The 275,662-nt window shown below is 38.2% G+C and overlaps 4 protein-coding genes and 1 long non-coding RNA gene across 10 annotated transcripts; 1 reads left to right on the top strand and 4 right to left on the bottom strand.

Moving 5' to 3' along the window:
• Positions 1-28,806: 28,806 nt before the first annotated feature.
• On the bottom strand, positions 28,807-41,760 carry TXN2 (thioredoxin 2). Of its 3 annotated transcripts, none has more exons than XM_026695682.2 (4): positions 41,579-41,760; positions 39,036-39,313; positions 35,823-35,946; positions 28,807-30,152 (listed from the first exon to the last, which is right to left on the bottom strand). In XM_026695682.2, the coding sequence occupies exons 2-4, from the start codon at positions 39,311-39,313 to the stop codon at positions 30,036-30,038; spliced, it is 519 nt and encodes a 172-aa protein (XP_026551467.1). In that variant the 5' UTR covers positions 41,579-41,760; the 3' UTR covers positions 28,807-30,035. The 3 variants fall into 3 exon arrangements, with proteins under 3 accessions (XP_026551467.1, XP_026551459.1, XP_087790956.1); XM_026695674.2 differs by having other exon boundaries at positions 41,391-41,582; XM_087934830.1 differs by lacking the exon at positions 41,579-41,760 and adding an exon at positions 41,362-41,576.
• Positions 41,761-44,001: 2,241 nt separating this feature from the next.
• Positions 44,002-60,472, bottom strand: FOXRED2 (FAD dependent oxidoreductase domain containing 2). 3 transcript variants are annotated; one of them, XM_026695653.2, is made up of 11 exons: positions 60,009-60,456; positions 58,093-58,189; positions 56,826-57,378; positions 55,344-55,595; positions 53,218-53,484; positions 51,687-51,853; positions 50,711-50,876; positions 49,275-49,516; positions 47,544-47,714; positions 45,853-46,005; positions 44,810-45,068 (listed from the first exon to the last, which is right to left on the bottom strand). In XM_026695653.2, the coding sequence occupies exons 3-11, from the start codon at positions 57,332-57,334 to the stop codon at positions 44,956-44,958; spliced, it is 2,040 nt and encodes a 679-aa protein (XP_026551438.2). In that variant the 5' UTR covers positions 57,335-57,378; positions 58,093-58,189; positions 60,009-60,456; the 3' UTR covers positions 44,810-44,955. The 3 variants fall into 3 exon arrangements, with proteins under 3 accessions (XP_087790953.1, XP_026551438.2, XP_087790954.1); XM_087934827.1 differs by lacking the exon at positions 58,093-58,189 and adding an exon at positions 59,342-59,458 and having other exon boundaries at positions 44,002-46,005; positions 60,009-60,107; XM_087934828.1 differs by lacking the exon at positions 58,093-58,189 and having other exon boundaries at positions 60,009-60,472.
• A 2,705-nt stretch (positions 60,473-63,177) lies between these two features.
• EIF3D (eukaryotic translation initiation factor 3 subunit D) lies at positions 63,178-78,974 on the bottom strand. The gene is made up of 15 exons (XM_026695693.2): positions 78,864-78,974; positions 77,097-77,228; positions 76,189-76,234; positions 74,199-74,335; positions 73,692-73,777; positions 73,183-73,255; positions 72,923-73,035; positions 72,133-72,265; positions 71,253-71,400; positions 70,913-71,043; positions 68,179-68,264; positions 67,913-68,042; positions 66,619-66,761; positions 65,026-65,306; positions 63,178-63,325 (listed from the first exon to the last, which is right to left on the bottom strand). The coding sequence occupies exons 2-15, from the start codon at positions 77,217-77,219 to the stop codon at positions 63,312-63,314; spliced, it is 1,644 nt and encodes a 547-aa protein (XP_026551478.1). The 5' UTR covers positions 77,220-77,228; positions 78,864-78,974; the 3' UTR covers positions 63,178-63,311.
• A 20,400-nt stretch (positions 78,975-99,374) lies between these two features.
• On the top strand, positions 99,375-102,346 carry LOC148125646 (uncharacterized). Its single transcript, XR_015743891.1, has 3 exons — positions 99,375-99,627; positions 100,505-100,652; positions 102,067-102,346. It is a non-coding gene; the product is annotated as an uncharacterized LOC148125646 (long non-coding RNA).
• A 2,545-nt stretch (positions 102,347-104,891) lies between these two features.
• On the bottom strand, positions 104,892-248,714 carry CACNG2 (calcium voltage-gated channel auxiliary subunit gamma 2). Of its 2 annotated transcripts, XM_026699966.2 has the most exons (4): positions 247,581-248,714; positions 120,440-120,523; positions 111,937-112,077; positions 104,892-107,096 (listed from the first exon to the last, which is right to left on the bottom strand). In XM_026699966.2, the coding sequence occupies exons 1-4, from the start codon at positions 247,789-247,791 to the stop codon at positions 106,561-106,563; spliced, it is 972 nt and encodes a 323-aa protein (XP_026555751.1). In that variant the 5' UTR covers positions 247,792-248,714; the 3' UTR covers positions 104,892-106,560. The 2 variants fall into 2 exon arrangements, with proteins under 2 accessions (XP_026555751.1, XP_087790951.1); XM_087934825.1 differs by lacking the exon at positions 111,937-112,077.
• Between the last annotated feature and the right edge of the window lie 26,948 nt (positions 248,715-275,662).

Here is a 275,662-nt window from a genome sequence, read left to right as displayed (position 1 = left end):
ACTTGCTCTAGTCCATCACTATTTGAACTATGATGCTCAGAACTTTAATGTGCTCAAGTGGGGCAGAATAGAGCAATTATTTCCCATGTGATGGACAAATGTTCTTCTGTTAATGCACACCAAGATTACATTTGGCTTTTTAGTAGCTACTTCACTTCCCTTTTTACATCTGCTGCTGTCAAGCCAAGTCTTTATCACCTCCATCCCATACTTTGTGCCTTTATAATTTTCCTATCCAGACGCAGTAGTTTACATTTTTCCATTAGATTTCACTGTATTAATTTCAGCCCACTGCCCAAGCCTCCCTAGATCTTTCTGAATCATGTCATTCCCCTACTATTGAGTCCTCCCAATTTGACAGTTTGATAAATTATCCGCAGACTTATCAACTGTTCCTTAATCCCCTTATCCAAGTCATTAATAAAAATGCACCCAGGACATATCTCTGTGGTACTCCATTGATGCATTCTGCTCACAGCCTGGAGTTTGATCCTGATGGGGCTTAAGGTTGACTTAGCCTTCCATCCTTCCAAGGTTGGTAAAATGAGGACCCAGATTGCTGGAAGCAATATGCTGACATTTTAAACTACCCAGAGGGGACTGTAAAGCTCTGCAGGGCAGTATATAGGTCTAAGTGCTACTGCTATTCCTCTAAGCTGGAATGGTACAAATTCTCCTTAGATGTGGTCATTTATCTAAATTACAATCCATTGAATAGTGATAACTTTACCACATGTTTAAGGTAAATATGAGAAAATTTGTTGAAAGCTTTGCTGAGGTCCAGGTGTACACCATTTGTGGCTTTTCCCCGATTTTCTAAAGCGGAAATGTTGGCAAAGGAGAAGATAGGATTAATCTGCCATAATTTGTTTATGCCAAACTCATGCTGACTTTTATTAATTGTGAAAGCATGCCCATTCAAGTGCTCACAAATAATGCTGTTTCATAATCTGTCTGAGAACCTGCTCAGCGTAGATTTCATTTGACAGATCTATAGTTTTTTTTTTTTCTTCAGATCTTCCCTTTCTCATTTTTGAGGATGGGGGCATTTGTTCTCTCTACTTTTCCAAATCCTTGAAAGTTTCTCAGGTATTTTAAAATAGTGGTAGTCCCTGACTTATGACCTGACTATGACATCTGAGTCCAAAATTTATGTTGCTAAGCGAGACAGTTGTTAAATGAGTTTTGCCCCACTTTAGTACTTTTCTTGCCATAGTTGTTAATTGAATCTCTGCAATTGTTAATTTAGCAATATGGTTGTTAAGTGAATCTGTCTTCCCCATTGACTTTGCTGGTCAGAAAGTTGCAAAAGGTGATCACATGACCTTGGGACACTGCATCCATCATAAATATGAGTCGGTTGCCAAGTATCAGAATGTTGATCATGTAACCATGGGGATGTTGCAATAGTCATGTTAAATATAGTCAAAGGTCATTTTTTTTCAGTGCCGTTGTAACTTTGCATGGTCAATAAATCAATTATTGTAAGTTGAGGACTACCTGCACTACTGAGAGTGGTGTTTCCACCAGTTCCTCCAGACCCTACAGACTGGAATTTGTTTAAATTAGCTTACCCTTTCCTTGTTTTTCCTAAACTGTAGTCCCATCCTTCCATTTGCGCAAGAATAACCAGCTAGATGCAATATATTGTAAGAGTTAAGAAGTTGTCTTGCAATTCTAGACATGATTAGTCAATAAGCAATAAACAGGTTGATTATTTACTGTTAGCTAATATTACAATTATTCTATCAGTTCTATAATCAACAGATCAAAAGGCGCAATGCCATATAAAGTATGTTTGCTGAGAAACATTTTTTTCTATTCAGCCAATGCAATGAAGTGATTAAAGTATTAGGCAGCAAAATGGCATCTGCCTTACTATTTCTCTTAGTTTATTAAAATCAACTGTTCTAAAATTCATGGTTTCACAGATTCTAATAACACTTTTGATTAGAATAAAGAATTCTTAAAATCAAGAATTCTAACAATAGGCTTGAGAAACTGTATTCCAAGTTTTCATCATTTTAATTAAAGTGGTTTCTCCTCCAAATTCCTAGGAATTGTAGTTATTGAATGTCAAGAATTGTATTAACCGTTTGTGCTCTGTACATCATCAATTTCTCAGCACAGTCAAATCACAATGTGCCTCACTCTGTTCCCAGTAATGTACTATATGCTTGTCTTCAAGATCAAAATTTTATTCAGTAGGATCCTATCAAATGTACTGAATTTTCACTCTCAATTTAAGTACGTATGAATATGTTCTACACTTTCTATTCTATTTTTTTTACATTTAGGAGATTGTTATTCAGGTACTCTATAAATTTTAGAGGGAATTAAAAGCACACCCAGAAGTAAGTTACTTCATGAAAGCAAAAAAGAAATACAAATAGACTAGGCCTCCCAATAAATTATAATATTGTTGTATTATGAAACTGCAACTTACAAAAAATAAACACTGAAGATACTTTCATTTTACAGATATTTGTACTAAATAAAGTGATTTCCATAGTGTTTGGCTGGATTAAAAATGGAAGCAAATGACCAAGGTATCTTCTGGGGAAGGGGATCAAAAAAGGCAGGATGTTGGGCACAACAGTGTATGATCAAGGATCTTCTTTTTCTAAGTTCTTCAACACCATTAAAAAGAGACTTTGTGCAGTTGTGGCTTCCATCCTTTTTCAAAAAAAATCATCTAATCCCCATAATTGACAAAAATGAATGGTACAGCTAGTCCTCAACTTATGACCACAATGGAGCCCAAAATTGTTATTGTTAAGTGAGAAATTTGTTAAGTGAGTTTTGCCCCATTTTCTGACTTCTTTTGCCACATTTGTTAAATGAATCATTACAGTTATTAAATCAGTAACCCGGTTGTTAAGTGAATCTGATTTCCCCATTGATTTTGCTTGTCAGAAGGTCACAAAAGGGGATCACATGACCTTGGGACACAGCAACAGTCATAAGTATGAGTCAGTTGTCAAGCATCTGAATGTAAATCACGTGACCATGGGGATGCTACAACGGTCTTAAAAGTGTGAAAAATGGTCAGAAGTCCCCTTTTTCAGTGCCATTGTAACTTTGAACGGTCATTACATGAACTGTCAAAGACTACCTGTATTAATACATTAGCATCCTAAATAAAATTTTCTCAAATACTATATGCGATTAAAAAACTGAACCTGCAGTCTCCAAAACCTGATTACTTTTTTGTCTTAACTGGTTGGAACTCTGCTTCTGCCTCCTACAACATTGAAATAGCTGCTAGTCCTATGTTATCTTGGAATGCTTTATGAATATATGCAGTATGAAAAGTGTAATGGGTTTTTTTTTTTAAGATAAAAAGGATTACTCACCTAATTAAATATTCATGTGGCCTCCCAATGCAATAGGCTCCCTGGGTCGGGTTGCTAAGTTCCCTGGTCTTAAGCAAAGGGAACAGCTTGCCAAAAACTGTTTTAGTCAGAAGGGACAACACTGTCAGGTCGTGTGAGGCAAAAAGACAAATTGCTCTCAGGGACAGGTGGCTGTTTCAGTAATGACAATAATAGGAGAACCACTACTGCCATGTTGGGTGTTACTAGTCTGGGGTACTTTTATGGACCTAGCATTTAAACTGCCTAGCTTTTCGATCTGTCACTCCGAAAAACATCCTAAAAGTGCTTGTATCATTCCTTTGCCTCACGTTCTGGTACCAGTTCTCAATGTTATTTTATTCTTTTATACAGTACATGGGAAGCCAAACAGTGTTCACAGGCTGGAGGTAATGGCATCCTGCCAGAAGCTAAGCAATATGTGCTGGGGTTCTTGCAGCTTGAAGCAAACAGTAACTAGAAAAAGAGAACTTTGGTAGTATTTCTGATAGGCTGCTTTTCTGTTTGGTGGACTTTGCCTCATGTAGGGCAAAAGCTCTTTCCAGACCTGACATAGGAAAGCAAATTATAGGGAAACAGCTTTAACGTTATTTAGTGTAATTAGGGAAAGTCCACTTTGGCATACTGAATGCAAACAAGCCTCCCCTCGGGGCTTATACTAGAGAATCTTTAACAAAAGTGTTCTTTTGGGGTGCTAATTAGGCAGGGAAGTTAAATTGGTGGTAAACAGAATAAATAAACCCTAAAGGATTCCAATTATGTAGTGTGGCCAGAAACCCTTTCTTCTGAGTTTGAGAATCTTTCACTCCCTTGATTATTTGACATTTTTCCGGTTGTCATGGAAATCTTCAGGATCAGAACAAATAACAGCTTTCTCTTTGGGGAAAAAAAATTAAAACTACCTCAAGAGATCTTTTGTTAAAGAAAAATATTTTCTGAAAACCATATAAAATCTCTACATGTTACATTTTAACATAGATCTTTGCCCTGTGGTAGGAGTGATTCAAGTGGCAGTTTTAGATCAGGAGACTGCATGTAAAACCCTTCATTAGGAGATATACATTTCTTATATATTCAACAAAAAATAAGACAGTTCATCACAATGTGGCTTCATTTACACGACAGACTCATGGTTAACTTAATCATAGGTTACAGTAATTCAATGTTCTGTATTCACCTGTAACAGAACTACAAACTAATACAAGGGCTGGGTTTGAATGAAATGGCTGAGCTAAAGTATGGTTGATTAATTATTGGCTCAGAATACTGTGTGAACATCATTATGTATGAATTAACTCATAAATTATGTATGTACTATATTGTGCTTTGTGAATGGCCACTACATAATTTTCATTGTCTGCACTTTTGCATTTAAATTCCCCTAATTTCCTTATGTCTCTAAAGCAGTGGTTCTTAATCTTTTTTTGCCTTGGACCCATTTGAGTCTAGTCTAGTGAAATCTACAAACCTCTTCAAAAAATATGTTTAAATTAAAATACATATGTATTTCCAGTTATGCTCAATAACTGATAATCAAAATATTAAAATATTTTAAAATCACAAACTACAGGCAATAATATATGTGAAAATATAGTTGCAATTTTCCACCCATCCAAGTTTATTAACCCCTAAAATCTATAAAAGGATAAATTTCAGAGAGTTAAGAACTCCTGCTGTAATGTAATAAACAGTAAATTAGTGCTGTAAAGCACTATGAAGTGTACATTGCTATTCACAAAGGTTTATGGTATAAAGTATGGTAGTTTTGAGGTTGCTTAAATTCTCCTTTTTTTTTCTACAACAGATTGTCTGTTCCCTAAAAAATCTGGTCTGAACTTTCCAGTCATACTTCACTGGGTTGTTGCTAACGTAACAATGGGTGCAGGTATGGGCATCTGTGGGATGTCATGGACAAAAGGAATTGAGATTTGCTTTTGTTGCCACTCCCACTTACTTGAAGGTTTAGACTGTTTCTTTTCCCAAGCTGCTCTGAAAAAGAAAACTGGTAACAATAATACAGTAACATATCTATTAGAAGAAACAAAATAAAAATATGACCAAGATAAATATACTTTGGATAAAGCATCTGACTACTAAGGGGAAGAATCCTAGTTGAATGTTTGGAAAATGCTTAGTATGCTCCCTGTAGAAAATGGTGTGCAAAATAAAGGAAAAAACTAATTCAAAGCTGTATTGCTTCCTTTCCCTTCCTGCTATGAGTTTTACGTGTAGGATAAGGACCAGCATATGCCATTTACTTTCTCACTTCTCTGCATGTTCAGCATACTTTCAGGTGCAGAAAGTTATAAAGGTGCAAAGAGGGAAGTGGCATCTGTGCTTTGTTCTAGCAAAGAAGTCAACAATCAATCTTGATAACGCAACAATTACTTCATTGCTTGAAGTAAGCGCCAGGAACAGTCATACTAACTGTAATTGCTTCAAAGGAATGTAGAAACCATAATCCAAGGTTACTGGGAATCAGAAGAGCGTCATCATTTCTTCTTGTACAAACTTCCCAGCTCCATGCTTCCTAAAGCTTCAAAACTGGTCTGTTCTCAGTCACGAAACAGTTACACTCCCATAACTCATGAGGATGGGGTTGAAATTTTAAAATTGAAAATATGCCTTGAACTTCTTTGCAATATTATTAAAGGGTTTTCAAAATCTTTGCTTAGGTATTTTTATATCAATATCGTGTTGGTACCAGGGCTTAAAGGCATCCTTCATTGATTTCTTGCTTTTGGGATCTGTTGCATTAATAGCTTCAATTATTGCAGCCTGTGCACTTACGGAAGTCACCTATGGGAGGTCTTGGGAAAGCAATTTTGGCTTCTTGTTATTTTAAATGATTTTGATGCATACAAACTTTCAAGGGATGGGGGCCTCTTTTCTAGAACCCAGTATACCATTTTTCTGCATCTAAGTGTGATTTTGAGTCCAGTCTCTGGTTTAAAACTTGCATAAAACCTCAGTAAACATACACCCATCAAACGAAGTGTTACTCAAATTGCGTGGAGCAGAAATGTGGGTCGGAGCATTACCCTAGCAGAATGGGAAAAGATCTGGAACAGGAACATTAAGATCACGAAATCAGCAGCTTATAAAGAAAACTTATATAAAATGTTTTATAGATGGCACCTGCCCCCTTTGAGATTGGCGAAGATGCACCCCAACACGAGCCCCAAGTGTTGGAAATGTCAATACATAGAAGGTACCTTCTTTCACATGTGGTGGTCATGCAAGGAAACCCAGAAGTACTGGCAAAAAATTAGGCACTGGCTAGAGGAAATAACCATGGAACAAATTGAGTACAAACCAGAGTCCTTCCTTCTAGGAATTTTTGATAAACAAATATCCAAAAAGTCAAAGTATATTACAATCCACATCTTAACATGCCAGACTGGCATTTGCCCAGTGCTGGAAACTACCCTCTATCCCCACTGATCTTATGGTTATTCAGAAAATCTTACAATGCGCCGAAATGGACAAACTAACCCAAGCATTAAAAAATAAAGAATCTTCAACCTATTATAGCAATTGGAATCCTTTGTACATTTGGCTTAATCAAAGATAGATCACCTCTAAGAAAATCAAGGCCGAGGCCTCCGAGGCAGAGATAAAGAAAAGCACTGCCGACGATAGTCTGGAAGAAGAAAAGACCTTACAGACAGTCACAAAAATATGGTTTTATTATAACTGTTTTCTCTACTTCTGTTATCCCCACTTCCCCCCCCCCCCACCCTTCCCTTCCCTTTCCCTCTTTCCTCTCTCAAGCTTTCCTCTCTTTCCCTCTTGGCCCATGCCAAGACCTGTTCGTCTTTTTGTTGTATATACTTTGTAGCTGTGTTGTTGTTGTTTTTTAAAAAGTAAAACTAATAAAGTTTATTAAAAAAAAAAATAAGGTGCATTTTCTTTCCAAAGATCGTCTGTGCAATCTATAGAACAATGTTGGTTGGGAATTCTGGAAAATGAAATTGCCTACTTGAAGAAACATTGGTTTAACCCCCTCTTATCTCGCAGGCACCATGTTGGGGATGCCTGTTTTTTAGGCTTTCATAACTTCATCTGAGTAAAATGAAGGGATTCTCACAGATTTGTCTAGACGTGCCCTTTGGAACAGCCGGGCCGGGAAAGAGGGTGGAATTGATAGCTGCAGGGAAGCAGGAAGGAAGGGTCAGGCTGCTTGGAAAGGTGCCCTAAACCAATTCAGCAAGAAAGAGGCAGGTGATGACAACATCACTATTTATGGTGCTTCGTGACAATCGCGCGGCCTTATATGGGCAGGCAGAGGACCTTGGAAGAGCTCTCGCGGTTGGAGGCGGAGCAGCAAGAAGAGTTGGCAGGGGAGAGGCTCTCGCCAGATCGACCGCCGGAGCCCGCTTCTCTTCGGAAAGCCCCTCGCGACCTGGGGCTACGCGCGTCACAAAACACGGGCTGCTGGGCTTGAGGGGTGGGGCCTGTGCGTTACCCTCGGAGAGGAAGGCACTCTCTGCACGAAGAACGTCCCTTAGCCAAGATAATCAGTTGTTATCACAGACTACAAACGAACGAAAATGGTTGCTTGCTTGCCGTAATGATTCTCGGAGGGAAGGCAGAGTTGGCTGCGTTTACACTCCGGGAGAGGCAGGAGAGCGACACGCCCTTCATTTTAACTGTTATTTTACATGCTTTTGACGTGCTACTCATCATGTGTTTTCTTACTCCTCTGAAAGTCCTTAATCTCTCCAGTGGTAAAAGACACTTTTCACATATGCACATTTTAAAAACGTCTTTTTATTTAACTCAAATATTCAAATATTCCTAATCTTAAGTGTTTTCCAGAGAAGTGGCATAAGAGTGCAGCCATAATTTACATTTATTTTCTTTCTCTGTGTGTTCAAGATATATTTGTAAGATGAGATCCTCTGAAAAAGTATTTGAGCCAAGCAGAATCAGCAAACAAATTTTGGGTCTTTCTCCTAAGAATGCCTTCTTTGGCTTTCATATAAAAGTCTTTCTCAGTTGTCAGTTCACTACCTAGCTGTACTAAACATGCCACATTTTTCCATTGGACTCTATGGGTGTAGAAGTAATGAAAACAGTCTCCAGTATATAGTTGTTCTACCAGACAGTTTTGCCTTGAGCAGTGAAAAACATTGAATATTGAGAATTGCATTTAATATTCTTCAGGTTTCAACATGAGCAATCATCCAGAGGTTAAACTGTGGTTCACCTGCATTCTGAAGAACTTGGAAGGCAGCTTCTCCACCTCAAATTGTGTTCAGACTGCAGAAGAACTGGGGCTCTTTAGACTGGTGTTGAATTGTAATTAGCCACACCAGACAACCTGGCTTTTAATGAGAGAAGTTAAAGAGTCTGAATTTAGCAAAAATACTCAAAAGATATTCTTTACTTCAAAACAATTGAAGGCTGTATTATGAAGGGTAAAAGGTGGAGATTGAGCAACCTACAGTATTTGTTTTAATAATTAATATATATTTAATTAATATGTAAAGAAGACTGCTAGATAGTAATGCAGCTGATTTACTGTTTGCAAAAGCTGTAAAAGGGCTGTAAGTATATCAGAAGAATATTCATTGAGCAGTTTGGTGTAGTGGTTAATGCAGCAGGCTAGAAACCAAACCACAAGCTTAGGTGGGAAAGCCAGCTGGGTGACTGACCCATTCACACGCTCTCTCAGCCCAACTCACCTCACAGGGTGGTTGTGTGGAAAATATTAGGAAGGAGGAGTGTTAGGTATGTTCATCACCTTATTTATAAAAAATAATAAAGGCAGAATATTAATTGGCTCTTAAAATTTAAGCTATAGATAAAAGTGTTTTCTAAGTCACTTAAGGCAAAGAAAAATACTACTTGTTCAAAAATGTCTTTCTGATCAAACATGACAATAGTTAATACTATGCTAGTACAATATGCTAAATCATAAAATAGCCAATCACAGTTTAGCTTAACTTGTGAAAACCCAGTTCTTGTGGTTAGTATAGCATATTGCATAGATGTGGGAGAAAATTACACATCTATCTTGCCATCCCCAAATTTATTGAGCCATACATTTATTGTTACCAGCTAAATCTACTTCTGTTTTTAAAAGGGAGGTTGTATGTAGAAACTAGCAGATTAGACTATTAATGCATGGTTTAAATATTCATACAACTCAGTTTATCCTTTCTGAGGTACAGGAATTAAAAGTAGCAGTTCAAGCTTTTAAACATAGTTCTACTTTATTATGTAAATAAATGCATTCTGGATGTTCCGTAATGTCTTTTACGACTTGGTGTTAGATCTAGCTAGTCATATAACTACAGACAAAGTTTCTCTGTGGTGAAAAAGTTTATATTCAAGTTTCAGTCTGGCCAGGTAGCTTCGGCGTTACTCATTTGCCAGCTATTATGCTCCAGGCACTTAGAAATCTGGCTATCAGATTCACAGTTCATACCTGTCTTTCATCTAGCTTAGGCAGGAAAGGGGAGAGTGACAAATACTACTGACCTTTTCCTTGGAATTAGTCTTACTTCTATGATCTCACAACTGTAAAGCAAACCTTTAAAGATACAAATCTTTATAAACTCTAGACTGCGTTCAGACAACAGACTTCAGTGATTCAGTGGCAAAGGCAATATGTCATACAGGGCCATGAATTGATTCATTGTCAGGGCAGGTTCAATCCCAAGAGGTACACAGCAGCATTTGCTAGTAATACTATAATGTGTGAAAATGAAAAGCCAGTCAACAATGTGGTATAGCAGTGCCTAATTTTGCTTGATCAGTCTATCAAGGAAACAAAATAGAGTGGCTGAAACTGTAAGATGCTTTTTTAGAAATTTAATTGTCAATGCCTGATAGCTGCAGGACACACATTTCCCAACCACCAATTAGAGTTAACATTTAAAGGAGACTCATTTGTCTGATTAAAGGGAAAGGAGCTATTGCCACAAAAAAAATCTTGTTAGTATTTTTTTAATGTGACATGTTCAAAAGTATCAAGCAGAAAGAATATATTCCTCAAAGTACCCATCTTGAGCTGAATGATGTGCTATTGCGTGCTGGCCAGATTCAGTGATAGTTATGACTAAGTTAAGCATAAGATGTGAATGCACTGAGAGAAAGAAATCAAAATTTTAAGACTGTTCAGACCCATGGTAATCTACAATATGTAACCTTTAACCTTTAACTTCTGTTTTCTTATCTTGAATCCCAACAATTACAGTAAGTAGAATATCTCTTTAATTTAACTTCATTCCTAGTGCATAGATAACACAGTTCATTTTCTGGCAATAATATAGAAGTGGGTTTTCATGTGTTTTCCAGGGTGCTTATTTTACTCCACCAAGTATCTTGTATGCCACATATTTGCTGATGGTGGCTCATCCAAGTAGCAAAAAGATCTGACCCCAGTGAGATGGCCAAGATCAGTCAATCTACAAAATAGCTTGATAACCACAAAACTCCTTTAAATCATTTTACTATAGTACCATTGATCTGTACCACCTAACAATCTACCTAAAAGTTAACCCTTCTTATAATCAAACTAAATAGGTGTATTATTTCAGGTTTTTTTTTAATGCAGATTGAATTAATCTGGGGGCAGGGTCAAAATAACATGCTGAATTCAGAGATAAGAGGAAAGTTCTGGAAATGAAGACCTCCAGTCAGGAAGACAAATAAGGTCCATGTCAGAACCACAACAGGGGAGGTAAATATTAAACCCAACAAACACCTGTTCTAAAGTTTTTACGCCCACTTGCTGATATGACTTGCATTAAGAAAAGAGCAGGTTAAATGCAAGATGGAGTCAATGTCATTCTATATTCTTTGGAGCTGAATAAAACCTAAATTCTTCTTACAACAGCATGGCTGGGTTTACACATAACGCTGAGCCCAAACCAAGCAAAGAATATTATGTCAAAATATGATACTTTGTTCACACAGTGTGCTAAGGCATAGAATGGTTTGCTTGGCTTTGGCTTAGCATGTCCTGTAAACCACAGAAGATAAAATCTGGAGGGAGGGAGATCTTGCTGCTTCTAGTGCAGGGGTCTCCAACCTTGGCAACTTTAAGACTTGTGGACTTCAATTCCCAGAAAAGCTGGTTGAGGAATTCTGGGAGTTGAAGTCCATAGGTCTTAAAGTTACCAAGGTTGGAGATTCCTGCTCTAGACTACATCAAAGCAACTGGTCTGCACTTAGAGGTAAATCTCACAGCAAGAAGTAGAAGTGATAACATGGCTATTCCAGGAGATGACTCCTACCATCAGTTCCAATACAAATTTGAGGTTTAGTTTGGTGGTTTTGCCCAAGTAAAGTTGTGGATGGGTTTCTAACCAGAGGCATGAATCCCTTCAGTCCTTTCTGGAACCATATTCAAAGCTGGATGAAAATTTGGGGGTGGGAAGGATAATTAGATCCCACAAACAATCTGAAGTCTTATTCAGAATTGTCATGGGGGCTGAAGGACAAGGAAAATTTGGCATCTCCCTTTTCCCCAGTGCCTCTATAATTATTTTAAGAACAGTACTGCAGCTGGGTTTTCTTTTTCTTTTTACTTTTTGCCAAAAGGCTGGGGGATATTGAAGTCAGCATCTGCAGTGGAGATAACATTCCATTCCTTCCTAATTAGTGTGCTATGAACCGAAAGGACTTCCTTTTCTTTCCCTCCCCCCACTCCTCATCCTAAAAATGCAATCTAAAGAGCACAGAGAATTCGGGCTTGCTGATGTGTCCTTGCAACAGGGTCTCTTCTTTCCCACAGCCTCTCTGGGTTCATCCCCTCACTGCAAAGTTTGTTAGTTGCTTCTTGGACACATATCTGAAGAATGAAGTGCCTTGGAATAAAACACATGCTCGGAAAATTGTCCCAATTTTGGTTCTGCAAAGACTGTTAAGGTTTTTCTCCCCCCACCCCCTACCCCCAAATACGCAAGATATGTATATTTCGAGATTCAGATTAAGCTTGGCCATACATGGAAAAGATATTCCTTAATCAACTGGCATCACAAATTTAATGAGAGTTCCAAAATTGACTCTAAAATAGTTTTGAATGGATTGCCATTTGAATGTAAGCTGAAATTCAAAGCTCAGAACAAAAAAATGATAAAGGGTGGTAAGAATAAAAACCCTTAATATATGTTTAAGAATAAAGAATCAGTATATCAGTTATTTTGTGAATATGGACAAATGCTAAGAGGTAAGATGAAAAAATGAGAGCCAGTTTGATGCAGTGGTTAAAGCATCAGGCTACAAACCAGGAGATTGTGAATTCTAGTCCCATCTTAAGCACAAAGCTATCAGGGTGACCTTGGCCTATACTCTTTCATATTTTTATTAAAAGCTTAGAAAAGTGGAGGAAACACCTAATTATTTATTTATTTATTTATTTGATTTGTCAATCGCTTACAAGATAATAGGTATAAGTATATACATAGTTATGAATACACGAAATGGGTACATATAAGAAAAATAAAAAGCAATAGGACAGCGACGGTTGGCATGTTGGTGCGCTTATGCATGCCCCCTATAGACCTCTTAGGAAAGGGGTGAGGTCAATAGTAGACAGTCTAAGGTTAAAGTTTTTGGGGTTTGGGGAAGAAACCACAGAGTCAGGTAGAGCATTCCAGACATTGACCACTCTGTTGCTGAAGTCGTATTTCCTGCAGTCAAGTTTGGTGCGGTTAACCTTGAGTTTGTATCTATTGTGTGCTCTTGTGTTGTTATGGTTGAAGCTGAAGTATTCATTGACAGGTAGGACATTGCAATGTATGATTTTATATACCATACTTAGATCAGACCGAACACGGCGTAATTCAAGGGTTTTCTAGGTCTAGAATTTCAAGTCTGGTGGCATAAGGTATTCTACAACGAGTAGAGGAGTGGAGAACTCTTCTTGTGAAATATTTCTGGACTTTCTCAACTGTGCTAATATCAGATATTGAATCTACAATGTACACAAAATTAAATTCCATACCTAATACCCCAAGAGAAAAAAATAAAATTTTTCACAAAGAAAACAAAAATCAAAGCAACAGATTTGGGATACTTGGTTTGTCAACAGTACTTCTGAAAACTATTTTTAATAAAAGATTATCATAAACTGAATATGAGACTGTACTGTTGCAAAATAAGCAAATACAGTGGCAGACTATATCTACAGAAATAAAACTTCTACATTAAACGAACTATTAGTACCGCTTTATTTTGCTTTAGTCAGACCCCACTTAAGCATTTGTCTTATTCTGGACACCACATTTCACAAAGAAAAAACTGCAACTGTTAAAACTGAAATGGTCAGGAAATTAGAGGCCGTCCTGTGAAGAAAAATTGAAGGAGCTTATAGGTATTTTTCTTGGTGTATGGCAGCCTCTGTGTTCCCATCTAATGCCATTAATCTTTAGATTATTTCAACTTAAATAAAAATAAATGGAAAGCTGGCATGCTACAAAGTAGAGTTATCTGCATCATTATCTTTATTTGTAACAGTGCATCTGGCTAATATTAGAAAGCTTACAAAACTTGTGATAACTGGAATTATGCCCACATGTCTAGAAAACAAATAAGGTAAACTGAGGTGGTAGTTAACATGCTGTAGGGCTGAAGGTGTGGTGGAGAGTTATCAGTTTGCCTTTTAGCAGATAAGAATTTTGCAGCTGGCCATGCCCTTTGTAACAGCTGCTACATACAACGACAAGCCTAACAGCTGTTTTGTGAAAGTACCTGCAAGATGCTGTCAAAATTACAAATGTGTCCAAATCAACTGCCTATCTAAGTTCTAAAGTCCAAACCCTGTATTAAAAGAACAAAGTTTCCTTTGAGTCCTCTATTTGGTGGAATTAGTTTGCCCTCTCAGACAATATTATCTAAGAAAGTTGTATCTATGATGTATCTATGATACATCCCCCGGGTGGGATTCTCACCTATTCTCTAGAACCGGTTGTTAACATTCTAAGCAGTTCTGAGAACCGGTTGTTAGAAGAAATTACTGGCCTAATCCTGTAAGGAAGGCAGGAAGGACACATTCTGGCATTGCTTACAGAAACTGCCTCTCCGTTAACCCTTATTACATTCTTGGTAGGACTAGACTTCCTGTCTCAGGAACTTCTCTGGAGTTTTTTTCCCCTCCTTTACTGGTACTTTGCTTGTGTGGAGTGACCATTCAAAGTTACAATGGCACTGAAAAAAGTGACTTGTGACTGTTTTTCACACTTATGACTGTTGCAGCATCCCCACAATCACGAGAGGCCAGGTGAGGAGATGCGTGCCTCGATGTGAGTGATGTTGAGTTGGCCACACCGAGCCAGTAACATGACCACCAAGCCATGTCCACCCAGTCACATGACCACCAAGCCATGGCCACCAACTAAACCACGCCTACAGAACAGGTTGTTAAAAAATTTGAATCCCATCCCTGATCATAGAGTATGTATTTTCCTAAAAATTGGCTGTTATCTCCATATATTGTGGAAACTTCCTTTTGTCAGTTGTTACTCTTAGTTAGTCAAATCAGTTTCTGTATGTAGAAGCTATTAATTTCTTCACTTCTAAACAGCAGCATCTTGAGCTGGACCTTCTTCCTGCTTTTCACTTCCAGGCACATAGTCTCTTACTAAAAAGGACAAATCAGCTTAATTCATCTGTCATTCTGTCCACAGATAAAATTGTTAATAGAATACCTATCTTGGTATAAACAACTTTTTCTATGATCCTCTCTGCACAAATAGAAGAGAGCAGTGGTAGTATTCAGCAGGTTCTGACCAGTTCTGGAGAACCGGTAGCGGAAATTTTGAGTAGTTCGGAGAACCGGCAAATGCCACCTCTGACTGGAGATTTTACAGTCTCCTTCCCCTGCCACGCCCACCAAGCCACGCCCACAGAACCTGTAGTAAAAAAAATTGAATCCGACCACTGGAAGAGAGGAAGAAAGGAGCTGCTCAAGGTAACGTAGACATATTGATTCTATACAGTGTTTCCAATTTGTCCTGGCATAGGAAAATTATAATATACTAACAAAACAACACTATTGCATATTTCCAGCCTCAAAGATACCCCTGTCCTGAGTCTTAACCTGCTTGCAATTCTAATTAAACATCTGGAAGGCTACAGATTGACCATTTTTGAAATTTTGTATAGTAATGGAGAGGGCATTTTTGCTCTGGTGCTTTCCAGGTGTGAACTGCAGAGTCCTTCACTTATCCAGGCCCTCACCTCTATCGTTTCAGAAGAGAGACACCCAAAGAACTTTTTCTGAGTTGAATATACAGTTGAATATCTTCAGGATGAATTCTTCTGGAAGAGAATGACTCCCAAAGAACTAGAAAGCTAAGCCTTATCATGGTTTTATATCAATTTTAATTAAACTCAAAAACCTATTGCTGGGAATGTAACACTCACAAAATGGGCTTTACACAGCTATAAGGGTTGTATGTGCATGTGCATACCTTTGAGGTAATACTGACCCTTGGCACCTTGCCTGGACAAGCCCTAAAGTTTTTGTGCCAAGATTTCAGAAATGGTTTGCCATTGTCTGCTTTATAAGGTGAGAGTTACAGCTGGATTCATATCCAAGTCTCCTGGTTTCTAGTCTTGTATCTTAACCACTATATCAAATTGGTTCTCTTAATGGTTTTACAAATACATTCTGGACAAACAGCAATTTGCAATAAGTCTACAAAGGAGACTTTGAAGTAGAATCCATACTTGTAGCAATCTAACCTCAAGATGATTAGGGCATGAATCACTATTGTTTTCCACTCAAAAAAGGACTATAACCATTGCTCCATCTGTAGGTGGGGAATAGTGTTCCTCTATCTCAGTCTCATTTACAAATCAAGCAGGAGTCCTAAGTTCAGGAGAATCTGGAGTAGTAGAGCTTCTGCTATAGATGGAGTGCAATCTCTCAAGAAGCCAGCATTGGAGCTGCAAGGAAGTCAGACCAAAGGTGGTATTCAGCAGGTTCTGACCGGTTCTGGGGGAACTGGTAGCAGAAATTTTGAGTAGTTCAGAGAACCGGCAAATACCACCTCTGACTGGAAATTTTACAGTATCCTTCCCCTGCCACGCCCACCAAGCCACGCCCACAGAACCGGTAGTAAAAACAATTTGAATCCCACCACTGAGTCAGACGGTTTCCACATGAAAGCACCTCCATCCTGCTGAGATTCTGTTTTAGTTAGTTTGTCTCATCTAATTCCTTATAGGTTCCAAATACATAGGAATCTTCCAAAGCATCTTCAGCTTAATCCAGAGGTGAAGTATAACATATTTGGAGGGCACTAAGTTGGAAAATTTTTGAATAAACTTACCATATTTAAAGCACTCCTGCTTTCTCACAGGATGTGTTGTTTCAGGCCAGATGTCTTATTAACCACACTCACCTTATGCTTTATTGCAGCTGGAGTCCACTTTCCTAATACTGGTAGCTTTTTTCTATTACAGATAGTCCTCGACTTACAGTATTTAGTGAATGTTCGAAGTTACAACAGCACTGCAAAAAGTGACTTATGACCATTTTACACACTTATGACCATTGCAATGTGGCCATGGTTACATGATTTACATTTGGATGTTTGACAACTGGTTCATAATTATGACAGTAGCAGCGTCAAATCATTATCTTTTGCAACCTTTTGACAAACAAAGTTAATGGGGAAACTAGATTCACTTAACAGCATATTACTAATTTAACAATTGCAGTGATTCACTTAGCCAGTATGGCAAGAACATTTGTAAAATGGGGCAAAACTCACAACAAATTTCTCACTTAGCAACATAAATTCTGGGCTCAATAGTGGTTGTAAAATGAGGACTATCTGTATACCTTCCCTGCCTTGTTTCGTAGTTCCAAGTGTCATGCAAGAAACTTTGGTGTTTAAACAAGACAGATAGTAAGCTCGTGTCTAGCAAAAAAAAATAAAAGCAAATAATGTCATGTACACCAAATATTTAAGGGAGGGCACGATGTCTCAGGAAATAAGTGAAATGTATGTGAAGAGCTGATTACTGTATGTTGGGGAGTTTCCTGCCTATTGGCAAAACTGTATAATTATAAATATGGAACAATAGCTGTTTTGTTTCTCAAATTCCTAAACTAGATGCTTGCAGAACTTCCTTTAACCAGCAGGCTGAATGACACTAAGGACATTTCTTATATGCTCCCTCCTGATTTTTGTTTTAAACCTCCATGCTTTTCATTCTCTGTTGTTCCCTGAAGAATTAATATTGAAGTAGAGTATTTCCGCTTCACAAAAGAGGATGTGGTTTTTGTCTTGCCTCTCTTGAGAAACGTTCTCATTTTTCAGACATATCTCTCCAACTGTCCAGTACGTTTCAGTACTTTTCAGTACTGACCTAGAATAGTCTTACTCTCCTGCAGAGTACTTTTTTTCATTATTAGTCACTGCCTTGCAGTGAGGTTCTAAGGTCCTCCCATCAATGTGAAAAATGCTGCCTAAGATTTCTGCAAGATTGAATAACCAGTCAAGTATTTAAAGCACAATTAATTTTTAGAACACCCTCCTATTTTGAAACATTTCAGATACATCTGCCAGTTGGCTTTGATAATTGCAACAGTTGAAGTTGCAGAACAAATTGTTTCATGCTCCCATCCGTATGCCTCACACGCTGTTTCAGACGTGGACAGGCATTCCAATATGGAAATATAATTGACTCCTCCCAACACATAACGCTTCTCTTTTCGGTATATACCCTACATCTAGATCATTCCAATCACCCTAAGGTGAATATTTTGGGGGGGGAAAAAACAAAGAATTCAAACAGATTTACATTAGATCAATGCAGTGTTTTAAATCTACTTTTTCAGAATTTGTTTAGGATCCTGATAGCAACCTTTTTTGTTGTTTTAAATTCAAGAAGACTTGAGTTGGAATGAAAAATAGCCCTGCTGAGTTAACCTTGCCAATTGCTCAGAATCCAGATTAAAAAAATAACAATGCTATGTAAACATTTAAAGACGTTCCCCAGCTTATGTGCATCATGTTGCTAACAAGGAATCTCATTACTGCTAAAGAACAACATAAGCTCTGTCCCTCTTCAGGGCCTCATCATACAAAATGGCCTGTAGGTTTTGCAATAAGTGTGTGTGGTGTGTGGTGTGTGTGTGTGTGTCTGCGTGCAACCAGTTGCAAGGTTATTGTCAGATGTGACAAAATTTCCTTGGAAAAAAAAAACAGCTGAAGGCTGATGTGCATAATTATTTTTCCAGTGACAATACAAACATATTTTTATTAAGATCACTAAATACTCATTAGCTGGGGCAGGCAACCCTGCTACAACAAATGCATACAGTGTTGCCAGGTTCTACATAGCAAGGTTCAAAATGCATTGGGTGATGACCCTTGCCATAAGCAAAACTTAATGAGCTCTTAGTTTGGTATGGTGCTTGTAATTTGACATAGTCTTTTAATTGTTAACTTTTATGCTCCCCTACACTCATTTAAAACTCCTAGCCTTCTTTTACAGTCTTATAGAAGTTTATATATGCTTTCTGTTTTAATATCTTCTAGCTTTTCATAATTGTTACTTTTTGACTCTGATGTATCTTCTACACTTTTAATTGGCTGTAACCCTCCTTCCTGATGTTGGTCTATGACTGTAATGAAGATTCAACTTGATTTGAGCTGAGGCAAAGGACAATATATTTCTCCCATTATTGCCATACAAAAGATCACTAGACTATCGAATAAGTCACTCTCACAAACAATTAAAGAGCATCCTCTACAAAACCTGGGGTATAAAACAGCCTATGGATTACACAGCGTTCTTGGGCCGGTTCCTGCACTGGGCCACAGTCTATCCACCAACATGTGGTGCCTGAAGCAGCAGTCACCTTCCCTTTAGTTCATGATACAGGAGAAATAAGGCCATAATGAAGAACCTGAAATCCAATTGTAGATCAGATTTCACTGTGGAATAAAGCTTTGGTGATAACACACTAAGAAAAAAAAATCCTGTGAAATGACCGTCTTGTAAAGGCAGTTTACTTCTAGCAATCATCATTTGGACAACGCTCACAAGGTCACTAAATAGACTGACAAGAGAACTTTGTTTCCCAAGACAAAGCTAGAACATCGTCTATATACAACTAATCTCAGTTCTCCAATAATAAAACGCTATATACAGGTGAAACTCAAAAAATTAGAATATCATGCAAAAGTTCATTTATTTCAGGAATGCAATTTAAAAGGTGAAACTAATATATGAGATAGACTCATTACATGCAAAGCAAGATAGTTCAATCCATGATTTGGCATAACTGAGATGATTATGGCTTACAGCTCATGAAAACCCCAAATCCACAATCTCAGAAAATTAGAATATTACATGCAATCAATAAAACAAGGATTGTACATAGAACAATATTGGATCTCTGAAAAGTATAAGCATGGATATGTACTCAGTACTTGGTTGGGGCCCGTTTTGCAGCAATTCGTGCCTCTATGCAGTGTGGCATGGAAGCTATCAGCCTGTGGCACTGCTGAGGAGTTATGGAAGACCAGGATGCTTCAATAATGGCCTTCAGCTCTTCTGCATTGTTCGGTCTCATGTCTCTCATCTTTCTCTAGGCAACAATGCCCCATAGATTCTCTATGGGGTTCAGGTCAGGCGAGTTTGCTGGCCAATCAAGCACAGTAATATCACGGTCATTGAACCAGGTTTTGGTGCTTTTGGCAGTGTGAGCAGGTGCCAAGTCCTGCTGGAAAATGAAGTCAACAACCCCATAAAGAAGGAAGCATGAAGTACTCCAAAATCTCCAGGTAGACAGCTGCATTGACCCTGGACTTAATGAAGCATCGTGGACCAACCTCAGCAGATGACATGGCTCCCCAAATCAACACAGACTGTGGAAATTTCACACTGGAATTCAAGCACCTTGCAGTGTGTGCCTCTCCATTCTTCCTCCAGACTCCGAGTCCTTGCTTTCCAAATGAGATGCAAAAGTTGCTCTCATCAGAAAAGAGGACTTTGGACCACTGAGCAACAGACCACTTCTGTTTTTCCTTAGCCCAGGTAAGATGCTTCTGATGTTTGTTGTTCAGGAGCAGCTTGACAAGAGGAATACGACATTTGAAGCTCATGTCCAGAATCCGTCTGTGTGTGGTGGTTCTTGATGCACTGACTTCAGCCTCAGTTCACTCCTTGTGAAAGTCCCCAATACTTTTGAATGGCCTTTTCCTGACAATCCTCTCCAGGCTGCGGTCATCCCTGCTGCTTGTGCACCTTTTTCTTCCACACTTTTCCCTTCCACATAACTTTCTATTAATGTACTTTGATACAGCACTTTGGGAACATCCAACTTCTTTTGCAATTACCTTTTGAGGATTTCCCTCCTTATGGAGGGTGTCAATGATGGTTTTCTGAACAACTGTCAGGTCAGCAGTCTTTCCCATGATTGTTTCTGGTTCCTACTGAACCAGACAGAGAGACCATTTAAAGGCTCAGGAACCCTTTGCAGGTGTTATGGCTTAATTAGCTGATTAGAGTGGGACACTTTGAGCCTAGAATATTGACCCTTTTCACAATATTCTAATTTTCTGAGATTGTGGATTTGGGGTTTTTGTGAGCTGTAAGCCATAATCATCACAATTATGACAAATCACGGGTTGAACTATCTTGCTTTGCATGTAATGAGTCTATCTCATATATTAGTTTCACCTTTTAAGTTGCATTCCTGAAATAAATGAACTTTTGCACGATATTCTAACTTTTCAAGTTTCACCTGTAGATAATACTATCCATGAATAAGAAGGATGAACTAGCAAATGACAAAGTACTCAGCTATGCAGCAGTAATAAACAGTCTAGGACAGGAAGCAGCTAAGGGGATGGAAAATGCCTAAATCATGGATGTGCATTTTATTTTCTAAATCAAGGACTACTTTCTCACAGAGGAAAAACTCCTTGGAAAAGAGCAGCAAAGTAGGTGGTTTTGAATCAACAAACAGGCAAGATCAAAAGCCTCAATTTTCTTTCATTCCCGGGAAGCAGGCTTCATGGAAGAATTAGATCTCTTCAGAAGCCTGGGCCATCAGAGTGCTTTTGAAATTAGGGATAAAGTGACATATGGCCCTAAAAGCAGATTTCCCATTCCTGTTCTAAGAAGTGCAATGAATACTGAACAAGCTAAAGGCATCACATGCTGGTTGGAGAAAAGTAGGAAAGTAGGACAAGAAATGTGGAGAAATGAAGTATTCTGGGAGAATACAGAATGCCTAGTCAAGATATTAAGCAGAGGTATTTCAGATTGCAATCTTGTTTGCAATCACACATGAAATATGGATTCACTTGCCTACCTATTGAGCTGTACAATCCTAGGAATAGCTAGTTTAGGATCTGACCTTTTAAAACACCAAGGGTAAAAACAAGACTGGAATGTTTTATAGCACTATTTTTAGAAACAACTTCTAAAGTTATTTCAAAGCCACTGGTGCATTAGAACATAAATTCTAGCTGTGAAGCAGAACCATGGTGTACAATTTTGTAATGGAGCTGTAGGGCAATTTTTCTTGAGATCAGAATAGAGCACCAATACAAGATGGAACTAGATGTTGCAGTGTTTCAACAGATCCTAAGAGGAGGATTTCTGTTCCAGGCAGTTTTCTGTAGGAAACCATAGGGCTATTCAGGCCTTTCAGTGAGCAGTTCAACTTCAGAATAAGAAAAGGAATAAATAGGGCATCTTTCTCCCCACTTTATTATGGAATTCTCCTCAGTGTGCTTTATATAGCATCTAAGGGCTGTCTTCTCTGCCTCTACTTAAGAAGAAAAGAAATAAAGAAGAGGAGGAGAAGCTGAGTTTTTTATATTAAGCATTCTGAGGCACAGAATGTGGGGACAAATGGTTTCTTCCCTGTGATTCCTCTGCATTAGGTAAATAAAGTCTGTGTTATACATGGCTTACACAGTGTCACGGTTGGGAATTTCTCAAACTGAAGAAATGTTTTGGTGGGAATCCATCCTCACTATGCAGACTTCTGTGTGTAGCATCCACTGTCCTCTGAGATCTCTTTTTTTACCAGCTTAGCAGCACATTTTCCTTGTAAAATGTTCAGTGAGCTAAGGAAAAATATCTGGCTCTAGTTTTCATCCTTATTTTTTTAACTATTCTGAAAGAAAGTAAGATATGCTGTGTAATCTCAGTGCCTTTTCCCTACACTTCTCTGGAACACTGTTGCTGCTTCAGTGGGAAAATGGACTTGCCTTTATCAGCTTAAAAGACATGTTACAATCTGGCCGTAGCCACATGTTGCTTGGTGTAGGTTTTAAAAGGTATCAGATTTACTATTCTCCAGGGGTGGGCTGCTGCGGGTTTGCATGGGTTCAAGTGATCCTCTAGCTAGGATTCTGCCCAGCTCAGCAAACCCGCAAATCCCACCCCTGGCTGGCACCCACCCACCCACCCCATCCCTCCCAGGAGTCTCCATGCGGCCTATTTTGGATGCCAGATAAGTACAGGGCCTGCGTGGAGGCTTGGGGAGGGCAAAAAATGGGTCTCCCGGAGGATCTGGAAGGCTGGAAATGGGCCGGTGTGATACCTAATAGCCATAATAAATTGAAGTGGAAAATTATTTCAGATTTTATGGATATGAAATATATATGGGTTTACAGTGAAACAAGTAGCTTTTCATCACCTGGCCTTTCTTGAGATTGTGGTAGCATATTCATTTTACTTATAATCTCAACCTGCAATCAGTGTCTGAATCAAGATTCATGTTCTGTATTCATCTTTTGAAATCTCTTTATTTTATCAGCTTCTTCTTCTCGTCAGACAGGATGATTGCCTTATGTATCAGGACCGCTTATCAGCCTAGTATCAAGGGGCAAGTAACCAGGAATGGGGAGCTGAGTTCAAATCACAAAAAGTTTATTTCATGCTACGTATACACAAGAATCTGGCCTACTAACAGTTAAGCCAAATTGCCGCTATGTAAGGGTTAACAGAATTCATAGTGGGCTGGTCTCTTGTGGCTGCACAGCAACTCCAGACTTATGACACATTTAACCCTGCCCTCGAACTCAGCCTGCTTATCTCTTACACTTAGCTTGAGATCTTGTCCATTTACCTACAGTTAGACTATATTAAGGTAGCTGGGTTTTAGGGTATCCTGTCCATCAGTATTGCCAGAATGAGACTGCAGATATTATAGACATGGCTCCTGGTAGTAAGCCTCCATGGGAGGAACCACTGAACTTCCTGCCTAATTATTCTGCCTTTAGTCCAACAACCTTGCCAGAAGCTGCAGATTTTGCACTTCCTGCCTCTCAGGGATTGTTGATTAGCTGGAATGCCCATCCCAGAAGCCTCACTATTCATTGAAATTCCAGAGAGCAGCTGTTTTCAAATCTTAATTGTTTTGAAAGCTTTATGTATGTTTGGATCTGTTCTTCAGGTCTGAGAAATCCAGATAACTGGATTAATCCTTGGTAGCCAAGTCAGCTGTAGTTCTAATTTCTACACTCATCTAATTTCTAACAGCATTACACATTTAGCAGTTCATATCAGAAAATTTGAATTTATGTCTTTCTTTTTTCATTTACAAACTTGTAAACTGTATCATTTCTGAGTGGTCTTGCTATGCTTGCAAACTGAGTTTGTCACTAAATGAAAATAAATGGGACAGAAAGTAAAATAAAGGACTGTTTTCTTACTTTTTATTCCAGAATTTTGGAGCTTATGGAGGAAATGTCATCCCACCCTTTAACATTTCTCTTTTCAGAATGATCAAATGTTCAACATTTGGAACCTACTGAACAGGCTCAAGTGCCACTGAGGTATTTTTTTCCTTTAAAACCACTGTAAAGCTGAGACAAGGAGGAAAATTGTCATAAATGTACTCGAAAACCTCTCTAATTTTTCCAGTTTAGTTTGGATGCTAATCCTGTTGGTGCCCACCATCAGAATTTACTGTGAACAGAAGTTACGGAATGTTGTTTATGCTAGAATATTCACAAGGAACTAACGCAATGAAAAAGCAAGAGCAACTCAAGTTGAGAAACATTATTTTGTAAGACCTTCTACAGAAAATGCATAGCAATAAAGCCAAGTATCAAATCTGTTTTTTTGCTCTGTCAAGACTAAAGATTATTAATATGTTCTTTCTCTGAGCAGTAGTAATAAACTTGGGACCATAGCAATTCCTTTTTACACAAGTGAAAGTTCTTTTTTTAATATTAATTGTTCAAAAAGCATTTAAAAGTTGAGTGTTCAAGGGCATTTGCTAATGTTTGGCAGTAGGAAAACACAGGCATGCCAATCTCAATCTGAAAAGTACATGCAATAGTGGCTGTTGTAAATGATGCTCACATTAAGTTTTGCCAGTAAATCTCTGATTTATCCTGATAATACACAATACCATCCAAGCCCCAGAGTCTTGGAAGGAAATGATAAAAGAGCCAATTTATGCAGACTTTTAAATACACAATGCAAAGTCATAGTGCCTACAGCTGTTTTTTCCTGTTCTGTATTTATGGCATGGCACAAAAGTTAGCTGCTGTAGAAATGCAGCAGGCCTGTTCTTCCTCCCAGCTTTTTCCTGCACATTACTGACAATACTTCTTTGCTGCAGGCAGGAAATGGGCCTGATCCAATTTGGCAGTGAACAAGTATGGAATGCACTATTTAGCCGAGGAATCTTAAGTTTCTATTCCTCATTAATATAGGGAATAGATTCATAGTGTGCTGAAAACTGCAGCCAAAGAGGGAAATAGATAATAAAGGAACTTACATGTATCTTCATATTTCTTTATGGCACTTCAAGCAAATTACCCAACTCTCCTTTTCAGACCACCATTTCCTTTTTTATAAAAATGTCCCAAAGTTTGAAACTGTGTAATCAGAGCCAAGTTGCCAGATTGCAAAGTATCTATTTCCTTAAAGTGCTAACGGGTGGGAAGGAGGTTGCAGGTAGGTTTTCTCCGGCCCTAATTCAATCATTTACACTTCTCTCCTAAAGGGCAAAACAACAATTCTTGCAGAAGGGTCTGTAGATACATTAAAATTTTGATAGGAATATGTTTTTCAACTTGAATCACATTCACACAGAAGTCATCACTTGGCCCCAAAACATGTGCAGCATCTCAGTGCCTGCAGATTGCCTGCCCTTCTGCATTGTGACCTGTGAACTCATCCCTTCATTTCAGTGTTTCTTAACCTTTGAAATTTAGAGTAATACTTCCTCAATTTAAATACTTCCTAAATTGAGAAATACTTCACCAATTTAAGTAAACATGGCATTGGCTTCAATTTTAATAAGGAAGAATGATGTAGTTCAAGGGTCTTCAAACTTGGAAAATTGAAGACTTATGGACTTCAACTCCCAGAATTTCTGAGCTAACATGATTAGAGGAGGAATTCTGGGAGTTGAAGTCCACAAGTCTTAAAGCTGTTAAGTTTGAAGACCCCTGATGTAGTTAATAGCTATCAGGGAAGAAAATGAAGAATGCACCAATTAAAAACTCCTTGTTCTTTTAAACTATGTGTGTCTCCTGACATACTTGCTAGCACGCATGTTCCTTAAGTGGGTAATGAAACATTTACAAGCAAATCATCATGCTGAGAGAGCACCAAGGACTTCACAATTCAACACCGAGCTACATACATTCTCTTCTATTGATGACTGTCATGCTCTTCCTGCATTTGTTTTTGTTTCCTCCCCCCCCCCCCCAAATTTGTTCATTAGAACTAGACTTGTGTGCCTTCTTTCTACATAAAACATCAAGGTTTTAAGGGTTTCTTGAAAGTGCAGATCCAAGCATCAATGCAAAATGTTTCAGGAGGCAGCCTTTGGAGGTGGCTAAAGTCAGTATTTCACTGTGCAACCAGTGCTGTTTTGCTTGGGGGGGGGGGGGGGGGAGTGCTACTGAGTGTCCTCTATTTTGTTTTAATCTAGAAGCAGCATTTTAATAAAATTTTAAACAAAATAATTGTATTGGTATTAAAGATCCCTTGACAGAGTTTAAAAGAGCAAGGAGCATTCTTAATTTTCCTAATGGCCACTAACTACATTATTCTTCCTGTATTAAAATTAAAGTCAACACAGTATGTTTACTTAAATTGAGGCAATGTTTCTCAACCTTAAGTTGCTTAGGTTGAGAAACGCTAAATTGAGTTGTTGAGTTTGTAGCTTGTTTATTGCTTGATTGTTGTCTGGTGTTAATCCGTGTTTACCTAGGTGTTGGTTGCTGTTGAGGTGGCGTTCTGGTCTTTTTCCTTTTTTATCCTCTCTTTTGAATGGTGTGTAAATACTGTTTATCTATATATGCCTGTAACATAACAAGCCAATTCTGACAGGGCAAGCTACTGTACATAAACAGAGAGCAAACCCTACTCCCTTCTAGCACTGAAGATGTTACCTAGCCAGGTAGTGAAACATCTACAGAAAACCAAGTCAGAGAGCACCAAGGATTTCAGACTGACAGCTGTAACTGATGGATCGAAGCATAGCAAACCATTCAATTTAGTTTTTCAGGTTCCAAGTCAGTGGTTTTCCACCTCAGCAACTATATGTGTACTCCAACTCCCAGAATTCCCCAGCCAACATGGAAAATTGTAGGAATCAAGAAAAGTAGCAGAGGTTGAGAATGTGCTCAGTCAGGGCTGTCAAACGCTCGCGGGCTGGGTGTGTCATGCGCTGGCCATTCCCGTGCCATTTAGCGAAGGGGGAAAAAGTCATAATACGTCACGTGACGATGTCATGACAACGTGAATTTGACACCCCCTGTTCAAAGTGATGTGTCTCAACAAAAAGGATGGTTTGATGCTCTCTGAGCTTGGTTGTTTTCTTGCGTTTTATTACCCAACTAGGTATCATCAGGGCTAGAAGGAAGTAGGATTTGCTCTTTGTTTATATACAATTGGTTTGCCCTGTCAGTTGTGGTGGGAGTGTTCTTGGTGACTCCTTGATTGGACTGTTTACTGTTGACTAACTTATTGGCTAGTGAATTAGCCACACTCACTCAATAGGCAAGGACTTCAGAAAAAAATAAACAAACAGGAACAGAAAAGTAGCTGAGAGGAGTTACATTCAATTTTAGGTGAAAACAAAAACAGCAGTTCTAAAGCTTGCAACCATTTACAGCCTAAAAGCTTAAATTACCCTGTTATAACACATAAGCTTAACAGGATTTTGTAAAACACAGTTGAAACTCGAATCCCTTCTCTTTTGTTGTAAAACTTAGCTGAAACTTTGTGCAAATTTTTAGAAGGCAGGTTTCACAGCAGGGAGTGCCTTTAAAAAAAAGTTTACAACTGTTCTGAGAATTTTTCAAAGTGAAAAAATGTGGACAATAAACCATATTAGACTGCATTCACAAGTTTATCCTGTACCTTTTTGGTACTTTATAGTACCTTATAGGTACTTCCAAAAATCTCATAAAGACACAGTAGCTGACGTGAGCTTTGGTTAATTGTACTAACTGTACAATCAGAGTGTAGCATTTCCATATTTCCCACTTGAAAATAGTAGAAAACATGCTGGCATTTTCAGAAAAATAGTTCCAGGGGTTATTAAATAGATCAATGGGACTGCATGAAATTTGGGGCCTTTTGTTAGTTGTCCCTGATTTAAAATCAACCTATTTCAGCTATGTCGGTGCACTAACAGCATCAGATATGACCTGAAGGCCAAGATGGTATAGCAAGCTAATTCCAGACTAGAACTCCCCCCAAATTTAATGAACTTCTGCAATAAAGATTTAGAATAACTTTACTGGATTGATGACAAGCTCACAGAACATCCTGTTCTTCAACAGGAGCCATTTGTATGCATTATCCTGGCACAGACTAATATCCTTATTACTATAGGAAATGTGTAACAGAACAAGGCAGAAATAGAGCAAAATCTGCTTCCATTTTGAGACTGTTTAAAACATTATGTCCATCTAATCTAGGACATCAACAAAAAGGACAATGTTAAGAGTCTTCATAATTCATTAATTACTGATACTGTTGACCTATCACCCTCTGCATGATTTGCTAAATAAACTATTGGCTGGGTTTGAAGAACACAGGAAGCCATAGGTCGTCTACCCATTTTATAAGGCTGGTTTCAAACAACACATTAACAAGTCACACTTTATAGCAATATTTTTCAACCTTAGTAAATATATGATATTTGGACTCTCAGAATTTCTCAGCATGATGGCTGGGGAATTTTGGGAATTGGACTTGAGACATCTTAATGTGGTTGAAAATACTGCTCTGTAGTAACACGTGAAGGCAACCTCTGACCATTCTCATGTTTCTATGACCAATACTAAAATATTTCTATGTTCTATTGCTGAGTAAAAGAAGGGGGTGTAAAAAAAACCCCATCTCAGATGACAGAGAAACAAACTGAAGCATTTCACTTTCAATAGATCCATGGTAGTTCGGATTCTACCCATAAGTAGCTGGAGTTTTGACATATCGTTTAAAAGTCTATAGAGGCAATAAGGATATAATTGAATTTATTAAAGGCACCATGTGGTTGGATTGTTTTTCTTTTAATTTCTTTAATATTTAAAATGCAAAGACTGTATATTTGTACAGAACAAGGACGCTTCACAGAGATGCTATCTTTCTACTAGGTGTTTTATTTGTTAAAGAAGAGAAAATGAATTTTTCTGCTCAACTTCCTTATAGTCAATAAAGGAAACCTAATTTCTTTAATGTTACAATCTAGCAGTAACCCCCCCCCCCCCATAATTTATGAAAATGTAAAAATCCATAGCAAAATCTGAATAAATTGGACATCTGGCCTGAAATTAAAACATTGTGAAATTTAAATTTGACTTGATTTATCATTTATAGAGAATAGATTAAAAATGAGTGGAAAGTGGCATGAAAAAGTATTTTCTTTCAATGGTTCTTTAAAAAAGCACTTCTAATGCATTGATTTCCCCCAATATGTTTGGAGATAAAATGCCTAGGCAAAAAAGAGGGGAACCGTTTCTTCTCACAAAAGGCTTTGTGTCTGTGGACTAGCAAAGGTTTAATGCCAAACTCTTCCTTATTCCTATTCCATATTCCACCCTATACCACTCAAGCTATATTGAACAACTTTATTTTCCTGCAGAAGGGGAATTCTATACCAACAGAAAATGGAATAATTACAGCTATTTTTATTATAGATCTACTAATAAAAAGGCTCCAATCAATCAATGTTTCTCTCAATTTAATAGATGACAGCAGGAGAGGCACTGAGGCTACTGTCCAAAACTGCAAATGATTTCAACCTACTACACTAAACAAAGGAGGAATGCTGCAGAGATGAAGCAGAACTGCTGCTGCCATAAGCAGCAATAATTAACCATGTTGAGTTTTACATTGGACAGGAACGGGAAGTGTCTCCAAGATGTATGAGAAAGTACATTAAGAAGAGGCTGCTATATATTAGGAAGACTTTCTTGTCGTCGGGCATTTGCTAGTAGGCAGTAATCTCCAGTCTTTCTCTATCGCAGAGCAATCAGCCTTTTCACCGCACTAGGAACTACTAGCACCACTCCCCCAGAAGAAGTGGGAAGCAGCCATCATCCACTCTCTTCAAAAAAACAGATGCTAGTCCAACTATGCAATTTCTCCCGTTCCCCTCTAAGGAAACAGGTATATATGTGTGTGTTTTTAAAAAAGGACAAATGGAGAAAGCCTTGGCTTGGAGAACACAACTGTCCTTGCTGCTCAGGGTCCAATGAGTTTTTTGAGAAAAGCTTCTAACTGATCTTCATCTTTGATTCCCACAAACTTATCCACCACATCACCATTCTTCATGGCTAAGACAGTGGGTACAGCTGACACCTAAGAACAAGAGCACAAAAGAAAAGGCATAAGCACAATAATAGCTAAGCTCCACTGACCTGTGAACATCATTTTGAGAGGCAAAGCAAACATTAAAACAAAGGATATATTGAAAGGTGAATGATTAACTCTTCCTGTTAGAAAGTTCCCTGAAAATTTAGCAGTATTGAACTTCATTTTGGAAAATGTCTTTAAAGTCCACTTTATGTCAAGACTTCTACATAAAGGGATACAAATATTCTAACTCGGAGATGTTAGTAAATCCATCCCAGCTTGGTCTAACCACTAGCTTTTCCCCAAGTTGGTGCTGTCCAGATTTGTGATCACCTGGCACAGGCTGTAAGTTGCAACACAACACACCTGAAGAGGCCAACCTGGAAAAGATTCTTTTCTAGAGGACCAGAAAACCCATTTTCGATTAACAAATCAATTTTAAATCAAGTTCATGCTATTTACTAAGCACAAAGAGATCTTCAAGTAAAAAAATGATGTATTTTTCAGAGGAAGAAAACTGACCAATTTTAAAAATACATTGCTTTTCCACAGCTGGAATGAATAGGATTTAAAACTGCTGAGTAAAGATGAGAAGGCTAAACTTTATTTAAGTCTAAAGGGATAGCATCACTCTTTGAAATGAAGCTCTTCAAAAGAGATGATGAGGTAGCCTGCTTTTGTGATATGGTATGTGTAGGTGCAGAGAAACATGGTTGCCTGTTACTTCTGAATTTTACAAGTCCTGGCATCCCAACTACAGAGTGTTACGGAGCTTATTGAATGGATAAAGGCTAAGGAAGATCATCTTGTCAGTTACGATTAAATAAGCTTTTAAGCAGGTCCTCTTTCACTCCTTGGTTATTTCTCGACCAAAATTGCCATTTTTGATTCAGCAACTAATACTGTTATATATAGCAACAATGCCAGAAACACTGCTACTATACCAAGTAATTTTTCTTCCCTTTTCCCTGACAGTGGTTTTATCTAGTACTAAATGAAGATATTTCCCTCTATATTTGTCTTATGTATTTTCATACAATCTGATGAAAAAGAATTTGGCTTGGAAATTCTTTAAAAATGAAGTCCTGAAAAAAATCTCATAGATGCAATATGGCATTCTTTCATTGATTTAGATTAAAAAGTAGCTAAGGGACATGTACATAATGTCTTGTCTTTCATTGTGCAATCATCTCTCTGGTGATTTACAGCTATCCTGGCTTCCCACACTTCAATTCAATCCCAAGGGAAAACATCATGCCGGAACATCCTCCCACTGCATTTTCAGAAATTGAGCTATCACCACAAAAGGGGAGTCATATCTTGAACAATCCTCTGAGAATTTCTCTTTGCCCGGCAAAAGTCCACAGAAATTATCCATCCAATTTTTTTCTGCCCGAGATTTTAAAGACAATTTTTGGAGAGCCATTTATGCTTAGCTCGTTTTAATGAGATACACAAAAGAGTGAGGAGAAAATGAATCTAGGCAAGTCTTCAGAAGCATGAAAACAGTATCATCTTTAAAAACAAGAGTGTGAAATCAGACACAAACATATTACACTAATAACTAATAACATAATATTACACTAATAACTAGAGCATACAAAACATTTGCTAGACTAATACTCGAATACGGCTCATCAGTTTGGAACCCACATTACGTATCTGATATTAATACAGTTGAGAAAGTCCAGAAATATTTCACAAGAAGAGTTCTCCACTCCTCTACTCATTGCAGAATACCTTATGCCACCAGACTCTAAATTCTAGACCTAGAAAACCTAGAACTACGCTGCCTTTGGCCTGATCTAAGTATAGTATATAAAATCATACATTACAATATCCTACCTCTCAATGAATACTTCAGCTTCAACCATAACAACACAAGAGGAAACAATAGATACAAACTCAAGATTAATCGCACCAAACTTCACTGCAGGAAATACGACTTCAGCAACAGAGTGGTCAATGTCTGGAATACTCTACCTGACTCTGTGGTTTCTTCCCCAAACCCCAAAAACTTTAACCTTAGACTGTCTACTATTGACCTCACCCCTTTCCTAAGAGGTCAGTAGGGGGGGTGCATAAGCGCACCAACGTGCCTACCATCCCTGTCCTATTGTTTCTTTTATTTTATTTATTTTATTTTTCTTATATGTATCCATGTATTCATAAGTATGTTTTTACTTATACCTATTATATTGCAAGCAATTGACATAAATAAATAAATAAATAAAAATTATTTGCACAGTTCTGTTTCTCACAGGGAGGATCTAAGCACTGAGGCCTATCCTATCCTGTACTATTCTTGTCCAACTTCACAGCCTCAGCCAGTCAAAAACTAGTCACAACAGCTAGCAAAAAACATTTAGCTCCAAATATGAATTCATACATGCATGAACTGATTCGTTATGTCTTTAAATTTCTGCACTTCTGCAGCACAATGCTGAATAACCATACAACACAGCCAAATAGCAATGTTGATTCGCCTCCCTTCTTGTAAACCCCAAATCTTATTGGCCTTTCAATATAAATGTCTTATTACCAATGAGACATACAGTAAGAGAAATGCCCAAGGAGCTCTGAACAAGCTGATGTCAAAAAGTGTAATTTGGGAAAGTTTTAAAACCACAAGCTAGCCCCTCCCCTAACTATAACCCAGCCCCAGCCCTTTATGCGTGCAGAGAATGATTTGAAGGAATCTATAAAAATCTCAGAAGAGGCTGATGCATTCCACAGCTCCTCTGGCACCCTTATCTTAGACAGGGGTCATGTCCCATCTTTATCTTGTATGCTATTCTTCCCTGGAATGCGCTCTCTCATCAAATATGCATTCAGCTGCCCAGCATCTTGCTGCCATCAGCAATCTGTCAAACCCCAGACTTAAAGGCCTGCTTTTACTAGTCTCTGCTTTTCCTCTGCTGGCCAATGCAAGCTGACTTCTTGAGGGTGCCACACCCCATGGTAATCCAGGATGGGTTTAAAAAAGAAATACAGATCATACTCTGTTTAACAGTCAAATCACTCAGTTTTGTCCGATGTCCTTCAGTGCCCTCTAGGGTTCAGCCCTAATACTTCAAACAGGCCCTCGAAATGCATCCCAGTGCACCCCTCCCTTCTGGCAAGAGTTTAACTATTCTAATTACGTTCATTTTTATCTCTGTCTTTTTGGGGCCAAATAAAATAAAAGAGGTTGAGGCAAGGGCTCGGCACTCCTTTTGCCAAATTCCCATTTCATTTGCAGAGGGAGAATCGGGCTTTACAAAAAACTGCTCTAAAGTCACATAGGAAAACTGGTGGCTCAGCTTTGACTGTGGACTGTAGAATGGAGGAACCAATTTTTCTGAGCTGCAGCTGAAAACTATTCCGTTTCTGAGTGCAGATCAGTATAGATCAATCAGTATATGTCTTCCAATCACTTTGTATCCAACCAAGACCCTCTCAGACTCTTTAGTTAAATTAAGCCTTGCAAAATAAATTGAAGTAGAAGGGGCGTTGGTACTTACCTGACACGCCCTTTCTCTGTGAGCTGTGAAGAGCATCCATTGTTTGGGATGATGCTTCTGTCGCTCGTTTGATAAGCTGGGCTTTAATTGAGAGGACGCTCCTCCTCCTCCACGGGACTCCTCCCTAGCATCCCCAGTTTTGGCGAAGTCGAAGTGATGAAATATTTCTTCTCCTTCACCCTTTCTAATACTTGGCCGGAATAGCATCCCACCAGACGAATAAGGGTGGGGATGGATGCTCTTCACAGCCCACAGAGAAAGGGCGTGTCAGGTAAGTACCAACGCCCCTTTCTCCAGATGAGCTGTTCAGAGCATCCATTGTTTGGGACACTAGCTAGACGTGATCAAGGCTGTAGTAAAAAATAAGTCTGCAGGAAATCAAAGGTCTCTTCACTCAGAATGGTTCTGACAACACAGCAGAGAAAGGGTCCTGTCCCTAGGAGTTCAAACTCCTTCCCAATTTGGAAACTAGACAAAGTATCCTTTCTAGGAAGAATCCTTGCAGGTTTTTTTTTTTTTAGATCAGGAAACAGTTCATGGATGGTTGCTCCTCTGGGACAAGTTGGAGCCAGGAGCAAGCCAGGACTTATGTCAAGAATGCACAAGCATTCCAAGCATACAAAGGGGGAGCCTCTCACTCTCTTCTAAAGAATGTGCTCCAGAAAGGATATTGCGAAATGCTTGGGCCTAGATATCAGCTGTCTTGTAAACAGAAGTGGGTGAGGGCAGCAAAGACGAGTGGGAGGTATACTGGCAATTTGTTGACAATCTACAGCATTGTAAAGGGAACTTTGAAAAACCCTAGCAGGAGGAGATGATTTAGGATCTTAAGGGATCTGCTTGATGAAACTGCACTGCAGTCATGGATCACTTGCATCAGGTTCAGCATATATTGCCCGTTTCCACTAACTTTTCAAGTTTTTAAGTAGCTCCTTCTCTCTCCATGTAATGAAAATACTGGGATATAAGCCCAGACCTTCTGCATACCACTGAGCTGTATGTTTACCCCTCAGTGGGGTGCGAGTAGTGAGGGAGATCTAAGTTTCCATCTTGTATTTGTATGTCTTCTGCATTCTTTCAACTTTTATAACAACACAAACAAAATATAGAAATACATGAGTTCTTCAGGTGGAAACTGGCAAAGTCCTGCTGCTCATAAATATTGAATCTAGATTTGTAAAGAATTCTGAAAGCAAAATTAATTTCTTGCTCCCTTCTTCCCCCTCTGTTCTGAAGGAGTTGCTACATCTTACTGTTTTCTAGAGATGGGATTTTTTTTTTAAGATTATGGATCTTGTATCAGAGGTTATTATAAACTCTTCCTTGTCCAATCCTTAATAGTAAAGTTGAGTGTCTTCTGAGTTGAGCTTAACATGTGGAATTTTCAGACATGTTCATGGAGTATTCTTGGCCATGGGCCTGAGGTTGGATTCTGTGGCATTCTTTCTGCATGATTTTTGATCTCTCAGTCTCCTAGTCTTTGGCCGATTCCCTGGTAATCTTCCATCAAATATTAACCTGGTGCAAACTACTGTGATTTAATTTCCAAATCCAGACAAGAACAGCCAAGAGCTTTAATAAAGCCAAAGTCTCATTTGGACTAAGCTTGTCTCCTGGTGACTTCATGGACAAATCTATGCAGGGTTTTGGGGGGCAACAATGCAGAAATAGTTTTCAATTTCCTTTCCCAGGGATGTTCTTTGACTTTCCAGTGCTAAATTATAATTTTCACTATTCCCAGGCAATTTGAAGGCTACTTTAAGCCCAATAACATGGCCTACCTAATAATTTTCTTTTTCCTTCATGAGTCAGTCATTCTTCAGTTCAATTTCCCACACAATGAAGATCAATATGTCTCACTATTTAAAAAAATGCCTCATATACCATTACGGATGCATCTTGATTTCAGACCTAGAATGGCTGTAACTATTTTGCTATGTCTCCCACAATTTATTTGATTCCAGACCTATTATTTCCTACCTAGGTATGTTAGATTTGCAACTGTGCAAATTCTGGAAATAGTAATCCAGTACATCTTTCTCATTTTTATTTTATGTGCTATATGCCAAGCAGTCACAGATTCTATTACTCTTTCTTGCCAAAATCTGAAATAGTGAGCAGAACAAACAAAAATAAAGTAGTTTAGAGCTCTACATAATATGCAGGGACATACCTCATATTCAAGGGCAAGATCAGTATGATCATCAATGTCCACTTTCGCCATCAGAATTTTCCCTTCATGTTTGGACACCACCTTTTCTAGTCTGGGACCCAGGATTTTGCAGGGACCACACCATCTCAGAAGAAAGAAAGACATTAGAGTTCAATGAGGAAAAAGGAATATCAACAGGTTTTTAAAAAGATACTTCCCAAAGCATAAGGATAAGCATCTGCTTTAAGAAGCCTCTGAATACTGAAGTATCAGGTTTAATGGTGATGCCTGGATTGTTACATTAAGAGATGATATACGAGTCCGTATTTTGTTTGGTAGTTTATGTGCCAAGATTTAAAACCTGCTGCTTACAAACCACTCAGAATATTTTACTGCAGGGTATTCTTAAGCCTCTTGCATATTGTTTATGCTAAGGGCAAAATAAGAGCAACAACAACAAAAAAACTATATTTACCAAAACCATTTCAGAATCTTATGAGCCTTCTAGCCAACAGAAACCCACATTTCTTTCCAAAAAGAAGAGGAAAGCTATATTAAAGAGGGCATATAAAATTGTCGTCCAAACTAACAAGGCAGCTCATAATCTTGAATTTACTATATATCAGAGTATCTTTCTCCATACATGTACATACTAATGAAAGAAGAGCACCACCTATGCCTATTTGTTTTACTAGTATGTACTTTGCAGTAATTTGTTCCCAAATATTGTACAACAGGCAAAATAGAGATTTGAACAAGGACAAGTAAGGGACAAGGTTCATATCTTCTATACTAATTTGGCTGTTTGAAAGAGAAGTTTAAGCCATCACAGTTCTTAGTTATAGCTACTATAGTTTATACAGTTAATTTTTCATAATGGAAAGTCTTTCATACATGCTGTTAGTTAAAAAAAATCAACAAGAAATGAAAATATGATGCTAAATTGTTGACCAGGTGATTTTTGATCTGATTTTTACATACTAGTTTTTTGCTGCAGCTATTTTGATCTTATATCATTGAAACATTGTATGATAAATCAGTAATTGCCAAAACAAATTCTCAGTATCACAATAGTATTTACAATTTCTTGTAGCTTTGGAAACTGATACCATATTATAGGAAGTAGCTTTAGCACACTGAGCCACTATTTGATATTTTCAGATGTTACAGCCACAGCAGGGTGTTATGAGAACAAGTATTCAGCAGTTAGTCTGTGTAAGGCATTTACATTGTTTCAAAGAATGAAAAAAGAAAACCCTAAGAGAATCAGAAAATGGTTTCAATATATTACATATGGAGCAGAATAATAGATATAACAAGGTATCTCAACACCCCCTCCCAAATCAATATTCTATTATCTATGCCCATCAATAAAAAAATTTATGGAGCAACACAGAACTGCAAGAAAGTATATAATTTAAATAACTTTACACAAGTCTGTAGAGTGAATTTAGTGCTTGGAAATAATCCTAGCTATCATCCCTTCTTTTGTGTGTACTATTCAAACTGCCACTCCCTCAAAAAAAAACATAAGATTGATAAGGCAGAAAATTGTTAAATAGAATTCACCATTCACCTGTGGCACATTAACAAGAACTGTAGTCCAGCTGCCAAGTAGGTAAAATAAAACAGATTAAAATGGGATGGTATATATTGTTTACCTTTACCACTTTGAAACTGAAGTACTTCCTGATTTGACCCTTTATTTTTGATGTTTTCCATGTCAGCTGTACAATAGAATTTAGAAATCGAGAGAGCAGGAAACGTATGTCAAAATTTAAATGTACCCATTCCTGCTGGTGTTCTGAAAGTTCTTTGTCTGGCTTTTAATTTTTTTTTCTTCTGTAGAAAAGGATGAATCTTCAACATGGTTTGTATCCCATTCTGCCACACTGCACTTCATTTTACATAATCTCTCACATCTTTTTTGATATCCTTTGTTTTATATTTAGAAATAGGAAGGAGGTAACAGCCGGTAAATGTTTCAAGAGTCTAATAACCAGAGGATTATATTCCCATAAAGAAATGCACATGAGATTGCATTATAAAAACATCTGTATGGTTTCCTCTATTAATTGGTAGAACACTTCCAAGCAACAGTGCCTTATTTTTATTGATTAGCTAATGCTCTGTTAACTTGTATCTGCCTATGCTTTGATGAAAACAAGTACCAATAAAGTAAATATGCATCTTCCTTTTCAAAAAATTGAAGAGCACTAATGGCTTTTCTTTCAGTGTTTCACGAGAAAAAGAATTGTAAGATGACATTTAAAATGTTAATTCTACTCAAATGGGTAGAACAGGGGTCCCCAAACTATGGTCCAGGGCCTGTTTGAAACCCGGCCATGTGAGTGATGGGCAAGCATGTGTGTGTAGTGACAGGCCCTTGAGCTTATGCATGAAGCTCCACTTGTGCAAGTGGCAGGTCCTTAAACTCTCATGAGAAGCTCCACTTGCGTGAGTGGCAGCCCCTTGTGCTCACGCAGAAGTTCCACTCGTGAGTGGAGGGCACTCACATACGAAGCTTTATTTGTGCAAAGGAAGCCCCATGCACGAGGACTCTGCTCATGCGAGTGAAGCTTCATGAGCAAGCACAAGCGCCATCCACTGCCATAAATGGAGCTTTGCGCACTAGAGCAAGCACATTCCACTCATGCGTGCTCCACTCAAGTGAGTAGAGAATGCTTCATTCATGCAAATGGAGCTTTGTGTGCGAGTACAAGTGCCCTCTGCTCAAGCACCTTCAACACATGCAAGTGGAATTTTGTGCACAAGAGCAAGGGCCTGCCACTTGTGTGTAGCTTTGTGCTGAGCGGCGGGCCCTTGTGCTCTACATGAGCAGAGCGCACTTATGCTTGCGCGTGAAACTCCATTTGCGCAAATGGAGATACACATGCGAGTGCCTTCCATTCACACAAATGGAGCTTTGCACACGAGCACAAGTGGAGGACTGCATGTCTGCCACTCACACCAATGGAGCTGTGTGTGCGCACCTGCCACTGACACTCCCGCCTCCACTCCAAGCCTGGCTGCCAAGGTGGAAAAGTTAAGGACCACTGGTTTAAAATGTTATGTTGCCGAGTAAGAGAAAAGGAGGATGTAAACAGTAATATAGCTTCTCAGTTATCCTATGGCATCTAGGTAACCAAAGTCATAACCCATAGTTTATAATACATACAGAGCACACTAAGGAATGTGAAAGTTTTGTAACCAAGTCATATACACCATACTTACTGGGCGTGGAAATCTATCACCACTGGTTTTTGACTTTTCAAAACTCTGTCTTGGAAGTCATCCTCATCTTGGACATTAAAAGTATGCAAACAGACCTGAGTAGTAGAAAATGTCCTAGTCTGAGAAGGCATAGCGGGAAACGCAAAGGAAGTACACCAGGGTCTCCTGCATGGCAGAGCTGAAACTCTGTACAGAAGCAGTGAAGGTCTGGGATGAAGCACTGGCGTGAGACGCTTGACCGGAGTAGATAACAATGATCTGAAGAGATTTTGGGCCATCTAGGAAAAAGACAAACAAAAGTATCATAAGGAGCAAACAGTGACCCTAAAAACTACCTACATTTTCACTGCCCTCTAGCCTACCCATTCTGTTGCTATTTTGATCCCTTACCAACTGATTCCATAATTTCCCATTCACTTTCCCCAACTATTGCCAATTTCCCAAAACAGTTTCCTTTGATATATACCTTTGCTGTGTTCAATGTGGGCTATCTCATAACTCCCAATAGTACTTGGGCTACCCTTTGCATTCTGCTGCAATTCAGTGTATTTTATACATGCCACGTGCTGCTTAAAATATGCTGGTATTTTTATTTTACTGTATATATTGCGGGCGCACCTACCCACTGGGCAAAGAAAGAATGATCAGATTCTTACCTCTAGCTTGCTATATCACATTTTTCCATTTGGAATATATACTATGGGCTGCCTAGATTTACTATGAAATGGCAAAAGCCCATACTAAAATTGTGGTTAATGAAAAGAAAAGAAGTGACTTTAATTTTCTGAATCATGAACCAGTCTTTAAAGCACTATAGACATTTCTCAAGAACTCCAGATTCTCTGAGCTGGCTTATTTTCTAAGCCTATCTGACAGCGAGAACAATCAACCAGTAGAACAGCTTGCCCTCGGAAGTTGTGGGAGCGCCATCACTTGAGACTTTCAAGAAGAGATTGGACTCCCCATTTGCCAGAAATGGTGTAGGGTCTCCCGCTTGGAGGGGGGGGGGAGGTTTGGATTAGATGATCTACAAGATCCCTTCCAACTCTGATTATCTGTTAAACATCTGCTTAATTTCTCTTGGTTTTCCCATCTTATAGTCTAAGTTGGGAGTGAATAATTTGTTTCGATTTGCTGTTTCTTTTACCTAAAAGCAAGGCCTTCTGTCCTGGGACATCATGGTTCCGGTATATTATTGAAATATACTTATTGATATCATAATACAAATAGCCTTTTTAAATAGCACATCATTATTACTATATCATCTGAGTAAGTCAATGAAGCTAAATTATTTACAATTTTAATTATAAATAATGGATAAGGTATAATAGTTAAGTGATACTAAACAACTTGCCAATGCCATTCAAAGAGATTCATTTCCAATATATTCTGTCTGGTGGACAACCATAACACATTTATTTTGCCTACTTTATTTATTTTGCATACTACCAGTATGTCTATAAAATATTGATAGAGCCTTGAAAGAGATATCACAGCCAGGATGCATGGCTATGATATTAATATTGAACACTTTTACACTTATATTATCTAGACCACACAACAATTTTGTTAACAGCATTATTCCACAACAGCAAACTACTTTCATACAAACTACAAATATAAAGAAAGAAGGCAGTATTGCAAATACAGTCATCTTTAAGCATAGTGAATTTGATTGTTGAAGGGTTTGGGAGAGAAGATGGAGTATCTGCTTTAAAATACATTTCCTCCAGAATTTCACATTTTAATAATCATTTTACATTCAAAATCAACATCTTGAAAATTTACTAAAGTGTGCTAACAAAATTAAGATCCCATTAACTGTCAAATTTGTTTTATTCAAGCAAATGTAAAGCTAGGCCAATATTTTATCCAGAATACTTCTTTATCGTTTTGGGCCCCATATAAATGAAGTGCAGATTACTACCTTGTCTTAATTTAAATCTATGCTCACTAACTCCTTGGCCTGGATGTTTTGGCATTAACCAAAGCAAACTTGTAGCTAAGGTAAAACACTTTTCTAAATATTCTCAATTTAACAAGGATCAGAATTTCTGCCAAAATATTACCCTGGCAGTGCTACCTGGTTCAACTTCCCTTACTTTAACCTGGATTTCTGAAACGTCCTGATAATAAATTCTTTATCCGAAAATCTTACTTCCAGGTCTGAAAAGCACCCCCCCCCCACCTCCTCACAAACTTAAGACACGCGGTTGCAGGGATGAGGCAATCGCATTCTGCACATGTTCCAAGGTCGTCCTCTCTTTAGTCTGTATTAGGATAGCTCCTCCAGGAGAAAGCAGCTTTGTTGAAAATTAAACCCGACCTGCCTGCCTGTCAATCTCCCACTGGTACCTCCATTTCTTCAGCAGCTATTTCCCACTTGCAGACAGCCCTGAATACTGTACGTGCACGCCGTCCTCATTATATACCACCTTCCCCTCCACTGTGAAGAGTGACTCTTAAGGGCTCCCTTATTCCCCGACATGAAAATAATAATAATAATAAATGGCCCCCGGGGCAACCGCTCCCCCACCTCTCACCTTCACACCCCCCGCAGAGCCCCTCACGGCCACCCTGGAGAATCAAAAAACGGAACGATCTTCCGGGAGCTGATTGGACGAATGGACGCAGCTTTAGAACGCAACCATAACTACTCTCGTGGTGATTGGCTGTCGAAAGGAAACTGTTTGACAACTATGGTAGTGGATTGGGTAAAGCGGAGAGCAGTAAGCATATCCTAACGTGCTTATTGGTTAAGAGAGAAAGGGAAGAAACTGTTCAGCCTGGGTGGCGATTGGCTCGAGCGGGAAATCTGACCTCTCCGCCTCTTCTTACTGCACCAATGGCGGACGTGCGTTCGGCTCTGTGTTTGCTCAAATTCGCTGCGGGCGGGGTTGGAATACCCGGGCTGTGTGTGGGAAAGTCGGTAGTTTCCTTAACGGACTGAAATGTGAAGTAAAAACTTTGGGTCTTTAGGTTTTTTTTAAAGCGCCCGTGTTTGTGCTTGGCTTAGTTAATCGGTTTCTGAAATTAATTATAGTAACTGTAACCTACTATTCTGAAATCCAATTATCCTGACTTTTAAAATATAAATCTAAACTCAAATCTTTCTCGGTCAGCATCTTAACCAGTACATCAAACTGGCAAACAATCTGCACCGAATTGCATGAATTTATATTATGAACAGCATGGCACTTAATAAAATCTATTAACACGGGAGAAAGATAACGGCTCCGTTGTTGAGCATTGTTTTAAAAATTCTCCCTTCGATTAGGATATTGTTTTTTAAGATATTATGAGGTCATATTCTTTTCCTGTGAGGGCGCGTATATGTGAGAGAGATTTCAATATATAATTTTTGTGCTGCCCCAAGTTGCCTCCAGTGAACTAGGTAGCTATAAAAATGAGTTTCTGTGCATTATGCATTTCATGTAGGTACTATACTTGCCAAGTTTCAATATAAGAAACACCACTAAGTTTGTACAATAGCTGTTATATAATTTAATTTAAAAAGCTATGCATTAGTTAAGTCATCACTTCATCGTATTGCAAACTGCTTACTGGTTTTATGAAACTTGCATTGTTATAATGTAGTTTATTATTATTTTATTAAATGTCCAGTGAAGGGGCTTTTCCTACTGTTACTACTACAACAGCATTACATAGTTTTCAACAATGTTGCTCCAGGGCTGCTTTTGCAGAATTGCAGTATTTAAATTCTTTCTTTTAAAAGGCAAAATGGAACTAATTTTTAGTCCTTATGTGCCTAATACCTTTTTGGGGCCAAAGGAGGCACTTCATTTTTGAATAGTAAGCCATAACTACATTCCAACTAGTCTGGGTGATATAAAAATATATTAATGAAATACAAAATGTAATTATTTAAATTAAATATATTAAATTAAATATAATCACAGCTTATTCCTATATTCTGAATTGTCTTTTAAGAATTACAGTTCAGTGGTGCCTTTGGGAATGGCTCTGCATTCATATCCAAGAAAATATTGCAGCATTAAAGCCTGAATGCAAAAACAGACACAAAAATATGGACACAAAAACAAATGGACAAGCTAATAGCATGTGGTTAAATTTTTAGTTTCTAAATCTTTTTAAAAGTAAACACTTAAAATATGTTTGGATCTACCTGTACCACAAATAAAGATTTTGAAGAAACGATTGTCTAATTCAAAATGTTAATGCTTTGTGTGGGGAAATGCAACAGGGCAATGTGCCACTTTTTTTGGTTGTTTTCGGACCTCACAAAAGATTGCTCTGTTCTGAATTTTTTTTTGGACCTACAGGTAGTCTTTGCTTAGCTACTGGCTGAAGTTACAGTGGATCTCCCCAAGCATTTTACAATCCATTTTTGAAGTTCTGATGGCTGCACCCCTCCTGGTCCTGGTTGTATTTGAGCACTTGGCAACCAGCTCACATTTAGACGCATTTGCAGCATCCCAGTCATTTCACTGTGACTTTTGATGGGTTTTGCTGGGTTTCAGCATTTACTTTTAATTTCTGTAGTAACCATTAGTGAGAACAGGTTTGCTTAATGGCCACCACTAAAAAGGTTGTAAAGTCAGGCGCAGTCCTGTAGTGATCTACTTAATAACCACTATTATATGTGACTGGAATTCTGAGCCCAAATACAGTTGTAAGTTGAGAACTACCATATCTGTATCCTGAAAGATTGAAAGGCTCTTGAGTCTTTCCCACTTCATAAACCCTACTGCTGTTAGTTTCATGATAAAATAAAAATGTTTTAGATAGATAGAATTCTTTATTGGCCAAGTGTGATTGGGAACACAAGGAATTTGTCTTGGTGCAAATGCTCTCAGTGTACATAAAAGAAAAGATACATTTGTCAAGAATCATAAGGTACAACACTTAATAATAATCATAGGGTACAATAAGCAATCAAATCATACTAGAAAACAGTCTATATAAATTGTCAGGATACAAGCAACAAAGTTTAAAAGATTTATCCAAAAGAATACAACTGTACAAAATATAGACAGTATAAATGTACACCAGTTATTGCATAATTAAATTACACTGATTAATTTTATTAACTTGACAAGTATTTTAAGTTAATAAAAATACTGTTCTGTAAAAGACAAATATTCTCAAAATGAAGGAGCTGCAATTGTCATTTTCCTCCTTGGAATTATTGTAAATGTCTGAATATTTAATGAATAAGGTATATGGTAAGTATATGGTAGTCTGAAAAGAACAAGATATCACTGCTTTCTGTGGAACAGTAGCAAAATCTGACCTTTGGGGGGGGGGGAAAAAGGCTTGCATACAGCTCAAACCTTGCTTAATAAACCATACTAATATCCAGTCTTAACTCCCAAAGCAATTGCATATTCATATTAATCTGAGTATCAGCCATGCAAAGTATGTCATTGAATATTCATGCTTGAGCTGGAGTGGATTATGTTCCATTCAGGTTTTCTGTGCTGATCATACACATTTAGGAAATAGCAACAATATCTGGACAATAAGAGGCAAGAATGAAGATAGATGTAATATGGTTGAATAACGGAGGTAGCTCGGTATGAATCAGTATCATTTAAATGAGGTTTACACTAGTTTCTAGCTTGGTAATGGAGCTAATTCCTTCTCTAACACTTTTCCTATATTACAGAATTGTATGATCTTCACATATGTTAATACGACCAAACCAAAAATGTCTGGTAGAAGTGATATCAAATATCTTTTTGGACTTGTATAAATACTCCTAATTTGTGTTCAGGAATACCATTGGCCTATCTAACCCAGTATTATCTATCTTCTAATTTTATACTTTCAAACACATTGGAATGTATCTCTCATCTCTAACCAACGAATTGCAGAACTATCCCAAAACTTTGGTCCTCCTTGTTTAATTTGATAATTTTTTTTCCTTCCTTAATGTTTAGCCATGGCAATGTATGGCTGAGAATTTTGGGAAATGTAGTTCATGAATCTGGAGGGCATCATCTTGAGGCAATGTGTGACAGGAATCCAAACAAGGATTTCTTATGCGCTCTGCTGAGACAAGAAAAAAATGTATGAATGTTACTCATTCTATCCGCCAAGCAGATAGAAGATATAAGTAAGAAATGAGCTTGGATTATTTACAGTTTGTTACACACAACTCAATGGAAGTCAGAGTAATCGATGCATTGGAGGTAAAGGTGCAAAAAAGTACAGACCTCTTTTACCTTAAAAAAATATGAAAAATGCATAAAATAGGAAACACTTGACTAAACTCAATTAAGTGGGGCATAGTGCAAACAGAAGTGATACTCTGTTAATATGCAAGAACATTCTGTCTTGAAATAAGCAGACTGGCATTCAACAATGCCAGTTCTACAGAACACACTAATGACAACAACAGTGCATCTTGAAAACCTGGTATAAAAAGAGCCAGGATCAGCTATTAACTCTTACTGGCCTAGAAACATCACTCTTCTCAAATGCGTAAAATTTTCCACCTCTAGAGGCTAACGGTATCCATTAAAGTCTCATCTGTTCATTCCCACCCAGGAAAGTAAACATTCGTGTTTATAAAGATCTGCAAATTTGTGCAAGAACATGGTATGGATGAGATGTGGTCCTCATCTAGGAATGGTTAGGAATACTGGTTGCTGGAGCTCCTCTGCAGATCTTTGCCATGTATTGTGGCTGTAACGCTTGTGAATTTTGAAATAGTTGGGTGGAAGCTAAAGTTCATCCTTGGTGGTTGTAAGATGTTGCAGCTGATGACTAGATATCTTTGTACTTGTCAGCAGCTGGTTGTGGGATTGCATAGCACCACTCTCTTGTTCACCTTGAGACTTCATAGCTGTATGTTCAATCAACTGTGCTGCTATTCTGTGATGCTGAAGCTTTTCAGTTCCCACAAGCCCTTGCTTTCTCATGTATCCTTGCTGGCAGAAGGGAGGCAGCTTCAAGTGAGTGAAGGCAAACAGAAAGCAGGATTCTGTACAAACAGGGAAAAAGTGATCTCTATTGCATGCTTTACAGATTGTTACATCCAAAAACTGAAACAGAATGGTAGTGAGCACTAATAGCATTTTTACCCGCTGAGTAGATTATGGTTCTTAGTTTGTAATTGATCTGCTAACTCCAGCAAAGATTCCTACAGTATGTGAATCAGCAACAATCTGAGTTCATTTAAGCCTCTATTATAAGGAAATGGGAAATATTGTTAGAGGCTAACCCACTCTGAGATATAATTATACTCCATACCAGAAAAAGAATTAAACAATGGGTTGAGAAAAGTCTCATGTTATCACCCACTTAGCAGTTTTTCAAGACTCAGAAGTTCAGCTTAAAAAAAAAATCAGTAACACAACTTTCCAATCCTTAAGATTGTGAAGTGTATATGTCAATGTCAATGCTCACTGAAATCTCATCTTATAAAGGACATCTGGGTAAAGTTTGTTAAATAAGAGTAGCATCAGATTTTACATGGTATTTTGAGCTCATACCTCAAAAATGCCCATCTGGGGAGGAAGTTTAAAGGGTACAATCAGTACCTTAAAACATCTACAAGGCTTTAGGCACCAATTAAAACTGCCAAATTGTCTCTAAATGCAAAAAGACCCAGTATACTAGCTAATTTCATTCTTTAAGAGGGTTTTGGGGACACTCAAAAAATGTTGGTGGTCTATATGAAGCACCCCATAAATTATACTTTTTGCTTTTCTGATATAAAAACATGGACGTTGTTGTCTTCTAAATAGTTCTCTGGCTTGTGGGGTAGATGTATTACAGAGTCCATTGTGCTGTAAGTATAACACAACTAACGCTTAGCTGTAAAATATGGTAGCTGTATTCATATATTGTAATAGGTCCATATCAAACCAAACATGTAGCTTATTCTTTTAGGAAACATAAACAGACAATGTACAGGCAAAATGTAGCTCAATATGTTTGTGCTTGTCTGCCCAAGAGCTAAAACTAAACAGAAATGTCTATGTGCTTCTTTGGGCACAGAGATGTGAAGATCTTTGCACATTCAGTGTTCAAACTCTGGAGATGGATGAACGAGACTTGTGAGTTTACAATCTCCCCATAACAGGTACTGTGACTTTCTGGAGTCCTTGACTGAAAAGAGATATGCAAATATCTTTACTAGTATTTATGACACGTCTGAAAAAAACCATTTTGCCTTTAGCATGCTAATCCAGAGAAATAAAGCTCTTGCCAGGAAATCCACAGAAATCTAGTACAAACAAAGCTCTTAAATCCAGTTTTAATATGCAGTTCTCAGTACAAATATTTTAGCTGTAAGTCCAAATTGTCCTTTTTTAATCTTGTGCTCATTTCAGGTGATCATGAATTCACTGCAATATCTCTGGTACTATTACCTTCCAAGGACTCCACAAAGATCAAGAGACAGACCCACTTTGATTATGTGTAAACATAGATCTTGGCTGAAAGGAATGTAATGGTTACCTAACCTATCTGCCTGCTATTCCCTAAGGATTCATTCCTAACGAGTTCCCAGAATACCTGCATAGAATCTGCGCAAATCAGTTTCAAGGCAATTCTCCAAGAAACGTCTCAGTGGGAGGACATGTGCATTTGGTGCAGTCCAGTCAGTCAGGAAATCTTCCACAATATGATGGATTGCGTCTGGGCGAGGCAAGGGCCAATCTGGTGGGCAAAGTCTCATTTCTCGTTCTATCGGGAAGAGAGAGAGAGCGCACAAAGTAAAACAATGGGCAAGAAACTAATTTGGGAAGCTGAGAGTTTCACTCCCTCTCTAGAGCAGGGGTCTCCAACCTTGGCCACTTTAAGACTTGTGGACTTCAGCAAAGCTGGCTGAGGAATTCTGGGAGTTGAAGTCCACAAGTCTTAAAGTGGCCAAGGTTGGAGACCCCTGCTCTAGAGAGTCTTGGATTGCAGAAATTCGCTTTACAAGTTAACATTCAACAACAAAAGGACAATTAAAGAAAAGAACAAGAGAATATTTGTAGCTCAGGGCTGAACTATGGAGTCCTTGGTGCTCTCTGAGTTTGGTTGTTTGCGTGTAGATGTTCCATTACCTGATTAAGTTACATAATTGGTAATGTTATCTAATTGGGCAATGAAACATCTACACGCAAACAACGAAATTCAGAGCACCAAGAATTCCACAAACAAGTTATATTTTCCTAATGTGAGGTACCTCCTTGCAAGCATGAGGTACACTAAGATTTTTTTTGGTTTTTCAGAGGCAATAGGAGAACTAAAAATGACAGCAGATGATATTACTAGAAAAGACAGTATTTTGGTGCCGGTTGAGTATGTTTACCTGCTCTACCCCTCCCTGGATTAAAATAGCATCCACATATTATTTACTCATTCTTTCAGTCAAATTGTAATTTGCATAACACAACCAGCTAAAACATACTCTATTTATACAGTTGTCATGGTACTCACCAAATCACTTCATAATTGAGAGAAGACTATAAACAAGATATATACACATTAAAAATGTATATAATTATTTCCAAATAAAATTGCTCATTTACTGCAAGAGATGCAGTTTGAGCAATTATTTTTCCTTATAATTTGACGGGTTTGGGGTTTTTTATTGCCTTGGAGATTGTAAGGACATGGACAAAGTGTACAAGGATAAGGCCTATTCAGTTTACATGACCCTTTTTCCTCTTGACTAAAATGTCTATATCCAATATTTAAGGGATCTCATCAGTGCCTCATTATGAGAGGGATATGTTCCCCATGTGCCCCTTTTTTGGGGTGGTAGTGAAATTACTAGTTTTTAAAGAATAAAAGGATTGCCATAAGTCGTTGAAGACCCTTGGAAAAGTCTGGGGCAAAGGAAAAAAAATAGTTTGTAGGTCATGAATCAATTTCTTATCTATCAAGTGCTGTCCAAAGAAAAAAACAGTAAAAGCATGAGAAATTTCTTTCCTTAAAAAGCATTTTATTTATATTGTGTCCTGGGCTGGGTACAGGCCAACCACAATCAAAACCAACAAGTTAAAAACTATCAACAGTTAAAATACACATAAAAACATATCCAAAGTGGTCAAAATTGTCTCTGATCACTTTTTTGCTGTGTCTATCACTGCCTCCCTAATGCCTCCTGAATGCTATCCTAGCTATATAAATCAACCTCAGCACACAATCAAGCTATGCAAACCATACTAAAATACATTCAACTTTCTGACACTTTTAATGTTATACAAAACACTGTAATTAGTGGAGAAGGAATAAAAAAAATACAATGCTTACCAGTGGGAAGTTGCTTATAATAATAAATTACAGGATGCAGGAAGTTAGACTGCCAAGCATGCTCTGGCTCTCCTACTGCACGGTTATAGTAGAAGACATCCTTGTCGGGACCAGAGAAGTTCTTTCCATACTCCATCACAATGACAAAAAGTCCATCCTGCACCTTTCTTCCTGTGCGCCATTCCAGGTCTTGTAGGACTCCAATTGGATACTCCTCCAGGTATTCAAATTTTGTAGCATTCCTAGGACCAATCAAACAAATCAATTTCAAATACAACAAGGCAAGTTGGCTAATATTGATGTGTTCAGTTAACTGATTGCAAAGGATTTTTTAAAAATAGGATTGCATTTTTAAAAATAGGATTGCATTTTCTACCATAGCTACTTCAGCATTTGGAACTAGGATTTTTTAAAAATGGGATTGCATTTTCTTCCATAGCTACTTCAGCATTTGGAACTAATTTGAAATTCTGCTTTATTCCATGATTATCAAGCATCAGCTATGGTGGTACCCTTGGCTAAACTCTGTACTTCAAAGAGATCTGACCACTGTCAATTGTATGTTAATGACCTAAGGATTAGAGTACCGTAATATTACAAGGAACAGCTTTGTAAAGTACAGAAAAACTTTGATTATGCTCTTGCTTGAATCTTTTAGTTCATTCACTGGATTTGGAATTCGGCTGAACAAAATTGTGTGACTAGAATCAATCCCACTATATAAATAAACCTTTGCACGGATACATCCTTCTCAAAGGATCAGTTTTAGAGCAGTCCTCTTTAGCATGAAGGAGTGTTAATTATAAAAGAATCAAAGTAACTTGGTTAACAACTAAAATTGGAAAGACAAGTTAAATACTAAATCTAGTAATGACTTGTACTTTGGACCAATCAATTACTCTCTACCCAATCTACCTTACAGGATTGTTATGGAAAAACTGGGTAGAATCGGTTATTGGAGGAATAGAAAACTACTTGTATGGATAAGGCAGGTCTTATGCCTCTCAGAACCTACTTTACAGGTATTATGAACCCTTTAGAACAGAGGTCCCCAATCCCTGGGCCGTGGCTCCCTACTGGGCCACGGCCTATTTGGAATTGGGCCTTGTGAGAGGTAGGCCGGTGTACATATGTGAGCAGCTCCATTCACATGAGCAGTGGGCAGCTCCACCTGTGCAAGAGGCAGGCCTCCGCTCGCACAGCCTGGTTCCCCTCACCCCTTTTCCAGGTAGGCCGCCCAGCCACAAAGGTTGGGGACTGCTGCTTTAGAGCAGGCTTGGAGGACTCATAGAGTCATGAAAGTGGCAAAGAAGGGGAAGGAAGAAAAGGATGAGTTCCCTCTTGGTTATGCTTGGCAGAAGTTCTACTCACAGGAATTAACCAATTCCATTCACTGTTTCTAAAGGAGAAAACCCTGAGTATCACTGTTCACTCACTCTTTCAGCAAAATGATGTCTGCCAACACGCTAAACATCTGATAGAGCCCAGATGCCTCATTCACCCGCCTGACAATAGCATTTGTTAACTGCACAACCGGATTGTTGGAGGCTGGCCAGGGCACTTTGTGGTGACGGACTTCTAGTAAGCGATGAACTGCACGGGCTGGATAATGGGGGAAGAACAAAAGAGGCAGATATTATCGTTTAATATTACATGCTAAGAGAACTGCCCTAATAATAAGACCACTGAAATGTACAAGTGAATTTTGGGCTACAGCCAAAAAGCTTACTATTTGGCATAGTTTTACATTATAGCAGGCAGAAGATAAAAGGTGGATAATGCTGTTACTACATTATTCTTTGACTCTTGAAGTTACAAATTCAGATTTCTGAGTCTTTATTGGCTTTCACATCTGATAGATTTAGTAATATCACAACCATTGTTGGGGAGTCCTTCCCAAAACTGATGAGGGATGCCAGAAATTAGCTTAAAAATATCAGGAGTACCACAAATATTTCCTGAGACATCCAGAAAATGCTTTTCTTTGTAGCAATAATGAGAAAGATTAGAGAATATTTGATATAGTGGGTAACTGTTGTAAATGTACTACCTGAATATTATTTTTCCTTTCCCACCCATTTTCTTTTATGGCATATTGAAATTGTAATTTCAATATTATTACAATACGTAAAAAAGTATTTGGCAGTGTAATGCTTATATGTTGCATAATAGCTAATTGGCTTTTGAAGCTGAAATTTAGTTGTGTTTTTCATTTGCATTTGCTACTTTCATCATTGTGTACAATAGAAAAGGTATTGCTGAAAAAACGCATTATTTTATTTCTGTTGATAAATGGAAAAAAGAATGGAATAATTTGCTAAAAGGAAAAAAAGAGAGATGGGCCTCAAGTACCAGAACAATGTCACTGCTGAGCTTGCTCACATTCACTTTCTACCCATGTCGAAAACTCACCTGTGTATCGGAAGCCATGAATAAAACCACCAGCAGATTTCCTGAAATCCACTGAGTGGCTTGCAGTTCCGAGAAGAAAGAGACCTCGAGTAGCTTTGGCTTCATAGCTGGGCTTGATCAAAGGATACTTCTTCTTACTGCCTTTGCCATGCATCAAACCAAGAGACCTAGGGAGGAGTGGGGAGAGAAACTCATCGAGAATGGAGTCTGGCTGACTTCACAGATTTCAATAGAAGGGACAATGTATGAGCTCTGATCTTGAGACCATGTTAAAAGGCTCAAGAAATATCTCTTTCCCAGTGATACTTTTTCTCGGCATAAGGCAACTATCTAAATGTATGTTTAAGATAGATAATATCAACCGTGTTACCTTGGGTATCCTTATGCCTGAGCTGCAGGTCCTTCATTACAAGTAGTCCTTGACCTATAACCACAACTAGGGCCAAAATCTCAGTCAGTGAGCAAAGTGGTTATTATGCAAGATCCCTTTGTGACTGCTTCTCTCAATGACTGGCACTCCTGGTTATGGTTGTTACATGAGCTCTTAGGTTGTAAGTAGACAGTATTCCTTACCAGAATTCAAGCAGGATTTTCAGCACCCAAGTGAAGAAGTGCAAGTGCAACCTGCATGGGGCTCCTAGGACATCTCCCACTTGCCTGGAGCAGCCCCCACTCTTTACTTTACCCTGACGCCCTGCCACTCAGGTTTCAGTTCCCTTTCATCTCTGGGGACTGGCTGAAAGAGCTGCCTGCCAAAGGAGGGGCTCTGGGTCACGAGCTCTGGAGAGCTATAGTTTAATTTCTTGACAACCAGACATATTATAATTCGGGCACAGAACCAAAGTATACCCATACATTGCTGCGCTGAAATTAAACAGAATTATGATGCAATTATATTTAGATAAGTGCACCCCAAACTGCAGAGCTACTGGCTTTTTAAAGGAGACCAAAGCAAGTTTCATATGTGACATAATAATCTTGTTCTATTTAAAACATTTAAAGCAATAATGGAAACCAATTAATTGTTATTTTATTTTAGACTGAATTAAGGGATAGGAACAACAAAATGGCTGCATGAGAAAAAAAAAAAAGATAGAAGAACAATTTACTGCTCATGCAGTCCTTGAAGGATAAAAGAAAATGTCATGGGAATAGCTAAGCACTTTAGTCAAATCTCCAAACTATGGAAAACTAATTTTGCCAACGTGAAATAGATCATTATAAAATACTGCAAATATTACATTTAATAAAAGATGGGAAAGCATTTTGCATGATGTTTTGTTTGACTTGCGACTCAGAAAGTTCCATCCATGCCACATACTTATCTATACATATCAACCAGGGTGTCAAACTCACAATGATACGTTGTCATCATGTGATGTATTGCAAGTTTTCCCCCCTTTGCTAAAATGGGGGTGACCATGGCCAGCATGTGATGCATCCAGTCCGTGGGCTGTGAGTTTGACACTCCTGATATCAACTCTTTCAAACATCCTATCTCTCTGTTACATTAGAAGCAATCCCATCTTACTTGTTGAATATGGCAAAGTCAAACTTCCAACCCAGGCAGCGAATGGCACGGTCATAAGGTGCACGAGTGGCAAAGTTGTCTAATTCATCCTGTGGAAGAGTGACAGATTCTGGGTCACTGCTATTGCTGTTCTCCAAATAGTACCGAAGGGTGATATGCAGCTTTCCTTTTCTGTCTTTGATGAGAACTAAGTCTTCTAGATCACCTTCTATAAGTCCATCCAAAGACTTCAACTGGTATGTATCTAAGAGCCCATTGTTAATTGCTCTAAGGAAGAAAGAAAGAAACAATAAGTGGGATGTAAATTTTACATGCCATACTTAGAAAAATGGCTGCCACTCATTTTAGCAATTCTAAATTAAATATAGAAGCTCTCTGGCTAGGTATGAAGCAGCTTCCTGTGTTGCTATTATGTCCTATGTTAGTTTTAGTATTTTGATGGAGAAAACATTACTTTTGTTTTACTTCAAATTATTATATTTTCTTTTGTAAATATACTAGGAAGATGATTAAAAATGTAACAAAACAGAATGCCTTGTGGAAGACCATAAAGAATAAGTGAGGGAGCAGTCTTGGTTTTATTTTATTTTTTCTTATGAGGGTTTACAATCACGTGTTATAATCAAAAAAATTACTTCCTGAATCTACTCACACTAAAAAGGTGTGAATGGCCATCTTTCTGTAGCATAGGAGTTAAGGTACTAGACTAAAGGTTGGTAGGTTCTAGTCTTCCTTTAGATGCAGAAGCTATTTGGGTGACTTTGAGTTAAACCTTCTTTCTCAGTCTTAAACAGGGAGATTGAAAAATATACCAACCCACATTGGATCAACATGATAGATTATGGTCCATAACATTAAGTGGCAAGGGCTTCATGCTATAGCAGACTTGTTTGAGATCATCATCATCCCCAACCCCCAAAATGTCAACTTTATGTCTTACTGAAATCAAGCATATCTCACTTACGGGTCTGTACTTGTTCATACCATATTTCTCTCACAGATATTCCATATCTTGTTCATTGAAGACCAAAAATAAAAGGTCCACTCTATAACAAATAGCAGTGACCAAAATGCTTCTGCCAGGTTCTTCAAAGAGTTGCTGATCTATTTACTTTAAGTCTAAGCAGTTAAGAGAGGGACAGGCATGAAAAGGGAGATCAGGCTTGGAATGATAGCACAGGGCAGTACTGTTATCAAACAAAATAGATGCTGCATATGGGCTGGTTGCTAGAGAAAAAGTGGGCAAAAATGGGCTGTTTGGCATATGGCAGTCTGAATTATTAGTCTATACAACACTCCCCCCAACTGTCTCATGTTGGCCTGCCTGTTCTTCTGAAATAATATTACATTCTACTCAAGCCAGAATAGAGAGGCAGAGTTAATCTCTGTTTACTGGACCAACCAAGATGATGTGCCTTCCTCAAAAAACAAATTGCGGGGTTACCCCCACCCCCAAATGGTAGGAAACACGTTGTTCCAACATCTGTTGGGAGATGAATTCTGAAAAGCACAATCCTTCCAGAAAATTATTGATTTCTCCTCTTAACAGCTTTTCCTTCAGAGTCAACAAAGGTATAAGAATCAGTTATTCTTGATATGATGCAAACCAAAAAGCACACTTAAATTAGAAAATGTAGTTATTATTTGAAAGGAAATTGAGTACAATTGAAAGCATATCTTGGACTTCATGAAAGATTTTAATGAACAGAGAGTAGGATTCCGTCACTGGAGAAGTTAGCAGGAAGAGGAGCTCTAAGTGGGTGGAGTTCCTAAAAACGGAGGTATTACAGACAACAACTGGAAGCTATTCCAGCAAAGAAGCGCAATCCAGCAGTAGACAATGATATGGCTGCACAAAAGGCTTACTAAAATCCAGAAGCAAGAGGATCTATATGGGAGATGGAATGAGGGACAGATTCCTTAGAATTATACAACAGTCCAGTTTATAGAAATATTAGAAAGGCTAGAATTCAAAATGAATCTAGCTTGATTCATTAAGCCAACTAAAGAATCACCTCAGACATGTATAACTTAAATGGAGGGAAAAGAATGGACGTAATGAAAAATATGGCAAAATATTAATAGGTTACAATGAAAAAGCAAAACATATGAATATGAAGTCTTACCTCAGATCTCCAACGTAATGAGTAGCCCAAGAAAGACGAACTCGAGATCGGCCTACCATGTGTACAAAATTGGTGACACCCAGAATGTTCTCTGCTGTTTCAAAGGCAGAATTTCCCCGACCCAAGATCAATACAGACTGTCCAACAAAATCTTTTGGATCGATTGACACAGATTCATAACCTTCAACATATTCTGAACCTGGAAAGTTCACTTCGTGAGGAACCCACATACCTGTGGCCACCAAAAGAACACTAAAATAGAGAAAAAGCATTTTGATTATGGTCAGTCACATTGTATGTCAAAATACCTTTCTCTAGTGCTGTTTACATGCTTCACAAAATCACCAAACTCTTATCTCAGCAAAAAAGCTGTGCAGCAAAAAACTGATTTATAAAGAGAGAAATCCAAAACCACAAAAATTCGATCTCAGATAGTTTAGAGTAGGATAGCCATTTTTACTTATCAATTTAGTGGGAGAACAAGCAAAAGATCATACTATAGCAATTACTAGAAACAGGCTGAAAAGAGTATTTTCATACTGCAGTATAATTTAATGGAGTGAAAATCTATGTTCAGGCTACTAAAAGAGTTTGATTAGAAAACAGCTACTATATTTTCCATTCTCTACTTCTAAAAACATTTGATGTGACTATACTGAAAGTTTTGTTGCTGTGATTGCAAACAAGGCAAACAAAACTAGAAACAAAACAGGCAACGCAACTGATCCAGCATGTTTAAAGTAACTTTAATTAGTAGAAAAGATAAGAGTTCAGTTACTGGTGAAAGAAAAGAGAAAAATTGGCACAAAGGGATAATATAAGACTTTACAAAATTGTAAACTATACAGAAAAATAATCTTTCTCAATCATGTTACTTAAAGATTTATACACTCCCCACTCTCAGTAACTATATAAAGTCTCACTGTAGAAAAGATGATAATTCTTGATAATCAAAACTATGGGAGAGTGTCCTATTGAGGAACTCAGTGCACAGGATGGACTAATTGTCATTTGAAGCTAAGCCATGTAATGCTTCATATACCACAGGAAGGACCTTGAATTATGTCCCACAAGCAATCAGTGCAGCTCTTTCAACATGAGGATAATGTGGAATCTCCTGGATTGCTCACCATGCCTGCTGCTGCATTTCAGACCACTAGACTTTCTGAAATGTCTTAGAATAAATTAACCAGCTCACATCTCACTGACAGATCTGTCACCTTCAGCAATTTGTCCATATTCCAAATGGACGTCTGTAGGGAAAGTTATGTTGGGGAGTAAAGGAATGGAATGTGGGTGTGTTTAGGTACCCAGCTGTATCTTGAAAGGGGTCTCTCTGAAATATGTATTGGCACTTCAGTACCCAAAAGATGGTTTATGCATGCACAATACTAATAATTAAGAACACCTGCATTTTTATTATGGGAGCTTCCATGGAATATGACATTTTTGTATAAGCAGATGAAGTTCTTCACCATTTACCTGCATTTGTAATTCTGATCATTTTGGTCTCTGAGGATGAAGTAATGACCATTCCAAGCATTAAGATCTTTTTCCAGCATCACAAGTACAATGGATGTGTTATAGTGCACATGGAGGTCTAGTTTGGAAGCAAAATCAGCCAGATAATGCACCATAGAATCAGCATCAGGGAAGAAATCCTGAGAGTAGTGTTGAAAAAGCAGTTGGTTATTGTGGCTAAGCAATGAGTTCCAATCATGGCGAAGGTTGAATTCACTGTTTGATTTGCCAGTGTAACGTTTATTGATGCTGATCAATTTTCGATGACGGGGATACAAGGTGAAAAAGTACCCTGGTGTATTTCTACGTTCAAAGACAACATAGTTCCGACCTGCATGTTGAAGGAAATAGGCCATCTGCAAGCCTGAAGGGCCAGCCCCAATAATACAATAGTCATGGTAGAGAATGTCATCAGACCAGGAAGAGGCTATGGACAAGGCAAAGATGAGCAAAAGAAACGATAGCACCATGTTGCTGGTAAGGTGTCTAACTTTGTTCAAGGCACTTTTGAGAACTGATAAGGCAAGAAAAAGAAAAAACATTTAATTTTGTTAAACTTGCTTTCATTGCACTGCACAATGCAAAATAATACATTCTATACTTCGTTTTGGTTCACATGTAATATTAGGCCATGGATTACTTATCTACATGTTCCAGAATATTTACTCAGTGTACATACTGCTTTTCTACTCGTTTAGCAGGATTCCTGTGCAACAGTAAGTAATGTACCATGGCTGCCAAATTAGAAGGAACAATTTAGCAAGTTGTGCCAACCCAAACAAGCCACATTATGGCTTATTACAATGTGTGAACCAAGACAGCATCCCTCTCCACCCCATGTCACCCTCAATCTCTGAGGTTTAACCACAAGGTCTTTCTCAATTCCATTCCAGGAAGGGGGAAAAGGATAACTAAACATCTCTTTTACAGACTGTATCATTTCTAAGACCATTGCCTAACTGGAATACAAGACAAAACTGGATTGCTGTGGGACATTGTGGCAAGCTCATATATTTCCCATGTTCCTGTAAGCACATCTCCTATACTAGATTGCTGGGAGGATAAATGTGCAAGGGAGTTATCCATGTCAGTATTGAGATAGAAACAAAAAATTGAGACAAAAATAGCAATCCCTTTTAACAGAAATCAACAATAACAGAAATTACTATTAACATTCCAGATTGCTAAAATAAAGTCAGATGGCTGGCCTTAACAATGTTTTACCTACTTGCACACACTAGCAGCTCTGCAAAGTTCTTTGACAAAAACCATTATTCAATCTTGGCAAGGCAGAATGGGTAGAATAGTATCCATCACCCTTGAACCTTGTGAGGAAAGAGGACATTATTATTCTTTTAGGAATAAGGGAGAGTGAGAAAGGGCACATGAGCTACAGAAGAGGCTGCCCAGTCTCCCTGATGTCTGTATCCAAGCTTTGATTACATCGGAACCTTACTGAAGGTTCATTTTATTTCTATATGTATATTTATGGATGCTCATGCATGAATAGAACAAAAATTATAAATCTAAATTCAGTACAAGAAAAGCATAACAACATGACAAAAATGTTACTGTCTTAATCAAGGAATTCCTAGAAAAGGTTTGGAACTTTGGATTCAATAATGTAGTCAGGAAAAAATGGATTTCCATTTCTGGAAAAAATCCTGCTCTCATTTCCTTGTCAATAAGAAATAGAAGCAACATTTTTAATGTGGTGGTGATGGATTGGATGGGTGGGGAACAACCTTTTATTTAGTATTCCTATGCTAATCGTATCATCAGAGGAAAAATACATCCATATATATGTCTGAGTAATATCTTCATTAAAAGCTGGAGCAGAACTTAACCTGGTTAACATTTGCACACACCACCTTGTTATTATCTTATCAATAACATATGGAAATGGGTGGTCTTGTCTTCTTCCAGCGCAGTTTTTTTTTTTTTTTTTTGAAAAGTTCCAGGTTTTGGCCCTTGGGATTTCCTGCAGATCTCCCTTTCAAGTCCTAAGCAGGCTACTTAGGTTTTGTTCCTCCCAAGATTAGCCAAGTGCTGCCACCTGCTGTGATACTTTCTTTATTAGGACTAACAGGGCCACCCTGTGCATTATTATTAAGGGCTGGAACAAGACTAATATGTGCCCCCTCACCTACACATTAACATCTCCCCCTCCCCACCACCCTGTGGAATTCGTGTTACTCCCTGCATGGTGGCTCCTTACAAAAAAGAAAAGGGGGGCTGCCAGGGCAGCGAAGCAGATTAGGAAGTGGGTTGGGGTGAGTTAAGTCCGAAGTACGGAGAAGCGGCATTGGAGTCCGCATAGCCCACAAGTAGATGGTTTTTTTTTTTCCCTGACTGGGAGAAGATTGATTCACTCTAGTCTATAGGAATGAAAGAAAAGTGAATCTTCCCTCACCCACCCACCCATCTCCTCCTCTGGTTTATCCTCCTGCGTTTTAAAGCCACCTCTTGGCAGTTACCCTTTAGCACGGCTGGCATACACAGATCCTCCGACTAAGCTAACAGTGGCCCCTCCTTCCTTTTGGCATGAAGGGTTTCGACAGGTGAGAAGCAGAAGTTCATTCATTCTTCAAGAACTGGGGAGAAGGGGAGAAAGAGTGGAGGTGATGGATCATTGCTGCCGCTGCTGCTGTATGGGAAGGAAGACGCCTTCCTTCCTTCCTTGCCTTTTGCCCTCCAATGAGTTGATCTGATCCAGCTTTGGAGTGTTTTACTCCCAGCGTCCTCCACCACCACCCCTGCCCGGGCACGTCCAGGTTGAGACACCGACCTGCTGCTTTTCTTTTTAAAAAATTGGTTTTGTAAAGGTTTTTTTTAAAGATTTCCCCTTCATGGGCCCCCCTTTGAACTCCAAGGGCCCCGGCTGAACCCCCCTCTCCTTAAGCCTGAGGACTAACCCAAAACATCTAGACATGGTGTAGAAACCTTCAAAATCTCTAGAACTCTTCAGGGAAGTTTTGACGAATAGAAAACCCTGTGTATCCGTTATTTAGCTTGGCCTAATTACCCAGCTACTGAGTTTGAATTATTTTCCCCACAGACCAATAGCTTCTTAGAGAAAGAGCCGCTGGGCGTTTGCAGAAAATGCCAGTAAGAAATGCGATTTCAAGCATGCACTGAACCTACCTCGACCTGGTGCCTTCCAACGGCGTTATGGAAATCGTTTTAACATGTTTGCAAGCCATCTAGAAGGAGGGAGGGGACGGAGGGACTGAAAAGAATCCCAAGGCTGGCAATGCCTGACCAACCCAACACGTGCAAGTCCCCCTCGGATTCCGACAGCATAGAAACAACGCAGCGCGTCTTGTGGACCTCAGCTGCGAACAGTCACAACACTCAAAGGGGAAAAGGACGCGACCGGCAGCCCGCGAGATGTGCGGACATAACTGAGGTCTCCGTTGGCAGCAAAGCTGCTAGTTAAGGCTCAGCCACTAGCGAATACATGCAGCAAGGGGCGACAGGCCAGCGTTGTCGAGGCCATGGACCTCCGGATCCTCCAAGGTAGAAGCAGCCCGAAAGCACCCGCGACACCCGGAGCTTCAACAGCTCGTCTCTCGCGCCTCCTAAGCGGATCAGCTCAGCCAGCCTCCAGGCAGCCCGAGGTCCACGTCACGTGACGCCGTGTTCCGAGCAGACGCCCGGCCCTCCTCTGCCTCATTGGACTCTCATCTCCCCCGTCGCCCCTCCGTCATGTGGTCCTCTGAAAATGGCGAGCTTCGTTTTGTTCGAAAAAAGCAGGCGCCAAAATGTCTGTCTCTGAGAATCCAAGGATGGAAAACTTTCTTCTCACAAAATGCACGATGAAATACGAAAAGCGCAGTATAAGCACGCGGGGCGAGGAATTAGATGGGAAGAGAGGGAAATCAGGAGCTAAAATACAATGTCAGTGGCACATATAGCAAAACGACACCCTAAAACTTGTTCGCCCGCCTGGGTTGTTTGCAAAGTAACTTACTGCAAATTATCCGTCTATTAGCCTTGTGGGTCTGAAGCCTTGCTTCGTATTATAATTTGCCCCGTGAACTATTTTCTGGATGAAACCTCGAAGGCGAGGATTTTAAGAGCCAACGTAGAGGGCAAACAGACTGCAGGTTTGCTGAATTGAATTGAATTTTGTTTTGTTATTACCTCCCCCGTTTACCGGTGATAGACATGGTTGAATTGGATTGAAAGAATAGATGAGCACGTTTTCAGACCAGAAATTGAATCGTGTGAAGAAAGTGTTTTATTTTAATAATAAGCATAAGAGATTCTATATTCCCAAATTAACTTTATTTCTCTTACTGTCTGTTATCCTTCCACCATTAACCAAAACCCATGATCCATTTAGACTAGACAATTAAGATTGACCTGTTGACGGTGATATACTAGAAAAAGCACATAGGCAACCCAGGCCCCACAAGCTCACACCAAGGACCAGTCTCCCTATAAAAATTAGAACCCAATTTGTTTGGGTTCTGTAGTCTACCACCCAAAAACATCTGGGAATAAATGGATCTCTTTTCTATGTCTGGATTTCATTTTTTTAAAAAAAATCTTGTGCCACCCTGGCTCTTGGAATGCCCAAATTATTCTAATACATACTTCATAAATCCTTTCACTTAAATACTCCTGTTGCTTTTTTAAGGGAGAGAAGTGTTTTGGATAGTTATGGAAGTTATCAGAAATAGAAAATTACTTCATATAAAAGCGTAAGGACGGAAATGGAATTAAAAGCTAGAATTTATACTTTCTAAAAAAGATCAATTTTTCTTCCTAGCAGGATTAAGGAAACCCTATCTAAAATACACCACCATCTCTGTCTTTATTTTCTGAGATATTGGTTGCTACTCTATTTTTCTAGCATCCATTCATTTAGCCAGATGAAAAGTACTGGGAACCTTTATCTTCAATTGAGCTGGCATTTATTTGCTGGCAATCTTAAAGCACTGGCCATCCTTATGCATCTAGCAATAACTCAGGCTCATTTGAGGATATTCCATTAGTTTGCTTGACCCCATCCATCCATACCTGACTTCCATTCTCTCAACCACACCAAAATATTTTCTTTAGCCTGTCCTAACGCTATGACCAAAGCATGTTAGTTTCTTCTTGATATCACCTCAACAAATCATTTAACCTTTATTTGGTCTAGCTGACCGATTGCTTTTGAAGTCCACGGTACTTTTATGAACTATGTCCTAAGCTTGAAGTCTGAGGCATCTCCTTTCACCATAATTTGTGGCTTGTGTCAAAAATAAGTGGTGGCTCACAAACCATACTTATGTGATTTATGTTTTGTTTAATATATGTGAACCTATTTGGATTATTCAACAAATGCTTATTTAGTAATGTAAGATAAAAATCACAACACAAATAAAGAACAATGCTGCAGTCTACACATGCAAAAGCAAAATGCAAACCTTTTCCTAAATTCTACCATTTCAGACCTTCTAAAAAGTATTTCTCCAGTAAAGGATCCTTCATTTTCATATACAAATGAAGCATTTTTATGCACGATTATTGTAGTGAGATTATTGCATGCGCAATTCAGCATTATTCATAATGGTTGGTAAAAATGATGGAACTTGCTGAGATGGCGAAATACTTAAAATGATCAAAGACATGTCTACATTTATTGCCGATTGGAATCCTTAGACTTTGTGAAACTGAAAAAAACCTGCCTGCTCTGGCCCAGATTCTTGGCTTTCCTGCAGCCTGCGTGGCACAATCTGGATTGCCTGCCTCTGCCTACTGCTTGGACAGCTTAATCAACTCACCTGTGCTGTGCTGTGCAGGATGCTGCTGCTGCTGCCAGACACTGTTAGCCCCTATGCCCTCCTGTGCTGGCCATGCCCACCCCCCTGGGCCAGGGGTAGGGAAACTTGGCTCTTTTATCACTTATGGACTTAAACTCCCAAAATTCCTGAGTGAGGCATAAAAGGTTCCCCATCCCTGGCCTACTGGCTTTTCAGTTGTGGGGGACACATTCTTTATATGTCCTACATTTGTATATTAAACAGTCCCATTCAAGTCAAAAATTGATTTCCCCCACAACTGAAAAACCAGTAGGCCAGGGATGGGGAACCTTTTATGCCTCACTTAGTAATTCTGGGAGTTGAAGACCATAAGTGATAAAAGAGCCAAGTTTCCCTACCCCTGCCCTGGTCGGATGACAATCTTCACTAGAGCTTATTTTGGGGGTAGGGCTTATATTAGGTACACACTTAAAAATCAGGCTAAAGCTTATTTTCTGGATAGGTCTTATTTTGGGGGAAACACGGTACTTCAATGTAACAATAAGACAAAGGACACATTTATCAAGATTATGATATTTATTTCTTAAGGTCTAGCCAAACAAGGTGCAGATTCAGCTCTGATCCATCTTTGAAGAATAAAAAGTTGAATGACCTTCAAGATGCTGTTGACCCTACTGCCTGGTTGTAAAGTTCAGCTCTCTTCTTCTGCAACAAAAAGACAGATCAGAATGGAAAATGTCTTTCTATCCCAAGCCACACACACAAAATCCTTAAGTTTTGCAGTTTGCATATATTCCTCAGTATTAATTTCTTTATGTGCAGTAGAAACCTTCGTCAATCATTTGACAATCAAATGGCAGCAATGTTTTTAGCAAAAACTTCTGAAATTTCCCCAACTGTTTATATACAGCTGAAATCAGAAAAGACCTATAGAACTGATTTTTTTTAAAAAAAGATTAATATTGTCAGGTACGAACAACCAGACCCACAGGTACTAGTAGAAGTAGTTCAAGCTAACTACTTGATTAGATAAGGCTCCAAGGAGTTCAGGGAGGGCCAGTTCTGGTTCTGGCCCTTTTACAGTTGCGCAGTGATCCTAGACTAATGCTGCACTTACCCCTCCTACCTGCCAGGCTGGGTGCTTCTTAACAATATTCAGTGCCATATGCATTCTTTTAAATTCTTGACTAAGGAAACTAGATACCATTCTGAACATCTATCTAGATCCACTTAATTATTTATTTCCCACACACTATTTGAAAATCACAGGATGCTGTTCCACTTTGGATAATAGCTTAATTTAACCCTTTTTAAACTATGGAGTAAATTCGGCAAAATATATAACCCAATATACTGATACAGCATGCTATGAATAATTTTATCATGTAAAAGATGCTGGTAGAATGATGGAAAGTAGCCTCTCAAACAACTTCTTTTGAAATAAGACTTTTATAAACTATAACCTCAATTGGATGTATCTCAAACAGGCACCTCTAGCAAGACAAGTTTCCAATGATGAAAACATATTAATATGCTTTGATAATATGAAAATTTGTATTTGTACTTTTTTGGGGTTTTTTTAAGAGAAATTTTTTGTTACCATTTTATTTAAGGTCTTTGTATTTTGTATGTAACCTAAAACTTTGCATTTAATAGTACCAAAATGCGGACTAGCTAGCTAGCTTGCTTGCTAAATCTTCAAGAAAACACAACTCCTATCCCTTTGATATTAAGCAACAAGGAAGGATTGAGACTTTTATTCTCTGAAACAACCAAAAGCAGCAGCTAGATGTGGAAAATAAAGTAATTTAGCCCCTTCCAAACTGTGGGATGAATTAATCCAGGATGGGAAAGAACCCCAATATACTGAGAGCTCTCTGCAAGATGACTACTCAGAATATAGTAAGAGTTTTTATTCTGAATCTGCTCAAGTTGTGCCTAATTTCTTTCAAAGCTATTTTTCCTCTGAGGTTCATTCTCCCTTTTGGATGAGCTACCCACTTTTCATTCTTTACACTTACTCTTTAAAATGTATTTCTTTTTATCTAAGTTTTCATCTAGCCCAACATTTTAAAAAAATGGTAAAAATATTATTTTAAACAATTTTTTTTGAAGGGTTTGTGTGTACTATGTGCCCAAGAAGGCCTGAGGCTCTACAATATGATTACCATAACCTGGTTGAATGTATTCTAGTATATCCTGTCGCAAAATTAGGATGCATTTTGCTTCTTTTGGCCTTCTAATTTTAATTCTGGTTGAGACACAGAAGGTGAGGGCAGCAAATACCAGTTGAAAGCTGTAACTTCTACATCACTGAAGGCTATTCTAGTCAGATGGGTTAAGTTCTGGTTGTGAAAGAAAGTTTAAGAGTAGTGATTTATCTAGCAGTCTTCTGAAATTATTACCTTCCTCTTCCTCTTCCTCCTCCTCCTCATCTTCCTCTTCGTCAGAGCTGAAGGTGCCATCAGGCAGGCTATAAATTCGGATAACTTGCTTGTTGGGATCCTTCAGGATAAGGTACTTGCCCTCATCCAGTTTCATGCAGATGTCAATGACACAGCGCAGAATGCCCCAGGCGTTCTCCATGATTAAATTAATTTGGCTTGCAAATTCATTAGGTTTGAACTGCTGTGTGCCAAGAATCACATGACGTGAAGAATCTTTCACATGGTAACGGGAGACGTATCTAAGCAAGGTTGAAGAGACAAAAGTTAAAAAGTGCAATGATGTAGTCCAAAGTACTAGAAAAAGATGGACTTCAAGGTTAATGATTATTTGACTCAGCAAATTATGACGTTCCAGACTCACCTGTTTCACAAATAAGTTTCACAACTTAGATAATGTATTATTTCTGTCTCAATTCTTTTATCTTCAACATATATTGAGAGATATGTACCTTTAGGAAAATTAGTACTCTGCAGATATATGGTATGTAAGAAGTGGCTTTTCAGAAATTCGGTATGGCTATTAGCAGAGTATTAACTGGTAGCCATGTCTAAAACCCAATCAGTCCTTAATTCATCACTATAGTATCACTGTATCAGTAGCATTTCTTCTGTAAATATAGCACAAAATATTCTCAGATTAGTAATAACTGAATTACTCAGTTCTTCAGTTAATTAGTTGTTCAGTAAACAACTAATGATACAACTTTGCTGTGTCCTGTTCCTGTAAGTCTATAGCTGATACACTTGTGCAAAAGCCTTCTTGACTATGATCTCCATCTGCTTTTTAAGAAGGACCCATAAGGCCAGGACGACCCTAGATTATTTATTTGTATCACCTTAATAATTTTTTTTTGCAAATAACTCAAGGCAGTGAACATATCCAACACATCTTTCTCTTCCTATTTTCCCCACAACGTTTTCCCCTGTGAGATGGATTGGACTGAGAGTGTGACTAGACAAAGTTATCCAGCTGGCTTTCATGGCTAAGGCAGGAGAAAACTCAGACTCCAGCTTTCTAGCATGGTGCCTTAATCACTAATCCAAACTGGCTGAGACTACTCTTTCCAGAAGAGTATAAGAATCCTAGAATCAGCTGGTCTCTGAATCAAGGTGTACGAGCCAGATTTTACCCTAACAGCCTCCAGGCATTGGACCAAGAGTTCTACATCATCTTCAATTAGCCTGAGATGAAGATTTGAACTGAATTTTTATATATTGATGATACCTCACCCCAAACCAACGGATGACCCATCTCAGCAGTTTCAGGTCTGAACCTGGATTCCATAATCAAATATTGGGGTGGGGGTGTTACAACTTATTCCAACAATCCTCTCATGTCAGAGCAGGATCATCATCATTGTGCTTCCAACTCCTGATCCTCCCTCACAGTCCAAAAGGATGCTGTGGTCAAAAGCACTGAAAGACTTAGAATTTATAAATTTGAACTTTTCGGAAAACTGTTCTTAGAGAGGTTGCTGCAATTTTAAGTGTTTGCCTGAAGACTTAGTTTCCCCCTTGTATACTCCCTTTAAAAAATTTTTTTTATCTTACCCCAATTTAAGATATTCTGATCCAGCCAGCAATGCACAAGTAGTCCAACGAGCAAGTTTGTAACTATTATTTTTCAGTTCAGTGGCAATCACAGCTCCTCGCTGGGAATCCAGTTTCTGACGCCAATCTACTCCATTACAATGCTAGAAAAATACACAAGCATATCAGATTTTCAATTACACCATACCATATTATAGTAATTTACACACAGGCTCTACATGTGACTGTTGTGGTCCGCTGGCAGCCTGCGGAGACGGCAGCAGAGTTGGACAGTGGGGAGGAACATGAGTCTGGGAAGGACTCGGACAAGGGTCCTGCATTGGACACAGAGATGGGGCCAGGGCCATCTGGGAGTTATGTGCTGGCTCTGGAGCCTCCAGAATCTCACAGCAGTGAGGCAAAGGAACAAGGGAAGCCTATTCCCAGTGCATGCGTGCGCAGAGCTGCCAGAAGGCAAGAACAGTTAAGACAAAAGGGGCGACTTGGGAGTTAGGCTTGAAGGTGATTGGCCCTCCCATAAGATATAAAGGAGGAGCAAAGGGACATGAACCTTTGCAGGAAGCAACTTTATTTGTACTGGTCAGTTTGAAACCTGAAGCTTTGTTGAATTTGTGCTCTGTTTGGCTAATTGGAAATTTAGTTGTTGGCAGCATTTCAAGGAAGATATAGGTGCATGCTTATCAGACTTATCCTGAAGGACTTTGGCAAACTTCCATGGAACTATTTACAAACTGTTTGAGACTCATTACGAGCTGTAAATGACTAAAATTCAGCCTTTGAAATAAAGAAAGAAGGGTTTTGGAACTAACGTGCGTCTGTTAGTGTCAAAGTGATCTAAACCCATGTATTTCGGCATGGTTGACAGCAGAGAAAGAAGGTAGCATGCTGAACTATCATTCTTTTGTTTTTCATTTAGCATTCAAACTATGCTTTGCATAAAATGTGAATATGCAAATTGGTTGATTCAATATTTATGGCTCAACAAATGATGCTTATTGAACCTGGTTGGCACGACAAGAGAAAGGCACAGTATGGCAGGCAGATATTCAAACAGTGGTGGTTACATAATCAAGATGAAGACAAAAATGAAATGGAAAATGTTCACAGTAGTTAAATAATCATAGTCAAAAGATTAATTACTGTCCATACAAAATAACTATGTAATGCTCTTCTCATATAATCAGTATAATCATATAACCAGAGTATATACATGAATATATATATATATATTAATCTCTTTTTGTTTTCATCAGTATCTCAGCCAACATGCTGAGCCATTATTATTTTTTCTTACCCTTGAATCCCATTCATTCAGTGTTTTAATGTTGATGAATGATACTTCTCCATTGGCTCCAATCATCACTCCATCGTGCTCACAACGTACTATCAAATCAATGTCATCTCCCAGCTTCCACCTTCGATACCTACAATCAAGGACAGTTTTGCTGATTTCAGTGGCATAATAGTTGTTTATTCAAATGATGAGTTTCAATGAAAACTGTAATATGTATAGTATTTACATCATCAAATCCCATCAATGACCTAGAAGCAACAACGTACCGATATGCAACAGAAGCAACCTCATTCTTATCCATATCATCTTCCACAAATGGGTTTGGATTGGGAAATGTGAATTTTTCTTTCCCCTATAAAAAATGACATGCAGAAATGTGACCAAGAGTAATAAATATATGATCAAGACAGTCATGTTTGCTTCATAAGGAATTCCATTTTGGAATCATAACATTTTAGCTACTGCTTCTTTATCAATCTTTCCACAAACAGCATAATAGCTTTGGGGTGTCACAGTGTGGATTTCATTACATGTTGAAATCCACACAAGAACATGAATAGTCCCTGACTTATGACCAACCGTTTAATGACTATTTGAAATAACAACAGTAATGAAAAGTGAGAATTGATGCTCACACCTGTGACAGTCACAGCATCTCTACAATCACGTGATCAAAATCTAGGCACTTGCCAACTAGTCAATCACAGCATCCTGGGGTCACATGATCTCCAGGGGGCATCCGAAAAGCAAAGTTAATGAAACCAGATTTGCTTAATGACTGTATGATTCACTTAATGACCACTCACTTAACAACTGTGGCAAAAGATTGTAAAATTGGGCATAACTCACTTAATGGATGACATTATTTAACCATGTTAAGTTCCAGCCCTAATTGTGGTAATAAAGGAAGGACTACTATTTCTCTGGTATTGCTCAGAGTAAATATTAATGCCTCTAAGAAAAAATATGAAGAGCTTATAAAAACAGAAATAATAATTCTGCCCATGATCATATGATCAATATTCAGATGCTTGACAACTGACTCATATTTATGATGGTTGCCATGTCTTGGGGCCATGTGATCACTTTTTGCGACCTTCTGACCAGAAGTCAGTGGGGAAGCCAGATTCACTAAACAACCACACTGCTAATTTAACTGTAGTGACTCACTTAACAAATGAGGCAAATGTTGTAAAATGGGGCAAACTCACTTAGTAAATGTCTCACTTAGCAACATAAATTTTGGGCTCAATTGTGGTCCTAAGTTGAGGACTACCTGAATAGTCATTATAGCCAATAACCTTTAGAGCAATAAGCTGGGAACTACTGGTTCTGCCCAGCTCTATAGAACCGGTAGCTCTGAAGAGCAGCAGACATCTGTGTTTGCTGCTGTTTGGCCCACCCGCCTGCCTGGGCTCTTACCTGTCCTTTATTTCCTGCTTTTTCAACCTCAGCTGCTTTGCGTGGCACAGCTGAGGTTGAAAAAGCAGGTAAAAAGAGGCTTTCCAAACACCTGTGCACCTGCACACAGCGCTTTTCAGCTGTCCGGGCAGCACAACCTAAGGTTGTTTTACACGCACATGCAAAACGTAGTCACCAAACCGGTAGTAACACCGGTTGAATCCCACCCCTATGCACATTATCCCTGCATTTAACATATTCAGCAGATATACTACAAAAGTTGCAAGACTGCAAAAAGTATAGCTGGAATTAAAAGATAAGACTGAAACACTTAACACAATGAGTTACCCAGACAGTACTAATTTATTAGCTAAAGTAGACACTGAACAGCTTGTGCATAGTGAATGGATAGTGAAAGTTCCAGGTTAATGTTCAAAATTAAGAAGACAAAGGAATATTAATTTTAGTCAGGAAAGTAATAACTACTTTTGATGAGATCATGGAATTTATAAATGCAACTATATTTCTATGACAACACTAGTCGGAATAGTTAAAGCAATTGTGTATCCAGACAATACATGCATTTGAAAACTGGATACTCAAAAAGTGTGAAAGGTAAGTTATCTTCAAATTATTGCTTAGGAAAACTAAGAGCGTACTATGGACTAGAAGAACTAGTTACTTTATGTTGCATTAAAAGGACTTGCTGTCCTTTTGTGATTATGATCAGCAAGCAGAAATTCATGTGTTGGGTATAACATTGATACACCAACTAAGTTTGGGTGAATAAATATATAAAACCAAGGTTTGGGTGTTTGTAACTTGTAGCTTTAAGCACCAAACTGCTTGTAATTAACTAATTAAGGGTGCGGTTACAAACGGCAATAAAAGGCAGTAAGAGAAACGTAACCTCTCTCTGCTTGTTTTGTCTGCTTGCTACTGTTTGTTTGCTACTGTTTGCTACAACTGTTTGAATACCTGAACGAAAGGACTATTTCATTGATGTGCTGATATCCTGTGAATACTCAGCGTTGTCTTCAAAAGGAAAGGTATCAGAGGAGAAGATATCTTTACAAGCAGATAAGGATATAGAACTGACTAGTAAATGGACTAAGTTACTGAATGGATATATTTGTGAATGACATATGGACTGATTGACAATGTTTAAACTCTAATTGGATTAAACAACTATTTAAACTACAAAAACAGTGTTTGTCATCAGTGTGTGTAAACTCTAGGGCCCTTCCTCTCTCATTTGGCTGCCTGGCTTGACTGCTGCTGCACATTCTGTTTTTGGGGGTTTGTCCCCAATCACTAACATCATGTATTTTAGACTTGTGATGCAAGCAGATCATGGATCAAACCCCAAACCAACTATATTCACTAGGTTTGAAGGAAATTGAAGAATAAGAAGACAATAGATTTGGTAGTTGTACAAGCTCAATGAAATTATTAGAATGCTCTTAAAAAGAGTTATAAGTCCAAGGAATGTCAGAATGGTAGGTATTTGTTCACAGATTTATCTGGATTCAAACTGAACCCAGTGACATCTAATTAAAAATTAAAAAATCAATGGCAAATTAAATATTTTATTCTTACCATTCTTAAGCATTGCTGAGAGAAGTTGTGGTTGATATAGGTGGCTTCCATTGCAAGGTTACGAGGTGAATTGAAAGAATTGCCCTCATCTTGGGGTGGCTCGTTAGCAGTTTCACTCACTGTAAGAAGATCTGAGAATACAGTCAAACACAACCATCATCAGCAAGTTTAATATCTCAATCCTATACAACAAAAACTACTTTATACTAACATAGCAAATCATAAAAACTAGAAAATCTTGATTTTTTTTCTGGAACACCGTTAACCCCTTTGATATAAAGGAATTACAGGGACACCACTATTACCTTGTTTTCTGCAAAACATACATGAAAAGACTCACCAAAATCAGAGTTGTCCCTTTTGTCAAAGAACAGCTTGGATCCAACTCTTTGGACTATGATATCCCAGGAATATACTGAACGAGTGCAAGACATGAGGGTAGCTAAAATAGCATCTGTAGCAAATACATTCCCTTGAGTTTTGGCCAGCTATATGCAGAGAAAAGGCACAATGGGTAAGAATAGGAATGTAGTACCCAGATTAAGAAAAATGAGCTGAATTCCCATCTACTTCTAATGGTCTATACCTTCATTTCCAGAAATTCAAATTTAGGGGATCAAAAAAAGACAGGTGGTTTTAGAATATTTTTCTAAAATAAATGCGAAACAACTGTGCCATTTGATTTTCCTCAATCCACCTGTATGACATTCAATATTACTCTAATATTTATAACTTTCACATTTAAGAATTTTGGCTGGGAAAGGACAGAAATAAGAAAGTAAACTAATCATCTGCCAAATCAACTTTTTAGTTTGTTATGTAGCACACCATCTTTCTGACATTCACAGAAATTATACATTCTTCCATCTATTATCAGTATAACAAGTCATTATCCCCAAATCCAGTAAAGATAAAAAAAAATCTGCAACACTAATAATTAGGTCAATTGTAAATCTTTTACCAGTTTTTGAAAATGGGCTTTATGGAGTTTCTGACAGGGGATTATACAGTACTATATTCAAATATATAATTACTATGGCTTTTGCCTAAAAACACAAAATCTTATATAATTATAGCCTTAGTATTTTATTTAGCCTTGCCCAGTATAATATAAGTTTCTTGTCCTATCAAAGGTAAAAAAAATCTATATATTTTTTCAAGCAAAGTACTATTACAAGTCTTCTATTTAATAATATAAACTAAATAAATAGATATTACACCTTGCGTATGACTGGATCATCAGTGGTAGTCACAGTATGGAAGATGCGCTTAATGCTACGAAGATTTCTTTCATTTCTTGTGGTGATGCGGTCAAAACCTTTGTCATAATATTCTAAAGCCCCACAGCATTCTCTGCAAATTGAAGAATATGAAAGTCTCCCAAAGTATCACAGAATAGTAAGTACTGTGTAATTTCAGTGCAACCAATCCAAGGAATAAACATAAATTATCATCCCACTTCCATGACACCCTTCTCTAACCCTTTAGGTGTGACATAACATAATTCTCACTTCCAACAGCATGACCACGGGAACTATGGCCAACAAATCTGGAATTAATTATTCTCTACCATTTTTGCCAAATCAGTTTAGTTTCAATCTTCATGCAGCAAAACCCCATTTTAGAGATGTGAAGATGATGGGAATTTTTATCATGGAATTGGGCCTTTGGGCCAGTCTGAATAACTAGTGCTGTCCTTAGATAATTTTATACCTCAGATAATATTCTGGTTTGCTGGTTTTGATTAATAGTATGCAGGCATTAAATCTTAATTTATTGTTTATTCAAGAACCAAGAACATTACAAAAGGGGACTGTAAGACAAAGCAGAGAGAAGGCGAGAGAGAGAGAGGGAGGGAGAAAGAAAATAAATATGTCACCCTTTCCTAATAAAATGTACTTCAAGTATCTGGGATTCTTAACTCTTAGGAATTTGAGAAATTGTTATCTGAGAAATGAGAACAGCACCAGCCTGAAAAGCTCACTTATTGTTGCTAATTCCAAGTCTTACATGTCCTGAGGCTCTGACACCTCCAAATATCTCATTTTCATTAATCTGGGGAAATCCATCTCCTCCTTCACCTCCCAGTCACTGCGAACCTCCACTGAGGAATCACGTGGCTTCTGCAGATTAAATATAGGGAGATGGAAAAAAAGAAGAAGAGATGACTCATCATTGCTTAATGCAGGAGCAGTAATTTAGGCCCTAACCCTTACCTGAATAGCAACCTGAAAAAAAATCTAAATTTGTTACGAAAGAGAATGTCATACCTGAGATTTTTGGTCCCATTTCTGTCTCACTCCAAACTGCTTCTGAAATTTCTTTTGCAGACGTAGTCTATCTCTAAAATAACAGAAAACCAATAACATTTTTGTCAAACAAAAAGATTTTGATAAAGGAATTGCTTATTCCAAAACCTTCATTTACAATAAAGAAGTTAGGCTACTAAATTAAAGAGTATAGTTGATCCCAGATATATTTGGTGAAAAACAGATACTTCCCTCTATGATTGCAAACTTTAATATAATTACTTGAAAAGTACATTAATCAAGGGTGGATATGAGAAGGTATAAATGCAAATTTAATAAACACAACAAAACAAATGGTATTTTTGATTCATAGTCAAATGCAAAAACAATTCAGAAACTGGATGGATTCAGAATCCAGCATAGTGGAATCCAGCAACTCATTTACTGAACCATTTGCTTCACAGAAAAACTGACTTGTTACTGTTACAAATAGAAACAAAACTGTTATTCCACAGACATACGAAGATTACCTCTCCTTCTGCTTGGCACTTTTAGGCAGGGTCTGTAGGTTGAATTGAAGTATGTTCCTTCGATCCTTGTCTCTTCGAAGATTCCTCTGAAAGGAGGCATTTGTGTAAATAAGAAAAACAAACAATTCATTTTAGAGTATCTTGGAAACCAGGGAAAAGGACAAGCTTGCATGATACCCGCACCATTTTCGCTGCAGAGTATTAGATATAGTGAGAAATGTCACTGAGCATTAGGAGGTATAATGGATGTGCATTTTAAATATTAGAGACTACAGGCTGCCCATTCCTCACTTAGGGAGTTTCAAACTTGTTTCAAAAGATAATTCTGTCTTAGAGAAAAGGAAACATTTCCCACAAATTGCAGCATGGAATTATCTACTAGGCTGGGAGGCAGAGATAACATTTTCTGCATATATCTTGAAGCGTGTGTGTGTGTGTGAGACAGAGAGAGATAGAGAAGCACTAAGCAGTCGTTCAAGTGTAAAAGCTTTAATGAGAATATCCTACCTGTGCAAATCTCATACGATTCCTCTGATATGCAGTTTTCTGGGTTCGTGTTGTGTCCACTAACTGGAAACTGGCTTCATCTTCCTCATGGAAGTAAGCATATTGGCTTCCTCCTCCAAACTGGGATGAGTATTTATCTAGAAATATAATTACCACTATCAGTTTTATGCTCAGGTTTTGGATTTGGAAGACCTAGGATTGAAATGATCCTAGGAATAACCACCATGTGAGAAAAATCATAAGGGAAACTACCATGTTTCTGATAAAATAAGGCCGGGTCTTATTTTTTTTTTTTGAGCTCCGAAAAAATGGCTAGAATGTCTTTTTGGGGGTGACTTAATTTCCTCTCCCACATGCACCCCAACTTAGAGCACCCCAAGCGCACTCAGCTCTCCACAAGGCTGCTTCTATCGGCCGATGGAAGCTCCCCGAAGGCAGAGTCACCAGCCACTTCTATCGGCTGGCAGAAGCGGTGTCATGGAGAGGTGAGTGCGCATGGGGTGCTCTAGGTGGGGGTGTGCGTGGGGGAGGAAATCTATCGGCTGGTAGAAGCGGCCTTGGGGTGAGCGCCCACACGCACTCCCCTAGCTACAAAGCCATTTCTATTGGCCAGTGGAAGCTCCCCAAAGACAGAGTCACCAGCTGTTTCAGGGCGAGGTGTTGCTGCCCGTGGAGTGCTCCTGATAGGAGCGCCCCATGCACACTCCCCTCGCCACGAAGCCATTTCTATTGGCCGATAGAAGCTCCACAAGGCCGCTTCTACGGTTGATAGAAGTGGCTGGTGACTCTGCCTTCGGGGAGCTTTTATTGGCCAATGTTCTATCGGTAATAGATTGGGGTATTCTTGCCTAGGCTACCTGCAGGGCACTCCTAAAGGCAAGTTTTCTCCTTCCCCTTCCCCCCCATTTCTCTTCACTTCGTGTAGTTTTAACGAATGATGTGAGAAATGGCGGGGAAACTCATGGATTAAATAGGCCTAAATTTGGGGGGCAGGGCTTAATTTCACCTCATGCCTAGAAATCATGCTGGGCCTTCCTATTGATGGAGGCCGTATTGTTGGAGAACACGGTATACTAAGAACAAAAGTACAAGTGAAAGAAATTTAATGGCTGATCATAAATTGAAGCTGGTCTGTTTTAAAGTGTACAAGTACAAAATAAATTCTATTTTTATTGTGGTTAATAAAATAGAGAGCTACAGCAATAGCTTCTATCAATGTTTTGTACACCCCAATGCCATGATTCAGCAGAATCTATTCATTAGATGAGGAATTTGTGTCATACACATTTGAGGAGAAATGCTTAGCTGTTCTGGAATGATAGAACAAAGAGAGCCATGATGTCCATCTCCCGGAAGTCTTAGCAGGGGAAAAGTAATAATAATCTGCTCTAAATCAACCAGAAGGGTCTTTTAGCAAATAGAATCTCAACACCAATTCTGTATTAATTAGCACCAGAATGGGTCTGATTCTTGGGGACAAACATTTACTGTCCTAACTTTCTACCTTTTCAATCTTGCCAAGCATAGGTTTCCCCCCATGATATTCACCCATGACATCCAACCCGCAGAATGGGTTCTTGCTTGTTGATTACAGACTCAGGACAGATTGATTGGCTCTTCCTAAAACTCACCCTTAGTAACTTATTAAAATCCATAATTTGAAGATTTTTATCCTTTCTCTCACTTTTCCTCAATGCCTGACTTTCCCAGTTATGCATTATGTCTAAATTCCACTGCTTTAATTATTGACTAGTGTTATCATAGGAATACTTGTTCTGCATGATCCTATGTTGCTCATTGTCTTCCTTCCTAGCATTTATCACCTATTTATTTTTCAAGAACAATGCCCAGCTTAATTTATTCTTGAACCAAGAAAACAAAATTCATCTTATGCCTATTCATTTGGTATTTCTCTTTCCATACATTATTTATTTACAGATGCCCTAAAACAATGTTTTTTTATCTTAGACAAGCGTGCTATTTCACTCACTTGTGTATCGTTTATCTTGGTAAGTAGCTCCAGTCCAGTCTGCAACCTAGGCAAAATAAAAATATGTATCTTTATGCTAATATATGAAACAATCATTGAAAAAAATTCAACAGATTCTCTAAGATTATGTCTCAATCCAGTTGAATTTCTGAGTTGTAGATCTCTTTCTCTAAAGACAGCACAAAACTAATGTACGTACTAGGGAATGCAGCCAATAATAGTATCCCCATATTGTCAGTATACTTTCATTTTTGCACCCTTAATTGTTGTAGTATAGATATACTGTATAGAACTGCTTACTGTGATTCATCATCTTACACTTAAAGTACCCCATGCTTTGTTTCAACATATCAGGAATTGATGCTGTAATAGGTTATCAATGAAACAATACCTTCTAATGTATTTCCTTTTTAAGAAACATATGTGCCACCACTGACATTGCCATTATTCACTAAATAATTAAGAAGCAGATGTTTTACCTAGATCCTATCATCTTGTATAAAGATGATGATTCTGTATTTTTCAGAATGTTACTGTCCAAGGATATTTCACCATTAGCGATATTAATACTATTAGGAAAAAGTCTATCACTGATTCTAACATTCAGATTCCCTGTAACTGGATATAACCATAGGTTGAGATGTACTGAAAAACCAGAGTGAAAGAAAAGCTAACTTTAAAAAATATAATATTTTATAATTTATTTCCTATGTAGTTTGATTCCAAATCAGACTTTGTTCTGGGAACTGTGCAATAGGAATTAAGATACAGATTCCTGAATAATAAATGAACTGTCAGAAGTAGTACCTTGTATAAAAAAACCCGCTAACAAAGAGTCTCAAACTGACAATGAGTTAAAAATTAATTAAGAACTTCTGTTCAGATAACTTCTATTCAGATAAAAGTACCTTTCCAAGCCGGTCTCCTTTGCTGAAGGGCTGATAGGGCATATCTTTGAATTGCTCAGGTACAGCACATGGTCCCCAACCAGACGGATTGTCCTGGACAACAGGAGTAACAAATTTTGCCATCTTCTAGAACTGTCAAGACAGATGATGGGAAGAGATAAAATACAACAATAGATAGTATAGAGCACGGGTGTCAAACTGAATCGTGTCACATGTCGTATTGTGACCTTTTTTGCCTTTGTGGATCTGGGGTGGGTGTGGCCTGTGTGTGACGCATCTGGCCCACGGGCTGCCAGTTTGACATTTCTGGTAGAGCAATAATTAGTTGATGGTTTAGTATAATGAGACTCAAAATGAATAGACACAAAACCTGCTAAATCCCAACAGAAAATAAAATGTATTCAAAACTCAAATGGAAAAAAATATCCATCATTATGATGAAATAATTTGGAGATTTTTTTTTTATTCTGATATGTATAAAGGTTCACAAGGCAACGTATTTAACTTCATGTCCAAGCTTTGGAAATGATACGCTATGCCTGCTATTCCTAGTAAACGACTGCAACACCTAAAATACTTAATGTAGTATCATCATATAACACAAGGGCATAGTGCATATTCAAATCAAGATGTATTCATCAGCATAGGTCTGCTAATACATTTTACAGAATCTGGGATCAGATTATATTCTCTGGACTCTTAACCTATTTCCAGTATTTTTAATTTGTTATGCTGCTATGTAGTTTATATAAAATACCCTATCTTCACATAAATTGATTTGATATCTCCTTTTTTTAGTGAATGTAATTTACAGGTCATTTTTTTCTCAATACAGAAGTTTCTCACACCTCATTTTGATAAATTTCTACTGAAATACTATCTTATTCCTAAATTCTTAAATCTAGCAAAAGTCACCGCAGCAGCAGGTAATAAACATGTTAGTAAAATATGTCAGCAACTCTTTAGGTTTTTTGCAGCTGTAAGGAATAGAGGCAGTTGAGAGGAAATAAGGAACACTACTGCATGAGAGGAAAATGATAGGTGTCAAACTTTTCCTGTTTTATCTGAGAAGAACCAGTGGCAAGTTTAGTGTTTTATGTATTGGGTGGGAGAGGTTTACATTATTTTTGCTCCAACATGGTAGTAAGTTATGCCACTAATGTCAGACAACGACACTAGTTGACTATTCAATCTATAGAGACAATTTCAAAAATACTCTTGAAATTAAACATTTTCGACAACTTCAGTTTAGCAGCTGTTTTTATAACTACTGACAATTGATAAAAGATCCACTTCCTATTCAGACTATGAACTCAAATGAGCATGGAAGAGATCACCATAATCAAGCCATCTCAGCAAATTCGACCGGACTAGGTTGCTGTATTCTTAACGGATGTGGGGAAACAAAAGAGATAAAATGACACATCCAGGGTCTTTCTCAGTATCATCATAGGTACTTATACCGTTGAGTTACTACTTCGAGTCTTAATCATGACATTGGCAAAAATGGGGAACAGGTAACGAGGGCCAAACTTACACACTTTCAATATGGAGATCTATTAACGGGGCAGGGGATGCGTGAATACCGACGGATGCAGAAAGGGCTGAATGGGGCCTATTCTCAAGCTTCATGGGACCTCATCACCGGAAAAGCAGGAGGGGTCCTTAGCCCCACCCCGCATCCTAGCTAAACCTGCCGAGGAAGAAAGACGCCGGTGTTCCGCAGAGCGAAGGGTCGTGGACTCAGCTCCAGGATTCGTCTCTCACCTGTACGACCCAAATGGGCCCAGATGGCGAGGGATTCAGCCCAGCAGCTGGAAGCGAAAAAGGCTCGCCCGCTGGTCGCACCCTGCTTAGTCACTCGTTTCAACTTCCGGCGCTTTTTTTTTTTTTTGCGCTGTGTCATTGTACCGCGACGTTAGCAAAAGGTGATAGAGTACTGTTAAAAACTCAGATAGAGCGTCGTAGTCGGTGTAATTAGACTGGATGCCTGATTTTGGTTACGCTGGATGGAGATAATGTGGAAGATGACATAGAAGAAAGGATTGTGGGGTGAGGGGGCTGAAAAGAAAGCCTTTAACAATCTAGGGATAAAGTATCTGCAAATATGTATCTAAAAAGATGTATATATCTTTTTATATACATATAAAAATCAATTCATCAGGCTAAAGCTGTCGTTAATGGTCAAACTTTCACAGAGCTGCACTTGTATACATAGATATATAAAGAAAAGTATGCAATTTTCAGGGTAATTAGTTCAGAAAAAGGCGCTAGAAATGGAAGCATCAATCAAGGTTGTTTTGCAGAACTTTTGATACTTGAAGAGGACTAGTGGAAAACATTGAAAGAAAACATTGGAAAATTCAAACATGTAATATTTCACTTGGGAAATTTGCTGAAAGAGGATGAGATGATCTTGCAAAACTTTCAGGAACTGGATTGTTTTTCTACTATTAGAAATCTAATTTTGCCCAGATTAATAAATGTAAATAAATACATTCTTAAACCAGAACTGTTCTCATCCTCTTACCCATGTATTTTATCTGAAACGATCTTAGAGAAGCAATTGTTGCTGCCCATCAGTCTAGGAAGGATTGTAACTATAGAGTCCTACTGGTTAGAATATGAATCTCTCCAATGCTAAATGTAACAATGCAAAACATCCAGGTAAAAGGAAGGTGAGAGTCTTTGCTTTAAAAAAAATGCTATTCTCTAGAAGTTGGACTTGCATTAGATCAGGGATGTCCAACCTTTGCAACTTTAAGATTTGTGGTCTTCAGCTCCCACAATTCTCCAGCCAGTCTTGAAGTTGTCGACGTTGTACACCCCTGCATCAGATTGTTTATTTTTAAGTCAAACTGTTGCTTGTTTCGTTACACAAGCTAGTAAACTCTATAATTCAGTCTTTATTCATATGTTTGGCTGCATTCATATTCTTGGATACTATTTTCTACAGAAAATGTTTGATCTAAAGCAAAAGTGCTTAAGATCAAACATTTTCTATAGCAAATAATATTTATAGTAATATTTATAGCAGAAAAGCACTGAACCTACTCAAAACATTTCTAAATTAAATTTGCATTTTCTTTTTTTTATCCAGGTGGTATTTATTTTCCAATGAAATACTAGCATTTTGAATATTCAATCGGTTTTTTTAAACACTTTTCAGCTTTTCAACCCCACAACAAAACTAGTAATATATTTTACTGATATAATCTGGTCACTATACTATGAATATTGTATGATGGGTAGGTTATTACAAATCTCTTTTTCTCTTCCCTTCCTCTTATACCGCAAGGAGCTGGACAAGGGACAGTCCTAATACTTTCCCTTCCCACTGAGCTCAAGACATGCTTAGACTCATTTTGTTTTTGTAATGGTTTTCTGAATATTTTCTACAAGGTCATCTCAATGGCTCCCTGCGTGATATTGATTTTGTGCATCTTTTCAGTCAGATAGTTCAGAAGCTGAGATGTATTTTAAAGTCTACCACAAATTACAAATTCACCTGGCTTCAAGCATAGATTACTTTTAAGGCAATCGTGCGGTTCCCAGAGCTAATACCATGTCTTTACTATTTCCCTTTCCTGCAGTTTCACAGCTGAGTTTGGTGCAGTTTATTTTTGCATCAGCAAGCTCATAATTCGATCTTCATTCAGTTTCAATATTCATTCGTTTATTCATTCCAACATGCATATCTTAGATGAGCGTTGCATTTTATTATGAACATTTTTTCATTTCTGACATGGGGAAAAGCTAGAGTCTTATTAAAAGTATAACTTCAGTGCCTAGAGTATAGGGGCACATATGGAATATGTAAAGTTTATTTTTAGTGTTTTAATCCTATCAATAATTTCCTCAGTGGGTATGCCTTCTAAATAAACACATGAATAATGTCTGGACAAAAAAAAGTACTTCTGATCTTATATACAGTACAGGTAATCCTCCAGTTATGACAGTTCACTTAGCAACTACTCAAAGTTACGACATAACTCCCCAAGTACTTACAACACAGTCCCAAAGTTACGAATGTTGCAGCACCACGGCAGTCATTCACACTTATGAATGACTGCAGAGGCTTTGCAACATTCATCCTGCCTATTCCCCCCTCCGCACCTCGGCTGTCAAAATATTACAATTGCACAATTTGGAGATTTCTGCATCTTGCTTATATTACATTTTTTGCATTTGGTATGCTACCAACATTGATCAGCCCATATACTGTATAAAAGCAAGAAATTCATGGTCTATGACTAGAAATTGTATTATGCATTGAAACAATAAAAAATAACATCTGCAAACAAAAAATAAACTTTATAAAAATAGTATTCCCATGTACATACTAGGCAACATTTATTTTAAGGAAGAGAAAGCTGTTTTACACAGTTGCCAAATTGCTGAGCTCTAAGGTCAGCACCATTGTGCATTAGGAACAGTTCCTTTATAACAAGTCATTAATTTGGTTTAGACAACAAATTCTATTTATGTTTATATTCATATGATACTTTATTTCATTGTTATATGATGAACCTTTGTGAGAGGCATGGAATGGCTTGAATATTTTGAAGTTCTAGAATTGCTATTTATTCATTAATTTATAGGGCATACGTTCAAATGTTTCAGATATATGCTAAATTATAGAAAATCACTGATTTTTACATGTGTTCTTATGTTGATAACTTATTGACAAATAAGAGGTGAAAATGGAAGTCTCCTTAAAACATGGAATTAAAGGCACTGCATTAATTTCAGTGGGTACTGGAATCTAAAGTCACTAGCTGGAAATGTTATCTTGTCTCATACAGTGCAGAGTTCATTTTCTTTCTCTTCACAGTTCCTTCATGTTCGGCTAATGCTGCATGGCTCAAACTCTTTCCAGTTGTGGATTTCTAGCTGAGTACCAATTGCCACATTTCACTAACCCCCACTTGCCCCCCAAAGCAATAATATCACTTATATCAGCCAGACTTCTCAACCAATCCCTCAAATTCTTTACCCACGCCTTCTAGAGTTGTTCTAGCCACAAAATATTACTGCTTTATTTGCAACTGTGATTCACACCTAATTAAATAGGTTCAACAGTCACCTTAATTGCCTTTTAATTGTTTACAAAAAAAATACTATTTGTAGCAGTGGTGGGATTCAAATATTTTTACCACCGGTTCGGTGGGAGTGGCTTGGTGGGCATGCTTTGTGTGCACACAGGCACCAAATGCATTTTGCGCAGGTGCAGAGGCATTCTAACGTACCTCCTGCAAGCCTGCACTCTTCCAGTCAGTTCAGCAACTGCTGCGTGGCACTCTTCTGTGCCACGCAAAGCAGCTGCACTTCCAAAGCAGAAGATAAAGGTGAATATGGGAGCCCCGGGGGCAGGCGGGCCCAAAAGAGCGGAGGAGAGAACTGGTTCGGTCTCCACTGCTCATCTTCTCTATCGGTTTGGTAGAACTGAGCCAAACTGGTAGAATACCACCACTGATTTGTAGACAGTATGAACTGATTAAGAGAAATCATCTAATGTTTTTTTCACAGCATGTGCTCTTTGATGGAATTGTACATTTCTAAATAACATCTTTCTAAGAAATATTAAGAATCACAATTTCTCTCTTATACTACCGTCTTAAGAGTGTCAAAAAGTTAAGTAAGCTGCATTGAGAAAAATATTCTAGGAGATTTCCTCTGTATTGTTCTGTTATCAAGGCTCACCTATACTTGCTCGAACTCCTTAATTACAGGTGCTTCTCACTACCACTTGCTCAGTTATGATGGTGCTGAAAAACTAGATTAAACTATAACTTTTTCTTCAAAGCCAAATAGAAATGCTATCTCTCAGTCCTTGAGCTTGCAGGAAACAATACTAATATAAAATTTGCTGCCTATACTGATAAATTTTATCCTACCACAAGCATGATACAAGGAAATGGTATTCTCATTATTCACACATACAAGGTATATTAAGGACAGGGATTGGTGGGTTCTCTTGGCTTCCTTTTACTCTCCTTAATTACTCTCATTAATTTACATTAGGGGTAGGTAACGGTAAAAGTGATGGCTAAGGTAGAGACAAATTTTGACAGATAGCAAGACTGGCAACAGTTGATATCAGGCAGACAGCTGCATCCTGAAGCAGCAAAGAATTAGTTGGCTTGTTACCTTCCACTTCAATGTATAGCCTCCTCCCTACTGCTAACCAGGTGCTATTGATTTCTTGAAGTCTCTTGACCTGGGAATCAGCTTGGAAATCTAGCGGATATAGGACAGAGGTTTGTTTTGAAAGGATCAGACTTTTTCAATGCTCAATCTAGAAAGACATGTCTAGATCTGAATGTACTTTGGCAGGAGCCTTAAGATGATCTATGGTAGATTACTGGTTGGTATCTCACAACTTGTTTTCTTTCTTTGTGAATATGAGAGTTGAACTGTGTGTAATAATTGGTTTCCATTAGTTTTGAGTGTGTTGCTTCCAAATGAAAATTGTAGGAGAAGAGAGGAAAGTTAAATAATATTAGAAAGCAGAGATACCACTGTCCAGTCACCACCAGATGGGATTCCTAACTGGCTGACCAACCGCACTCAACGTGTCATCAACAATCAATGGAACTGCATCACATGAAGGGAACTATAAAGTGGGGTACCCCAATTCTCTGTCTTAATCTCTGTACTCTTCAGTGTCTTTATCAATGATTCAGATGAAGGGATAGGTGGAAAACTCATCAAATTTAGAGATGACACCAAGCTGGCAGGGATAGTCAACACTCTAGAAGATAGGCTTAAGATACAGAAAGATCTTGACAGATTTGAACACAGGACCTTATCTAAAAGAATGAAATTCAATGGTGAAAAAAGTAAGGTTCTACATTTAGGCAAGAAAAACCAAATGTACATATATTGAACAAGACTAAAAAGGGAAATAGATGCAGAGATGTTGCTGACTAGTCTACCAACAGAACGATAAGGGAAATTTAAAATATATACTTACTTCCATTGACAATCAGTATAAGGAGAAATAGTAATGCTGGTACAGCTAAGGGTGTCTAAAGGCTGGCAATCAGATGAAGGCAATGTCATCAAGACACATGAAAAAAAGGTTATTGGGACATGTTTTGTGCTGCACTTAAAGGCAAGTAGAGAAAGGTTCTAGAACCTTCTGTGTTATGTTGCAACTGCAAAAGCATAGATCAGAAACTGAGTCAGAACTCAAGTGTACTTATGTAGCGTCAATCTCATTGAAACAAAGGAATCTGGCAATAGGAGAGAGTTTGAAGATCAAAGCTTATGTCCTCTCTTCTTCCCTATATGTATTGTGGGGAGACTGAAATACAAAGTCTCAAACTACAATGTGTAACTGCTCCCACTGGAGGGCACTGCTTCCCAAGAAATGAAGATTACAGCTCAGCATCTTGATGAAATTAATAGGAGGAGGCAAGGTAATATAATTGACAGATCCCTGGAGAGCTCATTCCTCTATTTTATTTATAGCTTCTCCGATGGCTTGGCCCTGCCAGTTCCTTCTGATTGATACTGGGGTTATTGAAAGAAGTGACTCCATTTTCTGGACCTTTAACTCTTTCTCTTGTTGAAAGCAGCTCCCACCAGAAATGACTCAAACATTTGGATCTCAGTCTTCACTGGCTTGCTCTTTGGCCCCCTTCCACAATCAAGAACCAGCGACTCCACTCCAACTCAGCTGCATTCATGTGCACTTGTGTGTAGAGATTTGTGGCTTGGTTCACAGCGGGGATGTTCTCACTCTCTCTTGGTTTCAGCAACGAACTGATTCAACACAATGTCTCTAGCTGAAAAGGTGTGGCAGAAGAAATCAAAGTTAGATTTCTACCTGGGATGAAAAATGCATCGTGCCACATTCCTCCAACTCCTTAATTGTTCTGCCATCTAAACAATGCCTTGTTATTTGTTTATATGTTCAGATGAGACTTCTCAAGTTTAATTAGGCTTTTGATGTAGGAAATGTGTTGGTTTTATTTAATCAATTTCTTAGGTTCTTTTTACCCAGCAAACATTTCATTGAAACAGTTCCTGAAGTAAGTCTAACAAACCCAGCTGAAGTTATTTCGGGATGAACAAGGTTAGGCTATATCTAGTGAAGTGCCCAAACATAAACCATATACCTAAGTGTAAGAAGGCTGTTGAGATTTTTATACAAAGAGCTTTGTTTCAAAAAGAAAAAAGGTTTCAAATGAAACACACCTTGAATACCCCTTGTGAAGTCATGCAGCAGCAGCCTCCCTTCTAAAGCAAAAAGCCATGGCATTTTTCACTTTGCATCGCCAGGGGCAGAGTTCCCCCTTGTGGCTTCCTCTGCAAGCAGAAAGCCTCTCCTGCCTTTTGCAAGTGATCGAAGAGACTATGAGATGACCAAAAGCACTTCCTTGAGGTGATATTCTGTATCCTGTACAGAGGTGGATTTGAAGCTGTACAGATGCAGATAGATAACAAGATGTCCATAACAAAGTACATTTATTAGTTCACCAGGTTCTTCTTTAATGACCAATCCTTTGCATATCTGCCTTGTAGTAAAAGATGGTTATCTCCCAACCCATCTCGTAGTGATAGAAAGCAGCTCCCAACTGACTTGGAGAAGAGAAAGGCGCATGGGGCATTATTTCCCAGATAGAGTAGGATCTTAGCCTCCGGATCTAGAGCGGGAAAGTGATGAGCCAGATGCTGTAGGTGAGGCATGGTACATATGACCTCAGGTGTTGTGATCTGACTGCAGTTGTTTGGTACCCCATCTCATTCAAATGCGGGCAGTAGTGGGAACTGGGAACTTCCATCTAATGACTCTATGCAGAGTCCAGTAGCTCTCTTCCCCACCGTGCTTCTTGGTCCATGGCACATAACTGATGTGTAGAGTCTGTGGTTGAGATTCTTCCATGTTCTCCCTTGGTAGTGGGAGACTGTTAGGCAACTGTGGTGGTTGCACCTGCTCGTTTCCAAGCTAGTGCTGCTCATTCACGTAGGCTTTGAGCCGTGTATCTGGGCTCTCTTCTCCCAACTCTTCAAGGTTGAATTGGAGGGAGGTGTTGTCGGCCATCTTCTGCCATAATGCAGCACGTGCTGTCTTTGTCGCGGCATCTCTGCCGTTCACCCAATTCCAATTTGGCCTGCGCTTTGGCCATTTCTGCCTGTTGTCTGACCTGGGCTTTGGCTATTTCAGCCTGTTGACTGGCTATTTCAGCCTGTTGAGCCGCTATTTCCACCTTCTGCCATGTTACCTCCTGTGTGGCGCATAGCTCTGTGTCTGCTATTGCAGCTTCTACTTCAGCTTCTGCAGCCCGTTCAGCGTAACTTGCTGCTTTGGAGGTCTTAGATGCGATGTTATGACAGAAGGATGCTCTGGAAGGATGGTGAGAGCCGGCACCAGAGAATTGGCATGAGACACTGGATCCTGCCTGCAGTCTAGCCGATTTGGGCTGGAAGGAGGAGGTTTTCTTAGAATGGTGGGAAGAAGCTGCTTGTGATTGAAGACCTATGTCATATGTGGACTTCTCCCTTGCCCCTTGTTCCTTTGGAAGTGCATTGAAAATCACAGCCTGGAGGGAGTTTCTGCCTTCCCAAATGCTGTCTTCGCGTTCTTTGTTCGCTTCCTTGAAGGAATAAATGTGTTCCTGGAACTCTGGGTCTTCCAGGTTCGATTGTATGTATTTAAGCTTATTTTCACTGTCTCTCCACTGTGCGAGGTACTCCTCTAACTTCTTCTGCATCAGGAAGAGGCTCTCGAGGGGCAACTTGCTTTTGGGAGTGTCAAAGATCTTGACCAGCTCCATCCATGCATCTACATGACAGTGATACTCCTTTCCCAATCCTCTCTGAAGCATGTCACCGCAGGTTAGGTAAGCTTCCTATGCTGTCTGAGGTTGTAGGCCTTCTGAGGTATTGTGGCTTCTCCAGAGGGTTAGACATCTAAAACTGGGTTTTGGGAATCAGGCTCCACATTTACAACAAAGGTGGGTGGAGGAATCGGGTCTTCTGGTACATCTGTCATGGCTGAGGAAATTGCCATGCTTCAAATTGGCAAAGGGAGAAATTTGGAAAATTTTAGTGGTTTTCCATGCAATTCTCTTTTTTATACTACGGGGCGCTGCAAGCAGGTAGCAGAAAGTAGAATTGCTGCTGGATTTAATACTTGAGCACGTAGGTGGCACTGCAGAGTCAGGGCGATGCTAGCACAGCACACAATATGGCTGCTTCTAGGGTGTGTTGTGAGCTTGCAACACAAGGGGGCACTAGAGGTTGCGTCGCAAAGTCTGAAGACTAGAGGGCTGAACACAGAAATCTGTGTAGCGTAGTCTGAAGACTTGAGGGCGGAACGCAGAAATATTCCTATAATTGTTGCTTGCTTCATAAGGTGGCAGCAGAGGGTCTGGGCGATGCTGTTGCTATGCCCATGTGAGGTTGCAGTTACTCTTGGGACCTTTGAATTAGGTTGATTAAATGGTCCACAATAGTTGCAAAAAGGGGTTATCATTGGAGAAACACGCTGGTCAATATTTGAGAAACTGTGTAAAAAAATCAAACTCTGGGAAATTTCTCCTTGAGCCCCAGATGTAGCTGTGGGCTGCGTTGCTTAGGTCTCACTTCTTTGTGGAAGAAAAAAGAGGGGGGAGAATTTCCTGCCTACTCTTGAAAAAAAAGGAAGAAATGGTAAGAATTCTTTGACTTCACTGTAAATTTCTTCTTGACCACCAGATGGGATGTAGGCTGCTTTACTTGAGTCTGTTAGGTTGCAGTTAATCTTGGAACATTTGAATTAAATTGATTAAATTGTCCACAAGAGTTGCAAAAAGGGGTCATCAATGGATAAACACTCTGGTCAATCTTGAGAGACTTTGTAAAAAAAATCATAGCAAAAGGCAAGATGCTGACTTTGTTTAAATCATTGCTAGATTAAGTGTCTCTCTTCAGGGGGAAGGAATGTGCCCATTGCTCTGGAGACGGCTCTGGCCAGATGAATTTTTATAACCCTGGCCTCTTTATGGCTTTTCCCGCCTTCCAGATGAGCAGAGGAAGAACAGCTTTTGTTTTACCGACAAGCATACAGGCATGATTTCTCAAAGTCTCTCACTGCATTTGTAGAAGGTTTAAAGACAGAGGTTTGATTTTCCTTTGAGAGCTGGGAAATATCTGACTCTCCTTGTTATGCAAATGGAGTCTTTGAGATAGCAGGAAGACAAATTGAGCAAAGAAGAGGAGGTGGGTGGGTTACTGGTTTTCAATTCTGTGGTTAGAAAGTTCTCTTTGTTCTATCAGGGGCTAGAATTCATGTGGGGAGCTCTAGCCCCTCCCACCATCCAACCATAATTCCCACCATCCAACCAGCATGTAAAAAATTCCGACGCTGAGAGAGAGAGAGAGAGAGAGAGAGAGAGAGAGGATGATACATGCATGTTTAGATTAACATTGCATATTCACTCCTGGTTTCAATATTACTTTGCTTTATCACAAATCCAAATTAACAATCTTTATATTGATGGGTTTCAGGACCATCTTTTATTTTTCTGTATCCTGTACAGAGGTGGATTTGAAGCTGTACAGATGCAGATAGATAACTCATCAAGATGTCCATAACAAAGTACATTTATTAGTTCATCAGGTATCCTCATAACTCATACTTGTGATGAAGTTCTTCTTTAATGACCAATCCTTTGTATATCTGCCTTGTAGTAAAAGATGGTTATCTCCCAACCCATCTTGTAGCGATAGAAAGCAGCTCCCATGAGTTAGGGAGTTCGGGCAAAAGTGAGGGAAAGTCCCCCAACCCATCGAGGGTCAATTTAGTGACCAATCAGGATTACAGATGTGGTCAAGTGACATGAACTACATTTCTCAGGATACCTTTAACTACATTTACCATGATGCATTCCCTTAAGGGGACAGCTCATAATTCCTAAGTAACTATCCAATTCCCATAGACTGGCTGGGACAGCACAAGTGAAACAAAGCCATCTCATACACACCTAATATGTCATATCACAATGCAGCCCACTGGGTAAGTGCAATGGCTTGGATAATCAGTGGGGGAACTTAGATTCAAATCCAATAGAAGAGAATATATGTACTGTACCAATTCTCTATAGATGTATGGTGAATGAGTTTCAAATCCGTGCAATATTTACTGGGGCTTTGAAGAGTTTACTCCATTCAGTACAATATATTTCAGAGGATGATGTTTTCTTGTAGCTCCCCAAATTATTTGTTGCTCTTGGCAGCCATTTTAAGATCCCGATGTTAAAAGAGCCTGGAGTTGGACTTTGAGATTCGGCTTTAGATAAAATTAATTAGAGAGACTCAACATCTTTGTGACATACAAAGCTTTTTCTCATCGACTCAGATTTCTGAAATGACTTTTTGTTTTTGGACTTTGCTTGAAGGCTACACCCGTGGCTGTTTATTTAACTTATTTGACTTTAAAGGCACTGCCTGAGTCAACATCACAGCAGGATTTAGACATTATTGTGGCAGTTGTCAGAGAATTTGTTCATGATTGATCCAAATCTAGATGATTTTCCTGTCATTTTGTGATTTTAGTACACTCACATAAATATACTGTTTTATACGGTGCCCTGGGGATTTAAATATCTTAATAGTCCAATACAAAAAGTTGTTGCATTTTGTATAGGACTATTAAGGACCGCTCATGTGGTCATTAAATGAATCCAATTTCCCCATTGACTTTGTTGGAAGTCAGCTGGGAAGGTCACCAAATGGTGATCACATGATCTTGGGACACTACAACTGTCATAAACACATGCCAATTGCCAAGTACTCAAATTTTGATCATGCGATTCTGGGGATGTTATGATGGTCGTTAGGTGTAAAGACTATCATAAATAATTTTTTTCAGTGCTGTTGTAATTCAAATAGTCACTAAATGAGGTGTTGTAAGTTGAGGACCACTTGTACTGTACATAATAGATTCCTTATACAAATTAGTCTACATTTTACATCTAGCCTAGAGACTTTATTCCTAAAAAAAATGTCATGCAGAGATATATTTTCCTTCTCACATTTATTCCACTACACTTGAATCTTGAACTTTTGTTTAGCGTTGTCTTTTTTGGAGTGTGGTATAGTGTTGACAGCCATTGTGTCCTTGTCACTTTGTATTTGGATGACTTCAATGCACTTTATTTGGAGCTATCTTTGAAGGCTGCTTTGGAATTATAGTTAACTCAAAATGTACCTGCCCACTTGCTGACTTGTGGCAGTCATTTTAGCAGAATAACACCTATAACTGCAGACTAACTAGGTTTCTGAATATATTTCTAAGTGCTGATAAGGCTTTTATGGTACAGGTCCTTGTTTCCTTCATGTCTACAGGAAGTAGAATCTACCCATCCTGTGCGTTTTGTCTGAAAATATCAACTTCTGATTTTGTCTACCTGAGATGTTAAGGGTTGGAGACTGTGAAGCAGGACTTTTTAGTGACTTCCCCAATCTTACGGAGCAGCCTGTCCATCAGACTGAAGCTCTGTCTCTTGCCTTTCAGAAAAGAGATGGAGACAATTTTCTTCTGCTGAACTTTTGGATTATAAGTTCCAAGACTTGGTAACTGGTATTCAACTTTTTGTGCTCTAGTTTATGGTTTTATGTGGGAATTGTATATTTTTATTGTATAAAATATATTATGAAAAATATATTTTTTAATTGTTTGTTTTTTTATAGTTGTAAAGAGAGTCAATTTGATGTAGTACTTAAGGCATCAGGCTAGGAACTGGGAGATTGAGTTCTGCCTTAGGCACAAAGCCAGCTGAGTGTCCTTGGATCAGTCACTTTCTCTCCGCCCTAGGAAGGAGACAATGGCAAACCGCTTCTGAAAAACCTTGCCAAGAAAACTGCAGAGACTTTTTCCAGGTAGTCTCCAAGAATCAGACATGATTGAACAGAAAATGGGGAGGGGGGGGGGAGACCCTACTTAAAGTTTATGCCTGGAGTAGCATATCCATTCTGTGAAATAAATAAAAGAATGATGCTTCTTTAGGACTAGACTATTCTTTAAATATGAGAAATCATAGCTAAGCTCACATGCGCAATTATTTTTGCATAATTCTTGCACATGATGCTGAGTGGGAAGGGAAAAAGGCAACTTTGTGCTCTCTAAGCAGTCTGACTATTTTTGTTTATGTATGCTAGCAGATAACAGTTGCTCAAATAATTAAAATACATGGAACAAGGGAAATATTCTATATAGTGCTAGATAATTTATCAGCTAAATATCATAGCCTGCTTGGACTCTAATGAGGAGACCAATAATCAACAGCCAGTTCCAGAGATGCTGGACAAACCATGGTTTAAGGAGTTGGAGGCAGAGAATGCTATGTCCCCAGTCTCTGAAAATGAGGAGTCTGAGCTGCCACCCTCTCCCGGTGCAAGGTTTTGTCATATAGAGAGGACAGCAGTGCTTTGCAATTTTTGCTCAAAGAAACTTTCTCAAAGCAAGCTTGCTGGATTTTGGGGGAACTTGTTTTCTGTAGTGTGCGTGAGTGTGTGCACATTTCCACCCACATTTCCTTTGCTGCTTGAGCATTTCTTTGCAAACTTGTCAGTAAAGTTTGCAACCATTTTTTCTTCATCCTTGCAGGTTCATGGCCTGAGACTGGGCGCTTAGGGCAGCTATTTTCATCCCTGTAGATTTTCCAGGTTCTTTACCAAGTGGCTCTGGAAAACACATCCCTTCTAACTTTAAAGTAAAGTAGAAATGTAGAGATTGTACCTGGAACTTTCTGCCACTGAAGTCCAAAACATCTGAAAAGTTTTTGATTTAGTAAGAATGTTCTCTTTCATCCCAACAGAACTTTTTGGTTAGCTAGAATTGGTGGAGCAGATCCCTCTCTCATATTCTGTAGGGTCCGTTTTACTGTGGTGCTTCTGAGTGATATGTCATCCACAAACAACTTTATAGAATAAATGGCTATAGGTGCCAGATGCTGTATATTGAGCACTCAAGTCTTAGTAATTGCTCTAGCTACTTCAGTATTTAAGCTGAAGATGCATGGTGTATTTCAGAAGTGGTATTCAGGAGGTTCTGACCAATTCAATACCACCTCTGACTGGCCTCCCAGTGATCAGCTGGGTCTTCTTTTGTTGCCTGCACAGGGGAACAGACCTGGAAAGCAGGTTAGTGGGATGGGAAGGGAATGGGGATTTTGCAGTATCCTTCCCTGCCACACCGACCAAGCCAGGCCAGGTCCACCAAGCCAGGCCCACAGAACCAATGGTAAAATTTTTGAATCCCACCACTGGTTTATTTCCTATTATAATAACGGAATGAACATTTCTGCTGATGTGAATCTACCAGTATATAATAGCTATAGAACTGAATCAAGTTATATAATTGATACCTAAGGCTAAAGAAAAATGGGAGGACGAATGCTTGCAATAATTAATCAGTACTTCTACTGATCTCCAGTAGTAGCTCACCAGTGTTCAGATCAAAGAGAAAATTGGGAACATTGTGCTTTGATTTTTGCTTGCATGAATGGAGGGGGCTTCTAAATCATAAAAAGAAAACACATAAAGATAAGAAAGGGATGATTTCATGCCATTCTTGAAATAGTTCAGGTAATATGTAGACTCGGAACTTAACCTTTATTCTTGGATTCCTGGGATATATTGGTGAACCTGCAAATTTCCCATAAATATATGCAGCCAAAATTAATATCATGAAGTCAGGTGGGAAAAGAAACAACATAGAAGATGAGCTAATCTGCCTGTGACATCGTCCCATTGGGTTGATTGGCTAATCTGGCTGGCTAGGCAAATGTCCCTTTCCTTCCTCACTACTCCATGGATCTTCCTCCCAAAGCTATGCAGTAGCTGGAAGAAATGACTATACCTGATAGAAGGAGTCCATCATTGTTCAGTCAAGGAATATAATATGCTGGCAATTTAAGTTAGAGGCAAGACTCTAATTTATAGGCGTGTCAAACTAGTGGCCTATGGGTCAGATACATCACACACAGGGCACACCCACCCTGGCTCCGCAAAGGTAAAAAACGTTGCGATATGTCATGATCTGGCCTGTGATGTGATTGAATTTGACACCTGTGATGTAGAACAATTCAGTCAAATTTCAGTTCTTTATTTGCTTACACCCAATAGACAGACTCTTGCCAGGCAACACTTACTACTGTCATCCAAATGGATATACCCTGGGAAATTTCTCTTTTCCTCTGTCTCCTATCTACCTCCAAACTGTCTACCTCTTGTCTTCTTCCTTTCTGGAATGTGCTCCTTCCTTCCTGGAAAACTGCCATTTCACTGTAGTCCATCACACCAGCTCCCTCTTTTTGGGCACGATCCCTCATATCAGTGAAAGAGCTAAGATCAGGTTTCCCACTACAGTGATCAAGGATGTTATTATCACATATTGTAGTGGATGGAGAAGAAACAAACAAAGCAGATTAATAGCTGATTTCAAGAAAACAATTGTTATTCATTCTCTAGTTATCTGAGGAAACTATCTTATGAGCCATAGATAGACGTGTATCAAGATGAGGCAAAGCAAAAAACATTTGAAGGGTAGAAGTCTAAACTTGAACTAAGAGAACCGTGCACAAACTGGAAGCTGTTTATATTATATGAGTTTGGCTTATAATGGATGTTAATTTACTTCAGCTTTGAAATAATTATATTTAGGGGTTAAGCAAAATATTAACGGAGCTGGAAATTCAAAACCACATACTGCAATAAGATCAAGAATTCATTGTCAGTGACTCTGAAAATAACAATAGGAGTGCTAGTACAGTGGTGGGATTCAAATTTTTTTTACTTCCAGTTCTGTGGACGTGGCTTGGTGGGTGTGGGGTGGCTTGGTGGGCATGGCAGGGGAAGGATACTGCAAAATCCCCATTCCTTCCCCAGCCCACTAACCTGCTTTCCAGCTCCGTTCTCCTGTGCAGGACAACAAAAGAAGACCCAGCCAATCAGCTGAGATTCAGGAGGCAGAGATGGGGGCCAGGGCCAGTCATAGGTGGTACTTGCTGGTTCTCTGAACTACTCAAAATTTCTGCTACCAGTTCTCCAGAGCTGGTCAGAACTTGCTGAATACCATCTCTGAATTGTTAACTCTGGTGGATCAAAATTACAGTTGCATAGCGAACTGCAGCCCTGCCTGATCCTTCTTGAGATTCTGCTGGTGAGATAAAGGATATAATTTTTGAATACTGAAAAAAAAAATATTTATTTATATTTCCTATTTCTAAACCACCATCTCCCTCATCTCCCACTGTTTTTGCAAAGAAGTCTACAGAACATGAGGAAGAGGTATTTAGATTGAATATTACAGGGAGAGAGATAAAAGTAGCTAACAAACCTAGCAATAAAATAGAAGAAATATATGAGAAGGGTATCTCATGCATTTCCTCGCATGCAGACACATTCATAGATAAGAAGCAAACTGTATTCTGAGTTTTCACGTCATGTGACATTGTCATACTTTCAAGCCAATTTTCATAACAAAAAACAAGACAGTTTTTTTAAAAAAGTGATGGATAAAAATATCAGGATGATAAATTCAACACTGAAGATTTAATTCCATGCTTGACTTGTTTAAATACTGTAAATAACAGAGAAAGTCCTGAATTAAGGACATGGGGTGATGCTTGCTTGGTTCTCTAAATGCCTGCAAAAGCAATACAACAGTGGAATTTGTGTCATGAGGTTCAGAGCACAAGGAGTCTCCGAGGTGGAAAACTCCTGTGTATCTCACTGCAAACTGGAATTATTCAAATTCAGTAGCTGATTGCTTGGGAGGGTAGATTTTGAGTACCTACACCGTTGAAACAGATCAAAAGTTAAGGAGAGAAGAGACTGAATGGGAAGATAAAAGATGAATAAATGATGAAGAGGAGGGAGATGAGAAATGGGAAGGACAGAGATGCTGTTTACAAGGGGCTGAATCAATTGTGGAATTTTAATCTGAGCCCTGATATTGATTGGTGGGAGATGCAGCAGAAAACTGCAGTGCTATTAATACAGAGAACATAGTGTAATTTATCAGTGTCAGACAGAGAATCCAACCTGCTGCTTTAATCCTTATGTTTTCTGGATATTTTTCATTACTAAATCTGCAGATAAAAGGAATACTCATGTGATCCATGCTGGAGACCATTACAGGAAAGAAGTTTCAATATTTCTGCATTTCAGAATGTTATAATCATATTATGCCCATACTAATGATGTCTTACTGTGGAAATGTTGAATATTGTGCGTAATACTCGATAGAGAGCTTTGATTTAGGCATGATGACAATTAATGCTTCCTGTATTTTCTTCTACCAGTTCTTGTTCAATTTGCAGAAAGACAATTTGCTTTGGAGAGGATAATTTTGGAGAAATAACAGGGCTGTGTGTGACAGTCTGGTATTGCCCATGGCTCTCTAGCATCCAGACACTTATGTATCCAGCCAGACACATTACATTTTTAAAAGCTAATAAAGTGGAAGGTGAGCATGAGGGTGATAGCACAAGTTATCAACTTTCTCATAGGAAAGGGGGGCTCCTGTTGACTGGCAAGAAGGAGGAGACAGGCTGAGATTTGAAACAAAAGGTCTTATGGAAGGAACATGGAGAGAAGGAGGTATAATGCTGGAACACCAAGACTCTTACCTCAACGATTTTGGTTGTTAAATAGATATTGCTTTCAAGAGAGCCTGGAACATATTTTGAAATGATTGTGAGTGGACAGGGATGAAAACTGTTTTGCTTAAAAGATAATAGAATTCAGATTTTTCAGTCTAAGTCTGAAGCAAAGTGGACTATCAACATCCTGTATTTTCTTGAATAAATAAAGAGGCTGAAAATATAAATAATGTGACTTTTGTACATTAAGTCAATGTGCTTTTGAATGTGTGTGTGTGTGTGTGTGTGTGTGTGAAAGAAATGGAGAAAACACAGAAACATGCTCTTGAATTTTGAGCTCTGATCAACTGATAATCGTTGACTGTAGCATGAAATTTCTGTTTACATAAAAACTTCAGTATATTTTGTTCATATAGTCTAAGACTCAGCCTTATTGTTCCTTACTTGAAATTATTATGTCATTAAACGTGAATGCTGTCACATCTTTAGAAAAGATCACAGGGGCTGCAGCAGATGCACAACAGTGGAGCCGCATAGCTTTACACAAGGCCATTCAGTTTTGCAGCAGGTCAATTCTTATGTTTTAAATGACTGTAACACTCCTAAACCACATCCCAGTGCTATGTTTACATTCAGATCTCAACAGGAGAAGCAGTGAGCAGCAGCTCCCATTTCAAAAGTCTTGTTAGTAACACGATTGAAGTACCAGTCTCCAAAGCTATGCTGCAGTCATCTACAACAGAGATTTTTTTTGTGTACACTTTGAGGGATGTTGAGCATTTGATGCTGAATGTTTGAAGAAGTGAACTGCTTATACTTATGTCTTTCAATAACATTTGTTAGAAAAGGTGCTGCCATTCTTCTCCGGACTTGTGTATACATGATTCTGTCCACAATAGCCCATGTGGAGGTCTTTGTTTATATGCTGTTTTTGTGAAGATTGGCTCTTGGTGAGATCACCAGTATAACTACAAGAAAGTGGAACTGTTCCCAGCTCCTCTTCATGTAAATATATTATCTGAATAAGGCACCCATTCCAAATACTTCTGTACAGGTAGTCCTCAACTTACAACCACAATTGGGACCAGATTTATCATTGTTAAGTAAAACAGTTGTTACGTGAGTCGTGTATAATGTTACCTTTTTTTTAGTTGTTAATTGAATCACTGTAATTGTTAAGTGAATCATGTGGGTGTTAAAAGAATTCAGCTTCTCCCATTGACTTTACTTGTTGGAAACTTGCTGGGAAGGTCACAAATGATGATCACACATTTGGGAACTCTAACTGTGATGACTCCCCTGTATGCTTCCCCAGATGCCTCTCCAGATGTCAGTTCAGAGGAGGATGAACTAGTCCCAGGCACATCAGGAGGGGAGTTGGTCAGTGGCTCCAGGCAGCCATCTGAGAGTGATTTGGCTGAAGCACAGCTGCAGCAGGACAGCTGTGAGGTTTCAGGTGAGCAAAGTACACAGTTGCAGCTGGCCAGCAATAAGGAAGAAGAACTGCCTTCTGTACCTGATCCAAGAACACATAAGGTAGAGAAAAGGCAGGAGGAGCGAAGGTCAGCTTGATTACTTGTGAGGAGGCAGCTTTATCCCTCTTGATAGGCTTGCACCAGAAACTGGCTATTTAGTACAACAGACAGATGGAGACAATGCTGGGAACAATGTATTCATATCCTTGCTGTGTGTTCTTGCCTTGAATTTCAGATCGTGTCTCTTCAGCTGTGGCCTTGCCCTGCCTTGTGGCCTTGCTTTTGCCCTGAGGATTTCCCTTGTCTTGTGGATTTGCCTTTGTCTTGGAACTTGCCTTTGCCTAGTAGACTGGAGTCGTCTTTGCCTTGAGGATTAACGTTGGCTTCATTTGAGTAGCCTGTGGAACACATTGGGGTTGAGCTGGTACCAGCACAGGGAATTGCTGGGGAATACCAATTCAGGCTCTGAAATCTTAATAAGGACTCCTTACACCCGCAGTGTATGTATGTGTGACTGTTGCTAAATGAATAATTATTAAATCCATGACTATCTTGGATTTCAATTTCAGATCTATATTCTATTAAAACTCTTATTTCTGTTTGCCTGTAACCTTCAGTGAGTGAAATTGGAAGGTATAGGGCAAGGTGTCAAACTCAAGGCCTGCGGGCTGCATCTGGCCTGCAGGGTGCATAGATGTGGTCCAAGGGGCTAGCCAGGAAACAGTGAAGGACCAGCCTGTGGTGCCCCTGCCAGCAAAAATGGAGCTCGGGAGAGCCCTCCCGAGCTCTGTTTTTGCTGGCAGAGGGTTGCAGCAGGCTGCCGCAGCTGAAAACAGAGCTCGGGATCCCATTTTTGCTGGCAGAGCGATTATGTCACCCTAGGCACCCCTGACATGATGTTGAATTGCCCCCCGAGGTCACCCCCTGATATGGCCCTCAATGAAATCGAGTTTGATTGGTATAGGGCAACAATTATTGAACCTAGGTAACTTAAATGTGCTAATCTACAAAATGCTGGGACCCATGATTACTGTAGGAATGAAATTTGGGAACGTTGTGCCGGTTTTAGCATCACCATGTCTTCCAACTACACTTCCCAGAAAGCCATACAGTGGAACCTTGGGTCGCAACCGTAATCCGTTCCAGGACTACGGTCATAACCGGATTTGGTTGTGACTGGAAGCACAACAGACTATGCATGCACAGACAAAAATTTGCGTAGACTTTGCATGCACAGAAAGGGAAATTGGCACGGAAAGGGAATCTGCCACGGCCGGGTTTGTTTGCCACCCAATTTTTGAATAGTGACCCAATTCAAAAATCAGATGGATTTTTTGGTCAGAACCAGATTTGGTCGTGAACAGAGGTGTTGGTGACCCGAGGTTCCATTGTATGGTACAAGGTGTTGAAAGGCTGGAAAATGCCTTTCTTCTGAGGGCTCGATTTTCCTGCTGGGAGGGCTCCGGTGCAAGGACACAGACAACTGCTTGGAAGCTGGTTCTTTTTATTTTTCAGGAAGGCAAGAGATAGCAAGAAGTCTGCATTCCTGGGGCTAGCCATCTTTGTATAATAAACCCCTGATTTTTATACCTTTTCTCCTTTTGTGTGTGTGTGCTTGTGTTTGTATTTCTTAATGTTTTAAATCCTGTCAGGGGTTGTCTTCATTTCCGCCGGAGGGTAAACTCCGCGGCGTGGTTTGATTGGATTACCAGTTTCGTCCTAATGTTTTCTTATATTTGTTTTGTGGCAATCTCCTGTCTGTCTCCTTTGCAATATATTTTGTGTCTATTCGTTTTGCTGATTTGGCATGACCTGTTGTTTGTAAGGGATTTCTTTTTCTTGTTTCCCTAGCTTTCTTAATTACTTGGCTTTTGTCTAGGGGGCTTCTTTCAATACCTTTTATTAAATCTCTTTTCCTATGCAAGTTTGTTTTATGGCTGGCCTGATGTTCCCTTGGGCTTTTCCTGCTTGGGTGTCACCACTGTCCTCATGAAGTTCCCTTTCCACAAAGGGAAGAAGGGAAAGCTGTATCCTCACCCTGTTTCCTACCTTCCTCTGGCCCCTGCGCCCAATCAGATGGCAGCTAGGCCTGAAAGGCACGCTTTGGAATCAAGGCTGAAATTTGAAATCTTTTAGCAACAGAGGGTGGAGGGAAGAAAAGGGAGTGACTTGGATGCTTGATGGTAAGTAGGGCTGACTGGTGGGGTGTGGGGAGAGACACTGGTAGTGAATGGTTGAGTCCTTTTCTTCCCAGAAGAGAGGAAAAGTTTGGGAACATGTCAGAATAGGGAGCAGGAGTATAATTTTCCTTGCAGTCTGTGACTACTTTTGTTCTCTCTCCCCACTTCAAAGTGCAGCTTGTTTCACAGGTCATCCAAGAAGGAGGATTGATTTCTGCCAGCTCCCCACAACCAAAGTGAACAAGGAAGCCGTTAGGATGTCTGCTTCTCTCTTTGGGTAAGGAAAACATCTTGATCCTATTAAATTAGTTTTCCTTAATTTTCTTTGGAATATTATGCATGAAAGACTTCCCGGCTTCATGTGCACAAATATTAAGGTTGGTTAATTTTTAAAAAAGGTTAGTGAATGATTTAAACATGAGTTGAGCTATTTAAAAGATAATAGTTGTATAAATATCTGTTCAAAAGTAATTTTTAATAGTGGCTTTGCAGTAACAATAGACAATAGTATTTGCTCAGAAAAAAATTATCTGTATGGGATTCTCTCCAAAGTAAAGTGATGCCATCAGATTAAAAGTTTACCAGCCAGGAAACAATGTGTTTTTCTCTTCTGGAAAGTAGATACATAGAAAATACATCTACTGTATATAGCTATTTTTTTTTATAAAAAACTAACATAAAATTGCCTCAGTAAGAGTTGAAATATTTTTGAAATGAATTTGATTAATTAGCAAGCTAAATTTGTTTGAAAAAATATAATAGTATACTGTATGTTCAAAATTTCTTTATCCTCTTTTAGAGACCTAGATATTGACATAGTGTAAACTGTCCAGGGAAAATCTTGTTCTGAAAAGTAGCACACAATTTTTTTAAATAAAATAAAATTTTAATTCATTTGAAAAGAGTTAATGGTTAAAATAGTCCTTTGTGATTGTGAATATTTTTTTATGTAATAATCAGGGTTCTTTTTGGAGATACTGCACATCAGATGTTACTAAGCCAGAACTTCTAAGTCAGGAAATAAATGGCACAGACAAATTTATTGTCATAGAATATTAAAAGGCGCAATATTTCCCACTTGTGTTTAAATGTAAATTGTTGAGGTTTCCTGATGTGTTGCACCATTCTGTGCTTTTTTGAAGTATATTTTCTAGGCTTTCTCATCATTGGTTGGACTAGCTGGGAGTTTGAAGAGCTGAATTACAGCAACAACAGGAGTGTCACGGGCTTCTTAGCCTTGTTCTTGGTTTTCTGGTCATGCTTTGTCATGCTGTGTTGTTGAAACGTTAACTTTCTTCAAAAGTAGGTTTGTTTTTTTTAATGCTTTTTCTTTAATGTTTGAATCATGTTTCCAGGGTCAGTAGAAAATGACACAGAACTAAGAAAGTTGTTGGGATTCAGAATGCTTTATGATACACTAATGCAGTTTAAAATGACTTTGAAGATGAAGCAAAAGGCAGACGAAATGATGTTGGCTTGCATTTTGAGGAGAAGTATGAAAAAGTGCTATAGTACCTTGTCATAAAAAAGAAAGAAATACAGATCAGGATGGATGGCAAGGGAAAGCCAAGATGCCAGCCTCAAGGCTACGTCTGGCTGATGACATTATTACTGATATTGAGTGAGGGGCTTTTCCTGTCTGTGCTATGTAATTAATTATTTATGTTTATTGATACCCAATCTATTGTCAGGGCATTCAGTCAGTTTGGCTTGGAGTCCAATAATGTTAATAACAAAACTTTGCTTCAGATCTCCATGCCTCACTTTGTATTGTAGTGGATCACTTTTCCCCACAAAACATATTTATTATGGTTCGTTGCACAGTCAGCCAGATGTTGAGACTGGATTTGCCATTTTTATATCCACCTCTGGAGTCTTTTCCAAGGACCTGGGATAGGTAGAAGTTGATGTTTGATCGTATAAGGGGAATCATTGCAGGAAGTAAGCTGTTCCAAGTAAAGTGGCCTTTTGCAATTTAATGATGGTGAATTTGTCATCGCCAAGTGAGGCTTCCAGTTCTTTTTGGGATTGTACCGAAGGCATCTATTACTATTGGTACTACTTTTGCTTTCTTTTGCCATAGTTGTTCTATTTTATTTGCAGGTCTTTGAATACAACATCTTTCTAGTTTGTTATCTTCTCCAGTTCTTTCTCTTCTCTTCCTATCTCCAGATACTGCCATGTTCCTTATCCAGACTTTTTTTTATCTTTCTTAATGGTAATTTGTTATCATGGTCCATCGCCCAGTCAGCCAGATGTTCAGACTGGATTTGGCATTTTTGCCCACCCATCAAGTCCTTTTGAAAGACCTTGGATAGGCAGATGTTTATATTTCATGCTGTTAAAGTATCCTCACAAGATGTAAGCTGTTCTGAGTAAAGCTACCTTTATTTTTGCATTTGATAGATAGAGAATTTGTTGATGCTGATGCAAATGATGTTCCAGTTGTTTTGGGATTGTACCCAAGGTGCCCATTATTATTGGTATTACCTTTGCTTTCTTTTGCCACAGGTGTTCTATTTCTTTATTTTGCCCGTTTTGCTGTTTGAAGCAACCCTTACTGGCTTAGGTTTGGTCCATTATGAATGGTATGACTGTTTAGATCCTTCAAACATTATATTATCACAGGATCTGAAAAAAACATTTACTCTGCCTGTCAGAGAAAAGTGAATCATTCCAGTTAATTGCACCTTATTGCTTTTACGTATTTTATTAGGTATCTAGACTACGATCAAAATTGGGCATCAACCATGGCAAAATAGCTTCCATTCACCTTCACTTGAATCTGGTTTTCTTGGACATTTTTCCACAGAATGGAAGGAAGAACAAGCCTTCACTTAAAATTATGAAATAAATTCATATAAACAAGGACCAAGTGATATTTTTTTTTTAAAAAAACTTTATTTCATGTACCAGGATTTTTTTTAAATTTTTCCTCTTTTTAAAATTTTTCTTTTTAACAGTCTGAAAAAAAATAATAAAATAAAGAAAATGGAGATTTGTGTTGAATTGGTTTGAGATGAACATAAGCAATACCCTTGGGAGAAAAACAAAACCTTCACCAGTCCCAATCTTCCCTCTTTTTATTCTCTCTCTCTCTCTCTCTCTCTCTCTCTCATCTCATACACATATACTCATTTGCATATGCACAAATATTCATTCAATTGTATTTTATTAGAAATACTCAAGAACATCACAGTAGCAAAGTCCTTGATAACAATTTTGCGATTCCAATCAAAATACTGTCTTCTGTTTATGCTAGAGTACAGGAAACCAGTTTTTAACTCATTTCTTGGGCTTTGGGTAGTAGCTTATTTAACTCATCCCAATTCTTTCATTGTTGATGGGCAGGCTGAAGCTTGGGCTATACTTGCAGATTTAGACACTCAGTACTGAATGGGAGACCCCATATTGATTATTAACAATACTGTGCCTCAGTATTTTTTTTCAACTTGTTTCTATCCAGTTATTTTGGGATTGTATTCAATGAGTTATGGGGAAGAACTGATTCTGCTATTGTCTCACTGTTTCATATATTGCTCCTCATCTTACCCTGAGTGGGACTCCATTTTTCAATCTAAAAGAATAAACTTAGGAGGGAGCAGCATTAAACTGGGTGGGTAGAGGTTTTTCTCTGACCCTATATAGATCCCAGCAGGTACAGAGTAGCTATGGGTGTGAAGGCTCTTTGAGTTTGAAGCAGCACCAGCATGAGCAGGAAAAATCAAGCAGAAACCTAAAGGTACTAGATATAATGGTTGGGTCAGGTTTACTTAACCCCCAATCTTCTTTCAAGGCAACACAAAAGGCTCAGATATTGTAAGACCACAAAATATTAATTCCACATATTTTTATCTGAAGCTCGATCTGCATCTTAAAGCTAACTTAGTACCACCAGCGGTACAATCAGTGTTAAGTATTGCCACATATGGCCATAGAGTTGAGTCAGCCAACAGACTCCATTCATTGGCCCAGTCACTGGCGGGAGAATTAAAGCCCCGTCAGTGACTGAAGCTTTGGACAGCGCTGGCTACAAAAGCTGGCGCCAGCCGCAGCTGAGTGGTTTTTTCTTAACTGAAGAATAAAAAGAGTTTTACCTGTTCCTGCTGTGTCCTGCCTCTTATTCCGTGGACCCATCTAACAACCAGATCTCTATTCTGACCCATGACCTTGTTAAATATTACACTTGTGATCCCTCAGCTGCTGTGGCACCAAATGTTCTTAACAAGTTTCATGGTGATTTAGAGGGTTGCTGTGGGCATATTATGCCTGAAATCTAAGGGATTGAAGGTGAGGAAGGAAACATGTCCTTTTTTGGGCTGTTAGGCAGCAGAAGCAGCAATGACATGATTTATGAGGAAGAAAATCAGATACTTAAAAAGGAAAGCTACTGCCACACAAAGTTTTCTTCTATTGTATGACCTCCAGATATGTCAACTTTTACTTTCAAACTGTTAAACAATGGCCACCTGGAGGACCTTCAAATTGTAAAGGTTGCCTTGCAGAATTTATGTTCCCATCCTGGGTCAAATATAGAAAGTTATTTCTGAAGTGAGCAATTTGGAGAATTTAGCATCCAAGCCTAGCAGCAAAGTAAAGATAGGAAGCTCATTTTTCATCTGTTTAACTAAGAATGTTTAATAGATATTTTAATCTCTTTATTTTTCTCCTTATCTTAGTTTTTGCTAAGATGATCCTGTACAAGACATATAAGACATGTCTTCACCTGGCAGTAAGAACCTGCCAACATCAGTTTCTTACTCAATAATGAAGTCAAAGGAACTCCTTTCACATAAGATTCTAGCAACCTCTGGGATAACATTTTCAATATTTCTTTAAGGCCATAAACAAGGCAGGGTATCTTTAAAGGAATGGAGACCTGGCCTTGGAAATTAGCAAACCAATTAAGGGGGACTTTCAGAAAAGCTTACATAGTCCTGAGAAAGAGAAAAGAAAGAAACTCAACTCCATCTTGATTTTGTTTGGCATAAGTTTGGACAGAAAAAACCCTCACAAATTTTCAAGATTCTGCTATTTTATTCTACAGTAATAAAGAATATTTTTGGAATCCCTGACATGCTGTTTCTTGACCTACCTCAAAGAGCTGAGATCATCAGATCTGAGGTGCAAAAATCTGGACAATGTCTAGAATAGACGCAACAAAGAGATGCAAATATACTGAGTGCTTTGTTCTTGTATGGTAGCCCTAAAATAAGGAAAAGTCTTGGTAGGTATTCTGTACCTCTCTTTTCCCTTAATCACCTTGCTTTTCCATTTTACTGTGTTTTCTAGAGCTTCCATTCCTAACATGATCTAGCTAACCTCTGTGATAGAACATATACTATGATTCCTGCTTTATTCCTGTCAGATACATCTTCAGTGAGAGCAGGACCAGATAGATCCTTTCTCAAATTCTGTTGAAACTTAGAGCTGCCAGATTCCATGTTTGGGGCACTTCGGCTATTCTGTCTTTAAACCAGAGAAGAAAAAAAGCTGCATTTTCTTCCAAATGTTGTGCTACAGAGGTGGGAAAAGCTGCACTTACCAAATATTTCCTCTTCTGAATGATTTTTGAAAGCTCATTTGAAAGATAAATTGTCCCATACTACATACGGCAACACCATAAGTAGGCCTCAGAGAAAGGCAGACTGAATGTACAGCCAGGGACTGGCTAGCACTAGCAACAGAAGGAAACCAGGACATATTTCTTTTAGTGTTATGGATTTGGCACCAGAGCTGAATTTCAGCCAATGACAGCCTGTTCAGTGTACATGAGGGGAACTCCAATGGTTTTGGCAAGATTGATCCACAAAGCAGAAAAGCTACTGATGTAAATGAAGCTGAGGTCAGTGAGCAAATAGTAGTTACTTCACCTAGCATCTTTCTAAAGCCTGCAAATGACTGCAAGGCAGGGGTGTCCAGAGTTTGGTCAAAAAAGTCAAAATAGCAGAGTTCTGCCTGCTTTTATACACAACACACATTTTAAAAAAGGGTGTTGCTTTGATCACACCGTTGCAGCCACCACCCTGACGTTGTTTATTTTATTTTTTTACCATGCCCCATGGATATCCCTGCTACGGGGGAGAACAACCTCTAGATATTTGTATCAATTTTCTAAACCAAATGATAGTGGCCTCATTCTCTCCATGGGGAGATTGTTTTCACAGTCCATAATTCTCATGACTGGCAGGGGAAGTGGGAAGGGAGGGAATGCTATTAATGTCAAACAACAGATCAAGTACTAGGTATCTTTAAAAAAACTGCTGTTGGTTTTCTTCTAAGTTTTTAGTTTTCATAGTTTTCAAGTTGGAAAAACATGAAAATAAAAATATTATCTCGCTTTCTGGCAAGTAAATCCCCTCATTTTATTTACATTTATTTATAGCTGTTTTATTTAAAAATGCCACTTTATATTAAGCTTTTTTCTTTGTTGCAATGTCCCAGTTAACCCCAGAATAGTCATAGGCTAATGAAGCTGAGCTGCTTAGCTTTAACTTCCTGAGACCTGGAGATTAGCACACTGGCACTAACCTTGCAAATCCCCAAGGACAAAGAAGGTGACTGTTAAGCTCTATGGATCAACAAGGACACGTTGAATCCCCAGTTATTCCTGGTGTGGCGGGTTCAAAAAACTTAGGTAGGCCCCAATGCATGTACAAATAGGGTATCCACAAAGACACCAAAGTCACTGCATTTTATTTCTGGCTGGAGATTGCCAGGGACTTGCAAATTCACAATGGGCTAAAAATGAAAACAAAAATAAACTAAGAAATTAAAGAGTAGTTCTTCCCCCCTCCCCTCCCTCCAATCCAAAGAGCTGCCTCCTCTTTTTCTCACTTGTTTTTTAAAATTAGTATTATTATTTTTTATTTCTTGGTTCCTTTTTAAATCTGCTTTTATTAAATGTTAAAATAATGGTACATGGGAAATCATGCATTTTCTTTTAAATTTATTTTCTATTTTTATATTTTTAAATTTCTTTCTCTTGATTTTTTTATTTTTTATTTTTTACCTTTTTTTAAAACTTTTTTTTCTTTCTTTTTGGATGTTTCACTTAAGTTTGTTTGTTGTTATTTTTTGCTTTTGGAAGGTTCCTATGGTTGCTTTCTTCTTGCCCCTACAGGCCCCCCTCCCCCACTGTTCCTCCCTCCTGCACCCAAGTCCTTCTCCTACCTTCCCTGTCCCCCAGTTTCAGCCCCTCGTGATAGCTTCATACAGGGGTGGTCCGGCGGTTGGCTGTGTTAGTGTGGATAGAGTCTTTGTTTTCTTTCTGGATACAGTTGTGTACCTGGAGGAAGCTGTTATCCCTGTCTGAATTGTAGGTGGCTGTGGGGGTAGTAGCAGCCTTCAGGGGGTCCCTGGTCAGGGTATACATTGAGATTTCCGTAGATGGGAGGGTGTTGAACCCTTTGATCCCAACAGGAGAGGCATCCCTGGAGTGTGAAGGCTCAGTGGAACGGGAACTGGAGCGACTGCGTCTCTGATAGCGGTAGCGGTAGCTGGGTATGCGGGTGATGGCAGAGGACTGGAGGTAGTCCGTGGTGTGAGTGCTGGCACGCAGCTGTTTGTGCCGGTCAATGAACATGTGTACAGCCAGCACTCCAACCATCTCAGCTATAATGAAGGACAAGGCCCCAAAGTAGAAGGACCATCCATAAGAATAACTGTTCTTCTTGGAGTCACTTTTTGAGGGGTCTCCAGCATTGGCTGATATGTACACAATGATGCCAATTATATTACTCAGACCTGTAGACAAAGAATAGGAGAAAAAGGTTATAAAATGTCTCTTATGCATACCTAATATAATCAGAAGAGGCTTTGTAGACAAGGGGGATTATTCTGTTGCTACCGAGATATCTTGATTTGTTCCCCACTAGGATCAATGACATGGCCAGTTTGAAAAGCTTAATAGAACAGGAGAGCCATTGGAAGATAGCATTTGGGGATTTATCTGAGACTGAATGTTCCAATACTGTATGTATTCACATCACAATGACAATTTCTGAGTCAAATTCCTTTTGAAAAGCTTTTTAGAGCAGCCTTCCCCATCTCCAGATATTCTCCAAACACATTGGACTTCAAGTTGTACAATCCTTAGCCAGCACAGCTAAGAAGCTCAGTTCTGCTTAATATTAACAATTAAAATCCTTACTTTGGGCCACAAAAATATAGAATGGCAGCAGAGGAAACACAACACAATTCTAGCAAATATGTGAATGTGTGTTTGTGTTAACCTAGTAATTGCCTCCACAATTTGATGGCACTGATTTTTCTCTCTGCAGCTTTAAATTGATGGTTTATATAGGTTGTAAGATTACTTATTAATATTGTGTGTGTCTATATCTGTCTGTCTGTCTGTCTGTCTATCATCTATCTATCTATCTATCTATCTATCTATCTATCTATCTATCTATCTATCTATCTATCTATCTATCTATCATCTATCTATCTATCTGGTATTTGTTTTCTAAGAATAAAGCTCAGAGGCAATACATTGCAGACCGGATGAGCTCTGAAACGGGTCAACATTTCTGTTATGTGCCTGTCAATAATGCATCTGCATCCAAAACTATCCTTACCTACTGTCTACTATTATAAGTACTATCCTAATATGTTTGGGCATATAGAGTATTATTCAAATATTTTTGTACTCTTGTACTGATTTCTCATATGCTATATTGCATCAACCTAACATAAACATTACCATATCCATAGTGTAACATTCACCAACTTGAATTCCTTATCAACTATTTGGAGATACCTTTCATTGTATGTTGGAGAACTATTTGGTGGTTTTGGGGGGTTCTGTGTTTAAAATAGAATTGTAAATTTTTTTGTCCAAAGGATCCTATTATGATTTGCTGGAATCTCAAAACAGAGGTTCAAATTCTTTCCTGATGAAATCATGATTAGGATTGCATTTGACTAAACAAACAGCTTTACCCTGCTTTGGAAGTTTTGGTGCGTTTGGAGTTGAAGGGATAAAAAATAGAGACCTTCTACTTCTAGAGTTTGGTTGGAGGATATATTGCAGTGCCTCCACTTTGTTGATGTCTGTTGTTAAACTGGAATTTATTAGACCTACATTTTGCCACTTTGGAAAATTATGCTAATGGGAATTGAATAAAATGTTGCTATCTGGACACCATTAATCTTTAGCAAACTAAAAGATTATAAAGAAAATATAAAGAAAGTGAAAGAATTGCTGAATTACACATCAGCTAGGCGTACCTTACTAGGACTGCAAAGTTCTGGATAGCCACCAGATGGCAGCCATCATTAAGATTTTCTGTATCTCTGCTGTCATTTAGTAATAATCTAATAATAATCTCACTTGTAGAAGACCTAATCTTAGAGTTATCATGAACCTACATGTACAAAATCTGAGGCCTTTATGTGAGAAGAGATGCAACATGGACTCTCAACAATTGACAGGTGGTGTACAGTCTTGAACTAAGCTAAGGCTTATATGAATATTGAAAGAATAATTTGCTTGCTATGTTTGTGGGCATTTTTAATTCAAACTCGCAAGATTGGTTGCATTCTAGACCCTGATCCTGGAGAGACCACCGCGAGATCCTGGATGTCGCATAGAAATCAGATGTGCCAAAGTACTGCATGAAAGCCCCATGCAGAACATGATATAATTTAGCCAATAGTGGAAGTAGGAAGGAATGGACAAGTATGGAGTATCACCACAAATGTTGAACTAGATTCATCATTAACCTTAAAACATAAAATCCATGATGGATCAGGCCAAAGGTCCAGGCAAATATTTTTAGGAAGGAGAATGTGAAGGCAATAACTGCCCCCTGATATGTGGAGTGTATGCATAATATTATAGGCATTCTGGGGGAAAAAAAATCAATAATCCACTTTCATCACTAGATGCTGCCACAGTCAACATATGAACAGAATAATTTGAAACAAGAGACAAATGCCACAAATAGAAAGACAGGCTCTTTAAAAAGCCCACATACACACTTCAACATTTTCATTGCTTAAAAGAGGATGTTAACATGAGTATAATCTTAGACCTTATTTTGGCCTTGTTCACTTTGAGGTGAAAACCTGTTTTTAAATTGTACCACTTCTTATTGCAGCCAAGGTTCACATGATCAAATGTTCCTCCATTAAAAAGAAATAAAATACACTTCTGTATCTAGAAATATTTACACCTAGAAAAGAAGATGATTGGAAGAAAGGTTAAGCTAGAACTTTTCTTCCTGATATCTGATTTTTTTTCAGGATTTCTTCAGCCTGTAATGTTGGCCAACGAAAAACTATTCTGGAGGGATTGTACTTCACTTGAAAGAGTCCTTGACATCCAGTTGTCTCTGATTTGCAGATAATGGCTGTAGCAAGGACTGTATTTGCAAAATTATGCCTAATGCACTAGCTGCAATTCTTCCTGAGATGGTTAGATCCAGCAAGTTACTTGCCCCTTTGTTACATCATAGTTAAACTACTGGAACATGTTTCAAATGTGGCAGTCTTAAAGCTGTTCTTTGAACATAAAGGCAACATATATGTCATCAGGTAAATAAGTAAAAAATTAATTGTAACTTGTGCAAAATGCAGCTGCTATGTGGCTTAACACTCCGAGATACCAGGGTAATGTTATGCCTGTCCTAACATACCTCCCAGTTTTCTAAATGCAGCTTAGAAAGTTATATTTTATGTTGATGACTATACAATATAGGAGCTTAGATTCTCTTATCTGAATAACTTTTTATTTGCATAGAAATTAATTTGGCTGCTAAAGAAAGACAGCTTTAAACATGTACCTGATTTAAGAGACTTGTAGGCTCCCTGAGGGGGTCTTCTGCATTTTCCCAAGCTATGATACAAGTGGTCTTAGGAAATGCATTTTGGAAAATTAATGAATCCTTTGTCTTCAGCCAGGATCTTCCAATTGGTTGGAGATGACTTAGCCATTAGGTCATCCTACCTAACTTAAATGGATTTCTAATGTACATACAGTTTTGTTGTTGTCTGTCAGCCGCCTTGAGCTTCTATGAATGGAAAGGCAAGATTCAAAATGAAACAATAAACAAATATCTATTGTTTGATATGGAGGGATTTTTTTTACTGTTTATTTTGGTATGGAAGAAATTCAATCCTGTGAGTCTTCACCTGCATGCTGCAGTGGTAAAGCCCAAACATAGGCTTATTCTTTCAATAGTAAACAGGCTTAGGAGGCCATTTAAAATTTCTTCATTTTTCTGAGCTGCTCTTTCTTAAACAACCTACCAGTAGCAAACAGGACCTAATGTATAAAAAAACTTTGTGTGTTGAGATGCTCTTTTCTTCTGGTGAAAGATTATCCATATCGCCATCCAGTTCTGTGGTCAAAGAAAAGTCTTCTAGTAGGGCAGTGCTTCTCAACCTTGGCAACTTTAAGATATACAGACTTCAAGATTGAGAAACATTACACTAGGGCTTAAAAAAAAGAAAAGAAAAGAGGCAGCTAGGTTTCTCTGTTGTGGCCAACATGAAGTACCATATTTGGCACGTGCCTAAACAGACTTGCCACTTCCTTCCTGGAGCAAAATGGACAGGTTCAGCTAAGGAAAGCACTGATAGGGAACTATCAGGACAATGGGAATAGGGGGACACATGTCTGATGTTCTTTGCCAAATATGTAGGTTGTCATCCAGGATCTTGGGGTTGCTTTCATTAGTGTTACTTTTAACATTTATGAAACCATGTTATAAACAATGCACTTGAAAAAAAAATCCTGTCTGAATACAATGTATGCAAGGCAGCTGAATTCTCTCTGAAATTTTAGAGGCACTGTATTGCATTGGCAGGATCAAACTAAGTATGACAGCAGAAGGTCTATTTGTTTAGACATGATTGGAGAAACCCAAGTTTCATGCAAGGAGAGATTTAAAGTCAAGATAGAACTACATCTCAGGATTTTCAAATGAGGGTAGAAGAATCTGATTTTTAGAGCAAAAAAGCAGGTGAATATGTGAGATATATGCTCAGTATGTATTGAAAATATTGTGGATACATCATGCTATGCATCATGCTATTGCTAGGTGTGACTTTAGTTTATTTTTTTCTTCCAATGAACATAGAACTGAATCTGGCTGGGTGTTTGTGGGGGTGAGGAAGTAATGAGAAATTCCAGAAAATAGAGGGCACTAGTCATATCCGTGTGTTGCTCTATGATTGGACCTCCTGTTCCCAGCGCTATGCATAAGAAAGACAGACACAAGTTTAAACAAATTATTCTTCCACTGTCAAATCTAGCTGGACTTCCCCTAAAATAGGTTGCAACTCTGAAACATGGAGTGCAACTGCAATGCATTCTTCCTTTCCTGCAATCACTTAGAGTAAAACATCTCCTTTTCCATTTTGCATGATTTAATTCAGATGAGGAAATGAATAATTGTGACAGGAGTTGGGAAATATTAGCATTCCCAGTCTTTTTCTTTTCATTTATGTTCCAACCCAATGCTCTGGGAGCTGGTTGTTCCCTTTACCTTCCAACACATTGGGTCCCTCCCTCCTTTTTGATTTTTGTGATTTTATCCCTGTACAGAGAGGCAGCCCACTGGTCCCTCAGCCCTTTTACCTGCAGACACGAAGAAAATGCCGGCACTAAGGATGATGTTATGTCGGGTTTTGTAGAACTCGCTGGCTGCAATGCAGAGTCCACCCATAAAAAGCAGAATCACACTCAGGATCGGAAAAATACTAGAGGCTCTTACAGCCCCTGTAGGCAAAGAAAACCAGAGGGGTGGGGAAAGGTAAGGGAGGGGGAGGATGACAGCAAGTGTGGAAGACAAGGAGAGAAGGGAAGACATGCAGTTGGGGGGGGGGGAATTAAGGAAGAGTGTGGAAGATTGGTGAGGAGTGCAGCAAGGTGGAACAAAAAAGACACAGCAAACAAGCACAGGAATTGGAAGGCCAGTGATAAGGAAAGAGAAAGAGGAGGAGAATGAAACAGAGCATCAACAGAAGAAGAAAGCTGTTACAAATGAACTATCAACATATTGGATATTAGAAGAGAGCAGTGTACTTAGAGCTGGGGACAATCAAATGGGGTCTGGTAACCAAAACGAAAACAAAAACAAAAGCACAATGCCATCCCTTTGAACATACAGAAACTCCAGAGGCCAGAAAATTAAAATGATGCCATGTACTATTCAGCATATTGTTGACAAATTGCAATCAGCAGGAGATGTCCTGAAAATAAACACAAATATTGTGCAGAAGTGGGCATGGAAGACTCTCCAGATGAACCCGGTCTTTGCTCACAGGCAGGCCTGCACACAGACACATGGTGGTGGGGTGGGGAGCAGAGGAGGTTTTTATCGTTCAGGATTTGTGCCTCAAGCATGGAATCTTGTGAAGATTCCATTTTTCCCAGTCCCCCTTTTTTTGGCCTTGTTTCTTTCCACAAAAAAAAAAATGCATTAAGGACGAAGAGAGGAAATTGCTTTCTGATTGCCTTTCAGCTGCTAACACTTGACACTAACTCCCCAGAAGCACATTATGCTTTGGAAATGTGTACATGTATTGCAAATTAATGAAGGCTGTTTTAGTTGTTTGTATTCATTTGCTGTATTTACCCCAAAGGAAGATGATAATTGATTTAAGGCTTCCTCCAATTAGACAGGAAAAAAATGTTTTTCACCTCCTAATGTATTATTATGCTTCCTGGAAATCTAAGATGACCTTCTCCTTTTAAAGGTAAACTATGATTTGGGCAAATTTTAACTTTCTCACTTAGATATAGATATACTACTTTACTCTTCACAGAGGCTAGCCAGTAGATGGCAGTAGCATGCAGTACATAAATGCACATAGACATCATGATTTTCAGATTAAGCCTTATGGAGAATGGGGAGCTCTTGCAAACAAACATGTGTGACTAGTATGACTTTTTTCTAGGAAACATTAAAGCACTCTCGTGCACAGTTGTAAGCTTGTCCATTTATAAAATCTGAGTCATCTAGGTCTCACACACGTACAGTATATTAGATGCTTAAAAGATAAACATGCACTTTATGGGGTGTACGTAGAATAGACTCAATACTTTTTATTTCCGGTGTAAAACATAGCAGCCTCTAAGTCAGCCTTCCTCAGCTTGCTGGCTTCACTAAACCTGCTGTTCTCTAAACCTATGCTGGCTGGAAATTATGAAGGCTGAAGAGCAATCTGAATGAAGAGTATACCTGGTTGGGACAGATTCATATAAGTTATTCATATCAGAATAATCAGAAATACACTTTGAAAGTGTGGATAAAATCCATTGATTTACAATTCTTTCACCATGGGATGGCTCAGCTACATTAAAATGTATAATTAAATCATAACAAAATATAATATGCTGTTGGTTGTCTTGAGTACTTAACTAGATGAAGCATATATATAAAGGATTAAAAAAATCTTTACCTAGGGACAGGGAATAAATAGCCCCACCAAGATTTTTAAATGCATCTGATTTCTTTTCATAAATCTGTATCAAAAGGTTCCTTTGTATCCAGTCTTCCATCCCCACTAGCTCCTGCAAATCTACAGGAAAACTTTGCAAGATGCAATAGCAAGACAAGTGTCATGACAAAGACCTTCACAGGAGACCTTTGGCCCAAGGAACTAATTAATAGCAACTTTCTTTCTTGAAAGGGCCATGTGATTCTAAACTGAACTGTCAAGTTTGGCTAGTGGGTGGGTTATGCAACACACTAACATAAGCCTCAATTAACAAAATCTGGTTATATTTACATAACATCACATACCTCAACAAATCTTATGGCTTAATGTAATGGCTTGGTTCATATGTGTTAAAACAAAGGTTGGGATTCTCAGAACATGCTGGATGACAAAGTACCCAACCCAGTTTTAAACTAGTTTGGTATATTGTTTAAATCCAATTAATGAAAGTTATCAGTGCATATTATTAGGTCATATCCTTGCTGTAACAAGAGTGATATGGGTGTTGAAGCAGGATGATCTGTGTGTATTCTATCAGGGGAGCTTTATGTGCAGTTGTCCCTACACTGAGATACTCTCTGGATCTAGCAAAAGGACTGAATGCAAACAATAAATGTGACCATTAATGGGAAACCATCAATGAGTGGTTAGCCATACAGATTGTGACTGGATGGGGAGCTGAAGCTCCCACATCTTAACATTGTCAAGATTGGGAAATCCTGCTTTATACTGATATTTATTTTCACAGTGCCAATTCCCTAGGAATTTTAAGAAGAAACACTTATTTATTTGAAAACAAAATGAACACAACACTGCTGTGATACCTCCATTCTTGGGTCATGATACCTGCTTTATTTGGTGTGAATTTTAGTCCTCATGCTGCTTTGGCCTTTTTGTTACCCAGAGGGTGGCACTAACATGCAATGCAATTCTATTTTTCACCAGTTTCTCAGGGGTTTTGCTGAAGAATGCATGAGTCAACAAACGATGGAAAAGGGGAGAAACCTTTAAATTACAACGAGGCACTTACTTAATGTTTTGCACTTACGGTCTGTGGATACAATACCAAGTTCAGATTTTTTTTGTGAAAATCATGGACGTGATTCTGTCCCACTCCAAGGGATTTAAAATCCACTGATTTCAAGTCTGTATTAGACAAGTATCTTTGGCTGTGTTTCAGAGATGGAACTATGCTTCACTAACGACCTCTAGAAAACACTAATGAGATTTAACACTGAGGAATGTCAGTAATTGCCAGGAGAGGCTCATGATCAAAGGTCTTTTAGAATATAGGTGGATTCTACAATTTCCCTTTTTTCCACACATTTTAATTAGTCCAACACATAAAGAATCTTTTACAGTAACATAAGGCTTTTTGTGGACCAGTTTTGACTGGCCGGAAAAGAGCCATTTCATGAAAAAGCAAGTTGGTTGCTGTAAACTAAGCTTAATTTGCATGATATATTGCTATTGCAGGGAATAGATTTAATTACAAACATGCATATCTTCACATCCCATTATTATTATTTTGTATGTGTATGTGTATAGGCATGTATACACACACACACACACACACACACACACACACACACCAGCTACTCTATGCAGTTGATAAAGTACATTAAAATAATCATAAAAATAACAGATATAAAACATGGAAGCTAAAACTATTCAATTAGAAAGCCTAGGAAAATAAATACATTTTGAATCCCTATCTAAACTGTAGCAAGGAGTGGGCTTAATTTAATCCATAATATAGAATTGTTGCCTTGTAAAGTAGGTAGACAAAATAACATTCTTTGTTATATCATTTGGCGTTTACAATTTGCATATTTGTGTGCAGATGATTTACAGAGGCACAGGTGGCTTTGCTGACTGTGGGGTATTGTAGAAAATAATAAATAATGTGGGAATATTGCAACATGGAGCTGCATATAAATAGTTTACAAGCTTTAGTTATTATAAAATATGGTGGCAAGAATATGGAATGTCTGTAATATTTTATCAACAATGCATAATCTTCATTCATTCTGGTTTCATTTCCAGACTCAATTCATAGTGTTGGTTTGGGCTGCTGTATTAGGCAAGACTGAAAATCAAAAGCACCCTAGAAGGTGACAGTGGCAAACTACTTCTTCCATAAGTCTGGGAACTCTTAGGCATTCAGGAAGAGATTTTTTTTCCCTGTCATTACCTCCTCCTTATGGACCACTCTGCCTCCAGAGGTGAGGTTGAGCACCACTCTTCTGGCCTTCTGGAAGAGTGTGAAGCCCTGGTTCTGCCAACTGACATGGGGATTGAAGAGTGGCATGTATTCCTGAGGTGTTTGGTGGCTTAAGGGCTCCCTCTGAGTTTTAAATTGTTTTTTAACTCTGTTTTGAATTGTATTTTGACATGTCTATTGAACTGTGTTTTGAATTGTATTTCTGTGCCAAGAGTCACTTGGACAGTGAGATGGGTGGTGTCTAAATTTGATAAATGATAAATAAATACAAGAAAATTGGATAGATCTGCTCATGAAATGACTAGCATTGGAGCTGACATTGAAGAACACTTTTTATCTAAAGGGTTATCTGTCTCTTTCCTCTTATCTCCTCCACATATCTTCACATAATGAAATGCAAGACTGTGTCAGTTATGGTCAAGCACTCATGGGGCACAGTTTCCAGATAAACCCAACTAGTACCTGTCTAGTATCTTTTTTTTTAGTGAGAGACTTAAATTCTTCTCAGATCATATTGTCACCTTTTAAAAACAATTACCTTGATTGGGTATGCTTGTTATTTTGTGGGGCTTTTTAAATAGTTGTGTTTACCTGCTGCCTAATTTTATGTTAAAATGGTTTCTTTCCTGGGGGAAAATGGATGGAAAAACCCTTCTTACATTTTGTTTTTATTAGTTAACATATTTTAATTTGTTTTGCTTTAAGTTGATTGTTTATGCTTTTCTGGATGTGGCTTTCATTAGACTTTATTTTTTCTGTCATTTATATTTATACAAAGCACCCTGAGAATAATTTGTTTTAGAGCAAATAATTCATTAATATAAGAATACTATTATTTGGTGAAGGTTCAAGAATTATACTCTTCCCTGGATATTTGGCATTTATCAAGAAAGCTTCCATTCTTCTGCTGAAATATCAGCTATGATTTCAGTCTGCTCCCCATATATTGAGTTTGGAGCTGCACAATATCTCTTGATACTGTGCAACTCCAAACTACACAAATGTTCATCTGTTGTTTTCAATATATGAGGAGCAGACAGATTAATTAAACATGAGCTATATGATCAACTGAGAACCCCACAAATAATTAATAATTGTTGCTGTTATTGTACCCTACAACACTATGCATGATTACTCCTACTAGTAAAACCATGGAATCTGGCATTGCAAATGTCTCAAGGTTAAACTATGTTCAGGATGTATTTATCTCTTAGGCCCCTTCTACAAATGGAGGCCATACTATCTGGGACCAACGTTGCTCTCCAGTGTCCAAGGACATCAAGAGGTTTGTATGGAGATTGGGAAAGTGGCACAATTAATTTTAGGTGAGCTTCCGTTCTTGCAGAAACATTGAAAGATAGATAACTCCTGCCTTATCCCACCTAATTATTCCAGAGATTTCCCCTTCTTTTCTACAGTCAAGGTGTCATGGTCTTGATGGCTCAGAACTCAGCATCAACCCTGGCAAGTAGGCCTTTTCCTAAATTTCCCCTCTTAGTCTGAAAAGTAAACACAACAAAGGGAAAATAAGGATGTGAACAGGCACTTGCAGGACATTATTTTTGGCACTCTCATATCGCACTGCTGAAGGGAGCATTGGGAGAATACTCAATTCTGGCTCTTGAGTTGTGGCAGAAATGTTGCCAACTGTGTGGAAATACTTTTAGTGGAGAGACAAAAGGGGAAGGTCCATAGCTTACTGACAGAATCCATGCTTTCAAAGACAATTTACCTAAGCCTAGACCTATGCAGGTGCACTTGGTAAGAATTTCCAGCATCCCAGCCTCAAATCATGGGTTAATACAATGTGTGAACCCAGGCAGTACTGGACTTGGTAAATAGTTTGAATGAATGAACAGATTGATATGCTCAATATTTTGGCTATATTAAAGATTAAATATAATTTTTCTATAACAGTTGCTTTCAAACTGTTATAATTTTATATTGCTGATGATTGATTATACATTGCACATTTCTGGGAGGCTTGATCAGGATGCTCCAATAGTATTTTACCTCTTCACAAATGTATAAACAGGATCACAGCAATATTAGGACCCCCAGAAGGACGCAAAGCAGACGAGGTTTAGCCTCTATTTAAAGAAAAATATGTGAATAATTTGGAGCTCAAATTTACTGCAGCTTTCTCTAATCTGACAACTTGAGTTGTCAACTCAACCTGACAACTTGAGTTGTCAAGTTTGTCAACTTGAACCAAGGGCTCAGCTGCTACTGTATCATCCCCAGCCAAGCAGGCCTTGCTAGCTAAGTAACAAAACGGAGCTGAAGATTTTCCATACAGAAGAATGCTAGAATCGAGAGTTATGATTGGGACTGAAAAAAATAAGTTAAAAGTCCTAACCTAATTAGAGTCATTCAGTCTTGAAGTATACTTGACTGGTCATGCAACTCACTAGGTTAGGCTGTGGTGGGATTGGATAATTTGCAATTCCATGTTATATTGAGGAGAACTCATTATTTCATTATTATTTAGCATGTTGAATAAACCAGGCCATCAGATTAAGCCATAATATTGATAATTTGGATTCATCAGGATATCTTTCTAACCCCAGAGGAAAGACACTGTATTAAAAGAATACAGTGCAATAAATAGGGTACACAATAGGTGCTAAAGAGGTGAAATATTTTAACTGAACATTTTTTGTTATCATCAGCCCTTCACAAAGTCAGTCTATATGTGTCCTCAGCTGTTCTAGCTTTAAGATTTCAGTCTATTGCCAACTTATGTTTTTGCTTACTGATAATCTATTATGCCTCGTGAAAAACGTTGGAGATGACCTGATGAGGGAATGGCATCTTCCTGTTGTCTGGTTAATGCTTTGCAGGATCTCCTTCCTCCATTTGCTACCGGTAATCATTGCTGTTCATGGGCAGTTTGGTCTGGGCTGCAGAAGAATGCAGATATCTATTCTGTGGTGATACCTACTTGAATGATGCCTGACCTCCTTTGTTTGTTTGTTTGTTTTTGCAATTCATAGTCCAACATTATTTAGGCTCCTTAAGCACACTGGTATGCTGGTCTTCTACATATATGTTCAGTGGTCTTTCAAAAACTGGTCAGTAAAAAGATGGGCTGTCAGTCAATTTAAACTGGAAAAAAGATATTGCTTCTGTCCCAAATGAATTTTTTACTAGAGTTTCAGCCTCCTAAATCAGTGACTTCTTTCTTGTTGACAATTGACTTGGAGTGGAGTGGAGAGAAAGCCAAAGGACTGTATGATCCCTGCCCTTAAATGATCCCCCAGAGGAACTAGACACACAAGACTACTTGCAAGATTTGCTCCTGAGGCCAATTAGGGTTTGCTATCAGGGCACTACAAATTATGTTGGCATATTTTTCTGCCCTCTTGGGAGCTAGTGGAATGCATTTTAATGTGGCCATGAGGAAGAGCCCAGGATTTTATCATAGCATGTTATATATAAATGGAACAATTGTGTTTTCTTAATTTAGGTTTTGAATTTGCTGAATTCTTTGAAATATATATATATATATATATATATATATATATATATATATATATATATATATATATATTCAATGACAAAATACTTGTGACTTCATAAATGCCAAGACATCTTACATTCTAAGAGCACACAAAAGAAACAATTGGGACCGAAATTTCTTTTGTGCTTATTGCAAAATATTGTGGAATATGTGTGCATGCATTTGTGTGCATGCATATACACCATTCACTACAGCCAGTCAATTTTAGTACTTTTTTATTGAGTTTTAAACAACAGTATATAAAATGGATTCCCTCCAATTTAATTTATATTATTCTATGCATATCTATATTAGTTTTATAGCCTCCCATTCTTTCAGGAGCTCAAGGCGGCATATTTCCTCTTCTAATTTTCCCCCATGACAACAACCCTGTAAAGTAATTTGGGGTAAGACATGATGACTGGTCCAAAGTTGCCTAGGTCAACTCAAAGCTGGATGTCTCCACAAATAATTAACCACTACACCATGCTGTTTCTTCTTAGACTTTGTCCTACGTCTGATAATTCTGAGGTGCTGACAATTTCCATAAGTAAAAGATATGCACAACTGGTGAAGTACTCAGGAATAATAACCCATCTTAGAAATTAGTGTCATGGCTTTGACTTTTGCAAACTTCGGCGCACATGGAGGCTAAAATATCCTCTTAAAGATTTTCTTTTAAATGAATTATCAGGGAACCAAATAAGCACAAACATGCAAAAGACATAGCATAGGATTTTAACGGAACATTTTAAGGCAAATACCCAGAAAGCCTGAGGAGTGTCCTACTCAGATAGCTCAGCTAGGGTGTCCATCCTTTGGTAATACATTTTGTCTAGTGTCATCAGCATAGAATGAAGGGCACCCCTGCTCTGCTCAGAGAAGAAACAGAAAGAGAAGTTGCAGACTTACGGAGGAAATATTCTGCTGTGTCGGCTTCATACTCTGTGTCCTCGAGGAAGTGATCGATTTGCTTACACAGACCTTTAAAATTCCCTACAATACAAGAGAAGAAACAATAAATGAGAACACCAGAAATTGGAGTAGGAGCTTCTTTACAGTCTTCTTTATTTAATTTGTTTTAATGATATTATTTCACCATTCACTAAACGCCCCATTTCTTTGTTATAGGGGATCCAGATGTTCTACCCCTGTTATACTAGTATGTTTTCTGACTGCAATAATCTGCTGCTGAGGAAATGTAACTTTCTCCCCTTATCTGTCTCAGCAAGAATTTATATTCACGACAGTGAAGATAATGTGGAAGGAGATTACAGAGGTATCAAAGTCACCTATTTGATAATGCTCATGACATTATTATGCTGAGTTTGAGGCATCCATTTTAAAACAGCACATGAACACACAGAGTGACAGGGAGACATACACGATTTTCTGCAGAAATCCGATTCATTAAAGACAATAATTTAAGACTTCCTTTTTACTTCTTTGAAGGTGCTCTTTGAACTGCTCTATACAGAAGTCTGTCTTGCCTAAACAGCTTGATAATCTGTCTAAATCCTAGCTCAAAACTCAGAGCTACCTTTTTGGTATCTTCCCTGCATGAATAGCATCAGATACAGATATTGACCCACTGAAACTGTATTAAGATTATATTGCAGCTAAGTATAAAATACAACTTTTGTTTGTAACTAGTTTTCCATCCCTAACCTGATGCCTATCAAACAACTAAATGCAAATGATATGAGGTATGATGTCCTTTCATCCACTCCTACTTAAACATATTTGCTGACATACCATAACTAGTCACATACACAGAGGCACACCGATTTCATATTCATATATATAGGGATTAAATCTATGGCCTGTATTCAGAAGTTGTAATTGTGAATGCCTGTGGTGAGACATTCTTCTTGATGCAGGATTTAACACTAAAATCAACGAATATGGCAATTCTATACATGGCATTGAGACAGAGGATATGTTCATATAACACGCTGACTTTAGTTACTGAATTAATTTATGTTCTGACTTCATAGAATTCACTGAATCATAAAGTAATTAAATGAAATAGTTTCACACAGATCTTCTCTCCAAAAAACTCTCAGCAAGGTTAAGGTTAGGCAGACTTCATCTATTATACAATCACTAGATCTTAAATTGAGATGGATTAATCATGTTGTATGTAAACAGACACAAAGTCTGCTTCCCAGTATTTACAGTCCCATCTCTGATTACAGATATTTCTATAGTTTCGGTTGAGAACTACTGGAGAAGACAGTTCACTACGGCGGATGACCAACTTCCTATATCCATTGCTGTCATCCTTATAAAGTATCACCTTCACCCAAGCTGGTATCCTGCCAGTTGTTGGATCTCATTTTCCATAGTTCCCAGGCAACCTGGCTAAAGATTGTGTAGACTGAGGAATTAAGAAGCTTCTTCCATATTTTTGAAATACATCAAGCAGGCAAGCATGTTGTGTATAATGGACATTTTAAAAGAAAAAAATCCAGATTAAATTCACTATCATACTAGAAACATTAAGTGTAAAGAAAATGACTGCCTAGTTGCCAGACCAACTTATTCTTTAGGCATAGTTGGTAAAGTGCCTAGGGACCATGAAAATATTTTAATTTTTTAAAATCAGCAAGAATAAAAATGAAGTAGAAGTTATGTATTTTCATGCCTTGCCTTTCAGCCTTGAAAATATATGCAATAAATAGAATGCAAGCTCATAAATTACAAATATACTATTCAAATTAAAAGCTCAGTCATATATTAAATGCCACTGTGGAAATAATGGAAGTATAATTTTTAATAACTCTATTTTTATAGAGAAAGAGGCCCATGAAGGCAAAAATGCCCAGAGCCCATTAAAATCCTGTCCAAATGGCAAACAAACTAGCAACAGAGATGGCAAGCTACAAATATGACAATTATGTTGGTCTTTGACCATAGAAGATATTTGATTGACAAAAGGGAATGGAAGAATCTTGCAGTCTGCCAGGTCAAGATCTAGCATGAATACAGCTCAAATTTTATCTTGAGGGAATAGTCATAGATTGTTAGCGATGGGTTTTCTAAGTAAACAGCATTGTGGTTGGATAATTTTGGTTCAATATATTGTGTGAGCCCAGTCAGTATGTATCTTATAAGGATCAGTGTGATTTGGTGTTATTTGCCATGGATTAGTGTATTGTATGGATATGGCCTGAAGGCAAGGCATAAATCAAGAAAATATTTTTTTAAAGAGACAATTCTTGGAAACCTAAGAAGTATCCTTAGAGCTCAAGTCTTGCTGAATTCATGGGCACATTCATGTGGTTTTCTTTTGTGTTTCCTTGATGTTATGTTTAATCTACAGGCCTGGTATTCCTTAGAAATCTCCCATCTGAATACTAAGCAGGCCTAATCCTGTTTAGCTTTCAAGATCATATAAGGCCAGCTAAGTAAATACTAATGGAGAAGCAAGGCCTCTTTAGTCACACTTGTACTAAAGTGATCATGATTTATGATAAAAAGGAAATTGCAAAATGACATTTCATTAAATCATAGGCCCTGAAGTGAACTAAGGTCTCTTACTGTGTCTATTTGTAATCAAAGAGAAATAAGTGCTTTGGTGATAGTGGGAGCTTTCTTTCCATTACAAGAAGCTGGTGTAGATACAACCCTCCCTGAGTTTTCATAAGGACTGCAACTAAGGCAAAATTAAGAATCTTCTCTCCTGCCAATTGCTAGGGTATTATATTTATGTTTATTAAGTGTTGCCATATAATAAAAGAAGGAAAAAGAAGGAAAACAAGAAAAACATGCAAGAAAAGAAAAACTAAAATTAAGAAGCATATAAATGACTTTTAAACACATTAATACAATCGAATTGTCCTTCATTTCTGTTAAAATTTGGCAAATTCCCTCATCCCCTCCTTTAATTCACATCTTTCCTAATCTTCAAATCCACAAATCATTTTTTCTTTTTTCAACAAAAAATTCATATAAGGATTCCTGTCTTTCAAAAAAAAAATTTTTTGTTTGTTCTCTGACCAAACTGCTTCGCCTTTTCAGCAAGTTCAGACATTTTCACAATCAAATTCTTCTTCACTGTGGGAATCTCATAATTCTTCCATCGCTTTGCATAAAACAATTCTGCTGCAGTTACTTGCATATCTATCTACCATATGTCTTTTTAAATTAATCATCCATCAGTTCCAATCAGCAATATTAATCTTTAAATTCCTTTGTCTCATGTCAATGTGTAACCAAACTTTTTTAGCTTTCTGAAAACTTCCAGGAAAGAAATGATGAAATGAATAAGGCTTCAATGAGAGCAGAACTGATGATTAAATGAAATAAAGAGCCTGAATGATCCCTCCCTGGACAAGAAGTGGACTGAGATCACTCACAAGTGCTACGGACAGCTACTTCTCATGAGGAGACTACAAAATAGTGGTCTCTGATAAGTTTAGAGTACTAAGAGATGAGGGAACTCCATTGTGGCCCAAATGGCAGTTTGGCATCTTTTAAAAAGGACACAAGTTTCACATATTTCTTTTCTTAATCATTGTTGGAAATTGCTTGTTAATTGCTTTTTGATTATTACAAACTGTCATAATGGCATAATTTACTACATTTGGGTGAGTTTCCTTTAATTTTTGGTGGAAGTTTTATACAAGGTTAAAGATTTAATAAAATTCTTTTTGGGGGAAATACACCAAAAATGGTGGAAGTTATAAATGGACTAAGGATCCAAATGGATTTGAAATAAAATTTGAAATTAATTATAAGAATCCTTTCCATGGGAAAATTTTGTTGTTTACAATATTTTAAATATATATATATATATATATATATATATATATATATATATATATATATATTTGTTTTTTGAGGTTCTCGCGGGTATTTGTATGTGGATCTTTGCTTGTTTGGGTTTTCTCCCGCGTAAGATTCGAAGTATCTAGGCAACGTTTCGATGAAGTCTCATTCATCATCTTCAGGCTTCTGTCTCCGGCTCTGTGCTTCTCAGAGTAATGGAGATTGCAGCTGCTTCCTCCTTTTAACTGCCAGTGGGGGTGGGATTATTATATATATATAATAACATTTCATAAGTCCAGCATGCTTGATAAAATGTCCTCTCATTTTTTTCACATTTCCAACACTGACTTGAAAGATCTTTGTACATTTTTTATAGTTTTTCTTATGTCATGTTCCAATGATATATCAATTTATAAAAAATACAAAACTCCTATCTAGTTATTTGAGTATTGTTAATCAGCTCTTTATTTTTAAAGGAAACTAGCACAGTGACAATGTTTGAGTATTGCTAATATGATTGGGCTCCCTGAGCTTCTGTTTCCTTTTCAAACGTAAATAGTTCTGCAACAAAGACATAATCTGGAAAAGAGTTTTGGATCAGAATATTTTAGCAAAATAAAGGAAACAAAAATTAAGTAAAAACTCCAGAAATAGCTTGACAAATCAAACCAAAGCTAATTTGTCCTTATAACTAACTAGAAATTCAGTTACTGCTCAAGGTCAAAATATGTTAAGCTCCAAGGATCTCAGTAGACCTCTTGTGTTAATATTGTGCAGCAACTTGCCATGTGAATCAACTTTAAAAAGAAATATTCACTTGGCATATGAAAGAAGTCTGAATCCAAGGTTGAGTTGCAGCAAAATGGCTTGTCCAGTGCACCAGTTTAAAGAGGCCTCTAGGTGGTAGTGGATCTATTTCACTGGCCAATCCTCATAAGTTCTGATGAGGCTGGTAGCCATTATAAGGAGTTGTCAATTAAGTGCAGCTGTGACCAAAAAATGCAGTCTTACTTCATTGGCCAAACAATAAAAGAGTTTTTATAAATGTTATGTGACATCAATAGTGAATCATGGTTACTGAAATCTAACACAGCCTCCTAGTATCCTGACTCAACAAATTACAAAATGTCTATCATTTGCTGAAACAAAGGTTGGCAAAAGACATATAGACCTCTTTCTTCCATTATTGTTGACTTTGCTCCAGCGTTGACTTGAGCTGTTTTACTGCCTGAGGCAGAACAACAATTGCAACACATGCACAGACACACCCCTTGCTTGCAAGACGGAGTAGTCCTGAAACCTGGCAAGTTATCTTGGCTTAGAATGCTGAAAAGTCCATGACTATCTCTCCCTGCATTTGCAATAAAGATACAAGAATAATAAATGAAATTAATAACTATTTGTGGCCTTCTCCAGACAGGCTGCCTTTGACCAGTAGTACAACTGGCCCTTTTTTCTGTATGTGCAATTTTAACCTGTATTTCCTTCCTTGTAAAATGAAGAAGACTTTAGGAATATTCTGGTTTGGGAAACAATTGTTTGAAATTTCAATTGGAATTGTTTGGAAAACAATTGGTTCAACTTCTCTAAAGGGCTTTAAACTAAAACTGGAAGGAAGGAAAAGATGAATCTTTGGGATCTAACCCCAAACATAAATTCCACAATAACCAATCAGACAGCAAGGAAGAGAATGGTGAGAAGGAGAATTCAGGTATAAAACAGGAGAAATAGGATGCAACACAAGGGTTCAGATGCCTATACATTAATACTCAAAGAAAGGAGGAACAAACAGGGTGAACTTAAAGTCCTAGTACAGTATATGAGGGCAGGTACAATGCTGTTGCCATTACTGAAACTTGGTGGGGGTGGAACCTATGATTGGAATGTACTGTTAGAAAAATATAAATTGTTAAAAAAAAACCAGATCTGACAAAAGGAGAGGTATTGTTAGGGATACACCCTAGCAGAATCTGCACAGCAGGCAGGCAGGCAGGCAGGCAGGCAAAATATGTGAGATAAACGTTTTTGTAGCTTACACTCAGTAAAACAGATACACCGTGCTAGTTAAATAGTTTATTCCAGCAAGAGTTTTAGCATAGTCAAAAAACAGTCCATATATCATTCACTAGTTCAGTCTGTCTGGGGATTATTCAGTTGTAAATTCCAGTGTTGAAAAAGAGGTCAGTAAACTTACAAATATCAGTCCAGTAATATATCTCCTTGCAGTAGAGATATGAAGAAGTCAAAACTCCTCTCTTCCTTCAGCAACTCAGCAGTAGGGAAAACACGCAGTTAACAAACCATCAATCCATCAAACCAGGAATCGTCAGGTTCTCTTGCTCCCTCTTATGGCGGTTTCACACCGCACCCAAAATTACATGCTTTGCAGTTTAAAGTGACACACACTTAAACTTACAATCATAGTTTATATATATTATTTTACCCAAACTACGTTAGGTAACTTTGTTATTCCTAACAGGTATAATTACATTTTATGCAAGGAATCACCTTTACAGAAATGCATAACATCAAGAATGATAGCTTTTGGGAATGGATTTGGGTGAAAATTAGAGGAAAAAGAAATGACATTGCTATAGGTGTATATTACAGGCCACCTAATGATGCAGAGGAAGTTGATGAATTTTTTACTATTCAGTTAGCTAAGGTATTCAGAAAACACACTACTATATTAATTGTTGTTCAGTTGCTAACACATCTGACTCTTCACAACCCTTGACTATAGCATGCCAGGCTCCTCTATCCTCCTCTGTCTCCCAAAGTTTGACCAAATTAGTAAATATAATAAATATAATAAATAAATATATAGTAAATATAATAAATTAATGGAGGTCTTTAACTACCCTGATATCAAATGGGAGACAAACTCTGCAGCAAGTGGAAGATCAAATAGTTTCCTGATGTGCCCAGCTGACACTCAAAAGATAGAGGAAGACTAGTGGGTTAACTATACTAGACTTAATTCTTATCAATAAAGATAAAATGATAGAAGGAGTAACAGTTGTAGGAATCCTGTGGAGGGGAGTGATCATGTTATATTAGAATTCAATATAATGTAGGCACAAGTAATTGAACCAAGTCATACTAGTGTTTTAGATTTAAGAGAACTGATTTCAACAAACTAAGGGAGAGATTATGAATTATTCAATGGATTGAAATCCTAAAGGGAAAAACAAATCAAGATGCTTGGGAAACTGAAAAATGAGATCCATCAAACACAATACCACAGAGAAAGAAAAACAAGCTACCCTAGATGAAACCAGAATGGCTGCATAAATAACTTCCTGACAAACTGAGGGACAGCAAGGACAAATATTAGAAAATGGAAAGGAGGACACATATCTAGGACAGAATACCAGCAAATAACCTGAATCTACAAGGATAGAATCAGGAAAGCTAAGGCTCAGAATGAAATAATGCCAAAGATAACAAAAAAGGATTATTTTAATATGTAAGGAACTAAAAAAAAAGTCAAGGAAATGACCAATCCTCTAATGGGAGAAAATGGCAATAAAGTGACATGCAGCAGGGAAAAAGTGGAATTGCTTAATTCCATTTTTGCCTCTGCCTTCATGCAAAAAGGAAAAAATAGTCCAACCTACCAAAGCAGCACCATGGGAAACAGAACAGGAATTAAGGTCAAAATAGGCAAGAAACTGATAAGGAAACTTCTATCTATTCTGAACAAGTAAAAATTGCCAGGACCAGATGGCTTACATCTCAGGGTTCTGAAGGAGCTGGCAGAGCTTAGAACCATTGAATAGAATCTTTCATAGCCCCTGGAACATGGGGAATAGCTAGAGGACCAGGAAAAAAGTAGGACCAGGAAACTATAGACCTCCCAGCTTGACACCAATCCTAGAAAAGATAATCAAGGAGAGATTTGTGAACATCTACAAATGAACAAAGCAATTACTAGAAGACAGCATGGGTTTGTTAAAGAACAAATCATGCCAGGCATACCTTATTGCCTTCTTTGATGAAGTGACTAAATTAGTGGATCAGGGAAATGCTGTGAGTATAGTATACTTAGAATTTTTTATTTTTTATTTTATTTGGTTTGTCAATTGCTTACAAGATAATAGGTATAAGTAAAAACATAGTTATGAATACGTGGATACATATAAGAAAAATAAAAGAAACAATAAGACAGGGATGGTAGGCACATTGGTGCGCTTATGCACGCTCCCTACAGACCTCTTAGGAAAGGGGTGAGGTCAATAGTAGAAAGTCTAAGGTTAAAGTTTTGGGGGTTTGGGGAAGAAACCACAGAGTCAGGTAGAGTATTCCAGACATTGATCACTCTGTTGCTGAAGTTGTATTTCCTGCAATCAAGTTTGGTGCAATTAACCTTGAGTTTGTATCTATTGTTTGCTCTTGTATTGTTATGGTTGAAACTGAAGTATTCATTGACAGGTAGGACATTGCAATTTATGATTTTATATACTATACTTAGATCGGACTCAAGGCGGCGTAGTTCTAGGTTTTCTAAGTCTAGAATTTTGAGTCTGGTGGCATAAGGTATTTTTCAATGAATCGAGGAGTGGAGAACTCTTCTTGTGAAATATTTCTGGACTTTCTCAACTGTGTTAATATCAGATACATAATGTGGGTTCCAGACTGATGAGGTGTATTCAAGTATTGGTCTAGCAAATGTTTTGTATGCTCTAGTTAGTAGTGTAATATTACCAGAGAAAAAGCTACATAGGTTTAGGTTAACAACTCTTAATGCCCTTTTGGCTATGTAGTTACTCTTAGATCATTAGAGATGAATACTCCAAGGTCCTTGACAGAGTTTGGATCATCAACATTTAGGGTCCAATTAACATGAGGTAGATTGAAGTCACCAAGAAAGTTAAAAGCGTGTGGGCAGGATGTTGCCCATGTTAGTAGTGAATTTAGCTTGTTTACATGTTCGATGTCATAATCAGGGGCTCTAATCATAATCACAATCAGCAAGTCATTTGATAAAGTAGATCACAGCCTATTTCCTGGCAAAGGAGAATAATGTGGGATAGACACTCTTATCACCACTTGGCTGACCAACTGCAGTCAGCATGTAGCCCTCAATGCTATATAGGGAATCCTGCAGTGGGGTACTTCAAGGCTCTGTTTTGGGGCCAGTGCTCTGCAGCATCTTCATAAATGATCTAGTTGAGGGAATAGAGGAGGAGCTCATCAAATTTGCAGATGACACCAAGTTGGGGAAGGGGATTACTAACACTTTGGAGCATAGACTCAAGGTTCAAAAGGAACTTAACAAATCTGAGCATTGGGGCCTATCCAACAAAATGTAGTTTGTGATGGGAAAAACAAGACCCTGCACCTAGGTAGGAAAAACAGATACATGGGTATAGAATAGATGGTACCTGGCTCAACAATAATAAATATCAGAGGGATCTAGGTGTGGCCCACTACCTTAGTGTGAGGTAGTAGTGTGCTGCATTTGCAAAAATAAAAGAAAGAAAAGAAAAGCCAATGCAGTCCTAGACTGCATCAACAGAGGGATAACATCGATCATAAGCAATGATAGTACTGCTTTATACTGCACGAGTAAGACTCACCTTGGAATACTGCATTCAGTTCTGGTCACCACAATACAAAAAAGATGCTGAGATCCTAGAAAAAGTGCAGAGAAGAGCAACTAAGATGATAAGGGTTTGCAGGATAAATCATATGAGGAATGGTTAAGGGAACTAGATACAATATGCTTAGCTTTATGAAGAGAAGAATTAGGGGGTGACATGATAGCTGTTTTCCGATACATGAGGGACTGCCACAGAGAGTAGTAGGTTGAATTATTCTCTAAAGCTACTGAGAGGAGAACAAAAAGCAATGGGTAGAAGCTCTTTAAAAAGAGATCCAACCTGGAACCAAAGAGAAATTTCCTGACAGTGAGAACAATTAATCAATGGAACAGTTTGCCTCCCAGAGTTATCAGTGCATCATCACTGGAGGTTTTCAAGAAAAGATTGGACAACCATTTGTCCAGAATTATATATGGTCTCCTGCCATGGGCTGGGTGTCCTCTGAGACTGGGAATTTGATTCCTAATGCAAATTCAGCCACGTTCACAATCATTTGATAAAGAAGCCCATCCTTGTTTACTTTAAGGTTTTTAATTTCAGAACCCTAATTTAGTCTGAGTATGTGTATTGCAACTGTGAAACAATTCAGAACCCATTCTTTTTCTGCAAAAATCACTCCAAGTTCTTCCATTAAATCCCAATCTACCTTCCACCAACTCAATCTAGCTCTCCTGAGTCTATGTTATATACTAACATTGTTGGAAAATGAAGGTTTGTTATATTTTATTGGTTTAACAGTAGAAACATTAGTCATAACGTAATATCTATTGATTATTATGACGATTATGGTGCCAAATGTTTTTTTGCAGAACATAAGAGTTAGTACTGAAAGGAGAAACACAAAAACAAATATTGTGCTCTAGTGAGAGAAGGCATCCTGAACTTGCAAATGGGCTTTCCTTTCTCCCTTAGGCATTCCTTACCTGAGAAGTACTAGAGTTCAAACCTATCTGGAAATCCTAATCCCTGAAATGGGAGTTGTGTCCTGGTAGTATTGTGTAGTGGGATTCTGTAGGCAAGAAACAGACCAGCATAGATACAACAGCATTTATGGTCTCAAAACTGGAACTGAGGAACAGCAAGCAACTGGCTGTATTTTATACTCTAGGCCCACAGAGCCTTAACCAATCATAATACTTGAAAAAGCCAACCCAAATATGAATGTTCTAAGTTTCTCTCCAAAACAGTTGGGGTTAACAGTTAGGTTCATCTGAAGGTTAGTTTCACTTTAGCACAGTGAACAGTTAGGGTCATCTAAAGGTTAATTTCACTTTAGCAGGGCTTAACACAACTATATATATTCAATACATTACACCCCTCCCTCCTAGGATAATTCTTATCCTCAGTCTATTCAATATTCATAGTCTTTGAGATAGGCTGGGGGCCCACGGATCCTGGTGGACTGCCGCAATGTTACTGGACAGTCCTGTTTAAGTGGAGCTCCAATTAGACAGAGTCTTGATGGTCGTTTTGGTCACCTGTGAGTGGCAGTGGCTCTATGGCCCTTGGTACCTCCATTTCTCTGGAGGCAGCTATTGGTGGTGTAAGCAAACTCATAGAAAAACAATTCTCTAGTGGGTCAGATAAAGCTTTGGGATCGTCATCCAGGACTGGCCCAGCCTGCTGACGCCATAACTGATCAATGTGGCATCTGATTGTATGACCATTCTCCAGAATACCTTCGTATGACAAGAGACCTTAGTTACCCTAACTGCCACCCAAGGTGCCCCACTCCCATAGTTCCTGGCCCAGACCAAGTCACCCAGCTGTAAGTTGGCTAAACCTTCTTCACCACTACTCTGTCTGGGTGAAGTCGGTCAAACTTCATTGTGAGCTGGCAGCCCCACTTCAGCTTTGCTGGGCTGTGACCTGTTGCTGTACTGAGAATTATGTGTTGACACTGGAGGAAGTTTGGTGGTGATTCCAGTCCATAGTCATCATCTGCTTGACCACCTCCTTTGTGGTCCTGATCATTTGTTTGACTTGACCGTTGGTTGTGGGGTGGAATGGAGCAGATGTTACATGTCGAATCATATTGGCATTGAGGAATGACTGAAACTCTTCTGCCGTGAATTGTGCTCCATTGTGGACACAATTATATTCGGCAGGCCATGTGTGATGAACAGCAGGTGCAACTATTAGATGACCCTGGTTGTTTCATTGATGAGACCAGTGCCACTTCCAACCACTTGGAATAACTGTCCACTACTATCAGGAACACCTGCCCCGGAAGGGGCCCACAAAGTCAATGTGCATGCAAGATCATGGAGTACGTGTGGTCTCCCAGCAGTGCACTGGTGCCTGTGGCATCTCTGGTCAGGTTTCTTGGCAGGCCTGGCAACTCCTTACTTGATTCTCAATGTCTTTGTCTAGGCCTGGCCACCACAAGTAGGTCCTCGCTAGAGCCTTCCTCTGAACAATTCCTGGGTGCCCCTTGTGCAGGGAAGCTAGCACCTTGGAGCGAAGATTGGGTGGAATAATGACCCTGTTGCCCCACAGCACACATCCTTTGTGGGCTGACAGTTCATTTTTTTGAGAAGTGTAGTGCTGGAACTCAGGGCCTGGCTGAGCTTCTGGCCATCCCTTAACACCCAGTTGAGAATGCAGCTAAGCATTCTGTCTGTGGTGGTTTCAGCTTCAACATCCCCTGCATTTAGGGGTGCTTCAGGCAGGTCCAGGATCGCCAGAATACAACAAGCTGGGGCCAGATCCAGCTCAGTCTGTGGTAGAGGCAGTCAACTAAGAGTGTTGGCGTGGCCCATTTCCTTGCCTGGCTTGCGGACTAGCTGGTACAAGTATGCAGCCATGAAAATGGACCATCATACCATTTGTGATGATAGGATCTGTGGTGCCTGTTTGTGTCTATTTGTAGAGCTGTGAAGAGACCCAGCAGAGGTTTGTGGTCTGTAAAGGTGGTGAAGGTTTGTCCATATAATAAGCTGTGGAACTTCTTAGTACCAGCCACTGTAGTGAGGTCTTCTCTGTATATCTGGGCATAGTTCCTTTCAGCCGATGATAATGTTCTAGAATAGTATGCGATGGGAGCCTCTCTACCATCTGGCATTCTGTGGCTTAGTACTGCCCCAATGCCATATGGCGAAGCATCACAGGCTAGTGTTACTGGTATGGTTTCGTTGAAATGAGCTAGGATGGAGTCTGAGGATAGCAATGATTTTACTGCCTTGAATGCTTTGTCTTGAGTGCTTGATCAGACACAAGGTGCTTGTTTGTCCAGTAGGTGGGGTAGTGGTTCTGCCAGAGCAGCGTTATGCAGTAAGAAGGAGTGGTAAAAATTGAGCTAGCCCAGGAATGCTTGAAGCTCCCCCTTGGATGTTGGTGTGGGGGCTTACTGAATTCCCTTTAGCTTTGCTTCAGGTGGGTGGATTCCAGCAACGTTGATGCAGAAATCCAGGAATTATGTGGAATCCATGCTAATCTGGCACTTTTCCCTCTTGAGGTTTAGGCCTGCCTTGCAGAAACATTGGACTACTGTGCAGAGATGTTCCACCAGGACTGCTGCTGATACCTCCACGATCAGGACATCATCAGAGTATGGGCAGACGCCAGGAATGTTCTTCAGTGTCTGCTCCGTAATACTTTGGAACAACCCTAGTGCTACATTTACTCCAAACTGCAAGTGGTGCACTCAGAATGCACCTCTGTGTGTGACGATTGTTTGTGCTTCTGTGGTAGCATTGTCTACCAGTAGCTTCTGGTAGGCCTGGGAGAGGTCTAGCTTAGCGAAGATTCAGCCTCCCCGGAGTGAGGCAAACTGGTACAGGGTAAGCATGCTGCTGTAGTGCCTTGTTTATGGTGCACTTGTAGTCTGCGCAGATATGTACATACCTGTTAGGCTTAACTGGGGTCACTATGGGAGTCTCCCAATGGCTACAGTCCACAGGTTGGAGCACTCCCTGCTGTACCAGCGTGTCTAGTTCTGCATCAATTTTAGGCTTCAATGCAAAGGGAATCCTGTGCAGTTTTAATCAGATTGGAGTTACTGCTGGATTGAGGTTGAATGAAATTGTCCCAGCTCAGTGCTGAATATGTCAGTGTATTGTTGGTATACCACTTCTAGATTGGCTATTTGGGTTCGATGGATGCCTGTTACCCTGATGGCCAGGGCCTTGAACCAGTCCAGTCCTATGAGGCTGATGCATGGTCCCTCTATGACCACTATGCTGAGGGGACCCTCAAACTGTCTGAATTGTACTCTAATATGGTAGCTTCACCCCTTATGGGAACATGGCTGTATTTTATACTCTAGGCCCACAGGGCCGTAACCAGTCATAATACTTGAAAAAGCCCACACAAATATGAATGTTCTAAGTTTCCCTCCAAAATAGTCGGAGTTACCAGTTAGGGTCATCTAAAGGTTAGTTTCACTTTAGCATATCTTTATCTTTGACATTTTTGTACCCAGGTTTTTTAAAGTCAATGCTTCCCAACTGGATCTAGTGGTTTGTCTTTTTCATCCCCTAAGCCAGTTAGTCATGAGATGTAGCTAGGATGGCAATGGAACAGCAGCTTCTTTGCTGAACTACTTATGATATTTTGCTTGTCTTATTAATTTTTGAAAATACCCTGACTACACATTATAGTTTTTATCTAGTTCTATTCAATAAACACATTCTCTGTGAGATATATTTCTCTGTGAGATATAATCTATTCTAAGACACATATTATATTAGGGTATTAATTCTAATATATTCTAAGTTACCCAAACATGAAGTTTTAGATGCATGCTGACACTGAAGCAATGGGGAAAAACAAGAAATGCAATAGACAGGTCAAAGTTCACAGACAGCATCTAAAGCAACAAAGCAGTAAAAATTGAGGATTACATTATTTACAAGAAAACTATGACTAAAAATAACAACAAAATACATCCTCTCCATTCCTTCCCTAGCTCCAATAAATATGATATCCAATGAATATTATATTAGATTTCTCCTCTAGTTTTCATGATGAACTGAACTATCTGATTGAATTCCTGCCTTTAACGGTCTCCCCCTGCTGTTAATACATCTCTGAAGGGGGAAGAGTTAATCAAACAATCATCAAAGGAATTCATGGTAGACTTTGTTGATAGACAATGTCTATTAACTGCACAAACTATAAAGCACAAAGGTGGACTCTTTAAAAACAGCCTTTGAAATCTTTGTGCAAAATTATGCAGATAGGCTAGCAATTTTGACTGAAAATTGAAAACCTTGATTTGTTTGTGGACAGTCAAATTGTGCAGAAGAACAAATTAAGGTCAGAAAGGACATCCAAATACTGTACAGGAATAATTTAAGCCTCGTTTTTCCATAAAAAGAGACAAACCCAAGCAAATACAACTGTACCTTCAAACAAATTTTCTTCAAGCTTTACACTCAATGGAACATCGGATGTTGGTTTATAAGAAGAGCTATCATTCTATCACTTGGCTCTTTTTATGCCATTGTGATATGATTGATTGAAGTGCTGTCGAATAGCTTCCTAGCATGACAGGACACAAATGAATTCTATTGCTTTGCACCATTCTCTGCACAAATGAATCATTTTCTTTCTATTTTTCAAAGATACCCATGGCACAGATGGAAAAAGATTGCACTTTTTCTTTTAACATATCAGGCAGAAATGCCAATGTCTCGGGCTATGGGCAGCATGCCAATGATAAAAACCACAGCAACCTATCACCTTTAGCTTCTTGACAAGACACTGCTGAAAAAAATCATATAGAGATGATGCAAGAAAAATGACATTGATGAAGTTCTAGAAACAGAATTAATTAATTCTTTTGAAGGCTTATCAAATTGCAAACAAGAAGAAATATTGAGTCAAATGGATGAACTGAAGCTAACACTGCTGTTAAGCTGAGCAGCAGCCAAACCTTTAATTGACTGATATCTTTGGACTCTCATTTGACTACAGCTCTGCAGAAAATCATAATAAATTCTCTGAATCGTGAAAACAATCCTGCCAAAGAAGGAAATCAACCTACACCCCAGAAAGTCTACATGTCCTTCTGTTCAGAATCAGCCTAGATCAATTCCATCTTTGTTTAGTTTCAGATAATGACAATCAGATTGTAGTATATGAGGACAAAAGAAAGTTGCTATATCAAGAGTACATCCTAAACAAGATCTTCAACTTGCAAATCCAACTAGGCCAAGATAGCAAACTATAGTCCAAAATTGCTGCATGCTAATGATTCCCATTCTGATTAAACATCAATATAACAAAATCAGTATGTCTTCTTGCATTTAGACAAGACCGTAATACTCTGAATGCTAGTTGACTCACTCCTAAGAGTCTGAAATGCTATTTTTGAAATATTGCTGGGCGGCAAATAAATCAGTGAATACGTTTTGAACAGTATCCATCCATTTAATTCCATCTTAATAGAAGAGACATGGTGCCTGGATATTTCTTCTCCTTTCTTGTCAGGATTCTACTCATGTACCATTCCTGCCACCAAATTCTGTATGGAAGAGCAAGCAACGTTTGCTTGCTACTGCCAGCAGAGACAAAAGGCGTATTCTTAAAATAGTCAAGAATGCCAGTAAAGACTGTGATGTTGATGCTATTATACATCTTGGTACAAATGATCTGTCCCAAAAGGATGTACTTTCTGTTCAGAAAGACTTCCAAAGCTTGGGGTATGAACTTAGGGGTATGAACTTAGTAATATGGGCTGTAGGCTTATCTTTTCAGAGGTTCTACCAGTATACAAGGAACAAAAAGGGAAAGGCCAGCGTGTAGTGGAGTTGAATGTGTGGCTAAGGGAGTGGTGTAAAAGGGAAGGCTTTGGTTTTATTAGTCATGATATCTGCAGCTGGTCCAATGAAAAACTGTACAAAAGAGATGGTTTGCATCCATCAAAGAAAGGGACTGGGTTACTTGTCATTAAATTCACAGATTTCCTGGATAAACATTTAAACTGAATAGCGGGGACAGAGAATTAATGGATACAGAACATTTCTGTCCCCAGAAACCTAGAATTAATAAGGATACCAGTGCATGCAAAATAGATGTTTGTGCAGGTAAGATTATCAACCTTGCCATCAACCAAAACCAAGAATCTAATAGTGAGTGCCATACCATGTGCATTAATCAAACAGGTGGCAACAAAGTAGGGGCAGGCAGGCACAACATAGGTTATGTAGACAGTAAACACAGTGTCAGACATAAAGATCTCAGGTGCCTATATACAAATGCACAAAGTCTGGGGAACAAACAGGGTGAACTTGAACTACAAATACAGGAAGGTAGATATGATATAGTTGGAATAACAGAAACTTGGTGGGATGAAACCCATGATTGGAACATACTGTTAGAAGGATACAAACTGTTCAAAAAACCCAGACCCCATAAAAGAGGAGGTGGAGTTGCACTGTATGTAAAGAACTACTATATTGCTACAGAAATGCATGAACCAAAGACGAAAACCTCCTAGAATGCATATGGGTCAATATGAAAGAAAAAAAAGAATGACATGGCCATAGATGTATATTATAGGCCACCCAATCAAGCAGAAAAAATAGATGTCCTTTTTGCCAACCAACTAACAAACATATGAAGGAAACACACAACAATAGTAATGGGAGACTTCAATTATCCTGATATCAATTGGAAAACTAATTCTACACCAAATGAGAAATCAAATAAGTTCCTAACCAACCTAGCTGACAACTTTGTTGTCCAAAAGGTAGAGGGTGAAATTAGAGGGACAGCCATACTGGACTTAATTCTTACAAACAGAGAAGAAGTGATAGAGGGAGTTGAAACTGCAGGAATCTTGGCTGAGAGTGACCACGTCATACTAGAATTCAACATAACACAAACACAAGCAATAGAACATAATGACACTAGAGTCTTGGATTTTAAAAGAGCTGCTTTTAATAAACTCAGAGAGAACTTGGGAAAGATTCCATGAATGAAAATCCTAAAGGGGAAAACAACTCAAGAATCTTGGGAAACTCTGAAAAGTACGATCATAGAAGCCCAGACCAGCACAATACCACTGAGAAAGAAAAACAAGAAATCCAAGAAGAAACCATCATGGCTGCACAAAGATCTCTTTGGCAAATTGAAAGAAAAAAAGGACTAGTACAAAAAATGGAAAGAAGGACATACAGCTAAGGCAGAATATCAGCAGATAGCCAGAATCTGCAAAGACGACTGTGGTAGAGATGTCGAAGATGTCAAAGGTGCCGAGGGTGGCAAGGTTGGTGAAGATGGCGGGCCTATGGACTTTACACCCCAACCTGCAGACCCCTATAGGCCAAGCGATGCTCGTTTCCCACCACTGCAAGTGTTGCGCTGTGGATGTTTTAACAGGACACTTGGCCGCAAAATGCCTCGATTGCCACAATAGAGGCATAAACCATCACAACGACGTCTATTCTTTTCCACTTGAGTCAGGTGAGGGCGGCCAGCCCCCAACTGCATGGGTTCCTCCAAAGGCACTTCCACCAAGGGTGCCATCTTGCTGGAAACAGATACAGTCTCTGTCCGTCATCGCACCTGTCACTGCTGAAGTCTAGCATCGATACAAAGACACAAATGCATAAGCTCCTGAAGGGTGCAAGGGCATTCAGTGCATGCCAACTCATCCAGAAGCTCCGACGACAACCCCCGCCCCTGGAACTGGTCTAATAGTGCTGCCTCATTCCATTGTACATCCTGAGCAACCACCCAAAAACTAGCAATATAATCCATGAACGAGCCACGCTCCTGCTTCAACTCTCTCAAACATCTGCTTGCTCTTTGGCTTCGAACAGGGTCCTCAAACATGGCCTGAAACTGACAGAAAAACTCAGTGTAATTGTCCAACACCTGGTTGGGCTGGGTCAGCAGAGGTGTTGCCCAACGTGCTGCAGAGCCTGACAACAAACTAATCAAAAACCCCACCTTATCCCTGTCAGTGGGAAAGTCCTCAGGCCGAAGGCTCATGTAAAGCTGGCACTGTCCAAAAAAATTCTGGAAATTGGACCATTGGACCAGCGAACCATCAAATTTATCTGGCACTGCCACTGGGCATTTTCAGCATGGCTGGGCAGCTTGCATTTGTGCCACCTGTGCAGTCAAAAGAGCCACTTGCTGGGTTAACTGGGAAATCTCTGCTCTGAGCTGATCCATGGTCACCCCACAAAAAGCAAAAATAAGTTGAAGGGGTAGCTGAAGTCAAATTGTGATGACCTGTAGTCTCTCAAAATAACCCCAAACCCAAAACATATATTAAAGTCCGGTAAAGCCTTCAACTTAATTTCACTGTTTTATTAGGCACAGTTTAAAGTCACAAAAGTAAATAATGAGGCAAACAGAAAACCAAAACAAACCGCATTGATGACAGTTCCGAAGCAAGCCAAGATAACTAATTATAAACTCCAGAAAAATAACCGAGAAAAGTCCATGGGAAGAACGCCAGCAAAGATAAACCTCTTTCAAGGTAAACACTAATTGACTTCAGCAATTCTAACTGCGCAGTTGCAAACTTATATACATAGCTCCCCTCTGCAAGCCACAAGGAGGATTAAGGTAATCTCCTCTTGAGTAGACCTCACTTTTCCCTGATCCTCTCCTCCCTGCGTGACCTAGGATGGATAGGGGGTCCTACCATTTACAGTTCATGCATAGCCAAGTCTTTGAGCTAGAGGTTGTCTTTCCAAATGTAAACGTGATAGAGAGAATAAATGTACAAAATAAAATGGAGTATGCACGTTTCCCCTCCCTGTCTTTTAGCAATGACTAGGTCAAACTAATCTCTTTGTCTAATCCCATGAGCTCCCAATGGACCCTCCCTACATCCAGACAAAGCTCCCTGCAATCCCAGAGAATCCCAAAGAAGAGAAGCCTTTTTTTACTGGCTCATAGTACAGTCCCTGGGGAGTCCTGACAAAGGCTTTGCAACACAGAGAAGGCTCAACTCTGGATTTCCTTATTGATAGGCCCCAGTTTGTGCAAGTTGGAAGAAATGTTTCCATTTCACTTCCTTGAGTAGAGGTTCCCCACAGAATTGTGTCTTGAGTCCACTACTCTTCACCTTGATGACCCATGACTGCTGTACCAAATCTGCTACAAATCATATTGTGAAGTATGCAGATGACGTGGCAGCGGTGGGACATCAGTGAAGATGCTTATAGGGAAGAGTGTAGGCTCTGCTGGACTAGTGCAATAAATGTAACCTGGTTCTAAACATTAATAAAACAAAGGAGATCATTATAGATTTTAGAAAGAGCCAGCATAGTCCAATTCCACTCAGTATCAAGGATGCTGTAGAGGCGGTCAACAGTATTAAGTATCTGTGGGTGCATATAACTAACAATCTGACTTGATCTCTCTACTGTAGCAGTACTTGGGAGTAGGGTGACATGTGACCTATGGGAGTAGGGGTGACCTATCTTTTTTTAATTATTCAGGATCTGATATTTTGCTCTGAATAGGTGTCCATTGCAAATGTATTGTGCTTGAAATGTTGGAAAGCAATGCAAATGTTCTCCTTCTTTAGATGCGAGATCATCCGCAATCCATCTAAGATTTAAAAAATGGAATTAATTGCAAGTGATAAAGCAGGAAAAATAGGCTTTTTGTACCCAAGGGTTACTCTAATGGCTGGAGTGGATGTGTGCTACAAAACAGTTAGGATAGCATCATGTATTTTGACATGATGGGAATGTGATGGGGGTTTGGGGGAGGGGGTTTGAGGAGGCCTAGTTTAGTACTTTAATGCTTATTTTGCAAAGAAACCTAGATCAATTTTATAACCTCTTATTTATTTTATTAAAATACGATCAGAATCTTTCCAAGGTAGAATTTCTTTATAGGTAGTCCTCAACTTATCACCATTCATTTAACAAAATTACAATGGCACTGAAAACATTGACATGATTGGACCTTGCTTTTTGTATTTTCCATCTCTGAATGGCAGGAAACTAAAATTTGGCAATATAGTAATAATAGCACGAGCAAATTATAAAGCAATCAGATGTGACAACCATTTTCTCATCACACTGCTTTCATAGTTTAAGCTGTACAATTCAAAAAAACCTCATAACAGTTCTGCAAAAAGAAGTATTTTAAGTGTCTTTTTAAATTTTAGGAGATTACTCTCCAGGCATGATTCCAAGGGGAGTCATTTCCAAAGAAATGATGCTAGATCGGAAAAGGCTGTAAAATATATAAAAAAACCCTAACAGACTCTAATGAATTGGAAGATGAATCGTGATCTGCTGATTCAAATAACTAGGTGTCCTTGTAAGCAGAATGCTAAAAGCCAACACTCACCATTTAAGCTGATTTTGTTCTTGGAGACTCTGCAAATCTAAAGACTGGTGAAAAGAAGACATAGAGGAAAATGGAAGAAGTCCAGAATTTCATGAACTGTACAGTTCTGAAGTTGAATCAAAGGATGGGGAACAACTTTAGGAAGTCCTACCAGCAAACTACTGTAGTAATTCAAACAAGACACACTAAATCATGAACTTCTTCCAGTGATCATAGTATGAAAGAGAAGAATACAATACATTCTTTGCAATCAGGAATCTTGTCCAATTTATATTTGCAAAGGCTCTGTTGCGTTAATGCTATTTGTCCAACCTTTATCCAATCCATTTTGTTTACATTCAGATGCAATGCTGCTAAATATATGGCCACAACAAAGAAAGAACTGAAAATATAAAAGGAAAAATAAGATAGAAGCAAGGGAAATGGAGAAAATGGAGAAAATAAATGTAATGTTGCTACAAATGATATATTTATTGAAAAATTGGTGAAATAAATATATGCACACTATGGAACTATTCAATTATCTGGCCAAGAGGTAGAGGATACTTCATTTACTCAAGTTGTATCTTGATCAGTTTAATTGCTATGCTATACCAGGCCTTTTATACCTTCACTGTGTCTTTTGAATTATCCCAGATGTCTTATTTGGGGTATAATGAACTACGATGTTATCAGTAGTTTTGTTTGTGTAGTTATCCATCAAATTAAAAGAATTAAAAAAAAAAGACAGCTTGCAAAGATTGTAAATAAGCTATATCTCTGGCCTGGAGATTGAATAGCATATAAATTCATTAATAGACAATAAAATAAAATACAGTGCATCATCTGATGCATAGATGTGCTGCCATAGGATCCTCATGATATGCAGAAATGTGTACCTTTTGTAATCATATATTTAATATTCTGTGCAGCATAGCACATTCTGAGAATAGCAAAGGCTGGCCAGCCCTCACCCCCACCCTCAAGTAATGAATTACAGCATATGTAACTCTTTCAACAAAGCCTTAGGTTGTAAAATAACAAGGGGGTACAGACCTAATTTAATAGCTCTGTAAGCATGTTGTCTAACTTTGGGTGGATAAGGAAGATTATATTGGTACCACATTTGGTACTTTTGCTGTATTTTGATGTTGAGTCTGCTCTGAGCTTTTCTTCTTTTTGTTTTCAATATATCCAGCCTACTTTATTTGTAAGCCAAGGAAACTTGCCATGTTCTTAAATCATTGGGTTCTGCTTTTCTAGAGAGATGCTGACTAAGGTACAATCCTAGGATGTGCAGATATTTGCATGGATACTTTGAAGGATGTTTTTGAGGATAAATATACCACATCTTTTTACTATGCAGTACAATTGGAATTCTTATCAATCAAATTGTCCTCTACAGTCTTTTCAGACTGATAGCCTCTGCTCTGGAACAGTAACTCTCATGTACATTACAAGTTCTTATGCTGAGAATTGCATATTCCAACTCATCTAGATTTTATTTATTTATTAAAGGAGTGAGATCTGCTATTGGTCCATGAACCAACTCCATTGTGATACATCCTCACTGGGGCCCCAAATCAACTGGCAGAGCCAGGTCTTCAGACTCTTGTGGAAGGTCCCTATTACACACTTATGACTGTTGCAGCATCCCCACAGTCATGAGAGGTCAGGTGAGGAGATGCTGCAACTGTCATAAGTGTGAAAAATGGTCATAAGTCACTTTTTTCAGTGCCATTGTAACTTTGAATGGTCACTCCTTACAAGCAAAATACCAGCAAAGGAGAGGAAAAAAACTCCAGAGAAGTTCCTGAGACAGGAAGTCTAGTCCTGCCAAGAATGTAATAAGGGCTAACACAGAGGCAGTTTCTGTAAGCAACACCAGAATGTTTCCTTCCTGCCTTCCTTACAGGATTAGGCCAGTAATTTCTTCTAATAACCAGTTCTCCGAACTGGTTAGAATGTTAACAACTGGTTCTAGAGAATAGGTGCGAATCTGTAGAATCCCACCCCTGGCATATATGATGGGGGATACAGTAAAATGGAGTAAAATGTATACAGCTTTGCTTTCCGTAGAATTTCAAGCCCCGCTAAAGTGGGTTTATATCTCCCATTCATTCTAATTAAACGACATTAGGCAGTTATTCTGAACCATCAGCAAGCAATTTCCTAAATAAAGGAAGGCTGCCCACTCTTAGTAAGACTTCTGCAACACTGCTCCCCACCCTTTCTCTTAATTTTCTAGATTTGTGAAGTTGGAAAAAGCAATTGGGGATGTGGGTGTGGAACCAAAGCAGTTTTTTGAAGTGATATGAGAGAAACATCTTAATTAATTTATAAAAATAAAATCTTGCTTGCTAGTTTGTAATTTTTAGTCAGTCAAAATGGATATTGTTCATCCTGCACATTTTGGAGTTTGTCCTTAAGTTGGTATAATTTCCTGCATCCTTTGACCCCTGGACAAAGAAGGTGTCTTTAGGGAGAACAATACAAAATCCTGAAATGTGTATCTCAGCAAAAATGAGAAGTTGGTACATATTACAACTGCAATTCCTCTTCCAAACCATCTTTTAATCCTATAAAGATGGATAGATGATAAGTAGATGATAGATGACAGACGGACAGAAGACACGATAGGTAGATAGGTAGATAGATAGATAATTACTGTTTCCAAGTACACCAAATTTTATTTCAATTAAAATATTTAATTCTGGATTATTTTTTTTTTCATTTTTGAGCTTTACGCTCTTATTTCAGAAGTGCATAGAAACTTGCATATTCTATCTCACACTCCTTTTATTTTCATTCCATAATGGTATTGTTTAAGTGATGTTTAGTGATCTAATATGATAACTTTATTCAAACTGAATTCTGCAGCTTTTTACACCTGTAAGCAAGAGATAGGCAACACATTTAAAGTAAGTGATAGAGTTTTAAAGCCACCTCATCCACCTTTCACAGACAGAGAATACTCATGGGTCTCTGCCATTTGTATAAATTGTTCCAATTTTTGAGGACAGGAACTTCAGATCATGCATCTGGGTCAAGTTGTGTCAACCTGGCAACTTTTATTTATTTATTTAGTATATGGCATCTACAGAGATCGTGCAATCACTGATATACATCACTAATAAAACACGTTACATATACAAATACGAGTTTAAGTAAAACTCTAGCAAACTTGTAGGTCTGGCAAGACTCATCCTGATTTTATTGAGGTGGCTCCATATTTTTCAGGCCAACTGCATTTCTGAAAGTAGTTTTGTTGGATCTGCATAATCTGTTTGGTTATGGTTATTAAAGTCACCCATTTTAATCTCTATTCTTTATCTGGATCATGACTGTGGTATGTTATCCCAAATTGGTAGATCTCTAGGAGTTGATGGCCTGCTTATCTTAACCTGGTGCCTTGAGATATGCTGACACTGCAACACAAATTGAGAATACATACACTTATATTACAACACTTAAGAATACAAAGTCTTATATTTGTCTGCCGGTCTGGTACCTATTATTGCTATTGTTCAACCATTCCAGCATCTTCAACACTGGCCAAACTTATACAAGGCACTGGAAATTATAATTTAGCAAGGTCTGAAGTTCTTCATATTGTTCATCATTGCATTTTACACTATAACTAAATTGTGTGGGACTGGCAAAATCCAAAACATGTTTACTTACTTGCTTTGGTGTGAATGGGCAGAGCTCTGAGCTTTTCTTCAAAAAAAACCCTTTTAGAACAGCACCCTGCTATTTATTATGACTTGACTTTTGATCCAGGATAAGTACTTTTGTGTGGTTGATCTAATGTTTGGGAGAATACGCTCGCCTAACCCCAATTTTGTTTTATTTGAGTAATTAATAAGTTAGCACTCATGTTTTTAAACTGTTCTTACAAGATATTTTATCTCACTGCTCCTAGTTGTATGTGAACTGAACGTCTATTACAGCCTTCAATGTTTTGCTATTTTTATGCTTGCTTTGAAATTGGCTGCCAATGGAAGATTATAAATCTTGAAGGAATGTGCCTAACTTTGGATGTTTTTGGGGTCCAATTGCCTATGTTTTATTGATACTGGTGGGATCCAAGAGGAATTTTGTGACAAACCTTTTACATCAGTCAAAATATGGCTGATTTCAAATGTTGTATACCCTGTGACTGCTGCAGTTTCTTTTATAAGGGCTAACATTCTCCTGAGAATAAGCAGTTATTTCCTTCCACTTTGCTAGTGAGCTGAAGAAAAGAAGCAGCTTAGAATTTTAATATCTTCCAGATGGGGCTAGAGAAAAAGAGAAGAATACAGGAAGTATTGTATACAGGGTTATCCACTGAAACTAGTGGGGGAAATTCAGGAATGGTAATAAGAAACAAGTCTTTATAGATCGTAGGTATTTTGCAAGTTCAGTAGTGCTTTTTTTATAGTCTCTCCTGTCTCAGAAGATGGCAGCACTTAGTTGACCTTGGCTGATCTTGAAAAAAGCAGGGGCAGTATGTGTAAAGTGGGAAATTATGCTTTATAATACCACCTCCAACTTAAACAAACATCGACAATACATAAAGAAGCACCTTTGCAGAATGCACTTTTTATTCTTTGGCTATGATTTTAGTAGCAGCTCCATTGTGACAGAATTCATTATTTGGGGGATACAAAAATACATAGGTTATAGCCAAGGATTTTTGCACTCCAGACTCCAATGACCTTATGTAACATTCAGAAAAGACCTTACAGTGCAGTGATTCAGTGTGGAACTATTACATATACAATGATTCTCCAACACCACCTGTAAGCAAAACAAGATTTGCTTAGCAAGTACGGAATACCAATTATAAGGGTTTTCTAAATGTTAGCCTGTGGCTTGAGTTTCTCATGTAATATTGGTATAGCGAGCCTTGGTAAGACAAATAAACTTCAGGAACATATTTATTTATTTATTAAATTTGTTCGCCACTCATCTTATTGCAAGTAAGGTACTGTATACTTACTGGCTTACAGCAATTTCCTATAGACTACCAAGACTTTATGGGAGTGGTAGGGCCAAGATGAACTTGAGGCAGAGCTTGATGCTGATTTTAATCTTTTAGGACTTGACATCATTTTTGAAGTCTTAGATTCTAGCATGGTTAACAAAAAGAAATTGTGCAGATAATGTTTAGATAAGAAGATTCAGATATTTCCACTGAAGTCCTTTCCAGACCTCTCCTGATTACAGGGAGATGATGCATCCCCTGTTAATGCATACTAACTTTTGCAAACAACTACTTTATAGGAAATAATGTTATTTCTTGTATATTTATTAGTTATTTTCAAGAGGAATTCAATGTTTCCTTCCCTGCTAATTGACTCGCAGCATTAAATAATAGTGTGTGTCTATTTGTCTGCATGCATGTAATATATTTACTAGCTAATCGCTGTTTATGTTACAATCTAAAACCTATTGGGTACAAATAACACAAGAGAAGGATAAACAGTAAAAAAATGAGAAGGGAGCAAACTGTTCTCAAAAGTGAATGTATGAAAGACTGATGAACTTTAGCAAAGTTTCAGTCCTAAGGGATTCCATAAAGAGAAAGAGAGAGAATGGGAATAAGGAATTTGCTTTTGAAAATTCCCAAAGATTTCTAATAAAGGCAGTGGCTTTTTTCTGAAAGCCTAATTGATTTAGGTAGTTCTCAGAATAATCCTTTCTGATCATGAGCAAAAATTCAGAAAGGTCTGTCCATATGCTAATTCCAGACTGAAACTGCAAGTCAATAACCTTCTTGAACCTGGTGTCGCCTAAATATGTAATCTCTGTGATTGAAGAATATCAGTTTTGGAAAAGCAGATGTAGAACATTGGTGGATGGCCTGTTCAAATATTTTCTTGCCCATGAAAACATTTTTGTATCCCCATGACTCCATTGATTAGACAGTCTCTTGCATGATTGCAAAAACAAAAAAATTACTACTACTAAGACATGCAGTTTAAAGATTAGTAACAAGAACTAATTTTCTTAAAACACCCACTTATGGTTCATTGGGAGCAATAATATTTTTCTTACAGGGTCCTGATAATTTCTTGTAAATAAAAAAGAATATTTCGAAAAGCACACTACAAGAAAGCCACATATTCTTAGGCCCGAACAGGTCCAAAAACAAAACAAAACAAAATTTAAAGAGTACCTGATTGCCTATTGCTGAGCTGGATCATATAGTCTTATAAAAGCCAAGAGCAGAAAATCTGCCATTAGATGCAATCATAGTAGCTATTTCTAATGTTTCAATTCTGATTAGTTACTGAAATAAAGATGTACAAAAACTTTAACCTTAGACTGTCTACTATTGACCTCACCCCTTTCCTAAGAGGTCTCTAGGGGGCGTGCATAAGCGCCCCAACGTGCCTACCGTCCCTGTCCTATTGTTTCTTTTATTTTTCTTTTATTTTTCTTATATGTACCCATTTCATGTATTCATTACTATGTATACACCTATACTTATTATCTTGTAAACAATTGACAAATCAAATAAATAATAAATAAATGTGATTTGATGTTTTTAAGTTAGGCTCTGCTCTCTGTACCCAAGAATTGCATTTTGGGGTGTTCAGTAAGGGAAATCCTTTCTTTAAGTGCAGAATAGTTGCATGATATCATGGAGATTCTGGATGTAAGCAATTGTCTGCCAAATATAAATTGACCCCTTTATAGGGACTGAAGTGAGAACTGGATGAATCATATTGTTTTTACAGTCAAAGTGGCAGTTAGGACATTCCCAGTAATCAGAGGCAAGGAAATCACAGTGAACAACAACAACAGCAGCAGCAAAACACCTTTCTCATATTCCAGCTTCACGAAATGTTGGAGCAATGGCCATTATACTCCAAGAGAACTTTTATGTTGGGGAAGGCTACTACATTTAGTCTTGCACATTGGGGATTTTCCTATCACACCAGTTTTATGATTGTCCTTCTCCCCCTCCTCCCTCCTCTTTTTCATGCATTATTACGGCAACAAAACTTTGCTTTGGAGGGAGGAAAAGGGAATGAGACCTAGGGGATCTGTACAATTTAAAAATGTACTGGATAAGCATATACTACACAATGCACAATTTATCTTTTATAAAAAAATTGTATCATTTGAAGTGTCATTTTGATGCCACCATAGCCTATATACATGGCCACTTTACAGAGTAGATCAATTTCTGCTCCACAGTATTGCTTTGCAAGATGGGTATGACTCAAGTACATTGCCAGTTGGCTTTACACTAAGTTGACTGCCAAATTGAATATTGGTGTCTGTTGTTCTCCATCAATGGTCAGACCAAATCAAGCCCAGAGAGAAAAGCTGTCGTTTTACTTTGTTCATCATTAATAGCATTTCTCATGACAACACATTTGATAATAAACTTATCTTGAAGGATAGAAGTCTAAAGCATTAGAGCTGAAGCTGCATTACGTAATGTTTCATCCCTTAAAATGCTTTTTGCATGTGTGTAATCTTGCCCCATTCCAAGCTATCCTATTTCTTTCCTAAATAAATGTCATGCTTGGTTTACTGTAAATCAGATTCGAAGTGTTGGAGGTGCCAAAAGGTTCTGAACAGAACTGAAATAGCTGTAGAGAGGCAGGAAAGGTAGACCGTTCTATAAGGATACTATTTCCTTAAAGACTGAGTATTCTAAGAGGCTCAAAACCTGGATATTGCCTGCTAGGTACTTTTTAAAAAAAGAAAAGGTCAAGATTGATCACTCAGTGGCTGCTGTGCTTCTTTCTTCTTGTCAGTCAGGTAGTTTTGGGTGGAGAAGGTACGATGGTTCAGTGGTTAAAGATGCTGAGCTTGTCAGCTGGAAATCTGACAGCCTGGTATGAGACCCAACGCCATGCGATGTGGTGAATTCCCATTACTTGCCTGCCCACCTAGCAGTTCAAAAGATGCAAACACAAGTAGACAAATAGATACCACTTTGGTGGGAAGGTGACAGCATTCATGCTGGCCACATGACCATGGAAATGTCTTTGGACAGCACTGGCTCCCTTGGCTAAGAAATGGAGATGAACACTACCCCTAGAGTTGGAGACAACTGGACAGTGGAAACCTTTAGATTTGGATGATCATATTTGAACTTTTAAAATAGAAGATAAACTATACAGTTAGTTGTTGTGTAGTAAACAAGAATGCATTTATTCCGTTTATGTTCTTCCTTTCCAGTAGAACTCAAGGCAATCTATGTAGGAAGGGGGAACTGTCATGATTTTAGCCCCCAAACAGAACTTTGGGCTGACAAAATGACGACCCCAAATTTACCCTCTGAAAGGGAACAAATTCTGTGTCAAAGCCTAACACATTCATACACATGAATCATTCCAATACCATTCTAAACATATATGCATGCTATCATATTTTCTACTCATTAACCATATCTCCTTTGTTGTCTATCTCTTACCATAGTAACAGTAGTAGGAATAATAGCAGCAACAACAAAAGAAAGTCTGGAACCTGGAATGGTCGAATCCTAGTTGAGACAGGAAGTGGAATTGATATTGAGGTGTGAAATGTGAACTGTGGCATATTGATGAGAAGCAGTTGCAGGGAAATAGAATAGAATATTGGAAAACAAAGAATTTAGGATATGGTAGAATTGAAAAGACAGAAGAGGGATGAAGCAGAACGTTACTGATCATACACTGAGGAAGGAAAAAAAAAAGAGTAGGGCACTTACTCAGCTTTAGCTATTTTAAAAATAAATGAGGAGCCCTGAATTTGACCTCTTTCTAGATTCCTGGCCAGGCAGAGCAATTCAGAGACTATAAATGGGACATGTCTGAAAAATACTAGAGCATGCTAATTCTAAATGAGTATTAATTAACTGAGGTTGGGTTTGGGAAACAGTGGCAGCTTCAGAGACTGTTAGTTGGCTAACCTAATCTAAATATTTTAAGAGAGCAACTTTAAAGATTGGGATAGAGCCATATTTTGGGGGTCAATTAAAATGTGGAATTTTGAGGGCATGCCATGGATGCTTTCATAAAATGGCTTCCATGGTATGGTTGCCAATTTACAATGGTTCCCATAAAAACTATCTATTTACCACAAGATTTCTCATCTTCTCCTTTAGTCCTTGGTCTCTTTTCTGGAAAGATGGGTACCAAGCAAAGCTTTATCTGTAGTCAGTCACCATTTATATTTTTTTAAATGTGAATAGTATCCAAGTCATCTTAGAAATAAAGATGATTCTACAGGCAGATTCTTTGCTCTGCAATATGTCAACTTTCTAATTATTAAAAAAAATTAAAATGAATACAAAATCCCAACTAAAGGCAGAAGGGCAGGGGCATCTGAATCTTCCAAAAGGAGATGTTCATGATAGCATAATTTTACTGCATACTTTTTCTTTTCATGATTTAAACCAAGATTTAGAATTTGGGGGTAGGGAATACTGTAGACAACAGATGTCTCCCCTTTGACTACTGTATTGTGAGACCAAGGAAACAATATTTCTTTCCTGTGTCGTAGAATGGAAGATGGGAAAACCATCTTTCATTCCATGATATATGAAATGTATCTTTCCATTGTATATTTTTCTAAGTTAAAATATTGATTGGGTTAGGAATGCAGATGCCATTGACCATATATCATATTCCCAAAAAGTCTCAAGAAAAGAAGGCTCTCCATGGAGGCTGATACATGTAATTTTACTGTTATGTCCTGAGGACTCAAGGAGTTCTCACTCAGGTCCACTCACTTTACGTGGGCGTTATTCCCCCATTCCCATTGGTTGGCTCTTCCCAGCAGCCAGCTATAAAAGCAGGCTGCGGGGTCCAACCGGTTGCTGATTGCTGCGAGCCAGTTCCAGGCTTGGCAAGCACGGTCAGCCCTTTATTGTAAAATAAAGTATTGTTGCACTCATGCTCTGGTTCAGCCTCTCATTGCTCAAACAAAACATTTACCAACAGTGTAGTAAATGTCTTCCTTGCTGTTTGGATATTCCATAAAACACTTACAAGCAGTGTTTTTGCTGATCTCCAACCAGAGCAAGAATATGTCTTCCTGTACCATCCTGTGTTCAATAGCCGATTAATTATTACCTCAGCTATGCTGTATCTAAAATTGCTTCAACCCCACACCTTGCCAACCAAGCCTTTACATTTGTAGTCATGACCTTGCAGAACTTATGGGCAATCTGGTTTTTATTAGTGGGCATTTGTTCTTTACCTTGCCTCCTGGCATCAGATGCCACATGAATCTGTTCCTTAAAGCAGAAAGATGGCCTGAGGGCTTTACTTGTTTCCCTTTACTGTAAGTTAGTTCTTTCTTTCTTTCTTTCTTTCTTTCTTTCTTTCTTTCTTTCTTTCTTTCTTTCTTTCTTTCTTTCTTTCTTTCTTCCTTCCTTCCTTCCTTCCTTCCTTCCTTCCTTCCTTCCTTCCTTCCTTCCTTCCTTCCTTCTTTTTCTTCCATTGTTATTCCAGGTTTTTTTGCATTGACATTTTTTGCACTCCACAATTGATCATTTGGAGAGAGCGAGCACAAATTGGCTCAAGATCATCTAATTTGTTCTCTGCATTCTGAGATTTGCAGCATTGAAGATTATTGCAGAGCTAATTGTAAAATTGTGTAGAGAGATTGGAGAGTACAAATAGGGTTCTACAGAAATACCAAGAGGATCCATTTTTCAGGGTGCATTGTTTAAGATAGTAGCAACTGGCCTCATTCATTACTGGCCTGAAATCTTTTTGATCAGATGAGAGATTTAAGTTTGGGGGAATCCGAATGAATATGCAATGTTTTTTCTTTTTCTATCTTTCAGCATCGACATCTGTGTATATCGTAACTTAGCCCTCAGTCTTTTAAGAACATTTCTCATCTGAAAAGGTGCCATCTGCTGACTGTCATTTCATCTTTTGCTGAATGAATACAAAATTTCTGCCTTTAATTCCACACACAACCGCTCATATAGAACTCTACAATATAAACACCTTGTCTCTATTTTGTCTCCCAGACACTGAAGTCTATTGTATGTGTTGAACTAATCTCTCCATTCCCTCCAACCATAGTATAGCTGAGTATGTTGCATTACAACCAGAGGTTTCTGTGTCAAGGTGAAACTTCATCTTGTGTCAATGTCACAATACAGGTACAAAAGGGGTGGAGCTTTGTGGCTGCAAACATTTCATGATTTTACCCCTTGACCCAGCCAGGCATCCACAATTACAAATAGAATTTTCAGCCACTAGGCTACTTAGGAGAAAGCATACAAAAATCCACTTCATTTTATTATGCATTTGTCTTTGAATTTGAAAATGGATAGTTTATTTCAGTTTCTTCACATACTAGGCCTTTTGATTTTGTTGCTTTGGAAAATCAGAGACTTTTGGTTATAGAATGGAGGAACATAAGGACAGCTATACAATGTATGAAATTACACATGGAATGCTAACGAAATGAGCTTAGCTGAATGATAATAGCCAGAGATGAGTGTGCAGCATACTCCTAGAGCATCCATCCATGCATATTCTTTGTTTTGCATGCACTGATTTTCAAAGTCATTCAACCAAATGTAATGTGGTATCTCAGGCAATCAGCAGTGTTTCTATAAAATTCTCTTTTCACAGATTATTCCATACAGATACAATCCAGCTATGATTCTTTTTCCTAGTTCAGCAGTTCCCCCCATCTCCATCCGCTTCAACTACTGGAACAAAAAGTGAACGGCATACATGTTTTCTTTGCTTTATTCTTCATCTGACATTTCATATTCTGAAGATTGGTCATTATTATGCCTATTATTTGTGTATAAGCAGGACAACACTTTATAGCAAAGATGAAAGATGGACTATGCTGTGCAACAGTGGCCCTGTAGTTATTACTCAGCCACACTAATTTCACCAGGCTGAATTAAGGACAACTCGTGATAGCCTCTTCAATTTCAATTTATTAGACTACATGCAGCTTTTGTCAATCTTTAAAGGTGGATACTATACTAGAAAAAAATGCACATATCCCTAACTAGGGAGACAAAGAACTACATTTTTGAGCTGTGCATTATTTTATATTTATATATAATAGTACTTTTAAGAGCTGCAAGCAGTACCTTGTTCTGAATAAATTACATTTGAAAGAGGAGCTCAGGTCAAAGCAATAACCTGTTTGAATGCTTTATAAATGTCCTGGCAATGAATGTTTGGAAATCAAAATAATAATCTTGCTATAGTCTAGAAGGCAAATTTTCAGATATAGATGGCAAACCACAATTCTTATTTTGTAGTAATCCTTTCACTTGTCACACGCTAAGATACTCACATGCCAAAACCCAGCATATGTCAGTGAAGTTGTGAAATTCAGGGCCCAAGTAGGACAGACAAAAAACCTTGGCAGACAGTTGAAGTTTGCCACTTTCCTTGATAGACGCTTTCCCTGATAGACTCTGCCTTTAAAAACTGTCTGACAATCATAAATTCAGTGGGTGATATTTTTTTCTATCATTTTTTTCATCCTGTGAAAAGTTTCACCTACTGAATGTTTGTCTGTCAAACAGTTTTAAAGGAACAGGAGAAATAAGAAGAAGAAATGAAAAAGAAAAATGAAAGAGAAAATAAATGTGACAGTAGAAGTTAACTGAGGATAGTTGCCTTTAGAATTCCAGTTATAGGTAAAACTTAACGGAAAAAGTAAAGTCTCCTTTGAATTGGTTCATGTTGTTTTCTTGGTGACAGCAGTGAGCCAGTTTGCCATTATTTTCTTCTACAGTGTTTTTCAGCTTCACCTCCCATCCAAGTACTTTCTAGGTCGAACCCTGGGGGTATTTTTGAGTTCAACTGATAGCTGCCAGCAATTAATGCATTGTGTGAGAAAAGAACTGCTGCTTCAGCAGGAGTCCCCAACTGAGTGGATGTAGTTTACATTTGGAAAGCAGAAAATACCTCCCCACAGGGAGTGGACCTGTCCATTCACAAAATGGTTGCTGCAGTGGGTACGATGAGTCACAAAATACAAATTTGCCACAAGACAAGCTAGTGAGAATGTTTCTTATTAATGTCTCTATCATGCCACTGTCTACTCACTATCAACTCCCTACTTAACTTTATCTTTATTTGTAAATAGATGAGCACAATAAAAAACAGGGTAGCTCTGGCTGGTTATTTTTAATGTTAATTTTCCAAGAATATCCAAAACCCTGCATCTTCTTGTGGGCCTACCAAATAGTGTGTGTTTTGCTATATACGCAGCAAGATAGAGTCTGTTCAAAGAGGTGCTTTGTTCTATCCATTTCCAGTACAAAATTGAATTTTCAAGAATCTAGGGCATTGTGTGCCCCTTGGGACTACTGAATTAACACAGATTCACAATTTCTATACTACAGTATACATTTTAATTCATCTTAGTCATTTCTGCTTCTTGGGACTGCCTCCCCCGCTCTCAACTGCGATACAATTAGTGAGTTCAGGCCCAAATTTCCAGATCTTTTTGATTTTGATCTTCTTTTTGATTTGATTTTTATTTTAAGAACTACACAGTCTTTAAAATCTTTTTTTCTAAAATATTTGAAAACACACTCCCATTTTCAATGTGACTTTCAAAAGAGCATGGATGCTTAGTTTTGAATTCTGTGTAATGGCTTGCAAATATTCTTAGATTTGTTTCAGTCCTATGTGCTGCTGAAAATTTATCTCAAACATCTTCCAATGTTTTTTTAAAAAAGATAAAATTTCCAAAATTGAAGATAGAATACAATTTTAAAATGTTAGTGTATTTTTACAGTGTGAGAAATCAGAAGGTTTTTCTGTGGTGCTCTGTTATAATGAATATGTTCTCTCCAGTGGTGTGATTCAATTGGTTCTCACCTATTCGTGAGAACCAGTTGTTAACTGTCTAAGCAGTTTGGAGAGCCAGTATCCTTTTGTTTTTTCCCACTATACATGGCTATTCCTGTAAGGAAGGCAGGAAGGAAACATTCTGGTGCTGTTTCTAGCCTAATCTTTATTGCCCTGTTTACAGAAACTGCCTCTCAGTTAACCCTTATAACAGCTAATGGTTCTTGGCAGCATACCGATTTACTGTCGCCTGAGCTCTTGAGTTTCTTTTTTTCCCTTTGCTTTTATTTTGCTGGGGCTTGACTTTCTTAAAGGGGAAGGGTTGTTTTAAGCTTTTTACACTGGTGCAGGGAGGAAATAGTCCCCTGTTGGAGTTCTTCCAGCTGGGATGCAATGATCAGAGCTTTAAAGAAATAATTGAATAACAAAGCATGGCTGCCAGAAAGAAGCTTTTAATGACAAGGAACCAAAATGAGTGACATTCAGCAAGGGGTATCTTCCTTCACTGCTTTAGTGGTTCCTGGCACTGTCCTTTTGGGGTGTACTTCCAAGAGGCAGGATACAAGCTTGGCACTGATTTTTTTACTATCTTTCTGCGGGGCATGTGATCTTTCCTTAAATCTGGATGATTTCCTTAGGATAACTTATGAAGTGAGTGAGACCAACTGGTATCTTTAAGTGGTACAAATGGATCTAAGGATTGCTTCTCCTGGGTGTGCTCTTTCTGGAGAGCTTAAACGACCTCTTTGCTAAAGAGTTTCACTTTATGAGCAAGAGCTGACTGCTGATAATTATCATTGCATTTTAACTATTTTAATTCCTCAAAGTGCTCTGGTACCCTGCCTGATTTGTAATTCTGGCTTGCAAGTATTTCTAATCTAATGATTGGTATTTAGGGCAGCTTTTTGCAAGCAAAGAAGCTTTTTGTATTTTTATACAGGTAATCATTAACTTACAACAGTTCATTTAGTGACCATTCAAAGTGTTCTGACCTTAGTGACCATTCAAAGTGTTCTGACCTTAGTGCTTCCCCCAAAAGCACTAAGCAGACTCTTTGTCCTGGCAAAACCCCGTTTATTAAATGAAGGTGAATTTCTTGTATTCACATTCAGCCAAAGGTCTGGCAAACAGTCTTTCAAAGGTGTAATTAGGAGCACAGACTGTATCTAGCTTGGATAGCTGCCAAGTAAATATTTTCAAATGCAGTGCTGACAAGGAAGGATTCGGCACAGACAGATCTTCACACTGCTGCAATGAACGAATTGTTTTCTGCAAATGTCCCCACCCCTTGCTCCTCTTTTAAACCCTATGGGAGGGGCCATTCAACATCCACCTGTGGCTTTACTCCCACGTCGACCCTTGGTTCATAATTGTTCTTTTCTTTTGGCATGCGCAGGCTGGGAACTGGCTCTAGCTGCTCCCCTGCCACACTGCTGTCTGACTCAGAAGGCAGCTGCCAGCTGCCAGACTGCCCCAGCCCCATCTCTGCCACTGACACAGAGCCCTCGTACAAGCCTTACTCAGCCTCCAGGACTGGCCCATGCTCCTCCCCAACCTCCTCACTGTCCAACTCTGCTGCCAGCTCTGCTAGCCACCGGTGGGCCAGAACACAAAGTTACAATGGCACTGAAAAAAGTGACTTATGGTATGACTGTTTTTCACACTTACGACTGTTGCAGCATTCCCTTGGTCACAAGAGGTCAGGAGAGGTGAAACATCCCTCGACGTGAGTGACATTGAGTTGGCCATGCCCATCCAGTCACATGCCCACCCAGCCACACCTACCCAGCTGATCATTAGAGCAGAAATCCAGTTGTTAAAATATTTGAATCCCACCACTGGTTCTCTCTCTTTCACATGACTTTTCCTTTTTTTTTGTATTTTCAAACTCAAGTTAAAATTTCACAAAATCAGAATGGCAAATTTGTTTTAAATTTTCAAATGAAATATTTCAAAGTTCAAAGTACACATATTCAGGATTTTCCTTTTGCCCTTTTCCTCTATTGATCTGTTGTCTCAATGAAGAACTATAATGTTCAAGAGCAGAGATGTTAATTCCCTCCAAAAATAATGAAGAAATTTGCTTAACCATGGTATTCCTGTAGAAAGCCTGCACTAGAAAATTTCCAGCAGAGGAGAGGACAAAATAATATCCCTTGCTTAACTGGAAGTTCTGTGTATGGAATACTCACTGACATAGATGAGTCAGGCAATTCTGGATCCATTTCAAAAACAATACTGCAAAACTAAGACTTATTGTGAAAGCTGCAAAATGGGAGAAGAACAGTCAGACAAAGGGTGGGGGTGGGGGAGGAAAACAGTTGTGTAAAATTCTCTTTTCAAGTCCTTGTAGTACTGAATTTTGTCAGCATCCAATTCACTGGTTCATTTACATATTGCACTGAGGGAAGATTTAATGTGTTGAATAAATCCCAATTTTCTGAGTTTATACAAAATGTTAAGTCAAAAACAAATAAATAAATTTGACTTAGATCGCTGTGAGATATAACGACCTTCATATTGTTTCCTATTGGCTGCAGTTTTACACTGATTTTCTAGCAATCAAGCCAACTGAATTTGACAAGCCTGGCATTTGAATAGACATGAACGGCCTTGCACTGGGTAAATTTTCATAATTAACAGAATTTCACCTTGTTTTTGAAATGTTAAAATCAAGATACAAGATTCAAACTCCGACTGAAAATACAGTATGGTAAAACAGCATTAGGTATCTAAGAGGGATAATTTATCTAAAATTCTATCTCAAAGATCATCATAGCCAAATCAGCCTAATGCAGATAAATTATTTTAAGAGTGAAGTCATTTATGTAGCTTAAAAATGATTTTTTTGCAATTATAACAAAATTAATATTATAGATAAGAGAGAAAGTCAAATAAAAGTTGATAAAACAATAAAAGCCTATAATTCTAGGCTTAAAGTAAACGTAACAATGCATAAAACTGATTTCCATTTTTGATTTTGTAATTAACTTTGAAGCAAAACTAAGAATAAAACATATAAAAATGATTAAAGCTGTGATTATCTGGCTTCAGCAGAGTTTTACAAACTCTGAGATATATTTAATAATTTTAGACATCATTGTGTTTTCTCAATAGTGATATACTTCGTTTTTATGTGTGGCACTCCTTTGTTTAATATACAGCATACTGTGCCTGTCATAGGAGATAAAGATTGCAATCCTACATTAAACAATAGAAACACACTATTCTTCATCCAGCATATTCCTGAGGTATTCTGTCATTAGAGGAGATCAGCGCATACATAAGGACCATTTGCACAGTTACTTGTCAAGCCTCACATAGCTGGCAAAACCAAGAAAGCAAGATTTCAGGAAGGTATCTTTAATAGAAATTTGGGATACAAACAGGATCTTGAAAACTGTGAGAGAAAATTCCCAACCTCAGTTGGAGTGAGTCAATTAAGATGGAGTCTTTTTGAAATACTTTCTTCCCATGTCTCTCACGTTTGGATTAAATTGCCACTTCTCTGATAAATCAGATGCCTTATTCTTCACTTTTCCACAGTCTCCCCTCTCCCCCTGCCCCCAAATGAGATTGCAAGATTGGCTGAGGAATTCTGAGCATTGATAACGTCTTACTGTTATCAAGTTGAGAAACACCAGTGGTAAATACTGTACATATAAATGTACCCTAGAGGACTTTATTGACATCCCAGTAAAATAAATCAGTGTTCGATTGATGATTGTGCATACTGTACATATAACATCACCTTAAGGAAATTATTGACATCCCACTAAAATAAATAAACATCTGATTTATTTTAATGGAAACAAAGTACAGTTAAAGACTTGTTGATCAACACCCACATTAATCATGCAATTGGCATAAACCCAGGGATGGGATTCTACCGGTTCGGACCAGTTCTGTAGAACCAGTTATTATGATTCTGCACAGTTCGGAGAACCAACAAATCATACCACTGGCCTGAGAGCAGAGCTGAACCTTCCTTAGAACTGAAGCTTCTATTTTTCAGTGCAGATTCAGGCAGCAGATTGCCTGCCTGCATACCTTGACTCATTTTGGGTAAAAGTTGCTCTTTTTTAAATAAAAAAATTCAATATTTACATAAATATTTACAATATTTGCATACAAGCCATGCCCACCCAGTCACATGACCACCAAGCCACACCTACAAATTAGGGCATGCCCACAGAACTGGTTGTTAAGAAATTTGAATCCCACCCCTGCATAAACCATCAAGGAAAACAGTGTGAAGAACAAGTTGAAGGATATTAACATAACATTCTTAAATATATATGCATCTATGTATGTATGTACACACACACATGATAAACCAAGAGAATGACCTGAAAAATGTTTCTTATTGGACTTACAAAAGAGGTTTGTCAAAGCCTTGAAATGCTTTTGTTCCATTCTCTCTTTCGCTAAGTTTAATTTGTATTGACTTTTACTCTTGCAATCAAAATTATATATAATAAGAAATTGTCTGGGGGAGCCATTAGGTGAGAAGAAGGGAAGACATTTGGGGGCAGCAGGGAAGGGAGAACTACCAATTCATTCTAGTTCTGCACTGCAGGATTGGTGTAGGGAACTTGGTGTGTTGCCAAGCAAAGCAATGGGATTGGGACATGCCTCTAGTTTATTTCAAGAACATCATTCCACATTTTATTTTTATTTTTTATTTTATTTATTCATTTTGTCAAAAGCTTACAATATAATAGAAATAAGAACAAACATAAGTTTAAATATAAGAAATACGAGCTAATAATTGGGGACAATAGGACAGGGATGGTACGCACAATTGTGCGCTTTTCTTTGGGTTGGGAGAGGAATTTGAGTCTAACAGAAAAAATGGTGTGGGCAAGTATAGAGATGTTTTTGGACAAAGTATATATGACAGTTAGTGAAACATGAACCAAAGAATTAGAAATAAACTTAATGTGGCCCTGCCTTGACATTCTTTGGTATAAGAGGGATAGAAGGGAAAACATTGCCAGGATTTAAAGATTCTGTTATGGTAGTCTCTAGATCAGCAAAATGGAGTTCTGATATTATTTTTTAAATCTACAGTATTTCCTGGCCAGTTGCCTAGTTTGAGCAATTGATATTACCCATCTTTCAATGTCAGTTTTAAGGCTAGTTGCTGAACCTGTTTTGGACTTTTTAATATTTAATCTTAGTTCAATTTTTCTTAAATTGTACTAATTGTACTTAAATTGACTTTCATTACTAAATTTTCAACTCATGTGTACTTTCAGTTACCAGAGTACATTTTTTGAATAGAGTAGGTTATTAAAGATGTTTTTCCTCCATTTTTTAACCAGACAGGTCTTCCAATCTAGCTTCCCTCGATATATATATTCAGTATGTAGACTGAATAAATATGAAGAGAGCACATGGCTGTGTTTGACCCCCTTTACTGACCTGGAACCCACCTGACATGGGTCTAAGGTGTTTCATAATCCATGTTCAATCTAGATTGTGGTTTCATATCTTGTGAATAAATTTTTGCATGAGGACAATTGGAATGTTCTTCGATACCTATTTTCATAAGGTCATTTTACTAGTTAAGACAATTTAAGAACTCTCTACAGTATAATCAAGAAAGCTCACACTGATTTTTAAAAAATTATTTAGCTTTCTCATTAGCTATAATGTATCTTGTTCTTTAGCCTTTTTGAAAACCAGCTTGAATAACTGACATTTCATTTCCATGTGGGGTTCTACATGCATTTTTGCTAGCATGTGAAGTTAATAATAATGTGTTCAGTCTCCTTTCTTTGGTATTTGTTTATAAACAGGTCCCTTCCAATCTGTTGGCCATTGTGCTATTTTGAAATTTGCTGGTATGGTCTAGCTGACTGATTCTCTTTCTGTTGCTTGCTATATGTATAGATGTTTCATCAATTCTTCTGTCCTTTTGATTTAATAATAACTGAACCATCTTCTGGTAATAGATGTACTTGTAAATAAGGAATATCTTCTTAAGTATCTTTGGTGTTGATTTCTCTAGTTTGCAGAATTTTAGTATATGCCTTCCATATTCCCTTGATCTTGAGTCCATTATTATCTGTTTATTGGTATCATTTACCATTCCAATCTGAGGTTAGGATATCCTTCTGAGTTCAAAAATCTTTTTAGGAAACTTCATTTGTTTTTCCATGTCTCTTTTCTATGTTCATTTTTAACGTAAGTGGTGATACTGCACTGATTCTCATGTCCTCTAATAGTTCTCTGAATTTTTTTTGTTATGTTCCCTCCTGAGACTTTGGGTTACTTTTGGCTGAAGCTTCTTGGCAATTTCAACTAGGAAACCATGGATTCCTCAATCGTGAAAACTAGATGGGGGGATTCTGGGCCAATGAACACAAAGTGATATTTTTAAAATAAAATGGTAAAATAAAAATGTGTAACTCTGTTCATGTCTGGTTGGTCAATTGCGGCCCCTTCCTTTAGTACATTTCTGAAAAAGAAGGATGGAACTGTATCAGCCTGGGTAGAATTTGGGGCTGACGCAAAATTGCTTACAACTGGCATAGTCACTGCCATTCCCTATGTAACCCTTTGGAAGTGAACAAATGAACAGCTGGAATATCTATGTGTATACCCATCTGTGTTTATATACTGCTCAAAAAAATAAAGGGAACACAAAAATAAGACATCCTAGATCTGAATGAATGAAATATTCTTATTAAATACTGTGTTCATTACATAGTTGAATGTGCTGACAACAAAATCGCACAAAAATTATCAATGGAAATCAAATTTAGCAACCCACGGAGGTCTGAATTTGGAGTTACACTCAAAATTAAAGTGGAAAAAAACACTACAGGCTGATCCAACTTTGATGTAATGTCCTTAAACAAGTCAAAATGAGGCTCAGTAGTGTGTGTGGCCTCCACGTGCCTGTCTGACCTCCCTACAACGCCTGGGCATGTTCCTGATGAGGTGGCGGATGGTCTCCTGAGGGATCTCCTCCCACACTTGGATTAAAGCATCCCCCAACTCCTGGACAGTCTGTGGTGCAATGTGGCGTTGGTGGATGGAGCGAGACATGATGTCCCAGATGTGCTCAATTGAATTCAGGTCTGGGGAATGGGTGGGCCAGTCCATAGCATCAATGCCTTCGTCTTGCAGGAACTGCTGACACACTCCAGCCACATGAGGTCTAGCATTGTCTTGCATTAGGAGGAACCCAGGGCCAACCGCACCAGCATATGATCTCACAAGGGGTCTGAGGATCTAATGGCAGTCAGGCTACCTCTGGTGAGCACATGGAGAGCTGTGTGGCCTCCTAAAGAAATGTCACCCCATACCATTACTGACTCACTGCCAAACCGGTCATGCTGGAGGATGTTTCAGGCAGAAGAATGTTCTCCATGGCATCTCCAGCCCCTGTCACGTCTGTCACATGTGCTCAGTGTGAACCTGCTTTCATCTGTGAAGAGCACAGGGCACCAGTGGCGAATTTGCCAATCTTGGTGTTCTCTGGCAAATGCCAAACGTCCTGCACGGTGTTGGGCTGTAAGCACAACCCCCACCTGTGGATGTCGGGCCCTCATACCACTCTCATGGAGTCTGTTTCTGACCATTTGAGCAGCCACATGCACATTTGTGGCCCACTGGAGGTCATTTTGCAGGGCTCTGGCGGTGCTCCTCCTGTCCCTCCTTGCACAAAGGCAGAGGTAGCAGTTCGGATGCTGGGCTGTTGCCCTCCTACGGCCTCCTCCACATCTCCTCATGTACTGGCCTGTCTCCTGGTAGTGCGTCCATGCCTGGACACTACGCTGACAGACACAGCAAACCTTCTTACCACAGCTCACATTGATGTGCCATCCTGGATGAGTTGCACTACCTGAGCCATTTGTGTGGGTTGTAGACTCCGTCTCATGCAACCACTAGAGTGAAAGCATTCAAAAGTGACCAAACCATCAGCCAGAAAGCATAGGAACTGAGAAGTGGTCTGTGGTCACCACCTGTAGAACCACTCCTTTATTGGGGATGTCTTGCTAAGTGCCTATGCTTTCCACCTATTGTCTATTCCATTTGCACAACTGCATGTGAAATCGATTGTCAATCAGTGTTGCTACCTAAGTGGACAGTTTGATTTCACAGAAGTGTGATTGACTTGGAGTTACATTGTGTTGCTTAAGTGTTCCCTTTATTTTTTTGAGCAGTGTATATTGGTGGGCTGTCAGGTATCGCATGCTTCTTTTTTCCATTAATATTACAGATTTTCCAAGATGTAACCTGAAATATTCATAGCACTTGGTAGAGCTTTCTGTAGTCGAGATTGCTATCTCTTCCTACACTCCGTCTGGAATTTCTTAAAATTCCAAATACATTCCAAATATATTCCATGGATACAATTCCAACATCCGGCAAACTTTTTCTATTTTTCATTCCTCATCTCTTTGCATTGGGTTTGATATGCAACCAAGGTGGAGAAATTGAAAATTTTGGGTAGGCTTTTAAAAAATACTTCATACTATTCATTTTGAATATTTACTCTCATATAAATATATAGTTAGAATGTTAAAACAAGTCTTGTGTTTCTATGAAAGTAAAGATTGCATATCACAGTGAAGTCTCCCTAACTGACCTTGTTATGAATTTTTAATTTTGATTAGGAAAAAGTGAGTGACAGAAACTTCACTGAAATGTCTGTTTTTGGTTATCTGATGGGGTTTAAATCAACCATTTTCTTAATTTCGTTCCTAGATATATTCGGGTTAAGATCAAAGCATGGCAATTGCACGTATTTGAATGATTTCATATGCAGATATATCAGGGCATGCATTATGCAGTCATGCACCCTTAACTCCATTGGCAAAAAAGCCATTAAAATGAATATAAACAACACGGATGCAAGTTTAAACAGCTACGCAGGCATCATCAATTATGCATTCAGTGCTTGAACCAACAGCTGCTAATCAGTCTCTCGCCTAAATGCAGAGAAGGTGACTGTGAGTAGTACAACGCTACAAAAGATGGGAGGCAGGAAGAGAGGGTATTTAAATGAAAAGGAAGGCAAGGCAAATGTTCGAGATCTTTATTTCCAAGGTGCAATTATCGCCTTCAATAGTGGAATGTTACTTTCTCAAGAGATCACTGAAGCCAGGACAAGACAGAACAACATTTTTCAAATTGGAATGACTGGGTGTTCATTTTCAAACCTACCACATCTCAGAAAGCATGTCCCTATCACAAACATATTCAAAACAAATTGATCTTACCTGCTCTTCTAAAAGAACCCTAGTGATAGTTTGAGGAGGCTGTTGCAAGTCTTTTCTATTGCACCAGGCTCTTTCCCCCAAGTTGAGAAAGCATGCCTGAATTAAGGCAAGACCAAAGTGCAGCTATATCACATACCTATTTTTTTCTGTTTCTTCCTGCATTGTTCATTAAATTTTTCTAGCTGGATTTCCTTCTCCTTTGATAAGAATTTTTTCCTTCATTTGTGCAATTCCTTTACTCCATTTTTCACATTCTATTATGCTTATACATATGCCCATATATGCCCTTTACCTATGATGACTGCTACTTTGATGCATTTTAAACCTGTCATTCATTTTTGTAACTTCGCCATATCAACCCATGAGTCTACCACACAATCCTACTATTAGATCTCTAAAACAATCATCCACTGTCAAGAGCAGACTGGCATTAATCCAATGCAAGATCTCTGAAGTCCTAGTTCCTCAGTACTCTTCTAACATTTGTCAGAGGAAGATTCAGCCTGGAAATAAGGAGAAATTTCCTGACAGCGAGAAGGATTAATCAGTGGAACAGCTTGCCTTCTAGAGTTATGGTGCTTCATTGCTGAAGGTTTTGAAGAAAAGATTGTTCAACCTTTTGTCTGGAATGATATAAGGATTCCTGCCTTGGGCAGGGGGTTGAACTAGAAGACCTCAAAAGTCCTTTCCAGCCCTAGGATTTTATGCTTCTAAGACAAGACCCAAAGCTGCTTTTTCAAGAGGCAATTGGACTTTCTTGTTTTTCTTTGAAGATGTTTCACTTCTCATGCAAGGAAGCTTCTTCAGCTCTGACTGGATGGTGGGGAATGGAAGGATTTATATTCCTTGCAGAGAGCTGGTCATTTGCATTCTTTTAGAGAGTTGTTGAGGCCATTTGGCGGTTTATCTGTGTCCTCAGGGTCACCTGAGTAATGAAAATGGGAGTGGAGCCTTCTTGGAACTACTGAAAGGACTGTGTTGTAGACTGGAGATAGATGATGTTGTATCCCTCTCCCTCTGTTGAGAGAGGACTGTTCAATTTTGACATAGCTGGCGTCTGAACTGTCTTCAAAGAAAAACAAGCAAGTCCAGTTGCCTCTTGAAAAAGCAGTTTTCGGACAACCATGACCTGAATGACTGAGAATCTCCATAGACTTCTAAAACCAGAGTTTTTAGTTTTCATGGGACAGACTGCCTGCCTTCTTTTCTGAACTACCAGTTCCTTCCTACACTTTCAAACACACCCATGTGCATTAAAAAAAGCATTGAGACGGTGAAAATTAAAGTAACACATATTACTTTAATATGTCCTCTAAAGTTTGTGAGAGGTGCATTTGACACTCTGGAGTAGAGGAAGCAACAGTGCAATGGTTGATCCCTTTGCTATAGAATTACAGCCCTTAATAGACTGTAGATTGATTCTGACTCAGAGGCCCTAAATATTAAAACCATTGAACAGAGAGACATGCACATTTTTAATTTTTTTAATAAAGTCTATAACTTCCAAGGTTAGCAATGGGATCCCATATGGCTTAAAGTAATATGGATGAAAAGAGTCACAATATAAAATTTCAATGTAACAAATAAAAACCACAACCAACAAGATCCTAAGAAATATCAAGGAAGCTTTAAAAGCAATTAAATTCTCTCTGTTTTTTAAAAATAAATTTTATTAAGTTTCCAAATTTTAAAAACATAAAATAAAACTTTATACATTGTTATCAATATCAAGACATCTTTTTCATCTCCTCACATTTTTCAGTATATGTATTTACTTATTCCTTTACCATTACATCTTACTCTTACTATAAATCAATATCTTTTATCCTTACATCTCAATCTTCTCCATGGTATTTTACATATTTACATATTCCCTCATTCTCTCTGTTATTAATACAGTTGCCAAAGGCAAGGGAAGACAACTTCATCTTTGAATGAAATATGTCTTTATATAAAAATGCCTAGGAAGGAACGTTTGCTGTGAGGGAACCATTACTGAGGTCTTCTTTTTATTTTTGTATAATGTCAGAAATCACAATGATTAAATCAAGACAGTATTCTTGGAAAAATACAAAGCAGATGCAATTGGAAGATTTATACAGAAGAAGTCAACTCATTTTTACAGAATAATTTCAAGATGTTTCAAGCTTTGAAGGCTGAGTCCTTTAAACTGTGTCTTAAAAGAGTGGCAATGAATAAATACAGGTAGTCATTGACTTATGACAATTGAGCCCAAAATTTCTGTTGCTATGTGAGACATTCATTATGCCTTATTTTATCACCTTTCTTGCTGTAGATATTAAGTGAATCACTGCAGTTGTTAAGGTTAATATCACTGGTACACTGATACACTGCAACTGTCATAAATATGAGCCAGTTGCCAAGAGTCTGAATTCTGATGGGGATACTGCAAAAAGTGTAAGTGTGAAAAATGATCATGATACTTTTTTAAAGTGCTGTTGAAACTTCGAACAATCACTAAATGAACTGTTTTTAATTGAGGACTACCTGTATACTATAGCCTTTGCCAGCTGCATGATTGTGGCACCTCAGTCAGGACCAGATAGTTGCAGCTTCTGAGGCTGTTCAAAGCAATTTGTTTGGAGTAGCAGTTACAGAAGCAACTAGAAACCAGGAGACAGTGGTTCTTCTTCTGCACACAAAAATACTGTTATGACACTTACCAAGGTTGGTGTGCAAGAAGCACACCCAAATCTTGAAAGTCTGAAAGTGCATCTCTCCCCTCTCCCCTTTAGAGTCCAAGAAACCAGGGAGCCCCCTCTTCAGAAACATTTGCCATGCCTGTTCCTTCTGTGGGCTCGGCTACCTCTTGTCTGACTACGGTTGGTTTGCAGCTCTTCCTCCTGTCTCCCAAGGTCATTCCCACATATTATTTCAGATAGTAATGTTGCATTATATACAGTACTACAATAAAAACCAAAATAAAGACCACAGCATTGGAGAAAGCAAATTACCTGGCCCTTTTAATTTAAATTCACACCTGCTCATAGTACGAACATGGCATTGATTGTCTTGTTGATTACTTTGGGAGAGGGCATTGGGATGGCAGTAGTGCCAGGCCACTTAGTGGGTTGATTGGTTTTATTGCTACTTTTTTTGTGGTGAATTGAGAATGACTTTCCCTGACCTCACACTTCGGTTCTGTGAATTATTAGTTGCTCAGTTTTATTGTTGTTTAACTTTTTGTATGCTGCTCAGGGTCATTGGTAAGATAGATATGGTTATATAAATTGTTCAAACGAACAAACAAATCATGTTTGAGTCTGCACCATTCATTGTACTATTCTATACCTGTCCATTCTTGCTTCTGTTGTGTCCATATATTGCTTCACACTTTGCTTTTTGTTCTTTAAAATTCTCATTCCTTTTTTGACAATTTCTTCATGTCTATCCAGTCATGTATTTATTGACCTTTCCTTCCTTTCAATTCTTTGTCTTCTTTTATATATTTGTTTTATCATTTGTTTACAATTCATTCTTCTATTATTTTTGTGTGACCACTCATTTTTGTACTGAATCCACCTTCATTAATCACCCATTTTTTCTTGACTTTCATATTTCCAGTACTCACACTTTATGCAACCCATTCGCACTGCATTGAAATTTTTGTTTTGCCATAACAACTCTGTGCTACCACGATCATTCTCCCAACAGTTGTATTTAACATTTTCCCATCTATTCCCCATCATTAGTAACCATTTTATCAAGGTACACAAATTCTATCTATTTGCTCCAGTTTTGTGAAATGTATGCATAATTTGCAATCATTCACCTCATTTCACCTATGAAACACATGTGTCATGCCCCTGTTAGAATCTGACTCTGAGGGAGAGGAGGAACAGCTGACAGGGAGTGGGAGTGTGGCTCCAGAGGTTGTGGAGGAAAATGGGGCAGGGCACAGGCCAGCTGGGTATTCAGAGGAAGACCCAGGCCCATTCCCTCTTCATCCTAGGACACACAGGGAGGAGCGGATAAGGGAGAAATGTGAATGACATGGTCTATGGGGGAGGAAAGGGCCTTGATCCTCTTCATGGACTGCAGCTGTGAGGACTGTTTAAAAGGGCAAACTGTGCATAGGCCAGTGCTGGAAGCAAAGCGTGAAAATATTTCTAGTCTGTCCGTTCTTATCTGAGTTCTGGCGTCCTTCCCAGTGTGTGTATTTCGATATTTGTGGACGTCTTCAAGTCCTTATCCTGCCTGGTCTCCTTAATTGCTTCAGTGTGGTTTGTGTTGTTGTTTTTTCTATTTATAGTTTATATGTATTTTGAGTTTGAATGGAAGTTCTTCCTCTTCGCAACTGTTTGTGGGGGAGTTTTTTCTCCAGTCAATGATATTTGAACCTTTGAAGTCAAGTTGAAGGAATTAAAGGTTTTTGTGACTTTATTGCTTTTGTATCCCACCCTGGGTTATCACAACATTACTATGGTCTTTGATACATTTGATAGATCCATATGCCTCATTGCATCATGCTGGCTACTTAACATTTGTTGCAAATCATTTGGGTTCTCAGTCATCAATAGGGTTCATTTGCAAACAAAAATACATGTCCTTTCATGTCCCCAGTAAAGACTTCTCTAACATCACTGCAAGCGTTCATAGACTTATACAAAAATTAATATATTTAACAACTAAGAAGACATCACATAATCTTTTCTGCCAAGCCCTTTGCTCAACAACCCAGTTATACAATTTTTTTTTTATTTCCGTATCATATTTAGCAACTAAATTTCAGCTTCATATTCATTCAAAATATGCAGTGAAACATATCTTCTTATTTTACACCTTCTCTAAATCAATAAATGATACCCTTGCTTTCATACATTTCTCAATGACTTGTTAAAGAGCAAGAACTGCTCTGCTCAATCCCTATCCAGCATAAATCAATTCAAATGCATACTTTACATACTAATTAAACATACCTTTCACTCTCTCTCTCACACACACACACTCAGAGAGAGCAAACTACATCCATATTTTAATATTTCTCCAATTACATTATTTGTACCTGTAATCTTACCATTTTCAACATTCTCACTTTTCATAACCTTTTCTCTTGGATAGTGGCGTTTATAGCATTTAACTCTATTGCATCATCAACCAAAGGGGAGTTATGGAACTGGTAATATTTTTGATGAGAAGAAGTTATATAAGATTTTCATTTCTTGTTATTCAATACCTTTGGAATGGTTGGCTTTGCCTGATTCTAGATGTGATGACCACACTGTGCATATATATATGCAGGTGTGTGGCTCCCTTTCAGCCTTTCTCTTGCAAGCTGATATCTAATACAATACCTGATAATAAACCAGATGGAATGCAACATTAGAAAAAGAAAAAAAACACAGTAATAATGCTAAATAGATCTCACTATCCCCCTTGCCCAAGAAGATGCTCAGTTTCTTCTTTTACCTTAGCATGCCTCTATCTTTTGTCAAGACAATAGCAAACCAGACTGTACCATGAAGGATTCTGCTTGTAAAACTGAGACTAATTGTTTCCTTCCTTAGCAGCTGTATCCTTTGACTTGTAAAAGAACAAATTCTTTGAGCATTGTTGTTATTCTGAACAATAGAAAAGAGAAAGTGAGAAAAGTGAGAGAATTAGGAAATGGTTCTTTTAATTGGTCAGACTGGAGACAGGCAATTTTTCAGGCTTGTGGGCACACTGGGAATGTTAAGAGCATCTCAATGACATTCTTATAAAAATGCTGCTGTGATGTATATCACAACATGACTGAAATCACTGAAAATTACCTAACAAGAATATTCTACCACTCTAGTTTACTACTGTATTTTTTTTTTCTTACCAGTTGGACATATTTCTGGCTTGCAGCCAACATATCTGATTTGATTACCAAAAGTGCCTATGGAATCTTTGTAGAGTTATGTTTTACTATAAATGAGGGAATAGCAGGCTTTTTTTAATTATGGGGTCCTTGGTATTCTGAGTTCAGTTGTTTGCTTGCAGATGTTTCATTATCCAACTAGGTAACATCACCAGTACTGATAATGTTACCTATTCGGGCAATGAAACATCTATAAAAAATTACTAAGCTCAGGGAGCACAGTTCAACCTTGAATTACATGTTTCCTTCTATTAGTCTTCTATTAACCTTTTTAAGGTCAAGAGTTGGATCTTATTTCACTCTTTCCTTTCATGATTGAAGTCTGACAGACTTTTGTCTATCTCAGTCTCCTGTTTTGACAGGCTAAGTTTTCAAATACTGTTCTATAGATGTGTTAAACCTATTTGAACTTTACATATTTATTTTATTTTGTTAGCCAGTGAAAATAATTAGGAAATCATGCTGCTCTTATTTGTAAATTTCCACTAAAAATGTCATTGGCACAAATTCTGAGCTCTCTGGAGAGTTTGTGACTTCATATGGCCTGTGGGCTGCATGATTCTTTCCTGCTCAATTTATTAAGCATTATTCTATATCTTGGTTTTCATATTGTTTCATGACATTTCCTCCATTTTTAATTAAACTTTTTAAAAAAGAAAGACAGAAGGGACATGGAGCCTGATAGGAGAAAACCACAGGCATTCTGTTTATTCTCCAGACCAAGGTGATGAAACTTTGAGCCTTCAGAGGGTCTCGCTCAGTGGGTTCCTTCAGCCTAGCCAGCATGGCCAGTAGTCAAGGATGATTGAGGCTCATAGTTCTGAAACAACTATGGTGTCCACACATCCACAGTGTGCTGTCCAGCCAGTGTGTGGGAATTGGATAGTTAGGTAGCAGTTGTGAGCTGTTCCCTTAAGGGAATGCATCATGGTAAATGTAGTTAAGGTATCCTGGGAAATGTAGTCCATGTCACGTGACCACATCTGTAATCCTAATTGGTCACTAAATTGACCCTCGATGGGTTGGGGGAGTTTTCCTCACTCATGGCTGAACTCATGGACTCGTGGTAACTGTTCTACTTCTATCGTTACAAGATGGGAGAAAAAGGATAGGAGATAAACCATCTTTTTACCTACAAGACAGATATGCGAAGGATTGGTGATTAAAGAAGAACTTCATCACAAATGTAAGTTATGAGGACACCTGATGAACCAATAAAAGTACTTTGTTATGGATGTTTTGTGGAGTTTATCTATCTGCATCTGTACAGGATAGAGAATAGTAAAAAGATGGTTATTTGAAGTCCTGAAGCCCATCAGTATAAAGACAGTTAATTTGGATTTGTGATAAAGCAAAGTAATGTTGAAGCCAGGACTGAATGTGGAATGCTAAGCTCCATGCCTCAGTTTGAATTGCAGGGGGGGGCAAGAATCCCCCCTTCCCCTTTTATGCAAGAGACTTTTGAAATATCCTATGCGCTGGTTTTCAAAGGCAATCAAATTTGCTTCCTTTGATCCTTTTTTCCCCCTTTATTGAGGCAGGATTCTCTTGTCTTCATATCAAGCCAGGAAGGGGCAAATTCCCCCTCCTTTTCTCTTCAGTGAAAAAAGTGCTGTGTCTCAAATTACAACTCCCAGCTAAGAAAGAACCAATTTGTAAAAGAAAGGGAGGGGCCAAGTATCTCTCCTCCATACCAATTACAAACCCTTTCCAAACACAATGAGAACATTTCAGAAATCTTGCTGGTATTTCTAGAAAGGAAAACTAACTTTGCCCTGCTCATTTCAGCTGAAAGGCTTTGCATTTTTCCAGCTCAGAGGCAATAAGAGAAGCCTCTCCAGCTATTTTTACAACTACTCTGGCTGTTTTATTGGGGGTCATAATTCATTACTGACAGACCATCTTCAAAGCAAAGAAGGCTAATCTTAGCAACATTTTAAAAAGGAACAATTTCTCTTTCTGCTCAAAACCTTAAAATTTCTTCATGTTCCCCTATCTTTATTAAACAATTAAAAAAAAACATATAACACTGCAAGCAAACCTTTGGAGTGTTGTATTCGATTGATTGGTTTTCTTCCATCAAGGAAACAATAAATTCCTCTGGAGCTCACTCCCCCCCACAGACTCAAACAAAGCATCCCACAGCACCATCTGGTGGTCAAAGACAAATTTCCCAGAGTTTACCAATACGTGCTTGCAATGATAATCCCCTTTTGCAATTATTGTGGACAATTTAATCAATTTAATTCAAATGTTCCAAGATTAACTGCAACCTAACAGACCTAAGCAAAGCAGCCCACAGCTACATCTGGGGCTCAAGGAGAAATTTCCCAGAGTTTGATTTTTTTTTTAACACAGTTTCTCAAATTTGACCAGTGTTTATCCAATGATAATCCCCTTTTGCAATTATTGTGGACAATTTAATCAATTTAATTCAAGGTTCCAGGATTAACTGCAACCTAACATGGGTGTAGCAACAGCATCTTCCATGCATATTTTTGCGTTTAGCCATCCAAGTCTTCAGACTTTGCTATGCAATCTCTAGTGCCTCCTTGCGTAGCAAGCACACATTGCACCCTAGAAACTGCCACACTATGTGCTGTGCTAGCATCACCCAGACTCTGCAGTGCCACTTACGTGCTCAAGTATTAAATCCAGCAGCAATTCTACTTTCTGCTACCTGATTGCAGTGCATCCTAGTACAAAAAAAGGGAATTACACAGAAAATCACTAAATTTTCCAAAAGTCACCTTTTACCAATTTGAAACATGGCAATTGCTTCAGCCATGATGGATATCCCTGAAGTACCAGAGGACTCGAACCCTCCACCCACCCTTGCTGTAAACATGGAGCCTGGCTCCCAAAACCCAGTTTCAGATGTCCAAATCTCTTACAGAAGCAGCGATACCTCTGAAAGCCTACAACCTCAGAAAGAGTAAGAAGCTTACTGAACCCATGGAAGAACATTTGAGAAGCTATTGGGAGAAGCAATATTGCCGCTACGCAGACTCATACCCAGTATGAGGATATGTCCATGAAACAAGGAAATTTACATTTGGAGAATTCAAAGTTCTTCCTGCTCTGCCCACAGAATCTTTTTAACTTATGATTCCCTGAAATGCCACTAACAGGACAGGAGTTAAGTTGGAGAATTTTAATACCAGACAAAAGAAAAACAGTAGAGTAAATCTTTTTCACCATATGTTTCCTATCTGATAGAGAACCTAAGACTCCTGAGAAATCTCCCCATAGACTTTAACAGTGCATCCTAAACTATATTTGAAAATACCAGCAAAGATTTGGATGCTTACCATTAACAATACTATTCTACTATTAATATTTCAGTATCTCCCCATAGCATGGAAGTCTGAAATGGCATTGTCTGCTCTTAATTAAGAATGTGCAAGGATTCATCTCCATTACTTTAGGAACCATTCAGTTAAAACCAGTGATTTACAATTAAGCTTGGTAAGAAAGTTGGTGATTGTAACCATATTTGACATAATTTATCAGTTTCTTATTGTCTCAAACACTTTATGTTAAAAAGAAAAGAAGCTATTATGGACAATAGATCTATAAGAGCAAATGTTGAACACTGCTTGAAGACTTACAATTGCTCATCAAAGCTCTATTCTGCACATCTGGAAAATATAATACTGTAAAGGCCTATCAAGAAGACTTTAGACTGCATCATAATGAGCATGCACTATTGGGCAGAATTAAGGCTGCAGGTACAAACCGTAGCAATTTTCTAATTTTCATCTGCCTCCCTTTGCAAATGCAAATAATGAACTTTCCACTGTGTTCCTCCAAGAAGTCTGATTTCCAAGATACCTATGAAAGACAACGGACAAGGAAAGAATGGCAGAGCAGTCCCAATTGACGAGAAAGCCAGATACAGAATATAAAATGTGGGTAGAACATTTTGCATGAATGATCAGAATAGTCTAATCTGAAATTCCACCTGAAGGAGTTTACTGATTGAGAAGCCTCTCAATATGTCTACCCTGGTGGCACTACAGGAATGGCAATAGATCCGGCCTAAAATGAGCACCAATGAGCTATCTAGTTAGATAATAAAACATCTACAAGCAAATAAACAAGCTTGGAGAGCACCAAGGATCCTCCTGAGCAACTTCTCTCTGTGTGAATATTTATTGCTTTACATCCTTGAATTCCTCAGCAGTTCCATTGTCCAGCTTATACCAGACGGTCTCAAACAACTTCTACTTTGTTGTTTCCTTAAGCAGCCAATAATCTGTCAACACTGGACTAACATAGATTCAGAGAGAGAATGTTTTTGAATGTTGATAGCTTATGAACATGTGGATGTCATGATACGAGTGGGATGGTATACATTTTTATCTTGAGTACATCAAGAAATGCCTTCTATCCTTTCCAAATGGGGGCTTTGAAGCATTGTAAAAGACACTTTGTGCCTTTTCCTCCTGACTGAACTGTACAACTGCTGTTATGTCTGCACTATCCTGCTAGGGAAATTGAATGCAGCTATGCATTGCATGATGGGACTATTGTCTAATGCAGTGCAAAAAGCCAAACAGATCTGATTGCATAAAGATATTTCAGTAACATCAGGGACCTACATTACAAGACAGGAATCTAAAAATCTTTTGCTTGCTCAAGGAGACCCTGCATTTCACAGCAGAACTAGTATTGTAGCACAGAAAAGACAATTATCTCCCCCATCAATGTAATACAGTAATGAACTTCATTGCATGCCTCAGAAAAAGCAAAGGATTGATGACCTGTGTAGAGAATTTTCACTCCCCTAAAATTGAATAATAACATGCATACCTTTGGTCACTAAAGTTGGAATCTTGTGGCTGTATATTTTTATGTATTATATTTACTATATTCATTGTGTTTCACCCTTCAGATGCATACTTTTCAAGAAATGCAATGAAAAATGACAATAAACTTAGAATAATATTCCAGTGGCCATCAGATTGTTTGAAGTATCTGTTGATTCCCTTCCAGCCAGGGGTGGGCTTCAAAAATTTAGCAACGGGTTGTCTGCCTGGTTGCTGGGTGGGCATGGCCATGGTGGATGTGGCCTATTCGGCCTCCTGCACCATGGTGTGGGGAGGGGAATTTTTGTCTTCCACGGCTCTGGAGGGTCTCTGGAAGCCAGAAACGGGCCTGTTTCTGGCCTTCCCAAACTTCCAGGAGGCCTGTTTTTTGCCCTCCCCGAGCCTCCATGCATGCCCTGCACTTACCTGTATCCAAAACAGGCTGTGTGTGGACTCCTGGGAGGGGTGGGCGGGGTGGGGTGGGGCCAGCCAGGAGTGGGATTTGGGGGTTCTCTGAACTTTGCAGAATCTTAGGTAGAGGATCTCCTGATCCCCTGCGAAGCCCCAGCAGCCCATCCCTGCTTCCAGCCCTAACAGAAGCATGTGGCTTGATCTGACATCAGAACCTACCTAGAAAGATCTCAAGAAACAAGGTAGAGGCTGCAAAGAATCTCCAGTAGTTTCCCATTGGTGTGATATTTAGATTAGATGAATTGTCTCATTGTTTGAAATAATAGGGGAAATCTTTTAAAAAGGGAATAGTCTTGGAGAGATGCAAATACATTTTCAGCCCTCATTTTTGCCTGCTAGTGTCCATCTACTGTAGCAGAGCTTAGGGTGTGTTGTTATCCTCCAATTTTGGAATGGTAGAACAGGCAAAAAGATTGCTTTTCCTAATATTGCTACTACCAAGAAAAACAATAATAAAATAGGCTGCTATCTCATTTCCAAATCCAATTCAAAGCTGGTGCTTCAAAGCATTACATGGTCAATTTCTGCAAAAGATTGAGGGGAAAGCAGATAAAGATAAAACCTCACAACGGCTTACAACTGAACATTAGAATAAGAAACTCTTCTTGTTCTTTGAGTTATTCCCATTGTATTGTGGGGTCTGCAGATTAAAGTAAGAAATTGAAGGCTTGATTTAGGCTGTGCAACAGCAAGCCATTTCAACTAATGCAGACAAAGGCTGGAATGAAAAAAATGATCAAATGATTCAAAGTGCAGATTGTGTAAAGAAACAAAAGAAATAGTAGATCATATATTCAGCTTGTGCAAAATTGCACAAACTGATAATAAACAATTGCATAATACAATCCCCAAAGCAATTCACTGTAACATCTGTACAAATTGACATATTTCAGTAATGAAAAATGGATGGCAACATGTAGTTGAAAAGTAGTAAAAAAATGAGCAGGTTAAAATATTGCGGAATTTCTGAATACTGATAGATAAAGTCTCAGCTTGTTTCGGTGAATTTAACTGTGGTTGAAAAGAAGAAAGTGTAGATACTTGAAGTGGAAATACCAGGATATAGTTGAATAGAAGACAAAGAATTGAAGAAGATCTGAAAATTCAGATTAAGATCTGAAAATTGAAGTTTAAAGATGGCATAAGCTAGATTTAATGGCTATCAGCACACTGGGTATGATACCCAAAACATCTTGTATGGCATTTAGAAAACGTGCACATTTCCACCTCTCAACTACAAATATACTGCTTGAATCCACATATATATTACACCGATTATGACATTATGACATCCTAAGGTTTTGGGAAGAACTCAATGAATATTAAGGCCAAGAACTGGCAGCTATGGTTTCACATTATTATATATAGCAATAATTAGGATTTCTATTAGATAAATAATGTTGTAAAATATTTTAAGTCATCAATGAAAAAATGGCCAATGATATATCTTAAAAAAATATTAGCCCGGTGGCAAGAATTTTTCTTTTTGTTTAGTGGATTGGAGTAATATATAAATGTAGTCAAATAAAAATGCATATATACATACTTTCTAAGTCTGTCTCAACATATTTATTGATTTACAAAGCACAGTGGGTAAAGGTTGCTGTTTTATCTCACCCTTTTGTATAGATTGATGTTTGTGTATCATATTCTTTTATGTTTGGATCTTTTGTAGACATGGCTCTTATTGAACTGTACATGCTACCGTTTACTGGGTTGTAACATATACCAAAACTGCTGTAAAACCATCCCATTTTCCCCACTTTGTCCTCAATTGTAGTGATTTCATATTTATTTATGGTGCCATCCTGTTTTATAGCTGCAATAGCAATAAATCCCTCTAGTGGGAAGTAACAGGTCTAGAACTGAGAGAAAGCTGAGAAAGCAGCAGGCAGAGAAATGGGGAGAGAAAGCAGCTTACTCTGAAGGGAGTTGTAAAGAGTTTGAATCTTTATTCTTATAGCAACTTCAAATCCAAGAAGCAAGTGAGAAAAAGTCATTATCAATGGTCCAAAGGTTTGAGGCCAATGGGGATAGAGTCACCATTGGACTCAAAGATTCAAAAGGTTCAGAAGGTTCAGGATAAGATGTTGTAGTTTTAAGCAGCAATGAGAAGAGCAGTCAGCTAACTTAAATCTACCAAGTGGGCCATATCTCCCCAAAGGGCTTCTTAGTCAATTTCCTGGGGTTGTCCTTCTCTTGAAAGCTTTTAGTTTCAGTTACTTACTGCTTCTGTGCTCTTGCTGTTTGATTTATCTCTACTCCTTAGGATTGGAAGAGGGAAGAGGCATGGATGCTAGCAGCTCTTTAGTGCCAGCTGTTTCACTTCTGGAAAATATTGTACCTTCTTCCCTCTGATAGGTGAACGTGATTTCCATGTTTCCCATGACATTTTACCTTGAAGAGATATCAACTCCCCCTCCTCAAACAACCATTTCCTCTTTTGGCTGAAATGGGGACATCTTCCTATTTCAGGACCTTCTATCCCTTCTCTTTGTAGAACTACACAGTCCTGACCTCCTCTCTAGAATTTTATCTCTTAGCCTTGGGTAGGGAACTCTGTTCAAACTAGCCCCTTTCTTCATCTAAATTAGAATTGTCAAGTACCAAAGCCAAAATGTCTGGCTAATCCAGTGATTTGGAGGTTATTGCAAGTGGAGCTGGTGAAGGGTGGGTTTCTACTGCTTCCTGCAATCATATGGTATTTGAGTTGCCCTTCCAATTAACATTTCAATCTAGGATTCATTCCACCTCATTCTCCCCCTTTCCTTCACCAAAATGGCATGCCAAACAGCCAAAAAAATATCCAGGACCAGGAGTGAATGGTGAAATACTATCATTGTAACTGGAAGTTGCAGACAAGACATAATAGGATTGATCTGTACAAGTCTAGGAAACAGTCCACTAAATTAGCATCCAGCGTTTTAGACTGTCGTGGAAAGGAGGAGATCACATGGTCTTCTACCACAATTGGGGAGTAACTCCTGATGATAAAATAGACAGCAAAAGTCTTTGAGAGACCCAAAGATGTGAGAATAGAATAGAATAACAGAGTTGGAAGGGACCTTGGAGGTTTTCTAGTCCAATCACCTACCTAGGCAGGAAACCCTATACCACTTCAGAAAAATACCCAACATCTTTTTAAAAACTTCCAGTGTTGAAACATTCACAATGTCTGGAGGCAAGTTGTTCCACTGATTAATTGTTCTAACTGTCGGGAAATTTTTCCTTAGTTCTAAATTGCTTCTCTCCTTGATTACACAAGGGAGCACAAATGGAGCTGCATATGCTCATGAGCTTCTAGCCATTCACATGGAACCATCCCTTCTCTCCTGCCCCCACTGGTCCATAAAGCTGGACAGGTTAGGGAACTCTGGTCTAGGTTGCAGCTGCATGTTGGTGTGCAGTAGTGGCATCTCTGCCAATTTAGCTGTACACTGGAGGTACTGGAACCATTGCCTATAGCCCTCTTTTTCCTTCCTTAGCCATCTGTCAACAAACAACACCATTTGACATATATCTATTGCCAGGTGAGGCTCTCTAGGAAGATTAGATTCTCATTGCCTGCTTCTATATTGTCTTGTAGACGTTCCTTGTAGACAGGTGGCATTGCAAGGTCCAACATTCTTCTACCTTTATGAGATGTTATTAACTTGACATGATCTACCCAGACATTTTTTCCATATTGCCACCCCAAGCATCTTGCATTAGTTACAGAATTGCTTTGTAAGCATGGTAATGGGAATGGTGTAGAGCAAGGGTGTTAAACTCAATTTCCTTGAGGGGCCACATCAGAGTTATGTATGATTTTGGGAGGCCAGAGTGGGTGTGGCCAGCTCGACATCATTCATGTCAGGGGTGCCTGTGGCAGCCCAAGTGCTCTGCTAGCAAAAATGGGCTCCTGACCTCCATTTTTGGCTGCAATGGCCTCCTGCAACCCTCTGCCAGCAAAAACGGAGCTCGGGAGGGCTGCATGCAGCCCTCTTGAGCTCCATTTTCTCTGGAGAGGCACTGTGGGCCAGTCCTTTGCTGTTTCCAAGGAAGCCCCACGGGCCAGATTTAAGAACCCTGCATGCTGGATCTAGCCTCTGGGCCTTGAATTTGACACCCCTGCTATAGAGGTAGCAGTTTTCAGGCCAAAATTAATTCTTCCTAGTCTAAGAACTAGAGGGAAACTGTACAGCAGAGGGAATAGCAGACTTGTTAGAATAGACATTAAAGCCTACAGACTAACATGATGTCTATTTTAACATGAGACCATCAAAAGTCACGGAGAAGGGAAATATTTTGAATATACCAAAGTGTCCAGTTATATTGAAATAACTCAAGGTGGAGAACATGTCCAATGCACCTTACTTTCCTTACAAGAACAGGTGAGGTGAGTTGGGTTGAGTGAGAGTGGCTGGCCTAAGGTCACCTAATTGGCTTTCTTGGTCAAGGCCAGGACTAGAACTCACAGTCTCCTGCTTTCAGGTCTGATGGTTTAATCAGTACACAATTGGAACTGGCTTCCAATTGTCATGATGTGGGTCTCCCCATTTTGAAGGCAAGTGATAGAAAGTAGAAAAGGGTCCTCATCTATCCAAATCTTCACACATAAATGTCCTTTTAGTGAATATAGATTGTATCAACTCTGTTTCTTTCTCTTGTCCCTCCCCAACACAAATGTTTTGATTGGTTAAGAAAGGAGTAGCCTTTCCAGGTGCAAGAATCTTACAGGGCAGGGCAGGTGTTAGGGAATATTTTTCCCCATGCAGTATTCATGGGTCAGAAATGTTCTTGTGATAGGACATCTTCCTGCTTGTTTTTCACACTGGGACTATGAGACAGATGAAAGTTAAAATAAGAAAAACAATAATGCTCACAACATTGCAGCTCTCTTAGAAATTTGTGTTCTACATTCTTGTCTATTCAGACCTTAGAGAATATTCCCTTTCAATGAAAGGGCACCAGTGCTAAAAGGCTTCTTTAATGGCCCAAAGTTTCCTGTTAAAAACATTATATGTAGTTTGTCTTGCCTGGAAAGAGTTGCCACAAATGGAAAGCATAGTTTTGGGGTGGGGTGGGGTGGTGGTGGAATGAAGCTATCCACAAACCATAGAGCAAATTATAAAGCTCCCATGGCAAAACTGGAAGCATCAGCCTGTACAATAAAGAGGCAGCTAGGGCCTAGGGATTGGACTGAGAAGTAAATGCCTGTTTGATTAAAGGTTTAGTGGGCAATAGAATTCCACTTAAAGGGAAACCTATTTTGGTCAGATAGTGCAGTTCTACATCTTATTCTACAACATGTAGAACACATTTATGGTAAAAATTAGCAAAGCTCAGAAAACTGTGTACATCTTTCCTCTTACTCTGCAAAACAGAATAGACTGAACTTAGCTGGATCATTCTGAATTCCTTCCAAGGAAATACAGGCCCCAGTAGTCCAATTCAGGCACATTAAAAGCAATACTCTGCTGCATTTCTTTCAGAATACCATTGATACCTAGGTATACCTGCATTAATACAGAAAAAAATTTTTCAGGCGTTCCTGATGATTTCATCCCATATTTCTTCAGGTCCCTCTTTAAACTGGTCAATGAAGCCTATTTCATACCAGCCCTCATCCTGAGCTAATGACTAAAATCTGCTGTCTATTTTTGCACAGTGTGTGCTTATCCTGTCAGAGGTGATAGATTTTGTAGCTGGTGGTCACTTATAGCATTAAAGTTAGCCCTCAGAGGTATCACAAAATTGGTGTAATTGTCCAAATCTGGGCTGTTCTCTATCAGAAGGAGGATTGCCTCTGTCATTAGGCCAATTATAAATCCTACATGAGATTGATCCATAGGAAATTGCTCAGGAAGACATATAATTTGTGAAGAAGGTAATAAATTCACTAGGATTTTCATCTAGGCAGGGAGGCAGGTACACAGTTGAGGAAGACTAGTATTAAGGCAGCAATAGCTACTGAATATTAGGCCAGAACAGATTGAAGTCACCATTATGGCAGATTCTGCTCCACTTACTGGGCTAACTGGTACATTTTCTGAGTTAACTGGTCCATCTGCATTGCAACTTGATTCTGGCATTGACAAGTTGATCGGTGGTCAGCAGCATTGCAAGAGGATTTGTAGCTGTTGTTTAATCTTGGGGTTGGAGCATGGATTATCCACTCATAATATGAGTAGACAGGCCGTGCTGTCAGATTTCACATCAAGCATGGCAGTAAACCTCAACTCTCTACAAATGCAGCTCCATTTTGGGTAACTGACAGCAAAGGCTTCACACACTCGGCATAGAAGGTACTTTACTGTCAACAAGAAAGAAGTCACATATGTGCAAAGCAATGCTTAGGCAGAAGACAGCAATCAAGATTAGCATTAAACAATTTGTATATATGTCAAAACCTTCCTCCAACTCCAACCGCTTTGAGTTAATTATCTTTTTGTCAGACTTTCCTCTGCCCTGACACCTGGAAATATTTGTGTTCTATGTTTACATAATGGTTTTGCCTGTCCTGAAAATTATTGGCTCCGACTGTGGCAGCTTCAGCCTGTACAGCAAGCATTCTATACACAGAGTGATGTGGAAAAGAAGAGTCTACCCAGGGAGAAGAACCTCTATGCAAGGAAAATTCTATCAGTCACTCAACTTCTTAGCTACCTAGAGTTATGGTACACTGTGCAATATCACATAATATTCAGTACTGTACTATGCTGTACCAGTTTGCTGCATCATCATCATCATAGAATAGAATTTTTTATTGGCCAAGTGTGATTGGACACACAAGGAATTTGTCTTGGTGCAAATGCTCTCAGTGTACATAAAAGAAAAGATACATTCATCAAGAATCATCAGGTACAACACTTAATAATAGTCATAGGGTACAATAAGCAATCACACCATACTAGGAAACAGTCAATATAAATCATAAGGATACAAGCGACAAAGTTACAGTCACATAGTCACAAGTGGGAGGGGATAGGCAATAAGGAGTGATGAGAAGATTAATAGTAATGCAGACTTTGTAAATAGTTGAAGAGTGTTGTGGGAATTATTTGTTTAGCAGAGTGATGGCGTTTGGGAAAAAAACTAGTTGTTCTGGTGTGCAGTGCACTATAGAGTCGTTTTGAGGGAAGGAGTTGAAACAGTTTTTGTCCAGGATGTGAGGGGTCTGTAAATATTTTCACACTTTTTCACATTTTTTCCCTCTTTTTGACTCGTGCAGTATGCAGGTTCTCAATTGAAGGCTGGTTGGTAGTAATTGTTTTTTCTGCAGTCCTAATTACTCTCTGGAGTCTGTGCCTGTCTTGTTGGATTGCAGAACCAAACCAGACGGTTAATAGAGATGCAGATGACACACTCAATAATTCCTCTGTAGAACTGTATTAGCAGCTCCTTGGGCAGTTTGAGCTTTCTGAGTTGGCGCAGAAAGAACATTCTTTGTTGTGCTTTTTGATGATGTTTTTTTAATGTTAGGTGTCCATTTTAGGTCATGTGATATAGTAGAACCTAGAAATTTGAAGGTCTGTACTGTTGATACTGTGTTCTCTCGTATTGCAAGAGGTGGTAGTATGGGAGGGTATCTGCTAAAGTCTACCACCATTTCTATGGTTTTGAGTGTGTTCAGTTCCAGATTGTTCCAGTTACACCACGAGGCAAGTTGTACAACCTCCTGTCTGTATGTGGATTCGTCGTTGTCTTGAATGAGATCATCATCATCATCATCATCATGTCCTGTGCAGAGCACATTGGGTAGCAATTTGTTTTCCAGTGGTTTCAATCATTCACAGAATCTTTGGCATCATCCCAACTCCACCTGGCTCATCTCTTCTTTTGAGATAACCCAGCCAATCCCAAGTCTAGATAATGTGAGGAGGGTTGGGTATAGGATTACCACCCCTAGCCCACAAAAGTAAAAAATCTCTAAAAAAACATGACAATGCAAACTTTCACCAGTTTGCATTGTCGTGTATCAACCATATTCATCTGCATTCCAGCATTTCAGCTGCTTCCCATAATGCATCTGTATATAGGTCTTTTTTTTAACATAATACCCTTTACATTTTAACATTTGTGTATTGGCCCAGCCAACAGATGGTGGCCTTTTTTATGTGGGGTTGTAATGGATGGATTTTGGCGTGGTAGATGCATGCTTTGAGGCTGTGATTCAGCATATTCTTTCATTGCTGCAATATGCTAATCTCAACAAAATTCAAATAAGTGCTTCTACTGGCTGGCTGGCTACATATGCACAGTTTAGACAAGGCTGATTTGGGGTTTGCAATCTTCTGTCATGGATCAGTACTTAAAAGAACTGCTTGGCTGAAAATCAGGGTGACTTTCAGGGTCTGATAACTCTTGAATCGCTAGATTAAAAACTGAACATTGCTTATGCTGTATGCCACTAGGAATTTAAGGATCTCTGCCTTCTAGTAATATATAGCTCAAGCTTTTCCTTATAACAAGGGATATTATTTAGAACTGCAATATTTTGGTTGTCAACTTCTTTTTTTTGGCTATTTTAGCTGCACTGTGTGATCTTAGTCTAGAATGATGTCAAACTATACAGTGTGACAATGACAATAATACACAAGAATAAAGAGACAATACATTGAACAATTTCAGAAGATAAAATGTTAGGCCCATAGAATTATAGGATTGCTAATTTATGCAAAAGCAATATTTTAAATTTAAAATAAAGCCTAAGAAAATCAGAGAATACACGGATTCCTCCATCGCATGTTGATAAAGAGTAAAATTAGACATAGCTCCATATATATCCAGTTTCTCCCGTTGCCAAGAATTGTGGCTGTAATTTGGAGGTAAAAGTTACAATAGAAAGAAAAAGACTTTTTATCTTATGTTGTTCCACTGGACATTGTTTCCCGTTGAACTGTTGTGAAAAAGATACCAATGCTCCTCTGTTTGGATGTTCTTGTCTGATGTAAAAAAAAAAAAAAACAGCTAGAAAGAGTGAGTCTAGTAGAAAATGAACATTTGTTATTAGTTCCCACCACCTTACACATTTTAGAATAGCAAAATCTCTCTCCAAAAATTGACTTCAGAGTTATGCCTATGAAAGTGCAGTTTCATCCTAAGCCTCCAAGAAGGAGTTGATTGTTCCAAAAGCAAAGACATACAAGCAGTCCTCAATTTGCCACAGTTGTTCGATGAATAATTGCAGTTAAGTGAATCATGTAGTCGTTTAGCAAATCTAGCTTCTCCCATTAACTGTGCTTGTCAGAAGCTGGCTGGAAAGGTTGCAAATGATGGCTATATGACTGCAACTGTCATAAACACATACTGATTGCCAAGCGTCCAAATTTTGATTTTATGATCATGAGAATGCTGTGGTGGTCATAAGTGTGAGGATCAGTCATAAGTCACTTTTATGGTTGTAAGGACTACCTGTAATTACATCCTGGTGTGCCAGACTATCACCTTCAGGAACCACAGAGACAAGCCCTTTCAAACTGCTTTCTTACATCTTTGGAACAGAGATCCATATGACCCCAATTGACTGGCTTTTTAAGGTCATTAAAACCTGCCTTTTCCAGAAGGCTTTGGAACTGAAGTATTATGAAGCATTCTTATTTGTTGTGTGGTGATTCATTTTTTTGAACTAAGTCTATTAATTGTCCTTGGCATACAATTGTTAATCAGTTTGCTTTGTCCAAGTTGAAGACATATTTTGAAATCTTGGTTTACAGAATAGGGTAAGTAAGCAACTCTGACTTGACGGCAATTCAAGTGGCATAGAAGCCCGATAAAATCAATCAATCAATCAGTGGGGAAAAAAGTTATGAACATAGTTGTCAACATATTTTTTTTGCCAAACAAATGGATATGGCTTGATTGGCAGAAAGTATATCCAACTATTTAAAATTGTTTCTCAGTAGCTGGTCCTTTAGGAAACATTTGTTTGAAAAAAAAAAACAATGTCAGAACTTTGAGAATGTTTTGCTGCAGCTTTGCTGTCTCTCTGTGAGAAGGGACTGGTTGGAGCTTCTATATGGTTCTCAAAAATAGTAAATGAGAAATTGTCCTCTGAAATCAAGCACTTCCATATCACACAGATTCCACTTTTCAATTATTCAAAGGCAAATTGAAAGTGACCTGTGGTCATGTTCACTGCCATCAGGTTTCAAGGTGCTGAGGATACCTGCTGGAGAATGCAAAATCAGTCTCTCTCTCTCTCTATCTCCCTCCCCCTCCCACCCTCTCTCTCATTCTCCCCGTTCTCTCCCTCTTCATACTTTCATTTCATGCTTTGTGCATTTGTGCAGTAATTTCTACAAAATAAAATTAACATATGGAAAGAAAGCCAAGAAGCAGAGATCTGCACTGCTACCAAAGTACTCTTTGTTTTGTTGCATTTTAAAGGGCTTTGAAATAATGCCTCGGCAAAATGCCCCGGAATCAGACCCGCTACCGGAAGGGAAAACTGATGGGGTTGAGCTTGAAGGTGGAGAGATGTGAGAGTTCCTTAACAGTGTGAAACCTCTCTGTCCACAACTGTGCTAGTTCTTCAACATAATGAAAGGAAAAATAGGTTTAAGTGTGAATTCCACATACCACAACACTGAGGTAGATCATCTCATCTCTGACCCTTTTTGACAACATGAGATCTCACACTTCTGAAATTGCTTTGGGTTAATACAGAGCCCTAAAATTGAAGATCTGGAAGGAGAAGAGAAGAAAAGAGTAGGCCAAGGCCTAAAGCACTTTTGAGGACTCAGATCCATTTCCTAGGATCTGAAACTACTTACAGAAATATTATGCTATCCCCATTTTTTAAAAAATGGAATTTTAGAAATAGAATAAATCTTCAGCGATCACTCCAAAGAATCTGAGTGAATGTTGCCATTGGAACTTGTCATTGATTAGGGAACTGTTAGTGGTTTAACAATATACAGTACAGACATGTTCAAATATATAATCCATTTGGGGAATAAGCAAATTGGCTCAGAGGTATAGAAGGATAAATATTGTGTGTTTTATGAAGCTTATTTGCAAATCCAAAAATAGTAGAGCATCATTTTGTACATTTTGAAGATGGGAAGGTAGCATCTACTTGCCAAGGTCCCAGATTTATATTGTATCCCAGTAGTTGAAATTTGATTCAATTAGCAAGTTGAGCAGTTTGATGGGATGGTTGAAACTTCTGTAGCACCTCTGGGAGATAAACTTCCCCCATCCTACATTTTCAAGAGGGTAGATTAACACTTCTCAATTGATGTGTGGGCTTCAACTCCTAGAGTTCTCATTAATGATCATGCTGTCTAGGGAATTCTTGGAGTTAGAGTCTACACAATTTGAAATTACCAAAGTTGAAATCACTTAGATGTTTGGGACTTTAATGCCCTATAATGATTTCAGCAAATAAACAATAAACCACGGCCAGTATACTTGCAATTAACACCTTTACCTTACAGAAGGAAAAAGTGCAAATGAAATTAAAAAGTGTGTGTCACCAAAACATATACATTCCTCAAATGTAATATCTTGAAATAACAGCCAAGCTTGGAAGCATGGTATATTTTACATTGGGGATTAGAATTGTGGGTGATGTTTAATTATTATTTAAGAAAGTCACTTGTAGATTTTATCAAACTTATCTGCTAAACCTGTGAATTCACAGTCTTCAGTGAGTAATGCAAGAAAAAGTGTGTCACTGTCTTAACATATCTTATTTGAGAATTAACAAGGACAATATGGTTGTAAATTAAGTACTGTACTATAAGCGTACTGTATTAAACCAGAACAATTTCAAGATTTCCAAAGCCAGGTTTTCCAAGCTTATATCTCATATTTTTTACTTAATGTGTAGAAAACATGGAAATAGAATTTTATTTTTACAATTCAACATAATAGTTAAACTTATCATTTTACTTGTTACATTTATATTTTCTTTTCCTTCAGCACCTCAAGGTGAAATACATAACACTCCCTCCAAATTTTCTCTGGATATGAATTCCAAGGTCCTGGAGTATTTGCTCATGCCTCTGTTAGGTGCAATCCACCATTCTGTCTGGAAAATTTGTTGGCATAAAATTTTCTTCCTGAAAAGTTTCGTAGATGTGATACAGCACAATTTAAGAAAATTACCAGCTAGTGGGAGAAAATTCTTCTTAATCTGGATTGCCACTAGGGAGAAAGTTAATACTGACAGTTGACTAGATTAATGGGATAATCCATATGTTGAACTATTGGTATCAAGATTGCTGATCTGGCCTTGAGAGTAGAACTTATGCCTCTCCTCCTTGTTTTCATCTCCATGACATCATCCATTAGTTCTTATGCTTAATTTGTAAAGGAAGAGGTGGGGTAGAGACAGAAGTAGAGGGAAGCAGTTGGGCTGAGGAAGGTATTTCTGCAGATGCTACTCTAAGGCAGGTTGGATTTTTTTTGGTGGGGTGGATCCTGCTTTATCAGTTAACTTACCACTCCATGGACCATTGGGCAGGGACAGAGAAGGGGCTGCCTGGTGAAACAGAGAGCCATCCTTCTCCAATGGCCACCCCTTTCCTTACCTAATGATCTGTGGGTATCAAAGGCTGCTCAGCATCAGGTCCCCATCCTCCACCCATAGCCAAGGAGTCCTGAAATCATCAGTGAAAGATTCTGCATCTGTCAGCCTTTGGGGTGTTCACTTTAAACCAGACATTAAATGTTTTTTTGTGACAACAGCTGTATTAAAAGCAGCTGAAGGGCAAGGCAGCATTTGCTCAGGGCAATGGCTGAACTCTTTTCCCCTTCTCTTTGCAACCACTGTCTTCCTCTCTTGCATGTTAGCTGTTCAGATTTTGGCATGACATGGGAATGCAGCAACTACTTTGTCAGGAAAAAATAGTTTCCTTTTGTTTCTTGCCCATGTCAACAATTCATCAACTGGCTTGCTCTATCAAGATGGTAGAATTCTTCTTAGGGCTGTTTCAGAATTCTTGTCTGGATGATTGTTGGTACTGAGGGAGGCAGAGAATTTCCCCCTTTCCTCCACATATCTTGGAGCTTTCAAGTGCTTCATAGCATTTAGCAATAGCATTTAGGCTTATATTCTGCCCCACAGTGCTTTATAGTACTTTCTACATAAAGAAGGCTGAGCGCCAAAGAACTGAGGCCTTTGAATGTTGGACTGCAAGGCAATCAAACCGGTCAGTCCTAGAAGAGATCACTGCTCTTTAGAAGGCAGATCCTGAAGATGAAACTCAAATACTTTGGCCAACTAATGAGAAGGAAGGACTAACTGGAGAAGAGATGGGAACGACTGAAGGCAAAAGAAGAAGGGGATGACAGAGAATGAGGTGGCTGGATGGAGTCACTGAAGCAGTCTGCAAGTGTTTAAATGGACTCTTGGGATGGTAGAAGACAGGAAAGCCTGGAGGAATGTTGTCCATGGTGTTGCGATGGGTTGGACATGACTTCGCGACTAACAACAACAACAAAAGTGGTTTACAATGTTAGTATATTATCCTCAACAAACTGGGTGCCCATTTTACTGACCTTGGAAGGATGAAAAATTGAGTTAACCTTGAGCCCCATTAGGATCGAACTCTAAGCTGTGGGTAGAGTTAGCCTGCAATACTGCACTTTAACCACTGTGTGAATAGACTAGACTAGGCTAGGCTAGTTCGGCAATAGTGATTGGACACATAAGGCATCGTCTCCAGTACATAAGCTCTCAGTGCACATATACACAACAAAGTCATATAATTATGAAACCCATAGGAGAAGGTAGTAGAAAAAATAAAAAGGATAAATATGAGAAAGACCATGGGGATCTTTCTCTTCCTTCCTTCCTTCCTTCCCTATTTTAAATTCCAGGGCAGCAGATTTTTGAAAAAAAGTTTTCTGGCAGACAAATTGCCTAGCATGATTGGAGAAAACCTATCTCACTTACTTCCTTGGGATATTGGGGAACAACTGAGAGGGGTCAGAACCCTCATCCCCTTTCCATCCTTCCATCACCACCCTTTACAATTTTCAGAGCTATTTACTGTATAAAGAGCCGTTCTTCAAAACAGTGAACTCAAGTTTAAAAATAGCCTGTAAATCTGACAAGTGCCGTAGAGACTCTGTGGTAAAGCAGGGATTCTCATTAGGGATGAACCCCTGGCCCAATACCCGAATGACTGTAACACATTAACTTTGCTCCCTGTTATTACAGAGTCACTCATCCACCCCTGTTCATGGTGGGAAAAATAATATTTGTATTATCAGTTGCTAATCTACATTTTCTACTAAGAGCAGCAAGCTGCATGTTAAGTATGGATTCACCTCCAGAGAGATCAATTAATCTGCTTGAGCCAGCAATAAATCCTCAATCAGCTAAATTTACCTATTTAGGTTGCAAATTATACAGTATTATAATGTGCAATGCTTGCTGTTACTACCGTTTTTTCAATGTTTTTAAAGCTCTGTTGCTTCCTATTGTGCTACAAATCATACTATCTCGTCAACAGAGTTTCTCTTTTCCATGGCAGGAAGTGATAAATGTTTGTTTCAAGACCAGCAGAGGTAAATTAAACCAAGCATCACATAAATTCTCATCTATTATGCAAGTTCATTTTATCTTTTCAGATAACTGGGAGATGCTCTCATGCTGGTTAAAGCAAAGCTAATCTGTTGCATCCAACCTTAATCTTTGCCCTAGCATTTGGATTTTGGAATAGTTAAAATGAAAAAGTGAAATATAAGTGTCATTCCTGAATGAGATTAAAAAGTCTGCCAGAAGCGTTCCACCATTTGCAGGTAAAAAGGATATAACCATGGAGAAGGTCCAGCTATTATTGTCTTGCTTGTAAAAGCAGGAAAAATGGAAGAGAAACTATTATTGTGACCCAGATGTGCATATGGGCGCATCCTATTTGCTTTCCTGCAAGGATGGAAGGAGAATTCACAGATCAGCAATCCTGTTAATCATAGTTCAGACAGAACTATCACCTGGTCATGACTGAGGCCAAAGTGGAGGAAGGGATTCAAACCTAGAAGGGATTTTTAAATCCAGCTTCACCTTCAGCCAGTTTCTACACAAGAGACAAGGCCTGCAGAAAGGCCCTTAAGAAGCCAAGAGGTGAATTCAAGAAAGCAGGGGTAATACTCAGGCTTTGGGGCTGGGAAAATCGGAACGTCCCATAGAGCAGGGGTGTTCAAACTTGACAGCTTTAAGACTTATGGACTTCAACTCCCAGAATTCCTCCTCCAGTCATGTTAGTTCAGGAACTCTGGAAGTTGGAAGTCCACAACTCTTAAACTTGCCCAGTTTGAAGACGAGAGAGAGAGAGAGAGAGAGAGAGAGAGAGGGAGAGGAGTGCGATTTCCTCTTTGCCTATTCATGTTTTGAGCTTTAGCACATTTTATTAAAATTTCAGATATATTCCAATTACCTTCTGGAGGGCCATAAAGAAATGATTCTTTCTCCTGGCACTGATATAGTGTGATATGGGAGCTCGTGAATAGTTTGTTGGGAGTATCTTGGGACAATGGCTGAAGTACCTTTTACATTAAAAAAAAATTTTTTTTGTTTTACCGGTTTTCCATTTTGTGGTTTTATATTTGTTGTGCTCTAAGAAAGGCAGCTATATAGATCTTGTAAATTAAAATGATGTTAATAAGCTAAAAAAAACAATAGACCATCTGGTTAGTTGCTTCAGAAATTGCACAGTCTGATTACAAACAATGATATGACAAAGTAGCAATAATGATACATTGGAAGACCTGCAGGAAATATCATTTGCTGAGCAAGAACTATAATGGGATCACAAAAATGACAAAGTAATAGGAAATAAAGCCGCTAAAGCACTCTAGGATTTTAGACTTCAAACAGACAAACATTTGCCACATAACATCCTGACTTTAACAATTGTTGATAAGAAAGACAAAAAAAGTCTGGTTAGTGGATGCAGCAGTACAAAATAGAAAAACACAAAGCCCTGAAAATATAAGTAAAACAATTGTGGCAAAGGAAAGCAAGGATAGTACTACTATTAATAGGCACCTTAGGTGCAATCGCAAAACATCTGGAGTATCATTTGAACAAAATCAATTGCAGTCAATTGCAAAAAGTAGGTTTACTCAGAATGGTTTACATCTTGTGACAATATCTTTAATATTATTAAACAACAACATCTGCCTATCCTAGATCCTTGGGAAGGATTTGATATGTGAGAAAAAATGCCACATCCAGTCAAAATATTTGGCTGACTGTCCAACCAAAAGTAATATTTCTTTTGTTTAATTTATTTATGCTACCCAGACTCACAATATCCAAGTTGCATGAAATATAAATTCTTTAAATACATAAACAAGAAAACAAATAAATAATGTTGCATCAAAAAATAAAGTTCTTTTAACCATAAGCCTAGACTGGATTTGTATGTTGAACTGAGATGTACAATGGGTTTTCAATATCACTGTATTTCCCAAATTATTGTAAACACCCTGTGTTTAAGGACACAGACAAAAGGAATTCATTGGAATATCACAAAGAAAACCACATGGTTTCCATAACAAATCCTTCAGCCTACAGGCCATTTTGTTACTGTTTACTTACAGCATCTTTTAATGTCTGTCACTCATCGCTGAGTTGATATAATACCTGACCTCCTTGATGTTACATCAACACAAAGATGGTTAGCTGATTTTGGAAGACTAAGTAACACGTAGGGAAATTGCCATATTGCTTTGTAAAGAAGTCTGAAAATTACTTTTGCCTTCAAATAATTTAATGCAATATAACTAAGCAACCTTTGTTCATTCCTTTTCTTTCATCTTGTTCCTTATTTACTGATATTCAGCATAAACAAAATAATATCAACCTCTTCCATTTCTTCTTGCCTCTAATGTTGCATGATCACTTTTTTCTTTTTCTTTCTTTTTCTATCTATCTATCTATCTATCTATCTATCTATCTATCTATCTATCTATCTATCATCTACCTACCTACAATTCTTTATATAATTAGATTTAGGAATAAGGCCATTCTGAAATGTATCATGGTATATTAATAATACCATAATATTACGAGAGCTACTTAAATGCAGCTCAAGATTTGGCTTCAAAAACTGATCAACTTCTAGTTGGAAGCAAAGTTCTATGGTTTTTCATATTTTTTTATTGCCATCTATTGCTGCGCCTCTGTTCTTGCAGTCCAGTTCTACAGGTTGGAGGGAAATTTGCTCAACTGCTATTTTAAAGTAGGCTTATCTGATTCACACCCCCTATATCAATATTAATGATTTTCTGTATTTCTAAAGTGCAAGTCTCTAATAAAAATGTGTGTGTATGTGTATGTATCTCAGAAATAATTTACAATTGCTTTGCATTATCCAAAGAAAAATGCTTGTGTGAAATTGCATTTTTCATAGAGAAATACATACAAAGCTTAAAAAAGAGAAAATACTGAATCAGTGCAAAATCAGTGTAGAAAGAGGACACATGGAATTAGGAAGGCAAGAAATGGAGCAAAGCTATTCTAGATTGCAACATAGACGATTAATTTTGTTAAAAAAATATCTTCCATAGAGCTGGATGGGGATAATATTAATCCAGAATAACTCTTCATTGCACACCAATGAAGAGTTAATATTTATCATTGTGCAAAATGCAAACTTCAGTTGAATGTGTCCTTTTCCATTAAAGGGAATCAGAAGATATTAATGAAAGAGAAGATATTAGTGGAGTAAATGATGACAATAAAGTTGTGTTTGGTTTGGCTCATGCTTTTATTATACACTATATAGCAACTCTGGTGCCCCAGCTCTCTCAAAAGGAAAGCTCTTCTAACAATTACTAGTTTGAATATGATAAAGAATTCAATTGAAAATATTACTAATTAACACTATTATTTGAAGCAACCCAACAAACAAACTAGCAAAACAAAAACAAAAACTTGCAGAAGAAAATTGATCTGAAAATAAAATCAGCCCTGCAAACTGCCCAAGTTGACAGAGTTCAACCAGAAGGCAACCTATTTGTGGGCCTAGGATACGGCAATGATTCACTATGCACAATAATCAAGGTTAACTGCCATGACTAACTGCTTGTGTGATTATGTCACAGCGCTTGGAAACAATTAACATCTGCAGTATGTAAATAGTAATACCCCTATAGCTGCTACCACTATTGAAAATAGTTGCAGAGTGAATATTTGACAGCAGTTACAGAGATTTTGGCAGAAATGCCATAATTGAGGCAGCTGCAGTCCAAAATATGGGTTGCCTATTCTGTGGTAAGGTAGCTGGCCTGAGTAAAGCAGACTAAGACTTAGAACAGAGGTATCTCCAACAGAAGAGAGCAAAAGGCAGCCATGTTTCTTCTTTCAAGCTCTACAAGTAGACCCAGTCCTTTGTTTTGATATGAGGAGATTACAATAGGAAGAGGCAAATGACTCTGGAAGGAACAGAGAAGGGGATTTCTGCTATCTTTCTTCCACTTTGTCATTGACTGTTGTCTGTGGAAGTATCCATTTATACTTTAGGTACAACTCACACCTTTCTTGTGAGATGTTCCCTGGATTATTCCCCACTTCAAATTCCCATTTGACTGAATCGCAAATAGATTTTTCTCAACCAGAAATGGGCCGGCAAACTTGAGAGTAGGATTTTTAGAAGCAAGAATATTAGATTTCCAAAATGAACCAATTGGAGCTAATAGTTTATATAGTGAAGCTCAGTGGAGCTATAATATTCTCAAAATTAGATATGGATCTCTGAACACATGCCCAGCCCAATTAATTGTTTTAATTATCAGAATTGAGCCCTAAAATTTAGCACAAACTTATCTTGGCTTTCCCCAAGAGAAACAAAACTTTCCTTAAGTTTTATTTCATTTAAAGAGAGAAAAGGACACAGTAACGTGTTTCTGCAAATGCTTAATTAGGTCAACTAATACAAATGGCTGCATTTGCATCTATATGAGGGCTATTAATACTAACCTTGATTAGATTTGTATTGTGTGACTCATCCATTTAGTCTATAGTTCTGTACATTGTGCAACCCTGTTTAGGAACAAACTTAAATATATTATGTGAATATAATCACAGGGAGATTCTTTTTATTGTTAAATAGTTGGAAACCAACTATCTGGTGGATCTCACTGAACTCAGTGATAGCACCATGTGTTCTATCAATTATTTTAAAATTAAGGAGCTTTTGTGAATCTCACTTTATGAAACCTTGGGTCATAATAAACTGGTTTTTATTTTAGCCATCATATGGATATGTTTCATAACATGCCAAAGATGCATTTCATCATAAGAGGAGACACTGAAAGATGTATTAAACAAGACTAAAAATGCACAGCTGAGCAGCATTTTAGGAAACAGCTACAACCAAATTGAGTTAAAACTCCTAGGCAAGAGGGAAAGAAAAATATTTACCTGGCATTGAAATGACTTCAACAGATGGACATGGTTTACCCATTTGGAAACTAAAAGGGCAATGACTACTGCTTGGCATAAAAAATGGCAACCCCATTCGGCATCACAAATACTTTGCTGAAATTTGCCTCATGCGTTTTTGTAGAAACTTGGCTTTTCTAGAATCTTACATTGTTTATCCCCTGACCAACATGCTTCCAGATGGAGCTCTAATTTTCTGCCTGACTCTCATGGCTGACTAGAGAGAATCAAATAATACCATCTTACTCTTATAACTCCCTCCCTCCATCTCATCTGTCTTATCTTTAAACATTTATACCCCTATTAAGGAAGGAAACACAGAATAGTTGTGCAGCATCTTTTGGTAGATGACATTGATGGCTCTAGTCTGGTGACTTGAATTACTACTCCTATAAGCCCCTGATATATCCAATTAGATGAGAACATTCAAAAAATGACCCGCAGCTTCTGTTAAGTTTCTGCTATCTTCTCTTCTCCAATTCCAAATTCAAGTGGAGGGGTGGGAGTGGGGTGGAAGTGCTACAATGCTATAACTTGCTTAAAAGAAAGCGAGGACATTCCTGAACAATCTCAGTTCCAAGTTAAATACCCAATGAAAGAAAATGTACACTCTGCTTTAATTATCATTTATGAATAATCTCAGATCTCAAAAGAAACTCCTGCACAATTTGGGATTTAAACACTGAAAACCCCGAGTTTTATTGGTCAGAATACCTTGGGCAGCTCTTCAATCTTTTTCTCTTTAATTTAAATATTGAAAAATGTGGGAGGGATGAAAATAGAAGATGTTGTCTCGACATTCATTAGAAATCAATGAACAAAATTGAGAGGGGGTATTTCAAAATAAAAAAACCTACTTGGAACCATGAGTTTGAACATTCAGAGAGGCAGCTGAGAGGATACATATCGTAAAATTTTGCAAAAGAAGCTGGGCTCTCTGAGCATTTATCCTGGGCTAAGCTGGGCCAAGCCAACTAGCATCACCAGACTCAACAAGTATCAACTTAACAAAGCACATTCTATTTGGTTGAAAAACCCTCAGCTTCCCATGCTCCCATTTCTTGTTATGCTAACTGCTATTATTTTTCCTTGCCAGAAAATATACCCTATAAGAGGGATGTCAAACTCAATTTCATTGAGGGCTGCATCAGGATTGTGTTTGACCTGGGAGGTTGGGGGTGAGTGGGTGGCCATGGGGCGTAGCCAGCTTGCGTGGCCTCCCCAAGCTCTGTTTTTGCTGGCAGAGGGCTGCAGGAGGTCATCCTGGCTAAAAACTGAGCCTGGAAGGGCCGCATGTTGCCCTCCCGTGCTCCATTTTCACAGGTAGAGGCACTGTGGGCTGGTCCTTCACTGTTTCCAGGTATTGTGGTTCGCCGGCAGCCTGTGCAGATGGCAGCGGAATCAGACAGTGGGGAAGAACGGGGACCAGTCCGGGAGTCTGGAGATGACTTGGCCGAGGGTCCTGCATCCGATGCAGAGATGGGGCCAGGACCATCTGGGGGTGGGGTGCTGACTCTGGAGCCTCCAGAGTCTGGCAGCAGCGAGGCAAAGGAACCAGGGGAGCCTCTCCCAGTGCACGTGTGCTCAGAGCTGCTAGAAGGCAAGAGCAGCTGAAATAAAAGGGGCGACTTGGGAGTAAGGCTTGGAGGTGATTGCCCCTCCCATAAGGTATAAAGGACAGGCAAAGGTGAAGAAACCTTTGTAGGAAGCAAAGTCATTAGTTCTGTTTGAATTAATCCTTGGAGCTCTGTGTGGACTTTGTACTTCGGTTGGTTTTTTATAATTCATTTGTCACTCTAGTTGTTGGCAGCAATTCAAAGGGAAGAAAGGTACCCTTATCTCAAAGGGACTGTTTGGGACTCATTACCATCTGGGAATGAAAATAATTCCCAGTGTTGAAATAAAACAAGAGTTGTTTTAACTAAGCATGTGCTTAATTACGGTCTTAGGAAGCCTTGGTCAGAACACCAGGGCAGTCCTGTGGGCCAGATCGGGCCTTGAGTTTGATACCCCTACCCTATAACAAAACATCAGATTCTCCATCTTGTGGTATAGTGTTCAGTAACTTCGTACCATCTAGGTATTTTGAGCCTGGCTTTCTTTCCACTGTCTGCCGTCCACTGCCACGAACTAAAGCCCAAAACATCTAAGAGACCCTAGATTTCCTGCCCTGTTACAGCAGATGAAAAAGGCTTCCTCATCTCACTTCGAAATACAACTTCTGGGCTATGTTCTTACCCTTTCAAAATGCTGACAAAAGACCGGTTTATTATCAAGAGAAAAATAGCATAAGGCATACTCTCCAGTGCAATGTCACTGGGCTGCTTTTTTGATACGACAGCTTTGGTTTGAGCAGAATTAAACTGTAACTTTGTATATCCAAATATTGAGACTAGCCTTGCCTTGATGTCACAACATTGCTAACAATTAAATTTTTTAAAAAATTAGCTTCCTGATTATTAATCCACAATTTGTTCAGAGTTTTCTGTCAGCTACTATTGTTATCCTGCCCGCATTCCAAGAAAGGTTATATATAAAAAAAAATCAGACAAAGCATTGATCCCATTTTTAAAAATACAGTTGTGATAAATAATTATAACATTTGTAACTGTTTAAAATGGAACTAAATTCTTCAGCTTTCTTTATTCCTTTTCTGGTCTCCTAAAACTAAGTAGAACATATTTTTTCCCCTCATCTTGTAAGGGGAAACAAAGAAAAAATCAACTTTGTTATAAAAGGTGGAGTTTTTTTCAGCTATTGGCTATTTTTTGTGGTAGGAACATGTTTGCCACATGGAAGGTACTGGAAAGAATAAACACTGTTACATTAACATTAATCAAGGTAACAGAACCAACAGATCCTAATAGTAAGCACTGGAACATTCTACAAAAATCCATCTATACATCTTCCAGTCAATCTGAAAATGGATTTCTTTGATACATTTTAATTAAATCTGCTGATTATGTAACTACTGCACATGACTTAATACTGTTTGTAGTACCCCTTCTTAGATATCACATTAAATCAGACCAGGTGTTGTCCAAAGATAGTTGGGTCACTGTAGCTGGTGCCAGGCTGGAGCCAATTAGATGGGAAACAGAGGTGGTATTCAGCAGGTTCTGACCAGTTCTGGAGAACCGGTAGCGGAAATTTTGAGTAGTTCAGAGAACTGGCAAATACCACCTCTGAGTGGAGATTTTACAGTATCCTTCCCCTGCCATGTCCACCAAGCCTTGTCCACCAAGCCATGCCCACAGAACCGGTAGTAATTTTTTTTGAATCCCACCACTTCTGCCAGAACCCTGAAGACTTTGTGTCAGGGAGATGATTATACTAGGCTGGAAGGATAAACTGTATGATATATCAGGATTCAGCCTGCTAGGGATGCTTGCTCCAATGCCTCCTACATTAAGGAATATTACTTGGGAATAAGTCTCACTGCATTCATGAAATTTACTACACATCACACTTACAGAAGGACTTCTAGATCTCTAGAAAGAAAATGCAACTGTTATTTTTTTGGTTTATCAACCAAACATAAAGCATCAAATAATGCAAGCCTCAAATAACAATTTAGGTAGCATTGCATAGGAAAACAAGGAAAATGCTTTATGCTTATGAATTAATTTACTTCCTTATAGGTGCTAATACTCTTCAAGCACAGAAAAGTCCCAGATATAATTTAGCAAGGACTTTTAACACTTTGGAGAGAAGGGAAGAAATGAGATGGAGTCCATAAAGGCATGAAAAGCCCTAGAAGATAAAATGTTTAGGCTTTGGAATCTTTCTGGAGCAAAATCCAAGAACATTGATTTGCCCAGTGACTCATTTAGTAACTTTCCTGAAAAGGAATGAGTGGAGTAAAAAAAAACCTGGGTGAAATAGAATTGTTAAAGTAGCACCTGTTAGCAATTCGGAGATAATCCTCCTTCAGAGATGCTGGCAGCTGGAAGGAAAAACTGATGACCTTCCTAATTGTTAAGAAATGGTGCTATAGCAGAAATCTCCAAAGGGACGAGAAGTGCTTTCATCTCCTGCAAAGCTAATTCTGAGAGGCTGAAAGCTGCAGATTTAATACGGGAGAAGTGTGCATGGGGCTGCCAGTCTGAATCCAACCATTGTGAAGGACTGATGTAGCCAGGGAAGTCAGTTCAGAATTTGCTAAGTCACCATGAAAATGCACAAAGGAGCAGTGAGTAACAGAGACGTTTCCCACCAACCCACCCAATATTAAATGGCAATAGCCTCTGTAAAGACCTACCAGAACAGTGAAATTGAGGGAATCAATCTGAATGGTTCCTCAACCCACCTGAGTTTTGAGTCAAATCCTCTAAGAATCTCTCCTGTTCTCTGGCAACTAAAATTCAATAAAAATACAAATTAACACAAGTCATGAAGAAACAGCTTTCATGATACAGCCTCCTCTACCTTGCATAACGAAAAGGCCAACCTTGTATATCGATAGCGCTGTGTAAACAACAATAATATTAATGAGGAATGCTTGGTGCTTACAAGAAATGAACAGCGTCTTCAATAAGGTTGCTTCCTTCCTGGCCATACTGCTTTCTGAGGACCATACAGGTAGTCCTCGAGTTATGACCACAATTGAGCCCCAAATTTATGTTGCTCAGTGAAACATTTGTTAAGTGAGTTTTGCCCCATATTACGACTTTTCTTGTCATAGTTGTTAAGCAGGGGTGGGATTCAAATTTCTGGACAACCGGTTCCGTGGGCATGGCCTAATTTGTGGGTGTGGCTTGGTGGTCATGTGACTGGGTGGGTATGGCTTGCTGACTGGGGGTGGCTTGGTGGTCATGTGACTGGCTCGGCATAAATATTGTAAATATTTATGTAAATATTGAATTTTTAATTAAAAAAGAGAGCAACTTTTACCCAAAATCAGGCAAAGCAGATTGAGTTGCTTGCAGGATCACAGATTCACCCCCAGATCTACCTTTCTGCAATCTGCTGCCTGAGTCTGCACTGAAAAATAGAAGCTTCAGTCCTAAGGAAGGTTCAGCTCTGCTCTCAGGTCACTTCTCCCTCACCCTCCAATCCCCTGAATACCACTCCTGACTGGGCCTTAGGGAAGCCTTTTGGATGAAGTCAAAGCAGTACAACAGTGATTTAGATTAGCTAGAAAGGAAGAAATCCAACAGGAGGGAAGGGGAACTCTCCGAACTGCACAGAATCATAACAACCGGTTCTATAGAACTGGTCCGAACTGGTAGAATCCCACCCTTGTTGTTAAGAGAATCATTGCATTTGTTAGTAACAGTCATTAAGCTTCCCCATTGACTTTGCTTGTCAGAAGGTCACAAAGGCTGATCCTGTGACCTTAGGACACTGCAACCATCATAAATATGAACCAATTGCCAAGTATCTGAATTTTGATCAGGTGACCCTGGGGATGCTGCAATGGTTGTGAGTGTGAAAAATGGTCATAAGTCACTATTTTCAGTGCTGTTGTAACTTTGAATGGTCACTGAATTAACTGTTGTAAGTCAAGGATTACCTGTATACGCCACTGCTGGGGATCTGATACCACAGATAAAAATATTCTTCTCTGACTTTTGTAACATTGGGTCTTCTGGATTATAGTAAATCACCTTCTTCACTATAAACACATGCTGGGCCAGACTTTTTTAGCTTGGTAACTTTCAGAAATGTTGGATCAGCCCCTTCCAATCAACTGAGGTGGCACAAGATTGGGAGAGGCTGTTTCAGAACAGAGAACTGAGCATTTCTCCTTCTTTTGTGGCAGAAATATAATTATCATTCTTCAAAGTATTGCTATGTAATTTACATACGGATAGTGCTTGGGTTCACACTGGATCAGAAGAATGGTTAAAAACAAACGAACACAACTTCATGGAAGATTTAGCTGAGGAAGATCAATAAGAAAAACAAGCCGTTAGTTATTTAGGCAAAATGTTGCTACTGACTTCAGTCTTTATTCCTAAGGCTGTCAACAGGCTTCTTTCTTTCTTTGTTTAAACAAATTGGCAGTTTCTTTTTCTCCTTTACTCCTATAACCCTCCAAAACCTTAACTCCAAATTTTGTTTAAATTAGGATAAATCAATGGTCCCATGCTCCAGTACTTTATATGACAGACCATTCGCCTTAACATGAAAAAGCCCTTTAATGTCTCGATCAAATAGAGGAACATGTCATTTCTCTCTGTGTATAGGCACGCCTGATGCTTTGAGGTTTTAGAAACTGGAGCAAGGTAAAGGAGGGAGTGCAGGAGAAGGCTGGCTTGTGACAGCTGGTAAGGTAAAGCTGAAAAGACACCTGAGAGAGAGCGCTAAGTAAAAGGGGGAGGGGAGGAACTCAGAAAGAACAGACAACAGAAGACACTAGACTGAGAACAACAGAAGTGATTGCCAGAAAGGAATGGTGAATGCATCCACTCTTTAGCTAGTGAAAGAATCGTCCTGTAGCTGACAAGAAATTTGGGGTTGTCCTCATTTCTGGTTTTGTTTATATATTATTCATTAACTGGTTGGGTTTATGACCTTTAAATCTATAACATTAAAATATTTTGACATTGCTTAGAGTTCAGTGTTTCTCTCATCCATAATAGATAACTGGACATATCCTACCTATTGAGGTAATTCCCCGTTAGGAGAATGAGCGCATACAGGGAGACGTATTTGAGAGAAGTGTTTGAATAATACACACAGAGCACACAGATACACTGTACAGTAAATGTAAGTTTTTACTTCCAGGAAGGTTTCAGCAAAGTCCAAAATCCAAAGTCATTCACAAGTTAAATCAGTCAGTTTTCAATCCAGGGATAATCCAAATATCAAAATCCAGTATCAAAAAACAGTTCAGTAACAGATTTATATTAAATCCAGAAATATCAGTCAATTAGGAAAAATGGAGGAACGGCAATACTTTGCAACAGAAGGAAACAGAGATACACTCACACTCTCTTCTGAGACTAAGGCCTAAGATAAACCAGGTTTCTGGCTCCATCTTATATCCACTTGAGAAACCACACCCAATTGCAGTTTTTAGCATGCTCTTAAAGATACAGTTTTAAAATGCTTATCCTGGTTTATATATTTCTAATCCAAATACCTGTTAGGTGACTTATATTCCTAACACTACCTTTCTATATTCCTTCCAGCTCAGTCATTATCTTAATTTTCTGTGGCACAAAACTTGTACAGTGGTCCTTGAAGATGTTAGCCCAGTAGTAAAGCCTTTGATGTTGATGAAAACGTTAGAGTATGCATGTAGTACCAGCATAAAGACAATACAGGGGTACTCAAGATTTCCCATTAACTCAAAGGGGAAGTGTGCAGAATGGTCACCTTACATTTATTGTGAAGTTTATTCACCTACTTTTCCTAGAAGACATTCAGGCGGGAAAAGATTTAGCCATGCATAAAGTATCTTTAGATGGAAAACATGCAAGATCTGGTGTGTATTTAATAGGAAATAGAGAAAGTGAACCAAATTGACCATCTTAAGGGTGCTTGAAGGGTAGAATAAAATACTAGAACAATAAGTCTGAAAAAAGAGAGTTTGGGGTGAAATGAAGGGAAACTTGAGTGTAATATTTTGTACACAAACACAATGATACAGGTAGTCCTTGACTTCCGATCATTTTTATTCATTCATTCATTCATTCATTTTTTACAAATAACTCAAGACAGTGAACGTATCCAGCGCATCTTCCTCCTCCTATTTTCCCAACAAGAACAACTTTGTGAAGAGGGTTGCACTGAGAGAGAGTGACTGGCTCAAAGTCATCCATCCTGCTTTCTAGCCTGGTACCTTAATAACCACTAGACTAAACTGACCCATTTATTTAATGATCACTCAACATTTTGACGGCTGTGGAAAAAGTGACTTACATCAATCCTTGCACTTACAGCCTTCATATTTACGACAGTTGTGGCCTCCTGGGTTTATGAGTGATAATCATTTATGACCTTCCCAGTTGGCTCTGACAAGCAAAGTCAATGAGGGAATCTGAATTCACTTAACGACCACATGGTTCATTTAACAACTGCAGTGATTCACTTAATGAATGCAGCAGAAAAGGTCAAAAAATTGGGTAGGACATTACAATTGCCTCACTTACAAATAGAAATTCCAGTCCCAATTATGGTCTTAGTCAAAGACTACATGTGCAAATTTATGTATTATAAACACTGGCATAGAATAAATGGTACAAACATAGAACTATCTCTATAAACTCTGTGTACAGAGTTACTTCCAAATAGGAACAAACTCTGATAAGTAGGTACTGTATCAGTTGTAAATATGTATGTATTGGCTTTTTTTAATCAATATGGTTATTCATTAGTATTGTTATTCTGCAGTCTGGTTTGCCTTAGCAATAGAGTTCAGTGGGTTGACTGAACCCAATGGGAATTGCAGTTCAAAATACTAGGAAAGCATCTATTTTTTAGAAACCTGCAGTTTTTTTAGGTATTTGTAATAAAAATAGTTACTTAAAATAACTATTATATTATTTTTTGGAAGGCACTTTTTATTTTATTAATGGAAATGACTTTAAAAGTTTTTACAAGAGAGCTGTTCTATACTTAAAATATTTGTTTCATATATTTATTGAAGAACTTTGAAGGCAATTAATAACTAATAAAATAAAATAATCCCATCTAAAATAAAATAAAAAATCCATAGAAGGTAAAATGCTCATGAGAAAGTCCTTTTAAAGACAAAATAGTATCCTGCAGATTTAGTATTCTCATACCAGGTCTTCACAGTAAAGTTCCAAAAAAGAAAGAAAATAAAAGAAAGATTAAGAATTAATATTTTGAGAGATTTCCAGGCCAGCCAAAATCATACAACTGACAATTAATGAAAGACAAAATGCATTTAATTTCTTTTGCCAAAGAGTGACCGATGAAATGATGTTTGCCTTCTCAAAAGGGATATGAGAAAAGACCTTCAGTCAATATAAGGCCCAGAACGCCCTCTTAAATTATGCCAAAACTCTGAGTCAGTAGTGAAGTTGTCTGCCCTCAACCTAAAACTCCTCTTTACAAAGAAACATAATATTCTATAGAAAAATGTCTTTCCTTTTTGTGTATAGGAATGTAATATTTTAATTATGTAAACTGTCAGATTCACATAATTAGACGGATGGTTGGTTGGATGCAGAGGTGGTATTCAGCCAGTTCTGACCAGTTCTCGCGAACTGATAGCAGAAATTTTGAGTAGTTTAGAGAACCGGCTGGCCACGCCCCCATCTATTTGCTCCCGAATTCCAGCTGATCAAGTCCCAGCTGATCGTCTGGGTCTTCTTTTGTTACCCTGCACAGGAGAACGGAGTTGGAAAGCAGGTTAGTGGGATGGGGAGGGAATGGGGATTTTGCAGTATCCTTCCCCTGCCATGCCCACAAAGACATGCCCACCAAGCCACACCACAGAACTGGTAGTAAAATTTTTTGAATCCCACCACTGGTTGGATGGATGACCTTCTATTAGCTTTTTGCGTATTTCTAAATGTATTTCTATGTATTTCTAAATCAGAATATTCTAATTGTGAGGGAGTTGAAAAGACAATGTACTTAGAAAAGTAGCACATCACTGTATTAAATAATTGCACATTGCAATATACTCTAATAATGCATCTAATCTGTCACTCTAATAAAATTGTTTATTTTACATCTTTACAGAATTACAGAACAACAGAGTTGGAAGGGACCTTGGCAGTCCTCTAGTCCAATTCCCTGCTGAAACAGGAAACCCTATATCATTTCAGACAAGCAGTTGTCCAATATCTTCTTAAAAACCCCCAGGAGCAAGCCCATTTGGAGCTGAAACAGTTTTGTTTTTTCAAATAATAGGAAAAAGACATATAATTTGGCTGAGAGAGAGAAAAAGATAGACTTCATTTTGAATTTGGTTTTACAGATTAACAGAGTTGGAAGGGACCTTGTAGGTCATCTAGTCCAACCCCCCCAAGCAGGAGATCCTACATCATTTCTGACAAATGGCAGTCCAATCTCTTCCTGAAAGCCTCCAGTGATGAAGTTCCCACAACTTCTGTAGGCAAGCTGTTCCATTGGTTGATTGTTCTCATTGTCAGAAAATTTCTCCTCATTTCTAGATTGAATCTCTCCTTGATCAGTTGAATCTCTCCTTGATCCACCCATTATTCCTTGACTGGCCTTCAGATGCCTTGGAAAATACCTTGACTTTTCCTCTCTGTGGCAGCCCCTCAGATATTGGAACACTGCTATCATGTCTCCCCTGGTCCTTCTCTTCACTAGGCTAGCCATGCCCAGTTCCTGTAATCATTCTTCATGTTTTAGTTTCCAGTTGCCTAATCATCCTGGTTGCTCTTCTCTGCACTTTTTCTAGAGTCTCAACATCTTTTTTATAGTGTGGTGACCAAAACTGGATGCAGTACTCTAGGTGTGGTCTTACTAAGGTTTTATAGAGTGGTATTAGTACCTCACTTGATCTCGATTGTATCCCTCAGTTAATGCCACTTAGGATTGCAGTAGCTTTTTTGGTGGCTGCTGCACATTGCTGGCTCATATTTAGCTGGTTGTCCACTAAGACTCCAAGATCCCTCTCACAGTTACTGCTATTGAGCCTGGTTTCACCCAGTCTATATGTGTACTTTTGGTTTTTCTTGCCTAAGTGTAGGACTTTACTTTGTTCTACACTGAATTTCATTTTGTTAGATATGGCCCAGTGTTCTAATCTGTCAAGATCCATCTGGATCTTGAGCCTATCTTCTTGGGTGTTAGCTATTCCTGCCCGTTTTGTATCATCTGCAAATTTGGTAAGTTCCCCTTCTATTCCCTCATCTAAATCATTTATGAAGATATTGAAGAGTATTGGGCCTAAGATGGAACCTTGTGTTACCCCACTACTTACTTCCCTCCATATAAATGTAGACCCATTAAGGACTACTCATTGAGTATGGTTTGTCAGCCTATTACGAATCCATCTGGTAGTGATGCTATCTATCCAACTTTTTTCTAGCTTACCAAGAAGTAGGTTGTGGTCTATTTTGTTGAATTCCTTGCTGAAGTCTAAGTATATTATGTCCACAGTATTTAGCTGGTCTACTAATTTAGTCACTATGTTGAAGAGTGAAATAAGATTGGTTTGGCATGATTTGTTTTTAACAAACCCATGCTGACTGCTAGTTATTATTTTACTCATTTCTAGATTGGCAGATCTGTTTTTTAATTATCTTTCCCAGTATCTTTCAGGGTATTTTAATTACTGAAATTTAAAATCAAGATAATTTGTATTTTTACTTTTACTTTTTTCTTTAAGATAAAAAAACAAAAAAAGAAAAGAAACAAAGATAAATGTTTATCAAGATCAAAACAGTCAGATTTAGGTTGCAAGAAGCTAATAGTCATCCAGTTTTTTGCAACACAGATCTGGTAGCTCTGGCTGATACAAATTTCTTTCACTATCCAAAGGTTTGTTTGCCCATCTTCATCCTAGTAACCAGTCAGTAATTTAAAACAAATCCTTATCACGTATTGTTTTATTTATTTTTTTTAGGTATATTTAAATGTTTTGTATATTTTGTATAGTTTGTATTCTGAAAAAAAAGTCCTCAACCAAATAAAATTCTAATTATAGCCTAACATAAAGAACAAATGAACTAACTCCAACCCTTAAAATCTCCCATTCAGCCTTATTCTGCCCTTCTTCAACATAAATCTTTTCAAAGCCTCCATTATTTTTTCTGGAGCACTTTTATTCTGGTTCCACTGCTTGTGCAAGCGATCCAAAGTGACCTCTCCACGAGGCCTCTTTCATGCTTGATGTCACACAGATGCTCACGGAACCTGCCTTAGCCAGCCTTTCAAAATCTGCAGCTCTGTGTAAAAGTAGCACATGTAAACATTATGCAAATCCTTGGTTTGGTAATGCCACCTACTTTTGTCTCCAGGAATATTTATTGGGGGAAGAGGGGTGGATTGCCAGCTCTACACTGAGTGTGTATGAATGGGGAAACAGGAAAGCATCAGTGCAAATGTGCCGTAAAAGAGGAATGATGGATGCTGAGATTTGTAAATAGACAAGCATTACAAAACAGTAGAGTCTCTTGCCTGCAGTTCTACTTTTTCCTAAGGAAGCTGAGTTGGTAAAGCTGTCCTGAGACTTCCAACTGTTTAGAGAGTAAGGATCTCTTTCCTTTCAAGATACTTCCAAAGTTACAGCAAAGGCAGTACTCTAGTGTCTTCTCTTCCCTCTTTTCTTCCAACAACCAAGTATATCAAACTGCTTTTGCTGCAAAGATGAAATAATTAACTAAAGTTAAAAAAAACCTGCTGGGAAAAATAGAATTAATGATAGGGATACAGGCCAATATGAATAGTGATGATGGGAATCATTTTTATGTATGTTTAAATGAATATGTAATTCCATTGACTTGAAAACCTTATGAGGTCTCCAAAAGCTGGTATATTCTCATAAGTTCTCCAAAGATCACATTATATTCTAAATATAACAGTCTGGCACATTTTAAATTATTTTGACATGAGTGGCAAATTATTAAATGATAAAATGCAATGACCTTTCCTACAAAACTTTATTTGTATGAATAGAATAGAATAGAATAGAATAGAATTATTTATTGGCCAAGTGTGTTTGGACATACAAGGAATTTGTCTTGGTGCAAATGCTCTCAGTATACATAAAAGAAAAGATACATTCATCAAGAATCATCAGGTACAACACTTAATAATAGTCATAGGGTACAATAAGCGATCAAATCATACTAGGAAACAGTCAATATAAATTATTAAATGATAAAATGCAATGACCTTTCCTACAAAAAATTATTTGTATTTAAAGTTATGTGTAAAAAAATTAATCAAGTATGTTTGATTTTAGTTACAGGAAAATGTAAATGGAACCAAATCAAATATAACTTTTGTCCTGTCATCTTTTAGTTTTTGAAGTATTCCATTGGCTACCAAATCTAGCTCTCAACCTAGAAAATTTAGCTCTGCTAAAAATAATACTTGACAAACCACAATGGCTGGAATCAGACATAAAATCTTAACGCAAAGCAAGATATTTTTTCACTGACTTAAAATGATGTGTTGAATGATATATAACAACAACAGAGTTGGAAGGGATCTTGGAAGTTTTCTAGTTCAATTCCATGCTCATTTTAGGCGAATGGCTATCCAATCTTTTCTTAAAAATTGCCAATGATGGAGCACCCACAACTTCTGAAAGCTAACCATTTTTCTAATTAATTGTTCTCACTGTCAGGAAATTTTTCCTTAGTTCTAGGTTGGGTTTTAACTAAGAATTTGGTTCTTGGTTCTTGGTTGGATATATTTGAATCTGGTTATTGGTACCCTAGCAGTATTGTTCAGCTTTAACCCTCCAGATGCTGCCCCATTCTTTCTGAGATTCTATTAATCTCCCCATAAATTATATTTTTCTTAAGCCCATGTTTGAGCCAAGCTTGGCATATCTGTTTGTTAAGCTGACCATATTCACAATGGCTATCAGAAGAAAATTAAATGGAATGCTTCTACCATAAAATGTCCCTTGTGTAATGGACTTTTACACAAGATAATAATTTTACATTTTGTATAATTAAACAAAATATGCCAAAATGATCCCAGTCTTATATTTTTATTCTGAAGGCTGAAAAATGACACTGAATGAATTTCAGACTATGTTCTCATTTGTCCTTCGATTGGGAGATGAATTTGGGAGATGTATTGTCCTGAATGGTTGAATTTGGAAAGGTGCTTTTCTCAGAGAGTTTGCATGTATGGGGATTCTGAAAAACAAGATACGTATTTGCCCTCCATTGCCATCATTCCCATGAGAGGCCCATAAAAGAATGTACATATTGCCTGTTTCCACCATGAAATTAATGATGAGCAAATGAATAGAAACAAGGAACAATGAAGCTAGCAATTTGTCTTGTATAGCCTTAAATGACATAGCCATCTCTGTCCCCAGCTTTAAAGTGGGCTGGAAAGGTTCTGGCCATGGGTCCTGCTCTTCAGGAATAGCACTCAAAGAGCAAATAAGGTCTTCCCAAACAGGGTATCACAATTATGAGATTTGCCAGGCGACATTCTGCTCTTAGGTTATATTTTGATTATTTTTACTGACATTTTAAGATGGTTGATTAATGGATCAATCAATTTTTGATTGATAAGGTTTTAGATTACCAACAGAGGACAATATTTGTAGCTCAGGGTCAAAATGAAATTGGTACTAGCACTGATCACCTAATCTGATCTGCCAGAAAACAACTAAGTGCAAAGAGCACTAAGGACCCCACAGTTTTTAGATTGCTGTGCCCTTTTATTTGGCTTTGTTTCCTTTTCTAAAAAGCAAAAATATTTTCCATTTTTAATTTTTTTCATTAATTGCTTCAAGCAAGAGCTGCTTAAGATAGTTTGCAGTCTGAGATGCAGCAGTAATTTATTTTTTTATATTTATTTATTTATTTATTTGTCAAGCGATTATAAGATAACAGGTATAAGTATAAACACAGTTATGAATACATGAAATGGATACATATAAGAAAAATAAAAAGAAACAATAGGACAGGGACGGTAGGCACATTGGTGCGCTTATGCACGCCCCCTACAGACCTCTTAGGCAAGGGGTGAGGTCAATAGTAGAAAGTCTAAGGTTAAAGTTTTTGGGGTTTGGGGAAGAAACCACAGAGTCAGGTAGAGTATTCCAGACATTGACCACTCTGTTGCTGAAGTTGTATTTCCTGCAATCAAGTTTGGTGCGGTTTACCTTGAGTTTGTATCTATTGTGTGCTCTTGTGATTTTACCATATCCTGAAATCAAGGTGAATAGTTACTAGTGTCAACTGATTAGGTATCCAATGCAGAAAACCTGGCATGATTTTGGAATTTGATGAATCATCTTCAATCATCTTCAGTATTTTAATTATTTGCTTTATCTTTTGGTTCTGGAATGTTCTAGTTAGTAAGGTAGATACAGTTGAAAAGAAAGCACTTTTTTTCTATTTTGGCATTTTTTTTCTTTTTACGACCCTTTAATCCCTTTGTTTTGAGATACAGTTGGGCCAACTGAGTGGAGGTGAGGGTTTTCTGGCTGGATGCCATTCCTGACACCTAACGTGGAGTTCACAACAGATATTTTCTCTTTGCACCCTGATAAACATCTGCCACTGCCTAGGATTGAACTCTTAATCTTTCAAGTGGGAGGTGAGTGTTGAGGGGCAAATAGCATGGGTTTTGTTATTTGCTAATTAACATAGTTACCTTGTATTTTAATTTGATTTATTTTCTCTCTTTTAAAATGATGTTCAGATTTATTAGCTTTTAACATTCCTAAACTGATAAACAAGCTGGAGACTACCTCCAGATAAGAAAAGTTTGTTAGTACAACTCTGGGTCTGGCTTATCTCTTTTATGAACTCTAAACAACCTTTTCCCTTACAATTACATCCTTTCTGACATCAGACGTCATTTTAATGGACATGTGTGATATTATGGGATACAAATATGTAATATGTTTGACTACATGTAGCTGGTTTCCTATGCAAAGGGGAGGTTACTTTTATTCTGTCCAATCAACTTTCCTCTTGCATTTTCTTTGTTGTGTTAACAAAGAAGGGAAAAGATAAAGAATATAAAAAGGGAAACATGGGATTCAAAGTTCTCTCTTTTCTTTTTTCATAGAGAGATCCACTTTATAAGGGTACCCTAATAAACTGCTTTTAAATGATCTTCCAACTCAGTTGCTTATTGGAAAGGTAAACTGAGGCAGAACTTAGAGCCAGATTTGGCTTTCAAATGGCACCCCAGATGGTACGTCTTCATCTCTCTCAGTTCTTTCTTGGCTATAGATCATTATCAATGGAAAAGTACGCTTCAAAAGAATTTCTTTTGACATTGATTTTTTATCTGAGGTTTAGAGGACTGCTGTCAGAGATGCAAAAGATGTTTTTAAGGGAGATTGTGAATTATAAGAGGCACTAAAGATTGAGCAGGCATCCATTCAGATGAAGTTTATTCAAAAGAAGCTTGGTGAGTGTTGAGAAATTTGTTGAGTTAACTTTTCTTTCAGTTTCTAGTGTGTGATACTAGTTGACTCTGAAGAAATCTTCTGAGTTGTAAAACTAAGATATTCTAATTAGTGAAGTAAGTTCATTAGTTGATCCTGGAGAGATAGAAATCTCCTGGATGTAAAACAATTTGGGGCCGATATGACATGAAAAGCCATGAGGAAAGAAAAGTGTTGTTGTCCTTCCCACCTGGGATTCAGCAGGTAAGTTTAGCCTGTCTGAATGGGAAGTTGGCATATTGAATACTCAGATAATTTGGATGTGACTTCTGTTCTGTTGATGTGTCTCTATAATAATTTTCTTGAAGCTAGCAGGATTGGAATTGAATTAAAATACAAGATAACTATGTTAGTGAACAAATAACGAAACCCATGTTATTTGCCCCTCAGTGTCTTCACTTCTTTTATCTTGCCATAAATAATAATGCCAGAATATCCTATTAATTATTACCTTTGATTCAGAATCATCTTGAACTGACTGTATTATTGTCTTGATGAATTAAGTATTGTTTGAATATTCTGCCTATAGACAAGATAAAAAAAGCCAACTTACTATTGAAAGGGGTAGGAGATATAGAAGCATAGCCAGCCATACCAATAGGCTGAAGAACAGTTTCTACCAGTGGGCTGTCAGACTTCTGAACAGAAAATAACACAGACTTGCAGGGCCGGTGCATTGTGCAACAAGGTCACATAGTGTGATAAGATTGGGACTGGGTTAGGGACTTCTGTCCTCTTTGTGAGTTGTGTTGGGGGTGTGTGCATGAAGGGAGGCTCATCCAATCTCATATGTTGTACTCTGACAATAAAAGTAATTTAAAAAAAAGAAACTTTGAAGGCGTTATCATAATAAGAACTACTCTGTTGTATGTGAAGGCACTGTTGCTGCAGTAAAGAAATTAAAGAGCTTTCCTGCCTAGCACTCTCTTGGTTCAGGACACAAATCAATTGCTTCTCTGTAGCATAGCAAAATTTAATGGTTTTAGATTCTTTGGTTCTCAGAAGAGAAAACATTAAAACATGCCCAGATTTGTACACCTTTTAGAATGAATAAAACATAAGTTGGGAATCTGAGAAGGAAGAACATGTTGCTCCATAAGTCAAGAAGGGAAAAATAATGGGTTTAGGTAGTGGCTCACAATTTTAGAAGTTAAACTCAGAAATTATTTCCAACTTCCCTAGGAGTGTTTTCTGCCACCATTTTTGAACATTAAAATAAAAATACTGTTTTAGACCTGGAGAAAACATATTGTACTGTATAATCTGTAAAGATAAAGTAAATTAAATAGATTTTCTTTTTAATTTGTGACCATTATATAGTCCTGAATAAATGCACGCACCCACACCCATATATATATACAGAAGCCTGATGATGGCAGATGAGATTCTGCTGAAATGTTGCTACAACTTTAAAAGCACAACTACAATGATGTGGGAAAATACCCGAACAAAGCTGAATACCATACATGTTAGTACCCGCGAAAACTTAAGAAAACATATATATTTACTTTCTTCTATGGGTCTACCATGTTTGATGTGAGCCAACAAACAAGGCTGGTCTGCAGAAACAGTTGTAAGCCCCATCACTCTAGAACCCCCAGAGAAAAATACTTTATATCAGTATCTTTCCAGAAAAAGGCAATAATTGTTTTCTCAACTATTTCCATTTATATAAGCTAATCTAATATAGCGCTGCAAATTTGATTTGTCTCTTGTCTTTAATTTAATGGTGTAGAATTGTCCTTCTCTACAATTCTGTATTTAAATGTGACTTTTTGATTCTATGTTGTACTTAATTTGCTATGTCTTATTAAATTTTATTATAATTATGATTAATTTAACTTATTCTTAGAGAGTCAAGTATTCTTAGAGAGTGATGTAGTGGTTAAGACAACAAGCTAGAAACTGGGAAACTCTGATTTCTAGTCATACCTTAGGCATAAAGTCAACTGGGTGACTTTGGGCCAGTCATTTTTCTCAACTCTAGGAATGAAGCAATGGCAAAGCACTTCTGATAAACCTTGTCAAGAAAACTGCAGGGATTTATCCAGGCAGACTCTGAGAATCAGATTCAATTCAATAAATGAATATATGTTCTTAATTCATATGTATCTATGAACATACATATGTGGGGGGAAAGCCTGGCTGTATTCCTTCTCATGTCTTTTTAAATATAGCCCAACCACTGCCTATTCAGACATAAATGCCACTGAATATAATAGGAATACACTAAGGCAAATATGAATCACTGGGGTCTAACTTTAGATGGAAAATGTAGAAAATATAAGGAAGTAATACAGTAATTTATGGGCAAGTGGTACAACCCATAAGTTGTTTTAGCATATATGTTGAGTCTCTAGATGCTCTTATGCATCAAAAATAAGCAACCTTTATTGATCATGTGTAATTCTTGTATCTTCTCCCAATTTTCCAAATTTAAATTGTATCTTGATTTTCAGACAATTTTTCACTACTATGATAGGAATCAATTTCCTTCCTATATTCCTAAATTAATAAACTTAAGACTACATGCAGTGTTTATCTCCGTTGATGCCAAAATTGTAGGCACACCTGGAACAGAAGGCAGCAAATGGTTTTTGATGGAAATAGTGTGCCATATGTTGTTCCTATCATGGCCTTTGGATGCAAGATCCCAGAGAAGACCAACAAATGCAATATATTGTAAAGCATCCTCATGGTCTCTTTTTATCTTTTGATGGAAAATAACTAGGCATTGTATCCCTTTTGTAAATTTGTGATTCAGTAGAAAGGTGCATGGTATTACAAAACTTAAAATGGCCAATAGAAAGACAGGTACCATATCACGACTTACCTACTGCACAGATCTTATAGCTGACTAATTATTGTAAATGATAGAATTATTCTTAAGAGTCAATGCTGGATGACATGGCAATATGGCTTGCCACAGCTTTATGGGGTGATTTCATTCTGATTGGCATTGACAGTATACTTACTGGATGATTGAGCCAATTAAATGTCTCACTAACCCACAAAAACCATGTCGCCATATGCCATATTTTATTGAGTAATCAAGTAAATGGAATGGGTGAATCCTACTCCTGATTGTGGGATGTGGATCCATGATATCTAATACTGATCTGAAAGGAAACAAACCTGATTTCTAACAGCATTAATCTGATTATTGGCCATACCACCAATATGCAATTTACTACTTAGACTGCTGCAGGTAGCTGTAACGGGATCCTTTGATATTTTTTCCTGGACAGAGAAGAAAAGAAATAATACCATAAACTATGTTATAATATTTCTATTATACATTGACTCTGAGGTAAGTGAAGGTCCATTCTGCTGAATAGTGTAAGAATTACATATATTCATGTGCATGAGTATAAAATCCTTAAATACTCTTAATTGTACACTTTCAATAAGATAGCAAATAAGATAGTTGGCTACTGCAGTCTTTCTCAATCTAGTATCCTCGAGAATGTTTGGGCTATAGTGCCAACTATCTGCAGCTAGATATAGGGATAGGACAGATTGTGAGAGTAAACTAATAATATGACATAGATGATAGCCTGCTCTTCATTAGATGAAAAAAATCCTTCCAAAAATGTTTGCTGTAGAACTCTAGAAACTGCTAGATCAGCCTTAGAAAGATAATTGTTTAAAAAGATAACAAGAAGCAGGCTGGCAGCATTTGAAATAATCTGCCACACAAATCTGTGAAGATCTTTTGTCGTTCATTAAAAGGAGCTTCTATTTTCCAAATAGAAGATCTTCTATTTCCCTGCCTGGTGCAGGAGATATTCCAGTCAGATTTTTAATAAGTTGGTTTTGGCTATATTCAAATTTGGCTAAACAATCCCCTTCTGAGGCCTGGACATCTCTTAAACACACACATATATGGATTTTTCTCTCTTCTATGCTCTAGCCAACTGAATGACAAATGATAAAGATTATTTCCATCCAAAATTTCTGAAAGGAAAAATTAGATCTACCATATGTTAGAATTTTTTTTGTACCTCGTTCTGGCCATCTAGCAATCATCCAAATTTTTGCACCCCAGTTACTATATCCCTAGATAAATAACTGTTAACCAAATCAGTTATTATTACAATGTAGAAACAATTATAATTGCAATTCATCATGAATGGTTACATAATCAGGCTTCTCCTTTAACTGTAACAGCCTTCCCCAATGTGATATAGCTTGGAATTACAAGATTAATAAGTAATAACTTGATTGTTATAACTGTAAATTGTAATAACATAGCATTGCATAAAAATATGATAAAAAAAATTCCCCTGAACTATTTAGGGACAACCAAGATCAATAAAAACAGGTGAGTATCTGGGAGACTGGTAAGATTATTATTATTTTGAAATAAAGGTGTGTTGCAGCAGTGTAAAAAATATTTAAATATGCTCATACACAGTTGTGCTTATTCAACTATGGTTTAGAGAATAAACTATAATTAGCAGCCTTGAGAGAGCCACTCAATTCATATATCTGGGGGTGTCATTGGCAGTGAACAGCATCAAAGTAAGCACCGCCCATTCATTGAAGCCACACTCTTTAAAAATAGTTATTAAAGGTATCAGATGTGTGCATGTAAAAAGGAGCAGACCTTTGATCATCCTAGTTGCATCCACAATTTTGATGCTGCCAATACCCTACCCCAAAGATGCCCCTGCATACATCACACTTTAGCGAAATTGAACTGGTTGCGAGTTAGCAGCCTGATGAATCAATAATTGTGTCAGAGCAAGCTAAGTTTGTGTTTGAAATCCATCTGTGCCTTTCTGGATCCTTCATATGGACAAGATTTTAAAGTCAATCTGATGTAATGTCAGGCTCACATACAATAACTCCATTTGTTTAAAATATTTGTATACTTCTTCCCATTATATATCTCAAAGCATTTTACAGTACTTCAAAGAAAGCACCGAATAAGCCTTTCTTCTGCTAAATGATGAGGCTTCCAGCTGTGCAGTTGTGACTGAATGTGGTTTTTGCTTCTAAGTTATTCCGGGCTGCATTAAAATTCTTCATATTGTTTGTATGTGAATCAATGTATGTTTCTTAACGCTGGTGCTTGACTAATTTGACTAGACAGACATCATCATTTCTTTTATGTATGCATTTGTTCTAAACCTTTGGAGTGAGACAGAATACAGCTGGCCCTATGTGAAGTTTATTGAAGCATAATAACCCATTTGAAGAAATAAAGAAATACTTTCCCGGCATTTATAGAAAGGATAGGGAGCTATGGCTTGACAAGTATTGCTGAACTCTAACTTCTAACAGGTTCCAACCAAATGGTCAAAAGGTCGGGGATGATAATGTGTAAGAACACAATTTAAAGTCAATGTTTGTTTCCTTCACCCAAGCTTTGAACAATACTTTTCTCTTTGTTTAAAAACACCTCATCAACCTGGATCAAGAGGTTGGGAGTCAGAATGAAACAGTTACCCAAACCCACCCTAATCTATAACTTGGTTTTATGGTGTCACAAGACCCTTTGTTGTTTTTCTTTAGTACAGCAAATACGTTGACCTTCTAAAATATTTGAAGAAGACTCCTAAGAATACTGTGGACAACCAAGAAAACAAAAGGAACACTGAACAGGGTTTTCACTAGAGGCACCAAGGACCAGATCAAAACTATCTTCAGTCACATTATGCAAAGACTCAGCTCCCTGGAGAAGGCTCCAATGCTGGGAAAGATGGAAGAAAAGAGAAGGAGGATGAACCGCAACAAAGTGGAAAGACTCAGTTGCACTGATGAAGGGTGAAGACATCAAAGAACAGGTTAGGGACAGGTTGTAATGGAGAAAATCTGTCTATGTAGTTGCTAAGAGTCAACACCAATGCAATGGCACATAAACAAAACCATAATAAATGTATTAGTTGTACTGACCTAACAGTGCCAAGCCTCCAGAAAAATTCTGGAATCTGTTCAGAAAGATCATCTAGAAGTATGAATCAAGTCCTAACAACTGCAGTTTTTTAAAAAAATAATAGAAATTTTCTCTTCTAGAAAAATAGAATAGAAAAAAAAAGAATAATTGGCAGTTCACTTCCTTCTATTCAGGACATAGCATATTGTATTGTCTCAGATGCTACACATGACCTGTTTACCTTGTTACCTTCTGGGAGTGGGCTCCGTGGTATCCAAAGCAGAACATCCAGATTCAGTCACAGTTTTGTTCCATATAGCATCAACCTTGTGAATGCTCAAGCTTCCTCTTTACACTATGTCTTCAAAAGGGACAGTGATTAATATGTGTATGTGTGTATTTGTATGGGTGTAGGTATACAGGTAGTCCTCGACTTACAACAGTTCACTTAGTAACTGTTCAAAGTTACAACGGTACTGAAAAAAGCAACTTATGACCATTTTTCACACTTATGACTGTTGCGGCATCCCCATGGTCACATGATTTACATTCGGATGTTTGACAATTGGCTCCTATTTATGATGGTTGCAGTAGCCAAGGTCATTTGATCAGCTTTTGCGACCTTCTGATAAGCAAAGTCAATGGGGAAACCAAATTCACTTAACAACTGTGTTACTAATTCAACAACTGCAGTGATTCACTTAACAAATGTGGCAAGAAAGGTTGTAAAATGGGGAAAAAATCACTTAACAGATTTCTTATTTAGCAACATAAATGTTGGGCTCAATTGTGGCTATAAGTTGAGATCTATCTATCTATCTATCTATCTATCTATCTATCTATCTATCTATCTATCTATCTATCTAATAGCATGTCTACATATGTGTATTTATGTGTATGAGTAGATATATACTTTCTTTTGAGAGCAGGCAAGAGAATTTCATTTTTAATGTGTGCCAGTGTGCTCATAGTAAAAAATGACAATTAAAGTCATTTTATCTCATCTTAATCTCATCTCATCCTATAGTTGAGTTGGTTCATGAGAAAAAAATAAAGACCAAAATCCATAGCTGACAATAACTTTCAGTCAACCTAACTATCCCAAGAGTTTGCATATTCTTGAGTCCTGAAAGTTCTTCATTATCCAGCAACATGAAATAAAAACGTGAAAATTTCAAAATTAGGACATGGAATGTACAGCTCCAGGCTAAATAAAATAGTAATGGATAAAAATCGGAGGTATTGAGCAATCCTATATCCTACTTTCATTTATGACGACCAATTCAGAATCTATACAACTATAGACAGATAAGCAAAACCTAAGTATTCTCTCCATACCTTTTAAAAGAAAGATTAACAGGTTTGTGAGTGAAGATATTTCCCTTTTCATTGATGCCAATAGAGATTTTTAAAATACAGTATATCTCAGGCCTGTCTATATGCAAAAATCTTTCTTTAAAAAGAGGGATGAAAAAGCTTTGTGGTCTTAGTCCTAACTAACCCATATATCCTTGCACTAAAGAAACCAGAAAAAGGGAAACATAACATGCATGTACATATTGTTTGCTGCAGCCTACAAAATTAGTCTCAAGACGAGGATCATACACTGAATATGTTAGACCATAATAGGTGTACTTGACTGAGATTTTTTAAAAAGGTATTGCATGGTCAGTCCTCCCTGCTTCTCCCATTTAGATTAAACCTGTATTAAATCTGTCTCTTGCCTTGAGTGCAAGCACAGGATCTTAGATTGGCAGAGAACAGCAGTAAATGAAAGAAGAAATAAAGCAAGATCTTTCTATTAAACTTCAGCCCATATTTGTATGGAGGCAAATGCAGGTTTGTAATAAATTATAAATTTTTAAAGAAACAGCAGCCATAACATCAAGCTTACTCTGCTATTAATTCCTGTTGGGCATTTTTTCTTTTTAAATATGAAAATAAGCTTAGTAGCAACCCTACACACAGGAAGCTTCTATTTATTAACCAAGCACTAATGCTACAGGCAAGCTAGCTGTACTTCTGAGTCACAACCCAAGGGAGATCATGGAAGATTTGGATCTCTCAGGCCACCACTCAGCTCTGCAAAAAGAAAAAGAAAAAAGAAAAAAGAAAAAAAAAGAAGAAAAGGACATTGAGGAGTAGAAGCAGCAATGGAAAATGAAAATAGCATAACCCTTGTTCCCTGCTCAGGTAGCAACAGGAAGTTGTTTTTACATGAGTTTTTATTTATGAAAATGATAGCCAGTTGGCTCAGAACAGAAAATCAATGATTATTTGTCTAATATTCAGCCATGCTGGATTAAATACAAGAAAACAATAGCCTTCTGGGATATGGGGAATGTGTCCCTTATATGAAATCAGATTATTAATCCAGACAATAGAGAATGGTTAAACAGTAGCTATCTAGAAACTGCAGAAAATTTGTTACCAGCACTGAAAGGAGACCCAGAGACTGAACATCAGGCCTTCTATATGCAAGACAACTATTACATTGATTCATAAACTTTCCTTTAAATGGTGTTTTATAAACGTAAACTGAAGAAAATTAATCTCCAGATATTTTGAATTACACCTTCCACAACTTCTTGTCATTGGCCATACAATCTCTGGGCAGATTGGATGTTAAATTCAAAGACATCTGGACAACATTGGCTTGCTTAAGCCAGCTTCCATTTTTCTTTTCTAAAGATGGGTATCTATTACTGAATTTAGCAGTACTCCACTTACAGAATACAGAGTAATAGAGTTGGAAGGGATTTTGGAGTTCTTCTAGTCCAGGGGTCTGCAACCTGCAGCTTTAGAGCCATATGCCGCTCTTTCAGCCCTCTGCTGCGGCTCTCTGTTGGCTGATCCCACCACTGACTGGCCCCTCCCCTCCCATCACTCCTCGCTTGGCCTGAGAAGGTAAGGGTGACCGCGTGGGATGGAGACTCGCTCCATATTCCAGAGCAGGTGGTGACTGGGTGGGAGTGGGTGATGTAGAGTTGGCCACACCCACCCAGCCACACCGGTTGTTAAATTATTGGCTCCTGGGGTTTTCTTTTCTGTGGGAAATGGGTCCAAATGGCTCTTTGAGTGTTTAAGGTTGCAGACCCCTGTTCTAGTCTAACCTTTGAAGGAGACCCTATCCCATTTCAGACAAGTTGCTGCCCAGTCTCTTCTTAAAAGACTCCAGTGATGAAGCACTCACAACTTCTTAAGCAAGCTGTTCCACTTGTTAATTATTTTCACTGTTAGGACATTTTCCCACATTTCTCCTCATTGTAGATGTAGTACTATTAAGGACTACTCATTGAGTGTGGTTTGTCAGCCAGTTACAAATCCATCTGGTGGTGATGCTTTCTAGCCCATATTTTTCTAACTTACCAAGAAGTAGGTTGTGGCCTACTTTGTTGAATGCCTTACTGAAATTCAAGTATACTCTGTCCACATAATATTCTTCATAGAAACCAGTTCTATAGAAACCACACATCATAGAAACCAATGGCCCAACCCTAGTTATATAATTGAGACTGTTTTCTTTACTTGAACATACTAGATTGCTAATATAGCTGCGAATTTTAATCCTATCAGCCTGAGTGGATTAATATCTTCTTTTCCAGAATATCCTCTGGAAAAAAATACCAAATAAAAGACCAGACTTCTGATTAGGGGGCTTGAGTATACATACTAAGTAGAATATTTTGTGATATTTAGTGCTGTCTGATCTGGGCACGTTTACCTAGGGCAACTGTATGAAAAAGGGATTAATTCCCAAGCAAAGTTTAATATTACTGCAATCTTAAAGTCTTAACAAATCATGGGAATGATAAGATATTTCCATCTGAATACAAAGATAGTTAAGCCCGTACTAAGTTAGTTCCAACATTATTTCCTTTGCAATGAAGTCAAACCATAGTTCATATGAAGAAAATATTTGGCGCATTCATTCATTTCCCATCTTTGCTTCAAATAATTCTCCAGGTTTCAGACTGAAATTTGAAACTCGTCTACACACTTGTCTACATAATAGGATGGTAAAGAAGTGATTTGGAAAAGGAGTTATGGAACTGCATGGCAATACAAATAGAACACCTCTTTAAAAAATATCTTTTTTCCAGGCTTCCATATCAAGTTAAAAAAAATCATTAAAGACTTAACTTTTTAAAGAAACTGCATCTCTAAGGTGATTCTTTAAAGAAGCCATATCTGCTTTTAGCCTTGTGCAGAAACCATAAAAATAATTGCATTAAAGAGGTCCTGCCCTTAAGAGTCCATGTATAGTATTCTAAAATCCAAATCATTTCCTAGGCCTCTGCTCTTTTTCTGGCAAGTATGGTATAATAATGGCCCACAACTCAGTTGTGCTTTCTTTCAATAAATGGACTAAATGTAATCACAAGAACAACCATATCACCTTGGGTACTAGCTTCTGTTAGTGCCAGACTCTGTTGTGCTTTGACTTCAGTTGCAGCAAGAACAGGAGTTGTTATTGAAGCAGAAATTATATATTACACGACAGCCAGCTGTCAACACTACTCCAAAGGCTGCCTTTATATTACTAATGTTCCTCCCCCAAAACACTGCCAAAACCCCAAAAGAAAACCCAACCTGATTGTCATGCTTCCATCAAGGGACACTGGTAACAGCTGCTTAGATTGTGAGGGAAATGCTGGAAATCAGAGTACAATATTTTGTATTTGTTTTTTAAAAAATAACAATTTGTATATTTTCCTGTTTCTCAAAGCACAAGGTATTCCCAGGACAGCGTGCCTGAATCTAGTTTCCTTTTGGAGGCAAGTCTTCCAGTAGATGTGTAGTATTAGGTTTGTTTATACATTAATTTACTTATTTTTTTAGAGGTACTTCTATACAGACCACCTTAAGACTGACTTCTGGCAGTTTACATAGAATATGAAATGCAAAAGTCAAACAAGATTATTACAAATACAAAGAGTCCTTTGCAATTTATACATTTATAAACATATAAGTAGAATGCGGGTAGGGTGACTAGCATGGAAACATCTTACCTGAAAAGAGATCCAGACTCAATGTGAGCTTCCCAAGGGGACAGAGATGCATCTCCAGCAAGTCTTCAATTCAGATTTTGCTTCTAATCAAACGTGTGTTTAACACAGCAGGAACACCTACACCAAACTATCAATTTAAAGGGGCTAGAATGGCAACAAGTCCTCTAATGGGAACCATGAATACAGATAAAAGACCTCTGTAGATTAAAGAGGTCTCAAATTCACAGTCTTGTGCATTTAAAAAAAAAAACCCAAGGAAGAAATGCATCCAGTTTTGTTAAAGTAGAGGAAGAAACAACAACAACAAAAGCAATAAATAAATTATACCAGGAAGGGAGATTTGGGATAGGGTTATATGTAGACATACCTAGCTAGGGTCCCTTCATATCTAACAGCATTGTTGGAGATTTTTTTTATTGCCTTTCCACTTGAAGGAGCATTTCATTCTGTCCTAACTCCTAATCCATCAACACCCTTCCCCCACCATTCTAAGTCCATCTGTATCTATGATCAATATTATTTCAAGGCCAACCCACACTCAGTAAACAAACTACTGTTTCAGTGTAGTAATACAGTAGATTTCTCGCTCTCTCTCTCCCTCCACCCCTCATGCATCTTTATTCATGCTCTTTTATTTTCCCTTCCTTTTGTTTTGCTCTTGTTTTAGGTAGCTTTCCATAGCTTCTGTTATTTTCCACAGGCTCTCATTAAATATGCTTGCTTTTATCATTTCCTCGTTCCCCTTCATAAGGAGATTCATTCATGGCTATGAATCCTTCTGACCTGTATTTATTGAAAATCTGTTATTTGTGGGTAAGGGAAAAAAAAAACTAATTTCAAAGCCAAAGCAGTAGTTGGAAACAGTATCTTATCTGAGATAATAACAGATCTAAAACAGCCTATTGTATTCCCCTATGGCAGGGCTGTCAAACTCGCGGCCTGTGGGCTGGATACGTCACATGCTGGCCCCGCCCCCTCCTGGTTTAGCAAATGGGAAAAAAAGTCCCGATATGTCACAAGATGCCGCCATGATGACACGAGTTTGACACCCCTGCCCTATGGGAATTAAAATCAACATATCTGGGGAGCACCACATTGGAAAAACATGCTTTACTACACTACGGTAATTATTTAATTTGCAGATGAATATAAATTTATATCATTTTTATTTCCAAATAGATATACTAATCAAGCTATGTTTATTGATTATTAAAATCTATGATCTTACTGTGCAGTTTACAGGTTTTTTTTTTTTTTTAAGATACTATGTTAGGGAAAAATCTGCATAAGAATGCATATAATGTAAAAATACATTACAACTTGCCCTCAACTTTTGGCCACAATTGTGCCCAAAATTTATGTTGCTAGGTGAGAAAGTTGTTAAGTGAGTTTTGCCCCATTTTTCTTGCTACAGCTGTTAAGTGAATCATTGTAGTTGTTAAATTAGTAACATGGTTGTTAAGTGAATCTGGCTTCCCCAATGACTTTGCTTGTCAGAAGCTTGCAAAAGGAGATCACAAGACCCTTGGACACTACACCCATCAAAAATGTGAGTCAGTTGTCAAGCATCCACATGTAAATTACGTGACCATGGGGATGCTGCAATGGTCATAGGTATGAAAAATGGTCATAAATAGCTTTTTCCAGTGCCATTGTAACTTTGAATGGTCACAAAGTGAATTGTTGTAAGTCGAGGATTATCTGCACAGTTAAGAAGCACTTATTAAAAAATTCATACCATAGGCAAAATTTCAAATACAAAATACATGCATTTGGAAAATGTGTATAAAATATGTAGAAAGATTACTACAAACTTTATAAACATAAAAAGATTTCAAACTGTAAGATAATAGGATACTATGAGAATGACTTCATGAATGGGATAAATCAATATTATGAATGGAAAAATAAAAAAATTGCCAAACAGAAACTTCAAGAGTTGTGAAAATGAGAAACTGGGGGGCGGGGTTGTCTACTCGATTCATCTGTCTCTCTAATCTAAACTTTTACTTGGCTTTTTAATTTGTTCCTGTAAACCAGCAGCAGGTGAAATCACAAAGTTGGTTCATCATCAGTCATCACCAGATGATTTGCTTAGTAGATAACAAATTCTATTCTGTTACCTTGTTTTATTGAAACTAATTAATTTAGGGCAAGGAATGAGTGTTGTGCAGGATATTCTTATATGTAACATAAGTTAATGAGCTCCATATTTTTTAATTGTAAGACCTAATCACCATACCGTGCCAGAAGAATTGGAAGACCTATTCACCATACCATGCCTGCACTCTGTCATCACAAGGAGAGGGCATCTCTTTAACATGCAGACAGAAGAAAATCAGTGCTGGATGATGAGAAGAGGGCAGGTGAAATTGGCATGCTTATTCTACTCTTTTTTCTTTGTTGTAGAGTTTGCATAGGTTCAAAGGACTGAAGAGGGCTTTAGTGTATGTCTCTTGTTCCAGGTTCTCCAATAATATACATCCAGTAGCTCTTAGCCCTGCCTTTTCCTATGATGGGTTTAGTGCTGTAATACAGGAGTCTAGAACTTCCATCAGTTCAAAGCCAGATTAGACTTTATGCAATAGATTGAGTGGAGACCAAATTCATTGGGGAGCTCAGGAACAATGAAACTGTATGACTGTATGATGTATGACTTAAAATATCTATGTAGTCCCTTACCTCTCTCCCTCCTCAATTTAAAGAATGGCAGAAAAAGTATTGACAAGTTTATTCTTATATATGGTGGCTCTGAAGACTGTCAAACAAATGCAGATTTTCATAAACATCAGAACATAAACATCAGAACATACTTTTCATCCCCAGCATCAGTCTCTCTTGCATATAATGCTTTCCCATGAACAGTGTATCTTACATTGTTACCTGTCACTCACATTAACCACAGCCCATTTTTCCATGCAATGTTTCTATTAGGATGTGCTACTGTACAAGTTCCTCTTTCTTTGGTGGGCTTTGGTTGCTCCTCTCATATTTAGTAGAATAAGAACTGGAATGTACCAGGCAGAACTTCCATTTGTTATATTTGAATATCCAGTGATTTAAAATCTAAATCAGACCCATACAACTTGGCTTCCACCAAATGTATCAGTATAGACTACATTTGGTGTAGTCTATTATGATGGCTAGTCAGAAAAAAACACAGAGAATCAGAAAAAACACAAAGCATCAGCAAGAAATGCTCCAAGGAGGCTGAAGCAAGTTTTACATATTTGGATACCCATGATATTTATTAAGTACTACAAGTGATCCTCACCTGATGACCACTTATTTGGTGACTGAAGTTATAACAGTGCTGAATGAGTGGTAGTTATGATGTAATACTTACTGAAAGATTGCCATTTGCAATATTCTTTGTTGGTATTCTTCAAGCAACTTCAATGGAGGAAACTAGCAGGAGGCCATCAGAATTGCCATCACTAAGTGGCATGGCCACGTGATTTCACACTCTATCAATGCTTTGCTTAGCTATATGGAAATCTCAGTTCCAATTACTGTTGTTAAAGGAAGGGTACCTGTACTTGGAAAAGTGGAGAAAACCCACTTCTAGGTTAAAAGTGGGAGGGATGCAGAAAAAAAGAGAATCAGAGGCATTGTTGTATTTGGCTGGAGAACTTCCTTGCAGCGAAAGACATAGCTGAGTGGCTGGGACTAGATTTGCTCTTGCCTAAACCATTTCTGCCACTGGATTTCAGTCTGCATCTGAAACAGGAATTCCAGTTTTAAAAGGCCACTGTGCCTTTCTCTGAAAAATTACACTGAGCTGCATAATCGAAAGAAATGGAACGAAGATGTGAAGTCACTGAATGGCCTTTAGGCAAGCCTCCATTTCTCAGACTCAGCGCAGCTTTGCTTTCCCTCTTACCTACCCTTTATAAAATATTACAGGACTGCTGAGAGAATAAGCCTCAAGGGCTCTGAGCATTTATAAACAATACAGGAAGAATAGAGAAGCTGAAGCACAAGGCCAAGAAGCTCACATCAGTTACAATCAATAGAAGGAACTTACTTTTCATAAAGAAGTATAGGATGTTCATGAGCACTCAGTGAAATTGGAAGTTAGAGCATCTCTAAAGGGATGGTGGATAAACTTGCATTTTAAATATTCATAAAGTTAAAAAGTAAAAAAATAGAACAAGGATTCAAGGCGTCCTGATGGTCATATGGTTTAAGAAAATTATTTTCTCTTTCTCCAGAGCTATTACTTTATTTAAAATAACATGTTAGGAAGAGAATGAGATACTATACCCCTAATAATATACTATACTATATCCCTATATCCTAATAATATACTCCCTATATTAGGAGTGAGGAACTTTGAGCTTAATACTTGTTCTTTATTTTAATTTTGCTTTTCCATTTTTGCTTCTGAAGGCAGAAGGAATATGACAATGATGTCATTGGAAGGCTTGTGGTCAACCATTATGAGATCTTTCAGTGATGAATTACAAGATTTCCCCTTATTTTACTTATGAGAAGAGGCTGAGCTTCCCAGAAATCCAGCATCTCTGAGTTTTATTTTGAAAGAAAATCCAGGAAAAAAGTGCTAGAGATAATTACCCTCCTGCCAATGACTTTCAACAATATAATCTTGAGAGTTTTGAAGGCCACAAAAATGGGGTTGGTGGCTTCATGTATTCCATGGGTTTCTCATCCTTAATAGTGGAAGCATATCCTGAGGCTTTCATTTTTTATATTTTTTAAACAAGTTTTATTTGGGTTTTCACACATACAAAATACAAATAAAACATCTTTTTTGAAAATAGCATGGTCCCGGGTTGAACTTCTTTATACAGACATAAAACCCAATTTCATGCTCCTGTTTGTATTCTATTCCATATCTTATACTGTTTTAATTTTCAATTTCATGCTCCTGTTTGTATTCTATTCCATATCTTATACTGTTTTAATTTTCTGTATAGTTTTTCCCCTCTTTTGATTTTCTCCAGTTTGATTTGATTATCTCATCTCAATTCAAATCATTATATTTATACTTTTGTCTGTTCTATTTCAATTTCATATTATCTTTTCTCATTAAACAAGTTTTCTTCTGTAGTTACTAATTGGAGTATGACACCTTTATATCTTTTAATTACATCCATTCAACTCTTATTTAAACTTCAATATATACCTTAAGGTTATGACCTTCAATATAATATATAATACATAACTTCCAATCGAATTCTGCTTGGTACATTCTTATAATACACACATTCTTAAAAAAAAAAGATTGTAAATATATGTAATTATAAACCCTCATTCCGTTCCAGTTCAGTTCTATCATTAATAATCATTAAAATCTTAACATCTTTAACACTTCTTTTCAATTAAATATCATACTTCCTTAAAAACATATATAATCTCCATAATGAATTTTTCCCTTATTTCTCTTCACATATGTTTTATAAATCATTAAATATACCTTTTATTACATTTATTTATTGACAAGCATTCCACTGAATTACGATAGCTATTTTATCAGACATTTTAATCATACATTGTTTCATATTTTCTAAAATTATTTCTGTTTCTAATATAACCATACTATCTTATGTACCTTTGCAGAATCCCTTTTTCCATTAAATTTTTCACCCATTATCTCTAAATAGGCCCTGTTTCTCTGTATTTTGTTTCTGTCCTTTATGACTTCTTTTCCTTTCTTTCTTCCCTCTCATCTTCTCCCTCCCCTTTTTACCCCCTTGTCTCTCTATTTCTAATTCTCTCTTCTGCATTTCCCTCTTTGTTGCTTTCTGATTTTATACTTATTTTTCACTCTAATTTTGGGGGGAGTTGTTTTTCTCAGTCTTAAACTTTCCATTCTCTTCCCCCCCATTTCCTTTTTCCCCCATCTAAGATTACTTGTTCATTAAAGATGGCTTCTTCTTTGTTGCAATCTTCTTGTTCTGCAGGCATTTCTTGTTGTTTCTCATAATTCCAAATCTCCATTTCTAAAAACTGAAATACAAAGCCAAAAGAACCTCTCCCTTCTTGTGCATCTTCTTTGTACTTTTTAAGTTCCATTTTCAGTTCTTCTAAAAGTGGAGCCATTTTAAACAGTTTTAAACAACCATCGATTGATTTTAGTCATTCAAAACAATAACCAAGAACCCAGAAATCATCAAGTAATCTAGATACTCCCGAATTATATCTTCTTATTTCTTTTTCGACTTTCTCTTCCTGGGGTTTTTGTTGTGATATTTCAGTTAGAATGTATCTTTTGGAAGTCTTGTTGAGATTTTGCTATAAGTTCTTTTTTAATTCCAGGCAGTCTCCTCCCTTCCAGATCCTGCCCTTTTATTCTTCCTCTCTCCTTTCCTGTTTTCAAAACCTTTTAATTATCCAGAAATCTTTATTATCCCTTTGACTTTTTATTTTCAGCATTAAATGCCTATTGATGTCAAAGTGGAATTTTTTCCAATTTTTTACTTAAGTCGCTTAGCTATCAGTATAGGAAAAGGAGAAAAAAAACCTAAATCTTTTCCCTTTTTTCTCTCCTTCGCAGCTTAAAAATCTTCTTAGGGAACAATGTTATTGTTTTTTTACAGTTTCAATTCCAGGGTACCTTATTTGTTGATTTTGCTGTTTGACCCGGTCAACCAAAACTTTCTCCTCTTATCTTCCTCCTGCACATTCTTTTCTGGTCAAGTTCTTCTTTGTGGTGGCCATTTCTGACCACCGCTGCAACCGCCTTTGGGAAAGGGAGTAATGGCCAGCTGGGGAGGAGAGATGCGGCTCTCCTCAACCCTGCAGGCAGTCCCCCCCTCTTCACCACCTATACGGGGTGGCTTAGCCCCAAAGCCAGCCAGCTTGGGTTGCTCCAGCAGCGAGCACGGATCGAAGCCTCGCAGAGACGAGGTTTCGGTCTGTCGCTGAAGAAGCTCAAACTGGAAGTCCATCCTAAGGCTTTCTATGGATCAAAGCACAGACTGTCTTTTAATTTGAGTGAGAATCTGAGAAATCTTCATTGTTCTTCCCCCTTAGCCAAACAAACAGCCCAGAAAATGTTATTCTGCATCTATGGCCTAGTTTTCTGCATATGCCATTTCTCTCCTTCTGTTATTGGATTATTTGTATTTTTTGAGTGAAAGAACGTCCAATTACTTTAGCTTCCACAAACCATTTGTTTATTTTAGTAGGTTTATACGATGCTCCAATTGTTTCCCAGCTCTATGTGGCTTACAATCTTACTATGTGTACAACTAAGAAATAAACAACTAAGATTTCGCAAAGAATAGAATGTGCAAACCTGAAATTTTAAGCATCCTTGATGACTAAGGGAATTCCCTGTAAAAAAATTAAGTGACTTCTAAATTGGACTTTAAACAGTGCTAAAACTGAAGTATCCTCATAACAGTCACCTTTAAAAAAAATCTTTCATTAAAAAAAATCTACTATTTCATGGGTTTCAAACTGGATTGCATCATGTGATGTATCATGATGGTTTTTTGCCTTTGCAGAGCTGGGGTGGGCGTGGCCCATGGGCCGCCAGTTTGACACCTCTGTTCTATTTTAATTAAATATGCTCCTATTTTTAAATTTCTAAAATCATTGAGTTAGTTGGAGACTTGTTTTCCATACAAGCGAAAGGGCTTATTCTGTCCGTTGAAACTATTTGCTCCAAGGATACAACCCTCCTGATGAGAATGGACCAGTTTTTCCCTTCAGGTCTACTTTCCACATCTGATTTTTGGGTGGGGAGGGGGGAGAAATGAACAGAGAAATAGAAATAAGCAATCTCCTTTCCTTGATGAAATTTCCAGAGTGATAGCAAATTTTGGATCACTCCAGTGACTGCATAGCAGGGTCTCCTTTATTCCCCATTCTAATTCTAATTGCGATTAAGGAAATCTGTTTGAACTTTACTCTGAAATTCTGGGATACAGCCAAAAGTTCTCCAATCCAAAGATAGGAAACAAGTTATGCACGCCCAAAGTCTTATAATGATCTTTCTTAACTTTGGCAACTTGAAGATGTGTGGCCTTTTTGGAATTCTGGGAGTTGAAGTCCACACATCTTCAAGACAACGTATCTAATTAGCAGTAGTGTATTAACTATTAAGCAGACTAAGCACGTGCTTAGGCACCAGGCCCAAAGAGGACACCACAAAGTTGAGGGGAAAAAAACAATGAAGATTTGTAAAAAATCTTGTATGTACAAAGGAGGGGGGCATCAAGATTTGTCAGTGCTTAGGGCACCAGTGAGCCTTAATCTGCCATTGCTAATGAGGAAGGAAAATGGAAGATGCAGTGCAACAATAACTGCAGTGTCACTAATTTTCCATCCCTGCTTTAATTCAATAGTTTGCATATAGATTGAATAGAGAGAGAAAGAGAGAGAGATTGCTAATGATTCTTGGTGCACTTCATGTGGTCTTCAAGATTTTGATTAAAATAATAAACAGGAAAAATTAGCAAGTGGCATGATTAAGTAATTGCAAAAATCAGACCTAGTGGCCTTATGGGACATTCTTTTAGAATATTAACTTCATCTGTGAAACATGCAATTAACATTCTTTTTCTCCCTATCTTCAAAGTCAATCTATGCTTAAAAAAATCTCCTGATAAATTTAACATAAAGGGCATGCACACAAACATGTACACAGACAGATGTGTATCTTGCCACAACACCCAGCCTATTTAGCCTCATTAATATAGAAAATATAAAACAATGTGAAATTCATTAGCCCTGTATTTTATTAATAGCAGAATTCCCACCCACCCCACAGAATGTTCTTTGATATAGTTTGATCCCCTAAAGCAGCTGGAGATTTGGTTGATTCCTAGGAGACAGAACCTAGGCTTGTCCACACTGCAACCTTAAATTAAACTTCTGTGAATAAATCAGCTGGCAATGAAACAATTTAAGAAGTCTCTTTCCAGATTATAGTCCTTTTCTCTGCTTTGGCCATAATGATGGCTTTGTGGGGGTTTTTTTGGACCACCTTTACCATAGCCCCTGACAGGTGGATTTTCTTGCCTCATTCACCATTTTTTCTGTCAGTTGGGATAGAAGGAGAAAGTGGCAGACTATTGGCAATTTTTCCTCACAATCAAGATAGACACAAGGAGAATTCATTTTGTTGTTCTACCAATTAGTTTGTTGAAAAAACCAGCATCTCACTATTATACTAGTGAATTTGTAAGGGGAAAAAAAAAGCTAAGGAGGACAGCGACTGGTGATTTGAGGGGAGGAGGTTCCTGTCATGCCAACCAAGTGGAATAGAGTAGTTTGTGCCTACAAAGAAATGAAGCACAGCAGGTGAACCAGACAGCACTGCTTGAGTTGGCACAAGGCATGAAGCCCTACTTTTAACTCATAGCAAAAAATGGCAGGCAGGAGTTGCTTTCCCGGGGAGCTGGGTACAAGTAGAGGACAATACCACGTGTTTCTGCCTCAGAAAAATGGCCAGTAAGTCCATACTCATGCTGAGGCAAGGAGACCACATGAATCAGCCTGATGTGGTAACCCTACACATGTTCATTTGTGTCCTGATAAAGGAATGATGAGTTAGAAATGTATTAAAATAAATGAAAAACTCCTGTGTGTCGCCTAATGAATTCTATATGTTGCAAAAGATTCTGGAAATTAGAGATGATGCTAATTGTGAGTACAGTTAGCATATACATTTATTTCTAAAAGTGATCTGAAGCTAAGTAGCTTCCTCCCTCCTTCTCTTTCTCTTGGTAAAGGGCAAATGAGTGAGTGAATGCAAGCATAAAATAAATAGGGGGGCAATGAGGAATTTGGAGGCAGAGATGCAGAATCAAGAAATTCCATCAACAATGAGAAATAATTAGTACTTATATATGAAATATAGGGTGGGAGCTTAATCTTCTCTTGGGCCACATAGGGTACCATGTTGCTGTTGTTCATCCACATACTATTTAGGCTTTTTAAATGGCTGTCGGGAGTATGTATTCTAACTAGCAGTTGGCAAGATTATGTCTGCTGAGGCTAATCATCAGACAGACCTTTTTCTCTCACATTTGCCCTTTTATCCTCTTGTGTCTTGAAAGTGGCAGCGGGGGGCGGGGATGGAGCTGATATTGCAGTCACATTGGCCATTGAGATACCATGGAAGGTTTCTCAGAGACCTCAAATAACCTTTGATCATCAACAGAGTCCAAGGTAGCTCCTAGTGGAAATATATCACCTGTCACTTCTCCCTGATGTAATCTGGCCTTATTAGCTCATATTTCAAATTGTACTTGTCTCTTAAACGCTGCCTACTTGCATACCTGACCAACAGGATATTTCTTTTTCTCTTATATCCAGAGGGGCATCGGTTTTGAAGGAAACAGCTTGCCACTTAGGATGACCTGGATTTTTATAATGAAGCATGCAGAAAAATAACAACCGAGATCCGAGTCGCTGTGTTTTTCTAAATCTTGTGAAATATTGAAATGCTTCTCAATAATGGAGGAAGGGAAGATAGTTCAAAGACTATTCCCTCCCCCAACATCCAACAATAGAAATTTAGTGATAAACCCCAGCATTTTCAATGATGACCTGATGGGTAGCAAATCAATGCTATGCATTTTAACGTGGATAGTCTGTAGAACATTGGTCTGATTCAATGTATGCCAGTAATTCTTATGTAAGTACCCAGTTTTCTTCAACAGCAAACATAAAATCATCTCTCTCTCTGTCTCAATCTTTTTTTTTTCTCAGCAGAGTGACTCATGATTTATACTAATCTGTGAGAAGAACAAAAACATACTAAACAACACATACTCTGCCTTGCGGGTATTTAGAGCAACAAAAGCAACATATGCCATCCAATGGCACTAATTTCAAGTTCACCATTTAGCAGACATGCAGACTCCTGCATGTCTATCAACGGAATAAAAGTTGGAAGTTTATCTGGCATACTGAAATTTAGCCAGTTCACCCAACAGCATATAATCTCTGCAGCATCAGTCCTTTTATCTGGGAAATAGCATGATTGCCTATACTAGAGGGATAAAATGAAGCCATAAGGTACTCTGGCAAAGAAAAGCAATAGCAATAGCACTTAGACTTATATACAGCTGCACAGTGCTTTACAGCCCTTTCTAAGCAGCTTACAGAGTCTGCATATTGCCCCCAACAATCAGAGACCTAATTTTACAGATCTTGGAAGAATGGACGGCTAAGTCAGGATCAAACTCCTGGCTGTGGGCAGAATAAGCTTACAATACTGCATTCTAACCACTGTGCCACCACAGGGTAAGATGTGGCATACTTTTCTTTACCCTAATAAATATATGTTCATATGTATTTTGATCTAAATTGGGCAATTTAGTGTTCACCAGATATGTTGGATTAGCAGCCTTGACCAATCTGGTTGGGCTTTCTAGGAATTGTAACCACAATAAATTTAAAGACTCCAGATTGCAAAGAATACCTCAGAGGACCAGTAGTACTTGCCTTTCAGATAGCAATATTTTGTCCATATAAAAAACCCTTCCCTTCCCTCTCGTCTTATCAAATCCCACAGAAAACATTCCTTTTCTTACTTGGGTCTGTCCTTACTTTCATTTCTTCCCTAGGTTACAGTTCAGTGGAAACATCCAATGCCAGTGAGATCCTAAGAACATTGGTTGATATAGAATGCTGGATTAGATGGGCCATTGGCTTGATCAAGTAGGAGTCTTCCTATGTTCTTGGCTTGCCAGTAGAGTCGTTTAAACTAGGATGGATGATGGCTATGGCATAATTACAAGCTTTATTTAAAAGCTTTTAGCCTACCCTTAGAAAACTATAAGCCTCTAGTGATTCATAAAATTCAAATTGTCACTCCAATGAGAACTGCCTGGGCCTCTCACCACATATTAGTGGAATTGCTGAAATTTTCTTCAATAGTCTGTTTTTCACTGATTTCATAGGAATTTTTTGTTTGATTAAAAACACACTAGGAGAAAAGACATTATTGTCAAGCTAAGAAGTTAGAGTGAAGTGCACCAAAATAGATGCAAAGCTGGATGTGCATAACAGATTTATTCCATATTAATTATACTCACTCCCAACTCAAAAATTAAGGTTTTGGTGTTGAGGGTGAGAAGATAAAAAAAAAGAAACTCTTATCTATAGCTGTTTACATTACAAGTAACTGACCCACTAAGAGGCCCAGTGGTTAAAGAAGCTGAGTTTGTCAACTGGAAAGCTGACAGCCCAGGTTCAGGACCCAAGTGCCACGCAACAGGGTAAGCTTCCATTACTTGTCCCAGATCCTGCCCAACTAGAAGTCTGAAAGCATGCAAATGCAAGTAGATTAGTAGGTACCACTTTGATGGAAAGGCCTTTGGGCAATGCTGGCTCCCTTGGCTAAGAAATGGAGATGAGCACCACCCCCTAGAGCAGGGCTCTGCAACCTTAAACACTCAGAGCCATTTGGACCTGTTCCACACAGAAAAGAAAGCACCGGGAGCTTTCCAACTCAATGTCACTCCCACCCAGTCTCATGACTCCCTCCACGTCTGCCCAGGTTTTGTGGCTCCCCGTGTTTTCTGTGAGAAACGGGTCTCTTTCTCTCTCCTTCCCTCTCATTTCTGTTTTTTGTGTTTTACCTTCTCAGGCCAGGCGAGGAGTGACTGGGAGAGCAAGGGGCGGGGCCAACCAGTGGTGGGATCATCCACAGCAGAAGGCCCAAAGAGCTGCATGTGGCTCCAGAGCCACAGGTTGCTGACCTTCCTAGAGTCTGGAGGACAGTGGAAACCTTTACCTTTCACTGATCCATTAAAGTAAGTTATAATGGAGGTTGACTTTGGTTTACAGTATAAACCTGGTTAGTAAAGAGTTACATATTGTCTTCCTCCTGAAGTATAGACTATAGAACAGTTCCAATCATTGCCACCAAATTGTATATGTTTAATTAACATATGTAATTAATTCCCATTATTTATTTATTTATTATTCATTTTGTATTGAATAAATAATCTCATCTCAAATTTGTATAGTGGTAAACAATTATAAAACAATTAAAGCACTTAAATATAATAATAAAAATAAATAAATTAACTGCCAAAAGGTATTATAATCTATTGGATTATATTCAAATTAAATTAAATACAAGTATTTTTTATTTTGTTCCCATTCACTTTGTCCTGGCCTTCCCTACAATTTAGAGGTTGGTCCTGGCATCTCATTCAAGGGTGAGTCCAGATGATTTATACTATAACATAATGTGTTAATCTGCCAATTGCATTATTGTTATTAAACCATGTTTCAGCAATCCGTGGATTAATTTGAGTTCTCAAATTTAAAAGATGCCCTAGCCCGATCCTATGTTTATTAGGCAGAAACATCCATCTTTTTATTATGGGTAGTGGTATCATTAATTATTATGCCCCTATTATTAATAATAGCAATTATAATAATTGTTACTAGGAAAGATGTATATTTCCAAGCTTGAAAGTCAAAATAACTGCACTTCCTGTGGATACTTGGGACAAGAAGTGTATTTACTGCTCTTTCTCAGACAGCCAAATGTTTCAGTCTAGACATTTTTCCAAAAGGAAGATGGGGCAAAACACGAGGAATGATTGGCTGAAGAAACAAGATGGAAATTGCCTCAAGATGCAAAGGAACAAGATGACACTTGGTAGGATAACAATGAAGGCCTCCATAAAGAGATATTCAAATTCCAGATGTGTCTCTTTCTAAAAGATCAGGGTCAAGAAAGCACTAGTATTCCCAGTGATCTGCCACGGAGACCAAAGATGGATCTTGAAAAGCAGTATAGGAAGATTATTGATGCTTTGGAAGTTGGTGATGGAGAAGACTCCTGGGAATATTGTGGACAACAAAAAACAAAAACAAAAACAAATGGATCATAAAGCAATTTTCAGTTAAGGCACAAATGATCAGGCTCCAGTTATCTCACTTTAGCTGCATTATGTGAAAATCTAGCTTTCTAGAGAAGAAGAATCAAATGCTGGACAAGGCAGAAGAAAAAGAAGACGAGGACAAGTAGCCAACTGGGGTGATTCACTTAAAGTGGCAATGATTGTTCCATTGGAAGACCTAAAATCTATTTATGTGGTCACTAAGAGTCAACAATGGCTTGATGTCACATAATCAATCACTTATTTGCTCACTTCAGCAACTTCCCAAGATAAATCCTGGAGAAGTAACATTCAAAAGAGCCATTCTAACTTCATCCTCTGAAATGTTGGTTTGTTACAACCTTACCCAATCATGGCTGTACAGCAGAGGTGCGATTCAAAAATTTTAACAACCGGTTCTGTGGCTTAGTTGGTGGGCATGGCTTGGTGGTCATGTGATTGGCTGGGCATGGCCAACTCACATCGAGGCATGCATCTTCTCACCTGGCCTCTCATGACTGTGGGGATGCTGCAACAGTCATAAGTGTGAAAAATGGTCATAAGTCACTTCTTTCAGTGCCATTGTAACTTTGAATGGTCACTCTACACAAGCAAAGTACCAGCAAAGGAGGGGAAAAAAACTCCAGAGACATTCCTGAGACAGGAAGTCTAGTCCTGCCAAGAATGTAATAAGGGTTAATGGAGAGGCAGTTTCTATAAGCAACACCAGAATGTTTCCTTCCTGCCTTCCTTACAGGATTAGGCCAGTAATTTCTTCTAACAACTGATTCTCCGAACTGCTTAGAATGTTAACAACTGGTTCTAGCGAATAGGTGCGAACCTGTAGAATCCCACCTCTGCTGTACAGGGTAGGATCAGCTAAGAACTGAAAATATCAGGAAGTGACCATGTTAAAGAATGTTACTGTCTGACAGAGAAGACCCATATATGACACTGTAGATGTTCATGAACTACAACTCCAAACCTCCCTACGATGGTCTGAACAAAAAACTGTAATTCAGCCATACCTGAAGAGGCACATACAGCATTGCTTAGTTGAGATGAACTAGGTGGTAGTTAAGAACAGCAGCACGATCTAGGAGGGTAACACATACACACATAGGATATTAAAAGAAAAATTGATTCTCAGTAAAAGCTTACAATCACTTCATAATAGTTATGTAATTATAATTATTCAGTGATCCAAATCAGCTGTATGCAGAAGCAGGCTATTCCACTGTCCCTCCTTACTTACAGGATTGAACTTGCTTAGTTCCCTTAGGTTAGTTTGAGATTTTCTTGTTTCTCTTAATCTCTTCTTTTAAAAACCTATTATTTTATATAAATTATTATCTTTAAAAAAATAAATTAGTATCTATTATCTACAAACCTGAGATGTATGAAGAATTCCCTTATGCCCTTTTTATTTTTTTCAATGCTGGTTCCAGTGAGTCAATATTTGTTACCCAAGTTTCTTTTTGTTCAGAGAAGGCAGAGGATCAGCATGAAGAAAACTGCCTCAATTCCAACATGGCAATTGGGAAAAAAGGGAAAAATTTACATAGAAAAGTGACAAGGTGAAGAAAAAGGCCACGACAGCTCCCTATTTTATGAACTGCCAAACAATTGTCAAACTTTTCCTCTGGTTGATTCCTAAGACTCTAATTACCACCTTGGAGCAAGTCAAATGCACATATATTGTAGAAGGCTGTTCCCAATATCACTTGGTTTAAATGTCTTTGTCTTCTGCCAACATGAGGAAATAGACATTTCATTTATTTCTCAGGTTTCTATAGCTGCCCATCACACCAATGTGACTCTAGATAGTTATAACAATTAAAAACTACAACAGAAACAATAAAATATATAAATAAACACAACAGCATGCAACTATACTAAAGCCGCCACTATATTAAAAATTCAATAAAGCAATACATTATTGACTCTGATTCATCATTTAGTTTTAAATCTATGCTTAATCCAGATATGAATTATAGATAGATATAGCTGCATTCCTGTCAAATTTCATTAGTTGATAGGTACTGTGTCTTGATTGCTTTCTTTGAATGGGTAGGAATTTCTGATCTTACTACCTAGAACCACTTGCGCCAATAAAGAAGAACGATCAAGACCCTTCCCAGTATTTTGTGCATGTCATCGTAGGAAGATGTAATAGAGACATTTGCATTATAAAAATCCTAGCACCAAAAAGGTTGCCATGTATGATTAAACAAATCACCATTGTGAAAAAAACGTTAAAATAGAACTTTTCCATGAGAAGAATGAAACTTTGAACAACTTGCTATTCATTTTAGGAATTTCTGCATGAAAAACTTCATCATGCACAAAATACTAGTTTTGTTTCTTGACAGTATCTCACATCTGTTTTATCTTTGGGAAACATTGACTGGACATGACCAAAGTACTAAGTCAGTCAATTACTGCAGTGGTTCTCAACCTATGGCCCGCAGATGTTTTTTTGGGAGGAGTTGCGATGTCATCACAGGAGGTCTGTGGAGGCTTAAAGAAATATTATGATTTAAATCTTGAATTTAAGTCTTGGGGTGTATGTGTCCATGACCACAAGAGGTATTTAAAATGAGTCTGTGGTAAGGAAAAGGGTGACAACAACTGGATTACTGTATTCAGGAATCTTTTAGACTTACTGCAATACAAACCAATTAAGTGTTATTGCAAAGGAAGTTAATTCAAGATAAACCTGTGTGACACTGATAACATGGAACATAAATGACTCTGCAAATAGAAATTTGAGAACATTATTCTATATTCATGGAAACATAAAGGGGTTTATACATATAAGGAAAAAAGGCTGTTTAGGCAACTACAACTTCTAAATGGTTTGGGTATATATTGTCTCTCTCTAGATTGTTATTGTCAAATGCAAATGCTAGCAAAGAATTGTTTCAAAGGAGTGCATATACTTTCTTCTAAAACAATGTCCCCTTGTCAAGGTTAGACTAACAAAGCCAAACAAATCAGGGCTCCAAGGCTTTCACTTTCCTCAAAGAATTCCTTTATTAGGCACATCATATTGGCACACTTAGTGTAAAACCAACTCTGACTCTTTCCTGTGGTTTCAGCCTAGTTCAAACCATTAACAACCCTTCTCTCCCAAGTGTCACTTGTCACATTAGCCAATTAGCTTGGTTGGCAGGCTTCTCAGGCACTTCTCTCCTACTCCTTCCATTGCTTGGGAAAATGACCTTGGTTCTCACAGGAAAGCCTTGTGTTGTGCCTAGTAGTGTATTCCTTCTGACCCCCTTCCCACAGTATATGGCTACAGCGAACAGGACAAATGGCTTCTGCCAGGTTCAGTTTGATGTTGACATCCTCCTTGGTACATTCAGATGGGCATGACAATTCCCATAATTCCCAGTCAACTATCCATATGTTCTATTTATCTAGAATGGATCAGATTTGGGGAAGGTAGGATTGTGTAGCTGAAGCAGCAAAGCTAAACATCTATCCAGCTGTATTTGTCATTATATTTTCTTGCAGCCTACATATTAATTAGTGGCCACAAGATATAAGATACAAGGGGTGTCCTACAAGGACACAATGAGAAAAAAGATCCAGGTCCAATTTTTTCTCAGATGTGGTAGAAGTGGAAACCATGAGCTGGGAAAAGGAAGTGTGTGTAGTGATGCACAGACATATGTGATGTAGCTTTCCTTATCCTTATGAGCAAAAGCAGCTCCCCTATTTCAGTTGCAAGAAAGAAAGAAAAAGGACTCAGGCTGAGAAGATAGGCATCAAAAAAGCAATTTTAAACAAGGTGTGAACAATAGCAAGAAGTGTCATAATAACAAAGAAAAGAGTTCATTGAAAGAGATAGAGGCACCAATAGTGAGAAACTGTGAGATAGAAAGATGAGGATAAAAGAAAGTTGTCATGGAGCTGAATACAAATGTATAAATAGCCAACATACATACAAAGAAATAAAGAAAAGGAGTTTAAGAAAAGCAGCAAAGATAAAAATGTAAATGGGGGGATGAAGTTGTAGAAGACAGAGAGGGAAGGGTGGTTGGTCTTTCTATTAAGTGAAAATAAAGACAAAATTTTCCCCAAGTTATGCTCAACCACTTAAAAAACCACTTTTTTGTGACAGTATAAAAATGTTTTGCCATTGTCTTTTTCTGGCTGCTTTTCAATTCCCAGTTTAGCCTACAGCTGTGGTATTTCCAGGTCATTTTAAAGACATGCATTAAAGAGGAAAAAAAGTGCAAAGGACTCTAATATAACTGCCCCTCTCTTCATTTTCTTCATTTTAAACCTTGCTGTACAATATTTATTTATTGGACTGATGGGATAGAGCTTAAAGAGCATTCATCTTAACTTTATTAGATGCATGTTTTAAAAATGTTCCACAATCTATCAACTCATTTTCATAGCCTTGAAGAAAGAAAAGACAAGAAATATAAAGCACCATTTTCCTTTGTAAATGGTGAATGTGGACTATTCAGCAACAATACAAGAATAGTTTAGATCTGGACAAGATTTCCATGAAATTAGATCCATTGGGTTGGTGATTTACTGGTTAAAACAAAACAAAACATGCTGAGGCAAATACTTTAGTACTCTGAGATTTGGAAATATCTTGCCTTAGTCTTCCTGGATCATAGTAAAATCATGTGTGTGTGTGTATGGAGAGAGAGAGAGACAGAGAGAGAGGGAGAGAGAGGCAGGGAGGGAAAAGAGAGAGAGAGAAAAGAGAAAGAGAGAGAGAGAGAATGGTTAGTCTACTTCACATGAAGTGAATCAGGTGCACAAGGCAGTGAAAAACAAGAGAGGTTATCAAAGAGCGTGTCCTTCAGCATTCCTGAAAATATTAGAAAGTTTCCATTATTTTTCATCCAGTGTTGTCGAGAGTGTTGTTGTTGTTGCATGTTACAGGATTGCATGTTACACTGTAATTGTTTTTCTCTACCATTCAAACCAGTCTACAAAAGTAAGAGTTGTTTATAAAAGCAAATCAAGCACATATGTGCAGATGTGCACCAAGTTCACAAAAATCTGTATCTCCACATCAGTTTTTCAAAAGAAGCTCTGTCTTTTCTCTATTGTCAGGCATTTTTGGAAAATGAAGGAAAATGCAAGAGATATTCTGCAAGCAAGCTTATCCTTCTGCAGGAGAGGGGGCTTCTTCATCTAGGCCGCAGCTCTAAAAGCAGTTTGTCAAATCAGTCCTGATGTTGAAGGACATTGTTTCAGTCGGAAATGTCAACGACTGGACTTCATCTCTGCACAGCATGACTGAGCTACATCTTCTCCCCAATCTCTGCTGCATCTGGACAACAAGCCATTGGTGTGCACAGTGTGCTCAGCAGTTGCTTGCTGCTCTGTGTGCAACACAGTGCTGCATGCAGCAAAGTTACAACCATCCTGCCTTCATCCACAGCAGCTAAGAATGTTGTGCTCTGAGGAGATCTCAGGCTGAAACAGCAGGTTGTATTATAAATCCACCGGGATGTGCAAGAGCAGAGCTGTGCAAGTCTTAGCACTATTTGCAGGTATTTGGGAATGGCAAAACTGAGGAAGCCATGCACAGCAGGTTACAAAACTGGAACAGCATGCCCGTCGCCAGTCACAACTGGTGTCTACCAGAAAAAAAGGCTGATGACCGACTAATATGAAAGACATTGGAAAACTGAGAACAGACTGAGGCTGAAGGGCAGTGGCAGAATTCTATAGGGGCCTCTGGGTGTGTGTCTCAGTGTGTAAAACACAGATGACAGATGCAAGAGAGGGAGAGAAAAGGACGAGAGACTGAAATTGAATAATAGGGGTTTGGCCTCAGTAACGTGAGAAAAGTGAGAAAGAAACTAGGCAACAGCTGTCTGCTTTCTATCCCAGTTTCTGACCAGAACTGACTTTTGTCCTGGTCAACATTTCCCACAAAAGGGAAGCAGGGAGTTTATTAGCATTCTTCAAAAAAGAACATTTCCTAGATGGCATTTCTTTCCAACATCAGATTTTGCATTTAGCTTCTTGTCATCACTCTAGGCAACCCACCTGTGATGTTTAACTTGCTTTACATCTCCCATATTTCCTCTTAGTAAATGTTCTTTCTGTCCTCTGCAGGTCTCAGTAACCACTTTCTTTGATAATAATGACATGACAAAGCCTATAACCCGAAAGGGTTTTTTTTTTAAAAAAACCCAAAAACACCACATTTATTCCTATGTGCTTCTGAAGGCACAAAGTTATCTTTGTTTTCTTATTTCTGGATCTCTTTAGAAGGGGACCACATTAGTATCTACTTATGAGAAGCTCAGATCTAGCATTAAATGAAAACAATAGATAAAAACTACTGAGAAATAGCCATGAGAGAGAAAGAAAACAATTTCTGCAAGAACAAACAGCGTGGCAGAAGGAAGGAAGGAAGGAAGGCTGCAGATTTCATCTCCTTGACATGCAAATGAGCAATTAAAAACCGAAATTATCCTTTCCAAGAACAAGTACAGAAAATTAATCTGCTACAGCAAAAAAAAAAAAAAAAAATCTGCTACCCAGCAAGAGGCTAACAGCTTACTTGAAATAAGGCTTCTCGAATGCAGCTGAACTTACACCTAAGTAAGTCCCTGTAGCAACCTTTTTCAACCTGATGACCTCCAGAATTTTTGGGATTGCTATTCTTATAATTCCTACCTAGATTTGTGGGTTATAGTTGAACGGAAGGCTGCTTTAGACATAAGTTTTTAACATGCCTATTTAGTCAATCCTAACAATCTCTATTTGTAAGAAGATCACAGATGTAGATGTTAATAGCTCTGAGTATTTTCTACATATCTGCAATCAGCAATCAAAATTACATCAGTCATTTTAAAAGATTTTCCCCTCAGATATTTTCATAAGAAGCTGGGAACAAACTTGTCCTGAAAGATTTTGAAATAATTTTTTCCTTGGCATATTATCAGCCTTTTTTTCTAAGAGTTTCTATATCAGATACTTCTTTAACTGGGAATGGTTCTTATTCTGTCCTTCAGGCATGGCAGAGGGAAGAGAGTTGATTAGCTACAAAAATATGACTATTCTCCAAATATTCAATATCCATTCTAAAGTTATCAACATCTGGCAGAAAAAAGTTTGTGGGTTTCAGTTTGGTTTATAAGCCAAAGATCTCACACTTTATCCACAGCATCTCTAGATAGCTCTAGAAAAAAAAAGCCATTGTCTAAAAAACACCACAGAAAGCTGTTTGATGGTTTGAGTGGGTCTTGGGTAGCTTCCTATGATCCTATGTTCATACAAAGATGTTTTTGAATGCACAGGTGGAAAACAATTGTGAGTTTTGATTAGGAGAAAAAAATGAGCGAAGGCATTAAATATTACAATTCCCTCCCTGTGAATTATGCATTCCTGAACATTCTTTTGAATCTTTGAGCAAGCAGCTTATGGAATAGGTGCTGGCCTAGAAAAAAAGAGTATGAATACTAGGCTTGCTTAAGCTTGAAATCTGACTGGATAACTCTGGGCCAGCCACTTTTTCTCAACCCAACCCACCTCATAGGATTGCTGCTGTTGTGGGGAAAATAGGAGGAGGAAGGAGTATTAGGTACGCTTGCCATAAAGATAGATAATAAGAGAGATAGATAAATGGTGAGATAGATAGGCAGACAGATAATCAGACAGGAATATCTGCCTATTCTAAGTCCCTGGGAAGGACTCAATAGGTAGATTAAAAATGCCAAATCCAGTCTAAACATCTGGCTGACTGTGCGACCAACCATAATAATAACTATATCGGCAGCCTGCCTTCATGGAGCACATGTGCTGAACCAGAACATTATATACAAAAATGTAATTGCATGTTACATTCAGACCCCCAAAAGGAAATACAACATAATTTTGAAAAACTTTAATAGAAATACTTGTTCTCCTTATGGATAGAAATACATGTTCTCCTTATGGGTATAGGTTCTACTATATGGTATTAAGTTTTTTTTTAATTGTATCATTAGGGGCTAGATAAAATTGCTTCTGCTGCTACATTCAGAACATACTTCAAGCTATCTAACCTTGACCCAGAGGGGTGTTACATTCTACTTGACTGTCCTGCCAATCTCAATTCAGTGCCTCCCATAGTATAATATTAAGTTGCCATGTAATAATTGGATAGGGACAATCGTACTCCTGTTGAGTATATTTTGCAGAGAGAGAGAGAAAAAAGAACCAATAAGCCCACTGTGTCTGATTGGGCTTAGTTCTGGAAGACTGAAGCTCTAAAAAGAGAACAGTTTGATGTAACTATTAACTAGTAATATTAATCAATCCCTATCCCCATTCATTTGAATTGGAAAGACCACTAGGGCCAGTCAGAGGTGATCTTAACTTAGCTCTAATGTTGAGGGGACAGGCAGAAGGACCTCAATGGCTAACCACAAACTCCTACCCCATATTTTAACACAAAAGACTCTGGCAGTTTAAAAAGAAAAATCCAAGAAGATCTGTATCTTGGTATAGGCATAATTGTACTGCATTTCAGAGTTTTTGTGTGTGTGTGGTTTTTTGTTTTTGCATTTTTTTACATTTCAGAGAAAAATCAGTTTCTTCCTTAAAACAGAAATCTAAATTAAATTAAATTAAAAATGTTCTAAATCCCTCTTGCCAGGAACTACAGACTCTATAACAAAAGCTACTTTTAAAAATGAAGTTCCAGTTTGAAGATGTTATTTCACTATTCCTTCAGATATTCACAATGAAGGTGAAGCTTCTTTAATCATGTTTTATTCCATCAATCACAATTATCTGGGTTCAAACAACACATTAAACTACAACAAAGTTTGCAGACTAAAGTGACTTGCCTCATGCTCATCCAAACCCAGAGAAACCAAGGATATGTATTTAACATGTGTCTGCATCCTATAAACCAGGTCAAAGGTACAAAAGTCATTAGCTAAGTTCACACAATATGCTAAAGCCTAGATCTGGGTTAATGAAGCACAATTTTGATGTTTACCACAAATCACATTGTGGTTTAAGATGATGGTTTAGTTCAAAGGCATGCTAAGACAAGGTCTGTGTTCTGAAAGCATAGTGCCTACTGATATAATCTAGTATGTTGAATGTATCCAGCCAAGCAGTTTATCAATCAAACCTTGGCAGGAAGCAGAGGCACTGAGTGACCTCTCCCTTCCTGGTGATCAACTTCAACTGGGGTGGAAAGGAACATAAAAATTTCTCAGGGAGTGTATGTGTGGAGGAGACCTACCTCAGAATTGAAAGGGGACTAGATCAGAAACACCCAGAAGGCTTTTCTTCTGGGGCCAGGGGCTGAGGAAAGACCAACAGTCTTGAGAAACGAGCCCCTTGGGAGTAATAAGATCTGTGGTCCACTAGGATCTCAGCTTTTGGGGCAACTAAAATCCACTTGGTTCTCAGGTGAGTTGCGCAGAACCAAGAGTAAGTTAAAAGCAGAGAAGCTCCCTGACCCCGAGCTGGCGTAGGGCGCACTGCTTTAGGGAATGGACAGCAACAGGCGGAGGAGGTGCCCGCTTGCTTATTTTCCAGGGTCTTGAGGAAACGGAGTTGGGGAAGAAGAGTGGCGAATAAAACAGCTTCCACGCTTGGCTCGTTCGCTGCTCCTCAACCGGGGCTTTTGCGGGATGGCATGCGGCCGCGCGCATGTAAAATAGTTCCCCGGTCCAGGGAAGCTGGGAAGCACCGGGTAGGCCCAGAGCCAAGGCTGCTGCTCGTACATCACACACCCGTTTTGCTGGGCTAGAACGAAGAGCCCGAAGTCGGCTGAGAACAGGCGTACGCACAACGAGCCCCCCGATTTCAAGAGGCTGGCGACGTGGCGCGTCTTGAGATGGGGACAATTAGGGGCTTTTAAATAAAACGTCCTTGCTTTATTTTTATTTTATTAAATCTCCGGGCGATCACAGTCCAGGCGAGCGGGAGAGGGGTGGGGTGGGGAGTGGAGTGGACGGAAAGGAGGAGGAGAAGAAAGGGGGGAGGAGGGGAGAGAGACTCGTACAGAAATGGGCGAAAGAAGAAAGCCCCCCAGCTCGCCTCCTTGACACCCCGCCTCCTCACCTCCCCGCTCCGCGCCAAATGTCCTGGAGCCAGAGGTACGTGCCCGAGGATCTAGAAGCGCAATCGCACAACCACAAAATACGGCAACAGCCCCCTCCCCTCCTCCCCGATATTTCTGCCAAGAGTCGCTTGGCTCCTTCCCGACTGTTTCCAGTTCTCTTCCCACCCCATCAGCCACTGCCTAAAAATCCCAAAAGCCAGAGAAGGGCGCCGAAGGAAGAAGGGCTTTTCTCCTTTCTTGCCCCCGGTCTTCCTCCTCTAAGCCCCCTTTCTTGAGCTTTTCTAGCGGGCGGCATTCTTGCATCAAGAGGTCACATCACGCTTTCATTTCGCGGCTAAGGAACGGGCTGCCTGCCTGATAGGCTGCCGGGTCGGCTGGATGGATAAATGTCGGAAGGAACGTATAATCTCACTTCCCTAGAGGTGGACGCGCGCCCTCGGGGGTGTATTTGAAACACCCTCGATTAATTGGCTGCTTTGACTTCCCCACCCCCTACCCCTGGCTTGAAGATACCCAGGCGGAAGGTCCTCTGCAGAATATGTTAAAAGGCAGCAGCTTGGAGAGAGAAAGGGCACCAAATGCAGTATGCGTCAAACAGACCATCGCTCAATGAAGTCACTTAGCTATTCAAAACATGTTCTGCCATCACTCAACCATTTGCACCAAGAACGGCGCGCGGGGCGGGGGGCGGGGGGGGGCGGGGAGGAGGGTGGAAGGTGCTCTCTTTTCCTGGCTACAATCGTTTCCAGAGAACCGCGTTTGCTTTCGGTGAGCTGGGGCGAGAGAAAAGGGGATTATTAGGGCAGGTCGGCATATTTGATGTTCTTATTCCTGCTTCCACAGACGATCCCGCTTGCAATCTTGCGGGGTATGTTTCCCGTTCTCAGCCCTGGCATCACTGGCAGTTATCAGGACTAGCTCACTTTTGAGGCGGGGACACAACACAAGCCTGTAGACGCGTGTCCACCCTGTCCCCTTCCCCATGCTAGTTCTAACCTTAAAGAGCACGGGTAATTAGGAATTCCTATCTATCAAGCACCCCTACGCTAAGAGGATCTGAACTGTCAACATTTGATTTTCCTTTCCATAGTTCTCCGCATCATCATCATCATCATCATCATCATCATCATCATCTCTTCTTGCACACTAATACCCCTACATCTCTTGCACTCTGATTCTCTCCTCTTCCAGTGCCTGATTTTTCAGAAGCTAGCTGCCTGCGGCTTCTTCAGCTGCCACCCCGGCATATTACGGGTGAGAGCAGACTTGGCATGTTCTCCTTCACTTTCCCACTAGAGGAGGAGGAGAGGAAAGAGTTAGGAAGGGTGTTCACCCTTCCTGTTTCCACCACTTGTTCATTTGGAGATTTGAGTGTATAAATTCCCTTCGCCAGCCCCAAGTTCTAGAAAGAGCAAACAAAACCACATCTATCCCAAACTATGCAATGGTTGCCTGGAGACCATTATGAAAGCTCCCTTTCCCATTACTTAAAAAAGAAACTCTACTGGACCAAGGCAACGAGGGGACATTTGAGCTTACCAAATGAGACTGCTGCCTAGACAATAACAAAATCTACAGTTGGAGAATGACTTTAAGAATATCAATGGCTGCAAAGAAAACCAGCTAGATAGGAAGTTTGCTTTTCTTTGGTTTCCCTGTCCCAGATTTCATCAATCCAGTTCAAAAAAGAAGACCACTTATTCCCCACTGTTGTTATACACCCAGCAACCCAATTCCAATTATGCAACTTTTGACTTGCATTTTATAAAGGAACTCAGTAGAAAGTACCAAGCAATTCAGGGCATAAAGAAACAAATGGAGGGACAGGGGAGGAGGGGAGGGAATAATGGGAACGTGTCTGCCTTATATTGACAACTTGACTGCTTCTCTTCTGTAACTAAATCAAACACCCTGCTTTCTTTATAGTTGGGATTGAAGTGAGAAAATGGTGGAATGGGGAGCATGGGGTGGGGGTGGGGGGGGAGGAAAGATGAAAAAAATTGTAGAGATCGAGACTTAAATACCTTCCAAGCAGCAGGTTCTCCATAATCCAGAATGGGTCATGACTTCTTCGTTCTTTTTGCTGGTTTCATTATCTCCGGTTCCTTTCATCTTGCAAACCCCTCTGGAGTAAAGCCAGTAATCGGTTCCCACAGCTATGGTCATGAGGCTGAAGGCAGCGAAAGCACCAACGGTGGTTAAAAGCATCTGAACACCTCTGTCAAAGAGCCCCATAATTCTTCATTATACAAATACCCAACTGCTTTCTGATTCTTGGGCTGTTTGTGTGTGTGTGTGTGTGAGTGTGTGTGTGTATAATATTAGTAAAAGAAATGATAATCTTAATAACTATTTGAGATCAATAGAGAGAATCTATATATATAAAAAAAGAGGTAAGAAAGCCCACACCGAATCAGTGTAAATGAAAAAAATCACACAGAAGAGGCTTGATTTTCAAAAGGAAAAAAACAAAAACGTTCCAGTTGTTAATATTTTGTATAATATTATAAAGAAAATAAGAAAGAGAATAGCTAACCCTCCCCCCAAAATGAGATGCCTTAATCCCTTTTTCTAAAATTCTGGTCTCCAGTTTCCATATGTGATGGCTAATTTGGAGATGGCTTCCACAGTGAACAGGGGAGCAGTAGCAGCAGCAGTAGCAGCAGCAGCGGCAGCAGCGGCAACCGAAGCAGCATTCTCAACACACTCTCTCATGATCTGGACCTAGACAGTTAGAGACTGTAAGAGTAGAGATGCAACCTTCAGTCTTCTTGCTTAGCTCTGCAGCCTGTGCCATGAACAATCCTTTTCTTCCCAGTGTACATTCCTTGGATTTTTTCCCCCTTACTTTGTCTGTTTGCTGGTTTTAGTTTCAATTCTTTTCTTCTCTGACCCCGTTTTTCTTTTCCTTTTTCCCTTTTTACCACCAAGCCAGAATTGCCAGTTTCTTGTAAGCCCTTGCTTTCAACTGAACAGGTGCTGAGCATTTGCTTTCCATGGCTCTTCCTCCAAGGCAGTGGTAGAGAAGTAGTTGTTACTCTTTTTTTTTTTTTTTGGAGATGGTGAGCTTCAGGAGTGGTAGTAGCTAACAGTTGGGCAGGGGAGGGGGGGATTTCTTCCAGATGGGTTTTTGAGATGGATTTCCCCTTCCTGCTCGCTCTCTGCAAAGCTTCTGAAGATACGGAATCCAGAAAGGTTTGCTGCAGGATATGCTACCCGTCGGTGTCTCTCGCCTCGCTTTCCTTGTGAATTCCGCTCTCCACCTACTGCATTAACGTGGTGGTGCTGAAATGGACAGCTCCCCTGCGCTGATCACTCCGCGGTGCTGAAGAACAGCTCCGTTACCTCTTTGCCCGGGGTGCTGCCGGGAAAACCGAGGAGGCATTGGAGATTGGGGTGGGGTGGGGGTGAGGGGAATCTTTCACTTCCTAGATCCTCTTCGCCAGCATCTGTAAGTGAGAATAATTGTCCTAGCTCTCAGAAGCAGGAAGGGCGGGGCTATTAGCCTTCCTGCTTGTCCTTTTCCATTTTCACTCCTCTTCTCCCAGTTCCTGAAATTATCTCTCCTATAGGTTTCAGAAGCTCAGAGAGAAGCATATCTGGATCTTCCCCCTCTCTGTCCCCCCCTTTATTTATATTCCAGTCAAACCTTCCCAATGCTCCAAATTCAATTGTCACATCAGAATTAGATGAGCAACAAACTTCAACTAGAAGACAGTGAAAATGAAATAGAGAAGGATATAGTGCATTATGTGTGTTAGCAAAACAAAATAAAAGCAAGAAAAATCAATACTAATTGTTCTTCAATGTGTTACAGGGAAAAAAAAGAACAGATAGGTGCTATTGCTCAATGTTTGTTGTTTTATTCCTTCTTTAATAGCTGGAAATCTCTCTCTCTCTCTCCCTCCCTCCCTCCTCCCTCTTTCTCCCCTCCCCCCATTTTAAAAGATTCTTCTAAGAACCCAGATTGGTATATATTTTCTTTGTGGAATATAGAGTAAAGCAGACAAAAAGATTATGAATATTGTATTTGAAACACCTTTAAATTCTTAAAGAGAGAGGAGAGCATAAGGTGATAAGAAGAACCCTGCAGGATCAGATCAAATGACTGCCAATCCCATTACTTTGTTTCTTGACATGGCCTGGGAAACCTATGAGTAAAATTTGAGGATGATAGCTCACTCTCATTTAAGTCATTGTGTAACTTGAACATATGTGGTAGTGAATCTGGATGTAGCATACAGAGAACATGACTAAAGTTATCCTCCTCAAAGTATCTAAACTCCTCCCTCTTTAAGGCCATGGAAGTTATTTTAATTTCTAATTATGTTAGTGTAGTATGATAAAATAACATTGGACTGATTGTGATTCAATGTTATGTGCTTACCACCAAGTTAAAGCCTAATGTAGTTTATTTGTTTGGTTATAGAAACTTATGTGAACACAATTGCATTCCTTTCCTAATCCATGTTAAGATTTGACATGCTGTCTGAACAGTGGATATTGTGAACAAAGTAGTTAATTTAAGGTGTTGTGAAATTCCAACATTGAGATTTCTTATTAAACAAGGATTCTATTACAATATCATTAGGTGATAAAGCATTTAACAAATAAATCTGCAATAGTTCAGTGCCTTTCCATTGTTTTCCCAATTGTAATTAGTTAATAATGGACCCAAGAAATATTTGAAAACTCTAAAACAAATAATCACTAATTAATATAATAGTAAAGGATACCAGATGATTCTCATCTGCTTTCTGATCCAATCAATTGTATTTATCTCTAAACAATTTCATACATCAGAAAACTAGATATACTGGAAAGACCAGTGTAATTTTGTCAGAAGCATTTGTGGGGAAGTTGAATTTGTAGAAGAGATTGCTATGTGTTGCATTTTCATAACCCTGTTAGCCTTTCTTGTTCTCTCTCCTTCTCTCTTTAAAGGCTGAGCAGGTTTGGTTAAACAATCATTCAAGGATCTGATCTCCATTAATCAGTATGTGAAAGATAAATGACTTACCTGCCAGAGTAATATACAAAATGATATCATCATTCTTTAAGATTACTTTTTTAATGCTCTTAAATTGATAAAGACTTCAAGGTTTACCCATATAGTGATTAAACACCATTTAATCATTGGTGGCCAGTTGTGCCATTCCACAAGTGGCTATCTATGGAGTTGGATGCCAGGCTAAGGTAGAAATGTTGTTGGTGTACTACCTCAGCATCCTTAGTAAAGTTGTTTGATTTCATGCCTGGGATGATAATGGGTCCCCCAGCCTCTGGTGGAGGGAATTTTTAATTTTGATACCCTGGTGGGAGAACAGGATTGATTTAGATTGCATGCCAACTGTGGATTCAACACATCATATGCCTGAACTGCCTAGGGAAACCATTTTAAGCCAGTTTGGTCTAGTTAGTAGTTAAGGCACTAGGCTAGAAAGCGGGAGACTATGAGTTCTAATCCTTTATCAATGAAAGCCAGCTGGATGACCTTGGGCCAGTTACTCTCTCTCAGCCCAACTCAACTCATAGGGTTCTTGTGGGAAAAATAAGGGGGGAAGTTGTGCTGCATATTGAGTTTTGTAAAAATAATAAAGGTGGGAAACAAATAAACAAACAAACAAAAAGACCTTGGATCCAACTTTTTCTGTAAAATAATGGGAATTTGATTTGGAGGCGGGGGCCATCTCCTCTACTCATTTGTCATGGACAAGCCACTTCCTGTTTAAGCTGTGGTTAGATGACTCTGTTAGGAAGCTAAATTAAGAGGATGTGCCTAAACTGCCTTATGGGTTCTGATCATTTTCAGAGTGAAGTTGTGGAATTTGCCAACAATCTGACAGACTGTTCCATCAGATGCCTGGCTGAGAGTAAGGAGGGGATGAAAGTGCTTAACAGGATTTCTCTTGAGTGGCCTCTCTTGGTAATCAATCCAGGGAGTTTCTTGAATTACTGAGAAGATGGAATGTCATAAGAGACAAGCAGAGTTATATGGAAAAAGACAAAGAGCAAATATAATTAACCATAATCTGGAGGTAAGGGTTGATGTCTCCCTATAGTTATTGCATCTTTGGTTGCAAGCAAATACCTTGTTTAGGGATACCTATTTCCTGTTGGGAAGTAATAAAGTGGAGAATTTTCTTGCGCGGCAAGAAACACTTTCAAAACAAAATCACCCAGATTCACTCTGAATTGGAAGTTGGCTCCGTAAAGTCTCATGACAGGTGATTTGAGATTCAAATTTGTGAACTCTGAGGAAATGGTCAGAGTTGTTTACCAGATGAACTCCATCAACTATATATTTGATCCTTGCACTGGAGTGGAAGCCACAAATGGCTACGCATGAAGCAATTTATATGGATCCCTTCCAGTATGGATTCAGTACAGGCCAGAAAATAGAAAATGCTTGATTTGTTCTTGTAGATGAGTTGCAGCAGGATCTAGATTAAGGAAGTACACCTCTCCTTGCCCTGCTTGATTGCTTGGTTGCGCTTGATACCACTGGTCATGGTATTCTCTGGATCATCAGTGAGCATAGGATTTGGATACTATTCAAACTTTCAGTATAAGCACACTTTCTGTGACAGGGCTGGGTTTCCTAAAATTCTGGCATACTTTTCAAAATTGCTACCGGTATTATTCCTTTCTATATCTGTGTTCTACAAGTAATTTTGCCACTTTACACAACTGATGCTATTCTCTTACCCTGTTTGCAAAATTATCAGTAAGCAAATAGGGTCCACTGAGAAGTGCAAGATAATCTCTGATCCCACTTGCTTTGCAGAGGTGCTAGCCATTCCAATAAGTTCTATGCACCATTTCTTTGCTCATAAATTTAGCACAATATGAATTAAGTCTGGGAAGAAAACTATTGTTTAAAAAACATAAACTGACTCTGTCTTAATTCTATTTGATCTAAGACAGAAGGAAAGCTGAGCTGCTTGTGTTTGAGATTTTAGCACTTCACAACAGGGTGAGCTTCCATTACTTGCCCCAGCTCCTGCCTACCTAGTTGTTTGAAAGCATGCAAATGTGAGTAGATAAATAGGTACCATTTCAGTGGGAAGGTAACAGCATTCCATGTGCCTCAGAATATAGTCAAGCCAGCCACATGACCACATATATATCTAACAACATGGCAAAACAGAAGCACAGAAACACATTTGAATCCAAGAAGGAGAATAATTTGTTAGCGAGAGGGAGAGGTACACGGAAAGAGAAAACAACAGATTTGGAAAGGATTACACTTTCCATGTTTTTTTCCTTTCAACAATGCATGTATTTTCATCTGTGCATTTTTCCATTTCTTTTTTGTCATTCTTTTGAAAGCAATAAAATAATAAATTAAAAGTCTTTGAAAGGATTAAATAGTTCCATTGATTGTCATCACACTAGTACAAAACTCCCCTTCCAGTTGTTTTTCTTACATCAGAGAAAGAGAGGGAGATTATTTAAATAACATAATGAATTGTTTGCACTGTAAAATATAGTTTTGCAGAGTTTGGGCTTGAAACTTTATATCACATCATCACCGGATGCTCTCTAAATACCTCTAGGAATTTGAGTATTTATGAAATTACAGAAGTTGAATAGTTGCTTGCATAAAAATGTAGATCATGACTGCAGAATTACTGTATTAATTCCTTTTTATGCTGGTAGTGTGCTAACTGCTGTTCATTGAACTGGCTAGTAGGATCTGAAGAAGCGATGCAGCAGACTTACCTAAAACAGTTCAGTTGAAGCCTTTCTTTATTCATGGATGAGCTTAGATGTATGTCAGGACTAGGTCATGGCCTATAATAGCTGAACAGAAGTATTGTGTAGTTTAAGGTGAAAATTGGGGTGGTTAACTCTGAGCAGAGATTTCCATCTTGCCCAGCACTCTATTTCTAATTCTTTTGACACTCATCAAATTGCTCCTGCTTTGGGTGATGTAACCAACAGAAGCCTGATTGGCTTTATTGAAAGAAAGCCTCCATTTGAACACAAGGTAATATACCTGTCCTGAGATTTTAGTTCAACATATTCTGTTAAATGGAAGAATGCTGAATTGGGTATATTTATATATTTATATCGGAATAACCGTGATGAACTTGAATGGCATTTTGAAGTCAGCAAGAGGGCAACCTTTATGCCAAACTGAAATAATAAAGACACTTTAAATCCGTAGTCATGTGGTTGGCAGACACTGACAAGAAGAACCATTACTGACACCTGTTCTGTTTGGAAGGTGTCCTCTTTTTTGTGAAGTGTGATGCTCTGAGGAGGAGATGCATGACTTTGTCTCTGCTTTTTAAAAATAATTTTATTCCATACTCTTCAAGTGTATCTTTATCTTTTAGAGGGATGTCTTGTACCCAAGTGCCACAAAAAGACAGCTGGACAATATACACAATCCCAGGACAAAATTACTGGAAAGTTAGTGGTCAGAATAGTGTTTTTAAACTTCTCCCTCTTTTTTATATTCACACATTAAAAACAAATGGCAATCTGAGCACATGAGCTTCACTCTCTCCTTTAAGATATTATAGCTAGGAAATTCATGAACAACTAAACTGCTGACACTGAATGGTCAGATTATCAATAACATCAACAGAAAACGCAGCTTTGCCATTTAAAAAATATTGGTTCAGAATTCAAACTTTTAGTATAAGCATACTTTCTGTGACAGGGCTATGTTTCCTAAAATTCTGGTGTACTTTTCAAAATTGCTATTATTCCTTTCTATATCTATGTTTCCAAATTAACCTTTCCAGTTTTCACAACTGATGGTATTCTCTTTACCAGTTTGCAAAATTATCAGTAAGCAAATATGGTCCATTGAGAGAAAGAAGATAGTCTCTGATCCCATTTGCTTCACAGAGATGCTAGCCATGTTTGCTGTTGGATATGCACAATTTCTTTGCTCATAAGCTAAGATATATTATAGCATGGGAAGAGAGGAGGGTCAGTCCATTCTTCAGTCCTGGAAAATACAATCACCAAAAAAAAAAAAAGTTTTGTTTTTGCAAGCTGCAGACATCAGTTTCCATAAGGAACAAGGGGAATAAAGGACATCAAATCACCCTGTACATAAATACTGTTTTTGTATCCTTGAGTTGTTCTGTTCTCACCCACCAAATTGGTGGTATATTCACCTACAATTCACACCATCAAACACAGTGAAAAATTGGGAGGAGGTATTTCATAACTGCTCTATTTAGGTTTGTTCCATTCGCAGGTTATAGGCTTTACAGGGAGTCTGGATAATGGAGGCCAGTTGCTTGGGATTGCAGCAGCTAACTAGGAGGCCAACTGTTTCTTCAGCTTCTTTGCTGAGGCAGCATTTGCTGTCTCTTGCTGTCATCTCAATTCTGGCTTGTTATGTATTTGTTCTTAAGACTTGGTCTTGTGCAGGCAGGAGTAGCCCCTTTGTCTCCTTCAATTGTCCTGCTCTTAGCCATTGCCAGGGTTTGCAATTCTCTGCTTTTCCTGCTAGTTTTTATTTAATGTTTGTGTACTGGCCATGTGATACTTTGCATTGCCCTGTCTCTTTTCTATTCTTCTAGTAGGTAATTTTTGTCTCTTTGATATTCAGTAAGCTTTCTTAGTGTACTAGGTTCAGTGCATCTTCTCCCAATGACCTTTTATCTTCTTCAACTGTCTGGTCTACTTACAAAATTCCACATTCATCTATGCTCCTTGGTAAGTCAAATCGTCAACACTGTTGTGCAGATGAAAGGCATGGTTCATTACAGAGGTGCTATTCAACCGGTTCGCACCTACTCGGGCGAACCGGTAGTGGTTATTTGTCGTGAGTCACCGAACTGGTGGCAATCCCTGGCTGGCCATGCCCCCAACCTGGTTGCCCGGTCGCTCACTTGTGATCGCTCTCCTAGCTTTCGTTCCCCACGTCCTCTTTCTCCCCGGGGAAAAGGAAGAAAGGCATGGATGCTGCAAGTATTACTTTCCCCGTGTGAATTAAAGTGTCGGGAGTGAGAAAGAGTGCGGTCTGAAAGAGGGGTTGGGGATGAATTGAGCCTTGGAGCACTTTTGCAACGTAAAAGAAATGCATTTTGGAAGCAGGTCTTTAAAAAACTTCTCCAAGGATTTCCCATGGACACTGAAAGTATCGCTTTCCCTTGTGAGTTAAAGTGGTGGAGTGAGAAGGAGTGCGGTCTGACAGAGCGGGTGGGGGAATCCACTCAAGCCTTGGAGAAATTTAAAGGAGCTGCTTCCAAAATGTTTGTCTGTTAAGTGCTCTGTGTGTGTGTGTGTGTGTGTATGAGAGAGAGAGAGAGAGAGAAAGAAAGAAAGAAAGAAAGAAAGAAAGAAAGAAAGAAAGAAAGAAAGAAAGAAAGAAAGAAAGAAAGATGAAGATAGAGAAAGAAAGAAAAACATAGGAAGAGAAAGAGAGAAAACTGTGCTATTATTTTTAATTGTTCCATTATTTATCATGTGTTAATATTTTACACTGTCCCTACACCTAGAGTGATTTTTCTGCCTTTCTTTTGCCCAGGGCTACCACATATTTTCAGGGTTTACATGCATTCAATGCCAATAGTCCAGAGCATAAAATACACACGTGTTTAACAAGAATTGAAAGGGACCTTGGAGGTCTTCTACTCTAACCCCCAGCTCAGGCAAGAAAACTGAGGATGCCAAACTCTGAGCAGAAATCCTGGGAAAGGTTGTCAGAATAATACTTAGAAGGGACCTTGGGGTGAACCCTATACCATTTCAGAGAAATGGCTGTCCAGTCTTTTCTTAAGAACTTCCAGTGATTGAGCACCCAGAACTTCTGGAGACAGGCAGTTTCACTGATTAATTGTTCTTACTGTCAGGAAGTTTCTCCTAAGCTTTAGGTTGCTTCTCTCTGTTTAGTTTCCATCCATGGCTTCTTGTTTGCATTCTGCTTCTTTGGAAAATACATTGTCCCCCTTTCTTTGTGGCAGCCCCTTAAAAGCCTGTTGCCTATCACACTCTTGAGTAAAGCATGTGAGCCATTTCCTCCTTTCAGTGGTCCATGAAAGTACATCTATAGTATGCAGATAATAGTCAAAAAAGGTGAACATTTTTACAGAACTATAGATAAGTTGAGGCTGGGTGACAAGGAATGGCTAGGAGGGGAGGGGCTAGGTGTGGCAACCCTTGATATGAGTGACATTGAGTTGGCCATGCCCACCCAGTCACATGACCACCAAGCCATGCCCACCCAGTCACATGACCACCAAGCACACCCACCCAGTCATATGACCACTAAGCCACACCCACCCAGTCACATAACAAGTCATGCCCACCAAATAAGCCACACCCACAGAACTGGTAGTAAAAAAAATTGAATTCCACCACTAGTTCATTATCATTGTTTTTCTAGTCTTCCTATCCAGTGCTTCAATTCAGTGCTCTAGTCTAGCTGTATATCTAATGACTGGATTTACCCAGGTGTTAATTATCTTAATGATATTTCTGCCACTGAATTGGACTTTTAAGAATGTCCAGGTATTTGGAGTAATCCAGATGCTTGTTATTTCCATAAAACATCTTGATTTCTTCGCTTTTCACTTGTTTGCCCATGTTTTACAACCATGATTGAAAAATGCTGGTTAAAATGTGAGCTCTTGAGCTTGCCATCTTTATAGCACATTCCTTTTTGTTGAGTTTTTCCTGGTGAGTCTGCCTTGGGAACCAGAGGAATCCAGGATATTTGGAGTTTCTCTTTGACTGAGGAAGAACTATCTTTGGAAGCAGATATCAAGTTGCCTATTTCAACATTAAATTTAGGGTCTAGATTTACTTCTCACACTAGAACAGACTTTGATCTGATGATTCAGTAGACTCTTCTGATTCAGCATTTGTTCCCAAGGAGTGAGCACTAGGAAAGATACTATGGCATTAAATACATGAAAACATTATTTCTCCTGATGCGCAATCCTGCAAATAGGAGTAGAAATAATCCAGTCCACTGGGCAGTCCTTGAAAATAAAATCAATATAGCTGATCAATATCTAAGTCTATTTTTCTAAGTGTATGTCTCCACAGGAACCACCCCAAAGGCGTTCATTTGAAGGAAAGTATTACAGGTAGTCCTCAATTTAAAAGTATTCATTTAGCAACCCTTTGAAGTTATGATGATGCTGAAAAGAGTAACTTTTGATGCATTCCTTGCACTTATCACTATTGCAGCATTCCCACAGTCATGTGATCATGATTTGAATTCTGTGCAACCAACATATATTTATGATGTTTAGAGCATCCCAAGGTCATGTGATTACCATTTATGACCCTCCCAACCAGCTTCTAACATGCAAAGTCAATGGGAGAAGCTGGATTAATTTAAGGATCACATTTCACTTAATGGCCATAGCAAAAAAGGTCATAAAATCAGGCATGACCATGTAATGACCAAGTTGTTAGGAACAGAAGTTCCAGTTCAACTGTGATCATAAATTGAGGATGACCTGTGGAAACTGGCAGTATGTTTGTATACTATATGTTTGTATATATTGTAAGTTTGGAGTGCCTTAATTTTGCCATCTCATATTGCTTTGCACAAATTTCAACTGCAAGAACACATGCTATGGTTCAGCAGAGTGTGTCAACTCATAAAACATTTTGTATACACGTTTTATAGTTGACCACAGTTCCTTCTGAGCTGAGCACATGCCAAAGCAAGAAGATGAGTGCAGAAAGTGAATAAGAGAATAGGAGATCCACAGCATATAATGTTTTTGCTGTGCTTTTCTTCTATTCTGTCAGTGTTTATTTGCAATAATGGTGAATATATGTAACTCGGGTTTAGGATGAGGGTGAAAGGTCATTCTCTGAGGTTGCGAGTTGGTTTCCAGATGTTTCATTATCAAGCTAGGTAACATCTTCAGCAGAATTTAGAGGATGTCAGTGTTGGTATTCTTCTGTTTATAAGGCTACAATCAGATTACGAATCCAAATAAAACACACAGCTAACCAGAGACAGCACCAACCCTCAACCAACCCATGCAAGTCTGCACCCTCAATCAGCACTTCACTTCACAACAACCCACACCTCATGCAACCTCCCCATCACAAGACTCCCACTTATGACTCCCACCTGACTCCTCACAAGACCCAACACAAGACCCTCCCTTGACACACTCACACCTGACCAATCACAAGACCTTATGATTACACAAAGCCCTTATAAACAGAAGAACACCGACATCCACTAAACTCCACTGAGGATGTTCTAGCGTGGTAATGAAATGTTTGGAAACCAACCCATGAGCTCGGAGAATGAACTGTCAGTGTTTATTTTCATTTCCCCCCTAGATTATTTTCCTGTTTCACTTCATTTTTAATGAAACCTACAATGAAATAATTATTTCATATATATTTTTTTCTTTAATGGTAACAGCATGTACCTGACATTACCTGATGTCAGAATCTAAGCAGGATAAGTCCTGGTCTTATCTGAATGGGAAATGAAAACTGAAGGAAGACAATGGCAAAGCATTTCCATCATAATGCTGCTTAGAAAACTGCATGAATGTAGTTCTTAGGAACTGGGCTTAACCTGAGAGAATTGTTACACAGTATGTACATTTTAAAATAGCTTGCACTGATTTTCCTTATTTGACTATCTTTTTGGGTGTGATATATAGGACTGCTAAAATTCCCAGGCAGCATGGCCCCTAGTATCATGTGTATGTGGAGCTCCCTAAGGAGCAAAGTGCTTCTGGGTACATTGAAGCTAAATAGAGGATTCTGATCTTTTGAGATATTCCTGGACCTGACATTCTCTGGATGTGTCAACCCTTCAAGGTAGATCAGATTAGCATGATATCATGTAGGTCAGTACTATTTATATTGTAAGGCTACAGTAACAGAAATTTGCAACTCTGAGTACATTTTCTCCTCTCTTTATCTTTGTCATAAATAGGGAGGCTCTTGTCTGAGATGTTTACTCAGGTTAAATTCCTGCCCCAGACTCGGGTCTCTTATCTACTTATGGCCTTGGTAGCATCTCCTCCTTCTGTCCCTCAGTGCCCTCCTACTTGTTTTAGAAATGCAGGTTCAGTTAGCTGCCATTTATAGAATGAGTAGAATTTATACAAACCAAAGTTTATTCATAAGTAATGCAAGAGCCATTTATGGCAATCTGCAGTTGAGCCCTCAATAGGATCTGAGACTCAGACCTAAAAGATTTCCGTAAAACAGTGACTTATTTTAATCACTGAAACCCCGAATCTGATATACAGACTTTGGCCTAGCTTATTGTAGTAGTTCAACAACACGATTATACTCTAGGGAGGTCAGCTGATCATTCCTGCTAGGAATTTTGGAAATTAAAATATGAGTACTGTACATCCGCAGGTTATCAGAGTGTGGAATTACTCCAATTCCACAACACAGACAAGTGTTAGAGTGGAATGTGTCATCCCAATTAAGAGGAGTTTGTGAAAACGTTTCTCTTCACCTCCAGATGCAATTATTATATTATTTATCTATTGCTGGAGGCACCCTCCTTTATGATATATAGAAAGTCAGCATGACTTAAATGAATATAAACTGTATGTTAAAAAAGAAATGCACAATCTTTGTCCAGAATACACCAACTTTTAATTATAATGAATCCTATACACTTGTTATATTGCAGGTGAAATTTGAGATGCTGGTTATCATCTATAAAGCCCTGAATGGCCTAGGTCCAGTTGATTTCTTGGACTGTCTCTAGAGTATCTGCATGTTCCACTAGGTCTGAAAGGGTGGGCTTTCTTCTGGTTCCTTGTTACATGTTGCCATCTAGTGGGATCTAGGTATTGCACCTTCTCCATAGCTGCCACTGCCCTCTGCAATGCCCTTCCTCCTGAGATCTGGCAGGCACTCACCTCTTAGCTTCCTCCAGAGATTTAAAAACCTGGTTTTTCACACAACTCACATTGATGTAGTGTAAGACTATTACAATTGGTACTATCTTTGCTTTCTTTTGCCACAGTCGTTCTGTTAGTATTATCATTACTACTATTTTACTATTGTTTGTGATATGCCCATGGTTATGCTGCATAAAATGGGCGCTTACATAATTTCACCCCCTCCTCTCCCAAATCAATCAATCAATCAATCTGGATCCATGATTCGACATTTCTGAATTATTCACCTCCAGTATCTTTACATTATTATTCAGACATTGTTGAAATAATAAAGCTACTCACGTTGTTGTTATTTTAGCACAGTGTAACAGTTTGGATGACTCTAAAAGTTGATAGAAATCATTACTATTGTGCAATTGCTGTTAGTAAAACTATTACTATTCTGAATTTAGCAGCAGAAACAGAGATCATACTAAAGAAGCATATGGGATTGCAGTGGAGAACAACAGTGAATATCAGAAACAAGTTATAGGGTCAATAGAATTTATATAATGTGTTTTTCAAAATAATTTTGTTGCCTTTGGTTGCAATAATTAATTAATTTTTAATAAGGAGAGCCAAAGGTAATAATAGACTCTGGAACAAGAGGAGACAGTCCACTTTGGCAGTAAAATCTAGCAAATTCAGAGGCTTAGGTGAAGAATATTAGCATTCTAACATCCACAATTATGGGAAATGAACAGAATATCTTCCTTCTCTCAAAAATATATGGTACTCCAAAAAAGATTGGAGTGTGCAAAGAGATTCCTGAGACAGAAAATAGTGACAATTACTCTGATCACACTCAGAGTAATTCTGCAGTGTAATTCTACATCAATTATTTATTGATGGATTTTTCATTAGCTTTCAAAGAGAGATGGCTAGAAAATGGGATCACATAATCCCAAAACGCCAAAGACTGAAATCCATTAAATTTGTGGTCTCAAATCAATTTCAGCAAATATATAGTACTTCGGGACCTTTTCACAATATCCATACAAGTTTAATGTGCTTTTACTTATTTTGAAAACATTCTCAGATCTGAGTGCATATTCTAATATGCCTTCAATAGTTGTTAAACCAAACCATAAACCTAGGATAGTTTTTATAGGTACATGTAAAATGCAGATCAGGGAGAGAATAAAATGATTTCTCTTTTGAAAATGGTGATTTCAAGCAGTGCTGTTAAATTTTATTTCCAATAGTTATGGCAGAAAGGAATTGGATGAGATGGATGAGGGTTAAGATTAAAAAATAATAATATCTTCTATTTTAATTTGTCTTTTAAGTGTGCAATGTAAAATGCTATGATTTAATTTGGACATTTTAGGGATCCTGCTGACTGATTAAATAAAACAGGGCAGGAAATTTGTCCAGTCTAACAAATACCAGAATCAAGTCTAACAGCATCTACATTTTTACAGTGCTAGCAAATATGTTGAACCTATGCTCGTAACTGAATTTAACAGTAGTAACTGAATTGATGAGAGATAATAGAATTATTTTATTGGCTTTGTTGCTTTTGTGGCCCTTTCCATTTCTGAAATTCTGCTGAAGTGAACAGGAATATAGCAGTGTGTTCATTCAGACAAACATTTCTGCCAATATTTTTAATAAATTACCAAGAGGCCTCAACCGTACATAAGTCTAATAATAACAATAATAATTTTTGTATAATAATTATTATTAATAAAACATTACACCCCCATCCATAATTGTCTTCTTAACACCATTTGTTCATATTGCTATCTGCCAATGAATAGAACTTCTGACCTTTAAGAGTTTTCACCCACCATTTCAACTTTTCAGTTCACCGATTCAGTTTTATATTTGAAAGGTCAGTTTTGGCTCCTAATTCTTATCATAATTCACTGCAGAATTTTCCTTGCCATTCATATGGCTTTCTCATGTGCACCATTCACATTATCTGATAAATTCTGTCTGACTCTTGTGAACTTACATGTCCTATTGAATGCAGTACAATTTATGGCTTACAAATGTTTTAGTGCCACACTTTATTTCTCTGATCAACCTGCTTTCTTCCCATAATTTACCTATAGCTTCTCCTTTTTAAAAATTATTTCTCACATTTATAAATTCACATTTCTCCCATTCCTGAATTATTCTAATGTTTTGCAAATAGCAATATCCCCTTTTCAAATTCCATTTCTTTCAGTTTTTCCCTTGCATCTTGTTATGTACAATACTATGCAGATATTTACTTGATATTTACTTGTAAAGAACTCCCAGTAAGTGCTTTTTAATTTAAGTTTTAGCTAGCAAGATTCATGTTGTCTTCTCATACTTTTCAGATTACCTAGGTTTCTTTTTATTTGCTACTAAATAAGAGTGCTATATACTAATAGCAATTAAGAAGTTTAATTATAAGCTATACCTAATCATTAGCTAAATAAACAGTGTAAAAATTACAGAGAAAAGGTAAGGAAAAGGATTAAATCTAGTTTTCTCCAAATTCGGACAATCATGTATACTTTTAACCTATTAGAAATAGGACATAAGTAGACCATCAAACAAGCAAAATAACTACTCTTTTTAGACTCCCTTGCTGCATAAGTTCAAACAACATAAGTAAACATTTTGTAACTTTACTAGAAAATGTTGAAATTCTTTCCAAATGCCAACTGGGACAATGCTATTTTATTGTGGAGACAATTACCAAGGAATTGTTACATGGAATAGACTCTTCATTACTATGAACTGAGACTGGACGGTGGGATGCATATAATTTAATGAGCACTCTGGAACATACCAAGTATTTTGAACTAGCAGGTGTAAAATTGATCTATCCCATGAACTATCTATTCCAAATGAGACTTCTACACACTATTCCCCCCTTCCTTTAAATAGCAAAGCACTTCTATGTTGTTGCCAAGAAAACTGTGTTCCTTTTGGCCTCTGTGATTGAGCGCCCTAATGAGTGGAACTCAGACAGCCCTGTCCTGTTCCGTGTAGTTTTGGAACAATGAGTCAGGCTCTGCCAGGCACATTATCTGCATGAGAGTTCGTTTCTGAACTGTTTTTTTATCTCCTTTCTCTTTGCATGTTTTGGTGGAATGTGCCTAATCAATAACAGAAGGGGAAAAAAATCAATGCATGTCAGCCATTAGTTCTAAATAAAGGGCAGGCTGTTAATAAGGCATACCAGCTGAAATAATGGTTTTCTGTGGATTTATAGGGAGGGGGAGAGGAAGTTTGTCAGAAATATAGGTAAATTCTGTGAGAGAAATCAGACTAAAGATTAAAATTCATATTTATAAATTCTTATGCAGTTATGGCAAAAGCTATGGTCTTTCTCTGATCTGTAGACATGCAAGAACAGAGAGATTTTACAAATCAAATACTTTTTTTTGGCTGCAAATCAAATCAAGCAGGGCATTCTCTATTCTTAAATGGAGATATCTGTACAATGTACAATGCTATGAAACTAGAGGAAGATTTACTCTCAACTTATACACTGCTGAGAAAAGTTGATACACCCAGTCAAAACATCTTTATTACAAATATCTGACATGGAAATCTTAGGGACTTTTTCTCTGCAAACAAGAAGTAAATACTTAGGATACTTCCAAGTCCTTTAGAACTGGAAGATTTGCAACTGATCTAATCCTTTGCAATGCACGTAAATAAAATATAAGCCAGCATTGTAACTTTATGTAAATAAAATTACAGTATAAAATAGAACAGTGAGCACTGATGAATTGTGTTGGTTTTTGGATTTTGATTTAATGTGTCAGGCTTTGTTAGATGTTGTAAGAGACATACAGTATAGCTATGATTTAACTGTAGTACAGTACAGTAAATATAACTACATTATCTAACAGGCTGCATTGATTCAGACATCTGATGGCCTTACTGTAGAAGAGGCATGGTTGGAAAGAGTATATACCTACAGTGGTAAACCCAACAAAAATTATCAGTGTTTGCTAAAGCAACTCATACCCAAGAAGAACACTGCTGTGGTAGAGGAGAAACATTAAGGAACATATCTCATGGAGGTTTTTCAAAGAGGTGATGTAATGTATTGAAACACCATGGTGATTGACAGATTTTATTAATTGATTGATTTATATCCAGCCTTTATAATTTTTACAAATAATTCAAGGCAGCAAACATGCCAAACACAGCTTACTTCTATTGTCCCCACAATAACAACCCTGTGAGGAGAGGGGGGGGCACAGAGGGAGAGGGGGGACAGAGAGAGAGCGGGAGGGAGGGAGAGACACACACACACACACACACACACACAGACAGAGACAGAGACAGGAAATGTTGATAATCTTTTCCAAAGAAAGTATTATTTATGACAGTTTAATATTGAAGGAATCAGAAAATGAGGAAGAAAATCTAACAGAAACTAATGTTTCTTTTTAAAAAGCTTTTCATTGTACCTTTTTTGCAGGCTTGTTGGCATTTTTAACTAAGAATTGAAGTGTACATTACATATAGCTAAGTCAATCCTATGTTGTTAAAAATGGAGTTTTAGGAATGAATGTAAAAGATATACATGAATTCTGGAATACTTTTTGATTTTCTAGTAAAGGCATCTTTATAATTTAGAGGATTTCTTTTGCATTCTCCCATAAATGCCTTACTTCCTTAAAAAAAAAGTCCAACAAAATTAGAAGACTCCAGGAGCCATGTTATTCAACATGCTGATAGAATGAAGTAAGATAATAATTTCTGATTAAATAAATATTTATGATGCAGCTTTGCTTAGATTTTTCCATTTAAAGGGCAGGAAATGAGAAAAATGAGGGAATCACAAATGAGAGGATATTATATATCAATGTGAGGAAAATAAAAGTGAAAATCCATTAAAGCTGGAATCAGGCTAATTCACAAGGATTCTTACAGAGCGGTGACATTTTTATTTAACATTTCTTTTCTGCCATGATGTGCAAATCTGAAACTGTCTCTACTCTTTAAATAAAAAATCCTACATCTTTCTATGCTGCTTTAACTACAAATATACTAGGCCTACTTTCATTACAAGCTCAGCTGTCAGCATTTTTATGTATTTCATCTGTTAGTGTGTAAGGAACAATTCCAAAATTGTTAAGTTTTGTGCTACAGTTTGTTACTTGTTAACAATCGTTCAAATGTTGAATGCAGTCATTGATGTGTCACCTTTTTATCCCTTTGATTTTAATTTAGCTTTAATTTCGGTACTTTTTATTTTATTCAGGTTTTTTAATTGACTGTGTACACTGTTAGCAGCGCTGGATCAGAATAAAATGACATGAAAATGAAATGCTGGTTATTTCTCATGTGCAGGGGTCCACAAGAAAGACAAATCAGTTGAAGTAGCTGAAGCTACTTCCCACAGTTTACATCTCGGCTTAATACTTACAAACCAGAACCCCTTCTAAGAAACGTCATTCCCTGAATTCTGTGCAAAGCAGACTTGCTTGCCAGAAGCAACTTGTGGGGAGTAATAATAAAAAACTGTCACCATAGATCCTTGAAACTCAGCTCACAATTTCATCATAGACACTGGCTAACCCTGATTTTTTCCAAGAGAGCTATAAGGCTAACACAGAGGTGGGATTCAATTTTTTTAACAACCGGTTCTGTGGCTGTGGCTTAGTTGGTGGGCTTGGTTTGGTGGTCATGTTATTGGCTGGGCATGGCCAACTCAACATCACTCACACTGAGGCACGTATCTCCTCGCCTGGTCTCTCGTGACTGTGGGGATGCTGCAACTGTCGTAAGTGTGAAAAATGGTCATAAGTCACTTTTTTCAGTGCCATTGTAACTTTAAATGGTTACTCCACACAAGCAAAGTACCAGCAAAGGAGGTTCCAGAGACAGGAAGTTTAGTCCTGCCAAGAATGTAAAAAGGGTTAATGGAGAGGCAGTTTCTGTTAGCAACACCAGAACATTTCCTTCCTGCCTTCCTTACAGGATTAGGCCAGTAATTTCTTCTAACAACCAGTTCTCTGAACTGCTTAGAATGTTAACAACAGGTTCTAGCAAATAAGTGCAAACCTGTAGAATCCCACCCCTCTTGATTTTGTTTACTCAAAATTTAGGGACAAGCCTGCATTATTGGAGCATCATGGCTAACAGCAACAAATGGACTTTTCCATTTAGATCCTTCCTAAAAACTCTAATCAAAAGGTTATTGCCTGGTCCCATTCTTTGTTTTTGGTCATCAGATGCTGAACTAGCTTAGGCTGGAGGAGTAAGTTGCTATAGATTCTTCTCGTTCTCTGATATCCTGAGCCTAAAAACGTAATTTCTAGAATGCTGTCAGATAAAAAGCCCAATGGTCAAAGAGAATTATTGTAGTGAACATTTAAAGCAGGGCTGTCAAACTCCCAGCCCACAAGTCAGATGCATCATGTATGGGCCACGCCCATGCCCAATTTAGCAAGGAGAAAAAAGTCCTGATATGTGACATGACGCTGCCATGACGATGTGAATTTGACACCCCTGATTTAAAGAGACCAAACCTGGTAAGTAATTGGAAAAAAATTGTAGACTAGATTGGGAAGCCAAAAAAGTCCTGGAAGAAACCAACAGCCAATCATTTTGGTATTTTCCCCCCCCAAATGAACAACATGTAAACCAGGAGTTGAGTTTGTTTCAACGGAATCTTTATCTAAGGAAATACTAATTCTGGATTTTATTAGCCATGTTTGATTTTTCAGAGACAGATACAACCTCAGAGAGAGAAACAGACAAATCAAAACTATGAATTCAGTAAGAACAGGATTCTACAAGGACTGTTCACTTAGAAGACAAATAGTACACAGGTAGTCCTCATTTAGCAACCAACTCGTTTAGCAACTGCTCACAATTTTAAAGGTGATCAAAAAAGTAAGTATGTGCCAGTCTTTGTATTTACAACCTGCAGAGTAAAGGAAAGTTTGTAAAATCATGATGTTTACTTAATGCCTGCAGGTCCCAATTGTGGTTGTTAAAATGAATACTACCTGTAGTATTCTTACAGGAAACTTATTTTGCATCAAAACACAGATATAATACCAGGGAAAATTAACAACTGACAAACTAACTAAAATAAGAAACCTGACAATTAACATATAGTTACTGAAGGAAACTCAAAGACATAACAAAAAGCAGTTTGGTGTACAGGTTAACCTGTTAAGACTATAAACTAGCAAACCATAAATGGCATCCTTCCAGTGACATTGGGCCAGTTGCTATTTCTGAAACTTATGGGGTAGTTGTTGTGAGAAAAAAGATATGAGAAACAGCAGGTTAAGTCACAAAAATGAAAATAAAAACCCTATAAGGTAGAAGCAGCAAATAAATAGAAAATGCTATTTCTATAGCGTTGCCACTTAACTGATTTGCATCAAAAGCAAAATGTGGGCAGTGCTGAATTTCTAAAATTAAAAAAGTACTATGTTTTTAATCAACTTGGAAGTCATTTCAATCCTTTCCCACTGGCTCAATATTTGTGATTAGTTTTTGATAATGGGAGGCAGGGAGCCAGGGTATGGCCAAAGAAAGTTACATTTATCAAAATCTGAATTCTTTTAATTTAAATTCAGTTCAGAGTTGAATCCTGGCTGTAATCCTAGGAAATAGGCAGAACGCCCAGTGTTGTTCTCACAGTTGTTCTCATTAATATCGTAAGTATGGATGGGAGACCAAGGGTGGGTTGAAGCTCTGTGAAAGAGTGTCTTGCTTTCTGCCTTTGAAGCACGTGGTTTTTTAAAAATTCATTTGTCTCATCTATTTTTGACTTTCATTTCCAGATGCTTCTGAATGCATGGTTTACCGTGTATAAAGTTCTAAATTGGTGTAAGGACCACGAGCGGAAATGGTCTACTAAATTAATAAGCAAATGAATCTGATCTCAATAGTTAAATGTAAGTGCAAGTGGAATCCCCCAATTTTACAGAAAACAATAGCTGATTCCACATTTGCATAACAATGTATATTGACGTAGCTGGTTTTTATTCATGGGCAGTTTTTAAGCAATCCTGTTAATAAAGTGGCAAGAATTTAAGTAGCTGGGTTTTGATGTGTAATCATTTGTTGTCATTATCACTCTTCCTCTTTAGGCCATTGTGCTATATCATATTATTAAAAATGCCATATGTGTTTAGTAGAACTGTGTGGAGGTAGAAAATCTGGCAGCATGTTTGTACATTTTGTAAAATAAAAAGTATGTATATGAAGAACTTTACTGTTGCCAATTTACTGAAATATCCATTGAACTACTGGGTATTGTAAGAGAATCATGAGGGAAAATAGGCATATTTTTGAAGATTTGGATGGAAAATTACAAGCCCACAAATTAACTAACCCACCTACTGGATGGTAATGTGTGAAATTCAAGGCTACTTTATTTGACCAAGTATTATATGTAGTTATCTCTGAATTAGAACTACAGGATGTCTTTTCTAAAGCTATATCTTTTCATAAATACAGAAAAATATGTCTACTTCAATAAGACATTTTAATATTCCAAAGTAAAAATATTCAAAAAATAAAATTTCACAAATATGTAACATTTTTCCACAACACAACAATGGCCAGCTATAGAGTGATTACAAACAATGGATGATAAAATAGCAACAATGGTGCAATGGAATATTTGCAAGGAATACTATTTATCTTCAAGCAAAAACTGGTGGAACCATAAAATAGACAAAGTAAAATGAAGAAAATGAAGTCCTCTGGGACTTCAGAAATCAGAGAAGCAACAAGAAAAAAGTCTGAATTATGGATGTTGCAGTGCCTGGAGACAGCGGAATGGAAGGAAAATGTAGATGAGGCTCCAGATGTTTTGGGATTGCATGCAAAGGGCCCATTACCATTGGTAGTATCTTCGATATCTTTTGCCACGTTGTTCTACTTCTATTTGCAAGTTTTTTGTATTTTAAAAAAATCACAAATACACAAACTTGCAAATAGAATAACTGTGCTCCAGACAGCAAAAGTAGTACCAACAGATAATAGACCCTTTGTGTGCAATCCCAAAATACTTGGAGAATTATTTGAACATCATCTACACTGACAAATCACCACAGTGATTTGCAAAAGGCAGCTTTACTTGGAACAATTTAGAACTTGTGATCATATTTTTAACACCATCAAACACCCACAACTGCCTGGCCCAGGTCCTTGGGAAGGACTCTGATGGATAAAAATGCCAAATGCAGTCTAAACATCTGGGTGACTGTGACTAACCATTATCTGTTATGACAAAATAATCAAAAAGTTAATCAGTACAGTAATATTGTATATATAAAACTCTTTATACTCTTCCCTCTCAATTTATGTTACAATTCCATGTGTTTAACTCAGTAAACCTCAAGATATTCAAAAGGATTATCTAGTGTTTTCAGGGCCACAGCCTTAAATATAATGGAAAGGGATAAAAAATAAAAAACACATGTCATTCCAACTGTTCTGTTGATAGCCATAACATCAAATAGTCTCCAGGAGCCTTTCTGTTCACATTTTATAACCTACCTTTCTTCCAGTGGTTCAAGATGTATTGGTTTCAATGGAGCTTCTCCATACAGGCAGTGGTGAAACACAAAGAATTGCCCTCATTGATTATGCGTCAGACGTCTTTTCCAGTACTGCATGCTTTATTGTTCATTTCATAAGACTGGAAACAGTAGGCTGCCTCTGGGTGTTTTCTTAAAAACAATCATCTCCGGAGCCATGAAGTTGAAGTTTCTCAGTTGTAGTTCCCTTTGGAATTGATCAGCTAGCTCTCATCTTTGACTTTTAAGAAAGCCATTAAAACCAGATTAAGCAGATCCTGGGAATGACTGATAAAAGTACCCCTTGGACGGATTATGTTTTGTTATTTTGAGTATCGATTGGATGCAATACCTTTTGTGATTTTAACTGAATTTTTAAGTTATCCTGTGTTATTTTTTTCCTTTTTAACCTTTTTACTAGAAAAGGGGAATGTAAGATATCCATAGACATTATGGATCTGAGTGAACCAAGTGTTTGTGAGAAGCCAAACTAATCTTGAGACAATCTTTATCTTACATGCGATGAATCCAAGAATTGCTATGATTGCCTTTTGCAGAAAGTAGAGGCTGTCCTTTTACAACAGCCACACATGCAAGTGACACATTTTCAACTGAAGGATAAAGCATCCACTATATTTTATCCGTGTGATTTCTGCTATATACCATGTTCTTGGTAGCTTGCCCAAAGCCACAAGATACTCCAGTTTTACATAGAGTCTTATCTATAATTGGCCTATATTCATCGTTTAGCTCCATTTGTTCTGGGCTGTATTCTCTTTTGACACAAATACAAGACAGCCCCTCCCCCTTGAACAAACACCTTTGCACATTCAAGGACAAAGTAGAAATGAAATGGATCACAACTTAACCCACTGGGATTTGCAGTTTTACAGCTTGTCCCCTTATGATGCTGACAGTATTCTCACTTTACTTCAATAGCAACAAAAGGAGATGGACTAAAAGGAGGCAAAAGGGACCTAGAAGGGGTAAACAGAAAGCTGAGAGTAATATTGTATATGAGAAGAATTATATAAAGGAATAGAAAAAAAGTGACATGCATTAGTAGAGGAGGAGAAGACATGTAGAATGACAAGGTAATACTAATAAATTAACAGAGAAAGAAAAAAGAATATATTTTCACAATGTTCCTCTGAATTAAATATTTAAAAGTAACTAATGTGAACTGCAGTTTGAAATGCACAGGCAATAAGTATATCAGCTCTTATTGCTCATTCAATGCATAAGCCAGTGCAATGGAGTGATTGAAGCATTGGACTGGAACCAGAGACCAAAATCAAGTCCCAATTAACTCCAGAGTTCTTTCAGTAGCTTTGTGACTGTCACTTTTAGCACAATCACCTCCTAAAGTTGCTGTTCTGAGATAAAAGTATAAAACTTTCTGTGTAAACTACCTTGGGTTGTCATGTCATGAATTTTAACAAAAAAAGTGAAATAAAACACATTTACAACAAAGTTGGAGCTGTTTCTGTAAAGCTGATAAAGGGAATTCCATATTATCGATGAAGACAGGAATCGTTGTGTAAATAGTGGAGATTGACTTCAACACATTAAAATGAGAGATGGAGATGTGGAATTTGGATAGCAATTTTGGGGGGTCAGCTTTGAAAAAAATGCATTCAGGCTACAGGAATAACACCATATATCAACACATCATAACCGATTACGAAGTGCTTTCTAATTTGTTTAGAATGCTAACATTTCTGTCACACAGTCTCTTTGACTGCTGTAACTTGCATACAGACCAACTAATATGGATTTGATGGAAATATTTCTCCCTGAAATTGCCACTACTCATCAATTATTTGTATGACCAAACTGATATGACATCTATAAAATTAAAAAGAGGAACCTTAATTACTTTTACCCTTTTAAACTACAGCTGAGTTAATGTGTCTCCTCTATACAGTTGAGTGGCATATTAAGATACACAAGCATGAAAAGCAAACTTGAGTAAACGAGGATGGATCATGTGGATTTACAAAAGCAAGCAGAACTGCTTTGTCAAAAAATACTTAATAGCTCACTACACACATGCACTATCTTAGAAGAAAATAATCGAAAAGATAAATGAGCTTATGAAACATAATCCTAGCTAGACTTCAGTTTCTAAGACATTAGTTGCTAAGAAATGCACTATAAAGCTAAATTTCACTACAAACAACATTAGCTAAAACAAACTCTACTAGTTAAAGAGATCAGTATTTATTCATAAGCAACAAGACAGCAGGCCCTTAAAGACAAACCATTTATATTTAGGCTAGTTCCTAATAGTTTGATTGGTATTAAAAGTATCATGGGATCTAAAGCTGGTTAACAATTAAATTTTAAGTAAAAGCAAAATATCACATTATGCATAAGTGTCCATGTTTAAAGGAAATTACTGGTTTTGTGGACAATTAATATAAACATGAGATATATCACAGAAATGCTTTTATGTACATTCTCTACATATTTGCAGAGGGATAAAAAGCACTATTACAGGTAGTCCTCAACTTATGACCACACTTGAGCCTCAAATTTCCTTTGCTAAGCGAGACAGTTAAGTGAGTTTTGTCCCACTATACAGTCTTTCTTACCAGTCATTAAGCGAATCACTGCAGTTGTTAATAACACGGTTGTTAAGAGAATCTGGCTTTCCAATTGACTTTGCTTGTTGTAAGATTGCAAAAGGTGATCTCCTGACCCCTGGACACTGCAACTATCATCAGTACATGCCAGCTGCCAAACATCCAAATTTTGATCATGTGATCATGGGGGGGGGGAGATGCTGCAAGTCATGTGAAAAATAGTCATAAGCTCACTTTTTTCCAGTGCTTTTGTAACTTTGAATGGTACTAAATGGTTTTGAGGACTACCTATAGTGAGTTATGTAAACTGAGTACAGCTTTTTGGTTGTGTTTAAGCAAAGTTTATTCATCATTTACAAAACCATGGTTTATTCAATTAATCCAATTTTCTGGATTCATAAGACACACTGGACCATAAACCAACACATAGGCTGCATTCAACATATGAGACTAAATATAGTTCTACGAGTTGCAGGAATGTAGTATTTGGGTCTTTGTCCAGAAATAAGTATATCATCCATACTGGAATGGATGGACATTTGTAAAAATATTTGAAGGGAAGCCTAGCTTTAGAAAAGAATTAGCTCACCTTGTTATGGTCTTGAGGTATGGCGTATAAGCATGTGTATGCAGTGATACAAATAAGGGTTCCTTTTCATAAAGCATTTGTGGCATCCTCCCCTCCCATTTGTTTAGGCAGGGAAAGCTTTTCTCACTCGTTTTAAAGAGAGAGAAACTAATCTGATTTTACTTTAACGCCTAGAGTATAATAAAATCAATTCCCCTTTCTCCCCATGCTATGATGCCTATCTAGCTCTTTAGAACTTGTCTAAGTATTATAATTTGGCCCCTGATGTTCATCCACTGGGATGTAAGACATCTTTTCTTCCATGGACTTGAAAGTCTAGCCTCAAAGAGCATCTTTGGTTAATGAGAAGCAATCACTGTTCCTTTGGCTATCAGTTCCTCATGCCATATAGCCATGGAAATGTTAGGACATCTGTATACAGGTCCCAACAGATATGTCAATATATATCATCTGATGAAGTAAAGATGCATTAAAATGATGTATTAACAGCTTGAGGACTTGTGGTGAAGCCTCCATTCCAATTCTAACACCTTCTCTGGGCTCACTCTGCAGATGGTGTTAGAAAATCTATGCAGCTCATCCATTTCATCCTGCTCCTAAGGAGCAAAGAATCTTTTTAAATGTTAAGTCAGCCGTCAGCAATCAACCTAACTGTTGGGTCTGCTTTTATTTCATCAGCCATATAGTCCATCCAAACACGCTCATTCCCTGTTTAAGTTCCAATTGCTTGGGCAGATTGTGGGGTTCCTACATGATGGTGAAAAGATGTTAACAAAAGGGGCTGATACTACCCAATGCCTGGTAACCACTCCCTATTTATCTGTGCATTAAGGCCACACCTCTGGAGGCTTTCCTGGTGGTACCTTTACTTCAGAAGAATATTGATATATTACAATACTGATATTACAGCCACAAGAACCATTTGCACAAAATATCCTCACATAATACAGAAATTCCAAAAAAACCAACACCCCACCCTGCTCTCTGGGTCATGTAGTTGTTGACCCAGATATACTGCCCATTTTGCCATTACAGTTTATGCTCCAATTTTAATCTCCCAATCTGACATTATCAAGATTTATTTTTTTTCCAGTGTTGTGACAAGTTTGCTTTTGCAATTGTTAACAAATATCTTAGCAAGCTGATTTTTTTTTTTTTTGGTTTCTGGAATCATACTTAATAAACATATATATGGCTGCAGTTTGAAATGTATTGTTTGGGATTTTTTTTGAATATGTTGATTATTTCTTTATGGTACCTTTGAGGTTTTTAAGATAACTGCCACATGTGGTAGAATTGTTCTTGCTTTCTTGTAGCATTTCCAACCATCAGTCTTGATTCATGCTGTTCCTATTATCTCACTGCTAGAGGGACAAACTAAGTCATTTTGTCAGCAACTACCAACTCTGCATATCCCTGTCTTCTAATATTTCAGTATCTTTAAATGATCTGGTTATTTAATCTATTTTATTACATCTGTATGCAGCCTATCAATCTGCCTTCATCCCGCAGTTGCTTGTCTCCTCTGACCCTCCCCAAATCTTGCCTTCCTACAGCCCATCTTGTTGCATCTCAAATATTTCCAAGCCTTTGCTCTCTGATATGGCAGCAAATTTTTTTGTTGCTGACCGCTGCATTGCTAGGAGACAAACACATGCCTGGCCTTGTGCAGGCCAGTTTCTGCCTGAGTGCCCCAAGTCACATATCTCCAGCATCATCTCCAGCACTGAGGAGCAGATGGTAAAATAAATGAAAGCAGTCTTGTTAGGAGAATGAAGGGGATGTCTGTTTAGGATAACCCTAATTCAAATATATTTTAACTCATATTAATACTCTGATTATCACATTTCAATCCTTTCCTAATGCTGTGAAGTAAATAATAATTTTGGCGTCATATCAACTGGAACATACCAATGGCCGGGGAAATCCTAGACTCTAAATAGGATTTTATATAAAAATATTCTTGGCCAGCTAAAAACAGGATAACATTGAGAGAGAGAGATGGTGGGCTTTACAAACAGGGTAAAGACTCATGCCCAGTGCTAAAATTTGTAATATTTTCCACACTGATGACATTCATAAGTAACAAACCCAGAGCCAAGATATTAGTACAATTTCAGATGGGTGAAGAAAAACAAAGCTTATAGAAAGTAGCCTGCTCCCATGAAGTCTTCTTTATCTATGTGCTCTCTATCCCTTCTCTTCTGCTAGCTGTCACTTCTGTTTAGCCATTTTTCCTATCCATAAGGAATGAAAGCCACACCATGTAGTGTAGTATTAAAGGAGCATTGCAAGAATGATTACATAAACATCAACAAGAGAAAAGAGGGGGGGAGGGAGGAGAGTGAAAAATAAATCAAGGATATCTCATTTGATTCTCTTTGATGCAAGAGGGAGCAATATTCATTTATTATACCCTTAAAAATGAAAGGTTAGGGATTACGATTTTAATCTTAAAAATCGTCATTTTTACCTCTGTACTCAAATTCAATACTAGGCTGAATTCGAGAACTATCCACTATCAACAGCAGTAGAAGCTGCTGTGGTTCAATTCTTGACTAAGAA

The sequence above is a fragment of the Pseudonaja textilis genome, chromosome 5, assembly GCF_049901715.1.
Source record: "Pseudonaja textilis isolate UNSWEBS1 chromosome 5, rPseTex1.2, whole genome shotgun sequence".
Lineage (NCBI taxonomy): Eukaryota > Metazoa > Chordata > Lepidosauria > Squamata > Elapidae > Pseudonaja > Pseudonaja textilis.
This window is presented reverse-complemented; position numbering and strand designations above follow the sequence as displayed.

What these genes read in the sequence shown, in the direction of transcription:
- TXN2 (XM_026695674.2), bottom strand. An exon ending in GTGATAGATTTCCACGCCCA is followed by an intron (nt 35,947 to 39,035) that starts GTAAGTATGGTG and finishes CTTTCTTCTGAG; the next exon opens with ATGGTGTGGTCCCTGCAAAA. An exon ending in ATCTTGCCCTTGAATATGAG is followed by an intron (nt 30,153 to 35,822) that starts GTATGTCCCTGC and finishes TCTTGTTCTTAG; the next exon opens with GTGTCAGCTGTACCCACTGT.
- FOXRED2 (XM_087934827.1), bottom strand. An exon ending in GATCAGAATTACAAATGCAG is followed by an intron (nt 55,596 to 56,825) that starts GTAAATGGTGAA and finishes TCTCTATTTTAG; the next exon opens with TGTTCTTTTGGTGGCCACAG. An exon ending in TTTGCGCAGATTCTATGCAG is followed by an intron (nt 46,006 to 47,543) that starts GTATTCTGGGAA and finishes CTGTTTGTACAG; the next exon opens with AATCCTGCTTTCTGTTTGCC.
- EIF3D (XM_026695693.2), bottom strand. Translation starts at nt 77,219, where the DNA reads ATGGCAAAATTTGTTACTCCTGTTGTCCAGGACAATCCGTCTGGTTGG. An exon ending in ATGATCCAGTCATACGCAAG is followed by an intron (nt 71,401 to 72,132) that starts GTGTAATATCTA and finishes CTCTGCATATAG; the next exon opens with CTGGCCAAAACTCAAGGGAA. An exon ending in AAGGGACAACTCTGATTTTG is followed by an intron (nt 71,044 to 71,252) that starts GTGAGTCTTTTC and finishes CTGTATTCTCAG; the next exon opens with ATCTTCTTACAGTGAGTGAA.
- CACNG2 (XM_026699966.2), bottom strand. Translation starts at nt 247,791, where the DNA reads ATGGGGCTCTTTGACAGAGGTGTTCAGATGCTTTTAACCACCGTTGGT. An exon ending in GAGAACCTGCTGCTTGGAAG is followed by an intron (nt 120,524 to 247,580) that starts GTATTTAAGTCT and finishes CTTGTATTGTAG; the next exon opens with GGAATTTTAAAGGTCTGTGT. An exon ending in CACAGCAGAATATTTCCTCC is followed by an intron (nt 112,078 to 120,439) that starts GTAAGTCTGCAA and finishes CTTTGCCTACAG; the next exon opens with GGGCTGTAAGAGCCTCTAGT.